Source organism: Mauremys reevesii, linkage group 4, assembly GCF_016161935.1.
Source record: "Mauremys reevesii isolate NIE-2019 linkage group 4, ASM1616193v1, whole genome shotgun sequence".
In the NCBI taxonomy this organism is placed as follows: Eukaryota; Metazoa; Chordata; order Testudines; family Geoemydidae; genus Mauremys; species Mauremys reevesii.
The window spans coordinates 90,352,356-90,640,713 of NC_052626.1; the positions used below are offsets into that span (position 1 = coordinate 90,352,356).

General features: G+C 43.2%; 1 protein-coding gene across 9 annotated transcripts; it reads right to left on the reverse strand.

Moving 5' to 3' along the window:
• Positions 1-56,467: 56,467 nt before the first annotated feature.
• Positions 56,468-226,349, reverse strand: MPPED2 (metallophosphoesterase domain containing 2). 9 transcript variants are annotated; one of them, XM_039538698.1, is made up of 10 exons: positions 225,256-225,381; positions 201,681-201,750; positions 186,249-186,347; positions 185,876-186,037; positions 180,133-180,376; positions 142,284-142,465; positions 114,546-114,771; positions 66,310-66,425; positions 62,425-62,538; positions 56,468-57,829 (listed from the first exon to the last, which is right to left on the reverse strand). In XM_039538698.1, the coding sequence occupies exons 5-10, from the start codon at positions 180,258-180,260 to the stop codon at positions 57,711-57,713; spliced, it is 885 nt and encodes a 294-aa protein (XP_039394632.1). In that variant the 5' UTR covers positions 180,261-180,376; positions 185,876-186,037; positions 186,249-186,347; positions 201,681-201,750; positions 225,256-225,381; the 3' UTR covers positions 56,468-57,710. The 9 variants fall into 9 exon arrangements, with proteins under 9 accessions (XP_039394632.1, XP_039394629.1, XP_039394631.1 ...); XM_039538695.1 differs by having other exon boundaries at positions 186,245-186,347; XM_039538697.1 differs by lacking the exons at positions 201,681-201,750; positions 225,256-225,381 and adding an exon at positions 226,331-226,349 and having other exon boundaries at positions 186,245-186,347.
• Positions 226,350-288,358: the final 62,009 nt, after the last annotated feature.

The window sequence follows — 288,358 nt, forward strand, 5'->3', positions numbered from 1 at the left end:
CCCAGGGGCAGTTCTTAGGATGCGACCTGAGAGGTCAGGGGTTGGGCCTATGTTTGATTGATGGTAGGCCCCTTATACTACTGAGGAGCACATAGTGTTCCTGCATGTTTAAAATGGAAGAACAAGACTCTCCATTTGGGAATAATGATTCCCAAGGAACCAAGACATGGAAGGAGAGCTACTGTGTTGGACAGCTTCCCTGGTCTTTCCTTTGGAAAAAGCCCTTATCCTGCTAATTGGATGAATTACATTTAAAACAGGAAAGCTAAAATGTCTCATTTAGTCTCATTGTTGTTGGAATCCTTTGACCATAGTGAGCTACAGAAAAACTTCAGGATTGATCTGGAGTACACAGAACCCATTTTCTGTTAAAGTGTATTAATGCCAGGGTCTGTGCAATTAGTGAAAAGTCAATTCCCATTACTAGTTAACACTATTGAATATCTGCTTTCTTTAATAAAAAGCCATGTCCAATATAAAGAGTGTAAATCAATAAGCAGCTACATTTAAATCTATTCTGCCTTCTCGTAAAATACACAGACACACTACACTCTTAAAGCCTAAATGTCTGCCAAAAATGCTGTGTTCTCACATGCTTCTGAATAATGTTCTGGTTGCTTCTGTGTTTCAGTTCTTAATCAGCAAATAATTTACTAATTTCTAAAAGCTTTTCGGTAAAACTGCCAATTTTTGGTAAAATGTTTGTGTTAATTTAGTACCCATCAAAAGTGCTTGAATGGCTGAACTCTTGTATAGAGCTGAATCCTCTACTTAGTTAGAAATGGGTACAAACCCAGGCACTAGAAATACAGGCTTGCCTGCATTGTACCACCAATTTGCCCCACCCTGACCCGAATTGTCCATACCAATTCAGTCGTTGGTGCCTCTGATTAGACTGCTTACATGTTTGTTAATTAGTGCTAATTGTAGTTTTTATGATGGGGACAATTTTCTAGGGACAGGATTACGGGCCTCATGCAAAAACCATTAAAATCAATGGAAGTCTTTTGGATCAGAGATGCCACCGATCATTTTGGAGAGGCTACCATACACACTGGTGCATAGTGACAAGGGTTAGAATTGAACTAGCTGATCTAGCGATGACCTTTGTATTTTATTTTGATAGATATTCCCCCGCCCCATGACTGAATTGGAAAGCTACAGTGTATTATATTGGAGGTGTAATATAAACTGGATGCAAACCATTATCTTTTGTCATCATGTTCTCAGCTTTTCCTGAGATGAAGTCCAACGGTGAGAGAAAAATACATTTGATTTTACAAGTATTTGCTCTTCAGTATTAAACAGTAGTGTGCAGATCTCTATAACTATTCAGCTGGAACCATATGTCAGTATCCATTCAACTGAAGTTGTTGCCCAATTGAAAACGCTCTGTGCTAGTAACTTCCTCACATGAGGTACTGCTCTGGAGATTTATGCAAACATTTCAAATTAGGATTATGTCATCTGATCTCACCCAGCCACATGGGCTGGAAAGGAAGCACAGTGCTCCAGGGATTGTAGTTAGTTCCCAAGAGCAAAGTCCCATCCCCGCCTGTGCTGCAGCATGAGGTACAAGGGAATGAGGCCCACCTGAGACTTCCTCTGGACTGTGACCCAGTAGAGTACCCCTCACCTTTGGGGACATCAGGCCCCAGGCCAGTTCCCCATTCCCGAGACATATCTGTAGGAGAAGAAATGCAGTGGACCATTCCCCAGAAGTAGAGACCACACCTGTTTTTGTTTTCACTTAAATGTTTTCTTTGACAGTTTTATTCCAATGAAAACTGAAAAATATCCAGCCAATGAAAAATTAGCATTTTTGGGAGGGGAAGTTATTTGTTTGATGAAAACCAAAACATTTAAGCAAAAACAGGTTTTTTTGCCCCATGAAAATCTCCGTTCACCAAAAAAAGCATTTTTTTTTAATTAAACAAACTGATGAAAAATTTTCAGTCAGGTCTAGTTCCATTTCTCCCTCTGGTCACAAGCTTTCCTGTCCTCCCCACTCTTCCCCAAACTTTCGTTCCTTTACCTACTCTCTTGCTCCCTCTTACCCACCCTCTCCTGCTATTTCCTCTTAGATATTAAAAACAATGAGGTGGAACTGACATTTGCCAACCACTATTGATCACTCTGCATACAGGATGCATCTCCCCCCCCTTTATCATTCATTCAGACAGTAAGCACATGTATTCCACCAGTCTGCATTGCAGCATTTAGCAGTGTAGATAAGTGGAGGAATGGGGGGGTGCATACAAAGTTTTGTTTTGGGGGCTCTGTGCCCCTGCAGTCTTACCATAGTTGGGTGTGGTAACTCCAGGTTGAGCTGAGCTAGATATGCCCAGTAGTAAGGTGTGTTCGGTTCCAAGCATGCTCATTAGCTGTTTGAAGCTACTTAGCTGACTTCCATTATGGGCAAGCAGCCTGGCAGGACACACCCAGAGTCACTCTCTGCGAGTGGAACTAAGGGGTGTTCAAGAGGAGGGGGAGGAGTTTATAAATAGGAGAAGTGAGCGCTAGCTCCGAGGACTCCCTGGTAGAGCTGTGTAAGGTTCTGAAGGGTCAGCTGTGAGGATTCTGCCCAGGGGGTTTGCATGTTGTTTGTTGGATTATACTACAGGTACTCTTACCCCATGGGAGAAGAAGAAGAAATTAGAATTTGCTGTGGCCTGTGCAAATTGCAGATTGTTGTTGCAGAAACTCAAGGGGAGTTTTGAGGGAAACTGTGAGACTATAATTGGTTTTCCAACTTTTAGGACCAGGTATGTGCCCTACGGGGAGTTTAGACACCATTCCACAGAGCCTGAGAAGGGTAAGTCCAGAGAGGAATGCTAGGGGAGTGTATGTTTGTGTGTGTATAATGATATATTTGCATTTGAACTTGTGAGAATAAGTGTTAAAACTTTGGGGACCTCCCACTCCTCAAGTGTTATCTATAAATGATTTGTCATTGACAGTAGTCACAATTGTTTCAAGAGTTAAGTAAATTGGGGATGGGGGTACTAGGTGTATTATTTTCCTGTAGACATTGTGTTATTGTCCTTCTATCAGAGATTTAACTCTGTATAATAGCTATCAAAGACCTGAAAAGGTCTGTGGCACAGCTGAGAAGTAAGCTGAGATTCAGGAAAGGGGAGGAAACATTATACCTAATATTAGCACAGTGCTTTCCCCAAGTCTGTTAAGTAAGGATTATATTTTGTAAATCAGCCAGCAGGATGGCAACCTGATTCTAATTGGGGCCTCTGGGTGCTTCTGTAACACAAATAATTAAAATGAATTAAAAGTGATGCGAAGAGTAATGGCAGAATTTGTATTCATGTTGCCAGAGTCCTTTAATTTCCAGTGATTTTATTGTTTGAATAAATACAGCAAATCAGTGAGAATTATATTATTTATGGTAACCACACCAGAGTTTTGTGGGTCTTTTTCCCTGTCTAATGGCTGGACTAGTTTAATCAGTCTGCCGCAGTTGGCAATCTGGAGGGTTAGTCTTTAGTTTACCTGACTAAGCCTTTGCTTTAGGCAGTGGAAGTCTCTAGCTCAAGACTCTCTCTGGCTTGCCCTAGAGAAGTCCCAACCAATACTGTATATTTGGTATAGTAACTCCACAAGTGATAAAATTTCCTATTCAATGAAACTGTATTTCCTGTTATTGCTCTCACAGTGCATCTAGTGGATTGACAGCTGCCAGTGTGATGTGCATGTATAATTCCTATGTTTAACAGAACAGTTTGCAAATTTTCTACACAGTTTGATCATGTTAAGTGATGACTGCTGTACTAGACAGCTGAAATTTATACTATCAGAATGTAGGAATGGAAAACAGAGCTCACTCTCATTTTAAGTAGCCACTTGTAATGCTGTATCCTGCTGAAGCTTCTATCCCTGTAGGTACTTTTTCTTAACTGAAGGTAGAGATTTTCAGCTGGAAAGTCCAGTAGATAGGTATGAAATTCCTAAATATACTGTGGGGCACTAGCACTGTAAGATTTATTCCAATAATTCTGATGTCCCTATAAGGGGCTATCTTGGAGCAGCAGTAGATTTAGCTGGGGCAGCAGTGCATTTAGCTCTCTGAGCAAAAGGTTGTCTAGGATCCCAGACAAAGGTTGCGAAGTACATTGCTCCAGCCCGGGCTCTTGACTGATTTTATTTTTTGAAGGAATGGGATTCACCAGATTATTCACAGTGGGAGAGTTTATTTTATGCAGCTGTATTAAGAGAATGGCTAAGTGTTTTACACATTTAACATGTGCCAAGTCTGATTCTCAGGTCCAGCTGAGCTCTGTTCAATGCAGGCCTGAGGGGAGGGGTAAAGGTAGCTTTTCACCACCAGTGCACTCCCTGAGCCTGGGGCTGATTAGAGGCTGGTTTAGTCCACTGCACAATTAGAACAGTATCAGGACTGCTCTAAATTGCACTCACCTGCCCAGAGGTTGTTTCAGCTGCTGACAATAGCTAGAGCTCCTTTTGTTTGACTCCACTCTTACACAATTCCTGCCCTGGGGGCTGTGAAAGGTGGATGGTACAAAGGTGGTGAAAGAGACTGTAGCAGGGCCAGGAGTCTGGTATTGTATCCTGAGATATAGTAGTAGGGTAACTGATTTTTCCCCCCCTATGTTCCAAATGGATTCTAATTAAACTATTGGAATGAGGAGGGAAAACAAACTCAACATGGGGGCGGGGGGGGGAGAATTCTGACTCCATTTTATTCTGCTCAGTTAAAGGGACACTGTCTGATCAAATCTGGCTCACCAATTATGTTGAGAAACAATGAGCTTCTACTAACCCTGTGACCAATATAAATATTTCCCCAGCATGTCTTTTCCAGTTACAGTGGAAACAGAATTTTCAACCTGAACATTATGATGGAGGTTTTTGGAAGTGCAAAGGACAGCTAAGCACTCAACTCCCATTCAAAAATCAATGGAAACTGGGGAACCTAACTCCCACTTGTGCTTTTAAAAATTGCCACCTACAGTGTTAAGTCAATATACAAGAACCTGAAGGTGAAATTAGTTACTTACCGATAGTGTAAAAATGAGAGAAAAAAGAAAAGTAGATCTTAAATATTTTTACAATTTTAATCTAAATTGTTTCTTTCTAGAGCAGTGGTTCCCAAACTTGTTCCGCCACTTGTGCAGGGAAAGCCCCTGGCGGGCCAGGCTGGCTTGTTTACCTGCCGCATCCGCAGGTTCAGCTAATCGCAGCTCCCACTGGCTGCTGTTCGCCATCGCAGGCCAATGGGAGCTGCCGGAAGTGGCGGCCAGTACAGTAACTCCTCACTTAAAGTCGCCCGGTTAACATTGTTTCATTGTTATGTTGCCGAGTTGCTGATCAATTAGGGAACATGCTTGTTTAATGTTGTGCAATGCTCCCTTCTAACATCGTTTGGCAGCCGCCTGCTTTGTCCACTGCTTGCAGCAAGAGCAGCCCGTTGCAGCTAGCTGGTGGGGGCTTGGAACCAGGGAGGACCGGCAGCCCCCTACCAGCTCCCCTAAGTTCCCTGTGCGGCAGCTGCCTGCAGTTCAGCTGTCCCTACCCCCACTGCCATGTGCTGCTCCTGCCCTCTGCCTTGGAGCTGCTCCCCGAGACTGCTGCTTGCTGTGTCAGAGGGAAGAAAGAGGGGGGCTAATGTCAGGGTGTCTCCCTGCTCCTGCACCCCGCTTACCCCATCTTCCATAGAGCAGGGCTCAGAACAGAGGGAGCTTGCAGCAGCTGCAGTCTGAGCAAGCTGATCTAATTAACAAGGCAGTGTACTTCAGGGAAATGCACATATCTCCCTCCATTCCTGCTGCCTTGCAGAGTGAGAGAGTTAACCCTTGAGGGCTCAGCCAGTTGCTAGTTCTTCATTTAACAGTAAAGGAAATATCCCGCCCTCTGACTCCTCTACCTCAACAAAGCTTCACAATCATCATCACTGTGTACCAGTATTAAATTTTGTTGAAAACTTATAGTGTGCGTGTGTGTATATATATCAGAGGGGTAGCCGTGTTAGTCTGGATCTGTAAAAGCAATAAAGAATCCTGTGGCACCTTATAGACTAACAGACGTTCTGCAGCATGAGCTTTCGTGGGTGAATACCCACTTCTTCAGATGCATTCACCCACGAAAGCTCATGCTGCAGAACGTCTGTTAGTCTATAAGGTGCCACAGGATTCTTTATTGCTTGTGTATATATATACACACACCTTTTGTCTGGTGAAAAAGATTTCCCTGGAACCTAACCCCCTAATTTACATTAATTCTTATGGGGAAATTGGATTTGCTTAACATCGTTTTGCTTAAAGTCGCATTTTTCAGGAACATAACTACAACGTTAAGTGAGGAGTTACTGTACATCCCTCAGCCCGCGCCACTTTCAGCAGCTCCCATTGGCCTGGGGCAGTGAATCGTGGCCACTGGGAGCCACGATCAGCAAAATCTGCAGACACGGCAGGTACACAAACCGCCCGGCCCACCAGGGGCTTTCCCTGCACAAGCGGTGGAACAAGTTTGGGAACCACTGTTCTAGAGGATAGCAATGCCACTATTATTTCTGCAAAAAATTGTTCTACATTTGCTTTGGCTATGCTTACACTCTTTTTGAGCCTACTGAGTTTTATTAGCATGAATGTTCCCAGACACAAAGTTCAAAGTCATGCACATCAGTATTTGTGGAAACTAGATATTAAATCCACATGGGCAAGTATTTCCCTTGGAAGTATTTGCATGTTGATCTAACCATGGGACAGAAACAATACCATTTGATTTAATTAATCAATCACAATTAACTAAGCACAGTTTAAATTTCAAATACTGAGCACTGAATACTTGAAGCAAAGTGCAAACCATACATTAGCCAAACTTGTAAAAATTTAATTGATTTCAAATAATGAATAAATCTGAGGAAATTCCAATGTGTTTGTGGGTATCCCAAAAGCAGAAAAAGAGAACTAAGCTCATCAGGTAAAATGTTAATGATGATTAATTGGCTCAGCGCTAGTAACTTGTAACATAAGAAATGTGTTTTTCGTAAGTGTGATATTTTTAATAATAAATCTGTAGCCAACTCAGATCTAAAACAATATGAGAGACTTAAGTGTCTGTCTCATTTTCACGGAAGCATTTTTAACATAACAGTTAAAGCCTATGGCAAAATATTTTGTGTCTGAAGAAAAGGCCTAAACCATTCCAGAGACACCAAGAAGAGTAGATTTTAGACCTCAGTTTTCTTACTCTGTGAAATGTGTGAGAGAACTAAGAGGATAAAGAAATGTGCTTTCACCTTTGAGTTCAAGTGCATGGCTGTGATCTTATCTGAAATTAGTTTGATTAGTATCAGCTTGAACTGCATAAACAAAAATAGAAATACATCAGGAGCCTTGACACAGCTGGGTACAGCTGACAGTATCTGAGCCTGAATGAAGAGTTACTGACTGAGAGTTAATATCACTGGTGAGGCACTGCAGGGAAGTCTGTGGTTCAGCATGAACATTACACAAGCTGTTTTCCATTTCCAGCAGTTGCTTTTTGTTCACAAGCACAAATCTATAAATATCCATTTTTACGCTATAAATATGTTCACATACAGCTAATTTGGGGAACAAAGGTATATTAGAAAGGCAATTGTAAATTACACCTTGTAAACGGGCTACTCACCGCCGCAGCGCCTCCCGCTGGTTTTTCCGCAGAATTAGCTCTTTTTCAGCCCGGAGCACCCTCTGCTGGCCGGTGGTCCGCCTGTTCTCTTATCGGCCCCGTGTCCCTCCCAGGACCCTGGTGCCCCTTTAACTGGGTTTCCCCCTCCCCGGGGAACCCTCACCCTGGTTTCCCCGCTTCGCCTCAGAATGGCTACTGCCCAGTCGTGCTCTAGCCCCAGCTCCTGGGACAGACTGCAGTATCCACCTTCTCCTCACAGGCAAAGGGGTTTGGATCTGGTGCTCTTCCTACCCCTGGGTCACCCCTTGCAACCCCCAGTACCTGTAACCTACCGCTAGGCTGCAGCCTGGGGTTTTTCTGGCTCGAGCTCCCCAGCTCCCTAGCCTGTTCCCAGCCCTACTTCACCCAGGTACTTTAGCTCTCCTCATAAGCAGCCAGGCCCATCCCTCTCTGAAGGCAGAGAGAGACTGTCTGGGCTCTGGCTTCCCTGCCTTCTTATAAGCCCCAGGGCTTCAGTTTGGGGCGTGGCCCCAGCTGTGGCCACTTCCTTACTCAGCCCAGCTTCCAGAGCCACCCCTCTCAAGCCCTGGCAGGCAGCTTTTTAAACCGCTCTGGGCCGGAGCAAGGTCCACCCTGCTCCAGGGAGCGCTCTGCCTGCTTGGGCTGTCCTGCTGGCTGGAGTGCTCCCCCTTCTCTGGCTGCCTTGCTGGCTGGAGCTCCTTCACCCTTCCTGGGCTGCTGCTGCTGGCTGGAGTGCTTCTTCCCAGGACTGCTGCTCCTGCTACAACTGCTGAGCAAGTGAGTGGGTGAGTGAGGGGTGGGGGGGGCCTTGCTGGCCAGCCCCCACTCCCCCACCTCTGGAGGGAGAAGCCAGGACCCCACCACCACCACTACAGCTACCACCTGGGGGGGGTCCTTCCTGCCTGGCCACCAGGGCTGCTGGAGGAGGAGAGGCTGCTGCTGCTGCTGGAGCTGTGTTTGTCCTGGGGAGCTGCTGGAGCCTGGAGGAGGACTGAGAAGACCACCGGCTGCTTGGAAGTGCACAGGAATCTGAAGACCACTGTGGAGGGGGCCTTAAAAACTGAGTAACTCTTTGACTGTGCTCTAGTGGTGGGGGTTTAGACTGTGTTTGTGGGGACATGGGGGTGTGGCGTGGAGCCTGCCCCCTGGGCCATCTGTGTCCCCCCCCCCCCAACCCCCACCACCACCGCTGCCCCCTCCACCAGCCCTGCAGTCCCTTACCATCTGCCTCAGTTCCTGCCTCTGGGACTCAGCTGCTCGCTTGGCCTGCCACGCCCTATTGCCACCGTTTGGGCCTCCAGCGGCAGCCAGCTAGCCATTGACTGTGCACAAGTGCTTGTGGGTGCACGCACCCCCTTCCCTGGACTGACCCCTTCCCCTCTGCAACAGGCCCCCTAGCTTTGCCCCTTGTTGCCTGCTCCGTTTGCCCCTTGTGGGCCCCCTCCCCCGGCACCCAGCTTCAGTTTGTTTGCCTGCCCCGCCCGTTTCCCTTTGCAGCTTTGTTTGTCCTGCCCCGGCCCTGAAGCCAGCCCCTTGGTCCCCCTGCCCCACTCCCAGCCTGGTTGCTCCCCTCCCTCTGCGGTCCCTTGCCCTGATTAGCCCCTCCAATCGTGCACCCGTAGTCCCATCAGTGCGCTTGTGCCTCTCCCCTGTTTAAGTAGCCTATCCTGCACTGCACCCCCCATTGCTCTTGTTTCCCCCGCCCCCTCCCTTAGTGCAGCTAGGGGAGCCGGATTTTGCTCCTGTGTCGGTACCTGACCCCCCCCCCCAAGTCCTCGATAGTCCCCGTAAATCCCCCCCCCCATTATTGGCACCCTCCTCCCTGCCCACAGCCTAGCAGGGAGGAGTGGGTGACCTGTTCTTCCCCCCCGCCCCCTTTCGCCGGTGTTTGCCCTCCCTCCCCCACTCAGCATGGCGGGAGGCGCGGCGGGTGGGATTCCCAGGACGACGTCTGTCCCCCCTCCCTCGCCTGCTCCCCCCAAACGCCTCCCGGTCTCGACCTCAACCGCCGCTGCCGGACCACCTGCCGCCGCTCCCGCTAAGGCGCCGGCAGCGGCGACCGACGGGGTGCCCTCTGCTGCTGCCACGTCCCTCGCCCCTTCCGCCCCTGGAGGAGCCCCCCCAGCCGGCGGAAAGGGCCAGGGCAAAAAGAAGGGAAAGGGCCCCGCTAAGAAAACTAAGCCCTCCATGGCGGAGCCTGCCCCCGCTGCCGCGGCCCCGCCACCGGCCGCGGCGTCCCTCCCCGCTGTTCTCTCCACCAGCTCTGCGGGTGTCCCTCCCTCGGCCCCCAGAGCATACGCCCAGGTGGCGGCAGCCCCCCCGCCCGCCGCTACATCATCTCCCCCGACCGCCGCCTCCGCTACCATCTACAGCGGCCGGGGCCCCTTCCCCACCTTGACCCGGAAGCACGGCGTCCGTTGCCTCCTGGTGCCCGCCTCGCCCCACGTGGAGACCTACGTGCGGGCGTTGGCGAGGGTGGTGGGGCCCACGGCCATCGTGGCGGCCTCCAAAATGTACGGCAAGGCGGTCTTCTTCCTTGCCTCGGAGGCCGCCGCCCAGGAGGCGGTGGAGAAGGGCCTGGCGGTGGGGGGCGTGTTCGTCCCCCTGGAACCGCTGGAGGACCTGGGTGTCTGAGTGGTCCTGACCTCCGTCCCTCCCTTCCTGCCCAATGTCGCCCTGTTACCCGCCCTCTCTACCTTGGGGAAGCCCATCTCCGTGGTGAGCCCTCCCTTGGGCTGCAAAGACCCCGCCTCCGTCACGCCCTCTCGCCCGCCGGCAGGTGCAGCTTCAACTGCGCCGGCGGCGCGTGGCGGAGAGGCGCTCGAGGTCTTTCCTGGTCCCCTATCAGGGGGCCCAGTACCGGGTGCATTACTCCACGGGGGAGGCCCGGTGTTACCTCTGCCAGGCGACGGGGCACGTCCGGAGGGACTGCCCCTTGGCCCGGCACGGGGGAGCACCCGGGACCCCCGAGCCCCGGCAGGGTGCCGGCCCCATCATCGCCAGCGCCCCTGGCAACCCGGTGCCCAGAGTCGCCCCTCCTCCTCCTCAGCCCATCACCGCTCCCGCTCGGGCCTCAGGGGTACGTCTTCCAGGGCGCCCAGCCGAGCGGGAGAGCCCTGCCTCTGCTGCCTGCACTCTGGCGGGGCCTGTGGAGGAGGGTGCGGCAGGGGTACTGCCGGGCGTGGGAGAGGGCTCTCCCCAGGGGGACTCTTCCCTCTCTCCTGCTGTCCCCCCAGTGCCTCTCCGAGCCCCTGAGCTGGCATCCTTGCCCCCCGACCCAACCCCTGTCGACCGGCCCAACGATGATGCCATGGAGGGCTGGACCCGGGTAGAGGGTAAGCGGGGCAAGCGGAAGGCTCGAGCTCCGCCCGTGCCACCTGAGGCGGAAACCCCCCGTAAGACCAGAAAGGGGGCCGCCGACACCGAGCCTTCCGCCGTGCCCCAGGGGTTGACCCATCTGCCGATGACGGCTAGGGCAGACGTGGCAGCACCGGAAGGTACCACCATCCCTCCTCCGCAGTCCCTTCTTGCGGAGGTCTCCGATGAAGCCCCTCCTGTTCCCTTGCCCCCCGCAATACCCGAGGTGAGCGTCGCCTCGGGTGCGAGTGGGGAGGACCCCGGGGTGGTGGGAGGTGAGCTCCCCTCCATCTTCGCGGAGATCGAGGCCCTGGGTCTGACCCCGGTCACCCCAGGGGAGGACGACCCTCTGCCCACGGGCCTCGACTTAGCCGACCTCACCCCAGCTTCCCCTTCCCCTTGCTCCACCATCCCTCCTGCTACGTCCGCTCCCGCCTCCGCGGGTCCCCTGGACTCCTCAACCTGCCCGGCTGCGGATGGCTCCCCGCTACTGGCCGCCGAGCCTGTTGAGGTGACGGCCGGTGCCTCGTGGCAGGGAGATGGGCTACCGGGGGTGTCCCTCGGTGGTGTGGGGCAATCGAGTTCCTTCCCGGGTGGGGGCCCCTCTGAGGGTTCTGCATCTCTCTGCGCCGAGGCTGCTCTACCTGCCGTTGAGCCTGAGCCCGGTGTCACTGGGGACCCCCTCCCTACCCCTCCAACTCCCGTACCTGGCCGCGAGGAGCCACTTACTGATGGTTCAGCTCCTGCGGCCCAGGGCCCCATCTCTCTCCCTCCCCCCACCCCTGCTCCTGACCCCAGCCCTGCCCCCTCCACCTCCCATGATGTTATTGCCGCCCCTGGGGCTGTCTCCTTCCCTTTCCCAGAGGATGACTCCCAGGGAGCGGCCTTTGAATTCCACAGTCCCGACCCACTAGGGGCTGCAATCTTCCCTCCGCCGCCCCCCACTGAGCCGGGGTCCGCCCCTTGCTTGCCCGTCCCAGTAGGCCACGGGGCTGCGCCAGAGGCCCCATCCCCCCATACGCTGAGAGAGGAGTTGCAGGAGTTCCTGGAGGACGTCCGGGGCTCCCGCAACAAGATCCCGCTTGCTCTCCAGCGCTGGGGGGACTTTCACAAGATCCTCCTGGCCACGAGGGCCCTCATGGGGGAGGGAAAGAGGACCGGGAAGCAGGGTGCCGCGGCTTACCATCGGGTGCGCAAATTCCGTGACTCCTTGCTCACCTTTGGGGTGGGCCACGGTTTGTTGCGCGGCCCAACGGGGGCCGTGAGCGCCCCTGCCGACGAGGATCCCCCCCAGCCCTCCTCATGGCACTCGTCACCTTTGCCACACTGAACACCCGGGGCTGTAGGGTGGGCTTCCGCAGGAGCCAGGTGCTCTCCTTCCTTCGGGAGGGGGGGTACTCTGTGGTTTTCCTGCAGGAGACCCACACGGATCCGGCCGCCGAAGCTAGCTGGCGGCTGGAGTGGGGGGACGAGGTCTACTTCAGCCATCTCACAACCCGTCGGGCTGGAGTGGCTACCCTGTTCTCCCCCGACCTACGGCCTGAGGTGCTGGGGGTCGCCGAGGCTGTGCCGGGCCGCCTGCTGCACCTCCGGGTCCGCATGGAGGGGCTCGTGGTCAACCTCGTCAATGTCTATGCCCCGACATCGCCCCCGGAGCGGCTGCAGTTCTATCAGCAGGCGTCCGCCTTCCTCGGCTCCTTGGATCCTCGTGAGTGCCTGGTCCTGGGCGGGGACTTCAACACCGTTCTGGAGGAGCGGGACCGCTCGGGGACCGAGCAGAGCCCAGCCGCCGCGGACGTCCTCCGGGAGATTGTCACCCATCACTCCCTGGTGGACGTCTGGCGCAACCACCACCCGGACGATGCCTCCACGTTCACCTATGTCCGGGTGGAAGCCCATCGGTCGTGCCGCTCCCGGTTGGACCGCATCTATTTGTCACGGTTCCATCTCTCACGGGCCCAGTCCTCCAGCATCCGGCCGGCCCCTTTTTCGGACCACCACCTCGCCACCGTGACGGCCTCTCTCTGTGCGGAGAGGCCGGGGCCGGCCTATTGGCACTTTAACAACAGCTTGCTGGAGGATGAGGGCTTCGTAGCGTCCTTCCGGGAGTTCTGGCTGGCCTGGCGAGGGCAGCGGCGTGCCTTTCCCTCGGCGCGGCGGTGGTGGGATGTGGGGAAGGTGCGCGCCCGGCTCTTCTGCCGCGACTACACCCGGGGCGCCAGCCGACGGAGGGATGCGGCGATAGGGCAGTTGGAGCGGGAGGTCTTAGAGCTGGAGAGGCGTCTGGCCGCCAGCCCCGAGGATCCATCCCTTTGCGGGGCGTGCCGGGAGAAGCGGGAGGAGCTCCGGGTCCTCGAAGACTATCGGGCCCGGGGCGCCTTTGTTCGATCCCGCATCCGCCTCCTTCGGGAGATGGATCGCGGCTCCCGCTTCTTCTACGCCCTGGAGAAAAGGAGGGGGGCCAAGAAGCACGTCACCTGCCTTCTGGCGGAGGACGGCTCCCCCCTCACGGATCCGGCGGAGATGTGCGAGAGGGCCCGGACCTTCTACGCGCGCCTTTTCTCCCCGGATCCGACCGATCCTGCCGCTTGCAGAGTGCTCTGGGACGGGCTCCCGACGGTCAGCGCGGGCGACCGAGACCGGCTAGAGCTGCCTCTCACTCTGGCCGAGTTCTCGGAAGCCCTCCGCCGCATGCCCACCAACAAGTCTCCGGGCATGGACGGGCTGACCGTGGAGTTCTACCGCGTGTTCTGGGACGTCCTCGGCCCGGACCTGGTCAGCGTCTGGGCCGAGTCCTTGCGGAGCGGGGTCCTCCCTCTCTCGTGCAGGCGAGCCATGCTCGCCTTACTGCCAAAGAAGGGGGACCTCCGCGACTTACGGAATTGGCGTCCCGTCTCGCTCCTCAGCACGGATTACAAGATCGTAGCAAAGGCCATCTCGCTGCGGCTGGGGGCCGTGCTGGAGGACGTGATCCACCCAGACCAGACCTACACCGTCCTGGGCCGTAGCATCTTCGACAACCTGTATCTGGTCCGGGATCTCCTGGAGCTTGGGTGCAGGGATGGTCTGTCGTTCGCCCTCCTGTCCCTGGATCAGGAGAAGGCATTCGACAGGGTGGACCACGGGTATCTCCTGGGCACTCTGCAGGCGTTAGGCTTCGGACCCCAGTTTGTGGGTTTTCTCCAGGTGCTGTACGCTTCCGCAGAGTGTCTGGTCAGGCTCAACTGGACCCTGACCGAGCCGGTCAGCTTCGGGCAGGGAGTGCGGCAGGGGTGCCCCCTCTCGGGCCAGCTGTACGCCCTGGCAATCGAGCCCTTCCTCTGTCTCCTCCGCAGGAGGTTGACGGGGTTGGTGCTTCGGGAGCCAGAGCTGCGGCTGGTCCTGTTGGCGTACGCCGACGATGTGCTCCTCATGGTCCAGGACCCGGGCGACTTGGCGCGGGTGGAGGCCTGCCAGGCCGTGTACTCGGCGGCCTCCTCCGCCCGGGTCAACTGGGTCAAGAGCTCTGGCCTGGTGGTCGGGGATGGGTGGCAGGCGAGCTCCCTCCCACCCGCGCTTCAGGCCATCCGGTGGAGCGCGGGCCCGCTGCTCTATCTTGGCGTTTACCTTTCTGCCACGCATCCCTCTCCGCCGGAGAACTGGCAAGGTTTGCAGGGCAGGGTGGCGGAGCGGCTCCGGAAATGGACAGGACTCCTCCGGTGCCTTTCCCTCCGAGGGAGGGCACTGGTGCTCAATCAACTGGTCCTGTCCATGCTCTGGTACCGGCTCAACACCCTGGTCCCGGCCCCGGGGTTCCTGACCGAACTCCGGACGGTGGTTCTGGAGTTCTTTTGGCCAGGACTGCACTGGGTCCCTGCAGGGGTGCTCCACCTGCCCCTGGAGGAGGGAGGGCAGGGCCTGAAGTGCCTGCGCACTCAGGTCCACGTCTTCCGCCTCCAGGCACTGCAGAGGCTCCTTTATGGTGTGGGTAGTCCGGCATGGAGAGCTCTGGCACATGCCTTCCTGCGCCGCTTCCGAGGGCTCCGATACGACCGGCAGCTCCTTTATCTCAACCCGAGGGCCTTCCGAGACCTCTCCGGGCTGCCGGTCTTCTACCAGGACCTCCTCCGGACCTGGAAGCTGTTCTCTGCGACCAGGTCCGTGGCGGCCACCGAGGGGCAGATCTCTCGCGAGCCCCTGCTACACAACCCCAGCTCCGTGTGCAGGTGGCGGAGTCCCCGCTGTGCGCCAGAGGTTGGTCCTGGCGGAAGCTACCAGGGTCGGAGACCTCCTGACTATGACCGGGAGACTGGCTGGATCCCCTGACGCCGCTCGGCGGATGGGGCTCTCCAGACCTTGTACTCCCCGGCTCGTACTACAGGAGGTGAAGGCCGCTTTGCCGCCCGCTGCTCGGGCTTACCTCGACCGGGTCCTGCGTGAGGGCACGCCCCGCCCACCCCCTACCCCGAGCCCTCCGGACCTCTTCATAGGGCCCCTGCCCCGTGGACCCGACCGCCCCCGCCTTCTCCGCCAGCCGGCTGCACGATCTGCAGCCGGTCCGCTTCAAACCGCGCCAAGGAAGCAGCTCTATGCGCCGTGCTCCACACCTTCACTTCCTCACCTCGTGTCCCGCCCCGACACCAAGTGGCGGGACCTCCTGCCACCTCTGGAGGGTGAGGAGCCCCGGTGGGCCAGCCTGTACTCCACCCTGGTCCCGAGGCCCGTCGGGGATATCAGTTGGTGGCTCCTCCACGGGGCCATGAGCACGGGCGTGTACTTGGCGTGGTTTACCCCTGTCCCGGACACCTGCCCCTTCTGCGGCGTGAGAGAGACCCTGGCGCACATTTACATAGAGTGCGCCAGGCTGCAGCCCCTCTACCAGCTCCTCACTAATATCCTCTTGCGTTTCTGGCTGCACTTTTCCCCCCACCTCCTTCTCCATGCACTCCCTATCCGTGGCCCCACGAAGTCGCGGGACCTCCTGGTCAACCTCCTCCTCGCCCTGGCAAAAATGGCCATCTACGCGACCAGGGAGAGGCGGTTGGCCAATGGAGACTCCTGCGACTGTGGGGCTTGTTTCCGGTCCCTCGTCCGCTCACGTCTCCGGGCGGAGTTCCTCTGGATGACGTCCGCTGGCTCCCTTGACGCCTTCGAGGAGCAGTGGGCGCTGTCCGGGGTTCTCTGCTCAGTGTCACCGTCAGGCTCCCTTCTTATGACCCTTTGACCACACTCCTGTCCCTGTTCTTTTATTAGTTGTCCCCCGCACTTAGTGGGTTTCTGAGGCTCTGTGGATCCTCCCCTTAGGCTGGGGGGGGTTCTGTTAGCATGGGGCGGGCTCGCCCGCCCCATTTCCTGGAAACCCAATAGATCCAGGGAGCGCTCTGCCTGCTTGGGCTGCCCTGCTGGCTGGAGTGCCCCCCCTTCTCTGGCTGCCTTGCTGGCTGGAGCCCCTTCTCCCTTCCTGGGCTGCTGCTGCTGGCTGGAGTGCTTCTTCCCAGGACTACTGCTGCTGCTGCAACTGCTGCTGAGTGGGTGAGTGAGGGGTGGGGGGGGGCTTGCTGGCCAGCCCCCACTCCCCCATCTCTGGAGGGAGAAGCCAGGACCCCCCCCACCACCACCACTACAACTACCACCTGTGGGGGGTCCTTCCTGCCTAGCCACCAGGGCTGCTGGAGAAGGAGGAGCTGCTGCTGCTGCTGGAGCTGTTTGTCCCGGGGAGCTGCTGGAGCCTGGAGGAGGACTGAGAAGACCACCGGCTGCTGGGAAGTGCACAGGAATCTGAAGACCACTGTGGAGGGGGCCTTGAAAACTGAGTAACTTTTTGACTGTGCTCTAGTGGTGGGGGTTTAGACTGTGTTTGTGGGGACACGGGGGTGTGGCGTGGAGCCTGCCCCCTGGTCCATCTGTGTCCCCCCCCAACCCCCACCACCACCGCTGCCCCCTCCACCAGCCCTGCAGTCCCTTACCATCTGCCTCAGTTCCTGCCTCTGGGACTCAGCTGCTCGCCTGGCCTGCCACGCCCTATTGCCATCGTTTGGGCCTCCAGCGGTAGCCAGCTAGCCATTGACTGTGCACAAGTGCTTGTGGGTGCACGCACCCCCCCCTTCCCCTGGACTGACCCCTTCCCCTCTGCAACAGGCCCCCTAGCTTTGCCCCTTGTTGCCTGCCCCGTTTGCCCCTAGTAGCCTTCCTCCCCCACCCCCCTGCCCAGCTTCAGTTTGTTTGCCTGCCCCGCCCGTCTCCATTTGAAGCTTTGTTTGTCCTGCCCCAGCCCTGAAGCCAGCCCCTTGGTCCCTCTGCCCCACTCCCAGCCTGGTTGCTCCCCTCCCTCCGCGGCCCCTCGCCCTGATTAGCCCCTCCCCTCGTGCGCCCATAGTCCCATCAGTGCGCTTGTGCCTCTCCCCTGTTTAAGTTGCCCCTCCTGCACTGCACCCCCCATTGCTCTTGTTTCCCCCGCCCCCTCCCTTAGTGCAGCTAGAGGAGCCAGATTTTGCTCCTGTGTCGGTACCTAACCCCCCCCCCCGAAGTCCTCGATAGTCCCCGTATCTGCCCCCCCCTCTATTGTTGGCACCCTCCTCCCTGCCCACAGCCTAGCAGGGCGGAGTGGGTGACCTGTTTTCCCCCCCGCCCCCTTTCTCCGGTGTTTGCCCTCCCTCCCCATTCAGCATGGCAGGAGGCGCGGCGGGTGGGATTCCCGGGGCGACGTCTGTCCCCCCTCCCTCGCCTGCTCCCCCCAAATGCCTCCCGGTCTCAACCTCAACCGCCGCTGCCGGACCACCTGCCACCGCTCCCGCCGAGGCGCCGGCAGCGGCGACCGACGGGGTGCCCTCTGCTGCTGCCACGTCCCTCGCCCCTTCTGCCTCTGGGGGAGCTCCCCCAGCCGGCGGGAAGGGCCGGGGCAAAAAGAAGGGGAAGGGCCCCGCTAGAAAGGCTAAGCCCTCCATGGCGGGGCCTGCCACCGCTGCTGCGGCCCCGCCACCGGCCGCGGAGTCCCTCCCCGCTGTTCCCTCCACCAGCTCTGCGGGTGCCCCTCCCTCGGCCCCCAGAGCATACGCCCAGGTGGCGGCGGCCCCCCGCCTGCCGCTACGTCATCTTCCCCGACCGCCGCCTCCGCTACCATCTACAGCTGCCGGGGCCCCTTCCCCACCTTGACCCGGAAGCACGGCGTCCGTTGCCTCCTGGTGCCCGCCTCGCCCCACGTGGAGACCTACGTGCGGGCGTTGGCGAGGGTGGTGGGGCCCACGGCCATCGTGGCGGCCTCCAAAATGTACAGCAAGGTGGTCTTCTTCCTTGCCTCGGAGGCCGCCGCCCAGGAAGCGGTGGAGAAGGGCCTGGCGGTGGGGGGCGTGTTCGTCCCCCTGGAGCCGCTGGAGGACCTGGGGGTCCGTGTCGTCTTGACCTCCGTCCCTCCCTTCCTGCCCAATGCCGCCCTGTTACCCGCCCTCTCGACCCTGGGGAAGCCCATTTCCATTGTGAGCCCTCTCCCCTTTGGCTGCAAGGACCCCGCCCTCCGTCACGTCCTCTCGTTCCGCCGGCAGGTGCAGCTTCAGCTGCCGCCGGCGGCACGTGGCGGAGAGGCGCTCGAGGGGTCCTTCCTGGTCCCCTTTCAGGGGGCCCAGTACCGGGTGCACTACTCCACGGGGGAGGCCCGGTGCTACCTCTGCCGGGCGACGGGGCACGTCCGGAGGGACTGCCCTTTGGCCCGGCTCAGAGGAGCTCTCGGGACCCCCGAGCCCCGGCACAGCACTGGCCCTGTCATCGCCGGCGCCCCCGGCTGCCCGGTACCCAGAGCCGCCCCTCTTCCTCCTCAGCCCATCACTGCTCCTGCTCGGGCCTCAGGGGGTCATCCTCCAGGGCGCCCTGATGAGCGGGAGAGCCCTGCCTCCGCTACCTGCACTCTGGCGGGGCCTGTGGAGGAGGGTGCGGCAGGGATACTGCCGGGCGTGGGAGAGGGCTCTCCCCAGGGGGACTCATCCCTCCTTCCTGTTGTTCCACCAGTGCCTCTCCCAGCCCCCAAACCATCTTCCTTGCCCCCTGACCCAATCCCTGTTGACCAGCCCGCAGGCGATGCCATGGAGGGCTGGACCCGGGTGGAGGGTAAGCGGGGTAAGCGGAAGGCTCGGGCTCAACTCGTGCCATCTGCCGTGGAAGCCCCCCGTAAGACCAGGAAGGGGGCTGCAGGCACCGAGCCTTCCGCCATGCCCACGGGGATACCCCATCTGCGATGACGGCTAGGGAAGATGTGGCAGCACCGGCGGGTACCACCATCCCTCCTCCGCAGTCCCTCCCTGCGGAGGCCCCCGATGGAGCCCCTCCTGTTCCCTTGCCTCCTGTGCCCCCCGCAATACCCGAGGTGAGCGTCGCCTCGGGCGCAAGCGGGGAGGACTCTGGGATGGTGGGTGGTGAGCTCCCCTCCATCTTTGCAGAGATCGAGGCCCTGGGTCTGACCCCGGTCACCCCGGGGGAGGACGACCCTCTGCCGACGGGCCTCGACCTGGCCGACCTCACCCCAGCTCCCCCTTCCCCATGCTCCACCATCCCTCCTGCTACGTCTGCTCCCGCCTCCGCGGGTCCACTGGACTCCTCGCTACTGGGGGTGTCCCTCGGTGGTGCGGGGCGATCGAGTTCCTTCCCGGGTGGGGGCCCCCCCGAGGGTTCGGCATCTCCCCGCGCCGAGGCTGCTCTACATGCCATTGAGCCCGAGCCCGGTGTCGCTGGGGACCCCCTCCCTACCCCTCAAACCCCCGTGCCTGGCCGCGAGGAGCCACCCACTGAGAGTCCAGCTCTTGCGGCCCAGGGTCCCATCTCTGTCCCTCCCCCCACCCCTGCTCCTGACCCCAGCCCTGCCCCCTCCACCTCCCATGCTGCTGTTGCTGCCCCTGGAGCTGTATCCTTCCCTTTCCCGGAGGATGACTCCCAGGGAGCGGCCTTTGAATTTCGTAGTCCCGACCCACTCGGGGCTGTACTCTTCCCTCCGCCGCCCCCCACTGAGCCAGGGCCCGCCCCTTGCTTGCCCGTCCCGGTGGGCCACGGGGCTGCGCCAGAGGTGCCACCGGTGGACCCCCGGAGGCCAGTGACCCCGCCCCCCCATACGCTGCGAGAGGAATTGTGGGAGTTCTTGGAGGACGTCCGGGGCTCCCGCAACAAGGTTGTGCTTGCTCTCCAGTGCTGGGGGGACTTCCACCAGATCCTCCTGGCCACGCGGGCCCTCATAGGGGAGGGCAAGGGGACCGGGAAGCAGAATGTCGTGGCTTACCACCGGGCGCGCGGCTTCCGTGACTCCCTGCTCGCCTTCGGGGTGGGCCATGGTTTGCTGCGTGGCCCAACGGGGGCCGTGAGCGCCCCTGCTGACGTGGATCCCCCCCAGCCCTCCTCATGGCAGTCATCACCTTTGCCACACTAAACACCCGGAGCTGTAGGGTGGGTTTCCGCAGGAGCCAGGTGCTCTCCTTCCTTCGGGAGGGGGGGTACTCCGTGGTTTTCCTGCAGGAGACCCACACAGATCCGGCCGCCGAAGCTAGCTGGTGGCTGGAGTGGGGGGACGGGGTCTACTTCAGCCATCTCACCACCCATCAGGCTGGAGTGGCTACCCTGTTCTCCCCCGACCTACGGCCAGAGGTGCTGGGGGTCGCCGAGGCTGTGCCGGGCCGCCTGCTGCACCTCCGGGTCCGCATGGCGGGGCTTGTGGTCAACCTCATCAACATCTATGCCCCGGCATTTGCCCCGGAGCGGCTGCAGTTCTATCGGCAGGCGTCCGCCTTCCTCGGCTCCCTGGATCCTCGCGAGTGCCTGGTCCTGGGCGGGGACTTTAACACCATCCTCGAGGAGCGGGACCGCTCGGGAACCGAGCAGAGCCCGGCTGCCGCGGACGTCCTCAGGGAGATCATCGCCCATCACTCCCTGGTGGACGTCTGGCGCGACCACCACCCGGACGACGCCTCCACGTACACCTATGTCCGGGTGGAAGCCCATCGGTCGTGCCACTCCCGGTTGGACCGCATCTATCTGTCCCGGTTCCATCTCTCACGGGCCCAGTCCTCCAGCATCCGGCCGGCCCCTTTTTCGGACCACCACCTCGTCACCGTGACGGCCTCTCTCTGCGCGGAGAGGCCGGGGCCGGCCTATTGGCACTTCAAGAACAGCTTTCTGGAGGATGGGGGCTTCGTGGCGTCCTTCCGGGAGTTCTGGCTGGCCTGGCGAGGGCAGCGGCGCGCCTTTCCCTCGGCGCGGCGGTGGTGGGATGTGGGGAAGGTGCGTGCCCGGCTCTTCTGCCGTGACTACACCCGGGGCGCCAGCCGACGGAGGGATGCGGCGATAGGGCAGTTGGAGCGGGAGGTCTTAGAGCTGGAGAGGCGTCTGGCCGCCAGCCCCGAGGATCCATCCCTTTGCGGAGCGTGCCAGGAGAAGCGGGAGGAGCTCCGCGTCCTGGAAGACCATCGGACTTTTAGGGACACAATAAAGCAGTCCCGCCTCCAGTCTGAGAACACCCAGGCTGTTAAGAGGGATGTAAGTCTTCAGCAAGGAGAGCATCAAACTGGGTAGGAGGGAAACAATCCCATGGCTGGGACCTTCCTTCCAGGTGATGTCATGGTATCCTCTCAGGGTTTGTGATGACTGGGAGAACCACATGGTAAATTGCCTGCTGTGAGCGAAGGTTGAAGATCTCACAATACATCTAGACAGACTTATGTGCAGTGCTGGGGTGGAGTGGGTGGTCATGGTCCATGTAGGTAACAGTGACATAGGGAAAAGTAGGACAGAGGTCCTCAAGGCCAAATTTAGGCTAATAGGTAAGAGATTAAAGCCCAGGACCTCCATGGTAGCTTTCTCTAAACGCCTTACAGTTCCATGTGCAGGGGCAATTAGACAGGCAGAACTACAGGGTCTCAATATGTGGATGAAACAATGGTGTAGGGAGGAAGGTTTTAGGTTTATTAGGAACTGAGGAACTTTTTGGGAAAGGAAGAGGAGGCTGTAGAGGAAGGATGGGCTCCACCTAAACCGAAACGGAACCAGATTGTTGACATATAAAATTAAAAAACGTAGAGGATTTTTTAAACTAAAGACTGGGGTAAAGCCAACAGGAACAGAGGAGAACACAGTTGGGGCAGATGCATCCCTTAGGGATGCATTTTTTTAAAGCGGAAACTCTATATCCTGCTATTGAGTGTAGGTAAGAAGTTGGTAAATTACAGGTAGGAGCTTTTCCAGAACAGTCAAATGTTACAGTCCCATTTTAAATATAACACATGAAGACAAGCAACTGAAAATTGACAAAATGTACAAGTGCTTATATACAAACACTAGAACTAGAGTGGCATGGAATTAAATGAGGATATTGATATGATGGGCATTGTAGAAACTTGGTGGAAGGAGTATAATCAATGGGACATTATATTTCCTGGGTACAAAATATATAGGAAGACAGAGTAGTTCATGTTAGAGGGAGAGTGGCACTATGTGTGAAAGAAAGCATAGGGTCAAATAAAGTAAAAACCTTAAATCAATCAAACTACCAAAGAATCTCTATGGATAGAAATTCTGTCCTTCACCAATAAGATTATAGCAGTAGGAATGCACTCCCAACCACCTGACCAGGATGATGACAGTGAGTGATGGTGAAATGCTCAGGGAGATTAGAGAAGCTACGAAGGCAGAAAATGCAATAATAATGGGTGATTTCAACTATCTCCATGTTGACTGGATATTTGTCACCTCAGGAAGGGATGCAGAGATAAAATTTCTAGATATCATAAATGATGGTTTCTTAGAGGAGTTTGTACTGAAACCCCCAAGGGAAAGGGCAATTCTTGATTTAGTCCTCAGTGGAGCACAAGATTTGGTCCAAGAGGTGAACATAGCTGAATAGCCACCATAATGTAACTAAATTTAACATCCTTGCAGGAGGCAAACACCAAAGAAACCCATCACTGTGGCATTTTACTTAAAAAAAGGGGAACCACACAAAAATGAGGAAACTAGCTAGAAATTAAAAGGAACAGTACCAAGAGTGAAATACTTGCTAACTGCTGGGAGACTATTTAAAAACACCATAATAGAGGCTCAAAGTAAATGTATAACCCAACTCTGTAGCTTAGTGCTTAGGGCACTCACACTGGAGATCCAGGTTTCAGTCCCCACTCTGATGAGTACAGTATTTCATACAAAGGGAAACAACTTAAACAAGAGAAAGTGAGACCTACCCTAGAATACCTCATAACTCAGTAGTGAGGGCACTTACTTAGGATGTAGGAGACCTGGGTTTGAGTCCCTGCTCCAAATTAACAGAGTGGGGTTTTGAAACGGGGTCCCCACCATCCTGGGTGAGTGCCCTAGCTCCTCCTCCTGACCTGGTTTAGGCCTAACTCCAAGAGAGGGTTTATGACTTAAAACTCACTCCTCTCCTCAGCACTTCCTATTGCCTAGTTTAGGTGGCTCCCTGCTCAGTGTGTTGGCTTTTGTGAATTCCATTCTTAGGCGCCTAATTCTCCCCATGCATTGTACAAGGAGCCTGGGTGCCTAACTCAGGGCTGTAGATCCACTAGGCAGCAGCGTGCGTAAAGAGTTAGGTGTTGCAATGCTGAGTCTAATTCCCTCTTTTTGGATCAAATCCTAAGGCAGAGGTTGGCAGCCTTTCAGAAGTGGTGTGCTGAATCTCCATTTATTCACTCTAATGTAAGGTTTCACATGCCAGTAATACATTTTACTGTTTTTAGAAGGCCTCTTTCTATAAGTCTATAATACATAACTAAACTATTGTTGGATGTAAAGTAAATAAGGCTTTTAAATTGTTTAAGAAGCTTCATTTAAAATTAAATTAAAATGCAGAGCCCCCCGGACTGGTGGCCAGGACCCGGGCAGTGTGAGTGCCACTGAAAATCAGCTCGCCTGCCGCCTTCTAAAAACATTAAAATGTATCAGTGGCAGGCGAAACCTTAAATTAGAGTGAATAAATGAAGACTCGGCACAGCACTTCTGAAAGGTTGCCGACCCCTGATCTAGATCTAAGAGATGCTCCTGGGAGCATCCACATAACTGAAATGAAGTTAGTATCCTGGTTCTTCTTCATGTAACACTTTCATAGAAAAAATGTCAACAATTTAGGCTCTTGAGCCGGGGCAAGCACATATATTCAAAAAGTCATTGTTACTAGTTATTCTGCTTTGTGCCTAGAATTATTTACATTGAATCACAACCCAACTAAATCATACTGTTGATCTTAGCACGATCAGGTTTATTTGCAGTCTTGTAACCACATAGACAAATTCACTAAACTTCAACAAAAATCAGTATATCTGAAGTATATTAAGTTTAACTGGTACAATACTTGAAGGGCACGTGGAAAGTCATTATGGAAAGGTACTAACTTTTCTGGTAATAAATTAGTTTTCTGACTCCTCAAACACTGTCAGCCCAGACAGTAGATTGTTTTATAGTGCAAGTCTGGCATGCTGTTGGCTTACTGATATTATGAATGTCTATGATTTTATTTAGGGTTTAGGTTATCATAAGACGTTGAGATTGTGGAGGAGGTGGGGAAATCTTGAAATGTCCTAGCCTGATCCCCTCAACCATTCATTCAGCAGCTCACATGAAGGGAAAGGTTGACAAATTTCTGATATCAAACCCAGCTGTCGGAACAACACAGGGTAATAGCTGTCCTTGTCAGATGTACCAATTAATTCACCAGACTGTCAATGTTGGTATAATTGATAGACTCCACAATCTGGCTGAGTAATGAAAGTCAAAAGTATTACTAAGACCATTTCACCTCCTAACAGATTTCCTAATATAACCTGAGCTGTCAGTGCATCAGAAAAAAAAATTTCTGCAAAGTTAAATAAAGGTTTTTAGGATTTTTTTTTGTGGGGGGGGGGTGGAGTGGATGAGAGGGAAAATAACACAGAAACTGAAGAATCCTCTAGAGCAGCATATCTCAAATGCGGCCACAGTGTCCTGGACTGTTATTGGGGAAGGGGTATGTGTGTGATGGGTTGGGTCACAGAAACTCCCTGAAGACTGTCACTAGATGTGCTGGGATCCCACTGAGAACAAACCCCCCTGCCAGAAGAGGCTTCCCTCCACTCCCATCTTGCTGAGCTAGACACACCAGTTGGCTCCAGCACAGACCAAGAGGTTGGGCCATGCCTCCCTGCAGTTCACAGAAACTAAGATTCACTTAGCCCACAGGCTTCTCAATTAACAGGGACTTTCCCAGCACCCAGTATTCAGCCCTTCTGGGAGCCTAAACCCTGAATAAATCCATTTTACTCTGTATAAAGGTTATACAGCGTAAACTCATAAATTGTCCGCCCTCTATAACGCTGAGAGATATGCACAGCTGTTTGCTCCCCCAGGTATTAATCACTTACTCTGGGTTAATTAATAAACAAAAGTGAGTTCATTAAGTATAAAAAGTAGGATTTAAGTGATAACAGACAGAACAAAGTAAGTTACCAAGCAAAATAAAACAAAACATGCAAGTCTAAGCCTAATACATTAAGAAACTGAATATAGGTAAATCTCACCCTCAGAGATGTTCCAATAAGCTTCCTTCACAGACTAGACTCCTTTCCAGTCTGGGCCCAATCCTTTCCCCTGGTACAACCTTGTTAGTTCCAGCTCAGGTGGTAGCTAGGGGATTTCTCCATGACTGGCCTCTTTTGTTCGGTTCCACCCACTTTTATAGCTTTGGCACAAGGTGGGAATCCTTTGTCTCTCTCCCACCCCTCCTTCTAAATGGAAAAGCACCAGATTAAAGATGGATTCCCGTTCAGGTGACATGATCACATGTCCTGTGAGCCCCCCTTTATTCCTCCAGAACTGGCCCACAGATATGTAGTAGAGACTTGCAGCTAAACAGAGTCATCTACAGTCAATTGTCCTAGACAAGATTCCAAACCACCATTAATGGCCCACACTTTGCATAATTACAATAGGACCTCAGAATTATGCTATATATTCCTAGTTTCAGATACAAAAATGATACATTCATATAAATAGGATGAATACATTCAGTAGATTATAAGCTTTGTAATGATACCTTACAGGAGACCTTTTGCATAAAGCATATTCCAGTTACATCATATTCACACTTATAAACATACTTTTATAAAGCATTATGGAGTGGAACGTCACAGAGGGGAAGGGACAGCAACGCAGCGGCCCCTCCCTGGTGCTCCCGGATGCACCGCCTTGATGTTGGTTACTGGGGCCAACACCCCTCCCCCCGGAGACAGCTGGGACACAACGCTGGAGAAGCAGGCGGCCAGTGACTTGCTCACCTTCCCAGGAGAAGTGGGGCTCAGGCTTTGGACTTCAGCCCTGAGGTTGCAGGAGGCAGGCTCCTGCCACGGGGCTTCGGGTTCCAGCCCTGGGCTCCCGGCTGCGCAGCTTCGGGCTACATCCTCTGGCCACGGGGCTTCAGGCTGCAGCCACCTGCTGCCTCCCTCAGCCCTCCTCCCCCCATCAAGGTCTTAATTTATTCCCAGGCTTGCCGGGGCTGAGTAAGTCTGCTGTGAAAAATGATACTTGTATGTTTGTTAATATCACTTTTCACAACAGGCTTATTAACTAGTAATAAATAAATTACAATGATTTGCATGTGCATATGTGTATATTTACTTTTTCCTAAAGGTAATTAAGTATTTTAGGGCAAAGTGTGAGAGCGGCTACCAGCAAGAGTTGGTGGCCACACTCCAAGGCCACCAAAAATTTTGTCCTGAGAACCCCTGCTCTAGAGAACTTTACACAAATATTTTTTAAAGTGGAATAGAAAATGTAATTAGAAGAAGAATTAAACATTTCACTGCAAAAGATGTTTGTTTAAGGTCTTCATTTTAATGAGGCGAGATGTTATTAGAAGGAAGCGTGGATATAGACCTTGAGCTATAACTTGTGGATGACAGTCTCAGCTAAACACCCCTATTAGCATTATCCTTGATCTGATTCAGAAATATATTTGATTGGAATGTGTCTCTTTTTTAACAAGTGCAAAAATTTCTTGAAGCATAATTTGGTGTTTTTATTTTGTTACATTTGCCTTGATTGCTGTGCCATCCGATCCATTTTCAACACAGCCCTCTTTAGGAAGAAATACAGTAATCTTTCAGAGTTTTGGTTTGTCCTGTTCCTAGCAGGTGACATAATAAAGGCCCATATAAACGGGAAACCAAGTTGTCATCTCTATTTCTGTAAAGTGTGGAGTATCTTCTGTGGTTGCAAAGGAGCACAGTCAAGATTGTTTGTTAGACATAAAATTAGACCTACATTTGTTTTGGTTCACAGATGTATGTACACACCTCCAGCCCTTCTGCCACACACCTGAAATAGCCCTGTGCATTCCTAATGTGGCCCTGCTAGGTGAGGTGGCGGAGGCAATGGGAAGATCTGACCCTATACTCTCCCCCATTATACAACCAATCTGTGCCACTTGGAGTAAGCTCTGTGTCATGCAGAGGGTTTGCATGCCTGCCTAACTGCCAGGAATTCAGGTCCCTTCATTCCTCAGCAAACTGCTGTTTCTGCAGAACTCTCAGAGCTGGGGGATGCAGACAGGGTGATCAGACAGCAAATGTGAAAAATCGGGATGGGGGTGGGGGGTAATAGGATCCTAGATAAGAAAAGACCCAAAAATCGGGACTGTCCCTATAAAATCAGGACATCTGGTCACCCGAGATGCAGATGAACTTGCCTCTCAATATGTCTTGAATCATCAGTGGCATTTAAACAAATGGACTCAAGAGATATCTGTTCATTATAAAGCAGGTACAATTCAACCCTGGTGTAGTTCCTTTCTCTTGAGTAGAGTTTCAGCAAGGCTGCGTATGGCCCAGATGATCTAATTCTAAGTCAGACAGTGCCCCAGCAAGGAATTCTACACATGCTTTATGAAAGGTTCCAAAACAGGAAAACGGAACTTAAAAAGAAATTTAAGCCAGTATTTCACAGAGAGGACCAATAATAATATTGGTGCCTCACTGAGTTCAAGAGATAATTGGAGGACCCTACAACCACTGGCAGTGCTGAGCGAGGCAAGTAAAAAGGGCTCTCTCTATGATGCGTAGCTCTGCTTTCCCACTTCCTAGGATTTATGTACTTATGGATGTATTTAATACTTGGTGATCAAAAGGGTGCAAATAGTGGTTGTATTAATGATTTCAGCATAACCTCTCAGTCCCAGGAGAGCACTAGAAATTTTCAACTTGGTCTTAATCTTCTGACACTTTTTATTAAGAGGTAAATTAAGTTCTGTTGTTTTACGATAAAGAAGTCTACAGCAGTGTGAATTATATCTCTGATCTAAATTTCTGCTGAGAATTGTTAGATCCTCCTGTGGTGGTTCTTGGGGTGCGCAGGACTGAGAGTCACCTTGTTACCCCCTGCCTGCAGCAAGAAGGAGAATTGCTTGTGCTTAATTGGGTGCCGGCTCCCTGATACCTCTAGCCTCTAGAGCAGCCTTATGTTACCCAAAGCCTTGTGCAGCATTTCCAGCCAAGGCTGGTTGGGATCCCTGTTTCATGAATGTCAATGTGCTGTCCATTTACTTGCTAAGTGCAGGATCCCGTTCCCTATTAAAACTTTAAAGTGAAACTGGGAAAAGGTCCTTTTCCCCCTGCTGTTGTACTCTTCCTGTTAAATCCCTCAAGCCTTCATCTGCATCTAGCTCAGATTAATGGCTATGAACAAAACAGTACTCAAGTTACATTTCAACAGGAAGATGGATAAATATCTCTGGTCTGGCAGGAAACCAGTTTTTAACCTCTGCTGGCAATTAACACCTTAATATAAATTATAAGAATATCGTTTCAGTATATATATACATAATTCACATAATAGCAGTACATTTTTACAACAGTATTCATAACCAGTTACATTGGCTTTCCTTTGATACCTTGCATGACATTCTTCAGTGAACCAGGATGTACATGCCAGAATCATGCCTGTATCTTCTATGCACCCACTCTGTGCCCTTTGGCCAGCTGGCATTAAGAGGTTCTTGGTGCTCCTGATGCTGAATTTCTAAAGAAAAACTGGTCTCATTTTGACACTCTTGCCTTTTTTAGTGATCCAAGTCTTAATATTATAATACCGATTACTTTACATGGCGCTTTTCACCTGTAGATTAAAGAGTTTTCGGGAGGGGGGGTTATTATTCCCATTTTGTTATAGGTGAGGAAACTGAGCCAGAGAGAGAGTCCGTGTTGATTGCCTACTGCACAGCAAGTCAATGCCAGAGCTCGGGATTGAACTCTGTTCTCCTAATCTGGTTCACAGTATGCTGAATCACACTGCCTCTCTCAAGGAGCACTATTATCTATCCTCATGCAGTGGTCTGCTGCTGGACAATAGATGTTCTGTGTCTGCTAAAGATGTTTTTGAGACTCCAGAGTGAAAAGGGTATTGTGAATTTTGCCAGCTTGAAACTGTTATCTTCTGGACCTCAGTTGTTTGTCTTGCATGGACATCCATCAACTGACATTTCTCTCGTCTGAGCAAAAGGAAATACCATGTCCAAGTTCATCTTGATGGATTTCTCCTTAGGTTACTCATGCTGAATCAAAAAGAGCATTTTCATGTTAAATGGCCAGTCAAAATAAAGTAGTTGTACACATCTTAGTTTTCTGACTGCTCTCATATATCAGCCATCATGACGGCTGGCAATTAGAAAAAATAGCTAATAATTTTACTTGTAAATTAAGTGGATTTTATCTGGGGTCATAGAGAGGCCATAAATATGGGTCCTCACAATGTCATTGTTGCATAGTCACTTTTCAAGGTGTAACATGACTTGAAGGCTTAGAACTGGAACTCATGAAGTTTGGGTCCCATTCCTAGCTCACCCATAGTTGAGCTTTTGAGATAAGGGAGGTGCAGTAGCTCTAACATGCTTGGACTTGGGTAAAGCATTTGACACGGTACCTCATGGGAAATTAGTAGTTAAGTTAGGGATCAGCACAAGAATTGTAAGGTGGAGAAGGCAACGGAAAGTTGAATTGAGACTTGAGGGAGAGTGATCCTGGAGGAACTCCACTAGTAATCGTACTCAATATTTTTATTAATAGCCTGGGCACAAAAAGTAGGAGTGTGCTAATATACTCTTCTGATGATACAGAGTTGGGAGTAATCATCAATACTGAGAAGAATCTGAATATTATGCAGGAAGATCTTGGTGACCTTGAAGATGGTAGAGACAGAAATAGGATGAAATTCAATAGTACAAACTGCAAGTTCATGCACCTAGGGTCTAATAATAAGAATTTCTGCCCCAAGATGGGGGCTCATGAGTTGGAAACAACAGAAGAGGAGAAACTTGCATGTGTGGGTAGATCACAGGATGACTGTGAGTAAGGCTACATTTTAGTCCTGGGTATTTTTAGTAAAAGTCATGGACAGATCACATGAACAAAAATTCACAGCCCATGACCTGTCCATGACGTTTACTTATACCCTTGACTAAAACTTGGGGTGGGTGGGGGGTGAGGTGGTTCGGGAGGGTGGCCCTGGGGGTGCTGCCGAGGATGGCACGGCCCGGGGGGTGCCACTGGTGCCGGGGAGGGTGGCGTGGCCTGTGGAGGGCATCGCGAGTGCTGAGGGGGTGGAGAACTGGTGGGGCTGTGGCAGGCTCCCTACCCAGCTCCTGGGAAGTGGCGGCTCCAGCACCTAGCTCCATGTGCTATGTCCACTCCACCCCAAGCCCTGGTTCTGCAGCTCCCATTGGTGGGAAATCGTGGCCAACTGGAGCTGCGGGGGGGTGGGGCCTGCAGGCAGAGGCAGCATGTGGAGCTAGGAGCTGAGGACAGGGAATTCCTGTTGCCCTTCTGGGGAGCCCGCCCCCCCCCCCCAGATAAGCACAGCACTGCACCGCACCTCAGCTCTAAGCCCCCCAACTAGGTTAACCAGACAGCAAGTGTGAAAAATTGGGACAGGGATGGGGGGGTAATAGGAGCCTATATAAGAAAAAGGCCACAAAATCGGGACTGTCCCTATAAAATCAGGACATCTGGTCACCCTCCCCCCACACCCAAATGCCTGCTACTGGGGAGTGGGGCGGGGGGCGAGACTACCCCAGCAGCGGCCAGTGCGCCTGATCCAGGAGCTGCCTGAGCTGCTCAGGTGGCCCCCGGGCCAGGCGCACCAGCCGCTGCAGGAGTCACAGAGGTCACGGAATCTGTGACAAACGCGGATCCTTAATTATGAGCCACCCATGTAATTTGCCTCTGAAAAAGGCAAATGTGATCCTAGAATGTAGCAAGCGAAGCATTTCCAGTAGAGAGAAGTATTAATGCCATTGTACAAGGCACTTGCAAGACCTCATCTGGAATAGTGAGTACAATTCTGGTCACCCATGTTCAAGAAAGATAAATGTAAAGTGTAACAGGTGCAGAGAAAGATATTAGGCCCTCCATTCCCTTGATCATCCTATCTTATGAGAGAAGACTGGAAGATCATGGCTTGTTTAGTCTAGCAAAGAGAATGCTGGAAGTGGATATGGTAAGGCTAAATACAAAGGAGGGTGAAGAACTAGTTAATCTAAAGGACAGTGTTGGCACAAGAACAAATGGATATAGACTGGCCATGAACAAATTCAGGCTGCAATCAGAAGAAGGTTTCTAACCATCGGAGGGGTGAGGTTCTGGGACAGCCTCCCAATAGGAGTTGTGGGGGGAAAAATAGTTTTAAAGGGGAAAAATTTAGTTTTAACAGCGCTGGACAAATCTGAGTTCAACTGTAAGATGGAGTTGCTTGTGATCTTAGGGGAAAGGACTCAGGGCTCATTTCAGTTTGCCCTATGTTCCTAAAAATTAATGTGTCAAGGCTTCACCTGGTCATCTGCAGGGGCCAGAAAGGGAATTTCCCCAAATGTACTCTAGGAGGTTTTTTTCTCGTTCCTCTGAAGTATTAGGGATGGCCATGGCTGGAGATGGGATGCTGGATGGAGAGGGTCATGGCTTTGAGATGGCACCAAGCATTCTCCCTCTCTCTCAAGCACAGGTGCAGACTTCCCGAGGAGGTGCTCAACCCCGGCTCTGCCCCCACTCCACACTATCCCCCAAACTCCCCCCTTCTGGTTCCCACTCTGCCCCACCTCTTCCTGCCCCCACCTGACCCGGTTCCATCCCCAACCCTGCCTTCCCTTCCCCTCCCTCCCCCAACACCTCCTGTACACTGCTGAGCAGCTGAGTGTGGCAGGTGCTGGGAGGGAGGGGGAGGTGCTGATCAGTGGAAGCTGCCGGCAGGTGGGAGGGCTGGGGGGGGAGGAGCTGATCTGCGGGACTGCTGGTGGGTGCTGAGCACCTACTATTTTTTTTTCCGGTGGGATGGAGCACCCATGGAATCAGCATCTGTTCCTCAAGTACTTGGTGGGCTGGTTCTTGTTCATATGCTCAGGGTCTAACTGAGTGCCATACATCAGATCAGGATTCCCCCAAAATTAGGATTGGCATTGATCTTGGAGGGTGGGGGTTGCCTTTCTCTGCAGCATGAGTGCAGGTCAGTTGCCAGATTATGGAGGTATATAGCACTCAATCATTTCATTGCAGGGATGTCGAGCACTGGTGTACTTCAGTCTTTCCTATTCTCCATCATTGGCACATAATAATCTAGTTTCCTGTGGGCTGTATGTTTTATGGTCTAATGTCAGTTGTTGGGTTTAGTGTGCAGGTGCTGAGTGGTGTTGGAGGCCTGTCATATACTGGAGGTGATACTAAAAGATGATCTATCTGGTAGTACTTTCAGGCCTAGACAGGGCCGGCTCCAGACCCCAGCGCGCCAAGCAGGCGCGTGGGGTGGCATTGTCCCGGCAGGGCGGCATTTCACTCCGGCGGACCTCCCGCAGTCATGCCTGCGGATGCTCCACCGGAGCCGGGACCAGCGCACCCGCCGCAGACACTTCTTGCCCCGGCCGCGGGACCGGCGAAGGGCGGCTCAGCGCGCCGGCCTGCTTGGGGCGGTATAATTTCTAGAGCCGCCCCTGGGCCTAGAAATCTGACTCAATTGGTTTTCTATGTGACCTTGAACAAGCCACTTGGGCTTAAGCTATGAAAAGTGTGCATTCAAATCCCACACAGAAAGGGAATCATGGTTCCTTCTTTTTTTTTTCAGTAGGGTGCACAGTGTCGTGTATGGTTAGAAAAGGATGTGGGCAAGGTTGTCAGGCCTAAAATTAGACCTACTTTTGTTTTGGTTCATGCACGCTTGGGCACATTGCTATACCTCTGCTCTGCCTTGTGAATAGGCACAGTGCTGGATTCCAGGATTCTTGTCAATGTCTATAGGTAACAGAGGCGGCACACATTTTTAAGGGGCAAATTCTTAAATGCAGTGTGGGAGGCAATGCAAGGATCCCCTAGTCCACCCAATCCTTGCATTCCCAACCCTCCCCTAGTCTGCAAGAGCACTTGCATATGGAGGCTCTGAGCTTTCTGCCATGCAAGAGAAGACCCTTCCTGTTCAAGGCCACTAGAATTCAGTTGCCTCCCTTCCTCAGCAAATTGAACTGGTTCATCTGCTTGGGGGATCTTCAAGTGGTAAGGATGGAGGTTGATTTTTTCCCCAAGTTGCACATAGGATCTGACTTCCAGAGTTGTTGAACACCATTTTAAATGGGAGTTGAGCTCAGCACCTCTGGAAAACAGGCCCTAGGTGTCTGAACTATGCCCCATCCCCCAGATTTGAGACCCCTTTAGGAAAATTTGGGCCTTAATGCTGTGCTTCAGTTTTTTTCCCCTGTAAAATGGTGATGGTGATTCTTCAGAGGTGTTATGAGGCCATATTAATCTATATTTGTTGAGCTCTTTCAGACCATTGGATTGAAGATGTTATGGAAATCCAAAGTAGTATTATATGCCCAAAGTACTCTTATATTGCTACCTAGAACACAGAATGTAAACCGATCTTATTTTTTACAACAAATCTAGGATATTTCACAGATAGAAACATAGATGGGAAATAGATGATATCCTTACACTTCACTGGTGTTAGCCAGTTCCATGTTATGCTAAGATGTGTGGCAATAATATCTTAATGTGGTGGCCATCAGAGAATACAAGGTTTAAGAGCATCCTGAGGCAAACAGATCCATAAATTCTCCTAGTGATGAATGGTAGGCAGTTTCATTTGAGTACTTCCTGCTACAGAAATTAAATACCTTTTCAAGGACATACGTCAGAGAAGAGACTGTGAAAGGACTTTATCACATTAGCAGTTACATCTCTAATATAAAACAGACGTTCATTGCAGGCAGTTGCAATCCGAGTATCAGTGATGCTCCCAGGCCACAGAAAGGAGGTGTGGAGAGAGACTGGGCTATGTTCTTGGCAGAAGCCTGAGAATAATGTGAGGTGCTTTGTTGAGCAAGGTAGAAGAGGTGATGTTCCCCGATGGAGACTGACTGTAAGGATGATATGATCCCCCCCCCCCCAGCTGGCAGCCAAGGTCTGCCATTTCTACATGTGGCTCCCATATACAAAGGGAAGGAGCGGGAATAAAGCAGCTGGTCAATTAGAAGATGAGCTTTGTGGCAAATAAAACAATCACCCAGAATCCCCTTAATCTTAATCTTTATTGATTTAGATAACAAGCCTTGGTAGCATCCACAGTCAGTTGAAGTACAGAATTGTTTCAGCTCAAGTGGCACCTGCCACATCAGTCACTCAAAGTCATGTCTTCTACCATATAAAATAGTAGCTATTTTAAACATTCACACTAACACTGATATTAAGGCAAAAGCAAGTCAGGGTGTCCTCTCTGCGGATTTGAGAGTGCTCTCTGAGCTTACTTTTGGAAAGAGGCTGAAATGGCATAAAAACTTTCTGTAGCTCATATAATAAGGATTCTGTAGTGTGACGCCAGCTTGAAAGAGCTGAGGCCTGTTACTCCAGTTCTGAAACCACACTCTTGATCTCCTAATATTAACGCTGTGAAGGAAAAGGGAAATAATTGGTTGTTCTTTTAATATATCCTCCATCTACCTGACTTACTGCTTATCCACCTTAAAATTAGCTTGTGGTTATCTGGGCACAGTTCAGGTAAAGGTGGCCTCTGCTGCGGGGAAATAGTGGCCTGATGTTGTAAGCCTTACTTGTGTGAGCGATTCTAACACTTGTGAGTAGTTAGAGCTGCTGGAGGTTTTCCCAAACAAAAAGGAGTTTAGCTGAAAAAATGGCCTTTTTTCAAAAGGAACTTTTTGGTGTGAAAAATTATCAATATTAATTTTAAAAAATGTGAAAAATTTCACAATGTTTATATCACAAGTGTTATCAAAATGATTCTTAACAATGTATTTACTTCGTTTTGGGGTAAATATTTCAATAATCCAGTCGGGAAAAAATATTATAATAAACAAAGGGTCCATTTTGAACAGAGTAAAACAAAAACATCAACGTTTTTAAATTTTGAGGTGAATTTTTCCATTTTTTGATCAACTCTATTGGTATTCTCAATGCCTACAATAGTATGGAGAAAGCTCCATCAGTCAGTCAATGGGACTGTTTGTGCGACTAAAGATTACTCATACAGGGCCAGGGTCTGTGTCAACAATCAAATAGGTCATTTCCATCTCAAACTGTTATGATCCCAAAGCTAAACACATGCACCCACTGAGTGAAATCCTGGCTCCACTGAAATCAACAGGAGTTTGCCATTGACTTCGTTTAGACCAGGATTTCATCCTTTGAAATTAGATCTTCAATATTATTGGAGTTTCTCCTTGAAAGAAAAAGCATATTTTGACTTGCAAAGTTAAAGAGTTTTGCTGAGAAAAATAAGCAGGAGGTGTGGTTAAGCTTCCTTTGTTGTGTCTCATTCTAAAGATGGAAGAAGTTAAACCTGAAGCTGGAAAGTAGCACTCGTCAAGCTTTTTATGCAGCTGCATAGCTGCTGCATGCAGCACGAAGTGAAAAAGTATCAGGATGGCAGACTAGACGACGTCATGCAAAACTAGCCAGATAAGAACAATTAAGAAACAAGATGAAACCTAAAACAGGAGCTTAATGCAATCACACTAGGACTTAAAAAGAACCTCTGTTTCATGTATGATTAATCTTGTCTGACTTGCCTCTAGAAATTTGTCATCTGTTCCTAGTAGTTCCAGAGCTTTTGATTAGAAGGTTTTGTTTTCAACTAGGTTTATCAGCATTTTGTTTCACTGGGACTGATAGAGTCCCCTTCTCCAGACGGTTTCACTTCCTCTAGTAGACATGACCAAAATACCTCAGCTTCCTTTGCTATGGCATATTGATTTTTTTCGTGTCTGTTTCCCTAAGGAATCGATTGCACTAGAAATTAAGAACAATCCAAGCTTTTAATAGAGCTTCTCCAATGCAATGAAGTTTGGTTGTTTTATGTTGAAGTTCATGATCATTATTTACTCTGACAGCACCCTCGACGGCAATAAAGATTGACCCTTTTCTGAAAGCACCAATCATCGTTACAGAACAGACTTGTCTCTGATGCCCTTATATCACTGTATATATTTCTTATAATTAAATGTGCTGATTTGTGTGATCATGTGACCAAATACATTTTGTGGTGTTTTCCAAAATTTGATTTCAGAGCTTTTTGAGAGTTTAACATTCTATTCCTCAGCAAATAAAACAATGCTGTCTGAATAGGATGGGTAGTATGCAATGGTGTTGTAGCCATGTTGGTTCCAGGGATATTAGAGAGACAAGGTGGGTGAGGTAATATCTTGTATTGGACCAACTTCTGTTTGGTGGGATACACCTCAGAGCTCTGGTGAGACAAGGTTTTGAGCTTACACAAACAGAAGTTGGTCCAATAAAGAGAGATTACCCACTCACCTTGTCTCGCTCTAGAATTGATAGTATTTCTTTCTCAGTTAAAAATCTGCTCCTGCTCCTTCAGAAATGAATGGCAAAACTCCCATTGACTTAGATGGATGTAGGATCATGACCTTAATTGTTATATTCTAGGTCTAAGAGTACCCAAACATCTGTAATCTACTCCGTGTTCTTTCAGTGTGTTCTAAGAGCATGCACGGAGAATTACATAGTAATTTAATTTCCTTGGTGCAATGTCTTAGTTATGTCATTGTTTTATAATTAAACACAATCCTGCTATTGGAAAACATATAAATACAAATAAAACTTTGTACTTTCAGGAGGTTTGGTGTGCAACATCCTCCTTTGTAGTAGGTCGTGAAACAAGGCTTCACTTTTGGCTGAAGAGACTTTCTTAAAACCAGGGGGGACTTAAATTCTGTGGGTGCCATGGTGTCAATGTGAAAAATATTAGTGTTTTCCAATGTTCTAAAATTTGTGGACTCAGCTGGTGTAAATCAATGTAGCTCCTTTGACTTAAATGCTTTGAGATTCTTGGATGAAAGGTATCAGAGGGGTAGCCGTGTTAGTCTGGATCTGTAAAAGCAGCAAAGAATCCTGTGGCACCTTATAGACTAACAGACGTTTTGGAGCATGAGCTTTCGTGGGTGAATACCCACTTCGTCGGATGCAAGTAGTGGAAATACTTGGATGAAAGGTGCTCTTTCTATATATAAATATATCAGAGGGATAAATACCTGGGAGGGAGAGGAATTATTTAAGCTCAGTACCAATGTGGACACAAGAACAAATGATATAAACTGGCCATCAGGAAGTTTAGACTTAGACGAAGTTTTCTAACCATCAGAGGGGTGAAGTTCTGGAACAGCCTTCCAAGGGGAGTAGTGGGGGCAAAAGACACATCTGGTTTCAAGACTAAGCTTGATAAGTTTATGGAGGGGATGGTATGATGGGATAGCCTAATTTTGGCAATTAACTGATATTTGATTATTAGTGGTAAATATGCCCAATGGCCTGTGATGGAACACTGGATGGGGTGGGATCTGCGTGACTACAGAGAATTCTTTCCTGGGTGCTGGCTGGTGAGTCTTGCCCACATGCTCAGGGTTTAGCTGATCACCATATTTGGGGTCGGGAAGGAATTTCATTGGGGCAGATTGGCAGAGGCCCTGGGGGCTTTTCGCCTTCCTCTGCAGCATGGGAATTCTTGCTGGAAGATTCTCTGCACCTTGAAGTCTTTAAACCACAAGCTGAGGACTTCAATACATCACAGCTGTTTTCCTTAAGAGGAACGTAAGGCTATATTGCTCCACCACACATACAATAATTTAATTCTCAGTCCTTCCTTCATATAAAGTGCCCAGTGAGAGATTCTGCAAGGGCTGACAGGCTTCCTGTTGCCTGCTGCAGGCTACTCTCTATGTAGTAGTTTTCAGACTTTGTGTATTATTACCTTAAAATGGAGGAACAGCTGCCTTGCATTACACTCAGGGCCGGATCCAGGCACCAGCCGAGGAAGCTGGTGCTTGGGGCGGCAGATTCCAAGGGGCGGCATTCCGTCCAAACCTTTTTTTTTTTTTTGCGCTTTGCCGCTTCTGCTGCCCCTGCAGGTTTTTTTTTGTTTTTTCTTCCCTTCGCCACTCTGGCTGGGCGGTTTGTTTCAGGGCCCCCCCCCCTTTGCTGCTCCGGCTGGCAGGTTTTGCGCCCCCCCCCCCGCCCTCGTTGCTCCGGCCGGCAGGTTTGTTTCCCGCCCTTGCCCCTCTGTCGCTCCGACCAGCAGGTTTCCCACCCCCCCCGCTTTGCTGTTTCGGCTGGCTGGCAAGTTTGTTCCCCCCCTTCATCACTCCGGCCAGCCGGCAGGTTTTGCGCCCCCCCTTTGCTGCTCCGGCCAGCTGGCAGGTTGGTTTCCCATCCCCCACCCCCCTTGGTGTTTCCGCTGGCTGGCAGGTTTGTTCCCGCCCCCCCCCTCGCCGCTCCGGCTCCCACGCAGGTTGGGTTTTTTTTGCTTGGGGGTGGCAAAAAAGCCAGAGCCAGCCCTGATTACACTCCCTCAGTAATGCCCAATCCGAGGTCTGGGCAGAGAAACTAATTTCCTAACTTGCCTAAAAGAAAAAATGAAAATGAAGTTTCTTAAAATTAAGACTTTGTAAATCAGTTGGGGGAAATCTGATATTAGAAATTAAACTGTCTGCAAACAGTAAACACTTTCATAATGATGCAACTGCACTTCAGAGAGTGGCATGTGCAATAAAGTAATCTAATTTCATACCTTGATTTCCTAATTTGGTCAGAGAGGAATGGAATTCCTTGACATTGGCAGCTGGTCAAGTGGTGGAAGAGGTGTCTAATGGTTTCAGCACGAGATTGGGGCTCAGTTATGTCTAGGTTTTGCCAAGGCTTGCTATGACTTTGGATGAGTCATTTAACTTTTCCCTGCCTCAGTTTACCCATCTTTAGGCTTGATATAATAAAACTTACCTGCCTCAGAGGGGTTCTGTGAGATCCATGGGGTGGGGGGAAGCAGAATAGAAATGTAAAGTAGTGCTATTATCTTAGTAATATTTCCTTGCAGTGTGCCTAGGCATAATTAACAACAATGAATTAAATCTACTTTAAAAAAAATAGAAATTATAATATTTGCATGTGAAATGCTGTTCTGTCTCTTTAAGACTCTGTCCAGACTGCAAAGCAGTTCATGCCATTAATACCAAATACTGTACGTTTCTCAGTAATACTGAACTCTTGGTGACCCTCGCAGACAATAATTGCTTCAGAATAGGTTTGACAATAACCGCACAAAACCCACTAAAAATAAGCACAAGCTTTAAATACATTTTAACATTGGAGACCTACATTATATTCTTTATATGTATATCTCCAGCATTGTTCCTTGATTATTAACACAGTCCCGGTCAGTTGGGAAAAAAAGAGTTTTCCAAAAGTTTTTAAATGTCTCGTGCGCCAGTTTCTAAATTGGTAGGGAGACAGACAGCCACCAAAAGTGGGTTGCCCTTAAAGGGACCTAACTTGAAAGTATCTTGGCCAGAACCCACTCTCACTTACACCAGTGTAAATCTAGAATAGCTCCATTAAAGTCGGTGGAAGAAATCCAGTTTTTGTCTACTGAGAGGGCCAAATTCAACCTACTTTATGAGTCGAGAGCAATTAATTTAATATGCATGAATAGTAATTCACATTTACAGAGCACAAAAGGATAAGTGTTTCAAAACGTGTATTCACATACGCTACAGAAGACAGTCACACCTGGGGTGGAAGAATGCCCCACTCATTGCACTGCAATTGGAGGGGGAAACTTTGGCCAAGGGTACTGCGGAAACCTTTGCCCTTACAAAACGTGCTGTGTAGGTAGGACCCTACCAAATGCACAGTACATTTTGGTCAATTTCATGGCCACAGAGTTTTAAAATTGGTCGATTTCACAATTTCAGATGTTTACATCTGAAACTTCAGGGTGTTGTAGCTGTGGGGGGTCCCAATCCAAAAGGGGATTGTGGAGAAATCGTGAAGCTGTTGTAGGGGGTCTCGCTGGATCGCCACCTTCACTTCTGGGCTGCGGAGTTTCCTGCAGCTGGAGGAGGCTCCCTGAAGTGCTGCTGGCAGCACCCCAGCCAGGGGCTCCTAGCTGCTAGCCCTGGCTGCCTGGAGAGGTACAGGACTTTTTCTTCCCCTGCATGGCCCCTCTAGTGGGGAGATCGAACCCAATTCTGGGTACCTCCTGTAGGAGCAGGATTTTATAATTGTACTATGAGAATTAATGTATGATTTGATTTCATCCTGTCAGCCACCCTTTTTGAATAACAGACGCCCTGGCAGGAGCCATTGGGTGGAAACCTCAAGCCCCAGCAGGAACCCTGGGGGCAGAAGTCCTGAGCCCAGGCACCCCGAGCCCTGGCAGGAGCACACCCTCACTTATGCACTGCCTCTGGAGGTGGGTCTGATCTCCCCACTGAGAGTTGCTGTGCAGGGGAAGGGAAGGACAACTCCTGTCCCTCCCCAGCCTGGCCCACACTAGCAGCTAGGAGATCGGATTTCATGGGGAAGGGCTTATTTCACAGTCCTTGACGTGATTTTCATGGCTGTGAAAATTGGTAAGGCCCTAGCTAGAGGATACGTGCAGAGCAGCAGGACCTCAATTTTTCAAGATCTCATCTGGAAGATTATAGTGAATGGTATGGAGTGGATGAGGGTCTGTTAGGAGTTGAAACTGTGGTGCCAGGGCCTCCAGATCTTCACTAATCTTGGTTAAAAGAAACCTCACTATGAATAGAGCAGAGTTAAGTGTTTTACTTCACTCACAGAAGACAGAGCTCAATTATAGGTTTTCCCACCTCATTCAATGCTGGCATACGAGGCAGTCCTTTACAAACTCCATGTAAGCTAATCCTTCAAGCCAAAAACTGTCATTAGACAGTTACACTGTCACTGTACGTTAAATGGAGCATAGGATGAATTTTGAGACACTGAATAATAGCAATATAGAGAAACCCAAATCATTTTATTTTGCCTATATTCTTATCACTCTATATGGGTGGTTGTCAGTGTCCTACTTTGACACCATTCAGCATCAAAGCCTTCAAGAAAACTACCTCTGTGTATGAATTGTATGATCTTGTACTTGGGCCTATTGCCTACTCTCCTCTTGTCAATGAGCTAACTCTGTTTTAGAGAAACTGATGCTTCCAGCCCATCAATCAAGGGAGACCAAGCTATTGACTGAAGGATTTGACCTAGGTTTCTGCAATCAGTGAGCAGTCCAGGTCCCAAGTTAACCAACCTGGCATATTTTATTTTAGCAGGGCCATTTGTACAGCTCTTTGGAAATATTACTTTGGTGCCAAAGCATTTGTATTTAAACTCACTTTGCGTTTAAATTTCTGCAGAAAATAAAAATTCTTCTGGTTTTCAACCCTGGCTTCCAGAATGTAGTGGTGTGGAACTCGTTTCCCAGAGAGGAGGAGTCACCCCTTACATTCTTTACAGGAAACTCTTTTCCTATTAGTTAAAAACTATTTTGCAAACTGGGGTCAGTGCTGTAGTGTTCACTTGGCAGCTTATTTAGCTGTTATATGAAACTATCATACAGCACTTCCTCTGGCTCCAGATCGGGAAGCGCTAAGGGCCAAGAGATGTAAATACACTGAACTTTACGCTCTCCTATTGCTTTTTAATCAAAAACATCTCTGTTCTCTAATCCCTGGAGAATTCAGCCTTGTCTATTGACCACCTAATGAGTTGGACCCATTTAAAAAAAAAACTAGCACACAACTGTGTTCAGGCCAGGTTTCTAAATATTAAAGACTGTGCAGGGTACGATTGTCCCAGGAATGCCTAGTAGTAAAATGGGATTTTAATGGTGATTAATGAAATTACTAACCTATCAGCACTGCTAGGCCTACGTATAGTACGCTTGAGAATTTCTCCTAAAAATAGTTGTCTTCATATGAAGAGGAGCTAGTTAAATACAGATTTTCTGTAGGACCAGATGTGAGGGATAGGGTGACCTATTATTGCAAGTATGAGCCACACGACTTGGCTGAATTGTGTTGAACAAACTGCCCAGTAGAAGGGATAACATCTAGTGATTATTATAAAATTGAAGGAACTTTCTAGATTTTTAAGGGACAAAGGTGAGCTTGACGCTGCCTAGATCAATTAATCACTCCAGCTTGATTGAGTAATGTTAGCAATATTCCACTATTTTTATTTTAGACATGCCATTTGGGGAATACACTTCTGCAATGCTCCTGCACATGAATTTGTTACAAAATGTGTTACTATTGCAGACCATTGGCCCACACCATCTCTTATGCAGGGGAAAATCTACACAGAGGACAGGAAAATCTCTGCAAGATGACTCATTTCCTCTGAAGTTATACCTGTGATGCAGCTGGTGAAACTCTCTGTCATGTCTTAGGTAGGGGGTCAGACTCGTTTATCGTAATGATCCATTCTGGACTTTAAAAGGTCTGATTCTATGAATATTCTGTCTGTGGGAGACCGGCCCCCTGTGGAGATGACTTGAGTTTCTGCCCACAAAACCTACATATCCACATTGGTGAGATCTATGCAGAACCCAGTATTTAACTGGGATTGAGGTTGTCCATAGAGAGGCCCTATGCCTCCAAACTGTGTCTGTGGGTCCAGGGCAGTGCTGCTTGAAGGAAGTCCTATTGCCACACATTTTTCTGCTGGCTCCTTCACTCAGAACCCTCCCTTAGGGGGCTAGAGTCGTCCCTCCCCCCATCGGTACTAACACTGTTGGAGAATCACTGTTGTGCAGAGAGCACTTGTTCCTCAGCCTCCATGCATGGGTTCCCATCCCGCTCCGAGCATCTTTAGGTGAGAGTAGAACAAGGCTTCAGAAATGCTTTCCTCAATTCACTGACCCAAGATAGGCATCCATAGGTTTTCCAGCTACACCATCAAATGATGGAACGGTCTGGGCCATTATTTTGCTAAAGACCGTACATTAAAGGCTGATTTTAACTAAATGGACATCAAATTATCTGGACTTTGACTTTGCAATAGATCTGTACATATTAAAAGCTAATACAATTAAACTCATTGTTCTCACGTATAAATGAGAAGACCTGATTTCAAAGCACACTGGGGCCTGGTCTACACTATGCGTTTAAACTGGTTTAAGGAGCGTAAAACCGATTTAACGCCACACCTCTCCACACTAAGAGGCCCTTTATATCGATATAAAGGGCTCTTTAAACCGGTTTCTGTACTCCTCCCTAACGAGAGGAGTAGCGCTAGTATCGGAATTACCATATCGGATTAGGGTTAGTGTGGCCGCAGATCGACGGTATTGGCCTCCGGGTGGTATCCCACAGTGCACCACTGACCACTCTGGACAGTAATCTGAACTCGGATGCAGTGGCCAGGTAGACAGGAAAAGCCCCGCGAACTTTTGAATATTTCCTGTTTACCCAGCGTGGAGCTCCGATCAGCAGTCTGAAATCAAAATAAAAAAGAGCTCCAGTATGGACCATGTGGATGTGATCGCAGTAAGGGCAGGCAAATCTGTTCTATCAGCGCTCCGTTACAGAAGACGAAATTCAAAATCAGTTTTTAAAAAATCTCCACACAGACGCCATAGCAGGGACTCAGCGCACTGCTGCGTGACAAGCGTAACGGAAAGCCAAAGAATCAAATGGACGCTCATGGACTGGAGGACTCAAGCTATCCCACAGTTTCTGCAGTCTCCGAAAAGCATTTGCATTCTTGGCTGAGCTCCAAATGCTTCATGGGTCAAACGCAGTGTCCGCGGTGGGTCAGGGCATAGCTCGGCAATTTACGCACCCCCCCACCCACCCCCAGAAGTGAAAGGGAAAACAAACCTCTCTTGACTTTTTTACATGTCACCCTATCTTTACTGAATGCTGCAGATAGACGGGATGCTGCAGCACTCAGCACCAACATCCTTGCTCCCCGCCCCCCGCCATGGGTGGCTGATGGTGCAATATGACTGATATCCATTGTCATCATCAGCCTATTGGCACATGGGGCAGTGCAAAAGGACTGGTAACCGTGCCGACTAGCATCAGTGAGGTCGATCAAGGGCGCCTGCTCCTAATTTTTCCTGGTAGATGGTGCAGTATGGCTGGTAACCGTCTTCATCATAGCAACAGGGGGCTGAACTCCATCAGCCCCCACCTTTCATGTGTAAAGAAAAGATTCAATTGCCCCTGGACTAGCAGTGGGATGCTGGGCTCCTCTTCTCCACACTGCTTAATGTCCTGTCTGGACTATCATAGCAGCTGGAGGCTGCCTTCCACTCACTTTGTCAAGCTGGGCCTTAAAAACCTCTAGGGATGGAGATTCCACCACCTTTCCATCCATGATCTAATTTTAAGAGTCTCACAACACCCTGTGAGATAGGGAAGGGATATGGAGAGTGCATTTCAGCACACCCTGAGATGCAGCAGTTGTTGAATTGATCTTTACACTATGCAACAGTTTTGAGACAGGAAGTGAAGGAAAAAAACCCATTGTATCCAGTTGAAACTTCTGGGTGAATTTTAGCTAAGCAGAAGGACATTATCCCAAGAAGAAATTTGGCCTTCCACTCATTTCTCACTAACAAGTCACTGTGTCTTATTCCTGCATTCTTTATTACTTCATCACACAAGTGGGGGGGACAATGCTACGGTAGCCCAGGAGGGCTGGGGGAAGAACGGAATGAACAGGTGGGATTGTTGCAGGAGCACCCCCTGTGAATAGCATACAGCTCATAATTTCTGCAGGATCTGACACAGAGCAGCTGTGCTCTCTGGTTCTATGATACAGTGGTTCTCTAGTACACTTGCCCATATTCTAGGCAGGACTGATTCTATTTTTAGATACCAAAAAGGAGGGATTGACTCAGGGAGTCATTCCCAATTTTGGCTTTTGCGCCCCTGGCTGATCTCAGCCAGGGGCACTTATGATAGCAGCAAATGGTGCAGTGCAAAAGGACTGGTAACCATGATCATCTTATTACCAATTTATGGTATGGTAGATGGTACAGTATGGCTGGTAACCATCTCTGCTGTCATGCAAAAGCAAAAGCATGCTGCTGTGTAGCGCTGCTGAATCGCCTCTGTCAGCGGCATCTAGTACACATACGGTGACAGTCACAAAAGGCAAAACAGGCTCCATGATTGCCATGCTATGGCATCAGCCAGGGCAATCCAGGGAAAAAAGGCGCGAAATGCTTGTCTGCCGTTGCTTTCCCAGAGGAAGGAGTGACTGACGACATTTACCCAGAACCACCCGCGACAATGATTTTTGCCCCATCAGGCACTGGGATCTCAACCCGGAAATTCCAAGGGGGCGGGGGAGGCTGCGGGAACTATGGGATAGCTACGGGATAGCTACCCACAGTGCAACGCTCCAGAAATCGACGCTAGCCTCGGACCGTGGATGCACACCACCGATTTAATGTGTTTAGTGTGGCCGCGCGCACTCGATTTTATACAATCTGTTTTGCTAAACCGGTTTATGTAAAATCGGAATAATCCCGTAGTGTAGACGTACCCTGAGTTAAAGAGCAATGGTCATGAGCATTTTTGTTTAGTTCTTCATGGTGCACCCATTTTCCTGGTCTTGCACTAACCATTTCTTGTATCAGCATCAGAACTTACGAATGAACAAGGTCAGAGCTGTGGAACATCTTCACCAGAGAATTCCTGTTCCCTCACTGGGGGTTGGGACTCTGCTGAAACCCTGTTGTTTGGTTTTTTTCCATATCCCTTAATTTGTTCTTTTATCAAATACCGTAGTTGGTCTTTGCTACATTGGCAGATATTATCCAGAGCAGAATATAATGTACTGGTCTCAGTGTTGCTAAAGTCACTTTGTATTAGTTTTCAGTATTATTCTATCATTATAGGACCAGGTTAACGTATTTCATCATGTGTAAATGGACAATGGTTGAAGATTAGAGAGGCTTCATTTGCTATGAAGAACTACTATTCTGTCTCGGGGAAAAAAGAACCAGTTGACCTAGATGAAGGATTATATACTTACTGTGGATGTACGAAATTATCACCACCGTGTCAGCGTACAGATATTAGATCTAGTAAAAGTAATGCAACCACTGACTGATTTCTTGGGGTCAGAAAATGCTAGAGGCTGTTTAAATAATCTGGTCTGCGGACTTGGCACGTAACATTTCATAATCTTGCGTATGATGTTTCACTGCCGTTTCTAAACCATACTAGTGCTCTATCTGCATCTGGCCAATTTCCTCCTCCAGATGAGACATTCAACCAAATTATCATTTACTTGTTGTATAGTGGAGAATGTAAATTTTTCAAAATATTTTTCAGCAACATTCAGGTAATTTTGGACACTTTCAGTATTTCTAATCTCAGTGTAGCTGCTAGGTGTCAAGATAGAACTATCTCCTTTTATAATCCATCAGGCTTTGTGAGTTATTCACCAATGCCATATTTCATTGTATCACACAAATCTGTTCTACAAGCCTAACTCACAGGAGCAGTCTGATTGACTTTGTAATTTGCTAGTTTGTCAGAAATCCCTTGTTTATGCAATCCTAGAAGCCCCGTGGATGGGATTTTCCGTAAATATTACTTTAAAATTTGCCTTAGTATTATGAAAGCATGCCGAATAGCCATTCAGAAACAGAGATTCCAGTACAACCAAGCTCTCCCTTGCAAATAACACTACCACAACTTAACCAGCACTGACATAAATATTCATATTTGTAAACACAATATTGCTGAATCGACACCTACAGCTGCGGTTGCCTGCGTATTGCTACTACGCATTAGGTACATAATTCATTGCTCTAGAAAAGTCTGCTTTGTAACTATGTTACTATTAAAACAGTCTGTCAAGTGCCACTGTGTTGGGAAAGCACATCACGACAGATTGTAATGACTGCTTACACCAGTCCAGCTTTCCCCTTGTTCCATATAAAAGCCAGCAAACCCTAAATCATCAGTGCTTTCCTGTCCTTTGTGTTCGAGCATGTCTTTGTCAAGGAACTAAATCCATCAAAACATAGTTTGAGAGAAATCTATTACGTGGTGTATCAAAGCTCTATTGACTGATTGAAAAATTAAAAGTTAGGATTGGGCTTTCAACACAAAAGCATTTCCATCCCAAAGAAATATGACTACGAAGTACTCAGCAAAAATGTTTAGAGATGTGAAGCTCTTTATACTCGATCTACACCTGGTATTTCAGTGCACACACATTCAAAGGCCTTAGTACTCCATCAACAAACCAACACACAGCACGTCCCCTACCTCACGCAGGTGGATGTTTCTCAGATAAAAATGACAAGAAACAACTGCATCTACCAGCATCATTAGGGCCTGAACATAGTTAGTTGTTTTTTTGTTTTTTTTTTTAATTTCAACTGGCAACTTAAGGTGAGGTGCTTGAAATATTATGGCAGCAGAGTTACAGTGTATGTACTTGGGCACAGAAATCAAGAGTGCCATTACAATGCCCTTTTAAGATTTTTGTGTGTATGAGTGAGCGAGAGAGAAACAATTAAAAAGTGCAGGTCTGAGACAAGCATTAGAAAAACAGCTAATATGAGTTTCAGATTCTGAGAAATAAATAGTTGGGGGAGTTCAAGACAATACTAATAATCAGGAACTGTAGTATTTGGAGAGGAAGAACAGTCTTATGGTTATAGCAGCAGATAGAGACTGGGAGGAGGGTTCAGGTCCCAGGTCTGCAACAGACTTCTTCTGTGACCGTGGGCACATCACTTGACTTCTCTGTGCCTCAGTTCCTCCATGCATAAAATTGGGAGCTATAATTTTCGTGGGACAGAATAGTTGTATTACACAGGTACAAATAATCATTTGGGATATCCTAATGTTACACTAGGAAAGTTAGAGGTAAATTTTATTGTGCAAGTATCCCCAGTATTTTGTAAGTAAAACCAGGAATCCAAAAAGAACTTAAGTGCAGCAGAGTGTGCTAGATGACTTTCTACATAGGACAAATCCACGAAAGGCCAAGGACTCAGGGTCAGATTTTTAAAGGTATTTAAGTGCCTAAAGATGCATACACAAGCCTGGTGAGATTTTCAAAAGTGCCTAGATGCCTAGCCCATGGGAGTTAGGAGTCTAGGCACTTTTGAAAATCCTCTTAGGTGCCTAAATACCTTTAAAAATCTGGCCCTCAGTTCCTAACTAGAAACCTGGCATATGACAAAATGGTAGCAGTCTTACTACGTGAGAGATGCAATGTTTAAACAAGACTGTCCTTGGGCCCTCTCTAAGGCTCTTTCTATGCTGGAGAAAGTTAAATCAAGTATTCCCCTTCAGTTGACTGATACTTCAAACAATCAAGACTTTTGAGTGCGAATGTGAAATGCTGTTCAATCAGTGCAACCTACCTGGAAATTTGTCTGGGTAAACCCTAGGTCCAATGTATTGATTGGTGCAGTGGAACTCATCAAAGCATAGCCTACTGAGTGATCTAGGATAGGAAAGCCCCAGAAGAGGTATCGATCAGGAGGAGTTCTACTATCAACATACGTGATGTGTGCTGAGTAATGTGAAGCCACTAATGACACTAAATTGCTGCAAAAGGGTGATGAAGCTACTACTCTCTATCTGGCTCCTATTCAGTAATCTTATGAAAATGCTTGGTAACCACTTCTGACCGTTTAAAGAATCCACCCAAGTGAGTGTGTGCAATGATGCTGAAGCTAAATCATCTCACATTTGCCTGCTGGAGAAAAATGTGTGATGCATTTGAACACTGAGGTGACTGGTGATGTTCCTGTGCATTTAGTAGGCAACATGTCCTGCTAAACAAAAGCTCCCTGGATCTTTAAGTCCTTATTCAAGCAACACTCCCAAGGGCTTTATTTTATCCGGAGTAAGAACTTCAGGATTTGGCCCTACATTTTTCAATCCTAGTGCTCAAAATATGGTCTTATAGTTAAGGCACTGGACTGGGGCTCAGGAGATGTGGGTTCAATTCCTAGCTCTGTCACAGGCTTCCTAGGTGACCTTGGGCAAATCACTTAACCTCTCTGTGCCTCAGTTTTCCATCTGTAAAATGGGGAGAACAATATTTTTTTCCCCTTTCTTCTTCTGGCTTGTGTATTTAGATTGTCAGTTCTACAGTGTATGGTCTCCCTCTTACTATGTGCATATACAGCTCCCCAACTTCTGGGGACCAAAATAACTGTAGGCACTACTTTAATATCAATAGTGAACTAAAAAGGGGGTAAAGAAATGTGTCTGTTCACCAGAACTGCAGAGCAGTTGGTGCATTGAGGGTATCAGGTATGTTCCTGATATATTAATTATGAGATTATTTACCTGTACAAGGAACAATGATAAGTCTCTGGATTATTTTTTAAATTGAACCTCTTTTTCTAACGGTAAAGAACGATACAAAATTGAATATTTATTTTTACAGTCCGTCATTGTAAACATCCATATTTCATCAATGGGAGCGCTTGTCTATTGACTGACATAAGTTTGACATTGAATTAGCAGCATTTTCTTTTGGCAATTGCTGTATGAGAACTTTGAAATTATGTATATTATAACTGCTTGTAAAGAACACCATTATTCTTGTAGTTTACTGAAGGGTCTTCCCTAAGATCCTTCAGTACCCCTTGAAGAGTTCTCTGCCCACAATCGTGCCAGTTAGGTAATGGAATTTATTAGTATCACTATGCCACGTACCTAGATGATACTCACAAGGTCTGAGAAGGGAGAGAGACATACAGAACACACTCAGTGAGGCTTATCTTCATTGCAAATGTTAGCTTGAATCAGAGCCACAATTCAGAACAGTGCTGGAGTGAGACAGAGTGACTTGATTAGCAGCACAGTGATTGGATTAGCTCATAATGAGTTGTAATGTATTGTAGCTGTTGCATCCTCACTGCATTAGTAGCTTGAACTTCTGCCCATACCCACCCCATTTCCCCCAAGCCTTACGAACTGGTAAGCTTAGAGTTTAAAGCACCACTTAACTCCGGTTAGAGATTTTTGTGTGTGTGTGGACAGGAGTTGAGATGGGTAACAAGTTCTAACTCAAGCTAACTGTGCTGTGAAGATGCACCCACAAGATGCCAAGATGAGATACAGACATAGATTTTGATCTAACTGAAATATAATCTTCAGGTATGAAAATATGTGAGTAAATCATTCTGTACTGAGAGGATATGAACAGGGCAACTTCCCCCTATGAAAGAGTCAGGACCTTGACTCTCATTCTACCTCTAATCCACAAATAGCAAAGACACTGAGCTTGAAAACCCACACAATCAGAAAGATTTGGGGGAAAAGGCATCCAAAACTCCCCAAACAACCCCCTTCCATACAGAATAAATCCAGATACCTGTACTGTATATGAGTTGGCAGCACACTTCAGAGGTCCATTGGGACAAAACTGGTTGGCTCAATAGAGGGATGCAAGCTCAGAAAGTGAGACCTAGCTTGGGAAAAGTAAATCTGCATGGTGATCCAAAACAAGGCACAGATGCAGTGCAACAGAACACTTTCTGACTTCTCCTGCAGAGAAAACAGCCACCAAAAGGACCAATAGGATCAACAGAAACACAATTAAAAGGACTCTGCAGGAATGTGCAAGAAAGCAAGTAGATCATGTGCAACGAGGACTCCAGGTGTGTTCTAATATTTTCAGCTGTTGAGTCTCATCAACCTAAGGAAAAAAAGTAAACCTACACATACACCCAGGGTGTAAGGGGCTAATGGCTGCAGTGGTTGTCTGAGATTGAATCATAATGGGATGCTTAGTAGGATTTTAACTGACGTAAATAAGCAGCAGAAATTGTGCACAAAAGAGGGGTTCTTGAAGCTGTGTGAATGCTGAGATCTGTATCTCCAAGCAAAGACACCATCAAATTGCTGCACGCTTTGTTACACAGAGAATTGGGAATGTATTCCTCTTTTCAGTGCAAGAAGCCAATAATGCCCAGCAGAGGAGAGAATGGGCCCTAGTATATTGGGATGGGGAGGGAGGGACCCTTCATAAAATGGTACAAACCTTGGTAAAAAGTAAGCCAGACATCCTAGGTGGCAGCCTGTGCCATTGGTGGAAGATGCACGGTTGTTTAACTAGAATGACAGAGAAGGCAGAAATGTTAAGACCCTAATCAGCCAAGTATGATCAGAAGCTGGCCCCAGGAAAAGTTCTCAGGTCTATTTACCATCAATCTGGAAGGGCTGCAGGGCTTGGTGGCGGTCTCCCTGAGACGTTAAGTTACATTCTCTTTGAATCCTGGAGCTCTGCTTATTAAAATGCCTCCTATGGGGAAAATATCTCTCAATGGGGGGGGGGGGAAGTCTGAGTCACAGAAAATGAAAAACAAGCAGCTAGAACAGGAGTTAGTCCATCAATCTCCTCCTTAGACACAGTCTTGGCAAAATCCATTCTCCTAGTAGAATTTGCCTGGAGTAGACCGGATTGATTTGACAGTCTCTTAACCTAATAAATGCTTGACCTCAAGGTCTGCTGAATTCACTAAATTCACTATTCACTATGCACAGAGAATTGGGAACCAGTCACCTCTGGGGAACATCCTGTTCTGCAGCCCTCCCTTGATAAAGGCCTTGACTGCTTTCAGCCTTATCAAGATGACTAGATGAAAGCTGCTCTCAAAAGAGGAAAGGTTAATCGACTTCAGTGCTGTTAATCAATCACTTGGAAAGATTCAGCACTTACAATAGGCAGGTCCCTCTTCCTGCCAAAAGGTTCTTGCATGTTAACCAGGGTCTTCTCTTCCAGCTTGAAAGGTGAGTAATAGACAGAAACTTGTTCCAGTTAGACACCTGGTGCCTGATCCGGAGCCCTTTGAAGACAATGGAAAGACTCCAGGTGAGGTCCGTGGACTTCGGAGCAGGCTCCAGAGGAAGAATTGTTACCGGAGGCTTATTCTATATGCTAATATGGAACCCTGTAAGAGAGAGGCACCCTTGAAAAGGAGCACAGTTATCACAGATGAAAGCATAGTTCTTCAACAGCGATGTTATCAGTGGTGAGCTGCAGCCGGTTTGCACCGGATCACGCGAACCGGTTGTTAAATTTAGAAGCCCCCTTTAGAACCGGTTGTTCCTGGAGGGACTAGTTCCAAAAGGGCTTTTAAATTTAACTAAATCTCTAGCAGCTGTGTATCCTTCCCCCAGCCCCAACTCACCTCACTCCGCCTCCTCTACTGAAGCTCCTCTGGCGTCTCCTCCCCCTCCCCAGCTTCCCGCGAATCAGCTGTTAGTGCGGGAAGCCTGGGAGGGCTGAGAAGAAGCAGTGCTTCCACCAGGTGAGCTGGGGCCTGGGGGCGGGAGTGCCAGCGGGAGGAGGGCTCCAGGTGGCGCGCCGCTCTGGAGGTTGTAGCAAGACTCTGGGGTCCGGTGGCTGGGCTCCTGCCCCCAGGGTCCAGCTGCGACCTCGGCCGGGCAGCACGGCTCCTCCCCGGGTCTGGGCCGGTCGGCGCGGTTCTTGGGCGCCCGGTTCCTGGCCAGGTCCGGCCGGGCGGCGCGGTTCTTGGCCGCCCGGTTCCTGGCCGGGCGGCGCGGTTCCTGGCCATCCGGTTCCTGGCTGCCCGGGTCCCGGCCGGGCGGCGTGGTTCCTGGCCGCCCGGTTCCTGGACGGGTCTGGGCGGTGCGGTTCCTGGCCGCCTGGGTCTGGGCCAGGTCTGGGCGGCGCGGCTCCTGCAGGTGAGCTGGGGCAGGGTGGGGCGCGATGAGGACTCCAGGCGCTGCCCGGCCCTGCTCCAGCCACTGCCTGGCCCCAACTCCGGCCGCATGGCGCGGCTCCGACCCTGGCCCCGACTCCGGCAGGGGTAAGAGGCCAGGGCCGGGAGGCGGGGGAGGAGGGGTTGGATCGGGCAGAGGTTCTGGGGGGGCAGACAGGGGACGGGGAAGGGGGGGTTGGGTAGGCGCCCCGTGGGAGTTCCTGGGGTCTGTTGGGATGGTGGTGGATGGAGTCAGGGCAGTCAGGGGACAGGGAGCGGGGCAAGTTTGGCAGGGGGTGGGGTCCGGGGGGGGAGTTAGGGTTGGGGGTCTTGGGAAGGAGTGGTCAGGGGACAAGGAGCAGGGCAGGGGGGGTTATGGGTTGTGGTTCCTGAGGGGTGGCAGGACGTGGGTGGGGGGTGTACTCACTGGGCGGTTCCCTACCGGGTCTTCGGTGGTGGGTCCTTCAGCCGCCGGAGCCGTGCCGCCGAAGACCCAGTAGGGAACCGGTTCCGAAGATTTTGGCAGCTCATCACTGGATGTTATCCTAGATACACACTGATTGTCAAATATGCCTAACATCTAGCAAAGGAAAATTACCTGTGTGTGACAGAAAAGACAGTCTCTGAACAGCACAGAAATAAAAGGTGCTAAACTCTATATCTGCTAATGCTCCCTGTCCTCATGCAGCTTCCATTAGCCAGTTGGTTGGCTTTCACAAGGAGGAGAAAAAAACTAGACTGACTTGTGGAATCTCGTGGAAAAGGAGGAAAAGAACTAGGAAAGTTTCTAGAGGAGAGGAGACAAGTTCAATAAAGCAGATGGTTCCTGAACCCGAAGGCGGTGCCAGTCAAGGAAAGAACCATACAAACTATCTGATCATTTTGGGGAAAATAAAATTCACTAGGGTAATATACAGCCAGTTCCATTTACATCAATAAGTGGTGATGGGTTGTAAAGATCCAAGCTTACACAGGAGTTGAGAGAATTCTCAGAGCCCTACACGATCAAGTCCTCATGCTTTTTAATGCAAAAAGAATGGTATGATTGAAGGAATTGTACTCATCTCCTGAACAGTTCTGACGTGCCTTAATCTCCTGGTGCTGGCTCTAGTACTTGGGGGTTTTGACACTGGTACTTGGTCTCACCTACCCTAGTCAAGGCTCAGCTTCTGTGCTTTGTCTTGGAGCATCAGTGATGGCTCCTGCTCAACTGAATCTGTGCTTTAGCCCACAGTAGGGCTCAAGCTCCCCTAAACCTCAACCTGGTCTGCTTTGGGATTTGGAGCAGTGAACTCTTTACCGGAGAGAGACAACTGAATTGGAGTTGCAGACTATGCCCGAGCCCTCGGCAATGGGCGAGAGGGCACAAGGAACCGTCTCCATTTTGCAGAGCTCACTTAAGGTCCAGCCACTCTTGCAGTCTCTCTTTTTTGCCTGCTCCCTCAAAGGCACAGCACCCCAAAGGATTCAAGGCAGCGGACCCATGCACAAATCAACAACAGACCACAAAGGGGTGTAGCTGAAGGTGCACTGCCTGTTTGTGCCTGGCAGTGCCAAGAAAGATTCTGCTTATGCAAGGAAGAGTGCTTCCAGGTGCTTCCCCTGGGGAGGTGGTGTTCAGAACTATCTCCAATACACAGCTCTCTTACAGGCACGCTTGAACTCTTGGGGCCCATTTCTGCCACTTGTTGAATACCACCTTACTCTTTGGTTTCACTGGAGAATTGGATCCTAAAGTATGAAGGGTGGGTAGGGCTGGTTGCAGAAGGAGGGGAAGGACAAGGGTCACTGACTTGTTTTGCTGAGCTGTTGGTCTAATAAACTGGTGCAGTTACCTAAAACGATTCTGAATCTCTGCAGTAGACTTTCTGAAAAGGAAAACCCATATAAGAAGGATTATGAATATAAGTCAGAAAAGGGGGTTTGATATGAGTGGACACATGTCAACTTAAGGGACCAAACTCAGCCCTGGTGTAAGCAAAGCTGGCAGGCAGCTTTTTCTCTAAAGTCAACCAAGCTGTGCTCACTTTGTTCACTGTTCCATAAAGAAACCAAACAAACAGTCAGATACAAAACAAGAGACAGGCTTATTCTTTGGGAAGGAAGTTCCTACTTCAGACTATCAAAGCCACACAAGCCTATGGCTGGAAAAATATTGAGCTGAGATTTTCAAACGTGTCTAGGGGATTTGGATGCCTAATTCCCCTTAACTTTAACATACAATATACACCTATGTAAAGTCAAGGCCTTGTAGTGCCTGTAAAACTCTGCTGTAGCAGACTGGAGACGTGATGTCAGCTTTAGCTAAATTCAGAAATAGACAGAATTAACGCTGCAAGCGGAATACTATCACCACAGCATCCCGGTTTATATTGAAATAAATCATTTTAAAGACGTCCTCTGCTTTTTTCAGCATTCAGCATGTCAGATTTATACAATGGAAAGGGACAGCCAGGAGGAAGAGGTTGGAATCTGGGTGTGGAACAGTTTGGGATTTTGCGAATGGGTCTGGGACAATTTGGGCTCAGGGAAGTTCTGTGGCACTGTTTGAGACTTGAGTAAGCACGCTGAAAATCAATGGGACTTGGAGATTTTAAAAAGGAACAAAAGCAGTTTGCCTCCAGTTATCTACATGTTTCTACTAAAAATGCTCAGTAGTGAAACAGCTGATGATGACGTTTCCAAAATCACTGGTAGGTTTAAAGGTTAATCTGCTGCGGTGACGGTGCAGTTCATGGCTCTCTTGAGCTATTGTTTTAGGTCACAGCAGGTTCATGAAGACAGCTCTATATCCATTGCCATTTGGACATTTACCTTCATAAGAGCTAAAAGTAATTTACAAAATACTTTTGTTTTACATTTATGTTGCGGTAGCTCTAGAGACCAAGCAGGGTTGGGCCCCATGGTGCTAGGCCTTGTACAAACATACAGTAAATTACAGTCACTGCCTTAAGGCGCTCATGCTCTTGCACAAGTCTCCTGCAAGGGGAGGGTTCTGCTGCAAATTCTGTGACCTAGAGTTGCAGAATAGGTCAAAACAAAATAAATATGCACTATATTTCATCTAGGACTATTAATTTTTTAACCTATGGGGGATGAACAACATAAAACACCCAGAGCAGTTAAAGTACTTATGAATAACTGAGGAGGTACAAAGGTTATTACATAATCAATTTTTCCATACACTGTCTGAAATACTGTCCTATGAGCCTTAAACTGCACATAAACTCAGTTCACACTGAATTACACCTGAATACAAAATCTCCATGTAAAAGCTGTGGAAAGATGGATGGCAGAGGAACGGAAGGAAAAGTCCACTGAGTGCTTTATCGACCCAGCTGCCCGCCCATGAACGGTGAGCAATAAAAATTTATGGAAAATGAGAATTTTTTACTTATTCTAATCAAGGCCTATGGGATTAATTCAAAGACTCTTTAACACCAAGTATTTAAAAATCTTGCAATTTTATTTGCATATAAAGGCCGCTAGATATATAATATCACAATAAATTTAAAGAAACAACTGCTTTTCTAAATTCCATTAACAAGGTAACATAAAACAGAACAAAGCTCAATAGCATTTACAGTGGTAGAACAGAAATAACTATCTGCAACAATATTTTGTGCTAGCAAGATTGCATTTACACACAGTGCAAAATAAGGAAAAAAGGAAATAAAAAGACAATTCAAGAATATTTAAATATAAAGGACAACTAAGCCTTATTTTAGTTAGGCTTGATTGTATCCATTTGATTCTATACATGCCTGAAACTGCACAAAGATTTAACTCAAGCTCTTGAAGGCCTTGAGCACTTGGAAAATGTCACATCCTTCATAATTTAGATGTGCTGTACAGCATAATTTTTCAGATGCTATACTTGCAATATTAAATTCCTAGTTATAATGCACAAAAAATACATATATATATAAATTCATATTTAAAAGGAGTCCGCATTTACATGTTTTTACTGCATGAAACACCTGCTCTTTGCAGCTTTCATCCCCGTATTTTTAAAGCTAAAATAATTTAAAAAAAACAAAACAAAAAACCCAAATAATAAAAAGGTAGAAAATCACATAAAGGATGCAGCTATCTATATTTAAAGTAGGCAGAGACAAACAACTGTGAAGTCTGTTCTCCCCTTGCTGCACATTACTGGTAATAGGAGGGAAGTACAGTACATGCACACTTATCAAGGGGCAAACAGACTCCTAAATCATGTTTACATTACTAAAAAAAAGTTTAATATGACTGCGGGGGGGGGGGGAGAGATAGGGGAAGGTGACATCTTAACTAGGAAAAAATTACATTTAAAAACTTTCAAACAATAACAGTTGTGCAAATTTGGTGTTTTTTTTAAATGCTGCCTTTTTAGCTTATAATATAATATTAAAATAAGGTCTCTCACTTGTTAAAAGAAAGCTTGGCTGTCCTTTTGAGAATACTATAACAATTTTACAATGGCAAGTTTGAGAAAACAAAAAAAGTTCATTTTACAAATTCACAATGCTGTATCAATTTAAAATGGATGCTGCATTTCCAAAAAGCACAACCTCTTTTTCTTTTTTGTACCAGCAATTTACAAAAAACCCACATAATTTTGGAAATAAACATGTAAGAGAATGTAAGTTTTATAATTAGAAAATGGCAGTTTATAGACCTTCCCCACTTAACTGTGCAGTAGTGCTTCATGATCCTTGAGGGGTTGGAAGGTCAAATATAATTGGAGGATTGGTTGGTTGAAAGCTGACTGTACATGTTGAGGCGTTGATGTACGTTGTGTAACCGTCTGTCATAATGCCATAACCTGTAGGGAGAATGTGTCACACACACGATAATATAAATAAACAAACGATGCTGACCTTATGCAGTGCCTATAGGCAGGTACATAAAAACCTGTTATGAAAACAGGGCTTTGGAATAAAATTCAGTGAATCCTGTCAAAATGTTATAAGCTTTTGAAACTTACCACAAAGTTACAAATTAAAAAAAATGCAATGCACTGTATCTGGAATAAGAACAGGGTGTTTTAAAAGTGCAGTTTTCTGACCAGAAAGGCCTTTGACTATGCTGCAACTGAACAAGGCAAAAATCCCTCCTTTTCTTTGAGCTAATTGGTTTTCTGTGGTTTGGCATGATTCTAGTGTCTGGTTGTGAAGGACCAATCAGGAGCAAGAGCTGAAAACCCCTCTCCTTTTAGGCACTTGGTCTGCAGACATCCTCTCAATGAGTTCAAACAAACTTGGCTGGCCTATCCTGCATTGGCCATATTGTCTAGTTTGTCAGCTCAAGGGTTGTGGGGGTGGGTGTTCACAATGGTTTGCTAAACCTCAGAAATCAATTAGCAGGAAAGAATAGGCATTTTCTGTAGTTTGGCTTCCCAGTATGGACAATGGATCTGACCAGAAATTCCAGCCCAGGGCACAGAAAATGAAAGGCCAGCTAGATGAGCTGAAGAGGCTTGAGGACTGGCCGAAGAGGGAGGGGAAGAATGGGATACTAGCTCCCACAAACCTTAAAGCTGTAGTTGAACAATTGTTTGGAGAATTCTACTGTCTGAACATCACAACCGCTAACAGAGAGATTGAATGGTAGTACGAAGTGTAAGTGTGGGTGCAGCTCTAGTGGCTGCTATGCAGAGCTCCTCCACAGAGGCTGGCCTCTTCCCTCTCTTGACCCAAGAGCGGCCTATCGTAATGAAAGAATGGGCTTTAAGCTGGTCCAAGCGGGGGAGGTTCACTGAGGTATAGGTGAACCCGATGGAGGAATGCATATAAGGGGGGAGGGCAGTGCAAGAGCCTTTGAGCTCCTTGCAGGGGATCCTCAATGAAGAGGGAAAGGGGCTTTCTGATCTGCTACATATAGAACCAATAAGACATCACAGGCTTATAGATGTCCAAGGAAAGCTCACAAGATTCTCCACCATCCTTAAAGTTAAGGCAGAATTGGGATAAAAAGGTGAAGAGAGGAGACTGATAAGAGATCTGGAAAAAATGTGAAGCATGCTGTTGTCTTAATTAAAGGGATGATCACCTGGTCTGGAGACCACACACTCTCTCAACCTGTCCAGGAGTGATCACTGACTTCTACCTTACTTCTTTAGCGGACATTGCCTTTAGGAATGTAAGGCTAGATTCTCTGCCTTGCTCCATCCTCAACTCCATACAAAGATCTGGACATCTGGCTTGGAGTTCTACTTGCACAGGCAGTGAGGTAAAGCCTATGTAGCCAGCTCTATGCTACTTGTTCCTGGCCCCCCTGTAGGGGCATGAAGGGAAATGGCTAGAGTGCCTTACACTCCTGTAATGGTGGGCAGGCAGAATAAACCCTTGGGGCCCATTATCTGCCCACGGCCTTCAAGCTCTGAGTCACATTCCTCCTTCTCTCTCAAAGGTGTTTATAGGGTGATGGGGAGGGGGAATGAAAACTAGTAACAGTCCCCTGAGATTACTGAGGGCAGAACAGGAGACGGGAGAACCTGTGAGGAACAGCCTGCTCAGGGAGCTTCTTTTGGGGTGAGCAGAGAGGCATGATAAGTTCTGTTGAAACAGATGTTGGCCCCCAAAAGAGTCTTTGCTTCTCCCTCAAAAAAAAAAAAGTGTTTTGGGAGTGGGGAGAATCTGAAGGGACTCCTTTCCTTTACCTCTTCCTCTCTGCTCTCCTGGGATACCTGTTCAGATCTAACTCCCACTGGCAGGATTAGGGGGCAGCTGATTTTTCAGGAACCCTAGCCCATTGAAGGACTGGATGGGACGGACAGACAGCACTGTCAGCACTTTTTTCTGTGCCGAGGGCAGAAGCAAGCTTCACCTTTGCTGTCTGTCACGATACTGTGGCTGGCCCTGAAAGGTGGTGCCCCAGGATGACACTTGCTGCTTTCCTCATGGAGAGGCAGGAAAAGAGACAGGAGACTAGACAGAGTAGGAAGGGCTTGGCACCAAATTTCTTGCTCGTGATTGGTACTTCAGAGGAGAGGAAATTCCCACTGTCAGTATTAGCAGGCCAAACCTCAGGGAAAATATTTTTCCTTTTGCAATGTGATATAGTACAGATCGCTGCCGCATGAAAGTTAACACAAAGCTTGTGCTACCAAAATGTCCGCCAGAGACTAATCATTTCACAATTGCTGTGTGGTCTGCCTGTATTGTTTTTTGTTTGTTTAAACTGGCAATTTTGAGTTAGGTCACTTTGCAGTGGTTTAAAAAAAATAAACTGAGACTGCAAAATTCTACCTGAAATACTTGTGTGCAACTCCTACGGCCTTCAATGAAAAATGGCTTCATGTTGTCTGAGAGCAGAATTTGGTCCTGAATTAATCGTGCCTTAACTCTTAAACTCTCAGAAACATTCAGGCCAAATCTTACTATAGTAAAGTGAGTAGGCAGTTCCTTTGCCTTCAGCATTAGTCAACTGAGCAGGATCTGCATCTTTGTTTAGAGCCCTTGTATGCTCAAATAAGACTCCTTTCATGCTTGTGGTGTGTGTTGCCATCTTACTTACAAGGTTTAAATGTAAGGTGCACATGACTCCACAGTGTTTTTTCATAATGATCTTACGCGCTACGAGGCCTTTGCTTTCCCTCAGCTTAACATTATTACTGCAGGAAGTTTGATTACTTTCAGCTTACCATGCACCTACAAAAGGCTATAGGCAATTTGCATGTTCTAGTTGGAAGCCTTCTTGTATTCACTTATCAATAATATCTGATCATTAATATTTATAGAGAACGTCCAATCCTTTCCTGGTTTGCATTAGAGTGCTGCTATTCATGCCACTATAGTTAAGGTCATGTCAATGTTTCTGTTATAAACTCCTTATTTACAGGACTTTATAACCCAGCTTAACATTATTACTGCAGGAAGTTTGATTACTTTCAGCTTACCATGCACCTACAAAAGGCTATAGGCAATTTGCATGTTCTAGTTGGAAGCCTTCTTGTATTCACTTATCAATAATATCTGATCATTAATATTTATAGAGAACGTCCAATCCTTTCCTGGTTTGCATTAGAGTGCTGCTATTCATGCCACTATAGTTAAGGTCATGTCAATGTTTCTGTTATAAACTCCTTATTTACAGGACTTTATAACCCACGCATAAAAATTCATTGTATAAAGTCATGAGGGCTTCGGAAAATCAACAACGGCAGGCGAGTAGCCTGTCTGTTCTTTTATAAAGTTCTCCAACTCTGTGAGCCTATGGAGAGCTTAATTAGAGTCAATGGCGAAATCTCCAGGGGGGGAAATATAAAGCACTTAGTGTGTAATTTTTAGTCCTAGGGTCACAAAGTCTCACTATCTCTCCCAGGCTGGACTCCTAGTATTTGTCTCATTGGAACATGAAAGCCACAAAGTGTATTAAATATTTAAAAACCTCCAAATGTATTTATTTAATCTCTCATTCCCTCCCATCCCCACAAAATGATCTTATTGTTCTGAAGTTTCACACTCCGCCTGCCAGGTGTGAGATTAAAAATGGGGAAATATATCTTCTGAAAAAGCTTTTCTGAGGTTCACAGACCTTGAAAGATTACACCTCATGAAATATATTGCAGAATGACTTCAGAAGTAGATTTCAAAGGAACTGTGGTGCTTACCCTCTCTTCCCTCCTGACTTATGGCACAAGCTGCCCTCCCTTCTACTGTACTCTCCCCCATATACTGACTGAGGTAACTTGATGGAGCAAGCTTTCTCCGAATACCACCCTGTCTCTTCTACCTCCTTTGCTGGCTCCTGTACTTGGAGTAACTGGGACTTCCTTGTGGTTTGGTAAGACAAATTTCAATTTGCTTTTATTCTTCTGAATATGAGGGAACTCCCACCCCCCGGAAGCTTTGAAAGCAAATAAAGTGGCACAGCACAATTACTGCAAGTTGCAGGTGTGGATATCCTGTATGTGGTCAATATTTTAAAATATGCGTTCCTCAAGATGGACTACTAAGTCTTTGGACACTAAGAAGTGAGTTTCCAAAGTGCTGAGCACCCAGCAGATCTGACTGTTTTCTCATTTTATTCTACTATGGGCTTGTCTACACTACTGTGCGGGGTCGATCTAAGATAGGCAACTTCAGCTATGTGAATAGCGTAGATGAAGTTGATGTACTTATATCTACTTACCGCAGTGTTTTCACTGTGGTAAGTTGACAGCTGACGCTCTCCCGTCAACTCCACTTCCGTTTCTCGTTCTGGTGGAGTACCAGAGTTGACGGGAGAGCGCTCAACTAGACATGATAAATCGACCCCCACTGGATCGATCGCTGCCCGCTGGTCCAGCGGGTGGTGTAGACAAGCCCTTACTCATAATAAATGGAAAGCCCACATCTGGTATAAAGTATCACAGAGATCTATTTGTTTCCCCCATAAGGATTCCCATACAGACCTAGGAGCCCTACTATTTCTTACCTTCATGAATGCCACCAAAGACGTGGAGTTTGGGCCTTACTCGCCTTTGCACAGTGTTCAACAGCTCCACACAGCCAACTCTTTGCAGCTCCTTTGGGACCCAGTCTCGAAAACCTGAGGGCAGAATGCAATCAATACTCTTAATTTTCTCTATTCAGTTAGGTTTTCATTTAGACTTTCAGGAAGCCATAATTCACTAAAGGTTTATTACGTTAATGGAGAGGTTAGGATTACAGATAAAGCATACAAGGTCTTTTAAGAAACTTCTCACTCTGTCTTCCTTAGGTTCCTAAGGTTTTTTCCTTTTTCCTTCCCCACACTCCTGCCTAATTAACATTTTCTGTATGTGATTTGATTTATTAGAGTTTTAGACTCTTCTTCATGAGTGGAAGTTTTGTGACTCTTATTCCTGGCAGCGCTGCAATTTTTTCCCCTTCTTGATTCCCCCGCCTCCACCCCCTGCCTTATTTCTCCCTTCTGCTGCTGTCTGCTGTTGTAGCAGCCTATTTCCCAAGCTAGTCAGGTAAAAAGTGCTGGTCACAGTTATTCCAGAGACAGGCCACTGGAAGGATCTTCTGTTCTCACACCTGGCATCTCTGCCACCCCAGAAATTTAAAACGTATCATCTTCAACAACTTCCAGAGGCCCAGGGTCTGAGAGTGTTGGGTTACTGTGGAGCCCGGATCACTGAAAATAGGCAGCACAGAGCGACAGGGAAACAGCTACAGGCAACCTAGTGCTAATTGACTACTTTTAAAGTAAAAACCACTTAGTTCTATAGCTAATACGGAAAATCCATAAAATTTGACATCAATTAGTATAAATGTGGGCTGTCTGGACTATTACAGCCTAGACTAACATTCAAAAGGGTGTGAAGGATTGTGAGAAGCAAAAGATAAATCATAGCTGAAAGGAGGAGCAAACTCACTCTTGATGTTACTCTGTTGACTTCAAAGTAGTTATACAAGGGATAAATTTGGCCCAAGCTGATTAAAAATGGTGGGACATAAACTGGACTATATGTCCTCTTCAAAACTGGTCGAACAGCCAAGGTAGGTAATGACATAATTCTACCTAAATTAATATGTAGCCACTTTAAAAGGCAATATTTGAGGTGTATTTTCAGGCATGTTGAGGCCCAGTATCTCTATTTGCATCTCTGATGCCCTGATCTGTGCCCACAATTAAAATGGATGTAAACTGTATCCACAAAATGGGAGGCTATACTTCTGATTTTTTTTAAAGGAGTGGAGTAAAATTTCAGAAGGGATGTCACAAAAAATTCAACTAAGAAATATTGTGATGCTGCTGAGACTAAAGTACACTATGGGAAACCAATTTACAATATGTGGATTGGTAGCCCATTGAAATCTCGCAACCGGGAAAAATTATAAACGTACTTGGGGCTTTTTTTTGTTTCTTGGGAAGAAGTAAATAGATAAAATGTAAATAAATAAATCACTACAATCAAAGGGTGGCTTTCAAAGTACAGGACATTCCACTGAGAAGGAGTGCTAGATCACAGCTCTGTTGAAGACACACATTGGCTCTAGAGGATTTAAAGGTGACATGTACATTTTTACAATATTCCCTTGGTAGCATTATATACCGAATGCCCCTAATACCCAGGCTAAAGATAAGCACTGAGTATATCAGGGATCGGCAACCTTTGGCACATGGCCTGCCAGGGAAGCCGCTGGCGGGCCGGGCCGGTTTGTTTACCTGCTGCATCCGCAGGTTCGGCTGTTCGCGCACGGATCCCACTGGCGGCAGTTCGCCGCTCCAGGCCAATGCGGGCTGCGGGAAGCGGCGTGGGTTGAGGGATGTGCCAAAGGTTTGCCGATCCCTGGAGTATATTATTAGTGTAAAATTTTCTTCTGTTCTTCTTAAGTCCCACAACGTTCAGCTCTGCTAGGATTGCTGACTCCTAACTCAGGCTTGGTCTACATCTAAAATGTAGGTCAGCCTAGCTGTGTCACTCACGTGTGTAAAATATTCATCCCCTGTAGTTAAGACAACCTAAAGTCCCACTCTAGATGGAAGAATTCTTTTGGGGGGGAGGAGGAAGAGGGGTGTGGATTAACTACAGTGTTGAAAACCCCCTTACGTCACTGTAGCAAGCAAGGGGTTAAAAGCAACTGCTATAGCTGTGCTGCCACAGTGTAGCCAAGCCCTTAGCTGTGATGTCCTACCATGCATTAAGTTCCTCACACTCCATTCACCAAGAAACCTGCTGGACCATTCAGCTGGCCTCTGGCATTTAAATGCCATTTTTAAAGCATATCATACACAGTTTAAAATAGTATTTTGTAACGATTGCAAACCTGAATAGCTCTGCTGCAGTCAGTGGAAATTCTCTAATTTACATAAGCTGAGGATCTGGCTAAGAGCTTGGCAAAACCACACAATCTACCAATTAATGCGTGTTTGCACCTGATCTTCCTCACCCTGACAGAACATTTTTATACAGGTAGATTCTCAGCTGGTGTAAGTTATCATAGCTCTACTGACTTAAATGGAGCTATGGCAATTGACATTGGCTGAGGATGTGACCGTAGATTTGTATCAGTCTCACAGAGCAGGAACCAGAAATGTGTGACTTGGTGGAATACAGCATGAAGAAGCATTATGGAAGCATTTTCCGAAAGGCTCAGTGTTGGCATAACTCTTCTCCTGTTGAAATCAATGGGAATTTTGCCCTTCAGTGCGATCAGAGTTAGGCCCAAACTCTATTTAAAATCACATGCGTGCTGAATACTCTTTTTACCTGCTTTCTGAGGCAACCGGGACAACCCTATAGATGCCTCTTATCATAACATAACTCTGTGGATCAACAGGGGTACTCATGTGTGTATGGGAAGCGGGGCTTGGCCCAAGATGCCATTCATGAAAACTCAGATACATGTACTCATCTCTCATTGAAATAAATGGGTGTAGTTTGAATGAACAGGTCGCAACAGAATTTTGGTCCTTCATTAATGTAATCCAATGTTTAATATTTCAGCGTAATTGTGAACTTTTGGTAAATCTGTTTAACAAAGTGTAACAGGGTGCTGGCTAGGAGATCCAAGCCAGGCCCCTGTTAGCCCAGCTCTGCTTAAAAGGGGGATTAGTTAGGAGTGGCTGGGGAGGCCACACCCTAATCACCTGAGGGGATGCACCTGCGGGCCTGAGTGGCCAGCCCGCTATATAAAGCTGGCTGGGAGGAGTCAGGAAAGGTAGGAACAAGAAGCTGTAGATCCCTGCTGGCAGGAGAAGCTAGCGGTCTCCCAGGGTGTTGGTCTGTAAGATATGTAAATAGTAGGTGGTGGGGATAAGCACGAACAGTAAAAGAGCACTGGTGCATGTACTTTGGAGTGGTTTCCGACTGAGTTTGTGGTGGGGCCAGGAGAAGGCACTGTTACACGAAGCAAGTAATTTTCTAAGGGTAAAGAAGAGAAATTAGATAACCACTATATAATCTTGACCCAATAAAAAGCTTAAATAAACATTATGATCTAATGCTGGTGGTGGTTGCGAGGGAGGACCAATCTTTCAAAACGTTTTTAGTCAGTCCTGGAGAATCGTAGGCCCATGTGATTGGAAGCTTTGTCAGACAAATAGAATACTGTTTTTAAAATAAAGGATCTAACTCAAATGGCTGTGCAGCTAGATACACCTTTGATTTTCCTTGGCTTCACTAAATCAAAAAATTTAATTTAAAAAATACCTAGAAGCCCAACATAATTGCTAAGTTTAATTATCGTACTAGACGTCTTTATTGATTTTTTTTAATTCATAGTTTTGTGTTAGGGTAAAATTGTGTCACTCAAAGTATTAATAGCTTTGCTTGCACTAAAAGTGCATTCTACTTACAAAACCACACACAGCTTTTCCTTCACTTACCAAGAGGAGGTCCATGTGTCATTAGGATATCAATGCCCTCAGGGATAAGGTTCCACTTGTCCAGCAAAGACTGACCTCTGGGTAGGTTAAAGCCCCATCCATTAAACCATGGTGTCCTTTGGGGAAAAAATAAGACAAACTGTCTCAGTCTGATACAGCAATCTTTTCTCGCATTGGAATTTCTAAATTGTAAATTTTTCTGTACTGTTTTGGCCATCTCTTCTGTCTTTTTACGATCACTCACTGACCAAAGAGCATTCATCTTTGGAAGGGACCGTTCCCAAAACAAAGGGCTTTAAGGTTTTTTGGGGGTTTTTTTTGTTTGTTTGTTTTTTTTTAAAAAGTGCCCTAGCTGTAAATTTGAATCCATATCAGGAGCCCATCTTTCCTACAGTTTCGAGGGTATTTGACTCCGGGGCTTGGGTTTACCCATCATAAAGAAAGGAGAGAGTCAGTGTGTTCAGGCCTAGATCTTTGAGGGATTTCAATTCCAGGATTTGGGCTTCGGCTCTTCCCTTATTTTAAGGTAAGCACCTAGACCAGGGGTGAGCAAACTACAGTCCGGGGGCTGCATCCAGCCCTCCAGATGTTTTAATCTGGCCATTGAGCTACAGCCGGGGAGCGGGGTCTGGGGCTTGCTCTGCTCCGCGTGGCAGGAACTGTGGCCAATGGGAGTTGCAGGGGCGACACCTGTGGACAGGGCAGCGCACAGAGCCGCCTAGCTGCGCCTCCGCTGCTTGAGGTAAGTGCTGCCCGGAGCCTGCACCCCTGACACCCTCCCACACCATGATCCCCCTCCTGCCCTCCGAACCCCTCGGTCCGAACCCAGAGCACCCTGAACTCCACATTTCTGGCCCCACCCAAGAGCCCACACTCCCAGCTAGAGCCCTCACCCCCTCCCGCACCCCAACTCCCAATTTTGTGAGCATTCATGGCCTGCCATACAATTTCCATACCCAGATGTGGCCCTCGGGCCAAAAAGTTTGCCCACCCCTGACCTAGACCAAAAAAAAATCAAACCCCAAAACATGGTTTGGGAGCAGGAAAAAGAGAACCACCTGCAGTGCAGGGTGCCCTAACGGAAGATGGGAACACAGAACAGTTGTACCTTTTTCTGTGGCAATGGTCACAGGCCTGTATAGTATACCATGGCTGTATGATCTCTAACATTAGAGCACTGTGAAATGATACAACATAACTATACATGGTAACCCTAAAAAGATATTACACTCTTTACAATACCTTAATACATATTTAATTCTGGGGGGAAATGGGGCCCTTGAATTTTCTCCGTCATAGCAGTTAGGAAAGTCTATTATAGAAACCATCTGATTGAGACACACACTCTTTATGGGGATGAAAGGAACTATAATATTTGACAAAAATGTTTTTTCCTGATAAGTTTTGCTATAAAATGTGAAAGCAAAATTGAGTAGTTCTGATGTAGAAATATAAAAGCTGTTATCAGATGTGAAATGCATATCGTCAAGATAAAAATTATATCCTTACAGGCTATAGGCTATTACAACCAAAGGAATTTCAAAATCCTCACTTGCTTTTCAACATTTGTGCTGTTTTGCGTTTCATGTGGTTTGGGCACTTAAACTAGTCAGTTTTACATTCTATTAGAAATGCTCTCGGACTAAAATCTGGGATCCAAGCAGCAAGCAAAGCAAGTCTAGACAATGGGCCCTCTCTAGATTTTTAGCTCCTTCTCTCTCAAGTTATGTACTACCGCAGAGGTGTTGTCTTTCTGAATCACTACTCTGGAAAGGAACATTTAAATAGGTGAAATCTGTTTTCATTAAAAACGTAAAACATCCTCAAGGAAATATTTAAATTTTCAGTTTACAATGAAGTCAGCAAGAGTTACATATCTCTGTAAATCGCATCCTCACCCATCCCCTTCGGCATTTCATATTATACACATAACTATATTTGGGACCTACATTAAATTGACAATTTCCCTTTGAGATTATAAATCTACTTCTCATTTTCATAATTCAAATGTTTTGTTTTTATCAGAAGTTGATCTGAGGAAGATCAGTATTTAACCAGGGATTGATATTCTGAACACCTGTTCAATCTACTGTGTGTGAAATGGAAGGCTCATTTGTCCTATAAAGATGACTCCAGTATAAGAGTTATGGGAACCTTTGCAGATACCAGATTCACTGAAAGGAACCATTTAAAGTGTACAATAGACAGACCATCCTTCATCATATAAGTAGTCCCATACATAATAATGCATGTACGTCAGGATTACTGGCTTGAGTAAAAGTTTGCAAGATTGCAGCCTGTGCGTTTACATATGGAAAGAAAATGTGTAGTTCCATTTAGGACTTAATCCTGCACCCGTTGAGGTCAACGACAAAACTCCCATTGATTTCAGCAGGGTTCCGTAGGTGAATGCTGAATTTGCACTGGAGTTTGTGTCCTTGAAGTCTGCCGTGTCAGAACTTTGTTTTTGCTATTCTTTTCCACTGCAATTAAAGTTTAGTTTCTTACTCACAGGTGTCTGAAACAAACAGCTAAATTAGCTAACAATCTTTCCTTTATTGTAATAGTCTAGTTTCTAGCCATATGCAGATGATTAAATTTTTCAGAGTTCCATCTGAAAATTAAAACATAATTTGGCTAATTTTTCATCTATATAACAAACCATAGTCAAACTCTACTATGACAAAACACACACACAATGGGGGGTTGAATTTGTCACTATCAATTAATGATTCTTTACCCGTTTCTCATGCAAAGATTACTGTAATAATACTACAGTTAAACCTGAAATGTGAAACCATAGCTGTTATCTTACTGGAGATCTTTGGAGAATTATACATGCAATAAACCTAGATTGTGTGCAGTAATTTTTGTTCTTTAGCAGTCGGGGGAGAGGAGAAAGGGAATCAGAGTTCCAGTGTAATCTGCATTCAGCAAAGACTAAATAATTAGCTGTGACTGACACACACCACATGGGAACTAACTTGTAAGACAACTTCTCGCAAACCTCCCCAGTAGTGCCATGTGTGCATAGTATAAAGTGTAAAACATTCTCTTTAACACACTAAACATTTTCATAAGCAATTAATAAATATTGTATATGGGGGTGACAGAACCCCTGGGATGACAGAGATTTAAACTGCAATTCCTGGTGGAGCTATTTCAGCTTGAGTTTACTACTGCTTGTGCATATTCAATGAGAATACTGTGCCCTCACTCAGCAGAGTTACTCACTTGCCCTTTATGCTGCCTCAAGTTTCTAGAGAGAACAAAGCTTGTTAGAAGCGCACACAGGAGAACTCGTTCCGAACAATGTCAATAAAAAATGGGTTTCCGACACAGATTCAGGTTTAGATGAGATCACAGGAAAGGTCATCCCGTTTTTGTACTATGCTGTGTTGTGGTGCAGCCAAAATGAAGTTGATGTACTGTGAATCCCTTGAGCGGACCAATGAATAGCTGTTTACCTCCAACAAACTTGAAACATGTATAGTGAGTAAGAGAGAAAGACTGGACTAGTGGTAATACAACATTAAGTGCCTCTATTAGATTCCCTATTGCAAATAGTTACAATTTATTTCTATTGCATGATATATTTTTGCATGCCTAAACAGCAAGATCTAGTCATAACTGTTATACTTTTAAATTATTTCACAAAGAAGAAAATTAACTGGTACCAATATTCCACACAATTTTCCTGGGCTGATTACTTGTTAAAAGAAACTTCCTTAGCTGGGGGTGGAAGATACTTCTTTTGGTTTTGTTTTTTAAAGATTTCAATCAGTTTTCCTTATACAAGCCTTTGGTATGCTGAAGCACGGGGAAAAGTTGGTACTCAAGGTTGCTTAGTCAGTAGTACACATGATTAGACTCTTGACAAATTTGCAAGATTAGGAACCAAGTGAAAGTGACTAGCTGGCTCCTGGAAATATTACTGGTATACCTGATTTTTACAACATTTTCAAGAAAAGAAAGTAATTAGACTGCTAAGTAGTACCATCCCTGAAGCCCAGAGCCAGAGTAAAACACGGGATTGGTAATCAGACATTACAGGTGATTTTTGTCTCTGTGTTTGGTGGGCCTGAACAAACCCTAACTTCCTCCTATACAATGCATGGAATGATATTGGTCCCTCTTATCCTGCACATCAGACTAAGTCCAAGAGAACCTAATTTAACCACCGTTGGCTAGAATCATACTGCACTTCACAGCATCTTTCATATGCCATGAAACTATCATGATAATTCTTGATCTCTGGCTCACCTGACAGCTCAACCCTCCCATGACTGCAAAACTTCCTTATCATTTAGAAATAGCAGTTATACTGGCACCAGATGTGTCACATTGAATATCCAGATGAAAGGCAAACACCTGGCCAATTTTTCTCTCCACAGCTCTTGACTTCTGTGCAGAAGGCCAGCACTCTCCCCACAGATTCCTCTCCACTTGGCAATCTGAAAGCTACTTTTTCTGCAATTAAAAGGATACTTTGCGCTAGGCCACAAAACCTCTTCACACCTTGTACTGCAAGAGACACACACATAACTTGACATAAACACAAGAGGGAGGGGAATTTTAAGCTTCATGATGAGACTTACAGGTGTTGTGAAATCTGCCTAACAAGGAAAACAATTCCTTCTGCTGCCGAAAGCCAGCACAGGATTAGTTTCTCACCAGATTTCCTTTCCCCAAAATGATTCCACCTGGGGGCTATGGGGTAGGAAGCCAGGAGACCTCTGGGAAGTACCAGCACTCCCCAGAGGGAGCCTCCAGGCAACAGGTGAGCGGGAAGTCAGGGGAGAGCCGGGCTGTGGCTGGGAGCCCAGGGGGCAGCTGGGCTGTTGCTGGAGCCCCCTATCTACCCTATCTGGTGATAGCCTGGCTTTCTTGTCAAGGTCACGGCTCCATGAGAGCCAACAGCCAATGTAAGTAATGCAGTTTCTGTGTAGACACTGCATCACCCTAACTACACTGCCATACGCCCTCTCGGGATGGTGGAGTTATGATGTCGGTAGGGCACTTATGTCAGCGGAAGCAAGGTTGTAGTATGTACACTGACAAAATCAGGTTGATGTAAGCGGCCTTACATCAACCTAACCGTGTAATGTAGGCCAAGCCTACGTCTGTTTTCTTTCCACAGGCCAATAGTGGGGGAAATGCCTAAAATCCATCTCCAAAGGAAACAGTTAGACACAAGTAATAATGATGATGATGGGCTCTTTATTTTGGTCAGCACTTAGAGCAAACGCACAAACTTGTGAGATTGCTAGGGAAGAAGATAGTAGTTCCATTTGTAGAAGAAAAATGACAGAACAGAGCACTAAATAGGCATTCCCAGAATTGTTCAATTACAGAGCTGCCCTATAAACTCATCCTGAAAGTACCTATTTCAGTTTTACATTTAGGGCTTAATAGCGGAGAGTGTCCTGAACTGAACAAACTGTAAAGGGAAGATATGACCTTTATGCACAATAAAGAAGAGCCTTTCAATAAAAAACATACAGCTCATAAATGTTTGCTAAGGAGGAAAAGCACATGCAACTTTCTCCATTTAATGAAACAACAGAGTGCGCCTCGTGGGAAGGTAGAAAATTGTTGTAGAGGAAGGTGGGGGGGTGTATGTAGTTTAAGTAGAAACAAAATAAGTGGAAAAAATAGTGTAAAATGGATTAAGTGCATTTTTAAAAGCCATCTATGAATTACAAGATAAGAGCTGCTGTAATTTAAAAACTTTTAACCCTGGAACTGAGCTTTATGGAATCTAATTTTGATTAAGCCCTTTCTTACAGCAAACATCAGGCTATTATTTCATAACAGATACCGAAGCAGGCAATAAATAAGGGTCACAGTATGAAAATCTTAAAGAATAAATATAGTGTATTTCTTGCAGCTCTTTTGTCGTAAGGATAGTCTTGTGACATAAGCACAAGTCTGAGAGTCAGGTGACTTGTTCTGGTCCCAGATCTGCTACAGACCTCCTGTGTGATCCTGGAGCGTCACTTAACCTCTCAGTGCCTCATGTTTCTACAATGAGGCTAACACTGTCTAACTCAACAAAGTTTAATTCTTTAGGACTGCAGTATTCTTTGTAAAGCATTTTGAGTACTTCATGTGGACACCACTATGCTGGTGCACAATATTATGATTATTAGTCATGTTGCTTTTGTAGACCTCTAGAATGAGTAGATACATATAACCCAGAATCTCTAATGCAGTCTAAGGCAAAGAGTGGTGGTATGTAAAATACAGAGGTACTTTGGCATGAAGTCCTGTTCAGCCAGTGTTATATCGTCTTTCAATCAATTCGACCAAATTCGCTCCTCCCTGGCTCTCTCACCCTATGATGCAGAGTGAAAATGCCCTGGGATCTACTCGAGCTATCAGCCTCCAGTTGAACTGTTCTTATTGAAGTAATATCAGAAAGCAGTTCAGCTGAGTTACTTTAGTTTTGTTTTTGTGGGGGACAAGGTGAAATGGGGATGGGAGTCGACCATCTTTTTCTGAAGAAATGCTGATAACTCCAGAAAAGCTTTGGCACACATCCTCTGGCCCAGCTGAGCTGTGCAATTCTAGACAAGGGGTGGGAAGCAAAGATGTCAGTAAGCGTTTGGCTACACTTGCAGCTGTACAGCGCTGGGAGTTAAAGCTGTCTTCGTACAGCCGTGTAGGGAAAGTGCTGCAGTGTGGCCACACTGACAGCTACCAGCGCTGCAGTGTGGCCACATTTGCAGCATTTGCAGTGGTGCTGGGAGTGGTGCATTATGGGCAGCTATCCCAGCGTTCAAGTGGCTGCAACGTGCTTTTCAAAAGAGGGGGGTGGGGTGGAGTGTGACAGGGAGACAGAGAGAGTGGATTTTTGGAGCTGACACTGTGTCAGCTCCCTGCCTTGCAAGTTCTAAGGACTTGAAGATACACAGCACCAACCTTCAATCATTTTAAAAGTTTCGAGCCCTTCCCCCACCCCTTTCTCATTCACTAAATGCAAATAGCCTTCAGACCAGATAAGCAGCTGCTCCAAAACGGACCCCCCTCCCCCTCTCCGGGCTGCTTCTCTCCTCAAGCAAACATTCCAAAGGGATCCCTCTGCCTGCCTCTGCTCGAGCAAACAGTAGCTGTGTTTGTTTTTTAGATAAGCAGCTCCTGGGAGCCCCGAGTTCACAACAAAACAAAGAGTGTTATTTTTACTTAAAAAGCATTATGGGAAGGTTCCGGAGGTCAGTTACAGCGTAGTAAGATTAATCACTGTTTACATTGGCACCCCAGCGCTGCAAGAGGTGGAGTACAGCCAGCGCTGTAGCCAGGGAGATACAGCACTGTATGTGCCTTGCCAGTGTGGACGGGGGGTAAGTTACAGCGCTGTAAAGCCACCACCAGCGCTGTAACTCTCAAGTGTAGCAAAACCCTAAGTCACCTTTGCAGTTCCTGATCCTGTGGCAGACAGGCACTGGTCCTAGTCCCTGGAGACAGATAATGCAGCCTATTTCAAGCCATGCCCCTTCATCGGGGACAGGGAGAGGAGAAGATTTGTGTAGGAGTCACTTTACTGTCCTAATGCCACCTGTGGATTCCCTTATGACAGGGAAATCCTCAACTGGCCAACTAAACCAGATTTAACTCTGCTTTGCACTGCCAGAGGGAGACATGGCAGACTTAATGCATCTGAGCATCTGGGCCAAGGTTTGGCAGTGGCTTCTCACAGTTTTTCAATTTTTAGATTGCCGTAACGAGAAATGGGCTTATTTAAATTTTGAAAGCATATAGTGTACATGTGGTAGCTATTTTCAGCAATACCTGAAATCAGTATTTTACACTTTGCTTTATGCCCCATTTTTCAAAACTGGATGCATGCAACTGCACACACAAAAATGTGTGTATATAATTTGTGTGTATCTACATGTGGAATCACAATGTGTTAGATGACCCCCCAATGGAGTGATTTGCTACACATCAGTAGTTCTCAGACTTTGTATGGTCAGTGGAGTCCTTGGTTGTGGTCCTAAGAATGAAACATTTAGAGATGCAATCAGTGAGTGACTGTGGTGTTTGAAAGGAAAATGTCCCACAACAGCATCTTTCTCTTACAAAGGAGCTTGCATTTTAAAAAAGCTACCAAATAAGTGCACTACACAATTATATTTGCCACCATTATCCAAGTATGAAATATGCTTCTTGCTTCAAATTGTTCTTGCTTCCATCCTCAGAACAGTATGAATTATTAGATGGGTGTTTCAGGTTAGGATCATTTCAGGTGGAGCGCTATACTTGAATTTGCAGCCCCTCAGTCAAAAAAGAGAGGGCCAGATTCTCGTCTGCTGTAAACTGGCATAGTTCCATTGAAGCCATTTGCCGATTTACAGCAGCTGAGCATCTGACCTAGACTGTCTACGGAGACAGAGCTCGTATTTAAGGATAGACATAGAAATGGATACACCTTTCAGTCCTTTGTATGAAAGGAAAACAGTATATTTCACGGGGAACTTCTCACATATCCTCAAACACGTTCCTTCTCCTTCCCTGATATCTCCCAACAGACTTCTGACTTGCTTCCTTCTTGGAGTCCCATCTTTCACTAATATGCTTCAAAGGGCATTTGCTTCCACTTCTGAAAATGTGTTTCAGAGCCATGCTTCCTCTGCGATGGGGCCCCAAACTATTGGCATTTGCTCCACAATTCTCTGTCCTGCTATACTATATATGGTATGCATATCACTGGAGAACCACCACAGTGTAACAGAACTTGCATTTTTTTCACATTATCAGTGCCAGAGGCCAGCAGACAAACATCTAGACACCACAACTGGTCTTCAGTGGTATGGAATAAAAGTGTGCAAGAAGAGAATGGAAGGAGGTTGTGTGGAGGAACATATAGTGAGTATCTACATTAGGGAGACCTTGAGGAACAGGGCCAGAAAGGCAGGAGACCAAGATGCCAATAATATCCTGGGGGATTACAGGAGGGAAAGAAAAATGTAAAGTGGGAAGTAAAGAACATATGGCCTGTTGAGGGTAGGAATTGTATAGGAGGGGAATACTGAATGAGATGGGGATATAAGGAGGCACCACTGAGAAAGAGATTGGGGAGGAGAGAGGAGTAGCTTTAATAAGTATTGTACACTTCATTGCTCATCTGAAAAGAAAACACTCTTTAAACCTTTTGAGGTTTCCTAAACTCTAATTATATTGCAATTTTATTTAGGGCTTTAGATAATGAGCTCTGGGAAATATTTTAATATCCCAAAATTATGAACATAATTTCAAATTTGACTCTAGGGCTAATTTTACTCTACTTTAAAAAGGACTGTAGACTTAGTAAGAGTAAAATGTCCAAATTTCGAATTCTACAGCTCTACATTTTCTATGTTGCATACAATTGCAATGTTCAGCAGTGCTACAATATTTGAGGGCCTACGTGTTACCATTTTAAATACAGATTTTTTGTGTGTGGCCATTTCTAAAAGATTGGTGCTGGAACCCTACCCCAGAGGTTGAATGCAAAATAAAATGAACATCCATGTTGGGAAGACACACCTGTCCAAACGTACAAGTATGCACACATGACTGCACAAGAATGATCTTTACATGTTGCTACATACCTTCTAGCATCCATGGAACAGCAACCATTTTTGTGTGTGACTTATAAAAAGTGTCTGAGCTCCCTCAACTGGATCTGAAGCAGTAGTTTCATCTCTGTAACCTTTTCCTAGCTCTGTACTAACATCACTGAAGTAAACAAAAAACTTTGTATTTATTTTGGCTCCGCTGAAAATAGAATGGTTTGCATGGATAACTTCGTGAGAAGTGCAGTATAAAAATCTAGATTAAATTAAGATAGAGCTCATTATGTAGATAGAAAGACTCTAGGAAAAGGGGTGGGCAAAGAGAAGTATCAATCTTTGACATCTGAAAAGGTCAAAATCTGCAAGAAGCTATATCTAATAGTTTCTAAGAGCAAACAGAAAACAATAATGTTTATATAATACATTTAAAAGGCAGCTGACCTTTTAACTTTATTTCAATTTGTTACAAAACAAATTTGGCCAAAATCTGAACTGGTGTAACAGATACAACTCCACTGAAAGTAAAGGAGTTGTGCCTGTTTGCACCAGTAGTGAATTTGAACCAGTGTTTCCAAGGAGCAGTCTCCAAAAACTTGTGTTTTTCAACCTCAAGTGTCTACTATCCCTGCATTATTGAGCCTGAACTGGCCAGAAAACAATGGGACTGTTTATTCAATATTAAATGCTGAAGGTCACAAACAAGATGAATGCCAGGTGCATATCTTTTATACACTGCTCCAGTTCCTTCACACGTAACTATACACATATGCACACACATTCCTACTAACCTATGTAATTTAATACATCAATGTGATGGAATAACATTTTCCCAAAGGAGTAATTTAGGGCCTGATCCCTTAGTCCTGCCATACATGTAACACCAGCTGACTTTAATGGAAGTGCTGAATGAGGGTGGGCTTTCATGATCCAGACAGACCTTATTTACTCTTTGAGTGAAATTCACTCCTGAGCATAGGGATGAATTTCACCCACTTGGTGTGGCCCACTGGAAGACTAGACATTGGAAGGAAGAGGGGGGCTCTGGAGGCACCTGCATAATTGTGTGAGAAAGGAGATGACAACGGTGGGGACATTAGACAGGTACGCTGGTTTCTTCACTCTGAGGATCACTGATGTTCCTTTTATTATGGTGCCTAGATAATTTGGTCATTGTGCCTTACATGCAAATACTTAAAAAAATGATGATGTTCATGGTGAAGAAATAGGACTATTGATGGACCAAAGGCAATGGAGAGAGGGAATTGGGGGCATACTGAAGATATGGAAAAACAATGGGGGGAGCCTCAGACAGCTCTGATAGTTCATAAGGATTAGAAATTGCTATACTGGATCAGCTCAATGGTCCATGTAGTCCAGTATCCCGTCTCTGATAGTGGGTGGTACCAGCTGCTTCAAAGGAAGATACAAGAAACTCTGCATGAGGTAGGTGAAGTTTCTGAAAGATGGAGGTTAGTTTATGCCCTGAAGCATGCATCCAAAGCTCTTCTTCATGTTTTACATATGTATTACAACAATGCTGAATACTCTTATCATATATACATCCAGTCTTTCTGTGAATCCTTCTATGTGCTTGACTTTAATCATATCTTGTGGCAATGAGTTCCACGGGCTAGAAACAGTTTTCCTTTCATCCATTTTGAATCTGCCACCTTTTGGTTTCATTGAATGTTTCTGTATTATGAGATGGAATGAACAGAGGTCACCAATCAGATCAGCATCGGAGCCCTGACAATGGGAGGTGTTTTGTAACAGGAGTTGAGGGCACTGTGCACCATACAGGATTCCTGGATTTGTCACCTCTCTCTCAACCTTTTGAGGAATGCCCAATTCTGTTGCAGAGCTGTCTAGGGCCAATATTCTCAAATTCTTTTTCCTATATGTGACTGCAATGTCAGCAGTATCTCTGCAGATGCAAAAGATAATACATTGCTTTCTCTCTCTCTCTCTCTCTCACACACACACACACACACACGTACGTGCGCACAGACACACACACCCCTGAGCACAGTCAACTCTACAAAGGCAGACATAAATCTGATTAGATCCTCACTAACAAATAAGGAATAGCATTACTGACCGGAAATTCAGTGACATCACAGTATAAGCCAGGGTGCAAAGTCAAGTCCAGCATGCTGGCCAGGGAAGAGAGACGATAGCTGGGTTATGAAGAGGGAACAGCACTTTTTTCAATTTGCTGTTACTCTAAAGAAAATCTTCTGAAAAGGGAACAGACTTTCCACAGTGTACTTACAGTCATGACTATTATCTACCTCACACGCAACGTAACTCAAGGCATGCTGGCCATAAAACTTAACAGGAATTTTAGTCTCCTAGAGCAGTGTTTCTCAAATGTTTTGTGCTGGCGATCCCATCTGGGCTTCCCCCCAGTAGAAAAACTTGTGACGCCCTACCTTCAGCCCCATAGGGCTCAGGGCAGGGGCTCCAGCTCTGGGCTTCAGCCCTGCTGACCCCATCGAAATGGAGTCACAACCCACAGTTTGAGAACTGCTGTCCTGGAGTAAAACTGGGGTGAGTGGAGAAAGCAGAAAAGTTAAAGTGAAAAAACAAAGCTTCTACAATGTAACTTCAGAACCGGGGTTAAAATGATAGGGAAAATCTTTTAATATTTAAAATAAATTGACAATTAATTAAAATATTTGTATTTTGTTTTAATGAAGACTGTTAGTAATACTCCTCCTTCTCAACTGCCAGCTCTAAATATAACAACTTTCAAGATTGGGCCCTAGTTTTTCCTATCACAGTACTGATCCTGCTCCCAGTGACTTCAGTGGAGAAAGATGAAGCGCCATAGCAGTACAAAATGAAGATGAAATGAGAATATCTATCCTTCTGCATTTTGTACTGCTGTATTTAACAAAGTTATATTTAATAAAAGAGAAAGTTTGTGACCTCCCATGCCAAGTTTCAGCTTAGAGTAAGTTTTTACAGACAAGCTATAAACTAGAGCCCTGCATGGGACTTTTAAAATCCTGCTCCCGCTATTATGGCAGAGGGTTCTGTGGGATCCCAGGCCTGCTGCAGAGCTCTATTTTAAATCCCCTAATTAGGAGTTTATAATGGAAAGGCAGACTGACATTTAACTAGAGTGGTGCTTTTAACAACAACTTTTACATTTGTGTTTTCTTGGAGGCTGAATGACCACAAAGTTAACATGCTGTATATTCTGGTAATAAAAATCTGTTGAAAACAAAAGGTCATTTTATTTCCTCAGATAAGAAGTAGTTAGGTTTGTATTGTATGGCCACGACAGTATAAGGACAGGATAATTCTTAAAGGAGAAGTTGATATGTCAGATGGCTGGTGTTTTTTGTTTTCAACTCTTTAACCATGTTGTAAAGCTTTGCAGTTCATAACCTGTAGTCACCTATCGCTATACACTACAGATTTTAATACAGGTTCCCAATTTCAGACAATCTGATGTGATAAAAATCTGAAACTTACAGTAGCCCATTATATGGGCAAACTATTCATTTTATATTCACCTCCTTGTTGTATCAGTGCAGAGGTCATCTAAAGAGGGGGTCTAATTAATCATGCTGTCAGAGCCAATGAGGAGGAGCATGCTAATAGGACTTTTATTTCACCCAGGAAAGCAGCGGTCTGACAGGAACTAGAAAATATGGCCTTGGTGTTGCTGTTTATTAGCATTGCTGAGATCAGTGGTAATGGGAGCCAAGCAGCTTATGTTTGATAAAGTGCTGGATGTCAAGAACCAGCAGCAATCAGAAATTAGACTGACAAGAGGCAAGACTCTCACATTATTAATAGTTGATAAATACAAAACGAGGTTTGGTGAGGGAGACAAACGAAAACATATTGTGAACTAGCCAGGGCACATGGATGTTCAGAGAGAAGGAAAGTGAGTCAAAAAACTCCCCAAGACCGGTCTCACTGACTTCTCTACTGCCCTCATGTAAAAAAGCTGATTTTTTTTTAAACTAAATGATATGCCCACATCAAAAAGTAATACTAGCATATCTAAAAGTGCCTGGGTGTGAGGCACAAGAGATGCTCACAGATATTAGGAGGGCACTGGACTCTTGTTAGCAGCAGTAGAATTTGCTGTGTGTGTGATATGTAAAATTTGACATTAATTATTTTAGTAATGCACCCCTATGCGACTCCTCAATGTGCAGTTTATTTTATACTTCAGGCCAGGCTAGTTTTTTTTTTTTTATAATTAACTACTTTCTCAAGACTTTTTAATTAAATTTTTTTTACAAGACTATTATTTCCAAATGGAGAGAGAGAGAGGGCATTAAATAGCCTTCTCAACAGAGAGGTACATGGATTCACAATTGTGTAGGATAATATAATCAAAATCCTGCCCATAGTAACATCCTTTGGCAAGGTTTAAGCCAAATGCCTAGCACCAGAAAAAGGATATGTGCTGCAGAGGGCGAACGTGAGACATTGTTGGGATATAAAACTAGATTCAGAAAGGGAGGTAAGACTGAAACTTCTGTGTTGAGGGGGGAAAGCTCTAATGTTTATGGCTGCTAGTGTGGATCCAATTATCTTCATCCTGAATTGTTTCTTTTTCCCCCCTGAGAATACTCTATTGTCTAGATCAGGGATGGGCAAACTATGGCCCGCGGGCCGGATCCGGCCCTTCAGGGCTTTGGATCCAGCCCGCGGGATTACCCCTGGTGGTGCTGCAGGCCCGGCGCTGCTCTCAGAAGCAGCCCCCGGGCCGGGAGGCAAAAGGCTCTATGTGCGCACGCAGAGCCCTCTGCCCCCACCCCCAGGGGCCGCAGCACTTCCTGGAGTGGCGTGGGGCCAGGGCAGGCATGCAGGGAGCCTGCCTTGGCCCTGGTGTGCGCCACTGCTACCCCGGAGCCACTTTAGGTAAGCGGCACCGGGCTGGAGCTCAAACCCCTCCTGCCCCCCGCCCCCCAACTTCCTGCCCTAAGCCCTCTGCCTGTACCTCGCACCCCTCCTGCACCCAACTCCCTGCCCTGAGCCCCTTTCTGCACTTCTGTGCATTCCAACCACCTGCACTGAGCTCCCTGCTGCACCCTGCACCCCGTGCAGCCCAACTCCCTGCCCTGAGCCCCGTCCTGCACTCCGCACCCCTCCTGTATCCCAACCCCCTTCCCTGAGCCCCCTCTTACACTCTGCACCCCTTCTCTGCCCCAATCCCTTGTCCTGAGCCCCTTCCTCCACATCCCGCACTCCACCCCCCTGCCCTGGCCCTGCATACAATTTCCTCACCCAGATGTGGCCCTTGCCCCAAAAAGTTTGCCCACCCCTGGTCTAGATCTTCCTTTTGGAGCCCGCCATAAACATTTGTAATCCGAGGTTGCAGAATCAAGTTCTGTAGCCTCTAACTGATGTGACCAAGTTGAAGGCAGCTGAGCACAACTTCTGTTCTGACAATGAACAAGGGTACAAGTTAATTCCCACTCTAATAGTGGCTGTTGTGATGTGGACACCTGTCCAGTATTAAGTGGATTGAAACAATGAACTTTTTCTACATAAGCCAAAGCCGTAATCAGATGGTAACAGCTTTTGTGCAGGGCTCATCTGGGCTGGATTTGAATTGGTGATCTAGAAATAAAGTATTAAGCCATACTTAAATGTACCATTTTTAGTAATAAAAGTATAAAAGATATGCACCTGGCATTCATCACTCTGTCATTTCATTAAATGAATATGAACTAACCAGTCTATTATTAAATTATAACTCTAATGGGCCAAATTTTGCCCTCACAAAATCCGGAGGAATATACTGAGCCAGAGCTTCAACTGGTGTAAATCGGTGTAGTTCCGTATAGACTTCACGTATATAGCCTACACTTTGTGACTGAAGAGTTAAATTATGCCCTTAGTTTTGATTAGCCAGACTAAAGAACCCATGGCACTATAGGAAAAGAATAGAGGATGTCTTTGCCAACATCCCTATCCGCAAACGATAGGCTCGAGTGTCCAAGACTATATGTAAATTATTATGGAGTACATAATGGCTGCCCATTTTGCTGCCCTCTTGCCTGACTAAAGATGCCATGAACCAAAGTAACTCAGAGTTCCATCCCTTGAACAATATTCATTTCCTGCCTTGGTTTTTTATAATGCCCCACTTTGTTTACTGTATTTGTTTGGCCTGAGTGTGACCAAACCAACCGTTTCTTCAAAGGCTTCATAAAAATGCCTTCTTCAGATTGCCTGCTTACCTTTGCAGGGCTACTATTGTTATTTTAAAAGAAAAAGGAATCTTCACCTTAATCGCAATGACATTGCTATAGGAACCTTATTTACAGTATGAGAAAAAAAATTCCTTTCTTACAGCCTCGTTCAATCTAAGCCTCATTTAACTAGTGGGACATTTTTACAATGGGTTTACTGACATACTGTGATAAATGGGTATATAACATCCTTCAACAATAGCCATGGCCTTAGCCATAACCACAATGTGTATAAACACTGCATTGGTTTTAACAATGCACAGTCCTGAATAGTAGGAAGTAAAGTAAAACAGAACACAAACATTGTTTCTAATCCTCCCCCTTTTTTTGGTGGGAAATGGAACATCCACCAAAAAATTATGAGAATTAAAAAGTTGAAGTTTCTAAATAGTACAGGAGGCCTTTGAAATCCTGACCCAGGCAGGAAGCTTTCCTGAAATTTGATTCTTTTAAGATAAGAGTTGGCAGCAGGATGAAAGCAGCCCTACCCTTGTTCTCTCCACCCCATGTCAGAGAAGTGAATGGAATAGCTTATGAATACATGCAACTCACCCACCATGCAGGAGCCACACCGGTGCCTATTTGTCCTGAAATATCAGTATTAGGTTACTGTCCAAATCAAAGTAACTGTTAGCCAGCATGAACTTAATCCCAGAAAACAATGAAGACCAGAGTAAGGTTTTTAGAGAGTTTTAACAAACTTTACAAACTTCAGTGTAATGCGTGGAATTAAAGGACTTCTCTGTGGGGACTGCGCTTTCAAAACACTGGACACCTTTGCAATGCCTTATAACTTGCTGCAGAAAGGGAAGAAGGGCAGGGGTGCCATAATTATACTATGAACTAAAGTTTATTTATCCATCTCAATTGCTTTCCTGCTCATAGCTGGCCTACTATTTAATTTAATATAAAATATCACAGTGCTGGACATGGCGAAGCTACAGTATTTACACTGGAGACTACGCTCTGACATTCTGTCTAAATGAAATTTCCCAGTTGTCCCAAACACTTTTTATCTTGCTTTTATGCTAGCAGTTTGAAATGTCACTACACACTCCTCTCAGTGACAAATGAGCAAAGGACTAGAAAACCATCTCGCTGGTTCCCCCAGTGAAGCAAGCCTGGCACATGTGAAAACGTATTTTGCATGCTGGCTTTTGGTCCACCCTCAAACCTTAAATGTAACTGAGACAAGTATTAGGACTTGGCTTCATTCAAAAATCTGGTTAGGAAAACACCAGAAAATATGAATACACTAAGGGCCCAATCCTGTAAATTACTGCCATGAGTAGTCTCATTACTGCAGTAAAAACAATGCATCAGTAGTAAGAGTTCAAATGATTGAGCCATAAGTGACCTTATTAGGTACTGTAAATTACTTAGACTGAGTCTTGGGTAATCAGATATGAATGAAAAATTGAAGAAAACCCCTTCTACAAAACTTCTGTTCCAGAAACAAATACACTGAGGCTAGATTCTGCTTCCATTGAAGTTCATGGGCGATATGCTGGCAGAGAGGACAGCTGGGGATTTCATGTGACCCACACACAACCTTTATGTTACCCTGGCTATAGCATGGGCTATAGTGAAGACTCAAAGCTTTTAAAGTTAAACTTTGTGGACTTGAAAGCAACAATATTGAATATTTTATGAGAAGCCTCTGAAGGGCCCTAACAGCAATATAATGGCTGCTTTCTTATAAGCACTGCACATGTTCAGTAGAAAATAATCTGAAAGGTCTGCAGAATTTCCAGATATTGATACATAATTTTGTTTTAGGTGTCAGATTTTATATATATCTACCATATTAGTTACCATTCTGAACTGGGATGAGGTCAGACTGCATCATGAAGATCTGGATCCAAGTTTTCTGACATTTAGAACTAGAATTCTTCAGTAGAAGTTGTGCTACTTTTTAAGAAAACTGTTTCTGAAGGGTTTCTCATTGAGTTAACTATTTCAAGCAGCTGTCTCTATTGCTCTTACATTGACAGTATACAAGTGAAAAAGGTAAATAACTGATTTAGTTTGTCTTTTTGAGATCAGACTCTGTTGGTCTTCATTCCTATTTGGAAGGATTTAGTCTTCAGGGTAAAAAAAACCCAAACCCTTTTAACGTGAAATCCTGGCCCCATGCAGTTAATGAGAGCTCTGTCATTGATTTCAGTGGGGTCTGGATTTCACCTCAGGAATTTTTCCCACAATCAGCATGTGATGTTGAACTCCTATTTTCCCCATGCAAAGGCAACCAGCATTTTGAAAAACAAATCACTGATGCACTGCCATTGGCTTCAGTACTGCAAATGCTTAAGCTTATGCATAACTTTACTCGCATGTGCAGTTGCTTTGAAGCCAATGGGACTATCTGCACGTGCAAAGTTAATCATGGGTGTAAGTACTAGCAGGACTGGAGCCTTAAATAGTGAAACTGGTCTAAACCTTTTATATAACACATTCCAGCTGCAGTCAAAAAAATAAATGGCTGAGCTTGACTGAAATATCTCAGGACCGAAACCTGCAGTCCTTAATCAGGCAGAGCTCTAGTTAACTTAATAACCTATTCCTGTTCTCTTTGAGAGTTCTGCCTGACTAAAATCTTCACGACTGAGGTACTAATTCTAAAGCCCATTGACATCAATGGGCTTTGGATTGGGCCCGGGGTGGCCAGATATACAAAAGTACTTGGGCAGCTAGCTGCCAAATGGGATTTTCAGAGGTTCTCAAACTTCAATTCACCGCGACCCTCTTCTGGCAACAAAAATTACTACATGACCCCAGGAGGGGGGACCAAAGCCTGAGCCCACCAGAGCCCCACTGCCCTGGGTCAGGGGGCCAAAGCCGAAGCCCAAGGGCTTCAGCCATGGGTGGGGAGCCTATAAGCTGAGCCACACGCCCCAGGGCTTCAGCCCTGGGGCCCCAGCTTGTTTAACGCTGCCCTGGTGACCCCATTAAAATGGGATCCTGACCCACAGTTGAGAACTGCATTCTAACCTGCTTAGGCACTTTTGAAAATCCCAGGAGGCACCTGTCTGCATCTTTAGGTGCCTGTACACCTTAGTAAATCTGGCCCTGGGTCATCAACAAAGACTTTGGGCCAGATTCCCAGCTGAGTTATGCCAATTTACACAAGCTAAGAATTACAACCATCTTGGTTATTTTCCCACCAGCTTAGCCCTATTTCTGACCCCAAAGCATATCGGTCTGACATTTTGTTAGACACCCATCATTTTGTCAGACACTCCGTACTCTGGCTTTGGCCCTCCCCCCCCCCCCAAACATTTGGGAGTTCTCTACTTATTAGCAGTAGACATCCATGATAAAATACAGAACACCCCCTGCCCCACTGATATTACAAGGATGTTTTAATTTTGATGGAACTGAACTCAAGCTGTAGGAAATGGTGATACCAAACCAGAGTTGCTACATGGTATTACCACAGTAGCATTTCTTTTAAAAACTATAGACAGAAATTCTGTTCTTCCTAAAGGGGAATGGACCAAATTATAGGAGGCTTTCACTTACCTCGCTCACCCAATGATACTTTTGTATTCATTTATGAAGGAATTGTTACTATAGGGTAACTATGACAGATAATGATAACAGATAATATGGTATTATGCTAACACAATATCTTTATAGCAGACTGATGACAGAATTCTTTTTTTAAAAAGTAGAGTGTTTTTAAGATCTGGTAAAAAAATGTACACAGATTCTTCTTGACTGACGGAACATAAGAATGGCTATATTGAGTCAGGCCAGTGGTCCATCTACTACAGTCTTACAACAGTGGCCAGTGCCAGATGCTTCAGAGGAAACAAATGGAACAGGGCAATTTATTGAGTGATCCATCCCCTGTCATGCAGGAAGGTCTCCTTTGATGCTGGCAGGTTAAAAATAATTCTCACAACTTCTGGAAGTTTGGTCCTAGAGATGTGTTGTCTTCCATAAAATGATACATCTTACTACTCTTACTGAGCCTCATCTGAAGCCAATGGGAATCTCTCCATTGACTTCAATGGGTTTTGGATTAGACCCATCATGTATATTTGTATGTAATGTAAATGTAATCTGCTTTTTGTATTCTTTATGGCCCAGCTTTCATTTATTCTTCAAAAACTAAAAATCTTAAATAATATTAATTCCAGTTCAATATCCTATGTTAATTAGGAACTATTAAGCATATAGTTTAAAGTGGGAACCTGTAATAACTCTTACTGGGCCACTATATCAGAATAGTGGAGAGTGATGTCATATGTTGGGCACAAAGTACTGAGAGTCAAGACTTCCAGGTTCTAGTCCCAGTTCTGACTAATTACTGGGATGAAACCCTGGCCCCACTGAGGTCAATAGGAGTTTTGCTGTTGATTTAAATGGGATTGAATTTCACTCTAGCTGACTACTGGCAAGGCACTTCATATTTTTGTGATTTTGTTTATACATCTGTAAACTAGGCATAACCTGCCTCTTTGTTGTGAGGTTTAATTCATTAACCTTGGTAAAATGCTTTGAGTTCCTAAAAGAGGCAATACAAGGGCCACATCCAATGCCCATTGAAATTAATGAAAAGATTCCCATGAACTTCAGTGAACCCTGTACCAGGTCTTGAGTGTAAAGCAGAAGCTTCTATAAACCAGAAAAATTGTACATAAAAAAACCAAACCCATAATTATGTTAACTGATTATCACTGTAGCACATAATAAAATGAGAGATGAAAAGATATCTATACAGAATGCATAACAGAGAAGCAGAAACAGAAAGAAGGGCTGGATCCTGCAAACACGTGGTTCATATGAGTAGCTCCACTCAGTCCATGTTATGAACACAGTTACGTACATACACAGGAATTTGTAGGATTTGCAGGACACACACCACACACACACACACACACTTTTTTCTCTTACCAGACATAGATGTCTTGGTATCACTTTCGAACATAATTTCTATCTCATCTATTCAAGTCTCTTCTGAACACCACCTGCATTACAGTAACATGTTTTGAAAGGGCCAGGGACTGGTATATAGCATCAAATCCTCATCTTCTGTTTTAGCAATAAAATGAACACAACTGGAAAGCACAAAATAACTGTTTCCTGGTATTCTGATGTCCTCCTGTGGAGAGTCTTGACTTCCAATACCACAGGAAACGGGGACATCACCTCCTATACAGCTGGGCTCTGCAAACTCACTGCATGTTGGGATCCCAAGCTGGGAAGTCATGGTCCTTGAAATACCAGGTATGAACTTGTGCAAGTTTAAACAGCAACTCTTCAATTCTGAACAGTGAAGAGCTGAGTGTATCCAGTGGAAGCCGTGGAATAATAAGTTTAGATTTACTGCTCACATTTAAAGGAGAATTCTAAGTTTCTCAGCAATCCTAAGGGCTGGTGTTTTGAAGAATTATCATGTTAACTCAAAAACTCAGACGCTAGAATGCAACATCAAGAATCAACAGTCTCTATAAATTACAGAGATTACCTTTCTAGCCAGTATTTGCAGTAATGTATTAAAATCTTTTCACCTGAAATGTTACTATCTAGAAAAGGACACCCTCAATATATTTACATAAAAAAGCTAGGTTGTATTACTTGAAAGCTGTGATGTGAAACTGACAAAAGCAAAGAACAATTAAACTTCATCACAACCAGGGGTGGCTCTAGAAATTAGGCTGCCCCAAGCAGCGCGGAGCGCTGCGCCGCTCCCTCTCGGTCTCCCCCCGGCCCCTCCCCCCTTCGGCTCGGGTTGGAGCTCCGGCCGGGCCAGGGGGGGGGGAGGGGCGGACCGAGCCGCAGCCGCGCATGACGGGAGCCGGACGGCCGGCGAGCGGGCGGGCCGGGCGGCAGGCTCGGCTGCGCCATGCCGCGCCCGAGCCAGCCGGCCGCCCCCCGCCCCCCCCCCCTCCGCTGCAGTCAGTCGCGTCCGCGGGTCCGTCGGGCGCCGCCGCCCCCGGTGGACCTCGGGCCGCACGCCCAGCGCGCCCCCCCCCCCCCCCCCCCCCCCCCAAGGCTTTGCCCCCTTTGCTTTGCTTGGTTGGCCTGCCGCCCCTGATCACAACCAGAAGAATGTTAAATGTCCAGACATTTATTTACCTGTTGCCACTTAAAGACATAGGCTTTGCTATCAAGGATCAGACCAATGGTCTAATGAGTTGGGTATTATGCCTCCAGTGGTGATCAATAGTTGATACTTCAAAAGATGGTGGGGGAAAAAAACAGCATTCATTGCAATTGAACTCATTGCCTCTGACCAATGGGGCAATCCAAGTGACCCCTGAAGCACTACATTTGGTTACTCTTAATATGAATGATTACAATTATTACAGGTCATAAAATCGTCCAGCCTTTTTTAAAAAATCAGCATAATGTCCGTGGGTGAAATCCCACCCTGTTTTGTGATGGTGCATTGAAGGAGAATGTAAAGCCTCTTCCAGAGAGTACCAAGGTAAAATAGCTATCAAGACCTAGCTACTGTGCTTGCCAGCATTTCACAGCCATGTAGGATTGTAGTCTGCCAGCTGAGCGCATGACCACCCTCCCCACTCCAGATCAGCTATGCAGTAAATGGCATGAGCTTATTAAAGTGTATGCCCCCACAAACCTCAACCCTTCTTGTCTAAGGTTGGTTTGAAAAGCATCATACCAGCCAGAACTTCTCTTGCCACACCATCATCAACTTAACTCCAGCAAGGAAAGGCAGGCTGTAGCTCACTATGGAATTATCCTTTTTAATCTGTCATGTGTTTTCTGTAAATTCTTATCATTTCACTATTCATGACTGAAAAATGCCGATGTTTTCACTGCTTTATCAGCCTCACAAGAATTCCTGGCTTTACCAGCTGGTCACTTGAGTGTGAGTTTCCATTTATTTTTAAATATTTTTTTATGTGGTAGAATATTTTTTATGTGTAGCTTTAAATAATTAAGAACTAAAATTAAAAAGAAACATAGTGCAATATGGGCCATATGATCTGCAGGCAACCATTAGCATAACAAAGCTTTTTCATGTTTCTCTGATGTAACTAAACTGAACTCTAAGCAGTTCTAAGCAGCTCAGAGCACAGGATTCAGAGAAGGGAGCATATACAAGAGAGACAGATGGACAGGCAGGCTGTGTGCATGTGTATTTGTTAGTTGTTCAAACTCATCAGCAAGTTTATCATGAACAGAGCTTCACCAGAAACTGCTAAAGTTACCGTAATCAAACAATTTTACTTTCACAGTGTTAATCTGCAAATATTAGTGTATTTCCCCTCTGTTCTCAGTGCTTTTCCATACCAGATACAGTCCACTTAATCTCTGGTTTCTACAATGCATTTATAGTACCACCCACTGCTCCGGACTGCACGGCATGCTCTCTTTCTACACCTTGCTGCTGCTTATCTACCTTATCCGCTCAGGAAGAAATTTCAGCAATACTCTTCCTCTGGTCACTGATATCTCTGGGAACCAAATCCATTAAGATATTTCTGACCCCTACTCATGCTATTTTAACTGTCTGCTGTACAGGAAGCAACTGATAAAAATAGGATTACAATGCCCTTACAGATGAACTAGCAAGAGGCTTGATTGTGATTGATGCCTGAATAAATATACACTAGCAGACCCTACATTTCAACACAGCTTTTGATAGAAGGTGCAAAGGAGTGTAAGGTTTTCACTGCCTAGACGGCAGTATTCTTTTCTCAAAGAAACCTTTGGAAAGAACCTAACCACTATGGAAGCTCCTGGGGTATTTAGTTTGTTTTAACCTCTTGTTCTTTCATTTTAAAGTGCTGGGTTGTTGGTTTTTAAATTATCATTATTCTGTAGAGGGTCAGGCAGGGTGTGTTTGTCTTTTCTCTAGATGCACCTGAGCATTTGAATGCAGCTCTAAATTCCGTCAGTGTTTTAGAATTGTTCAATTCTGAGATTTATCAGAGAGAGAAGGAACAGCCAAAGAGTTTAGAACTAGATCTAAACTTCCATGGAGTTTGCAATCTGGAGTTACGGTTCGGGATTTTTGTTTTTCGGCTAGAGTATATGCGGTTCGTAACTAAATTGCATGGATGAACTCTCTGGGAATGATGGAAGTCACTGAGAGACAATGTATAGACTTCTTTCTGAGCAATCATTTTACAGTAATGTAATTTTTCCCTTTTTTCAGTAGCCTGCAACTTTGTACCTTACTATGAGTGGGAATGTAATCTATCCTTCCTTCCTCCCAGCACAGAGAGTCAGTGAGTGTGTGCTGTTTTAAGTTCCGTTCTTTTTTAAAGCAAATACTCTAGAAGTATTTAAGGTGTAGTAGAAATAAAAATACATAGTTTGCTGCTTCCTTGTGATAGCAGCAAGAGGGCACAATATTTCCATCAAAATATTTGGGATGTTTTTACTAGCAATGCTCCCTTAATATTTCAATATAGATTCAAGTTGACCTGCAAGCATTGTTTTAATGAACTAATTATCAAGTAATGTGCTTCTTGCCTCAAACAGCAATTGCAAGAGGTCAACTCAACCTAGGGCTCATATTTATATGTCAGTTTTGGAGAGAGTTGTGTGATTTCAGGACACTTACATTATCAATTCCAAATAGCACAAGTACTCCAACAGTCTCTATAAAATGCCATTTTTTTCATTCTGTAAAAATAGACACCTGTTTAGCTCACCAGTGCCAGGATGGAGGCAAAGCACTTCAGCAGGTGTGTAACTTCAATAACAAGAATAGTTCCATTAATTTCAATGGAACCATTCACTTGCTCAGAGTTAAGCACACATTAAATGCTTTGTTGAAATGGGATCCAAATCACCCTATTGAAAATAAAGTAATAGTAATACTTAGTACTTTACCTGTCCCAAGCACTCCTCAAGCATTGACTAGTTAATCCACCCCTCACAAAACCCCTGTGAAGTAAGCATTGTTAGCCTGTTTCGCAGATATGGAAATTGAGGCAGTTATTACCCAAAGCCTGCAAGCATCAGAACCTGGGATTTGAACTCATGACTTCATAACCTCTCAACCATGTGCTGAGTCCTCCAGACACCCAAACAGCATTAGACTGGAGCACAGGCGACATATGGCAGATGACTAGTAAGTGGGATTTTTTTTTTTTTTACTATTTGCAGTAGTTTTGCAAACAACAGCAAAAAAAATTACATTTCACTGACTACTGCCATCTGGTACTGTTAATTTAGGCCCAATCAAAATAGATAGGCAGACAGATAGGCTACTTCAGTTTTATCTCATTGTAAGGTCTAGATTACAGTAGGCCCACAAGCAGTATGTCCGTACACCTTCTTTTAATGACTCAGCTGTGAACTGCATTGTACTGCGTTCCAACCTAGCTCTTCCAAATAAACGCTCCAGTTTTATAATACAAAATTAAATCTTGGCATTGCGCACGTAAAAATCAAACTGCAAATATATAAAATTTCCCAGGACATCTTATCCATCTGCTGACAATATAGATGGTTATCCAAGTCTGTCCTCTGTAGATGTTTGCAATATAATGAACAAAGCAAAAGATTTGTGTTGTTGCAATTTAAAATGTGTGAATTTGAATGAAATATAAACTCAAAGCACTAAAGGCCAAATTATTTCCTCAGGCCCCAGTTTAGAAAAGCACTTAAGCCATGCTAATTTTAAGCATGTGCTTAAATCCTGGAGATTTCTATGAGATTTAAAGGTGTACTTAAAATTAAGGCACGTGCTTAAGTGTTTTGCTAATAAGAATGGATTTAAGCATGTGGTTAAGTGCTTTGCCTAATCGGGGACACACAATTGTATGCAGTGCTCAGTGATTTCAATGGGAGCTGTGTGCAAATGTCTGAGACCAAAATTTGGCTTTTAATCACCTAATTACTACAAGAATTTTAACCAGGAACTGGTCATATAGATTGCTTGATGATAAGTTGCACAGTAAAGGTGAGACTGTCAAAAGTGCCTTTGGCATTTGCCTAACTCTACTCACAATCCACAGAAAACTTCGCATTGACTTCAATAGGAGCAGAAAGAGTATTTTTGAAAATCCCACCCTATCAGGACCTGCACTGAAGTAAAATAAAAAACTCCCACTGACCCAGTGCTGCTGGCTCAGTCTAAATGAGAAGTAAAAGATCAACATAGATGGCTGAATTATGGAGCTGCTCCTCCAAATCGGTGAACGAAAAATAAAGACAGTGGATATGTACAATTAGTAACAAAGCTTGCCATGTTAGCAAACAGCGATGGGGATGCTTGGGGATAGTGAATATCTCTGGCTTGGATGATATGCATCTCAAAATTCCATAAATTAGTTACAAATACACTGTATCAATCAGAGCAGTTATTTTGAAATCAGAGAAATGGAGAACTAGAGGACTGAAAAAACCCAAACAAATGCAGTATTGACCTGCAAATACAAATTAAGGAATGAATCTGAAAATTATCAAATAGTTGGTCTAAATCCAGTGCTGAAAAAAAGGTGCAATCATATTCTAAAAGATAACAGAACCATATGTGTTAAACAGCTTAGGTTTACAAAAGACACATGGATTACAGCTAAACTTATTTTTAAATAAATTATGAAGAGTGGACTTCAGTGAAACACTGGATACAGTAATCAAAAAATGAACTCAAACTGGCTTAGATATGAGGACTGTCACATGGATTGAACTGTGGCTTTAGGGCCATAAACAAAGGGATTGAAGTGATGTGGGGGAGGTGCTCAGTGGATTGCTGTGGGGACTGGTATTAGGATCAGTTTTACTTAACATCTTTATTAATGATTTGGAAGAAGGGATAAACAGCACATTAATTAAATTCACAGATTGTAATACATTAGGAGGCGTTACAAGCACAACAAAGCAGAGAGAGAAATCATGCAAAAAGGACCAAGAATTAAAAATATGGGGAGGAAACAACAAAATGGGATTATTCATGGAGAAAGACAACTTGATACATCTGAGGGGAAAACAATCCAAAATATCGATATTTATTGGGAGAAACCTGGAAAGCAGTTAAGTCAGAAAAGACTGAGGTGAAATAGTTGATAGCAAAATATGTATGAGCTTGCAGTATGACAAGTGAAAGTGATTTGGAGCTGCAGAGGCATCACAGCAGAGTGCAGCAAGATCCTAAGTTGCTCCTCTCTATTGGAGTACTGAAACATATGCATTGCTACACCAGAACAAACCAGCAGTCCATCTAGCTAAGTATCTCTCTCAACATATATTACACTGGCAAAATTGCAGCTGGAGTACTGCGTTTTGGTTCTGAGCCTCTCAATACAAGATTATTAAGAATGAGGGAATATACAGAAGAGCAACAGAAACAAAGGGAGGAGGATTTACCCTCTTCAAGTACTTATAAATAACCTGTCTATACATATTTAATTCTTGAGAATTACACATGTATAAACAAGGTCTGATAAGTACTTGAAGAGTAAACACACCACAAGGAAAAGGAATTGTTTAGGGGGACCAATCTGGGTATAAAACTTGGAGTAAAAGAATGAAAAGTGTAGGTTGAATATCAAATATAATTGCCCATCAGGAACATCTAATAAACTGAGGAACAGTCTCCACGAGGAAATGGTTAAAGACCCAGTGCTTGAGTTATTTAAAATGGACACAGCACTCAAGAATAGTCCAGGGAACAATCCTACACTAGCAGGATGACTTATTAGGGCTCTTCCAGCTATAATTTCTATGATTCCATGATATGAGTTCCAAAGACAATAAGCAGAGAGACAAACCTCTGCAAAATTAAATCACTGAGAATCAACTAGAGAATGGAAATTAAATCATGGAAAAGTATTTTCTTCTTTGTAAGCATTAGCATTAATCACATGCAAAAGTAAAATATTAGTTAATTTGATTCTCTCTGCCTTCCAGACGTGGGTTGAACTGAATCAATGCAGGAAGAGCAATTTCTCTGATAGCTGGGGAAATGATCAAATAAAATCTGTAGATAAAGCTAGTGAAAATGAAATGACCAAAAAGAAAGATACAAAACCATGTTTTGGGGTTTATTTCTTCTGAGTTCCTAATAAGTACAATAAATGAAAATCTGCACACCAGCAGCTTCCTAGCAGTTTGAGTGGAAGGTGGCTACACTTAGTATTTAATGGTTTGGGGATTTTTCTTTCTAGTAATTAATTATTCTATTTATTAATTTTCTTTTTTTGTTGTTAAATTATTATTATTGTTTTGCAAGCCCGTAACACGTTATCCAGGCTTCTAGATTTTGAGTACTGCTAATATATGCCTAATTCACACCAGGAAAAAACAACAACAGTGTAACTAGTGGAGAAATCCTTAACCAACAGGAAAAAAAATAATAATGTGAAAGATGTGTTTAAAGAACAATACGCTTTGGAACCTATTCCCCTTAATTGCTACGAAGCAGGCTACTGGGTGCACATAGGCCACTCAACTATTCATCTCAGTAGCAGATCCTGGTAAGATATGCACTGAAGGAATTATGTCTGGACTGTGTCAAATAGGGGTGTTGGTATTTAACTGTGTTCTGTAGGCCATGAAAGGTCAAACTGGACAAAACAGAGCCTAATGAAGCAGCTAGTATCTGGGGGCGAGGAGACACAAAGCCTTTCAAATTAGTTGAGTCATGATGCAAAGTGATGATGGGCCCAATCATGCCCCCTGTTACAGCCAATGGGAGTTCAGCCACTGACTTGACTGGGAGCAGGTTCGGGTCCATTTTGTGTGAGGAGTGAAAAATTCAAGCTTGTGTACCAATGAAAATGGATCAAGAGTTCTGCCTGCATTCCATAAAAATAAAGGAAAAACTAGCCATATACAGAGCGAGAGATCAGCAACTCAGCTGATGCAAACCCTGTTGTATCACTGCTGATTTTCTTTACAGACAGCAATCCAGCCATATCAGCCTCAGTAATTTTGTTCAAGGGCAGAATTTAAATTAAACAAACAAATACATCATAAAACCAGAAAGGTAAAACTTTAAAAATCAACAACAAATGGCTAATTAACAGGAGTTCTGGCATGCTCTTTCTGATACGTATTTTAAAACATATTTTCATTTTGCATGGATTAAATCCCATCTTTAATTGTACAGATAATTCCTTAGTTTAAATTGAGAAAAACCTTTCCTGAAATAAAAATTGTTCTTTTAAAAATATCCTTAAATGACATTGTCATGATAAACATCAGATCATACTTATTACATTTTTCTGTATCGTTAATAATACTTTATATACTGAAATTAATCTAAATAGCTAATTTATTTTTCACCATTTATGTTGCTGGTTTATTATTTATACCCCTTGGGGTTGAACTTACTAAAGGGGGAACTCTGTAGCCTAATTAAGAGGATAGGAAAGAAGATGGCCAAGTACAGGTAGGCGCTAATGAGGCACAGTCAATTGCGAATGAGTCCCATTTAAATATAACACATTAAGGCAAACACCTGAATACTGACAAAATATCCAAGTGCTTATAAATAAATGGTAGAAGTTTAAACACTAAGATGGGTGGATTAGAGGGGCTTGGCATTAAATGAGGATATTGATGTAACAGGCATTGTCGAAACTTGGTGGTACTAGGGTGACTAGACAGCAAGTATAAAAAAAAATCGGGATGGGGTAGGGGCGGAAATAGGAGCCTATAAAAGACAAAGCCCCAAATATCGGGACGGTCCCTATAAAATCAGGACATCTGGATACCCTAGATGGTACGATGATAATAAATGGGACACAGTAATACCAGGGGTATAAAATATATAGGAATGAATAGGTCATGCTGGTGGGAGAGTGGCACTGTATGTGAAAGAAAGCAGAGCCAAATATAGTAAAAAATCTTAAATGAATCAAACTATAATAAAGAATCTCTATGGAAAGAAATTCCATGCTTGACTAATAATATTATAGCAGTAGGAATATACTACCAACCACCTCACCAGGATGGTGTCGGTGACTGTGAAATATTCAGAGAGACTAGAGCAGCTACAAAGGCACAAAACGCAATAATGGGGGATTTCAACTATCCTCATATTGACTGGGTATTTGTAACCTCAGGGAGGGATGCAGAGATAAAATTTCTAGATACCATAACTGGCTGCTTCTGAGAGCAGCTACTTCTGGAACCCTTTAGGAGGGGAGGTAATTCTTGATTTAGTCCTAAATAGGACCCAGGATCTAGTTCCAGAGATGCCTATAACTGAACTGCTTGGTAATAGTGATCATAATGTAATTAAATTTAAACATCCTTGTAGGGGAAAAATGCCAAAGAAACCCACCACAACCTCTACAAAAAATGAGGAAGGTAGTTGAATGTAAATTAAAAGGAACAATTACAAGGGCAAAATGGCTGCAAACTGTACGAAGACTACTGAAAAACACCATAATGAGACTCAAACTAAATATATACCCCAAATCAAAAGAAACAGTAAGAGAACTAAAACAATGCCGCCACAGCAAAACAGCAGAGTAAAAGAGGCAGTTAAGAATGCCTTTTTGACTCTTAGAAATTGGAAGTCAAACCTTGATGAGGAAGAGGGAAAGGGGCATAAATCTGGCAAGTTAAATGCAAAAGTGTAGTAAGGTAAGCCAAGAAGGAATTTGAAGAGCAACTAGCTAAGGACATGCACATAAAAAACTAACAGCAACAATTTTGGGTAAGTACATCAGAAGCAGGAAGCCAAATAGTCAATAGAGCAACTGTATGACTGAGGGAGCTAAAGGAGCACAAGGCCATTTTGGAGAAGCTAAATGAATTCTTCCCTGCAGAGGATGTTGGGGAGATCCTCACACCAGAACCATTCTTTTTAGGTGACAAAGCTGAGGAGCTGTTCTAGATTGAGGAGTTAATGGAGGTGTTTTGGAACAAACTGATAAATTAAACAGTAATAAGTCACCAGGACCAGATGGTATTTACCCAAGAGTTCTGAAGGAACTCAAATGTTGCAGAACTACTAACTGTGATATGTAATCTGTCACTTAACTCAGTTTCTGTACCAGATGACTGGAGGGTAGGTAACGTAATGCCGCTTTTAAAAACAGGCTTCAGAAGTGATCCAGGCAATTACAGGTCAGTAAGCCTAACTTCAGTACCAAGCATATTGGTTGTAACTATAGTAAAGAACAGAATTATCAGGTGCACAGATGCACACAATACAGTGGAGAAGAAATCACGTGAAGGGAAATCATACCTCACCAATCTATTAGAATTCTTTCAGAATGTCAACATGCCTGTAGACAAGGGTGATGTAGTCAATACAGCACAATTGGACTTTAAGAAAGCCTTTGATAAGGTCCCTCACCAAAGGCTCTTAAGCAAATTAAGCAGTCATGGAAGGAAAGGTCCTCTAATGGATCTGTAGCTGGTTAAAAAATAGGAAACAAAGGGTAGGAATAAATAGACAGTTTTCACAATGGAAAGAGATGATCAGTGGTGCCTCCCAAGGATAGGTACTGGGACCTGTAGTGTTCAACATATTCATGAATGATTGGGAAAAGGGATGAACAGTTAGGTAACAGGTGAAATTCAATGTTGATAAGTGCAAAGTAATGCACCTTGGAAAAAAATAATCTCAACCACACATACAAAATGAGGGAGATTCCATTAGCTATTGCCACTCAAGAAACAGATCTTCATTGTGGATAGTTCTCTAAAAACGTTCACTGAATGTTGCAGTGGCAGTCCAAAAAAGCTAACAATGTTAAGAACCACAAGGAAAGGGATAGATAATCAAACAGAAAATATCATAATGCTACTATATAAATTCATGGTACACCGAGACCTTGAATACTGCATGCAGTTCTAGTCACCCCATCTCAAAAAAGAAATATTAGAATTGGAAAAGGGCAACAAAAATGATTAGGAGTATGGAACAGTTTCCTTATGAGGAGAGATTAAAAAGACTGGGACTGTTCTGCTTAGAAAAGAGACGACTAAGGAAGAACATGATAGGGGTCTATAAAATTGTGTATGGTGTGGAGTGTGAATAGGGAAGTGTTATTTACCCCTTCACATAACACAAGATCTAAGGGTCACCCAATGAAATTAATAGGCAGCAGGTTTAAAACAAACAAAAGGAAGAACTTCTGCACAAAACACAGTCAATCTCATTGTCAGGGGATACTGTGAAGGCCAAAAGTATAATAGCTATTAGCCAAAATGGCCAGGGATGCAACCCTATTCTCGGGGTGTCCCTAAACCTCCATTTGTCAGAATCTGGATGACAGAGGACAATGAATCACTTGAAACTGCCCCTGTTCATTCTCCCTGAAGCATCTGGCACTGGCCACTATCAGAGACAGTATAGTGGGCTAGATGGACAATTGATCTGAATTGGTCATTCAGTATGGCCATTCTTATGGCCATTCTTATGTTTGCATTTCACTCACTTTTAACAATGAAATTACTACTGATCAGTTTTACTTTTTGTTTATAATCCATTTGACTTCCTTGTTTTCAGATATTCGTTTATTTGGCTTTCCACCAATGCAGGAGAATGTCTCTATTTTTAAACAACCACTAGGCTTTTTTGAAAAACAAAAACAAAACAAAACAAAAACAAAAAATTGTAGGTTTTAAAATCTACCCGTTTTATTTTATAAAACCCTGAATTCTGAGCCTTGCGTTTTGGAATGTGAGAAGTTCCTTTTTACTCAAGATATGACTGACAAATCAATTTGTGGTGATAGGACACTGTTCCAGTTGTTGATAATCTTCCATAAGTTTTCTACTAGCATGTAGCCACTTAAACATTCCTTGAACAACTTAAACAAAATTCAGCTGACTTTTCAAATGGTTTTTCCCTTGCTAATATCCCACAGCAATAAAATCAAAATGTAAAAACAAAGAAATTGCAGCAGATATCACAGATTTTAGTCCCATTTAACACAACCCATCCCTAGCAGCTCTGTGTATAGACTGATGAAGAGAGCACTTACACCAAATCATTCAAGTAGACTTGTTTTGCAGACTGATTAATAGAAACAAGCTCTAAGGACTAATCACAAGTCGAGCCCTGTTTGGTAGATTAATAGAACAAAGGCACAAGAGAATAAGGAAGGTTACAGTACTGGAATATGAATAAGGAAAGGTGAACACTGTGTAGTTTGATTGTTAGTACTTATCAACCAAAGACAAATCTTCAGGGCCAAGTCTCAGTATTTCACTTGTATACATGAATCACTATTCCGTGCTGAAGAGGCTCGGTTCTATTAGGCTGATCAGTCTACATATCTCAGGATGATCAATCTATGCTTTAACTCCAAGATTAAAAACACAGAAACAAAATCTTTCAAGGGAATGATGAATTACTCTAGTTTTACTGTAGAAATAGCTCCATTTCATTTGGCATTTGCTGATTTCAACAGACACTTCCAAGCTCCAAACTTTTTTTCAGTTACAACCATGGACAGAAGAGCACATGTGACAGCTCAGACTCTGTGTGTGTGTGTGTGTGTGTGTGTGTCACTGAGCTGTGGTTTGGAATCAATGAATATTACTCAAAATGTTACCATATCATGGTGACACATGCTAAGATCCTCTGTCGAGTCATTCTGATGTCAGGTTTGTGAACCCTGCATAAAGATGCAAGGTATTTACCACTGTGTCATTTTGGGAGGTACATTTTGCTGACTCTAGTCAGGATACAAGAGGAGCTAAGAGAGGGAGGGAAGGAACTAGCAGCTGGGACAGATACGCTTCTTACGATACAGCCAGGGGCGGCTCTAAAAAGGCTGCCCCCCCAGCGCGCGCGCGAGCCGCCGCCGCTCCCCCCGGGTCGGCGGGTCCTCCTCTCTGCGCTCCTGTCGAGCTCCTGCCTGGCAGGGCCCCTGGCAGGTCGGGGGGAGAGCGGGGGACCGCTGCGCGCCTGCGGGAGCCGAGGGGGCGCGAGAGCGCGCGCGGGACGCGCGCGGTCATGCCGGCGGCAGCGCGCAGCTCTCCGCCTCCCGTCCGCGCCGGACGCATGAGCAGCAGGCGCCGGGCGGGCGGCCGGAGCTCCAGCGAGCCCCAGCGCCGGAACGCCGGCCGCTAGAGGCCTGCCTGCTTGAGCGGATACAGCTAAGCTTGGGGAAAAAGCTTAGGCTTTCAGTGTCAGTTTCATTGTTACATTATTTACAAATCAAACCAAACTTCAGTTAGGAGGTAAATTTGGCCTATATACAAATGTAATGGCTATATAACAAATTTATTTCTCTGTTCTGTGTTATTTAAATTCATTTGTTGCATTTTTGTTTGTTTTAACATGAAATTTAGTGGTCCAGGTTAAAAAGGAAAATGAAAGTTTGTGGCTGGTTTAGGATGCTGGGCAGTTGGAGCACACAGGAAAATGTTACATTGCACACATCATTACAGGTGTAAAATCTGTGTGTGAAAACCTCATTTCACGCAAGTCAATAGCAAAACTCCTTTTGACTTGAACAGGGCCAGGACTTCACCCTCTTTTCTTCATTTAACCACAGAAAGATTAAACATTTTGTGGTGAATAATATTGTGGGGGGTTATATATGTGTTTTTTACATTATTTCTACATTTTTCCAACTCTTTGCACAAGCTCAAACCTTTTCAAAGTTAGGCATATGAAAGGACCAGAAAATGTCTTTCATAAACTTGACATAGCTAGTTGAAAAGTGTATTGAACAGGGTGTTTAGCTTGGGAAAGGGAAAATTTGTTCTCCAGAATAGATTGCATTAAAATGAATTACAGAGTTATATCAGCAACCAGCAGAGGGAGACAAAAACTGCTACAAAGCTAAAATATAACTGCAGGGGCACATAATTCTGGTTTACCTTATACTGGGGCAAACCACAGAACTAGGCTTTGGCTACACTTGCACTTCAAAGCGCTGTCCATACTCCACCTCCCTGTGGGGAATAACGTACAGCGCTGGGAGCCACGCTCCCAGCGCTGGGGCTTTGACCACACTGGCGCTTTGCAGCGCCGCAATTTGCAGCGCTGGAGAGGGTGTGTTTTCACACCCTGCTGCAGCGCTGCAAATTTGCAAGTGTAGCCAAGGCCCTAGAGTTTTCCGGTTAACATGCATTTTGCCCATCTATTGCATTCTTCTACAGTTCAGAATATTGGATCCATCCCAAGCAGCCCCAGATGGAATACCAAGAAAGAAGGAAAAGACAATTCCTTTCTTGTGACTTTTTTTCTTATGTGCCCAATTGTCTCTTGTTGGGTATGGAAACAAGATGTATTAAAAACTGTGCCAGGAAAAGGAGAATGAAAGGCTCACACCGCCCCTTCCTCACCATATAAATACTGCATTTGATGAGGTGCACAGCCCAGTGCCACAAACACTTGCCTCAAAATGGTAGCAAGGATAAACATCTGCTTAAGTGTGTTGCTGGATTCGGGCTTTTGCTCGCAAGTTTTTCTTCTCTGACATTCCTACTATACAGGCCCTGGCCACCTCCTGATTAGGTATAGAATGAATACTTTCTCCAGACAGTTTGCAGCTAGAGTTGATTTTTAAAAAAATTAAATGGAAAATTTTTAACAGAAAATGCCTTTTTGATTAAATAGATATTTTCATAAAAGATTCAGTTTTGGTCAAAAATTTTCAGGTCTTAACCAAGAAAGTTTTGTTTGTGAGTTTTGGATTTAAACCCAAAAACTTCCAGAGGAAAATTCAACAAAAATGAATATGTTTTCATTGTGACTGAAATTTTTTGTGGGAGGGGAAAAAAATTCATTGACCGGTTCTATTTCTAGCTACCTAAGAGGCTTGGCAAACTACATGCATATCAAATTCCTTCACTAAATCTGTCTGAAGAACCCTTTTAATGGCCATCTTTTCATTGAAAGTAGATCTGAAGCAGATGATTCCATCTCAGAGAAGACTCCTGAAAGGGTCCATCTACAGGGATTCAACTTAGGACCTCTGAATCTAAAAGCACAAGCCTTTACTACTTGTAAACCTTTGTACATGATCTAGCAGCTACCCTTCGTTATCATGGATACAACTAGCTTAATTTTGAGAGAGACTCACAAATTCCCAGAAACAATCCCGAGTATCACTTTAATTTCAGATCACACTTCTAAAATCATTTCCTGTTCTACAGGGTCTGAAATGATTGGTAGCCTAACACCTATTCTGTAACTAAAAGAGCATTTTTTTAAAATGACCAATTTTTTACCTAATTGGCTTATAGTAACGTTCTCTTCTCGTGGCTGAGCTGAAGCACAACAGAAGATTAATTGAAACTTTTGCCTCCATTCGCACTGTACCACAATTTGTCAGCTTCTGCAACAGCCATAGCTCTAACAGAGCTTTCATCATTGTCTGGTTCTCCTCCCCTTCAACGGTCAGGGCCTACTCGCTGCTTGGGCCTAAAGGCTTCAGTTCCCACTGGTCAGGCCCAGACTCTGATTCCAGACTGACTGACTGACTCTCTCTATTGTTTGGGTCTGAAGACTCTGCTCTCTGTCCCTCTGGCTTCCCAGGTGCCCTCAGTGGCTGGGTCTCCCCAGGCATCTTGGGCTTGATGATCCCAGTGTCTTGCTGGCTGGTTTCTCCAGTGCTCAGCCCCCCTGGTAGTGGTCTCCCCATTCAGCACACTCTTGATCACCCCCCACTTATAGATTCTTCTAGCCCTTGGGTCCCAATTCCCCTGCTAGTCTGCTCCTCACTCAGCCCGCATTGCTCTCCTCCCTCTCATCCTGCTTCTGTTGCTCTTCTCCACACTGACTGTGACCCCAAGCACTCAGCTGCTCCCTAGCTCTCTCATGGTATGGCTACACTGTGATCAAAAACCTGCGGCACCCACGAGCCTGGGTCAGCTGACTTGGGCTCATGTGGCTTGGGCTATAGGGTTAAAAATGGCAGTGTAGATGTTTGGATTCGGGCTGGAGCCTGGGCTCTACGCTGCTATTTTTAACCCCACAGCCTGACCCCTCTGAGCCTGAGTCACCTGACCTGACTTACTGCAGTGTAAATATACCCTCAGTAACCTCTTTCCTGGGACTTGAGGAACACCACCTTCTGTCGCAACTCCCGCACTCCTCAAGTAAGCCACTCAGACCCACATGCCCCACCTAATTTCCCCTTTCCCTGGATGAGCTGGCGAGTGGATTTTTAGGGCTCCTGCCCTAGGTATTATAATTTCTCAATACATCAACAGCACAATCTCTTTTTTTCCCCTCTACCCTAGACCACTATGAATGAATGGCTTAATCAACAGGAACTGCCCTGGTAGTGACAGAAAGTAAGAAAGGGGAAAAATAAGGCCCATAAGCGCTGAAGCTACATGGAAAGAATGATTAAACAAAGCGCTGCCCTCCATCATAGAGTTTAATCCTTTGAGGAACTGAGCACCTCTGGATTGGTGCTAAGGGCCCTCAGCTCCCACTGAAGTTGATTTCCTCCAGTGGTGCGCTCAGCTCCTCTCAGGATTAGATCCTTATAGAGGTAGTGTGGAAATATCAGAATCTGTAGTAATCTAAGCAGTGCCTGCTCCTCTTGAACGTCTTGCTGGGTGCAAATGCTCTGAGCTGCTCAATGAGATACAGTTTTGTACCACTGCATACAAATGCCACATGGACCCATGTGCTGCTGCAGCACTCAGCAAGAGGAAAAAGAACTTTTTCTGGACAGCTGCCAACTGGAAGAAAAGCATACACACACACACACACACACACACACACCCTTGTGTTTTTTGTAAGTGCAACTTTCATTTTATAATGACTTTGTTCTTGATCAGATCATACACACACTTATGAACAGCAGTCTCCCATAATCTATTAACCCCTGGAGCACTACAGCTGATGCACATTCTGTCTCCACTAATAGTTGTATAGCATCTACTGTGCTTCATGAAAATGTTTAAGGAATCTTAGACATATGGCATGTTACCTTTGTTGTTTGGTTGACCACACACTGAACACTCAGAGCAGTGAAGAGATTAATAATTAGTCCAAATCCTGTCCACACACCAACACAAACACAGAGGTGTGAGGAATGTTGTTGATGGTTTTTCATTTCAGCAACATGTCATCTGCAAGCAGGCATGGTTTGTAAATTACACTAGAACTGAATTCTCTGCAAGTACTTACTCACTCCCTTAGTCAGGCAATATTCCCACTGAAGTAAAGTCCTACTGTAAACAGAATAAGCACTACATGATTTGGCCAAATGTTTAGAGGTAGAGCATTTTGAAAATGGTTAGTTTGCTGCTGACTGGAGTCTTATTAAAAGCGGTTAGGAGACAATGCATTTTAAAATGATCTGCATTACAGTCTTTTTTAATTTGTTGTTGTTAAAAATAAAATGGAGGCTAAGTTAGAAGTGAATTTGATCTCAGGGAGACTGAACAGAAATCTGTGACACTCCCAAAGAGACAAAAATGTAAACAAACCCCCTGTAATTCTAGATCTGGGGGAATACATTCTTCGATCTTATAATGAGAGAGCTGAAGGACAAATGCCAAGAAAAATGAAATAGGAGCCTGTGCCTTTAAACACAAGCACATTACAGCAGTGTGTCTATTTGTTTAACACACACACAGAAGACCTTATTCTTTGCCAATACTATTCCCAACTGCTGACTTCTACTGAATAAATGCCGGAATTCCTGAAAGACTGTGCAGCACCAATATAATTTTCCAATCTCCCTTTCTATTCCCCAGTGCTAATAGCAAGGAGGAACTTTATTGCTGAGCATGGCAATTTCTGTTCTTTTTTCACTTTTTTTTTAGGCCCAAGTTAATTACCAAGTAAGACTATGAAAATAAAAGAAATGAGACTCATTCTACCCATCAGTATATCTGAATCCTATCATGTGAGTTGCCAATTGGTTTTCTAATCCTCACACTCAATATCGGCTGTTAATTTGCTTGCTATTTCAAGAACTTGAAGACTGTCAGCAAAATCCACGATGCATTACAAAACTTATAATTGGAAAAAAATCTGATGCTTTTCTGACAGGGTAAACACAAAGTATTAAAGCACCGATCAGAACAAGGAAGCTGTAACAAACCAGTAGCTATTTGTACTAAAATATAATTGTAAATGCAGTGGAGAAATAAACATGCTCGGTTTTAACTCATTACTAAAATATGTGCAAAATTAGGCCAAATGATGGTGCGAATCCAGCAATTTTACACCAGATTTAAACACACATACACACACAGAGAAGAGAGGAGAAAAATATTGTATTTTAAAGGAGATGACTGAACTGTGTGGTGTTGTTTTTCAACCTTTCTTGGCCTTTTCAAGGTCACATTATCTATGCCAATTAAAATTTTGCTTCCAAAAAAAAAAAAAAAAAATTAAGGCACTTCCTCCAGAGTTACTAAAAAAAGCAAATGAAAGCCTTTGTGTCTCAGAGGTGAGCTATAGTGAGCTGTTTGTTCCTGACCTCTGGATCACCCTATGGATCAAATTCCTGGACATAGGAAAAACCCACTAACATTCATTAAAAGCAACTGGGAGGCCAGCTTTGTGTTTCTGTTCTTGAGACCTGACCAAGCTACAACTTGACAAAAGGTGCAGGATATTGCTGAACAATGCAGCTGTTCCTGTTGGGAGGGGAAAGGATTTTCCCAGCTCAGATGCTGGAGAGCCGCAAAAAAAACCAGATTTACATGCTGCCCTCTTTACTGGACACCTCAATGTCTGAGGCATATGACTGTGAAAATTAAAGAGTTTTAAGAGTGAAATCATTAAATATCAATTATAAAGTTCAAAGAGATTTATTTATTTATTTTGTACTGGCTAGCTATTAAGACCTAAACTCATACTCCTGGTAATATTCCTGTTGAAATCATTAGGAGTTTTGCGTGCATAAGGAGCTATACTATCAGATATTTCTGCACTAACTAAACCAGGTCCAGAGGGCAAAGACAGTAGGAAGTGAAAGGAGGCAGATTGTAGAAGTAGATTGTTGTCTACAGACTAAATGGAAAATCTTTACCCAGGTTATTTCTTCAAGGTGCATCAGCCAGTCTCCTAGTTAGGGTGTGAAAATGGCAGTTACATCCCCAGCCTCTGAAAGTAGGAGTTCAACAAGCAACTTTAGCATGTCCGAACCTTGCTCAGGAGGAGTCTTTCACTTTTCAGGGGCTGACGCTCCAAAAAAGACGGTTACTCACCTGTAGTAACTGTTGTTCTTCGAGATGTGTTGCTCCTATCCATTCCAGTTAGGTGTGCGCGCCGCGCGTGCACGGCATCTCGGAACTTTTTACCCTAGCAACACCGGCGGGCCGGCTGGCGCCCCCTGGAGTGGCGCCGCCATGGCGCGAGTTATATACCCCAGCCGGCCCGTCCGCTCCTCAGTTCCTTCTTGCCGGCTACTCCGACAGTGGGGAAGGAGGGCGGGTCTGGAATGGATAGGAGCAACACATCTCGAAGAACAACAGTTACTACAGGTGAGTAACCGTCTTTTCTTCTTCGAGTGATTGCTCCTATGCATTCCAGTTAGGTGATTCCCAAGCCTTACCTAGGCGGTGGGGTCGGAGTGAGACGTGGCGGAGTATAATACCGCGGAGCCGAAGGCTGCGTCGTCTCGAGACTGCTGCACCAACGCGTAGTGGGAGGCGAAGGTGTGGACCGAAGACCAGGTGGCCGCTCGACAGATGTCCTGGATCGGAACGTTGGCCAGGAAGGCAACAGATGAGGCGTGCGCCCTCGTCGAGTGTGCAGTGACGCGGCCTGGTGGTACGCGAGCCAGGTCGTAGCAGGTCCGGATACACGCAGTGACCCAGGAGGAAATCCGCTGGGAGGATATCGGCTCTCCCTTCATGCGGTCAGCAACCGCTACGAACAGCTGGGGCGAATGCCGGAAGGGCTTAGTCCGCTCGATGTAGAAAGCGAGCGCTCTGCGGACGTCGAGGGTATGCAGCTGCTGTTCCCGAGGCGAGGCATGCGGCTTCGGGAAGAACACCGGGAGGAAGATCTCCTGGTTGAGATGGAAAGCTGACACTACCTTCGGGAGGAAGGCCGGATGAGGGCGAAGCTGCACCTGGTCCCCATGGAAGACCGTGTATGGCGGATTAACCGTTAGAGCGCGAAGCTCAGAAACTCGCCTTGCTGATGTAATGGCAACGAGGAAGGCCGTCTTCCACGAGAGGTAGAGCAGGGAGCACGTGGCTAAGGGCTCGAACGGAGGACCCATCAGTTTGGCCAACACGAGGTTCAAATCCCAGGTCGGGGCAGGGCGCCGCACCGGCGGGTACAAGCGGTCCATGCCCTTGAGGAAGCGGGAAACCATCTGGTTCGAGAAGATGGACCGACCTTCCACGGAGGGACGAAAGGCGGATACCGCTGCCAGATGAACTCTCAAGGAGGAGACCGCCAGACTTTGCTCCTTAAGGTGCCAGAGGTAGTCCAGGACGGTAGGGACTGGTACCAGGAACGGATTAAGACCTCGATGATCACACCAGAGTGCAAACCTCTTCCACTTCGCCTGGTAAGTGGAGCGAGAGGAAGGCTTTCTGCTCTCGAGCAGGACCTGTTGAACCGCTGCAGAACAGCCCCTCTCCGCGTGTGTCAGCCACTCAGGTACCAAGCTGTAAGATGGAGGGACTGCAGGTTCGGATGGTGGAGTCTGCCGAAGTCCTGGGTGATGAGGTCCGGCCACAACGGAAGGGGGATGGGCTCCCGAACGGAGAGCTCGAGCAGCAGGGTGTACCAGTGCTGTCTCGGCCAGGCCGGCACTACTAGAATGACGTGGGCTCTGTCCCTCCGAAGCTTCAGGAGCACTCAGTGCACGAGCGGGAACGGAGGGAAGGTGTAGAGGAGGCGATCCGTCCAGTGATAAAGGAAGGCGTCCGACAGGGAGCCTGGCGAGCGACCCTGTAACGAGCAAAACAGGTGGCACTTCCTGTTCTCTCTGGAGGCGAATAGGTCTACTTGGGGAAACCCCCACCTCCGGAAGATTGTGTGGACGACATCTGGACGGAGGGACCACTCGTGGGAGAGGAACGACCTGCTGATACGGTCGGCCAGCGCGTTCTGCACTCCCGGAAGAAAGGATGCTTCCAGGTGAATTGAGTGGGTCACGCAGAAGTCCCACAGGAGCATCGCTTCCTTGCAGAGGGGAGAGGAGCGGGCTCCGCCCTGCTTGTTCACGTAGAACATCGCGGTGGTGTTGTCCGTGTATACTGTCACACAACGGCCTTGCAGGTGGGTGCAGAAGGTGCGACAGGCCAGGCGGATGGCGCGTAGCTCGCGAACGTTGATGTGCAGGGCGAGCTCCTGGACCGACCACAGGCCCTGCGTGTGGAGATCGCCCAGGTGGGCCCCCCAACCGAGTGCTGAGGCATCCGTGGTCAGAGTGACGGACGGGCGAGGAGGGTGGAACGGAACTCCGGCACACACGACCTCCGGGTCAAGCCACCAGTTGAGGGACTCGAGGGTCGTCCTGGTGACCGTGACCACCATGTCGATGGGGTCTCGATGTGGCCGGTACACCGACGCGAGCCACGACTGGAAGGGACGAAGGTGGAGCCGCGCGTACGCGGTGACATACGTGCACGAGGCCATGTGGCCCAGGAGGCGGAGGCAGAAGCGCACTGTCGTGGTAGGGAAGGCGACGAGGTCCCGGATGATGGAGACCATCGTCTGGTGCCGAGCGCGAGGGAGACAGGCTCTGGCCACTGTGGAGTCGAGGACCGCTCCGATGAACTCCACCCGCTGCGTCGGAATCAAAGTGGACTTCTCGGTGTTGATAAGAAGACCGAGCCGCTGAAAGAGAGACAGGATTTCTGTTATCTGATCCATCACAAGTTGCCGGGACTGACCTCGAACCAGCCAGTCGTCGAGATACGGGTAAACGTGCATCTGACGACGTCGGAGGGCTGCGGCGACTACCGCCATGCATTTGGTAAACACCCTCGGGGCGGTGGAAAGTCCGAACGGCAACACTGCGAACTGGTAGTGGGTGTCGTTGACCACAAACCGAAGGTAACGACGATGGGGAGGATAGATCGCGACATGGAAGTAGGCGTCCTTCATGTCGAGGGCGGCAAACCAGTCTCCCGGATCCAGAGAGGGAATGATGGTCCCCAGAGTGACCATGCGAAACTTGGGCTTGAGCAGGTACTTGTTCAGCTCGCGAAGGTCCAGGATAGGACGTAGCCCGCCTTTCGCCTTGGGGATGAGAAAATAACGGGAGTAGAATCCCCTGCCCCGCCTGTCTTGAGGCACCGCTTCTATGGCACCCACGCTCAACAGAGTCTGGACCTCTTGTAAGAGGACTTGCTCGTGAGAGGGGTCCCTGAAGAGGGACAGGGAAGGTGGGTGGGAAGGAGGGGGCGAAACAAATTGCAGGCGGTATCCCGACTGGACTGTTTGAAGCACCCAGTTGTCTGTTGTTAATTGGGACCACGCCGAAAAGAAATGGGAAAGGCGGTTGTAAAATAACGGGGAAGGATCCGGTAGGGAGAGTGATGGGCCGTCCTCGAGCGTCCCATCAAAAGGCCTGCTTGGCCCCCTGAGGGGCCTTGGAAGCGGCCTGGCCCTGGTTGCGGCGGTCGGGTTATTGTCGCCTCTGGAACCCTGCGCTCGGACGCGGGAGGCCTTGGTGGGAAGGGCGCCCCCTGAGCCTCATACTGGGCCCATGGAACCCAGAAGCCCCAGGGTTGTGCCCCTTGAGGATGGCCTTGTGGGGTAGCTGGCAGGAGTCCGTATCCTTCCGTGCCGGAAGCGACCGACGCGGGCCGAGATGGCCACGGAGGTGCCGAGGCGCTCACAGAGTGCGCTGCAGAATGGGGCAGTCCGTCCCCGGATGGCAAGGAAGAGCGATGTTGCTCCATTCGGTACCGCGAAGGCGACCGGGAGTGACGTCCGTCACGGTGCCGGGAGCTCGATCGACGCCGGGAGCTCGACCGGTGCCAGGAGCTCGACCGGGACTGAGACCTCCGGTGCCGTGAACGCCCGCGCGATGCCGGGAGCGGTGCCGGGACGGCGATCTCTGACGGTGCCGATGCGATGGTGACCTGGACCTCGTGTGGCGTCGGGAGTACGACCGGTACCGCGATGACGAGCGGTACCGGGACTGCGACCGACGTTTCGACGGCGATCGGTACCGCGAAGGCGAGCGGTGCCGAGATCGCGAGCGACGGGACGGAGACCTGCCGCAGGACCGGGAACGGGACCGGGAACGGGTGCGTCGTCCATGTCGCCTGTCCAGGGACGGTGGCCAGGTCATTCTGGCCGGCTTCCCCGCCGACACGACAGCCTGCACCGGCGGTGCCGGGGGCCGGAGGCCTGGTGCCTCTATGAGCTTGATCAGCTCTCGCGCGGAGGCGAATGTCTCCGGCGTTGACGGCAGCCGGGGCTCAACCGCGGACGGCACCGGGGAGCGTGGCGGCGCCGGACTCGACGGGCCTTGCGCCGCCGGAGTCAAGGGTTCGGTGCACAGCTTGTGCACGGGCACCGCGGGGGCCGCAGGCTGCACAACCGCTTTTGCAGAGTCCTCAGAGCGAACCTGAGCCAGTGCCTTTGCAAGCCTCTGCTTCTTCGCGGGTGAAAGCGAGCGGTGCCGAGACTTCGTAACCGCTCTCTGTATCGGCGGTGCCGCGGAGGTGGAGCGGCTCGGTGCCGTCGGTGCGCTCTGCACCGAGGCAGTTCGCGGTGCCGGCGCGGACGGTGCCGGTGGCTGAAGTGACGCCTCCATCAAAATTTGCTTCAAGCGGATATCCCGCTCTTTCCGGGTCCACGGTTTAAAAGTAGAACAGATCGAACACTTGTCTGTTCTGTGCCCTTCGCCCATGCAACGGAGACAGGCGTCGTGCGGGTCTCCGATGGGCATAGGCCTCTGGCACGCCGCGCAGGGCTTAAAGCCCGGTGCCTTGGGCATGAGCCCGCACCGGGTGAGGTAAAAGGGGAACCCCCCCCCCCCTTTTACCTTATCTATTTACACTAACTATCTAACTAAGAAACTGTCAAACTAACTACCAAACTAACTATATACAAATCAGAAGCGAAAGCTAGGGTCGTGGAGAACGAAGAGCACTCCACAGTTCCAACTGGCCGTCACGGGCGGTAAGAAGGAACTGAGGAGCGGACGGGCCGGCTGGGGTATATAACTCGCGCCATGGCGGCGCCACTCCAGGGGGCGCCAGCCGGCCCGCCGGTGTTGCTAGGGTAAAAAGTTCCGAGATGCCGTGCACGCGCAGCACACACACCTAACTGGAATGCATAGGAGCAATCACTCGAAGAAGAACTTTCAACATCTCTGCAGCTAATGCCATTTAATACTCCCAGACCCATCAGGCTACATTCAAATTTTCTACACCTCAAAGACTGTTGATATGCTCCACTGCACTCTCCAATTGCAAATACACATGAATGCTCCTGTGTGTTGTAAGTTATTTTCTACATACAAATTCTACTAAATTGCAAGTTAGGAGGCACTACTTGAATTCTCTTAGGTCTTTAGAAAGTTTTCAGATGTACCATGAGTAATAACATGTAATGAATATGGACTGATATTCCTTTCCCATAGCTACATTGAGTTGGCAATTTACATTTTCTAAATAGATAGATGAGTTATAACCAGTTTTCCCAGTCTGATGGCAATTACTTCTTAGAAACCTCTGACAGGCTGAAACCCTCAGAACTGCAGATGTTATTCTTAGTTTGGTTCCTCTTCTTAAATTAAAACCACTAGCTGTATCAGCAAACATGGATTTTTCCCTCTGGAAATATCATCTAAAATGCACATAAATCGAACTTGCCAACGTAGCTCAATTTAGGTTGGAGTGTCTTTTGGTTTAATGCACTTGTGTTTCACCTCTGAGACAGAATTGTGTGTGTATTTTTATATATGTAGATAAAAACCCTAACTGAGGTAAGCAGACATATAAAACCCCCCAGAGGTTTCGTCCTTTTGGGGTAATCTGTATTTAAAGATTTAGGATAGTAGTTCAGGGTAAGTATGGAGGGTGGGGAGAATGCAGTATACCAGAAGAGCACAAAAGCTAAAGAAGTCTTTTTCCATCATTAAGGAGCAGTCTCCTCTCTGTAAAATTTTGAACAACTGACTTTGTGCATCTGATGCACCTTTTCCCTTCTCTGAAAGAGCCACACAAAATGCAGAAATCTAATTGGATTTCATACTTTCCCAGTAGCTGACACAAGAGGAAAGGGTGAAAGCTGCCATTTCAGCATCAGCAGTCAGCATCCTCCAAACCAAGATAAGTAGACTCCCTAACCTAAAGAGCTACATCAATTTAAAATAGTTATCTCATCTCAATTTCCTCATTCCCACTTGCCCTACACACATATTTACCACAATTCATCACAATTTGACACAAATTACAGACTTTGTTCAAGAGAGATTAGAGGAGTGTCCTAGGATGGATGGAGCTCAGCTTTCCTTTCTGGCAAAGTATCCATTGCCATCCATGCGTTTTGCACAAGGAAATCCCAGGATCAATGGGCTAAGGAGTCAGGTCATTATGAAATAAAGTTAAGTGGTTCAATGGCTTGTGCTGCTGGTTAGGAGAACCTTTGTTCCTTGATCAGTTGCCCCTTAATATTTCTTAATAAACTTCCTATCTTCACACATACAATATGCAAAATTTAAAGACTTCTGGATGCAGTTGGAAAAAGTAGGCCATGGGTCACCATTATGGGTTCAGTAAACAAAGGCAAAAATCAGTACATATATACACATGCTGGAAGTGTATCATAGAGTCCACTATTGTAAAACACCAAGTCACATGTCCCACAAGAAGACATTCCTCAAGGCCTGTAGACCACATTTTCCTCTCTGGTCTCTCCAGTGGCAATAATCTTAATCTAGGTTAAGTAAAACCCATCTATACGAATATGAAAGGATGTCTGCAAACATCAGAGGTTGTCTGCAAATTGCAAGTTTTCTGTCTAGAGCTCACACATGAGGGAGGAAGCTGTTCACCATGGTAATCTGCAGTTAACATTCCAGAGAGCTCACAGAGCTTTTAGCCCTCCAGCAACAGCCTCAAATCCATGTTACATTACCAAGGCCTTTATGTGCCCTTGTCTTCTTCAGAGAACTACCTATGGTTACTTTAGAAAAAAAGACTTTCAAATGTCTGTAAGAGATGTTCTTTATCTGAATTATGATCATCTCTATCAATTAGCAGACACTGTGAATCTAAGAGTATTTTTTAAAAACTAGGTAGTATCAAGTTGATTTAAACTAGAAGTGAAAGCCTATGACTTTTGAATTAAAAAAAATCAGTAGCTTAAGTCAGGGGCATTGGACACAGAGTATTTCTATAAATTTCTCCCCTCCCACCTGGGTTGCCTGTAGCCAGCAGTGTTGCATGTGGACTGTACAAGGGACACTGGTAGGAACTTCACCACCAGAGAGTAACTGAGCAAAGGTGCTGTCTATAAATTGCTAAGCAGCACTGTCCAGGTGAGCGAGGGAAGGATCTTCTCAAATGTGCATAAGAAGCAACTGCAGAAATGCACATAATGCAGCCCCATTCTTTGGTGCAAAAGAACCCCCAGTCTCTCATTTAAAGTGAATCTGGTATCACTGAGTTACATGATATACCTGTATTAAGTCCATGCTAAAGGATGCACACTAATATCTAATCAGCTAAATCAACATAGAGGTTACTAGTATAATTCCCACCTGTTTAACAATTATTAACATCACTGAGGCTCAATTTTGTGGCATAGGCATAACAGTTTTCCTTACTGTGCTAACTGAATTCAAGAAGTACCAAGATCCTACATCTAAATAGCCGGGCAATGTGATGTGACAACAGATTGAAAGAGTAGTGGTCAGATAAAGGAGGTGGCATTTTAAAAACTCAGTTCAAGGTATCTTCAGTACAGAACTGTAGACAGCTATAGTCAGCACCTTCCTGAGTTTGTTCAGAACAGGGCCTCAACTCTGATCTCTCTCACACTAATGTCATTCAAGAGCGACACTGATAGCAATGGACTTACAGTGGTGTCAGTGATGTCAGAATTAGGCTCAAAGTCTAATTATCAAAATTTTGAGAACAAAGAAGAACAGACAAATTTTCAGTATTCCTCAGTAGCAAGATAAAAAAATAGATATTAAGGCACCAACTTTAAAATGGTCCCATACTGATCTAAGTTTTTACAAGTGTAAATGACTACACAACACACAAGGCAGTGGAGACAGGTTTTAGGGACTGAATTCTGCCCTCGCTGACACCTATGCTAGCCCACTGAATTCATGGGAACTACATGGATACAGAGAAGAGCAGAATTTGTCCAAGAGTTTCCAGTAATCAAACAGCAGGCAGAATGGATATAGATCACAGCTCTTCTTTTCTTGCTCTGCTCCCTCTCTCACTCACACAAACAAATAATTATGTTTATCTTGCTGCATAAAATCTTTACCACTACAATTAAAACATCATTGTCTGTGTTTTCATAGCTGTTCACAATGCAAGGTTTACTGAAAGAAACAGTACGGTTCTGCACACCAGCGCAACAAAGCAGGACTCATTGCATTTTCAATGGCAGTAACTCTTGCTGTGGTTGAAAAAACAAATATAAGCACAGAAAGTTTAAATGGGGACTTACCATGGGGCACCGTATATTCGGAATCCTTTAACTGTTACCTCTGAATCTTGCAAGTAAATACTGTTTGTCAGGAGTGACTGAACATTGTCAAAGTCCTCTGGTTTCAATTTGGACACAGAGGGAAAGCGGTAGTAATCCTGTTTAACAAGGTCTGCCATGAATTCCTTATCAAATGTCAGTTCATGATTCCCAGCAATCACTATTTTATATTCATATGGCAGGCTTCCTGAAATAACAAAAAGAGCACTTAATTAGCACATTTGCTTCCCACACCAGCATAGCCGGCAAAATAAGTAGACAGCGAACAGTGACAGAATGAAATACACAGGATCCGTGTGTATCTCCATGGGCAGCGCACGCTATTAATGCTGCTGCTTTTTCTCTGAATGAAATTTTGTTAAAATGTAAAGTAATGTCACACAAAGAAATGTCATAACCAAAGGCACGTACTGCAAAATGAAACAAAACAAGCTAGCAGGCATGCAGACAGATCCTCAGCTGGTGTAAATCAGCTCCGCTCCACAGGCTTGAATGGAGATACAACAGTGCTGAACATCTGGCATACTATCTGTTAGTACATGGGACTAGCTAGAAGTCAGCAGTCCTGGGTTCCAGTCTAGTGTGCAGTGAGACATAATGAATGAATGTTTGTAAAGTGCTCAAAGGAAAGGCCCTACACTCTGTATATATTAGGTAGGATTACTTATTAAAGGTATATTTTACCAGAGTTTAAGGATGACGAAATACCCATTAAGCAATTTATTCCCACGTTCTACCCTGTTCTACACAGTACCAGTCCACTTATGATGGACTCTCATTGTATTATTATTCTTATTATTTGTGTTATGGTAGCGCCTATTTGAGATCAGGGCTCCACCCTGAGATAGATGCTGTATAAGCATATGGTAAGAGACAGTCATTACCCAGAAGGGCTTACCAGCCAAATGGACCACACAGATAAAGGGAGGGAGAAAGGAACTGAGGCACAGACAGCCTATCTTTAAAATCGGGATAATAGTATTTTCTAAGGGCCTAATCCAAAGCTCACTGAAGTCAATGGGACTGGCCCATAAGGACAGATTTTCAAGGGTTCAGTACCCCCAGTTGGTGCCAGATTTAAAAAAAAACAAAGCAAAAAAAACCCGTTGAAAATAAGGTCATTTATTTCAGTGCCTTAAGAAAAGCTGAGTTCTTTTAAAAAAATCTGATTCAAAGCAACTCGCCAAAAATCACACAGAAAACTCTTAGAGCTGGGAATTGGCCTCTGATCTCCAGTCCAAATGCAGCGCCTTAACCACAAGCCATCTTTCTTCTCTTATAGAAACTCATTTAGCTTAGTGAAATGATCACTAAGGGAATGATTTCACAAAGGTGATTGGTTCCTTACAAATACCATGGATTAGATAGCCCAATAGATAGCCACCTCTTCTTACTGTTCTTGGCCCTATTTGGTTGTACAAACTGTGAAGGAAAGACTAATATTCTATACTTATGAATACTGTTCTAATAAGGACACTACAGCCCCAGTTCTTTAGTCTTTGTACTCCTGAAACTCGCACTGAAGGAATACAGGATTGGGCTCTATGTTTTCTTGCCAGCACTATCCCCCATAAACACACACAACTTTCCTATTTCAAAATTTGGTTTGCAAATAAAATAAAAAAGCCTACTTGAAAAAATAATTAGAGAAATGTTTGTGATAGTCAGACTAACTTTACCCCACTTGGGCTTATGGGGAAAGAAAAGTCTCTCCCTTTCAATATTTATGGCAAGGAAATGGGAGTTCAGCAGGATTTTTATGCAAACATTTCCTGATCAAAATCCGTTAACTCTGGGTAGAAAAATAAAAAGCTATGACGTCCACCCCTCCCCCAAAAACCACTAGACATCTTCATAGATTCCTAATGTCTGAACAAAATGCAGATCATACATATTAATAACTCTCTGTGGTGCTGCATTAGACTAAAAGCTGGGGGGAGATGCTACTGGGCATTTGTCACTCCTCTGCAGTTTACACCCCATTCCCTCCTCCCTCTTTCCCATCTCTGTCACATGCTGCTCTGCAATTCATTTTATTTAAAAACTAGGAATAATAGGTACCTACAATTCCTGCTCTCTCTGACTCCTGGGCAAAAGGCAAAATTGCTATTTTCTTCTCTCTCAGGGAACAGAAAAGATACCACTGGCATGAAATCTGATACACTTGTCATAATTATCAATCCCCACAAACCAAGCTAGATTTGGTGAAATTCTTAAGAGAAGCTGGATGGCGACGTTAAAACCAGGTTTCTGCCAAGTATCAGTATTTGCTAACTTCAGTGGAGAAAACTTCCAGCCACATTCTGGATAAATGACCAGGTTTTACTTTTTCCCATTTAGTTTAATAAGATACTTTAAAATTAGCATACCACTGAGCTCATGCCAAATGAAAAGCTGTACATTTTACTTCAAGACAAATTTTTCTTGAGCCAAACAAACATCCCAAGCTGGAGAGTTCCCTATGTAGTCATGCCGAACACAGCAGACAAACTGCAACTGAATCACTGTTATATGAGTTTATAAATGGAATGATATACACGTACATAATCCCAAAAGAATGAGGGGAAACTAACAAGGGGCTTGATCCTGTAAGTTAATGACAAAGTCACAAACAAACAACTGGACATATTCGGTCATGGAGTCCTGTCCCCTGCTGTCACAAGTATAAGAACATAAGAACGGCCATACTGGGTCAGACCAAAGGTCCATCAAGCCCAGTATCCTGTCTTCCGACAGTGGCCAATGGCAGGTGCCCCAAAGGGAATGAACAGACAGGTTATCATCAAGTGATCTACGCCCTGTCACCCAATCCCATCTTCTGGCAAACAGAGGCTAGGGACACCATTCCTGCCCATCCTGGCTAATAGCCATCGATAGACCTATCTTCCATGAATCTATCTAGCTCCCTTTTGAACCCCGTTATAGGATTGGCCTTCACAACACCCTCTGGCAAGGAGTTCCAGAGGTTGACAGTGCGTTGCGTGAAAACATACTTTCTTGTGTTTGTTTTAAACCTCCTACCTATTAATTTCATGTGGTGGCCCCTTGTTCTTGTATTATGAAAAGGAGTAAATAACACTTCCTTATTTATTTTCTCTATACCACTCATGATTTTATAGACCTCTATCATATCCCCCCACCCAGTCGCCTCTTTTCCAAGATGAAAAGTCTCAGTCTTATTAATCTCTCCTCATACAGAAGCCGTTCCATACCCCTAATCATTTTTGTTGCCCTTTTCTGAACCTTTTCCAATTCCAATATATCTTTTTTGAGAAGGGGCAACCACATCTGCACGCAGTATTCAAGGTGTGGGTGTACCATGGATTTTTATAGAGGCAACATGATATTTTCTGTCTTATTATCTATCCTTTTCTTGATGATTCCCAACATTCTGTTTGCTTTTTTGACTGCCGCTGCACACTGAGTGAATGTTTTCAGAGAACTATCCACAATGACTCCAAGATCTCTTTCTTGACTGGTAACAGCTAATTTAGACCTCATCATTGTATATGTATAGTTAGGATTAGGTTTTCCAATGTGCATTATTTTGCATTTATTAACATTAAATTTCATCTGCCATTTTGTTGCCCAGTCACCCAGTTTTGTGAGATCCTTTTGTAGCTCTTCGCAGTCTGCCTGGGATTAATCCCATTCTTAAATTTATCAAGATCCAACTGTCATCTAGTGAGGTTGTTTGCCCCTGCTACTACTGGGAGATTGTTCCAGAACCTCACGCCTGTGATGGTTAGAACCTTCTTCTAATTTCTAGCATGAATTTGTTCATGCCCGTTGTGCCAACATTGTTCTTTAGTTTAAATAGCACTTCTCCCTCCCTGGTGTTTACCACCTCCCATCCCCAATGTATCTACAGATAGCAATCATATCCCTGCTCAGTCTTCATTTTGCATACCTATTTTATATAGTGCTTTTCATTAGTAGATCACAAACTGCTTCACAATCTTTAATGTATTTATCCTCATAACACACCTGTGAGGTAGAGAAGTAGTATTATCCCCATTTCACAGATGGGGAACTGAACCACAGAGAGGCTAAGGTTTGAATCTACAAAGGTACGTAGGTGCCTATCCCCCCAGATTCAGGTGCCTAAGTCCCATTTTTAGGCTCCACTGCAATCCACAAAATTCCTGCTCAGGTGCTGCCTAACTCTGCACCTAAACTCACTCATTTTTGCAGTAGAAGTTCCCTAGGCACCTATGTTTCTGCCTCTGGGCATTTGTGATACTGGCAGAGGGCATGGGTGTGCACAGAGTTTTACAGGGATCCCCTGGGTCAGTTATATGCATAATAATTCAACAAAGGCATATGAAGTCTCTACTGAGATCCAGTAATACACTGGTTGGCGTAACCACTGCAACCTGTATATAAGGATAATATTAAAGGAGGTACTTGCCTATACTGGAAAATAAGTTCTTAAGGTGTGAAAGGGCACCAGAAGGTGAAAAACATGTTCCTTTCCGATAAGACGCTTATCTGTCTGGTTATATGCAAACTGGGTATCATATACCTTACAAGAGATACCTATTTACATACTAAGCCCCTCAGCTAATCAACATTGAGAAACTGACAAGAGATTGCTAAAGCTATAGGAAGGAACACACAGCAGGAGAGTGTCTGGTTTATGAATAAAGATCAAAGGATTGTTTTGCCATATCTAGGGTTGCAAAGAGACACCCTGATATCTTTCACTTAGGAGGTAAGCTGACAGTGGGCTTGCTTGCTGGCTGTAATAGGCTGGAAGGATTTGGGGTGAGCTTTTGCTCTTATGACAGAACAATGTCCTATTAGTTAAGTTTAGGCTCTAGTACACATGCTATGATTTCATTTCATATGTAACCCTTTGTTGCCAGTATTTCTGCTTGCTATCATTTGAATCCCTGTTCTTTGTTAAATAAACTTCAACTTGCTTTCCCTATAAACAAATCTCAGTGCTGTGTGTTCTGTACTGTAACTGGTAAGCTGTGATGTACTGTTCCTTTGTGAACAGAGGAATTCTGTGACCATCCAGTGGATCAGGAACTGGGAGACGCTTGGAGCACTCAGGGATTGGAGCATGCCCTATCGCTAACCCGTAAAGAGAGAGTGGGGCCTGTGGTGGCCTAGAGGGGAGTGCTTGTGTTGCCAGAGGCTGGTGGAGTTGGGGAGCTTACCCACAGTAAGCACAGAAAGGCTTCCTCACACTAAGAGCAAGTACAAGTGAGGTGCGTCACAACTCTGAGTATCCCCAGAAAGCATCACAGCATGCACACTGCTACTTCACTCTAGGTGTCTGGACACCTATCTCCTGCCTAAATCCCAGTGCAGTCCATGAACTGGGGGAAGGCAGGCATTCCTCTGCTTAACTTGCCTGTGAAGCCTGATCCAGGAAGCACTTTCAGAGGTTGCCTACCTCCATGCAAAACAGAAGGAGGAGAAGCTCCCTTTAGCCCAGTTGTTAGGATACTCAACCAGAATGTGGGAGACTAGTAGTTCAAGTCCCTGCTCTGCCTGATGAGAAGGGATTTGAACAGGGATCTGTCAGGTCAGTGCCCTTCCCCCTTGGCTACAGAGCCTCACTCTTCGTTGGCCAATGATTGAATTAAAGTGGAACAATTTCAAGAGGAGAGATTGAGGGGACTGACCTCAGTATACGCCTTACACCCAGTCTGTTTTGTGCGAAGGTAAGCTGCCTCTGAGAAAGCCTACAGGCTCAGGCCCTTCACACAAGTTAAACAGCAGAGTGCCCGTCTTCCCCTGGGTTTATGGATCTCTAGCAGAGACAGGCACCTATCTCCATGAAAGAGGCAGGGCTTAGCATACATCCTTCTCACTGGCATCTCCACCAGCTCCTCCTCCCCACTGTGCTGGCTTTGTGGATTACATTCTAAGGTGCCTATTTCTCCCAATATATTGTGTAGGGTACTTAGGCGTTGTGGATTGCAGTGTTGTTCCTGTGATTTTCTAGTGCTCAGAGGTCAGGGATTATGACACAGAGCATCCCAATGCCTAAGTGTAGTGTACTAAGACTGTATTGTGATAGCATGGACACTGAAATGTACATCCACATCTGACAGTGAAGCAAGCATGCCATGGTACATGGTATAGCACACCCTCAAGATGCTAGCTTGATTAGTAATTAGTTATGGGCCCGGTTGTATTTGCTTGCAGTCTTTAAATGACGTACACTTCTTTCTTTTTTTTTTTTAAATGGATCAGGATGAATGTGCTTCATTCTATCTTTAAACATTCATGGGACAGTACTTGCTGTGTGTTAAGTGCATTTAAATGCTTAAATACTTTCATTATGTACCACAAACCTGACTTTGCGCCATAATTTCTTGACTTTAGATTCTGCCAGATTTCTTTTTCCTTTTCTGATGGGTAGGGGCATAGGAGGCGGCTCAGGAGATGGGGGGAATTTTGCTCTTTAAAAAAAAAAAAAAAAAAACCTCCCGCCCCCAACGTATCTATAACTAAATCTGTTGAAAGCCAGCACAGGCCCATGAAAAGCAGAGGCAGTCCATCCATTGCTTTCCCCTTCCCCTAGGAAACTGTATATAGTATTAATCAAAGTAATAAATTACCTCCAATCAGATTATGTATTTGTACATCTCATTCAGGTTATCCCCTCCTGAAAGGGCCCCAACAATGTAAAACATTAATTCATTCTCTGTGATACAACTTATGAAATATTCTGGCATGTTTTCATTTGGCAACGGTGCCCTTTGTCTATGTTCTGCTGATAGGGTGACCAGACAGCAAGTGTGCCTATAAAATCGGGACATCTGGTCACCCTATCTGCTGACCTTTTATGTTTTCTATGGAAGCATAAGCACAGTCACACACAAATCTCCTACTCAATGGTATTTTAGTTTTCCTCTTGCCTACATTAATCTTTATGTAGCCACATTCAAGTTGTTTGGTTGCACAGTGCAAGCTTTGATGGGCATTTCCCCATTTTTTCTTTATATCACACATACTAATGTAATACAGTAGTTCAGGAAAACAGTAATACTACTTATTCTCAATTATTCCATGAAACTGCTGTGTGGGGAGGGATCCATTCCCAAGCTGTGGAAGATGCCTGATGCGTTTGTTGGAGTGAGCACTTCAAAACCCCCAGTCGCAGACTCACAAAGTGACAGTAAAGTCTAATTTTAAACCATTCAACCAGTTTCCAGATTAGGCCAAAGGACACAACTGCAGCTGCTGAGTGTATGCATGTGAAATCTTAACAGGAGGAGGATTAAAAGGAAGCCACTGTCCCACTGGAGCAACTGGTAAGGAGTTTATGATGGAGATTTTCGAACATCAGTCACTCTACAACTTCCAAAATCAAACAGCCATGTCAATGTGCCAAAATATATTACTTGGGCCAATTACGTCCTTGAATATCTGCATGCAATGGAAGCTGTACACATCCCAGGGCAGAATTTAATCCATGACTAGCAAATTACTGTAATAGCTATGAATGCTTCTCTCTTCCTAAATATGACAGTTCAGTGGCACTCTTGCTCAGAGAAGAACATCACTATTAAGAGTAAGTCAGTCAGTTTCAGGCTCACAAATAATTTTTTATACTTCCTCCACCCAGCAGTTGCCACTAAAACATGACTTTGGAATTAAGGATTACATTGAAGATATATGACTCTCCTAAAGAAACTGGTTTTGCCAGATTAACTTTAAATACTTAAACGGCCAGATTTTTACTATGTGATTTAGCCAGGGGTTCCAAAACCTCAACCTAATGTCGCACCAAATAATTCTCTTTACATTTCTGCTTCATAAGAGCTTGATCCTGGAAGCCCATACTCACCCAAGCTGTCTTTTCTGATTTCAGTGGGGCTACTCAGAAAAGTAAAGATTTACCCTATATATGGCATTATAAAAGATAGAATGTGATTGGCTATGAGATTTAACTATGCATGTCCTTGTTAGAAGCAAAAATGCCAGATCTTCTTAGTCAACTGTTCAAAAATATAACAATAATTATAACATGGTTGAGAAGTGCAGTGACTCCAGATCTCCACACTATTGTAAAAGCCACATTGCCTTCAACTTCATGCTTCAGGCATTTGGGGGAGTGGCACACTTTGCTATTTGTTGTTCTTACTTTTGAGTGATTACATGGAAATGGGGCTTTACTGCTGTCTATAGCTGTAGTACATAACATTGAAAATGTATTTCAGTCACAGATATTTGACTCCTGTCTTCTCATTGTTACAACTCCTTCAGTGCCTTTCATCTAAATCTCAACATGTATTACAAGCACTAATTAACTAAGCCACCAACACTTCCATCAAGTAGGTAAGTATTCTCATGCCCACTTTACAGATGGGCAGCACAGACTGGTTAAGGGAGTTGCCTGTGGTCATACAACGAATCAGAGTCTGAGACTCTCAATTCCCTGTTCTAACTACTACCAAATGAAACAGGGCTTACAGATATGTAGAAGCAGAAAGGAACATTCTCCTGTAACTACAAAGAGGCTCAGAGATCAGCAGGGAAATCAGCAGACCACAGACATCCTTATAGACAGCCAGTTGTTCCTCTGTGCCGTTCCTTGCTATTGGCAGCAGAGCTCACCCAGCAGAAGGGCTGCCATTGGTGCCACCCCCCTCAGTGAGGTGAGGGCAACAAATGCTGTAAAGTGGAACTTAATGTTGTTCTGAGCAGCCGTAATTCCTGGTAGATTGTCTGGTGGAAACTCCACTGGTTTTGGAGATCAGTGTGAACAGCAGCTTCATCTCTAGCTCTTCCCTGCATGTGGCCATCCCTACCTCTCAAACTCACGATGCCCCAACCACATAATGGGGCCTTCTCTATTTTGAGAGACGGTGGGACAATGCCTCAAAAGCTCTGCTTCCTCCTTCCATATGGAATGGATGGATCAGACTCGTATCTGTGCCAGTTTTTATAATACATGCTAGATTCCCCACGCTGAATGGAACAACAATAGTCCTCTGTAAAACTTAGGATTCAAAGCAGGATAGAAGGAGCAAACATCTTTCCTTGGATTATACCAGCAATGAAAAAGCTCTGGCTGCTGTCAGAATAAATATCCCTCCCTCTATCCCCTGCCCTGCAAAATAAAAAATCCTTTACTCAAATAATTAAAAAAAGAAAATGACAACTATATTGGCCAAACAAGCTAACAGCTTAACACACATTTCTAACCATTCACACACACATCTTGATGACATAAAAAGAATGAAACAATTCACAACAATAAAATAGTTCAAACAAAACATACATGAAAAACAGAAACACAAGGTCCAGGCATAGCTCCAGGCCACTGAAGACAGCCCAAATCCCAAAACTCTGCAAATCTTCCTGCTGCAAAATATTCCACCAGGTTTTTTAACCATCAGTTCACAAATGCCTTTTTAAAGCAACATTTGGTTTTGGAAGAGCGTGAAGGGAAAGATAAAAACACATGGAAACTATATCAAGGTGGGCGAAAGAGTAAAAGTTTAACTGTTTTGCTTTATGCAAAGAAAACATCAGACCACAGTATAGAGAAAAGTGAAGGCTGAGATCCTTGGATTCCTGTGATAAATCTAAAGCTTGTACATAAAAGCTCCCCTTTGTTGAAAAGGTTGTTAGACACCACAGAAAAGAAATGTTATGTAAGTGCAAGCTCTGCCTCTGACCTTTCACTCTGTAACCGTCAGGCTTCATTCATTTTCACAAGGCCTGACAGCTCTAGCGTTAATACTCACACTTGCTGATCGAGCCACACAGCAGGTTCAGACTGCTACCTTCTCCTCTGAAATTCATGCATTAGGGTTTCTTCCATGCTGGTAATGGAAAACCAAGTCTAAGAAACATTAAACACAAAAAACTACGTCACAATAATGCCAAGGTTGAGCCATAAACCCACGAAAGCAAGGAAATGCTGAGTGAATCTTTGTCTCATCACCCGTAACTCAGTCCTCAACAGCTGAAGCACTGTAGCACTTAAGGCCTTCCACTAGAGTCCACAGCACTAGGAGATGTTACTTGACCTGTGTGGTCCCTGACCAGCAGTCTTATGCTGCAGAACCAGAGGTGCTCAACAGCAAATATTCCTATCCAGATATCTGGCCCATACAGAAGTAAAATATATTGTACGACAGTGACATGTAACATCACCAAGTGGAGCAGGACCCCTGAAACAGGGCCATATACACTGCGGTATCTAGTTACAAAGGGGCTGATTTAAGGATGCAGTGACAACAGTAACTTGGAAATTCCTTGCTTTTATGCATTTATGTCTCAACCGTAACATTATTCTAATGTAACTGTTTGTGATTTATAGCCGGAGTTATTTTTGTTCAAAACAAAACAAAAAAAACACGTTAGTATGACAGTAAGATACAATCTTTTGTTTCACCACTGATGCCACAGTCTATTTACAGCTGAATTGACATCAGTTATTTTTTACCTCTTGAATTTGTTTGGAAGTTTGTTAGGATAATGTAACTGAAACTGTCTCTCTAATGGAGCCTAGTAAGAGAAGGTTTTCACTAGATCTTACCAACTGGTGCACAGTATTTATTTGTCCTGAAGTTGGAATACAAATTAGGCATTCTTTGAAAGCCGCAGCATGATTTTGTAGCTCAAAGTATTGCCAATCTGAGTATTCAAAGCCATGAGCCAGCCCCGCAAAATCATGAGATTGGCTTAAAAATTATGGGATTTTAAAAAGAATACATTTGGAACTCTTTTTATTTGCCTGCTGGTGAGTGAGCCTTTAGGGTTAATGTTTTCAAGCTTTCCTTCAAAATGAGAAGAGCTAGAAAATTACTTTAAAACAGCTGAGATTCTCATATAATAACTCCAGGAGATGGGGCTTTAAGGAAAATAACAAATACCATAAAAGTCACATGAAGTTGCAAGAGCTGGCAACACTGTCCTTAAAGTCTACCTTTAAATCTAGCGAAGTCTGAAGGGCAATATGGTCATTGTATCTTGCAATAGCTTTTATTGTTTTTTTCATTCATTTTTAAAGTCAATCCTTGAAAAAAAAATGTAAATGTGCCAATCATTCTAGGACGTCATATAAACAATACAGGGCACAAAGAGCAGGCCTAACTTGATTGCTGAGTGCTGTATGCTTGCTTTTAAAAGGATCCACTGAAATGAAATAGCACTAACTTGGGATAATATAAGGGTTATAGGCCAGATTTAGCCTTCATTTCATCTGGTGAATTGGAGTGGGGCTCCACTGATTTAGGCAGAATCATTCCAGATTTACACCAGTGTAAATAAGATCAGTGTCTAGTCTCATATAACATTATCCCTTTGAGCCATGGACATAAAACACTAAATATATTAAGATATAACACATTAGGGCTGACAAATTCCAGACAAATTTTGACTCAATGAATGTTGTTTCAAATGGCGGAGATATTGAACTTTGGATACAAAGCAGACAATGGAAACAAAAACTCAGCCTTCATTGTGCCAGTGAAGTGAAATGGAAATACTCTTCTAGAACTTGATTAAAACTAAATTGAAAAAGAACATTTTTGGTTAATATTACATTAGGCTAAAATACAGAAATGAATCATAATACTATTTAAATCTAATAAGAAAAAGCCATCTCCATTTCAAAACTTTCAAAGCATTCTCTATAAATGCATCACAGATCAATTTACATGGTACTTTTGCCAATAAGCAAAACCAAATCACAGGTTCCAATTGGCTTAACTCATATTGGAAAGTGCGAAAGCAAATGCTAGAAAATGCAATTACTGCAAACAAACTCCATTTTCTCCACTCAGGAGGGAATTTCAGGGAACATTTTATTGCCATCAAATAATATTTCTAAAGGCATAAATACACAATTCTATTTTCTTTTTGGAGTCTCAATTACTGTATAACCTAATCCTCTATAACAAAAACCTCCAGATTTTGAACTAATTCATCAGAAGTGGATATTACCTTGTGCACATCGACACCGTGTCAATTTTAATAATTTGCTCTTTGCATCTTAAGAACACCAAAACCAATCATCAGTGCCTGACACAAATAGCTAATACTTCTAATATCATCCTCTTTCATTTCTGTAATTTACAATTCCAATTAAGCTTATTTTTTTAATGAAAAAAAAAAGGCTATCAGAAAAGGAGGTCATCTTGAGAAACAATTATACTGAATGTAATTAAACTAATCATCATTATCATGGAGGAGAGCCTTGGTATTTTCCTGTATATATATTTCCACACTTCAAAAGGCCAACAAATGCTGCTACTTAGAATTTCACGTCAAAAGACAATCTTTGTTTTAAAGAAATAGCTAAGACAACTAGAACCTGATACTTCATCTCTTACTCAGACAAAACAATGCTCTGAAATCAATGGAAGATTTTTCTTGAATAAAGACTGCAGGACCCACACCCAGATGTGGGCCAAAAATCTTTACTGGTTTTGTATAATAATTTGATCCAATTCCCACTGGTATCAATGGAGAGACTCTCATTGCTGCCAATGGAGGTGAGATCTGGCTCTATACGTGAACACCTCTTGAGAATCGCATCCAAATACCAAAACTCTCCCTTTTGTCCCCCCCCCTTATGAATTTGTTCTATTTATTTTGTTGCTAATTTCTAAACCCAAAGACCCACATTCTTCAAGGTCTACAGTTCATATGCAACAGTGTTCACACACATTTATATGTATCACACCTTACTATTATGTCCATTTAGTATTTTTTGGAAAAAAAAATCCTTCTGTACAAATACAAAAAATTGCCTTGATTGTTCTGTATTGTACAAAGAAAGTTACAATCACACATACAGAGAAGTCTTGTAAGGAATTTTTATTATTAAGAATAGTTGCTAGCCATCATTTTTGCAAATTTTCAGATTTATATTTAGAAATAATGAATTTTGTTTTTCAAGAAACAATAAGTTCTTTGGCGCAGCAACTGTCATTGTTTACGTACTGCCTGGAATAATGGGGCCTGGACCTGGCTGGCTACTAGGCAGTGCTGCAATACAAATGTTAAACATAACTGAATAAAGTACTAATGAGAATCAATAATGAGCCATAACAATGCTAAGGAACAATAAATACAAGTAAAAACACAAACATAAGAAGAAAAAGATACAGGGTAAAATTTGTGAAAGCATCTAAGTGACTTAGATGCATACGTCTCTGACTTTCATTGGGACTCTGGCTCCTAAATCACTTCTGAAAATGGGACTTTGGGCTTGTCTACACAGGAACAGTCAGGAAAGTTCATCTGAATTAATAAGAGGTGTGAATTTAAAGTGGCTTAGTTGGACAGCACTGAACTCCTGTGTGAACACTCTTAGGTTATGTCTATACTAGTACTTTTGTCAGTAAAACTTTTGTCAATCGGGCGTGTGAAAAAAACACACTCCTGACTGACATAAGTTTCATCAACAAAAGCGCCAGTGTGGACAGCGCTACATTGGCAGGAGACACTCTCTCACTGAGATAAACTAAACTGACTTAAGGCCACTTTAGTTCTGAGTAAGAGCATCCACACAGGGGTTTAATGCAGTTTAACTAATCAACTTTAAAAGTTAATTCAGATTAACTCCCTTAAACTAGGTCTATACTGCGCCACAGTGTGGACTACAAGGGTGTGACCTGCAGACCACAGCAAAGTGTTGCGCGCTAACTGCTCTGTGTGGAGTAAAAGGTAACTAGTGTACATAGTCCTCTTTCAAACACAACTAAGATTAACATGAAGTAGGTAGGTACCTTTTAGTTTGTCAGCAGCATCCACGCAGAGCAGTTAGCATGCAACACTTTGCTGTACTCTGCAATTCACAATCCCACAACCCACACTGCAGAACAGTGCAGATAAGCCCTTAACATCCCCATGTAGACAAGCCCTTAAGCTCCTAAACTATTGAGATGCTTTACAAATTTTTACCCCATATCTTGTCTGTGCATGCATGTGTTTACTTGTTAATATTTGTGTAATAAGCACATTTGTTAAAGAAAATAATATATTTTTTAAAGCTTTTTTTAATTTAGTTCAGTTTGTTGTTTTTGTTTCTTTGTTCTCCGAAAAGGAGAAGACGAAAAGCTGAACCAACTCCACTTCCAGCAGCTGATCAATACCAACCTGACGGCATTCCCTGATAGCCCTGCTTAATGTATCTGATCTCACAATAAACCTGATGGTTCTTTTCCAGATTTTTCTACAGGGGATGAAAACAAATGACTAGTTGCAGGGAAGATGCTATCCGCAGTTACAGTCAATTTAAAAAATATATTCAGGTGCAAGGTGCTTGTGAGCTACTGTTATCCATCATTTATTGCCTCTTTTTACTGCCCAGGTTTAAATTTATTATTTTAAATAAATCTAAACATTCCAGTACAGTCTCTCGAGATGAACCTGGATACCATGAATCTCCTGAGCTTTGTACGGAAATTCCTTTTAATAATCCAACCCACTGAGAGGTTTTTTAGCTACTAACATGAGACAACCAAATCATTCCAGCTGTTCCTTATTATTTCAGGCAAGCAAATTTGTTTGTTTTTTCAATTCTTGTTTTTATTTATTTTTCTAGCCATCTACAGATGCCTGTGGAGAGTAACACCTCCCCCACAGACATTTTCCATGAAAATGTAGGGACATATAGTAACCGTAACCCTCTCATTTGACATCCACAAAGAGAACTGTATAAAGAGACGACTGTAGCAGGGATCTGTGTTTACCCTGGCGGGCCGGGGTGGCTTGTTTACCTGCCGTGTCCGCAGGTTCAGCCAATCGTGGCTCCCACTGGCTGCAGTTTGCTGCTCCAGGCCAATGGGGGCTGTGGGAAGCGTCGTGGGCCAAGGGATGTGCTGGCCTGGGACGGCGAACCGCGGCCAGTGGGAGCCGCGATCGGCCGAACCTGCAGACATGGCAGGTAAACAAAGCAGCCCGGCCTGCCAGGGTGCTTATTCTGGCAAGCCGCATGCCAATCCCTGGTCTAAAGGAATAATCATGGCACTGGGGGCCAGGGACTCCTGAGCTCCAATCTTAGCACTGTCACTTCATTCTTGTTGCTGCCTCTCTGTGTATGGCCTTGAGCAAGCCACTGCAATTATTTATATTATGGCAGTGCCTAGAGGCACCAACTGAGCTCAGGGCTTCACTGTGCTAGACACTGTACATACATATGATTATAGACTGCCCCTGTCCTGAAGATCTTAAAACCTAAGGCCTTGATCCTGTTGCAAGTGACTCTCTCAGGGCAGGGTCCTATGCCTGCATGGCACATCAATAAAGTCACTTCCCATACAGCGTTAACTGCAGGATAGGGGCGCAGACAGACAAAGGGTGGGAGATAGTAAGTATTATAATCTCCATTTTACAATGGTTAATTAAGGCACAGAGAGATTATGAGGTTTGCCCAAGCCCTAGATTACCCAGGAAATCTTTGGCAGAGTCAAGATAAAATCTAGATCTCTTCTGTTCCAGTCTATTGCTTTAACTACAAGGCCATCTTACCCATCCATTTCTGTCTCACCTTCCTCATTATTAAAATGGGGATAATATTAGTTACCTCACTCACAGGGCTGTTGTATTAATTAATGTTCACACAGAACACTGAAGTGGTAAAATGCTAAGTACTGTAACTATTTCTGTGCATCTGAATTCACAGCACCATTTATTTTAATGAGGTTCTGAAGTAGTTGAGTTCTGCTGCAAATGCCCTTTTCCGTCCTGTATGAAGATTTCTTACATATTCGAAGCCTTGCTGGAAAATATACTTCTGCACCTAAATGCCATTTGTAATAGAGTGTTGGGCAGGCAGCATTTTGAATTTCTAACCTACTGTGTCTTCTTCAATTACTCTTAACTGACCCTATTCACTTATCCTTTTCAGCTTCCGATTCTAGTGTTTTGTTAAATAAAAAAATCAACCTCCTATTGAAAAGTGTGATTTGCACACCTTAAACACTACAGAATAGACCAGTACACTTAATCAGAACTGGCAATTAATAATGCAAGCTAATATAATCACTACTCCACCCATTTAAGAAATTTATTTCTTATTTATAATTCCTTTTTGCCAAGGTTTTCGCCCCTTCACCTAATAGGTAGCCATCACTGTTTTTACAGCTGGCCTCACGGAAGCACTTGTTTATGAATGGCTCTATTGCTTCCACTATAACTTTATACATGTCCTCTGAAGTCATTTGGTCAAATGCCAGACTAATTTTAACATCCGTAGGCAGAGTTGTCCAGTCATGAAAGCAAGGCCTCTTCCTTCCACTCAGACCCAATGCTACCCCAATGGAGCAGTCCTGGTGACTAGACAGTATTGTATCTTCCACACCATCACTGTTCAGTGCCTTTTCTTTCTCTTCAGATTCTGGCTATCACCATGGTACTGTATACTTCCAGGTGAACAGCCTTTTCTACAGTAGACAGCACTGCTATTCTAGGAGTTACAGAGTTGTGGTTATTAAGGGATGTGTGGCTGGTAAAAATTCTTTAGTTTTAGGGCTAAGAGCATCGCCAGAGCAAATATACTTTATTCCCACCAGCATCGAAAGCTTCACTGGGGACAGAGGAGAGGAGGAATAAAAATGAATCTCCTTCACTACAATTCCAAGAGAAAACTCAATGGAACTTTCATGAACAAAACTTCATCATTTCCCTGTAGCTCTTCTGCTGTCCCTCAGCTGTAAGCCTTTGAGCTCCAACACCAGGTGGTATTCAAGGATAGTGAGGCTTACTAAGAGGCAGCAAACTCCAGGAACATGATGTAATACATAGGGAGGGAGCAGACATCTCAGATAAATACCCAAGCTGACCCTGTATAGAGGTATGACAAAATGTGGACAACTTTGGTGGCTGTTATTTCTATTAGAATTTCCATTTTTGCATGCTTGGAACAGCATCAGAAGAGAAAATGCAAGGTGCCAGGAGAAAGGCTGCTCTAGTCCTATTTCCATCCCAGTTAGAAAGAGGTAACTAAACATTTCTGGAGGCTTATCCAAAACAAGTGAGGGTTCACTTGTCATTAGTAATATGCAAGTCATGGGGTACAGAGGGTTTCCAAGTCCAAATGTTTGTATTAAGAAGGATCAAAGTGAGCCCTGGGAAAAGTAGGAACATCTCCCATTTGACTATTTTTGAGTCCCCCTGTTGTCTTGTGTGTCTCTCTGTTCTTTGTAATCTCTCTCTCCATGCCCTTTCCCAGTCTGATGTTCTCTTGTCATTATTTTGTGTAGTCTTTGCATCACCTCACCTCTTTCCTTACATTACTATCCCCTGCTGTGCTGCTTTGTTCCTGCTCTACTTCATGTGCCATCAGTAGTGAGGTTTTAATAACCTTTGTCTCACAGCTAGCATGCAGAGTGGGAACAGAAAGCCCAGCACAGCTGAGGACAACATGATAAGAAGGTGGAGTAAAGCGTTTGAGTGAACTGAGTTTCTAAAAATGGAGCCCCCTGACTTCAAGTTCTTAATTGTTTTGGACACAGGGAACATGAGTCCCAAGGTTCCTCACAAACTTAAGAAGCCCACGGGGCAGTTCAATAGTCACTGTGGATCAAATTCTGCTCAAGCACACTAGTTTAATTTCTTCACCTTCAATAGTATTATTTCAGATTTATACAACTGAGAGCAGAAGCTCTCTGTGGGCTTCCAGCCCAGCCCATCTAGAAGTCTTTCAGAACAGCTATCATTATTTACACCATCGTTCTCAGAGAGACACTGCAGGATATTAAAAAGCAAATTTCCTCTTTCAAAAAAAGTAAACGGTGGCATCTTGTTTCTCACTACAATGAGCACCATGGATAAATGACCAAAGTGCTGGTATTACTATACCTTCCCCAGAAACACTGCTGGAAATCAGGTTTTACTTTTCTAGATCTCCCAGTAAAGAATTTCAAATAAATATTCTACATCAGCGGTCAGCAGAAGTGGTGTGCCGAGTCTTCATTTATTCACTCTAATTTAAGATTTCATGTGCCAGTAACATTTTAACGTTTTTAACGTTTTTAGAAGGTCTCTTTCTATAACTCTATAATATAACTAAACTACTGTTGTATGTAAAGTAAATAAGGTTTTTAAAATGTTTAAGAAGCTTCATTTAAAATTAAATTAAAATGCAGAGGCCCCGGACCAGTGGCCAGGACCCGGGCAGTGTGAGTGCCACTGAAAATCAGCTCGCGTGCTGCCTTCGGCACACGTGCCATAGGTTGCCTACCCCTGTTCTACATCGATCATCTATACACTCTCAACACAACCCCAGAATTAATTACACGGGTTTTCTTTTCTGAATCTGATATAAAAACAATGCAATGCAACATTTGTCAGCGTTCAGATCCTGGCTTGTGGCCCACTGGAAGAAGAGGGTTAATTAACAAGTCACATAGGCTGGTAATATCCAGTAGGAAGCATGGCTCAAAAAGCTGCCTATTTTTCTGGCAATAAAGAAAATAAAGACAGTAAGTCTTGGAACATTAATTAACCCCCCAGTATTGGTAATTACCATAAGATGAGAGTCTGCCAGCCTTGTATTAACATAAGTTGCTGCAAGTTGCTTTTGAATGGTACAGTAATGCCCATGATCCTGTGAATAAACGCTAACATTAGAGTTTTAGGACTCGAGCCCTATATCCAACAAATGCTTTTAACAGATCTTCACTCTCACTGGTTGCTTGACCAGAAGAAATTCATTTCATACAAACAAAAAAGCCAAGGAGGCGTTCCATTGAGCAAGCACTTTCTTTACTCGTCTTACAAATAATCTCCTGTATTCACCAACAATTTCCTAAATGAGTAGAACTGTGAGGAGAATTAAAAAAACCCTAAGAGCCCTTGTACTCTTTGCCACCTACACTGGAAATAACAGAGTGGTGGTTTAAAAAATAAAGGCCAAAAAAAAAAAAGTTCTGTAATAGACAGGACACTGATGACCAATTTTAAATTGAATTACACAGCCTGCTAATTTTTATGATGAGATAAAATTTCTTTGGACACTACACACTAAAATCTACACAGAACTTTCTCCCCCACAGCCCCAACCCCTCCCTCTGTTACAAGCAACTCCTCCTCCCCTGAAACAATTGTTTTTACTAAGCAGAAAGGTAATGCTCTACTAACTGAAAGACTTTAAAAAAAAAATTAAGTCCTGTTAATATGGTGCAGTGAAAGATTCAGTAGAGAGGTTTACATCTATGTAGTTTGTAGTTTGTTTATTTTTGAGGCAATGCTTAATTTGGAAGCTATAGATAAATCAATAGTATACAAAGAGTACATGCGTTAGGACTGCTTTTCAGTGAAATCATTTCCAGACTGAGTTTTGTAGCAGTAGCAGCAACGCTTGAAAAACCTGACAGCAGTGTTTGTGGAACTTATCTTTCTGTTTGAGTGGCTTGGGTTTTTCTCATGGATGTTTCCTGCAATGCTCCTACTTTGTTATACTTTAAAGGGGATTTTTTTTTGAGGGGTGGAGAGGTGACTTGTGATTATTTAGTGCATTTGTTTTGGTTGTGGTTTGATTAACTATCCCAGCTTTAAGTAAGGGCAGCCCTAGCAAGCAGATCCAAGAAATGACAGAGGAATTACTGAGATGAAAAGTCACAACCAAAAATTGTGGAATATTTTCTAGTGCTCCCCTTCTCCTTTCTTTCAATTAAAATTACCAGATTAATTTATTGAAGTGATTTCTTTATATTAAGTCTCTCTGGAGATGTTGTCCTCTCTGAAAATAAGATTAACCTCAGCCAAGTATTCTGTTTTCAGATGTCAACCTAAAATTTACACTGATTTGTTTTAAGATGAATTTCCATACTAATGCTTGGTAGTATATGAGTTGTATAGGTGTCATATACAGTATATTTCCAATAAGTTACAGATTGCAGAGGTGACAGACAAAAAGGACCAAGGTTCCTTTAGCAGACAATAAAAAATACATGCAGTTCCTTGAGACTTTTTTGTTAAGTTGCTGGGGGGGGGGGGGAAGGGGAGGAGATAAGACACCTATAAAAGTTTAACACACTTACATTTATCTACATGGAGAATTTCCACTGAAGTCAATGGAATTTTTGCATGCAAATCAATGGCAGGAAAATGGTCCCTTCTACTCTATTTACAAAGTTATACTTTGAGGGTACTGTATTCTACATAGCATATAGCAAGAATTTCAGCTGACATGCAAAGTAGTAAAATAAAATATCAGGAAAGAACTGGAATGAATATGGCATGGAGAAAGAATTTTACATTTGTTCTTTGAATTTCTTTATAAATTGCTAGATGACAGGGCAAATATAGTTCCTTATTGTATGATGCCAAGTGCTTATTGGTATATTTACCCATACTTTATAAACATATCAAGATGCAACATTCACACTTGTTTTGTATTCTCCTAAACACATTACAAGTTAGGACACAATTCAATATGAGATTGGACTCTCAAACAAAGATACAAATATTTTTACAAGAAGCAAAACAGGATAATCCTTTCCAAAGAAGTTTAATAAATACTCAAGAGAATTTTAAAAAGTATGAATTTGGATTACATTTTGTTAATTGCACTGATGAATTTCATGCTTCTGAAACTGAGCAGCTAACAGCAGGTGCTGGTAGCCATGCAGGCAGACACTGTGCAAGTTTGCCTATACAGCTCTGTCAATGCACTTCAAGACCTCTACTTACCATCTCACTTCTGAACTATGCTGCAGCAATCAGCTAATTTGGCCGGATCCTGAAATCCTCGCTTAAGCAAAGGGATCACAGAAAGCCTTCTCCTGCTCCCACTGACCCCAAGAGAGCAGAACTTGTCCCAATGCATAAAGGAAGAGTCCTACAGTATTAGAAGTCAGTCACTGAAGACGTAGCTTTTTCTAAAATGAGACTAACAAACTTTTCTGGAGCTTTCTTCCCTCCTCCCAGAGCAGCAGTGCAGAACTCAAACACTCTTAAGAGGATTTAAATCAGAACAACATTTTCTTTCAATTGCAACTATTGAATGCATTCAAAATTTGTTAGAAGAGCTAAGTGCAGCAATCTGGTATTGTATAGTTAGTCACTTAATTATTCATTCTGGGTGTAATGACTGGAGCATGTTTAAAACAAGTTCCAGATGGTAAGAGCAGAAAGTAAAAATAAATCAAAATTTATAAAAATAAAAAGAGATTTCTTTTTGTTGCCATAATTTTACTCTATAATATTTTGAAACTGCCTTTAGATTTTAAATTATCTCAGAGCATTTTGCATTAATAGCCTTCTGAATTTTTGGCAATTTGGGGTTTATTGGGTTGTTTTTCATAAATAATCAAACATGTTTATATTAGTTACATACCAAACACTGACCAAATTCTTAGTACAAAAGATAATATTTTAAAAGGAATACAATGAAATGAAGTCCTGAAAAGTCAAATGTTTGATCACAGTGAATTTATTATCTTAAATGTGCCTAAATATGTGAGATTAATGCTCAGCGCTGCATGCCTTGCTCAGAAAAAATTCCCATTTACTATTCCTAAGTAAGTAGAGGATTGGGTTCAGAGACAATCCAAGTGTGCAACTATAATGAGAAAAGAGTGAAGGAGGAACCTAACCAAAAAGGAATAAAGAGATGGTTGGGAAGAAGAGCAAAGGAACCAGCCTTCCCTGCCCTTCTCTCTCCCCGCTCTCCCAAAAGTAAAGTGACCAGAAGAGCTATTCAGGAATGTAACCCTGAATGTTGGGTTTTTTTAAGTGATAAGAAAATGTTCCAAATCTCATTATGTTGTTTTGTTCCATTTGTCTGCTTCAGAATAAGTTTGGTTTTTAAGAAGCAAACAGTATAATGGCAGACATCCAACCTACAACCCATGGGCTACACTTTTAGATATTGACAAGGGATCATGTGGACAAGCTAAGAGTGGATTAGAACAGGTCATCTGTTCATACTTCCTACAGCAACACCACATTATCACAGGTCTTCCAGCTTTATCATCTACTCTACATTACAGTCAACAGTTTCATTTGAAGCTGCTACTTTCATTAACTTAATCAAATGTCACATACCAACATGACCCACAGTAACTTTTCTGCTTAGTGTAAAACAAGCCTTAACAGAACTACCACCAATACACAAATAAGCAAATATAACTTGCCAATCACCAAATTTAAATATATACGTCCTCTGCTTTTATTTCTTTCACTAACACATTGGACAAACTAAATATACTGCATATAAAGACAAAATTCTTCTTTCATTTACACCAGTGCATTTCTACTGAAGTCAACAAAGATCACACTGGTATAACTAGAAGAATTTGACCCTAATCCAAAAATCAGACTTGTCTCACTATGTCACATTATTCACGTTTCCTCAGCTTAACCATATCATGCAGCAGCAATAGAAAGAGAAAACCCTAAAGGTACATCTACACTGTACACCCCTTACATCAATGTGTAGAGTATACTCGCTGCATGCCCCACAGCATGGGTATAAACAGAAGCATAGATGGTGAGACACTTCTTAGGCCTGATCTCTGTGGGTATGTACTGTGCACATCCCTCTACACACCCAAGCAGTGCCTCCCCCTCTACACTGCTAAAAACAATTATGTAAAGTCCTGCTGTCTCCCCGCTACCAGAGTCCTTTCCTGCTGCCTCCCTCCTGCCAAATCCTTTCACTGATGCATGTAGCTACATGTCTCAGTGTGGATGCAGTTGCTTTTCATTGCAGCATGTAGCTACACATACCCTACATGCTGCCACCAGCAGTGTGCAGTGTAGATGTACCCTAAGAGGAACACTATTGGCAATGAACATATAAGATGAACGGAGAGCATAAAAGAACCACTTTGCCCCTTCCAAACATTTCAGAAACAATAAGTCAAATTTTCTCTTTACAGTTATAGTGATGTATACTTGTGGTAACTCCATCAACTTCACAGGAGTTATTCCAGATTGAAATCACTATTGCCACAGACCAACTCATTGAACCTGCACACCCCACGGAGGAGTTGTGCCTAAGTAAGAACAGAACAAGCATTTTGGGAAATAAATAGTAGTAGCAATTATTTGTAAATAAATAAATAAATAAATAAATAGGTGAAGAACTTCAGCTGGTATAGAAACAGATCCTGCAAACAGTACTTCAGTCATGATACTATTGAAATTGATGTAGACTACTCATGTGAGCAAGGGTTTGCAAGATCAGGCCCCATCTGACAGGATAAATATACGGTCAGTCATTACAGATATATATTATGTAAATTCAGCTTTGTGTTCTCTTTACTTTTGCATTCATGACTTATTCAGTCACTTCCCAGCACATGGGAAAGGACATACTGTATATCATCAACCGTGCTATAATTACATATTCTTCTATTTAATTTTCCATATATGACTCAGTGTGATGGGAAGGGGATAATGCACACTGTAATATAATAATACACTAAGTATATTTGGAAAGCAGTATATTAGCCATAGCATAATATCTTAATTCTTCCCCAGCCCAGCATATAATGCTGTGTTTACTGCAAGGTCAGTTAAGTTACTATAAGGGATTTTTAATGAAAACAATTATAAATTTAAAATAACTGTGTTTAAAGCATTTAACAGCCACTAAGGTCAAGTGATTACAGCAGTTACAAGACCCATGGGACATGTTCACACCAAAACAAAGTGAATAAATTACCTCAGCTGGCATGTGTAATCACTAAGTGACCACAGAGGCTATTCAGTGCACAAGCCCAGAAGAGTTTCATGCAAAACCAATAATGAAAATTTATCAGTCAAGGGAAAAAAGCATAAGAATTAGCAAAAGTTATGCTATAGACTACATAACTATAGCGAGCAGAAGACATGATATGGAAGGCAGAGTTTGATGAATGGTGGACCAAGGCTGAAAAACACAACAGGCACAGGAAGATGAGCTGATATTAATGAAGCAATATCAGTGTTTCTCAACCTTTTTGATACCATGGGCTGGCTTGCTGCCTTCCTAAACTGTGTCAGGGAGACCTCAGGGACCGGCATTGGTCCATGGACCAGTTGTTGAGAAACACTGTTATATTGGACCAATTTCTGCTGGTGAAAACCTGAAGAAGAGTTCTGTGTAGGCTTGAAAGCTTCTCTCTTTCTCTCACCATCAGAAACTGGTCAAATAAAAGATATTACCTCACCCAACTTATCTCTCTAATATCCTGGGACCAACACAGCTACAACACCACTGCATATATTAATGACGCAGGTAGATAGGACCCAAACCTAAATACCTTACACAGCCAAAACACCCACTGAGTCCAGCAGGCATTTCAGGTGCACAAAAATTAAGAGTCATAAGGCAAAACGAAGGACTCAGTCCTGCATACAAAACTGTTAATCAAGTAAAAATGGGGTAGGATATTAATCTCTTGACTTTGGCTTTGTTTTTTCTGCCAAAAGGGTGTGTTTTTACAATGGGTTAACGAATGTACATTAGCAATCCCTTTAAAATCCTAGTGGAGCAGGGCCCTGTAGTTTTACCAGAAGGTAAATTAGACCAGGTCAACCACAGGTGGGAGTCTACTGTAGACCTGACCTAGCTACCTTGCAGTGAAAACTACAGGTGGCTGGTTTCACACCAGGATTTTACAGCAGAATCACTAACCTGCATTAGCAATCCTGCTATACAAAACCCCACCTTTTCTGAGATATGCCCATAGGCTTTGATGGGAATTCTGTGTGCAGTAAGGTTTGGGGAACAGACCCTAACTGACAGGATGGGATGAACAGCTAAGACAGAAGGAGAGACAAAAGGAATACCACTGTGCAGAAGTGAGAACAAATCTTAAGAATAGGAAACAGAAGAGGATTTGCTCACCTCTAACATACGTAGATATTTCTATGCTCCCATTACTACACTATCTGAGCATCTCACTATTTTTAATATATTTCTCCTTACAACACTTTTATGAGATAGGGCAGTGATATTATCTCCATTTTACAGATGGCGAACTGAGGCTCAGACCGACTAAAGAGTTAGATGCCTAACTCCCATTGAAGCCATTTGGAGTTAAGTGCTTAAATGCCTTTAAAATTCTGGCCCCAAGTGACTTGCCTAAAGTCACACTGCTTTAATTCCAGGAGAGGAGAAGAGAAAATTGCAACAGATCCACACCAGAAGGGCATGTAATGGAGGAGTGCCACCTATATGGCACCCCCCCACACCTCACCCTATACAAGTACCTTCGTGGATGCTCGCTATAGAGATGGAGAGGGGCAGGCGGGGCAGTGCTCAGGGCATGACCTTTCTCCATGGTTTCATGGTGATGACATTTTTCACAGTAGCCACAGAGGGGAGAGGTGGCTACACACTAGGCAGGAGAGATGTGTTGCCCAGCCACTCTTCCCCCACCTTCTTCCACAGGGCCATTCAGTTCCTCTATGCATTGTGTAAATAAAGGCGAGTGTACAGGCACGTCCCAAGGAGAGTAGGGGAATTTCATCACTGTGAGGTATGAACAGAACTCAAGACAACAGATCACCTAAAAGAAAGCTAAGACTAACTGCAACCATTATATGGTGGGGAAAAAAAATCATTTGCAGCCTCATTCTAATATGCAAGCAGAGTGGCAGGTATTGTTTTGTGTATGAAGTTACAGGTGGACTCTATGGACTACCAAAACCAGAATGAAATACAAGAGAGATCTCCTTAAGACTACAGAATCTGGCCTATTAGACATATACGCCACACCAACCTCTGCCAGCCGTGTGTGTGTGTGTGTGTGTGTGTGTGTGTGTGTGTATACACATATACACACACATATATACACTAAGAAATCCCTTAAATAAATATTGGAGCTGGATTACCACAGAGCAATATGATAACCACAGAGCAATATGAAAAAAGGTACTAAACTATACACATGTAACTCCTGCACACATATACTAAGCACATACACCACGGGCGTATGTGATGAAATCGAATCATAATTGGTTGTTAAATAAAGGGGTATCTCTGATACATAAAATTCAATATGGAACAATGGAAAAATTTACTTGTGCTGGCTTCCTGCAGCGCAGATTGGCATCTTCAAATAAAGTGCTGTATCTCAGCACTATCCTTATCAAGATATTACTATGGTATTTTGAAGTAATGACTCAATATTTAGACACGCCACTGAGTTCCATCCATAGTGGGTACTTGTGTCTATGGGCTCAGGACAGCAAATCCTTCCAGGAGCAGCCTGCCACACAAGGGGTCTGAAGACTGAACCATCTTTAACAATAGTGCTCCCTACTTCCCTTGTGCGACTGCCTCATTTTAGGGGGGGAGCATATTCAATCTCTTTTGAAACTATGTATCCCCAAGAGTCCCTGCATATGTCTGAGCATATGGACTCCAGTTTTGACAGGCCTTTGTGGAGGCTGCACAAAAAGTGTGGAAGATGGCTCTTCGTATGCTCTTCCTCCTATATTCCCACATAAGCTCTTGTCACATTCTGACCCGTACTAAAACTGTTGCAGAAAGGGATGTGTTTTGAATCATTTGAATACACTAGGACTTTCTAATCATAAGGGTGGTGAGGCATAATTACAGCAGGATGGCAGTGAGGGATACTAGAAGCCATTGTAACCAGTATACAACATCCAGAGGAGGGGCAAATATTCTTAAAGTAAGACAAGGAACTATGAGACATTGAAAGCAAGTGGGGGAAAGAGAGTAAGAAAGTATAAAAGCACAAGACAGGGAGAGGAAAAGCAAGGAGGAGGAGGAGAAAGGCCAAGGATGTGGAAGGAAAGCTCTTTTGTTTCTTTTTATGAACCAAAAAAAGATCCCCTCTCATTTCCCTAAGGGCCAGCCAAGAGAATCCAATGGGATTTAATGATGCTATTAAAGGCCTTTAGAGACGTGGTCATCACACAGCAGCAGCTGAGAGAGAGCAATGACTGGGGCACAGTGCAATGACTCAGCCATGCTTTTAAAAGCTTTTATATAATGTTGCAGATTTATTTTGAGAAGGAAGAGACTTTGGATGACCTGCTTGGTCTGTTGGGCCATCCTAGCATCTTTAATACCCATAGTGCTAACAGTGACATGGCAACACATAACTGGCCTCATGATATCATGTGTAACAATGATGCCTGGCACATGGGAAAATCCATTCTCCTGAGTATAACCTACTCGCTGTAACCTGCCCCATTCTTGCAGAGCTGCTGTCATTCTCTTAACGACTCACAGTATCAAGTGATCACTAGGACACACGTGGCAAATTCACCAGTGCAATAGGTGCTTCCATCTGGGAAATTCCAGAGCATAGCAGGAGTCAGCAGTCAAAGGGTTAAAATGCCAGCCCTCCTTTATCTGAAAGGTGCACTCAATTCAGTAACCACAACCACATACTGCCTAGTACAAGCCCTTTGAAGCTGCCCCTCCCAGTGGTGGGAAAAGGGGTTTTTTGGCTGCAGACCCAGAGCTACAGAAATGCCAGCTGCCAGGAGGACATACTGTGTGCACACATCTGGTCCCACCATAACAGTGTACACTCAGAGCTGCCGCATAGCTCCTGTACCCTTGCCTTGGAATGACAGAGGTCCCTACCCCAAGATAATGCAGTGATAAAGCAAAATATCTCAATTCATCTTTAATTAACACAATCATATTAGACAGAGCACATCACACAGGAACAACTGAAGCAGAGGTTGTGGAGATGGGGTCTCCAAGGACTTTAATTCAATTAGAAAGCACTGAGTGACACTTGGACAGAAAAGGTTAATTGGGGTCACCAAAATGCAATAATTCCTTACCTAACCAGTCATTAAACTTCTTAACCTCGGAGGGCAGTCCCAGCTCGGTGAAATCGCCTGTGTGGAGAAGGATGTCCCCATAAGGCATCTGGATGCCATCTGTTCTGGAGTGTGTGTCTGAGACGCAGACAAATCGCGTGTGGCCCGTTGGTTTTGGAGTGTCATATGGGATAGGGTCGACCCTAAAGCAGACACATAACAGAGCCCATAACAGTTACATGGGTTACAACCCTTGCATGCTTTACTTTAAATATGAACATAAATCTATACACAAAGTGCTTAGGGAGAAAACCGTGGAAGATCAGAACTGTCCTGTTATCTAGGACTCCATAATGCAGCAGAATGAACAACCCAAAAGGCCTTTCCTGAGAGGAAAAAAAGACGGTCAAAAATTATACATGATATGGCCTGTCCAGCACCAAGTCCTGATATTAACCTCAATGAAGAAATCAGAGAACATGGATTCTAAAGATGTATAATCCAGTCAGACCTTTTTCACCCAACCAATAGATGCTACCACATATCTTATTAAATGACCGAGTGCATGGGCCATTAAATAACATCACTGCCAGCTGGGCCAGAACAGTCTCCTACTAGGCTCGATCCTGCAAGAGAATGAGGGCTGGTCTACACTACGGGGGGAAATCAATCTAAGATACGCAACTTCAGCTATGTGAATAACGTAGCTGAAGTCGCAGTATCTTAGATCGAATTACCTACCGTCCTCACGGCGCAGGATCGTCGTCCGCGGCTCCCCATGTCGACTCCGCTACTGCCGTTCGGGTTGGTGGAGTCCCGGAGTCGACAGGAGCTCATTCGGGGATCGATATATCGCGTCTAGATTAGATGCGATATATCGATCCCCGAGCAATCGATTGCTACCTGCCAATACGGCGGGTAGTGAAGACGTAGCCTGAGCAACAGGATTTCAGTCAAGCTAAGCACTAAGCTACATGCTTAATGTTAAACACATGAATAGCTCCATTGACCTCAGCAGGACCAGCCACATGCATACAGATAAGCACACGCTTAAGTGCTTTGCTGGTGCTCAGCATCTTGCAGGACGGAACTGAATGAAAGGAAAAAAGGTTAACAGCCAGCATAAGAATAAAATTGATTTGTTTTTTAAAAATGCCTTCAATTTTAGTAATGTGATGTGTTATCTGTAAGAGAAATAAGACAATTCATAAGAAAACATAAAGCCTAGCAGTGTTCCTCTTTATTTTTTTTTTAAATAGGCATATATATCTATTTATATCCTGAGCTGTGTGGCGACCGCCACGCTTAAGTCCAAATTCTTTGCTGGTATAAATTGGCAGAGCATTGTTGAAGTCTATGGGGTGGTGTCAGTTTATGCAGGCTGAGAATTTGGACCACACAGTGAAAATGTCACAAGAAGAGCTGACAAATAACAGAACTGTGTAATATAAAACAAGATACATGGAGCAATATCCCACAAGATCATATCCAGAAAGTGTAACAGAACATTCTGCTGAGTCACATAGTATATGGAGCCAAAGGATCTTGTACAGAACACTGAAGATTTTTAGATCTTTATTCTCACTACTGCTTCCTAATCCAGACTCAGGTGACATGTGTGTGTAAAGTGTGGCTTTGTGTGTTCACTAGCTGTCCCTCCCCATCCTCAGTGAAGTATAAGATCAGTGTAAACTAAGGAAAGTTGCAGCAGTTTAACTATGCTGATGTAAACCCCTATCTTTGATACTTAAATAATCCTCATCACCGAGTGCATTTAGACTCACAACAACCCAGTGAGTTAGGGAAGTGCTATTACCCTACTTTACAGGCACAGCAATTAAGTGACTTGCCCGCAGTCACACAGGAAGTCTGTGACAGATTAAAGGATTGAACGTGTGTCCTTCAAGTCCTGGAGTACTAACCAACCACTAGACAGAGCATATCCTTCCTTTCTTAAGGGCAACAAACCATCCCAGTGCAAAACAGGGCACATACTAGTGCAACTTACCCTGACAACCTATTGGGATAAACTTTAGTACTGCAAACCTCATTTTACACTGGTGCAGCCTATTTACACTTGGGGTTTGCACTAGTGTAAATACATTAGCGCAAAGGACAAACTGCTGTATAGACAGGGCCTTAATGGAAGAATACTCTAGCTAGTATTTTTTTTTACTACCAAGAATTTATTTACTTTATCGCATATACTACAAAACATTTCCTGAATAGTGCCCAAGTGCTACAAAGTGGGTGTGGTAGGAATGGATAGATCACATTGCTACATATTAGTATCCTACAAAGCACAATCATAATTAACTAGGCCTAAACCACAGTTCGCTTGTCATATAAATGAATCGAGTTTTTGTTGCATTTGTTCACTTACTTGCTAATCTGTAAAATTCAGTCATTCATAAAGTACCTTCCCAGGTACTGGTGCAAATCAGTGAGGGTCAATTGTATTTAGTTGAATTTATTTGCCTGGCCTTTATTTTTCAAGTTGGGTGAGGTAGGAAGGAGCAGTTTGGTATGTAACTTGCACATGTTCCTGTATATTTTTTTAATACTGCAAATATTTGTTTTCCCAAAAAATAAAATAATGAGCAGATTGTATGATTATATGGGCCACATAACTGGTTATCACTGTGGGTTTAATTGGAAACTCAAAAAGACATCCTAACTCCAACACACAATTAATGGGTTTTTTGCCACAAGGGTTAGAAATTAATAAGGTTGTTACCACAGAGAAAATCCACTGATTCACTGAGATCACACTGGCAACGTGGGCAGAACTGTGATTATAAGCAATAGTGCTTTCTTATTTGGCATCTTCCTTCCCATTACTGAGGCTAAATTGAAAACTTTGAGATATATATTACCAAGTAAATACATGGGTCTCTGCAGCTATGGTCTTATCAACATCTCTTCTAGGAATGTTTCCTCAAGACAATACAAGAAATGAACGTCTGCTTTCATTGCTGTAGCATACTTTGTTCGGGTATGTCTGCATTAGGGATGAATAGCATCATCGGCTCTTGTGGCACCCACTTTTGCTTGTAAACATTTTTCCCTGCTCCCTCTAGCTCATTCCCAAATACGCTGGTTGTTTCAAGATCTGCTCTGCTACAGGCAATCCCATCAAAGCATATTACTGGAGACTGGCTTACGGTTACACCTCTACCTCAATATAACGCTGTCCTCAGCAGCCAAAAAATCTTACCGCATTATAGGTAAAACCGTGTTATATCAAACTTGCTTTGATCCACCAGAGTGCGCAGCCCCGCCCCCTGGAACACTGCTTTACTGCGTTATATCTGAATTCATGTTATATTCGGTCACGTTATATCGGGGTAGAGGTGTAGTTTCTATGCATGCAATAACTAACCTAAAGAGCATAACAAAATCCAAATTCATTAAGAGCTTTTCTTCTCGTTGTGAGTGCTACGATGTTGCTGCATAGCTTTTCCTCTGGATTCGCACTTAATTTCCTCTGTTATTAAGCAATACTAGTGTACTAAATATCTGAAACTAAACCATTGCAGTTTCTTATACCCAGCCCATCAGATCACCTGACAAGCTGAATATTTCAACATCCTCTTCCGCCAACAGAGGCTTAGGAAAGATGGTATATTGCTAGTCCTGGCAGCTGAAGTTCTCTATTTATCCACAGCTACAGCATAAGCCGCAGCAATGCAAACGCCCCCTACATCACAATGCCCATGAAACTCTCAACTACCTCCTGAGTAAGAAACTCATCACACTCCATATCCATTCAGTCCTTGGTCTGTCCACTGATGTGCATACTTGTTCATTAGGATCTGCACTGAAACCACTTATTCACTTCACACTAGCCACTCAGGGCATGTCTACACTGGGACAAAAAAGCCTGTAGCTGGCCCAGGTCAGCTGAGTCAGGCTTACATGGCTTGGACTCCAGGGCTGTAAAACTGCTGTGTAGATATTTACGCTCAGGCTGGATCCTGAGCTCTGAGAACTTGTGAGGGTGAAGGGTCTTTTATTCCTGTGTAGACATACCCTCAATGGCCATAGGATAATAGATTTCAGGCTGGGATTTTTAAAGGAACCAAGGGAGTCATGTATCCAATTCACACTGAAATCCAGTGGGAGAGGGGCATTTAATTCCTTTAATCATAATCACTACCAACCTGAGCCAGATTAGAACCAGGGACTGAAAGGAGAAAGGGTCTGTTTTCCTTTAACAATTCCCTGAACCACTCAGCACCCTGTCCCTGCCCATCCCCAGGTTTTGAATAAAAAGATCCCAGCTGGCAGAATAAAACACCTCTAAGATTATTCCACTGTCACATCTGGAAGGGGGGAAGGAATGGTAAACACGTTTCCAACTTTGTGAACTACAGCCTGACACTGCATGATTTTCCTAGGCAGCCGTAGCTTTCTTTTAACAAAAATAAAGCATATTATTTTTTTCACATGTGCATCTGTTTTGATTAATATGGTAACCAGGTAATGCAAAGCACTGGGTGTGACCAAAAGCAGCACTGTATTCAGACCCTACACACTACTGTAATAATATTTATACAAAATATGCCTTGTGAGGTATCATTTGAAAACTAACATATCGATCATCAATATTCCTGTGTAATGTATGTATGAAATGCATATTAAGTGTTCTGAGCATAAGATGAAATTATGAGTACAGCCTATGGAGTGGGTCAGCCAGTTTCTCAAAGACAAAGGACCAGCTGACACCACTATCCAGCTGTTATCAAAGCTGCAATCACCTCTCAAGTGGCCATTCTTTGGCAATGGAGGGGGCAGGAACAAATTGATATGCATTTCAGAATAATATGGGACCCTCTTTCACCACAAGACTCCATGTCTTCTTCCTCCCAGCTGGAATGAAATTAACTAGGGGTAACCCTCGGGAAAATGACTTTCAAAAGGGTGAGTGGACTATAAAAGTGAGGGGCAAAAATACGCCAGCATCTCCCTCTTTCTCTCTCTCCTCAATTCTACCTAAAACAACAAAGGAAATGGCCCTTTGACTTTGCGGGCAGCTCCCAACCTGAGAATTTGGTCAGCTATGTTGCTGGGAACATGTGGTAAAGCTTTTACCTTGAACCAAGTCTAGCTTAAGTGTTAGCTACTAGGAAGCATTTTATCTTTATTTTTCTTGTAACTGTTTCTGACTTTAATACCTTATACTTGTGCTCACTTAAAATCTCTCTCTCTCTGTAATTAAATAAACTTGTTTTATTTTTAATCTAAACTAATCCAGTGTTGTTTGGTAACTCCAGTTAAAAGTATCAAATTGTTGAATATTGACCCTTTACTGGGGTAATGGACCTTTAATATCTGAACTGTCCAGGAAAAGGCAAGGAACAGGTTTTGGGAAAATTCAGGACAAGGAGTGTGTTGGAGTCGCTTTGCAAGTAGTAACCAAAGCTGATAGAAGCTGGAGTTATGACTGGAGTATTGCTGACAGGCTGCTGAGGTCAGTTGCTGGGCTCGGGTTGCAGCTATACACGGACTCAGGGTATGACCTGCATGCTGGTAGGCTGCTTGTGAGCAGACCTGGTTGGACAGTACAACAGCAAAGCACTGAGAGGCACCCAAAGGGGCAGGGCAGGTGGTGACACAACCCCTCACTAGTCTGGACTGCATCCCAGAATATGATACTAGGGTAAAAATTTTAAAGAACCTTGGATGACATAGGAGCCTACGCCCCATTTTCAAAAGTGGTCTCATGAATCTAAGTGACATAGATGCTTTTCGCATTTTTTTCCTGAGAATTCTAGAGTGCTCTATGCCCAATTAATGATATCCCATTAGCTACCTGACCATCAAATGCTTTCTAAGATTAAGAAGAGTACTGGTAAATTCTGCACTCTCTGGGGTAACACATATGCGAAATAAATTATATGACAGAGTTTACGAATCAGAAGCAATAGGGGGTATGTATATTATGCACAGACCCTGCCCCCCAAAACAACCGCTCAATTTAAAATAAGGTGCTTTTACCATCAGCTTTCCAGCTCTAACCTCCTGCCCTATAGAAGACCCCTTGTCTAAAGGCTCCGCGTTACACTAATATATTAGCTTGAGAAGTGTGGAAATGAGCAGAGGTGTGGGTGGCCGGGTCCATCACCATCTATAAAAATCTACCTCCACTAAACCAATGTGGCAGCCCTGGGCAAAGCACAGTAGCTTATGGAACTATATTGACAAAAGGCCACCTGGGAGCTAGGAGAGCTAGGTGTCAGTGTAGAGGCAGAGTCTTCAGCATACCCCAACATACACTGCAGCAAGGTGAGACTAGCTTCCACAGCACTAACGCAGCTGACTAGAAATTCTATGGTGGCTTCATTTACATTTTAAAAATTAATGTGTTACTGAAAATGAAAATAAATATTGCAATCATTGCAACATCCCCTGTGTAATGATTTTCATATTAAATTTCATTTATTTTGCATTGTTTCCACATTTTCAGTTTGGGATAGGCCACAAATATTTTAGTGACAATGCACAACTGCACTGCAGAAGCTATCAAGGGGGAAAGCTAGAGGTTTTGGCAGCTAGGTCGGAGATGATTGGAGCTTTTGGCACATGGGGAGGCATGAGACATTGAACAGTGGAATAAGTACATTAGCTGGATGTTTCTACTCAGTAGTGAAATAGTTAATGTTGACATGTAGTCATCTCTCAATTTCAGACCAATGTCTCACTGAGATGAATGGGGCAGTCCAGATTTCTCAGAGCTACTGTTGCAGGCTCTCTGCAGAATGAGGCAGAGAGCACTGCATTAGTTAACTTTGAAAACAGAACCAAATGTATCTTCGCTACCAGTAAGGCTGCCTTCCCCCCTCCCGCGCCCCTTTTGGTGTGTGGAGAAGCCAATCCCCAAATCCCCTCCCCACCAATTATGGAAGATTTCCAGGGACACTGCAACTTCTGCCTGGCAGAACTTCCAGTCCTCTCACTGGGAACACCCCACATAGGGAATCATGCAGGCAGGTAAAACATTTACACCTATCACACACACAAATTTTATTTGCCCTCTCAGGCATTTTTTAATATAAATTTTAGCAGCAATATTATTGTGTACAGTCTACTGTTCTTAAACTGTCTTTGTTGGTATTGCTACAGGGGATCAACTTTGGGGCCACCATAAAGGATCTTGAAATTTTACCCTTTTCCAGATCTGCTAGCTGTAGTAATGGATATTGGCCATGCCTTTATTATCTGTTCTTTGTCACCTAACAATGTTTTCTCCATTGGAGTATGTCTACATCTGAATTTTTAGTCATGCTTTAAATACATTAATTAATATATGTTAATTAATGCAATTGTAAATTCTGGTGTAGACAGTACAAAACCATCCGTTACTAGCCAATCTAAACTATAGGTTACAGCAACAAAAATTAGTGCCTAGCAATCAGCAACACACATGTATCTCCTGGTACAAACATCTGTGTAATATCTATACTAGAATTTACAATGGTGTTAGTCAATATGTGCTAATCATTTGTTAAAAGACAACTACAAAATTCAAGTGTCACCTTCGTAAGGCAAAAGTAACGTTCACACATGTTGTTTCTGTGGGTCATTTAGAGGGGCAATAAGTTAAATATCATATATTAAAACATAGCTGTGTTATTAATATTAAACAAACGTTTTAATCATTTACTTTTCACCATTCATACTTTTCACCACAGTGGTGATGAATTGGGTTTGGTTTTATACTTTACTGTCCTCTTACAGAGTGCCCCGTTACCCCTATTTCAAATTTTGTAAATTAAACACTCTGCAGTGAAATCAGTATGCTCAGAAATCCCCCTCACTCTCCCCGCAGGAGCAAAGTACAAATATTTCCAGCAAATGCACTTAAAACAAGTTTGGTTCTAAGTGCTGATACCTCCCCAACTCGTCTATGGCTTTAAGAAAACATATTTGTACTGGATATACAAAAAGAATAGATTTCCCAGAGCATCGCCCCTTTCTCTCTGTGGGTATGGGACTGCACACACACGTGCACATAGATGGGGTTTATGAAAAATAAAGGGAGGACATTTCTGTGAAAGCGCCTTCTTAAAATATTGACTACACATCATCGGGGTTTCCAACTCTTGTGATTTTATCAGGAGTATCATTGTATTTGTTAATTTTCTTAAAGCCCCAGTGCTGGAGTCACATAATTATGTGAGAATCACAGCTTTCATGTTAAAAAAAAAAGAGAGTATCTTTCTTGCTCTCCTGGTGCAGAGAAATGCATGAAAATATGACCTGAGTGCACCCTGAAGACTTGGAAATCAAAAGGCAAATAAAAAATACCAACATTTTTTATTTATTTTAAATCTCATAATTAAGCCAATTTTGCGATGTGGGGAGGCCCTATTTATAATTTTGGAATGCTTTCTGTTGGCTATACTGCATTATGGTCAAATTCTGAATAAATACCTCCAATGGGTGCACATGCACATTATTTTGGGAGCAGCACTTCAGCATCTGCCTTTAAAAATTGGATCCAAAATATTACAATCATTTTTCAAATGAATCTAATTGTAAATTGACATGTTACTAAGAACTGTATCACAGGGGTGTACTGGAGTAAACACACCAGTAAATGGCACATCCCTCCAAAACTAAAAATTGGGTAAGGGTATGAACATTTTTTGGCAGTTGTGAATACTGAGGGAAAAATAGCTTAAATGACAGATTCCAATCCCCCACTTACCAGATCTGTGAACAGGGAGAAAAAGTTAGCAACACGTATAGCTTGTTCTTATTAAAAAGAAGTTGTGATCCACTAGTATGCTCCAGAAACCTTACATTTATCATACAGGACATCTGCTTCCAAAATGATCTGAATAATATTGCTGAGTAAGAATTTGGGGTTCCAAATTCATTCTACTGACCTCAGTGATTACATCATTTCACCAAGTTAAATAAAAAATTCCTAAGAAACCTTCTGCAGAATTTTTTAAAAAATTGTCTTAATATAATAAAAAGATTGGACAATTGATTAACTTTTCAATATTTATAATTGTTGCTCCCAACCTTGAAATGGGAACTACAAGCACTTTGGCAAATGGACAGGCAGGTTGTCTGGTAACTTCTCTAAACATATCCATTACTGAAAGGAAGACTAGTTAGTAAGCAACTTCATACAGAATTAACTCTCAGTGTATCACAACCGATATCTTGACATCTCCAGCAAGAGAATATACTGACAGTGAGAATATACACTGGAAAATGACATCATGTTATAATGTGTTAACTGACACATGAAATACTTAGTAGCACTCATTATACACAAGACTGTTGTGTATGAAATCATGTTAGCTGTTTGTAGTCAGGCTGCTATATCCACACTAACAAATACTCAACATCGTGTTCATTAACAGATGTTATAACATGATGCCAGTTCCCACTGTAGACAGGCCCCCAAAGACACTTGTTTTCCACCCTGTCTAGCAATAGAAGCAGACCAGGGTAATAACACCTTTCTTATTCTTACTATCAGATACTAAATTTACACATATGTCTAAGAACAGATTATCACCAAATATTTAAAACATCAATTTTCATCCCAAAATCTTTATGCACTTGAAACTTCCATTGAAATCTCTTTACAAACATTAACAATTTAAGACACAAGCGTTGGTTAACCCTCAAGCTATGACTGGAATAGAGGCACAGAGAGGCTAAGAGTCAGATTTTCAAAGGTATTTAGGTGCCTAAAGATGCAGATAGATGCATAATTGGATTTTTAAAGGTGCCTAAGTAGTTAGGATCTAACCAGTTTATCTGCTTTTGAAAATCCCATTAGACTCCTGACCAGATGTATAGATGACTAAATACCTTTAAAAATCAGGGTCTAACTGACTTGTCTAAGATTTCACAGGAAGCCAGTGGCAGAGCTGAGAACTGAATCCAACAGCCTTGACTCTGAGACCCCAAGTGGGGTCATGACATTAGCAGATGAGGTCGCAGCGATCTCTAGAGCGCACAGGATGCCATTTTGCTTCACACAACATGACCTTGCATGTATACTGCATATGAGGTCACAATGCAGGGAGGATGCCATTTTGCTCTACACGTTGGCATCCTCCACAGAGCATGACCTCACATGCACCATACATACAAGATCATGCTGTTTGGAGGATGCCATTTTGTGGAGCAATGGTATCCCTCATACAGCATGACCTCAAACATATTGTGTATGTGAGGTCACACTGTGTAGAGGACACCACTTTGCTCAGCATCCACCATGCTGTCTGGAGTCCTGGAGGAAATATTTCATTAAAATGGGGTCATGCTAGCAAAAGGAGTGGGAACCACTGCTCTAAAGCCTGTTCTACACTAGAAACATTTGCCAGTATAGTTATGTGATTTTTAACATTTTTATACCTGCAAAAGCCCTAATGTAGATGCTGGTATATTGGCAAAATTCATGTTTTTACCAATATAGCTTATTTCATTTGGGGCTATACCAGCATGTCACATCACAGTCCCTACCTGGAGCGCACACACCTCTCCCCCACGGAAGGTGACAGCATGACAGGTATGCCAGTCTCAGTTTCACTTTTCAGATTCCCCAATAACTCCATGCAAGCTCTCTTGACACAATAATATCTTTGGGTCTGGTTTATTATAAGACATTGTGCAAATGGTTCAAAAACAAGCCCCAAACACGTTTTCTATTTTTTTTACCTCATGTAAACAGTAATTTATATCACCTGACATCATCATCCCACAACACCCCAAATATCACGCACTGGCATCTCTGACCATGACCAGACTCTCTGGCAGTCCTCCTCTGTCCTTATACCCAGACAGCCACGCTAACCCTTCTTACTGTAAACCCTGCTCTTCCCAGCAACTACCCCACAGCCTGTCTGCTGGGAGATAATCTTTACCAGGAGAGTATCCTTTACTCTTCCTGGCCCTCTCATGTTTCTTCTGGGTCCAGCTCTTTGGTCCTGGAGATCTTTCCAGGTAAGCTCCTCTGCTGCTCCCCTACCTCCAGCCCTCCCTTGGCCTCAGCTCTCTCTCTGCTGCACCTGACTTCCGCTCTCTCCAGCCCTGGCTCTTTGGTTTGGGGATGCCAGCCGGCAAACCCCTCTTGCTGTTCCCCTGCCTTCAGCTTTCTCCCAGGTACCAAATATACAGTCTTTGGTAGCTCTCATCTGCCCCTAACTCCCACTCAGGCAGCTCTGATTCATAAGGTCTCCCCCAACTCACTTGGTCTCCTCCAACTGACTGGGTCCTCTCCCTGTCTCTGATTCTTCCTGGTCCCTTATAGCTCACAGGTGCTGTCACACCCTCTTAATCAGCCAAACAGGAACACCTGTTCTGGCACAGGGGCACTGGACCTACTTCCTTCACAAGGGCCAACCCCCCCATGACACAGCAAAAGCACATTTGCTGGTACAAATGGTGTCTCCACTAGAAGGGTTTGTCAATATAGCTATACCAGCAAACCCTTTCTAGGTTAGGCAAGTCCTTAGACTCCTGCTATAACCATTAGGCACACTGCCTCCCTAAATCTATTTCGGTCAGATGTCCTGGAATCCTAAATTCACATCTTTGCAGATCATTCAGAGGCCCATTTAAGGGCACTGAAAGTTGAGACAGCCATGTTTTCAACCCTTTCGAAGGAGGATGCCAAATTCATCCCTGGTGTAGCATCCCTGGTGTAGCTCCAATTATTTCAGCTGACTGCCTGAGAAGGATTTAAAAGAATGTGCCATAGATGGTGAAGGAGGCATTACTGGAGAGGAAGAGATGTTACTATGTGGTGTAACCTCCTCCTCTAGTCTGACTTCCTGCTCCTCCAGGATCTCCTCAGGAGCATCTGAGTCTCTACACAGAAACAGTGGCTGAGGGTGAATGCCTCACAGTCTCTCAGTATGTAACACTAGATGCCCGGGAGTCCTGGTGCCTATAGGCGCTGCCCAGGGATCCCAATAGGGCCACTGGGGTGGTGAAATGGCATGGGAGGCTGAGCCCAGGGTTGGTCATATCACGGGGGGGTGAGGTCCAGACCTAGGGCATGACTGGGAAGGTCCAGGTTGGTAGCGGGAGGAAGTATAGTGAGAGTGACAAGAGAGGACCTCTTCCTGGTCACGATCCGATTCTCCACTGGAAAACAGTGGAGCCAATGCAGAGATGTGAAGTGCATGGCTCAATGCCAATAGCGAGTCTTGGGCTCGAGATGTGCCTAGTACTGGGGCCCCAGAACCGAACAGAGGAGGCTCTGGTACCTCAGATACTGTGCGGTCTTTAGAGAATCTATATTCCTGCAGTGCCACAGTATCAGGTACCATCAGTGGTTGGTGGTATTGAGTTGGCAGTACCAAGGGAGCTGGTGAGCTTGCCTGCACTGAGCAGTTCAATGAGGGCTGCTTTGAAGTTGTCTGTTCCGAGGGCATCGGTACGGTCTCCACTCCTGTCCCTGACCAGCAGTACCACTGCTTCGGTGCCTGTGTTCATGGGATCCTTATAGGAGCCAGCTGTATCTGTTGCTCCGGACCCACACAATCTATGGGTACTGTGCTTAGATGCCTTCGGTGCCATTGGTATCAAGACAACCAAACATGCTGGGGATCTCCTCTGGCTGGTTCAGGGCTCACTATGAGGGCTCAAAGCTTTCTTTTTGGAGGTCTTATGTGGGGTGTCCAAAGATTTCTTCCTGGATTCACTGGCTTTGGAGGAAGAAGGCTGCAGAGAAGACTCACGTCGCCTCAGAGACCTCTGGGTGCAGGTCAGACGCAGTCTGAAGAGCTCCCTCTATGATGAGCTGCCATAGTTTCAGTTCCTGGTTTGTTTGTTTGGGGGGGGATGAGAGGGGGTCTGGTGTTTAGCTTCTGACAGATAGTACACTTCTGTGGAATGTAGCCCTCCTCGAAGCAACGGACACAGCGGGAATGTCCATCCGTTACCAGAATGCACTCCGTGCAAGAAAGGCATCACTTAAAACCGGGCGAACTGGGCATACCCCTTACTGAGGGTCAATCCCCAGTAGTTGGGGCAGGGGAAGAGATAAATTATTTAGTTAGTTAGTTAGTTAATTTTTGAAAAACGGGAAGAGACAAAAACTAAAGAAAATTATATGAGACTAAGAACAAAAACACTAAAACTAGCTAAGAATGACTTTCTAAAGAGTAGAAGTATCCATGAACGGACAGCTAATCACTGTGTTGTCTCTAGCCGGGGTGAGGGGAGGCGGCTAAGAAGGAGTTGCGGGTGGTTTGTCCGTGCAGCACTAATTAGCCTGGAGGCAGAGCACAATCAGGGGAAAGCACATGTGCAGGCCAAACAGACACTTCTACCAAAGATCCCTGATCAGAAGTGCAGGGACGCATATACACTAACAGTGGGCACCCATAAGGGGGGCACTACTCAAACTAGAAACAAACACTATTTCAGTTTAACAAGTAGACAAAGCTACCTAAGAAAACAAAATTTTGACATCCTCTCTAATAAAGCACTGCATAGTGCAACTCTAGAAAGAGTAACAGGACCTCCCCACTTTGAAACTGCACACCTCATACATTTTAACCTTTGTTGCTATTATTTAAACTTTCCTTCTTCCTTTGATGCAGTCATGCATTTCCTCCAATAGCTATTTTTATGCAACAGGTCACTGAACCCCTTTTGTACAAATAGCACCATAAAAACTATTTTCTGTATTCATTTAAAACAGACACCAATTAATATTTTTGTTACATCACTATCATAACTTGTCTATAGAGTTTATTTGAAACATATATTGCATTTAGGCAAACAGCACTATGAGAAGCACTGCTGTATGTAGCATTAGGAGGTTTTATCAATAATGTAGTTAATAAGCAGAGGTTTTGTGGGCAACCACACTATGTTATAGGTTATCTGAGAACATTTACTTTTGCTTATCTTATTTTCCATTTTAAAAATTAATGAATTAAGAAATCCTCAGAGGGAATATCTGGGACATTCACATTTATCACAAATGTTTCTGACTTCCGCTGTCGACAATTATTCTTACAGTACTAAATAATTTATTTTCAAAGAGAGGTACCAAAAAAAATCAAATAAATTCTAAAATGAATTATGGTCAAGATAAAGATCTGCCTTAGGAACACTTATAGAAAACTCAATATGAAAATACATTTACCTTCACTTTTATGCCTGTAACAAAAATTAGAAAAACCACAGACTGGATGATAATGTTTGCAGTTGTATTACACAAGTTAATTCTGTAGACAAACATGCTGAAAAACCACAATATGTTACTTTTATATGCCCATGAATGTGAATAGTTTTAGGCATTACTACATAGTAAGCAGAAGTCATCACTATTGATGCAAGCCTGATTAGCAATCGCTTGTTATGCAGCAGAACATGAGACCTTGAAAACTTGGAAATCCAAATGCTCTCCAAATCAACACTTTGCAGAACTGAAATCTTGGTTTGCATAGCAGATGTTGCCACACATTGGAGAACAGCTATTTCCATGCTTAACAAAGAAAGCCGATGCATTCTAGCTTTGAAATGCGGGAAAAGAATGCCACCATAAGAAGCTCTAGGGGGGTAGGGAAACAAGCTGCATCCCATAACATTTTATGATACAAAATGAGATGCAGGCAATGTAATTTCGCTTATGTGATTCAGTTACAAGCAGTGCAAATGTTATCTCGCTGGTTATGCTTTAAAACAAAAGACTGAATCTGCTTGTTTAGCAACCAGTGCAACAGACATATAAAAATCATGACACAACACACCTGCAGTAGAACAAATAGGCACCACTGCTCTGACCTTTTAGACACATTTTGTAATAATCTCAATGGGTGAAATTCACCCCATTACAGTTGATGCAGGCAATGAACAGATTAAATCCTATTTAAACCTTTAACCCAGGTTGTAAATGGTGCATTGGAGTGAATTTTACCCAACGTAAATATTACCAACCCCGAGTGTTTAAAAATCATGTGTCAGGCCTCAAAAATCACAAGATTAGCTTAAAAACATGAGATCTTTAAGAATAATGTTTTGGTTCTTTTTATTTGCTTTCTGGTTTTCTACAGTTGTCAACACAGGGAAGTTATTCTGGAATAAAGTGGGGTGTGAATTTAAAGCAACATAGCAATTCCAGAATAGTTTATTCCACAATAGTCATTCCAGTCCATTTCCCCAGGCAGATAGGCCTGGACACTTGGGTCACATTTTCAAGCTTTTCTTTGCAACAAAGGTGGTTAGAAACTTCTTTTTTTCTCAAATGAAAGCTGAAATTCTCATGTAACCAGTTACCTTTCGTAGTGTGGACTTTAAGGACACCACCAGTTACTGTGAGACACTTAATAAAATCACAAGAGTTGGCAACACTTACATGCAAACATATGTTAGTGACATTTGGCTGCAACGCTATTGGACTGTATCAACACAAGTAAATTTTGGGGGGAGAGGAGTTGCTTTTAATAATAAAATTTGCAAAATTCTATCCACTCAGTCATACAGAGTAATTAGTTTTTTCTGACATGCAAATAAGGTATCAGTATTTTTCATTATCATCATCATCATCATCGTGGCAAGAGTAGTGAAGCATTTTGTGCATGGGCTGGTAAAGTTTCATCCTAACAGATTATAGTATCTTTTTTTTTTCATTCTCTATGACCTTCCAGCAAAATGACCATAAAGCATTTTGAAAACACTGAATAACTAAGCTTCCTAATGCCCCTGAGAGGCAGGCAATATTATTTTGCCGATGAGGAGACACAAATTAAGTGACCTGCCCGAGGAGACACAAAGTCCAGTCCGTTAAAGATCTGAGAACAGCTGTCCTTTAGCCACTCTTTCCTCTAAACATGGAACTATTTCTCTCGGGGATTCTATTATTTTGTAAAAAGAACAGGAGTACTTGTGGCACCTTAGAGACTAACAAATTTATTTGAGCATAAGCTTTTGTGGGCTACAGCCCACTTCATCAGATGCATAGACTGGAACATACAGCAAGAAGATATTTATACATACAGAGAACATAAAAAGATGGAAGTAGCCATACCAACTGTAAGAGGCCAATCAATTGAGATGAGCTATCAACAACAGGAGGAAAAAAAAACTTTTGAAGCGATAATCGAGATGACCATAGAAGGTGTGAGGCTACTTAACATGGGGAAATAGATTCAATTAGTGTAATGGCCCAACCATTCCCAGTCTCTGTTCAAACCTACGTTAATTGTATCTAATTTGCATATTATTCAAGTTCAGCAGTCTCTCTTTGGAGTCTGTTTTTGAAGTTTTTTTGTTGTAAAATTGCCACCTTTAAGTCTGTCACTGAGTGGTTAGAGAGGTTGAAGTGCTCTCCCACTGATTTTTGAATGTTATGATTCCTGATGTCAGATTTGTGTCTTTTGTAGTGTTCTTTACATTTCCACAAGCAATTGTAATCTGGCAATGTGACCAATGTTGCTACTAGCACATCATTAAGGCCAGGATCCTATGCCAATTGAAGTCAATGGCAACAATCCCACTGACTTTAATGGTGAAGGATCAGGGCCTAAGTGACATTTTGTTCACCTCAATGCACCAGCAGTTGTTTAGCTGGAACTGTTGTAATCTCTGTGAAGTAAGGACAATTTTTTTGTTCTGTGTTTCTAGTTTGGTCCTGGTCCTTGATTAGAATAATACAAATAATAAATAGAATAAGAATAATTGCAAAATGAGTTGAAGTTGAATTTTCAGTTCTGTTCATTATGGTTAAAAGTGACCACAATTTTACAAATTTTTACATTACACACATCTTCAGCACCAAAAGCAACACATCTAAACAAAAGCTAGGTGAAGTCTCTAGACCTGGTCAAAAAAAAAAAAAAAAACAAGCAGTGATTCACAAATATTTTCATGTCTAGAAAAAGCAAAGCTGGCTTGCTGCTATTGGTGGTGTTATCCATTATCCATGAGAACATACAGTAAGTACCAGCAAAGATGTTCAACCATTTTAGGTCAAATGATTAGTACTGAAAGTTATTTGTTATTCATTATTCTCCTCTTTGAAAAATTTCAGTCATCTAATCACGGAACAAAACCAAAACCATGTGACCAATCACACACCTTGAAAAACAAGCCCACAAAACAACCAATAGGCTAACATTTTTCACAAAAACTATTAAGCAAATACGAATAACAAATAGACCCATAGATAGGGGTGTTTCCAAGCCAACCTTCAGAAGAAAGGGCTAAATTGGCAAGAAATGTTATTTGCAAAGAATAATCCACCCAGCTCTAGAAATTGCTTCAGTACTTGATCATTCATTAATATAAACTAAGGTTCTACTGTCACTGTTTGCAGCAGATCCTATTCTACAAGCTGGGAAGTACTCTCAACATCTGCTGACTTCCCAGCAAGTTTAAGGGGCCTACCTCCTCAAAGGACATGTTGAGCAACTTGCAGGATTAGGCCCGTTCTCCTTAAACTTCCAGGAACAGTTAGAAGCTTCAAGCAAATCTGCCTCATAATATGGCTATTGTACTAAATTTCTGGTGAAAAGTGGAATTTGTCTAAAGATGCCCATTGCAAGGGGAGGGGACATTGCAACTGGCTCTCTAGAAGCTGCTTCAATCACATAAGGACTTTTCAGATGCATTCTCCACAAAGGAGCGGGGAAGGGTATTACAAATTCTCCTGGATCATGAAACCCTTTTTCCATTGTGTACACCCTCTACAGCTGTCATCAAGGACAGCTCCAAACACAAATTAGCTAAATAAGCATCTGTGTAGCCAGTTTGTACACCAGCTAACTAAAGTGTGATATAATAGTCGACAGCAGATCTGATAATTGCTCCTCTAGAGGGCAGTGGTATATAAACAAATCTATATAAAACCATATGAGCCAGTTCATTGCTTTGCCCTTGACCTTTGATAAATAATCATGACCATAGCATAGCATGCACGAGTCACAGACTTGCCATCTAGTTATTCCTCAGTCTGAGGAGACCTGCCATTTGTATCATCAGACCTTAGTGAATCTAGGTTTGTTTAGCTACACTCAGCTCATTTAAGCTTTAGGTGGCATGCAACCTCATTGGAATTTAACATGTAATCCTACTTAGGGCATGTGCCACTCAATTTTCAGCTCCCAACCTGATGGTAAAAATGCAATTCCAATCCAAGTGTGATGGATACATGCACAATCTTTGGGAGGACAACTACAGTATGATACAAACAAAATTCTTCCTTAGCACGATCTCTCACCAGCTAACCAGATGTCAAAGTTATGCAGTAAGGTGAGTACAAAGTTGTACCATTTCTGCATTTGAAATTAACCATGGTAAATCACTATTTACTGCTCTAACAGTCCAAATGGGCAGGGCAAAGGGAAGACTTATGATGACCTGATTGCTACTTCCTGGATTTACCCCAGCGGTTCCCAAACTGTGATTCCATGTACCAACAATGGTTACAGAGTGCTTGCTGATGGTCCATGTAGTGTCAGCTGGTCACATGGTCCTGGCTCCTCCTTGTTTCCAGCTGCTAAATCACATTAAGAGAAGCTAAATATACACCAAATATTACCCTATTACTCTTCCATGTGAGCAACTGGCCCATTGTTGCCACAGAGATGCTACTCAGCCACCAAAGGTAGGTGAAGTAGTCAGTGTAATCAAGAATGGGAGCGGAGGTGCTTACAAGATCAACTCTATTAAGATGTGGTCCACACCATGAAAAAGTTTGAGACACTCCCTGCTCCCCAGTGCAACCTTGGTATTTTTATTTTGCTATTATGTACAAGGACAGAGCACAAAATTTACATTGGTTTGTCAAGCTCATTAGGCTAAATTCTCTTTTAATCCCAAAGGTAGTTTTAACTTGCATCATAGCTTTTAACCCTCCAAAGATCCATTTTGTTAGGGATGGAGTTAGATTTGGGTCTCACAGACTTCCTAACCAAACAGACTCAAAAATATTTTCCCCATAATTTACTTTCATTCTTCCCCTCCCCAGGCTGCTGTCCCACCCTGCAAAAATGAGAAAATTTAGCACTGGTGAGATTGAGGTAAATAGCAGCATTGATTTGTGCCAGCATTATTTATTGTGCTTGGGTACCAGGTTTTGCAACTTTCCTCACCATCTCTCCCAATGCCTCTCAGTCCTTACCTACTCGGCTATTCCAATCCTGTGCCTTTTTTGAGGCTAGACCGCGACTACTACACCACCCACCCCTCCCCCCTTTTTCTTTTTTACTTTAAAAGAAGTATACAACTATATTGTAAACGAAAATTCAAGTTCACTTTGCAGCCTTCGTTCACAGGATTTTTCTCAGAACCCTTGATTTTTTCCCCAAGGGACACAGAGACATGAATGCCACTTGAACTGCCAAACCTGGGAAAGGAACATTTCAATCAACTTCTATAACTAAGCCCTTGTCTACACTGCCATTTTACAGTGCTGCAACTTTTTCGCTCAGGGGTGTGAAAAAACACCTCCCTGAGTGCTTCACGTTTCAGTGCTGCAAAGTGGCAGTGTAGACAGTGCACCAGTGTTGGGAGCTGTGCTCCCGGCACTGTTAGCTATTCCTCTTTTACAGAGCTGGGAGAGCTCTGTAAAAAACCCAGCGCTGGTGCCGCGACTACACAGCATCGCGTGGACATACCCTATGAATCAGACCGCCAATGTCCAAATTGCATCTGAAGAAGTGAGGCTTTTTACCCATGAAAACTTAATAAACCTGTTAGTCTTAAAGGTGCATGATTATCACTGTTGCTTCTTATCTTATGGCCAGTTCAAAGGTCATCTGCCATGGTCAGATAAAACTCAGGCTTGAACTATTATGTTAAGTGAACACTTCTTCCCACCTCGTTCTCACTAAACTCGGAATGAAACTGATCACTCTAGGTTCAGATAATGTAGAGATTGTTGGTATTCTGCTGAATTAAAAAGAAAGTTACAGCTTAAAAAATGTCATAAAGATGCAGGTTTTCAACAATCACAAAGGCATTTCTGGGTGTAACCATCTTCCCCAGGCAACTGGTATTACCTATAACACACCCAATGACCTTTCGAAACCTTCTTTTTAGTCACAGAAATGAAGACAACCGACCAAATTATGTGCTCAGCTACACCTGGATAAGTAGGAGGGCGTGATCAGGCTAACTATATTTTAACAGCATTGAAGTCATTGGGAGTTTGCCTGAATAAAGAACTCTGGATTTGTCTGTTAGGGAGATAATTATGAAACTTCAGACAGCATAGCAGTGTTGGTGAAGAGTGTGATTTTTTTTGGGGGGGGGCTTATTTTTATACCAGCAAAGGCTTTAGCATAGATGCAGTGATACAGGCATAAAAGCACTTTGTTGGTATAGCTTATTTCACTCACCAAACCAGTATAAATATTTTTGGTATAAGCTGCATCTATCCTAGGAAGGTTTACTGCTATGGTTACACCAGTATAGCTATACTAGCCAACTCGTGTAAACTAGATCTACTTCAATTTTCCTGTGGGAGGGGATGATCAGACTGGAGGACAGAGCTAAACAGGAGGATATCACCGTATGGTTCTCAAGGGAAACAGAGAGAGAGATCGGGGCAGGTGTTTCAAGGCTCCTTTCCCCTACCATGTTCCACCAGCACAGCTCCAATGGAACCATGTTGACAGGGATCTGGCAGCTTGCAGCTCAGCTCTGCCACGGACCCTGGGGATCCCCACCTCAGAGGAAGCCCAGTGGAAAGGTATTACAGTCTGGGGCTGTCTTATCTCTCCATCTTGAGCTCTGCAGAGTGCTTAATGTTTGAAACCTGACATGTATCCTTTCTCCATGGCCAGTCCACTGGAATCAACGGGAGTTTGCCTGAGCAGAGGCAGATGATTAGGCCTCATGGTTCTGTGAAAAGCTGTAGGTGCCCTGGTTTCTCTGACAATGAGCAACACCACAACTGCCACATGTAAAAGGAATGAGAACAGGCATTTAGAATGGGATGTTTCTTTTCCACATTTGTCTCGGGTGCTTGTGATTTCACTGACTCTGGCAAAGAAACCAGAGGGTCTGAAGCTCAGATCTCTCTCTGCCTTTGGGGCCTGTCCTGTTCCCATGGAAGTCAGTGTTAAAATGCCCACTCTGATCTCAACAGGTGCAGAATCAGGCCTTCAAGAATGTGGTAACTGTCTTGCATGACAGAGTCCTGATTCCTGCAGCTTTGGACAATGGTGGGAAATCCTTTCCCCTTGTTCTGTAATTTTACAAAACAATTCAGTAGCACACTGAACGTTGACTCCTTTGAACCACCAATCACCATCGCAAACCATGTAAACCCATAACCTAGACATAATTTGCAAGAGCATCTTGTTTGATACCTGTAAAGCTAGCTGTAAACTATACACTAGTGACCAACTGGAAGTTATGAAATTACCAGTTAAGGGCGCAACTCAGCTCTCAAAGGAAGTGAATGGAAAGGATCCCTCTGACTTCACTTGGAGTTGGATTGGGCCCCAAGTAACCAAACAGTATAAAATATTAAGACACCACATCAACAAAATGCACTTCGTTCTTTTTAGAAATGTAGTACAATATTCCATAGCATCTTAAAGAACGAGGAGTACTTGTGGCACCTTAGAGACTAACAAATTTATTTGGGCATAAGCTTTCGATAAATTTGTTAGTCTCTAAGGTGCCACAAGTACTCCTCGTTCTCTTTGCTGATACAGACTAACACAGCTACCACTCTGAAACCTGTCACCACGGCATCTTAGTAACTATTATGCAGTGTATTTGAAAGGATAGTGAAGTCTTGGGGCCAAATCCCGATTCCACCAAAGCGAATGGCAAAACTCCATAGTATACAGAGGCTGTTTTACATTTAAGTCTCTCCTGATTAGTGGTAAGAAACTGCCCTTTTGGTATTATGTGTATTATGGGGTGTGTGGGTTACCTACAGTACAAGTTAATGAAGGTTGAATGTATTTTTTATTTTCACAGATATTTAGGTTAAGTGCCTCAGTGCAGTATCCCAAGAAGCATTTATAGATTCACTTGAAACACACGGTCACTCAAGAGCAGCTACTACCTTCAAAATCTGTACCCATGACTGGGGAAGCAGTGAAATGAGAGAGCAGGTGAAGCTGTCAATAAAACAGAGTAAGCGGTATGACTTATTCCTTTTAACCTCTGTAGAACCTTATTAGTCCTTTCTAGATATGGTGTCACTATTAACAGCAAATGTACTAGAAATTATAAGTCAAATAATATATTAGCCAAAATAACACCAATAAATTGCTACGTTGCAAGGCTTAGCATAAAAATGAAAAACACTAATGGAACATAGTGCAGTTTGTACAAACCATGTGCAGTCTAGAATCATGCATAATGTAACAGTGCAACTGCTAACAGCAGGCTCACACAAGATAATTTACACTTGTTTTTATGGGCATGAGGAACTGATCTTTGAAGTTGTCCCTAATGAGATTCTGCTTGGCCCTAACAGCATCCTGAGAGAGTGTGCCGGTTTTCTCCGCTGCATCCGGTGTAGATTTATAATGTAGACTACAGACTCATTTAAATTGTTGGCAGAATTGCTGTAGCTGTGTTGGTCCCATGATATTACAGAGACAAGGTGAGTGAGGTAATATCTTTTATTGGATCAACTTCTGTGTAAACTCAAAAGCTTGTCTCTTTCACCAACATAAGGTCTTCTTCACCAACAGGAGTTGGTCCAATCAAAGCTACTACCTCACCCACCTTGTCCCTCGTTTAAATGGGACCTGAATATTGGTGTCTCTCTCTTCATCCCCTTTTAAAAGGGGGTTCTCACACTGGGGGAATACTCACTAATATATCATACTTTACACCTTTCAAGTTTTTTTTTAATATTGCCTCTGCCTCATCTTCTTCATCAAAAGATATATAGGGGGTAGTTAATAAAGTTTCTCTCTCTTACAGCCCATATGAACTTTCAATTTGATTCTGCTGTGATGTCTAAATACTAACTCTGCGACATCCCAGTTATATTTTTAACAAGCAATTCATCTCTAAAACACAACATTATGGCTTCCTCACAGGATCCAGGAGATGTGATGCTGGATAAAGAAGCAGAAAACGTTCATTCAAACAAAAATAATAGCAGAAGGAACACAAAACTAGTGGAAAAGTCAGTCAGTTTTTGTAAACTGTAAATAATATTTTTTTAAATTTCCCACCACTGTGATGGTTCTTAAAATTATGACCTTGCCAGGAGGACCGTTTAGTGAATGCTATTTACAAAATCTCACCTTTGACAACCCCTGCAGTAACTACAACACCTTTCACTTCTTAGGGGATACTGTGGTTGGTACCCACAACCACTACAGAGGAGCAAATGTTGAGCTTTTAATGGCACTTGTAAGCTTTAAAATGTGCAAAGAGTTAAGCTCATTGTACGTGTCTTGGGCATCAATCTCGGGCAAAACTAGCAAACTTTTAAAGGTGACCACTTTATGTGCCGAGTGCTACAAGGAGACCTTGTTTGTTTGGGGAACGGGGGCAATTAATCACCATATGAGTCATAGTAACTCTTAAACTGGCTCTGTTTCATGTTGGAAAATAAAAAGATGAAATCCGTAAATTAATTGGAAACATCCTGTTAGTCCAGTTGAGACAGCCTTATGTCCTAGGGATATAGAGTATATTGCACAGAAGTAGACAGCTTGGGGAATCGGTAATGGGTTATGCGGTTGTTCACTTAGATCACTGTTTCTGACTTTAAACAAACAAACAGAAACAACAACAAAAACCCTTACAATCAGATGGGTTGTTGGTAGCCTGCCTGAAACAAGTTAGTGGCCTCTGTCTGCTTCCTCATGGATGAGTGTCTGCTTTGCAAATGCAACCACTCCATTTGGCTTTCTCTGAATCTATTCTTTCAATCCTGAAAGAAGTAAGAGATGAGGGTCATTTGTTGGACACTATGAAGGAAGCTTTAATGGCAACTGCCATAGCTCTGTAGAGAGTGGGTTTTTCTCCCAGTGCAGTCAGCCTGGCACCTTTCACAAGCACACTAAGCTTAATAGAAGAAAAATTGTAAAGAATAAAATAATAATAATAATAATAGTGTGTCTTTAAAGTGGTTAGGCTCTGGCCATGGCACTGAAAGGTTTAAATGACCTTGCATGAGTATGTGAACATACAAGCCCTTGTTCAGCACTGAGAAATTCCCCTGTGAGCAACTACGAAACATAAGACTAGAGGCTTAAGAGCTGAAAAAAGCTTTTGTTAAGGAAATAATAAAACACAAACAACTTCAGATTGACTCTGGTATTAAAGCTTCAGTAATAATGTGTGCCATATGCAATCACTATATTTCATGCTAGAGCAGGAATGCCTTCAAACTCATATGCAGACAGTAAAATCCTGACACACAAAGCACAGCTGCAGGACATGGAGAGAGAGCTATACTTAATTCTAATATTTTTTTCCTCTGGTTGCTTGCTGGTTATTTCAAATCATTTGCTCATCTTTCATTTTCCATTTATTCTGTTCCCTGCCTAACATCATTGTGTTTTTCACTTGCTATTTTCCTGCAGTCCTTCTGTATTTTATTAGACAGGAGGTGTGGTGGCCCTTCATACTGTGCCTAAGGAAACTGCATTATATCTTTATAGTGTGACTCAAGGTAAAATCTTCCCTGAAAATTATCATTTCTTGCATGAAGTCTGCTAATGGCTCCTAGCTCACGTAGGGCCTGATCGCAAGTTCATTTATGTCACCTGAAAAATTTCCATTGACTTTCATTGGATCAAACCCTTTAATTCTATATTGGACAAAATAAACACATCATAAAAGATGGGCAGCTAAAGCCTCTTGCCATTCTATAGCATGTTGTCTTAAGCTTCGAAAGGAAGAGGTGGCTGGAAACAATGGTTCTTGCACGTACAATACATAATTACAGCATGAACAGACCATCAGGAAAGCAACACAATGCAAAGTTAATTTTTCACTTATATTGGGATTTCTTTTTAATCTAGACCATAGCTGAATTGCAAAGGTTCTTTACAGTAAAAGCCTCTCAGTATTAATGGGATCTATCTGAATCAGATTGAAAAAAAAAAAACCCAGAGCATTTAATTTCCTTGAAAGCAATACCATTAGGACTCCCTTTTCCTTTTTGCCCCGAGAAACTGAATGCTCTACTTACATACACATTTCAAAACACACCCTTTTCTCTAAGGCGTTGAATTTACGATACCAGATAATTAACAACAAATGGTAAAAACTCCAAGAGTTAAAGGTCTTAGTTTTGTTGCCAAAATGGTGTCTCAGATTCCGAAATAAACAACGCCTGTGCCTCCTTCCATTAATTCTGTGGCACTGTCAAGATGTGGCAATACAAAATAGTCTGGCAAAAATACCATCAAAGGTCACAGTGAAAAAAAACACCATTATAAATAATACCCCTAGTGGATTATTATTTTCTCTCTCTCTCTCTCTTTTTTTTAATTCTCACAGGGTATCTACAAACTTGTATTGCTGTATTTGATCTGTGCTGCCTCATTATAATGATAACATTCCTAGTAGACAAAATAGTCTAGAAACTTAGCACAAGCAAGTAAAACAATCTCCAAAAGATCCAAGAGGTTGCAATATGGATCAGACCTCAACAAGTGAAAATGTTCTTCTCAAGCTATCTCTATATAGCGATCTTATCACTATATAGGTTCTGCATATAAAATGGCATTCTTTTCAAAACCACAAACATCTCTTCTTCATATGAAAAGAGGAAAAGCGAGGTAGTATCTAAGGCAGGGGTGGGCAAACTACGGCCCGGGGGCCGCATCCGGCCCTCCAGACATTTTAATCTAGCCCTTGAGCTCCCGCCAGGAAGCAGGGTCCAGGGCTTGCCCTGTTCCAGCGCTTCAGCCGGGGATCGGGGTCAGAGGCTTGCCCCACTCTGCACGGCTCCTGGAAGCAGTGGCATGTCCCCTCTCCAGCTCCTATGCTGCCCCCGCCCAAGCGCTACCCACAGGTCCCATTGGAACCGTAGCCAATGGGAGCTGCATGGGCAGTGCCTGCGGACAGGGCAGCGCGCAGAGCCACCTGGCTACACCTCCATGTAGGAGCTGGAGTGGGGACATGCTGCTGTTTCTGGGAGCTGCTTGAAGTAAGCCTGCATCCCTGACCCCCTCCCGTGTCCCAACCCCTGCCCCAGTCCTGATCCCCCTCCCACGCTCCAAATCCCTCGGTCCCAGCTTGGAGCACCCTCCAGCACCCCAAACTCCTCATTTCTGGCCCCACCCCAGAGCCTGCACCCCCAGCTGGAGCCCTCACCCCCTCCTACATCCCAACCCCAATTTTTGTGAGCATTCATGGCCCACCAAACAATTTCCATACCCAGATGTGGCCCTTGGGCCAAAAAGTTTGCTCACCCCTGATCTAAGGGGATACTATTTATTTGAAATCTAGGCTTTTTTTAAAATGAGTTTAAAAGTAGTTTCAGAGCTTACACATCTCTGGATTTCCCACTCAATTTTTGTGGTTTTACAGTCACATTATTTTTTTTTAATGGATTCTCTCCCCTCTTTGTGCAAGTTTGTCACACAGCAACAAAACAGGAAACCAAAAACTGGCTGAATACATTGAGGAAACAACATGGCCTTGTTCACACCCAAAGTTGTACAACTGTATATATATAGTTAAAGCAGAACACCCCCCCTTGTATGGATGCAGTTATATTAGTATAAAGATGCTTATATCTGTTTAGTATAATCACCATGGGAAAGGGAATAAACTATACTAGTACATAACATCTTTATGTTCTTATAGTTTAGTCCATACTAGCTAGGTGTTGTTCAGTAAGAAAAAACACACCCTAAACCAACACAGTTATACTGATACAAAAACTGTGTGCAGTCCATGTTTGAAACTTCCCACACATTAAAGCAGATCAAAAAAACTCCCAAAATGTTGATATTTTCCGCAAAATTTTGATCTCAAAAGAAATTGCAAAAATTGTTTCATTTTTTGACCAGCTGTGCTATACAATTGTCATCAAATGCACAAACTGAAAATGGGGACTCCCCTGCATTCAACCCCAAATATTTGCTAGTTATGGCAATCATAGGTGTTATTTTTAACAATCACAGGTAAAAGAATTCCACTAAACACTGTGACTGATAAGTTGATGAGTCCCTTTAAACTACTAATATTGCTATATAGCCTATTAGAGGCTGGTTCTGCTCCAATGAAAACAATGAGAGTGTTACCACTGACTTTAATGGGATGGGAGGACAGAGCCCTGAGTTACAACAAACTCTGAATTACACGAAATTTGAATTTCAAGTACACCACTGTTTCTCCCAAAATTCACAGCCTCACCATTTATTGCCTTGCTGCATTTGAGGATTCACAGAAGGGTTCTTTGTTTTCCAACTGTTGGTCAAAAACAAACATGACATTCAAAAGATGGATATTCTAATATAATTGAAACCTGGTGAGTTTTTGCTTTGTGTCCTCTAACATGGGTATCAGGGAAAATGTACAGTAGTAGCACCATTGCCTCCCTGCAAACTGATACAGTAGCTAAACATTTAGGAATAATGTACTGACTCTGATGCTCTCAGTCACTGCACTCAATTCCTTACACCACAGAAACTGTAAATGTGGTCACTAGCAAGTTCCTGGCTTATAAATGCATCAGATAAGGTCCCTCTCTCATACATATTCTCTCAACCCTTCCCTAGCATGGACAGAACTAGTCTACTAAACTGAATGACTGTGTGCTTTCCAATCCAATGTACTAGATATAAGGTAATGCCCAGTACAATAAGTCAGGACTCTGCTGTGAAGGAGCCTCCAGTACCATCTCTTCTTGTCAACATCTATTTGGGTCTTTGTAGCCCTAATGTCGAGCAGCATACAGAGAAGAAAGAGCTTGGAATAAGAAATACAAAAATGGAGATAAAAATAAATCTTACAAGATACCATGGTATAATAGTTCAAACAAGGTAGGGTTTTGGTTTTCTTGTTGTTACTTATTTTATCCAAATACATAATGATACATGTTTAAAATATGCACATTATACAAAAAGAAGAGTAGAAATTTCTTCTGTCAGTGAACAGTACAAAACATGTCAGCGCTGACTTTTCCATGAAATCTAAAATTACACACAAGAAGTGTGTCTATGGAGAAAACGTCTTGCTCCTCCCATTTCAGAATATTTCCTCAAATTTTCCTTTGAGAAATTTTTTTTTATCTAAGGAGCTCCAAATCCTTTACAAAAGGACACCTCTGTGAGATAGGGTGGTATCGTCCTAACTTTAGACATGGGAACAGGAAGAACAGACAGGATGTTTGATACAAGACTATCCATGTGTTAACAGGTCAATGGAAGAACCAGGAAAAGATGGTAAGATCCTGATTCTCGGGTCTAGCTGAGCTTCTCAAAGCATAAAGAAGGCTACCTATATTCTGGGGCCAGCTACACGCTGGTCCCGTCCCTGAGTGACTCAACATTCCAGCGACCAAGAATAGTCAGAGCACATCCACACGCATCTTGCTCAACCCATGCTCCCCTGCCCTAGCAGCTGCAAGAGAGATAGATCTACTATGCAAGGATAGTCCCCATTGGACAGATCTGTTGGTTTATGACCCCCTACTCTGCTGGACTGCATAAAGGAACTCCTAACACAATGAAAACTCAGGTCCCCAGGTACCTTGACTTTCAGTGTCCTGCTTTAAACTTTGGGGAAGTATATCTTTGCATGCTGGAGCTCTATTGTATTAGATTCTATAATCTTGTTTTGCAATGTCCACTGAAATAAAACCCTTAAAGATCTAGTTGTGTTTATTACACAGCACTTCCTCTTACAATGTTTTTAACTTATACATATTTTCCCTTTTGCGCACTACCTCTCCCGAGGACTAGTACAAAATTCCAAAATGCTGCACAATAAATAAGGTGACTGTACTGGGCGTGTCTTTGCCCTATAAATAGAAGTAACAAAAACACAGCAGACTACCTTTGGACTGTTTATTTGCATCAGACAAACCTTAAGAACTCAGGCCTTGTCAGTTCTGCATCAAAAATTAAAAAAATTATGGCAAGAATAGGGTACCCAGTGTCCTTAGCCAAAATGTACCCTCTTTATCTGTTGAGCGGTGAGTTATGTTCAAGTTGGTTGTTGTGCTCCACCTCACAGGTGGCTGCATTTCCATGGTGTAATATGTATATAGTTAGTGAAGCACTTTAGGATCTTTTGGCATTAATGCTGCTAAGTACATTTAAAATATCCTTAGTCTATGCATTTTGTACAGCTCTGCACAAAACAAATGAGAAACAAAAGAAAATCGGGGGGGGGTGTGTCAAAATCAGGCATGATAAAGCAGGAACAACATCTCTGATATAAATGGGATTTCCCCTTCTTATATCTCATTTGAATTTGGTCCACTGATTATATATGCCAATATTTCAAGCATTAGTACATACTGGAATCCTTTCTAGGGACTTGGAAAAATCTGGTCTGAGATTTACAGGTGAATTAATTCACCTTATGACACTCAGGAGATTCTCTGCCTGACGCTGGTGCTGACTTTTTCAGCTAGCACTTGTCATTTGTGACAACACAGGTAGCCCCTAGGCCAAATTTTATTATGTCTCTGAATAGGTAACTTTGCAGCATTCTGATAAGATACATGCTTTAAAGAAATTCCCCTGCCCTATGATTTTTCTATCATGTCTGAGAAGCTTTATTACCTAGGGTCAACATATCCTGAGAAAGACATTTTACAGAATTCAGAAATAAGCAAAAACGTTCAGGTACAATTTGAGGAGAGGAAAGACATGCTGCCCTGAATTTCTAGGACCCTACAACAGAGCTCCTGCTCCACAACTGGCTCAGCAGTGAGTTGTTTGTTTTAACCTCTGTAAATGTTGGTAGCTCAAGATTTGAAATCCAAACGTGAGGGTCATTGTGTAAAATATTATTTGAAACTGATGCTTGCACTAATGTTTTGATGTTTCTGAAACAGTCATACAAGAAACAAGCATGAAGGCTATGTGCAGTTACATTACAAACATACACTCATTTGCAGGGCTCTCCTTTAGTCTCATATTAGTTTGCTTTTCTAATGGAGAAATTCAAACAAGGACACATAAAATAAGAGGCCGGGAATAACTGCTGAAGTACAGAGCCTCTGCCAAATTTGGAAGATCCAAAGCGTGCAGGAGTCAAACTCCCTTGTCAGTTCCACAAGGAGTGCCATCTCCTCCCTACCACTCTGAGGAAACAATCAGGCAGTAGCTCTAAACATGCAGATAACAAAAGGTCAGATTGTACCTGCCTGATCCCACTCTTCATGCATGAACGGAGGGGAGGGTCTGCTGCCTCCACAGCAACATCCCTGCCTTCTTGGTATTTCTGGGTTCTATGCTGGGGAGGGGCTTGGAAGTGCCACATTCAGTGGGGATGAGATTACTGGTCCCATGAGGCAGTCAACTTTTCTATTGAGCCCTTTCACAATAGCAAACCCCTTTTAATGAGCTGTTCCAGGCCCGTACTATGTTGGGACTACCAACAATCTGGATGGTGAAATCAGCTGGTGCGAAGCACATATTTGGCTTGCTCTTGTCTTTTATAAATCTTAGTGGATCAGCAAAATCTGTGGGTCAGACTAATGGTTCCTTTCATACACTAGATTAAACCTGCAAGTGACCCAGGCCCCAGGCTGCAGAAAAAGGCGAAAACCCCCCAGGGTCTCTGCCAATCTGACCTGGGGAAAAATTCCTTTCTGATCCCAAATATGGTGAACAGACGCTGAGCATGTGGGGAAGACCCCCTGGGCAGATACCTGGGAAAGAATTCTCTGTAGTAACTCAGAGCCCTCCCCCATCTAGTGTCCCATCTCCAGACGTTGGGGATTTTTGCTACTGACAGTCGCCGATGCGCCACATGCCATCACAGGCAGTCTCTTTATAAAGCTGTAATGTTAAAATTGATGTGAAGTGCCTTACAAACAGAAAGCAGAGGGAATACTTTTTTAAAGGGAGTTTAGCACAATATACTCAATGTAACAAAGGGTGTAATCCTGGCCCCACTGAAGTCAATGGCAAAATTCCCACTGATTTCAAGGGCGCCAGGATTTCACCCTTAGGTGCCAGTCCTGCAAACACATATCTCCATGCTTAACTTTAAGCATCTGAATAGTGTGAATGACTACAGATGTTTTTAACCTTCTCCACATGTATAAGTGCTTACAGGACTGGGATCCCAATTTGAACTTTAATAATGAAATTCAAATCTCTGAGCTATAAATAATAATAATATGAATACTTTTCACTTCTATGGCACATCCCATTTAAGGATCTTGAGGTCCTTTACATACAATGAATTAAACCTAACAGTGTCCTTGTGAGGCAGACAGCACTGTTATTCTCACTTTCCAGATGAAGAATTTTAGGCACAATGAAATTAAAGGAATAATGGCAGGTCCCAAACTTTGTTTTATAAAATAAGTGATTAAAAATTTAAGAGTAGTAGTAATGCTTCCATGACTTTTTTAAAAATAAAGAAAGAAACAGCGAAACAGATCATTTACAAACAAGTAAAAATGACCATATTTGCAGTTCAAATCCCATTATTCTACTATATGAGCAGAAACTGACACTGACTAAATAAAACTGACTAGCCTGTTTTCACTGCCTTGATTTTGCAAACACGTTCAGGTGTGCAAGCCCTGGTCTACAATACAAACTTATGTCGGTATATTTATGTTGCTCAGGGATGTGGAAAATCTGAACTATACCAAACTAATTCCCAGTGTAGACAGCATTATGTCTACTGCCTCCCGGGGAGGTGGAGTAACCTATGCTAACAGAAGCCACAGAGCTGTAAGTGTAGACAAGCCCTAAGTGTTTGCAGGATTGAGCCCTAAATATAGTGTGTTCGCTCTTTTATTGTATTGTTTGTTTTTTAAAAACTGCATAAATACTGAAAAGTAAATACTAAAAGGTAAATCCAAGCAACAATCAGGTTGACTTCAATAGGAGCTCCAAGCACTGAGTGACTGTTGGATCAGCTCCCTATAAGAAGAAAAATGTAAAAGATCCTACTTTCCAAGGTTAACTCTCTCATAATGACTGTGGATTTAACAATTTAGCATCCCAGTGTAAACAAAAGTTTTCCAGCATAATTACATTGCCACTATTATACTGACATAACTTCCCACGTGGACACCCTTATTCCAGAATAAAAGTGCCTTTTTTTTTCAGTTTACCTTGTGTCGCTTTGGAGGGAGTATATGCTAAACATAAGAACGGCCCTATTGGGTCAGACCAAAGGTCCATCCAGCCTAGTATCCTGTCTACCGACAGTGGCCAATGCCAGGTGCCCCAGAGGGAATGAACCTAACAGGTAATGATCAAGTGATCTCTCTCCTGCCATCCATCTCCACCCTCTGACAAACAGAGGCTAGGGACACCATTCCTTACCCATCCTGGCTAATAGCCATGAATGGACTTAACCTCCATGAATCTATCTAGTTCTCTTTTAAACCCTATTATAGTCTTACCCTTCACAACCTCCTCAGACAAGGAGTTCCACAGGTTGCCTGTGTGCTGTGTGAAGAAGAACTTCCTTTTATTTGTTTTAAACCTTCTGCCCATTAATTTCATTTGGTGGCCCCTAGTTCTTATATTATGGGAACAAGTAAATAACTTTTCCCTATTCACGTTCTCCACACCACTCATGATATTATATACCTCTATCATATCCCCCCTTAGTCTCCTCTTTTCCAAGATGAACTGGATAAGAGTGTCCACAAGAGGTGTTATACCAGTATAATGATAGCAATATAATTATACTAGTAAATTTTCCCACGTAGACAAGCCCTTAGGCAAGTTTCCATCAATTGCTGTCGTACTGAGATCGCCACCTTCCTTATTCCCAAGTGGTGAACTGTCCTTAAACTATACCATACATTTAACATACTAGTCCTTAATGCTTATATAACACTATTCATCTTCAAAGCACCTTAAAAACCATGACCCCATTCCTGCAAGCTATTTTGCATGGGTGGACTTTTATATCTGGGTAGAGCCCCCAAAAAGTAAATGAGGATCTGTCTACATGGACTAATTTGCAGTAGCAGAACCTTCAGTTAACAAATCCTCTCAACACTACTGTGGAGTAAATAATGGGGCTGGTCAAAAAATGGTAAGTATTTTCCATGAAAAAAATTAAAATAAAACAATTGACTTTTCCCCCCAAAAAAAGTTTTCCTGGAAATTTATGATTTTTTGTCAAAACTAAACAAAAAAAATGCATTTTTATTAGGCACTAATTGCACATTTTTCAGTTTGCGTTCCCCCCCCCCCCCTTCCCAATTTCACATCCATTTACTCTCTTTTCAAGATGAAAATAAAGACGGACAGGAGTGAGAGGTCTGAACCCAGAAAATTAAAAAAAGTTCCAGTTCACTTAAAATAACAATTTTTTTCTTTCAAATCAAAACATTTTTTATTCATTTCAATTAAAAATTTAAAAAATGAATTTTTCTGTGAAAGTTTTCATATAATTGGACAATTATTATTTTTTAATCAAAAAGACCACCCCTAGTGAATAAAACTGAGGAAAGGAGATTAAAGGTGGCCTAGAAAAAGTGGGGTGTGGGTGGGGGAGAGGAGGCCTTTTTTGCTTTTCTTTATTATTACTGCTTGTGTTACAACAACACACAGAGGCCACAAGCCAAAACCAGAGCTCAGAAGTGCTAGGTGTTGTATAATCCTTCAGTTAAAAAAAAAGAGCTTACACTCTACATAAATGGTAAAAGTCTTTAAGGTCATTTTATTTTTTAAAGATTTTTTTCTTCCACGTTTCTTTATCACATTAGAAATATTCAGTACCTTGTTTTTCCTAAATTATTCTATGGATGACTGAAGAACTGGTAATGAAATCACAATTATCAAAGAAGTGAAACTTGTTTGAGAAGGAAAGTGATTTTTATTCAGTCTGATTACAGCTATCTGTGTTGTGTTTGTTTTTTGGTTGGTGTTCTGTTTTGTTTTCTTGGCTGGCCAGCTGGGTTTTTGATACCTATTTAATTCAAATGCTTAGTAAGCAAATGAAAGGAAAGTTATCTTTGTCAAAGTTTCAATTAAGAACTATGAAAGATTCCAACCTATTTCTCAGAGTCAACCAATGAGACCTCCAGCAGAATCAGGAGGGGGAAAAAATATATTCTTGATACTTTTAACATAAAATGAGGAAATAGAAAAATCTGGGGGGAAGCAATCTTTCACTCCTTCTTTATACATTCTTAAGAAGCAAAAAGGGACACAAATGCAATTTGTGGTGTTTTTTCCTTAGAAGTTTCCCTTTAAGCATGGTACAATCAGGTCGTTTAGTCCAAAAATATAGAATGAATGGATTTTACAAAATGCAATAGAAATATTTTAATAAATTCTTTAACATATTAATGAAAAGAAGTATTTTTGGTCTCATGGTGTCTGCAAACCAATCACTGCATCACTGTGCACACATACAGAACAATCAGACTGTGAAAAAGTGAAATTGGCCTTGTGTCACCTGCTCAAAGTAAAGGCAGTGCAAACATTAAAAAAAGCATAAATGGGGAAAATTATATTAGAGTTGTACAATTCTTGCAGTTTAGTAATTAAAGCTGCTATGAGTAACAGGAGTAGACAAATGTGGATTTTGGTTGGTTGGGGTATTTAATAAATGACTTTTCACCTGACAGTACCCCTTTAGAGTGCCACAGCCACAGGAAGTGTCAGAACCAGGATTAGAACACAAGAGAAACTGTTTTCAGAGTAGCAGCCGTGTTAGTCTGTATCCGCAAAAAGAACAGGAGTAATTCTCTGTTCTGTGCTGATTACACCATGTGTCTCTGTCCCGAGACATGAAATGGAGGGGGAGGAAGCAGAGGTGGACAAAGTCTAAGTAAGCATGTAAGCATGTTTCTGATCTCATGCTGCAGTTTTACACTGATAAGGTTCCACTGATTTTTAATTTACACCAGTGTGAGATCAGAATCAAGCCCTATGAATGCAAGAGACATGTACGCAGCTCAGTCAATCCAGATTAAATTGTATTCAATAGTCCTTTAAGCCTTGTCCCCAACCCTTGTCTTCACACACAGAGGAACACACATGCAAAGGAGAAACTGAGATGCGTTGCACACAAATAATTTTGAAAATTCCTTGAGAAGAAAGCTTGGGTGCTAACATGATAGCTTGGCCTTCAAACTGACTTCTACCTTAGACTATGGTGTTTAGAACAAGCAAAGCAATATAGCAGTCAATGGGCATGGGCTTGTATACTCTAGTATGCTCAATGCTTGTATACTCTTTTGTTCATTTATCAACTTCCCAACACTCTTTTATCAGGCTGCATTGTAACTTTCCATTAACCGGAAGAAAAAAGTTCTTTGAATTCTTTATAAAGAGGCATTAACAAGATAGTGCAATAACAAAGCTGCATAAAAGATTGGCAGCTTCAGCAGTGTGGCATTAATGCAGAGACAGAAGGGTAAAAAGAGCAGGTGTGCTTTTACAGTAAGGTTTTTTTGGTTATTTTTCTTTCCCAATTTTGTTGCCCAGATTTTTTTGCCTGCTGATCCCCCAGCTCCTGTGTATGTGCACAGCTTCCATTATAACACCCTGGAAAGGCAAATGAGCATCCTTTTCTGAAGCTCTCACTTTTCTTTCACTTCTCCATGACCAGAGACAACTCCTCTGTCCTGATTATTCACACTCACAACTCTGATGATATATTTACCTCATCACTCGCCTCTGCACCCACATCCTGTCATTTCTTCCTCTATAGCTTCTCTAAAATCCAGCATTTGCTCCCCATTCTTAATGCCAAAATTTGCCTCAACTTCTGCAATCTTTGGCTTTCTGCACTTCGGAACTCACCTCACTCACTCTCTCCCAGTTTAGTCAAGATTATGGTGCAAAAATCATTTCGTTCTCCCATCACTCCATCCCTTTATCATGTCATACTCTTCTTTTATGCATAAGTGGTGAAATCAAAGCAGCAACATTGTAGTTAAGGGTCTGTTTGTATTTTCATTATGTTGTAAATTATAACCTCATTTTTTAATTCAGACTAGGTAGTTTTTCAAATCCAATGAAACTAAGATATCTGCCCAACTACTTCTGCCTTAGAGATGCCCCAAAATATTAAAATTAGAGATTATCATCATTATTATTATTGCCTATTTCTAGAACAAATCAGAGATGCATTTTGAAAAGTAAATTTTTTTTAGTCTTTCAGCCATTTTCAGGACCTTCTGAAATCCACAATAATTTCCTGTTGCATTCAATAACAGTTAGAAGAGGCCCTTCAAGAACAAAAATTCTCTCCAATCTGCAGTCTGGATCTTGATGGGTTATTCTGAACTCGTTCTGTACATAGAAATTCTATTGATATTGATGAGAGTCAGCAGGGCAGCCTGGAGTGCAGAATGTGCAATGGAGATCTGCACTGCTGATAAGAGATCCACACTGTGGAGCAGAGGGGAGAGTTTTGCCCTGAAAGGAGAGTAATATGATCTTTTCAGCTACAACAAAATTTAATTAAGGTAAACATTTCCAAGTTTGGGAAGTGGCTCCTCTTCTGAACTTAATCCTTTTAGAAGCTCCATGGATGGTTTATGATTTTATGAATATTGTTACTACATGAAGTCCCAGGAGAAGGTGCTCAACTGTTGGATTGTCAACCTTTTGACAGGATTGTGCATAGCAAAAATGCTATGAAGTGGCATGCTACTTTAGCACTTTTACTATGCAAAGGCCCTATCAAATGCAATAGCGTGACAATGTGCAAAATCCTGGTTAACACAGGGGGCCCCTCTGAGGTCAAGAGCCGTCCCTTTTGTTTTATAGTTTAACATACATTTGAGACTATTAAGAAAAAAAGAACTTAAATAGAAATAGCTGATAAGGATCTGACTTAGCCAAACAATGGGAAGGAAATTCAGAGTTAAAGCTAGCACTTAGTTCTTAGCACTCCCCATTGTGCCTAGATACTATATTGTAGAATGATTTTACAAGTCATACAATACTAAGGCATAACACCCTGAGGTAAGGAGCCTTAGATCTGTATTTTGTTGGTTTAAGTTCAGGCCATGAACAGTATTTTAACTCGGTATTTGTATTTCTTGAGTCTAATTGTTCCACAATCTCTGAATCCTTGTTGTGAGTGGAATACAGCATGTGGCACAGGTTCTACTCACAACAAGGAGGACAAAGGATTCAGTGATCAGAGGACAATTAGTCCCAATTAGGCCTATTTTGCAGCTCAGTGTAAAGGGTGGGGGAAGGGTGCTAAAATTTTAAAGAAATAGGTCCCTCCAGCAAGTTACAGTGAGATCACTAAAGTTACAAGTGAACTTCAGAACCTGGCACCTCATACACAATACCACATTCTGATGAGTTTCACCAAGATGATGTCTACAGTAAAACTGCTACAGTGGCACAGCTTCACTCACTGCTGCAGTGCAGATGCTACCTACCCCAACAGCAGGGATTCTCCTGTTGGTGTAGGTAATTCACCTCCCCAAGAGGCAGTAGCTAAACTGACAAAAGAATTCTTCTGTTGACCTAGCGCTGTCTATACTGGGCGTTAAGTCACCTTAACTATGCCACTCAGGGGTGCAGATTTTTCACATGCTTGAGCAAGGTTGTTAACCCAACTTAATTTTCTAGTGAAGAGCAGGCCTAAGTCTGTGCCATGCTCTTGGGAGGGCAAAGTCAGTAGCATCTAGAGGTTATGGAGCACTATTTGTAAAATATAGTATGTAACAAATATTGGCAGCTTTCATCAAGTAGTTTAATCAACAAATCACTTGATCTAGCTTTCAACCAACTGTCCTATTGACAGACCTCATTTTAAATTAGTTTCAAAAATCAAGGTTAATAATACTTACATATGTACATGTGGAGGCTGGAACCTGCTCTGGTTGATGTTGTAGTGTGTAAATGCCTGGGTTGGATTTGAGCTGTATTCATCCACTGTTACAGTAACTTTGCCTTGTGAAGGAATTCCATGAGCCATCCTTCCTCCTTATAGACATGAGCAATTTACAACTTTCCAGAGTCAAGAATGGCGGTGGGCATTGTGTTCCAGCCAACTTCTGAATCCAAGGATCTCCTCATCAACACTACAGACTTCTACAAAAGGAAGAAAAATAACACAGAGACAGTGTTTAAAGTCCTGAGATGCCAAAAAGATCAAATTATGGCTGTATTTCAATCTAGTCCTATGCTGATATCCTTTGGAAATTTCTATCTATATATTTCTAATGTACCCATTTATTTGAGTATGTAGCCACTAAATGTTAATTATTTCTGCATCTTTTTTTAAAGCTTCCTCACTTTGCACTGTTTTAAGTACCGTTGTAGTAGGGATTGCTTAAAATAAGACTTTGTTTACACTACAAAATAATCTGTGTAGAAAGCCCCAGCTAAGTGCCCTATATTTACTATTCCTCTTAATTTTAAATAAACATCTAGTGCTAATTACAGCTGTGAAAGTTAATAACTGGGCCTAACCTCATGAAGGTCAAATGGCTCTTGTCAAATGCCTGCACCCTCTTCGAAGCACAGCTAGCTTTACAAAGTTGGTTACATTTCGTCAGATCTTTTGCCAGCTGAAAATAAGACAGTCCATCTTACAAAGCCGTAACAAAAGGTAAACCACTTTGGTTCAAAGTATTTATATCTGTCAGAAGGAAAACTGGCATTTGAGCAGCATTACCGATATACTCATTGTACCTGCAACAAAACTAAGCTTTCTACACACTTTACGTAATCAAATATTTGTGATTTATTTGCTACTATTATCAGCCTTCTCTCAGTGCACATATATAATTCTATTAACGAGAATTCTACATACATATACAAATAAAAGAAAAACATGCTCCTCTGCCTATACACACACATGCCTGAGTCACTCAAGTTACCAACACCTTTTCTGGTGCACCAGACATCATCAAATTCTAGTGCACGTACATACTCACACACAGAGCCATCGTAAAGAATATTAGCATTCAGAGTGGAGAAGCCCAGCCATCGCGGTGGTCTAGCAGTGTGATCACAGGCCTAAGAGCCAGGAACTCCCAACTTCTAATCTTAGTTCTGACTCCTTCATAAAATCATTTCTCCCCCATCCTCATTTTACAGATGGGAGGGCATCAAGACGACTCTATTTTACAAGGGTATTGTGAAAATTGATCAGTAAAGCGCTTTCAATCTCTGTATAAGTACTATTTATGGGCCAGATCCTCAGCTGGAGGATCTGGCCTTAGATTACTAGATGCAAGGAGCAGGTTCTTGTATTTATATGTAAGTTACAAGCGTAAATCTCCATGTGCTGAGATGAGAACATACAAAACAGAAGAGAGGAGAATGATCTGAATCTCAGGCATCAAACTATGCAATATTTTTCCTACAGTGATGCTCTTAGACTGCTCTTAGCTCCCAAACAGAAGTATGTTTACCACATGCAACATTAAAATTTTGAAATCTTTGCTTTGTAATAAAACTTATTTAGATTACAAGACTAGTTTCCAGTTTGGCATAAAATATTGAAAAAATGCCCAGCAAATGGCAGATGGCCTGCTATAGGCCATTTATTTTATTATTTTACAACCTCAGGCCTACCTCCGCTTCCATATGTTAGTTGGGCAAAGAAATGCCACAATCTTCATTCCAGGAATCGGATTCTCTCATCCATTTCCAATATCAGTAAAAAGCACACAAAATTAAACTAAACCTTAAAATTCTCACCACGAGAGAGAGCTACTTGTGATTTCGTATGTTTCAGTGAAATCACTGTCTGGTCTTTATACTAATTTGCCCTCATAAGAATAGTAAAGGGTCTGAGGGATAAAATCAACAAGGTAAGATTTACTAAATCAAATCTTTGCTCTGTTAAGTGTGATGTAAGATACATGTAATAACTGCTCACGAATCATAATGTGGTAGTTTCCATACCAAATTTGCAGCTGTTTCCTTAATTTCCCTCACAATTATATTTTACTGTTATTTTGCATAACAGTAAAACACAACACCTGCTTCAAATTGCAGTCCTGTTCTAAGTACTGTAATTCTTTTGAGATACAAACTATTAAGAGTGTGCAGCGTAAAAACTGCATAATTGCACTGCACTCAAAAGTAAATACAAATGAAAACATCTTCCTGTTAGAGAAATGACTGTCATTAAAAAGAACGTTAGCCATCAAGGCTTGAAGGGGAAAAAAATACACATTTTTATACAAGAACTTTAGGGTTTACATAAATTAGGGAATAGTGTGGAAATTACATGCCCAATCTTATTTTTTTGCAATCAAAATCTACTGTGCAAAACAGAGAACATTAAAAGCAACCACAACCAAATTTTTGCTCAGACTTTTAGGAAGGCTATGTACTTCCATTAATAGTATAAGCAGAAGTCAGAACATTAATTTTTTTCAGAGTTACTTGTAATAGGAAATGTAATTTGCTCATTAGAGTGAATTATATACAAAGATAATATTAAACATCATTTTACAGTGTTCATAAAACTATTAAAAATATAAATTTGAGCTAACATCAAACAGAAGTACTAAGAGGATATTGGATAGTCATAGAAAATACTTTTAAGTTGCTTCATTGTAATATTTAAAATAAAAACTTCCCATAATGTTTAATCCTAAATATATACCTTTATGCTTAACTAAGACTAAGTTAAACAAAGCAACGAATTAAACTGAAAGGTAACAACAAATATCCGACATGGAAAAAAGTCAAATATATGACGGGGAGGCTGATTTTAATTTCATTTTCCTAATTTCTCTTGAATGTTTTATATAGAAATACAGCTCACCTATCAGAGGTGTTGGATTATTATCTTCTTTAATGTGGAGTTCTTTGAAGACAATGACAAACAGAAGCAAGTATTTCAGAACTTTCATAAACAAATTTGTATTAGGCCCAAGGAAAAAAAGGCTTATTTTTCAGCACTATTGTTCTTCTCACCCCCCTGACAGTAAGCACTCACTGAGATGATGAGCACAAAAGAATAGTTGCATGTTTTTTCATAGCTGTCAAGTGCAACCTAGTATGCAATATTTGCCATTTCTTACCTGATAATTTTTAAGCAAGAAATCTAACTATGAAAAGGATATCCACTTCATTATATCATGTTTTACTAATGATATGCCAGAGGTTATTCTGAGAATGCCAATAGTCATCTTTCAGTGTGTATTTATGATTTAGAATGTTACAAAGAGATACCTTAGTGCATGGGTCTGTTTGTTCAGTTTTACATTTATAAAATGTACAAGGCTGGCACTTCTAAAAACAAAAGGCAGACAATTTTATACTACAGCCTACTTTTCTAAGGAGTATTCATACTGAGCAGCTTTTACAATTTTATTTTAATTTTAACTGTAATTAAAACATTATATATAATAGCTCTTTGGACTTGTATAGCACTATATTAAAAAAATCTCCCTCAAATTTAAGCACTTGTGTGTCCTCAGTTTGAACAATCAATGCTTTTTCTCTTCTGACTGGTATTTAATGGGAGAAAATGTCAAAGTCTGTCAAAACTGAAGAGGGAAAAAGGGGGTTAAATTAGATGTTAATTTTCTTTTCAAGTAAGCTTCCAATAACTGTTATATCAACGTTGATAGAGCAACAACATATTAGAAAAATATTAACACAAGCCCACCACAATAAATAAGATAGTTATTTGGTCTCTCATAGGATATTGCAGGATGTGCTAGTGATTATTTAACAATTTGCCCGAAATCCCTACAATGTTGTACAGTACTATACTTTTTCATGCAACTCAAACTTCATACTATTCATCAAGAGTGGTGTATATCATATCAGAGTGACCACCGCATATACTAAGTGTAGACGTGTGTTTTAAAATTTCATTTTAGACAACACATTACCCACTCTGCACACACGTCTAGATAAGCGCTCGCAGACTTCAAGAGAGAGCGGGAGGCATGAAAAGTTAAATCAAACTAGTGATGCCCACAGAAGGCTTATCCAAAAAACTATGCACACACACCATGAGTCGCACAGAGAAACAAATGCAACGCTGTACATTCATAAATACCACCTCCCCCCCCAACACACACACCGACTTTCTCTCCTTTCATGTGTCTATGGAATAAAACCTCGTGGCAAGCCGATCCCTCAGTATAAATGATCCAGTTGCCAAAATGGTTAGCTCTGTAGCACTCAGTACTAGGCGGAAAAGGCAGAAGTGGTACCAGTCTGCACACGCTACCTCCTCTATCAATCAGTCCATGCCCGGCTGCCGCCTCGTACTCTCTGGGAACCCTCTGTGCTGGCTGTTGGGAGTGTGCTGGGTGCTTGGCTCACTCCCTCTCACCCCCTTTTTTTCCCAGGCTCGGATCGATTGATCACAATCAGTGGCCAATGGCTCTGACACCGCACCATCCTGCCTTTTGTACAACATCCCCCTTTTCCCAACGTCATTCATCCCATCCGATCTTCCCCTTCCACTAGGCGAGCTAGCATTATAGCCCAGATCAAACACACACACACAGCCAGAGCCCCCGGGAAGCACAAACCCGCCCTGCAAGCTCCTGATTTTGCAATTGCTCTTGTATTTATTATTCCCCCCCGGGGGGGCGTTTCTGCATTTTTTTTAAATACATAAAGTTTCCATCCTCCCCGCTCTTTGAAATTAATGCATGTTATTTTTCCACGCCCACATCTGCACTAAAACTGATCTGTGGGGGGGGGGGAGCGATATATTCAACCAACAAGAGAATAAATGCTTTTTATTGCAGCTGTGTCATTTCCACAATTCTCCTTCCACCCCCCTACCCCCCACCCCGAAAAAAAATCCCTCCTCTCTTTCCAAGTGCCCTAGGCCTCTGGGATCAGGATTTCAAAGCATGTTTTAAAATGTAGTTGTCTCGCATATAAATAAGAGACAGAAACTCCAGCTCCGAATATAAAAGAAACCAGTTTGCAATCGGTACTTTTCTTGGAGTCTCGCTTCCCTGCTTTGGTGGGGGGGGGGGCGTGAAATCCCCCTTCAAACGCACAAAAAATCGGAGCAAACGCTACATTTCAGTTTGAATGTAACTGTACTTTGCATTTCGCCCGCTTGATCTGCCGTTTCCTTGGTCTCTCCAGCAAGCAAAATGCTCCCTGGCCTACCCTCCCCCGGTCGTGCTCTAACATTATAACCCCGATCACCCGAGACTTTCTAGTAAACAGCCAGGAAAATTCATCCCATTTCTCTCTCTCTGCTGCCAAATCACTTCCACCACTACCTCCCCCCAGACAAGAAATAACGCAGTGGGGGACGGAGGGGGGGGAGCTTGCATGGGGTGGAGGGAGGGAGACAAGACACACAGCTCAACAAAATAATTAGCTTTTCACTGTGCAAAAAATAACCCCCAAACAAATGAAAACCAAACCATCCAGCTAAATGATCATTCTGGTGAACGGAAAATAAGCAGCCAGTTCTATTCTTATTCTTCTTTAAAGCAGCCTGGCTCAGGCGCTGCTGCGCTAGCCCCTGTCTGATCCCCTTCTACTTGTACATGACAAGGCACCTCTAACCCGAGGCTTTGTGTTTTGTTATTTTTCCATTTGATTTCTCTCCCCTTCTCTCTAATCGGGGTTGATTACCTTTCTTTTTCTGGCTGCTGCTGTGTGTCCTAGGGATGCCTTCAGTGCTGGGAGAGGAACCGATCCATGGGGGATTTGAGAGAGCTGGTTAAGAGAAAGGCTGGAAGGTGGAGGTTGGTGTAGGCAGGGCAAAACCTTCGACCCTGAGGGTCCCCCGGCCGGCTGGAGAGTGGAAATGAGAGAGACAGAGAGAAAGAATGAGAGCAGAGCCTCGATCTGGGAGAGCAGCGAGCGAGCCAGAGAGACAGAGGGGAGAGCGAGCGAGAGCAAAGGAGGGAGAGAGCAGAGCCGTGCAGTGAGAAGGGACTGCCACTGGGGTCAGGGAGCAGAGCACCAGGAAACAGGGCGGCCAAGGAGCTCTGCACATACACACACAGCCAGCCAGCTCCTCCTGCTGCCTCTGACTTCACTCCCCAAGCAAGGGGGGCAGAGCTCTTCTGCCAAACTGCTGCAATGCCCCCTCCCATGGAGCCTGGAAGAGAAAGAAAGGAGAAGCGCTGTGTTAGTTGGGTCAAAGGAGAAAGACAGACCGAGCACCGCGTTTGAAATAAATAATAATAAAAGGCAGGAAATTCAGGAGACTTTTCGGATAAGGGAGCACACAAACAAACCTGCATTGTAACACCTCCCGAGTCCTGAAGGGGGAAAAGCCCTCAGCTGGGGCTAGGTGAGAACAAAGTCGGCATACTTTATGACCCAAAAAACCCAACTCTGTCTCCCCCAGATTTCTGCACTTCTGCTTTCCCTGTGAAAAGCACATTTTCTGTAATGCAGGAGGTACAAATACAATGGCTGGTTGAAATGTGTTAAATGTTCTATAGCAAGAATTAACCTCAGTGCCCAGAAGAAAGCATAATAAAGTGGGGTTTTTTTTAGTAGAGTTTTCTGGGATTTCCCCCCCACCCCCCACCCCTTTCCTCCTAAGAAGCCTATAGTAATTGTGTCAACAGTCACATCAGAAACAAAGTAAACACTGGAACTGTTTGTTCTTTTTCTCTGAAGAAAACAAATGGCAGAAAAGACTTCTAAAATCATACAAGTAGGGATAAAACGGGGAGAGAAATGTCAAAGAAAACCCAGAAAATCAGGCTGATAAAACTATTTCTATCTGACCTTGAAGAATGATGCCCAGTAGGGTCCTATGCATTTAAAAGTACTGGCTTTGGCCAGCCTTAGGATATGCATGGTAACCAGACCTAAATTTCTTGTTGAAGACAGCCTCACAGATCTAGACTATCATCAGGCAGAAATCCAGTATGAGAGCAAAGGCAGCTGCATACATATGCAACAAATTAACAGTTATCTCACTAAGCAGCCTAAAATATATTAAGTGGCAGGAGTTTTTTCAAGGCTGGTCAGAAGGCTCTTCTGGGCTTATTTTAGGGTGATCATTTTAAGGTCCCAAAGAGATTTCATTTGTTTTGGCTAAAATGGTCTTCAAACAAGTGAGTCTTCCTTCTCACCAAATAAAGGCGTTTAAAGTACTGAACTTCAGAGAAACATATTCCACCACTGGAAAAAAAAATTGCCCTGAGGTATTTGGATAGAGCACAGGACTGAGAATCAGAAGAGGCAGGTGCTGTCTATTCCTGGCTCTCTCACTCATTTGCCTTACCTTGGGCACTTCTTTGTTCCTCAGTTTCCTCATCTGTAAATTGAGGGCATATATTTACTCCAACTTGCAGATCACTTTGCTGCCACCTACACATTTCAGTCTGTAAGTGCTAAGTCATTACCCAGTCATCCAGATCACCATTCTGAAAATGTTTCTGAGAAATGCAACATTTCCAGTCAAATGGGGATCCATTAGACCCCAAATTCTTTTAATAAACTAATTAATTTCTGACAATTCTGGGCCTCCTAGGCAATTCTCTTATATGCACAGAGGAGTGGCAAGAATTTTTAATTAATCATTAGTCAAGTTGACAGTACAAGGAAGGAAGAAGGAATTGGGGCCAAAACGTTCTTAAGTGATCACTGGTTAAAAATGAGGCCACCAGAGATCAGTGGCTACTCTGGAAGGATGTGAAACAGGAATAGATGTGGTCCTGAGATTGTTCCAGCACAGCAAATCTTCTTAGATTGATTAAAATGCTTTTTGGAATACAACTTCCTATTTTATTTTCTCTCTTTTCTTCCTTCATTGATAAAGAAGTGTTAAGTTCCTGAAAAAATTAAACACAAGAATGCAAGATAAGCAAGATTAGAAAAATTGTGGTAAGTCTGTATTTATTTCAACTGGGGATTTTGATTTATTAATACAAACGGTGATGAGATTATCTAAGGGCATACATTTGGGAATAGAAAAAGTAAACAAGCGGTTTGTTGTGAATGCCACAAGTTTGATTTTCTGGTTGGATGAAATTAAAAATGTTCTTCAGGTTCTAACAAACATAAATGCTTACATAAATGCTTCCTAGTTTTAATGGGAAAAAAGATCTACGTAACCATGTTTTTAGACCCTAGACACTTTTTTGACGCTTACATTCATTTAAAATGAAGTACAAGAAATACACAGACTAGGCTGATGCCTATTAAAAGTTTCATTACGGATTTCATTATTTTGTAAAATAAATAGGTACAATAGACGCTCCCTTTGTGATCCCATCGCAGTCCCACTGCTTAATACCACTGTATTTTATCTCTGGCAAACAGAAGAAAGGAGGGTAGGATTTTCAGAAGTGCACAAGGAAGTTAGGGATACAACCCCCAGTGAAAGTCAACGGACTTGTGCACCTAACTCCATCAATCACTTTGGAAAGTCTCTAAATCATCTGTAAAACTGTACAAGAAAAGCATTTTTAAAGTCTTTCTTTAAGGATCGTTTCCCTAAACAAAGAAAAGTTTTGCACATCTTCCATAGGGAAATAAAGAAATGAGCTGTTAGACTCTGACTAAAATCATAGTACTGGTATGTGTTTGCAGTACTGGATAGACATACACAACTACACAATTCCTACCCAACAGAGCATACAATCTACGGGTCAGATTATGCTATCCTTACTCAGTGCCTTACTCCATGAACAGTGCCATTTATTTCAATGGGACTATTTCTGCAGTAAAGTGCTACCCAGTGTGACTGAAAGTTTCTTCTGGTTTGGATGCAACAACTCTGTACATTCTGTATTGCTTTAGTGTTTACAACGTTCTGACATCTTAAGGTTAGAGAGTTAAGGATTCTTGTTTGAAGAAAAGTATGACCTGGGAATCTGGTTGTCCCCAAGTGATCATTAATTAGTAGCAACATATTCAAGTAAGAACTCTACAAGTAGAACTCTACAACAAAGACCAATGGTCTGATCACATTCACACAGAGGTCAGTGGGATTTGGCCATGGATTACAGTGGATGCAGGCCCACACATGTGGTAAAAAAAAAAAGGATATATTTGTAAGTAATTGGGGAAGAGAAGACAATTAAAGCAATCACTAACACATTGGATCAGTCATCACACCCGAGAGAGAAGATCTAGTGTTAGATCTAGGAAGATCTCTACTGGGTTTTGTTTTTTCCACATTTTATAGCCTGAAAATGTGCATATTGGATAGGCAGTTTGCTTGACTACATGAATACAATTAGTACATACAGAATAAGGTCAGAAGTCAGAGGGTTCAGACTACAAGCTATCCAAACTAGCTAGAAAGCTCTTATTATACTCTTAGTGAATTCAACTAAGAAAATAAATAGAACAAAAAGAAACAGCAACTAACTGAACCCTGAAAAAATTAATGCTACCTCGTGTCCAAGGTTTAGGGTTCTGTAATCTCATTCCTCTATCGTTTCTTCTGGTTTATAGCTTTATTTGATTTTCCCCCTCTCACAAAAACAAGCTCCAGAAACTAAGCTGTTGAACATTCCAGCAAACACTGCATCTTGGGAAAGGACCCAAAGTCCATCTTCCTCTCTGCCCTTTTAAGCACTGAGACTCTGAGAAGGGGACAATTCTCAGAGGGATGTGACTCTCATCTGTGCTGTCAGCATCCTCAATCAGGGAGGGATATATCATTGTAATGCTGATAGAGCATGGAGTAATGCTACTAAAGGAAATATCACCAGTTTCCTCTGGGCATTCTTTTTACATTCAGTGGACCAGAACTTTGTCACAGGATAACGGTCATCTGCTGCCTTGCTCCTATTAAATTAAATTAGTTAATTGGAATATCCCCACTTGTTCTCTGTAAAAATAATAAAGCAATGTAAAAATATGTGGATTTATCACTTACATTTGGAATTTTCAGAAGTGTATCTACCCATAAATGCACCCAGATAAGAATTGCAGCGAATTTTTGTTCTTCTGAATATTCTACCGAGTACTATTTTTAAAAATACAAAGGAAATCAGAGTGATTTATAACTCCTTGGTAAACTGGGTATATAGTTACTTCAGTTTTATATATACACATGTACTGTAAAAATGTTAATGTTGATTCACACATGGTAGTTATTGCACAGACATTACATCAGGAGCACTTAGGGTCCACAGACAGTGAAACCTAGTGAAATGTTGGAAAGACGGACCATGACTGGAGGAAAGATGTTTGGAGGTTGCCTTCTGGTCAACAATCTGTGGCAGTTCACTTTCAGGTCTTGAACACAAAAGGCAGAAAAATCCTGCTTAAAAGTAATGTTGGGTGTCCAAACTTCCTGCTTGTTCTGTATCAGTTAAGTAGATGACAGATGCATACACTGTTCACTAAATCAGTTCTCTCAAATGACCACTTATTTGCCGATGTAAAGTGGGAGGATTAAGGATGCTCAAAAGGGTTGACTTTGCTGCAATACAGGCAACAGAGCCAATATATCATAACAGTAATTTCACCTTTTTGTGGCTGCAGCCCAGCCACTCTCACAACTACCATACATACCTACTGTAGAGAAAAGTTCCAGTACTCTAGGTTTTGACAGAAATCAAGTGCACACTCATACAACAAAGATCATTATCATGAACAGCAATAGTGCTTGACCTTTGACCTATGCAACAGTCCCCTCCCTCTTCATCATGTAGATTATTCAACCCAGAAGCAGCATTGAACAGGGGTTCTGAGCCAGTGTAGAGAGGCATACTGTACTGACTAACACCCTCTAATCACATTATATTTCCACTCAAAAATGATCAGAGTCTTGGAAAGCCACAACCAACTCAGAGAGCTTCTGTCTCATGCTCCTACTCTGGCTATGTCTTTCTGATTTTAGTAAGAGAAGTCAAGCATAGACGAAGACAGTTCATATTACGCTATGTGCACTAAGTAAAAGAAAGACTTACTGAACCAACATTCCTACCGTTAGAGTAAAATTCTCCTCTCGGTGTGGCGCTCCACTGCACATATTGCACTCATTTCATATGTGAAACTTCCCTTGACATCAGTGGGAGTTCCACATATGGAACAATTGCAAAATCTGCCATAGAGATTCACTCACAGCGCTCTTGTTTTGTTAAAGTCCCGAAGATTATTTTAAGGGATATTCCCTTTCAGATTTAAGTCCAGTCTACACTAGAAAAAGAACCTATTGATGACAATCATTGTCAACAGATAGTCAGGATTAACCTCTGTTACATTCAGATATGTGGGCATCGTTGCTTCATTTTATGCTTTGCATAATTGCCTTTATGTTTTTGATGGATGCATGACTGACAGTCTCCCGCATTTTTACATTCAGTTCTAGTTTATGGGACAAATTCTGCTCACGTGCAGGGCTCCCTTTACAGAAAATGAAATTGTAGAGTGAATATCATGAAAAGTTTTCTAAGGGTATGTCTACACTACAAGAGTAGTTCGATTTAACTTAGGTCGAATTTGTGGATTCGACCTTATGAAGTCGAATTTGTGTATCCACACTAAGGACACTAATTCGACTTTGTGAGTCCACACTAACGGGGCAAGCGTCGACATTGGAAGTGGTGCATTCTGGGCAGCTATCCCACAGTTCCCGCAGTCCCCGCTTCCCATTGGAATGCTGGGTAGAGCCCCCAATGCCTGATGGGGGAAAAATGTGTCGAGGGTGGTTTTGGGTAACTGTCGTCATTCAACCGTCACTCCCACCCTCCCTCCCTGAAAGCGCCGGCGGGAAATCTGTTTGCGCACTTTTCTGGTCAGTGACAGCGCGGACGCCACAGCACTGCGAGCATGGAGCCCGCTGCGATCATCGCTGCACTTATGGCCGTTGTCAACTCCTCGCACCTTATCGTCCACCTCTTCCACAGTCAGCTGCTGAGAAATCGGGCGAGGAGGCTCCGGCAGCGCGGTGAGGACATGGAAGTGTCAGAGTGGCACAGACCTCTCACAAAGCACGGGATCCCGCGCCGCGGAGATCATGGTGGGAATGGGTCACGTTCATGCTATGGGACGGCGATTCTGGGCCCGGGAAACAAGCACGGACTGGTGGGACCGCATAGTGCTGCAGGTCTGGGATGAATCACAGTGGCTGCAAAACTTCAGGATGCATAAGGGCACTTTCCTTGAACTGTGTGACTTGCTGGCCCCTGCCCTGAAGCGCCAGGACACCCGGATGCAAGCAGCCCTGACTGTGCAGAAGCGAGTGGCCATAGCCCTCTGGAAACTTGCAAGGCCAGACAGCTACCAGTCAGTAGTGAACCACTTTGGCGTGGGCAAATCTACCGTGGGGGTTGCTGTGATGCAAGTAGCCCACGCAATCGTTGACCTACTGCTCTCAAAGGTAGTGACCCTGGGAAACGTCCAGGTTGTCATAGATGGCTTCGCCGCGATGGGATTCCCAAACTGCAGTGGGGCTATAGATGGCACTCACATCCCTATCCTGGGACCGGCCCACCAGGCCAGCCAGTATATTAACCGAAAGGTTAATATACTGTATATACTTTTAAAGTATATATACTTTTCAAGTACAGTATATACTGTATATATATACTATATATACAGTATATACTTTTCAATGGTGCTGCAAGCACTGGTGGACCATAGGGGACGTTTTACCAACATCTACGTCGGGTGGCCGGGCAAGGTTCATGACGCGTGTGTTTTCAGGAACTCTTGTCTGTTTAGACGCCTGCAGGAAGGTAGTTTCTTCCCGGACCACAAAATAAGTGTTGGGGATGTGGAGATGCCTACAGTGATCCTCGGGGACCCAGCCTACCCGCTAATGCCCTGGCTCATGAAGCCCTATACAGGCGCCCTGGACAGTGACAAGGAGCTCTTCAACTACCGGCTGAGCAAGTGCAGAATGGTGGTGGAGTGTGCTTTCGGATGTCTCAAGGGGAGATGGAGGAGCTTACTCACTCGCTCGGATCTCAGCGAAACCAATATCCCCATTTTTATTGCAGCTTGCTGTGTGCTCCACAATCTCTGTGAGAGCAAGGGGGAGACCTTTATGGCAGGATGGGAGGTTGAGGCAAATCGCCTGGCTGCTGATTACGCTCAGCCAGACACCCGTGCGATTAGAAGAGCCCAGCGGGAAGCGCTGTGCATCCGGGAGGCTTTGAAAGCTAGGTTCCTCAGAGAGCAGGGTAACCTATGACTGTCCAGTCTCTTTACAGAGAAGCTGAACCTGCCCCTGTTTCAGTTACTATTGATTTTTTTCAGCGATTACATACCCCGTTCACCAGGTTTCCCCCCTTCCAACAGACGTTTAAAAATAAAGTTATTGGAACATTTTTAATTAACAAAGTTTTCTTTACTAACGAATTCGTGTTAAAGGGTTCAAACAGGGACGCAGACTGTGGTGGGTATGGTGTGCAGTGATGTACAGACGGCTTCTACACTCGAGGACTGACAGGCTCCTGCTCCTACAGCAGTCTCTGGTGGGAGGACGGTTACAGGAGGGTGTGCAGGAAGGGGTGGGTTTGCAGGAAGGGGTGAGGGGTGTGTGGGAAGGGTGAGTAGGTGTAGGGGGATGATGGCTCTGGCTGGGGCTCAGGGCATCGGAGAGGTTCATGGCTAGGGTGGAAAGGCATGGTAAGGGTAGCCTGCCTTGCCATTTGTGGATGCCAGGTGCTCGGACCCTGGGGCAGCATACACCTCCCAGACTGACCTGGGGCAGCAGACACCTCCCAGAGTGACCCGGGTGCCTAGTGACTGCACTCTGTGTGTGACCTGCTGTTGATCCTGTCTGTACCCTGGTAATGGTGGCCGTCCTATGCAATTAACAAACCCCTATCTCCCCTTCACAAAAATATTCTGCAAAGAAACATGACAGAAACAGTAATGAACAGCAAACTATTTTTAATACTCAACTACACAGTTGGGGGATGAAACTGGGATTTTTGGATTGGGTGAGCCAGGAAGGGAAGCAATTCTCATACTTTAGGGAATGAGAGCTGTTTGGTACATGAGCGCTCTGCTGGGGTGGAGTGACAGTTTTCACGGCCCCTAGCGCCCCTCCTTCTTGTGATTTTGGGTGAGGGGGGGACAGGACTTTGTGGCGGGGGAGGGCGGTTGCAGATACAGTTCAGGGGGGCTCTCTGCTCCTGCCTGCGGTCCTGCAGAACATCCACAAGGCGCCGGAGTGTGTCCATTTGCTCCCTCATTAGTCCAAGCAGCGTTTGAGTCGCCTGCTGGTCTTCCTGCCGCCACCTGTCCTCCCGTTCGCTGTGTGAGCGCTGCTGCTGAGAGAGGGTCTCCCTCCACTGGCTCTGCTGGGCCGCCTCGGCTCTGGAGCAGGCCATCAGTTCAGCGAACATCTCGTCCCGAGTCTTTTTCTTTCGCCGCCTAATCTGCACCAGCCTCTGTGAGGGGGATGCCAGGGCAGTTCGGGAAAGAGCCGCAGTTGTGTGATGGGAAAAAGGAAGTGATTTCCTTGCAAAGATACATGTTTGCGAACACTGAACACAGTCTAGTCTGTTTCTGTGAACAAGACCATACAGGGCACCTATCTCATGTGCTCTCAGGACAAGTTCGAATTTTCGGCATTCGCTTTCATTGCCTGGGGTCTTGCACTGGAGATCAGACAAGCGGGGCAGGACAGCAGAATCCATGTAGCAGCCAGGCCTGGTAAGCCGTAAACTTTAGGCTGCTTAACAGTTAATGGATAGCAGTGCCCTCCTGCTGCAGGCAATCTGGAAAGCATAAAGTCTGACCCTGTTCCAGCCCCTCGCGGCTGTCCCCGGGAAAGATCCCTGTATGCTTTCCCTCTGCAGCCTCCAACACGTGGCTGTTAAATGACGGTCATTGTTATGCAAAGGAAAAGTCAAGCATTCACAATAGTAACATTACAGTAATTCCCCTAATTAGATGCAGCAGTCGCCGAGCGAGATCACCCTGAGGCGGGTCACTAGGAGAGACAGAGAGCGCATGCTGCGTGAATCCCTGCACAGACCAGGGCCCTATGCTGCCATGCTGGTCGAGGCAATGCTCCCTCTGTACCTGAGGATGGCCTGGGGCGGAAGAGTGTGCTTCCACGGAGCACCCAATAAGGCACCTCTCCCCAGGAACCTCCTGCGGAGGCTTTTCGAGTACCTCTACGAGAGCTTCGTGGAACTGTCCCAAGAGGATTTCTGTTCTATCCCTATATGTATTGACCTTCTTTTCATATAGTTTTTATTCCTGTTTTTTAAAAAATAAATGTTTACATGTTTATAGCACTTACCGACTGATCCTTCCCCTGATTCAGAGTCCGGGTTAACGGCCGGGGAGGGTTGGTAGGGGATCTCTGTGAGGCTGATGAAGAGATCCTGGCTGTCGGGGAAAGCAGTATTGTAAGCGCTGTCGCCTGCCTCGTCCTCCAGAAACCCTTCCTCATCTTCCCCATCCGCGAACATCGCCGAGAAACTGCCCGTCGACACTATCCCATCCTCAGAGTCCACGGTCACTGGTGGGGCAGTGGTGGCAGACCCACCGAGAATGGCATGCAGTGCCTCGTAGAAGCGGCATGTCTGGGGCTGGGCTCCGGAGCGTCCGTTTGCCGCTTTGATTTTTTGGTAGCCTTGTCTCAGGTCCTTGATTTTCACGCGGCACTGCGTTGCATCCCGGCTGTATCCTCTGAGTGCCATGGCTTTGGAGACCTTCTCGTAGGTCTTTGCATTCCGTTTTTTGGAGCGCAGCTCCGAAAGCACAGACTCATCGCCCCACACACCGATCAGATCCAAGACTTCCCGGTCAGTCCATGCTGGGGCCCTCTTTCTACTCTGAGATTGCATGGACTCCTCTGCTGGAGAGCTCTGCATCGCTGCCAGTGCTGCTGAGCTCGCCCCGATGTCCAACCAGAAATTGAGATTCAAAATGGCCAGACAGGAAAAGGAATTCAAATTTTCCCGGGGCTTTTCCTGTATGGCTGATCAGAACATCTGAGCTCGGACTGCTGTCCAGAGAGTCAACACAGTGGTGCACTGTGGGATAGCTCCCGGAGCTACTAAGGTCGATTTCCGTCCACACATAGGCTAACTCAACATAGCCATGTCGAATTTAGCGCTACTCCCCTCGTCGGGGTGGAGTACCGAATTCGAACTAAACAGCCCTCTAGGTCGAACTAATTAGCTTCCTGGTGTGGACGGTTGCACGGTTAAATCGAATTAACGCTGCTAAATTCGACATAAACTCCTAGTGTAGACCAGGCCTAAGGGAGTAAGTATCAGAATGTGGAAATATCTCCCAATTGATCTCCATACAGTTACTGGTCTTAATTTTAGCCATAAACAAAATGAACAAGCTCTAATGAAGAGAAAAAGAAAGAGAAGTTTTTCCATGGTCATTTTCTACAGTCCGACAATTCTTGGCTCTTAGTGTTCCTGAATTTTGCCAGTAGCACCAATGATCTGAAGCTTCAAATAGCTTAGATCCTGAAGGCAGAAATCATAATCATTATAAATATGAAACATCATACTTATTGAAATGCAATAAACATTTCAATTGTTATATAGAAAATATGGTGTAGGCTGCTCATGATGCTTCTATCCTGTGGAGTGAGAACTAAGGTTTAATTCACATGAAGTGAACCTTCATGGAAGGTAGGTTCCTATGCAGAATTCGGAAAGGTTCCTACACCATAGTAAGATTAATCTCTGGCTAGTGTTCATTTTTATACTTTGATTTGACACTAAAATGAATATTCTCTAGCAGTTATCTGTGTCTAGATTTTGGGCACATAGAAGGAGGAACCGCCTGCTACAAGGAAGAATTGTGGAGTTCTAAGCGCTTTGTCTCAGGCATTCTATGAGGAAACTATTCTACTCTAGTTATTGTCTAGCATTTAAGTTCAGTGTTGGCAAACTCATCCCTACATGTCTTTGAGGCATATGGAAATTGATGATGAAAGTGTCTAGTGTAACTAGAAGTATAATTTGATGAAAACTGAAGCAGTGAACTGTGAGAAACTGCTAAATCAGTGTCATCAAACAGTGCTTGAAAAATAATGAAACAGAAATACTACCAGTACATGAGAAATGCAGGGCAAGAGCTGTACAACCACATAGTAAACTAAAAAATTAGGGAAATGTAAGTGATCATTTTTTTATTGTTATTTTTTAAACAAACACCTAAAATACAACAAAAATACTGTCCAATTTAACATTAGGTAGACAGTGACATCATGTCTCTTCTAAACTGTTCTGACCTACAGCTTGGCACAGGTTTTTCACAAGGAATGTCATGTTTGGTCCTGGCGCTGTAGCCTGTCTACGCTAGCCATGTGCCTGCTCAGAACACTGCAGTGACCAGTGTAAATCCTGGCTATAGCTCAAGCCCTCACAGGAACAGAAAGAGACCAAAATAGAACATATATTACAGGATTTAAAGTAATAATTTACTAAAAAAGAAAGAATGTAACCTCAGAAGTAATATGGCACTAATTGCCTAAAAGTCAGCAATTCATGAAGGAGTTAAGGGACTTCATAAAGACAACTTGAAGACTACACTGAGGAGATCCTGATATTCCTACATCTGAATGAAATCAAAACAGACCTAAACTATATATAAACTTGAAAAAACAGACATTCTGATTTTTTGTTTGTTTTTCTGTTTTGTTTTTTTAGTGCTCAACTATGCCACTAACCTCACTACAATTACTGATGTTCACAATAGGCAATGATTCTGTTCAGATTTATCCATGTTTTGAGCTGGCGACATGCCTAGGTACAATCAAGGGGTGGAAACCTGTACATTCAAAGACATGCCAGAAAATTTATATCAAAAGATCACAGGGAGACAGAGACAGCTGGAAAAATTGGAGCTGGAGCTCTGATTTTCATGCCAGCGTTACACCTAATGCAAAGGGAATGCAGATGATAGACTGCAAGCTACGTATGTTATTCCTGCTGCCATTTAGCAGCATACTCTCAGAGCTGAACAATAGTCAGGAAGTAATGGGGCGGGGGGAGAAAATGCTAGAGTAGGTTAAAAATTAATATCAAGAGTTAGATTAAAACTGCATCAAGATTTTATGTAGGTATGAAAGAAAAATATTAATATCAAATTAATCATTTACAATACTTAGCACTTTTTTCTTTTCATTACAATTTCAAAGCACTGTATAAACATTAATTACTCCCCACAACACCAATGCGAGGTGTAGATAGTATGAATTAAAGAAGATTTGTAAGTGGTTAAACAACAAATGCCACAAGCAAGTTTTGTACTGTGTTTTAAAGTTCAATTTGAGAAATTTCATCTCACAGTTTTATATAAAATAATTATCAAAGGGCCTAAGTACAACTTGTGTTAATAAACAGCTTGAAGATTTCTTCCTATAAAAGGGTGGAAAGATAGGAGGCTTATTAGAAAAAAGAATGAGTGGAATCTCGAGAGGATTTCCAGGCAATACATACAGGCTTCTAAAAGCAATCCAGGCATGAGTTCCTGAGCTTTTGATGTCATCTTTACATGGGAGGAAATCTCAAAACCAAGGTGTTAAAAATATTTTTTTTCTCTGCCAATTCACCGTTCAGACTGAACTCTGAATTTCAGGAACTTTTCTGTATAATTTTGTTTTTCAGACAAATTGACCCCATAGGTCATATGTAATAGTGTTATTACTGAGAATTCAAAACAATGCTTTCATTGTAAAAACTGCCATCCAAAGCAGAAGCAGTCTATAAAAATCAAGATCATTTAGAATTTTACCGAGGTATCTTTTAGTTTGTCTAGGAATCATATTGATTCCAGTTTTGCTTTCAGACTTGCACATGCCATAGTCTGAAAGCAAGTGGTTGAGAGAAGCAGAACCACACTGTCTCTTTGTAACACCCCAGTAGTCACAAGGAACTGTCCATTGAGATGTCTGTCACTGATCACAGTGGTCTGGAACGCCTCTCACCTATGGAAAAAAGAGAGGAGAGTGAGAATAAAATAAAGAGAGTAAGAAAAAGAGAATGAAAAAGGTAAGGAAAGGAAGCAAAGAAAAAAAAATAGAGTCAGGCTGAACAGCAATGATAGGATCCAGATTCAGATCATAACTTTCCGCATGTGTAGAGGTGTTTGCATTTTGCATTCTAGTTTGGGCTCACTTTACACATAGGCCAAATCTGCAATGTTTGGAGCCAAATCCAAACCCAAATTGTCCCAGGGTTTGAGGTGGAGATTGGTATCCAGGCTCCAACTGGAGCTTATCTCTAGAGGTCAGAGTGGAAAATAGATGCCGGATATATCAGTGGCCTGAAAATCATTCTCTTCACCACTATGAACTAACTGCTGATCTTCGAAAGCTTGTCTCTCTCACCAACAGAAGCTGGCCCAATAAAAGATATTACCTCACCCACCTGGTCTCTTTAGAAAAAAGTAACAACGTCAAATTAGGAAAAATCTTGGAGTATATGTGTACCTTTGTCTGTTTGACCACGGCCATATTTTACACTGTAGGGAGAGAGGAGTCCCCTTAAGGAGTCCACTTAAGTCTGCAAGCAATATCTGTGCATTCCTCATGGAGCTTAGGTCCTAAGAAATGCCAGTTGTCACTGATAACATTGGAAGTTGCAGATACTCTGGGTTTTCCATGATCAGACCTTTTATTTGTGACTTTCTCATGTAGAAATGTCTGTACTGCACTATATGTTGGGAACTTTTTCTTAAGCACACATTATTCTTAGCCTGGTGCTGTATAAGCAACAAATACATTTAAACCTACTACTCTATTTTCCATCCTGTTTGAATTAAATATTTGTTCTTATTCCCAGTTTATTAACATACAAAGTAAATTGTAAGCTGAAACTTTTCAGTACTATCAGAAAATGCAGCATTTAGTACTGAAGGCAGGTGATCTCTTCATATTTGGGGTTTCTCTATCCCAGGTCAACAATCAGAAAAAAAGAGAAATGAAGGACAAGATCACCACTATCAATTCAATATACTCTGCTAATTTTGATTTAGAATTTGGGAAGCTCCCTAGTAGGCCAAATACATGTTAGACATACTGTAAGACATTCTAAAACACACATCTATCCTCTGCACTTTTGTATCACTTTCTTTTGCACTAGGCTTGACAGTTCATAACACTAATGTTGCATCAGCTCAGTATTGCCAAACCCACGCACTAAAAAATCATGAAACGGGCCTCCCAAAATCATGAGCTTGGCTTAAAAAATAATGAAATTTTAAAAATAAAAATGTTTACATTAATTTTATTTGCCTTCTGGTCTCAGAGACAAGGACTTAACACACTAGGCCCGAGCCCATCAATCAGATCTACACAGAAGGACCTCTGCACCCATGAGGGGTTCCACTGACTTAGATTCAACTGCAGCATTAGAACTATTGATAGAGAGGAACCCCGCCCTGTTTTGGACTGTAATTCTTCTGCACTTGTTAATAATATGAGTTCACAACTTTACTTTTGCATGTGGCTCACAGGAAAAAATGTCGCAAATGAATGCGTAAGTACAGTCTGGATTCAAACATAGAACTCGTGGGGAAAATATGCTCCTGTCCTGTACAAGGAATGATCACATAGTTGTATCAACATTACATCACATCATTTTTTAAAAAATTGTTTATTCCTTTATTGTTGGCAGTCTCTGAGAGCATCTAAATGGCAGCACAGCAACAGTTTGCCAGATGTGGTATTTTATCTGGTTTGTCAGAATTGTCATGTTTTATAAAAGAGGTGAAGAGTATAAGAAGCTAAACATAATGCTGTTTAGATTAATAGGCCTTTTGCTTTAAGCTTTCTATGTTCACATGGTGTTGATATCTCAAGTTCTCTATGCACACAGGGCTCTACTCAGCCCTGGCAGAAGAGTCACTTCTTCCAGTTAACTTCAATAGGACTGAAACCCTGTTATGCCAAGGATGAATTTGATCCATGCTTTGTACTTTAGGAGCATCATTTGTATTAAGTGACACTGGTTTTGCCAAGATAAGCAGTTAGAGATCAATCCTGGATTTTTTCCCTCATTCCAAACGCCATTGACTTCAAATGTAATTTTGAGTGTCCAAGGAATGCAGGATCTGCTTCCCATATTTCAATGAATAAGATAGTAATCAAGGGCCAGACCTTGCTCTCACTGAAATCAGCAGGAATTTTAACACAGACTTAAACGGATGTAGGATTGAGCCTTAGGTTTACAAACCCACACCTATTCTATTCTTTGGGCTGGACCTGGATGGATTTTCATTTACACTAAGGTCCCTTTCCACTAACTTAAAGGGGGCATAAATGTAATTTCCTCCCAGTTTAGGGCTCCTTTACCAAATTGTTGTACAAGGGCAATCAGGCCCTTTCTGGGTTAATTATTGTGTCATGTGGGCTGCAATATTCTGTACAAATTCTCTTTTTAAACATTTGTTGATGCTAAATTAAATGTTCACATGTGTGTGTTGAGGACACACTGCACAAGCACCCTCGTGACTTATCCTGCCACATTTGGAAGTAGTGCTGCTCCAGGTATTTTTGAGAGTCACTTTCACTTACCAATTTGGATGCCCCAGGACTGGCTTCTCAGGAGAGGGCCTCCTTATAAGAAAAGCTCATTGTTTTCTTTCTGGAGAAAAAGACGACAACATAGAAATAGTCCCAAACATGTTATATTAATAAGGCCTTCATTTTTAATAGCCATTTCTCGGTGTTCTTAATATTGTCTCTCATAGTATTTATTTGGCAAATATCCCCACTAAAATGAATATTAGAACATTCTATATTGCATTTTACCTGTCAGAGGTCATCAGAAACTATATTTCAAGAAAACTGAAAGCAATAGATGTAGTTTGCCCAGTAGATTAATACTGAGCCATGAACTTTCATCCTCTGCAGCAAGATTTCCATCCAACTGACATAGAACTGACAGGCAGTAACACTCACAACCAGGGGAATCCAATTTAGAGGGAGTTCAAATGGTTTCAAGCTACTCATAGGTCACAGAGGTAAAGTATGCATAAGAGAGCTGGCTTTAATCAGAAGGTTTTCAGTAATGTCATACCAGAATGATGGACCACATTGAAAATGAGCTGGGTGTTAGACTTGAGAATTAAACCAAATATATTTTAATGTTCTCTGAATATACTCTAAGCATATGCAGAGATTTCCACAGGATCATAGATTGCACTTTTCAGGACAATGAAGCAAGACACAGAAGATCAAGATCATTTAGAATTTTACCGAGGTATCTTTTAGTTTGTCTAGGAATCATATTGATTCCAGTTTTGCTTTCAGACTTGCACATGCCATAGTCTGAAAGCAAAGTGCAAGAGAAGAGAAGAACCACACTGTCCTCTTTAACACACCCAGTAGTCACAAGAACTGTCTGTTGAGATGTCTGTCACTGATCACAGTGGTCTGTCTGGCCTCTCACCTATGGAAGAAAAAGAGAGGAGAAATAAAATAAAATAAAAAGAAAGAAAAGAGAAAAAAAAAAAAAAAAAGAGCAAAAAAAAAAAAAAAAAGGAGATTCAGCCCTGAAATAAGTGAGTGCACTTCCACTGAAATCAGTGGGGATGGTCACTGTTTATGCTAGTTTGGCCCCATATCTGTAACTGGTTGAAGCTGTTTGAGCAGATGGAAACAAAACAAAAACCAAACACACACAACAAAGCTCCAACTCCATCATGGGGGACAGTTTAAAAAAAACAAAACAGAGGTGACTCAAAATTCTTCTCTGAAATAGAATGTGCATGGTTAGGAAAATTGGGAGGGATGGTAAGCACATTCGTAAAGGAGAGCAAGAGAGGATTCTAGCAAAAACTAATTCTAATACATACAGTTATCAAATACTGACCTACTTCTGAAACTGGCAGATGGAATCTCAGTTTAACATTTTAAACTAAAGAATAACACGTCCTTCAGTAAAAATGAGAGGACTCAGTTCAATGAAAGACAAAGTGTTAGTCTCTAGAGAGTCTTTTAAAGGTTAGATTCCAACAGGAAACCCCCAAATCTGTCAACTCCTTTTATTTCAAACCTCTCAGATCACTGTGTTTCCATCCAAATCAGGCACGTGCCCTCATATTCATTTGGATGGTCTAAGAGCTCTCTGAACAAAGTTAAGGGAGGCAGTCCAGACAAAGGAGTGCTTTAGATCTGAAACTCAAGCACCACTAGTGTAAGTCTGTTTTCCTATAGCACAGCCTCAGCTTTGTGCTACCAGCAGCATGAAAAAGGAAACTGAAAAACAGTTCAATAATATGTTAGATGCCATTATAGACTTTGTATTAAAGTACAGTCCTTCCACTTGTAAGTTTCAAGATTTGCATTGTGCTCAAGGGGATGTGCTTCTTAGAATTCTCAGTAAGACAGAGTCATTTTCTGTGCCTTTATTCAGATCCTTGTCTGCTGTGTAAGTAGGGCATTCTCAGTAGAAACAGAACAACAAATACTGAATAAAGCCCAGTATATGAGGTATGTTGAGTTTTTACAGGAGTTCAGTGAGTTTTGTTTTGTAGAAGACATGAATTAAACTAAGTAACTAGTTTTCTGCAAAACTACACCATCTTCTCCACAAAAAAAGAGAATTAAATTCACCATCCTTGAGAGACAGTAGAAACACTGATAGAACTCTAATTGCTTTGGGAGTTCTCTCTGCAGGCAAGGGAGAGACCTGGGGCTAGAAGTAGGTTGTTGGACTTCATGCCACATCCATTGCAAGCTTCTCTCCAGTAGGCTTAGCAGACAAGAAACAAGGAATGGGATTGGGATGGACCCAGTATTTGGTTAGAAGTAGGGCTGTCGATTCGTTGCCATTAACTCACACGATTAACTAAAAAAAATCGTGATTTTAAAAAAAATTAATTGTGATTACTCGCAGTTTTAATCACACTATTACACAATAGAATACCAGTTGAAATTTATTTAATATTTTGGATTTTTTCTACATTTTCATATATATCATATTCTGCGTTGTAATTGAAATCAAAGTGTACCGGTATATTATTTTTATTACAAATATTTGCACTGTAAAAATGATAAACAGAAGAAATAGTATTTTTCAATTCACCTCATACAAGTACTGTAGTGCAATCTCTTTGTTGTGAAAGTGAAACTTACAAATGTAGACTTTTTTGTTACATAACTGCACTCAAAAACAAAACAATGTAAAACTTCAGAGCCTACAAATCCACTCAGCCCTACTTCTTGTTCAGCCAATTGCTAAGACAAACAAGTTTGTTTACATTTACAGGAGTTAAAGATACCCACTTCTTGTTTACAATGTCACCTGAAAGTGAGAAAAGGTATTTGCATGGCACTTTTGTAGCCAGCATTACAAGGTATTTACGTGCCAGATATGCTAAGCATTCATATGCTCCTTCATGCTTCGGCCACCATTCCAGAGAACATCCTGGCATACTGATGATTCTCGTTAAAAAAATAATGCATTAATTACATTTGTGATTGAACTCCTTGGGGGACAAATGTATGTCCCCTGCTCTATTTTATAAGCATTCTGCCATATATTTCATGTTATAGTAGTCTCAAATGATGAACCAGCACATGTTCATTTTAAGAACACTTTCACTGCAGATTTGACAAAATGCACAGAAGGTGTCAATGTGAGATTTCTAAAGATAGCTACAGCACTGGACCCAAGGTTTAAGAATCTGAAGTGCTTTCCAAAATCTGAGAGGGATGAGCTGTGGAGCATGCTTTCAGAAGTCTTAAAAGAGCAACATTCCAATGTGGAAACTACAGAACTCGAACGACAAAAAAAGAAAATCAACCTTCTGCTGGTGGCATCTGACTCAGATAATGAAAATAAACGTGCATCGGTCAACTCTGCTTTGGACTGTTATCGAGCAGAACCCGTCATCAGCATGGATGGATGGATGTCCCCTGGAATGGTGGTTGAAGTGTGAAGGGACATATAAATCTTTAGTGCATCTGGCATGTAAACATCTTGCGATGCTGGCTACAATAGTGCCATGAGAACACCTGTTCTCACTTTTAGGTGACATTGTAAACAAGCGGGCAGCAATATCTCCTCAAAATGTAAACAAACTTGTTTGTCTGAGTGATTGGCTGAACAAGAAGTAGGACTGAGTGGATTTGCAGGCTCCTATATTTTACATTGTTTTATTTTTAATGCAGTTTTTTTGTACATAAGCCTACATTTGTAAGTTCAACTTTCATGATAAATAGATTGCACTACAGTACTTGTATTAGATGGATTGAAAAATACTATTTCTTTTGTTTTTTATAGTGCAAATACTTGTAATAAAAAATAAGTATAAAGTGAGCATGTACACTTTGTATTCTGTGTTATAGGTGAAATCAATATATCTGAAAATGTAGAAAACATCCAAAAATATTTAAATAAATGGTAGTCTATTATTGTTTAATAGGGTGATTAATCGCTTGACAGCTCTAGTTATAAGACATTCATATATAAGCAGTACCAGCGCTGGAACCATACTATTCTATATTCCATTACTTTAATCAGCATCATGTATTATTATTATGCAATATTTGATGACTTTAAACATTTTAATATGTTTTTTCTTTCAGGCATCTTAAATCGGTTGTTTCAATCAAAACTACGGTAAATGAAAAAACTGTACGTGCATATTGGGAATTCAGTTGAGATGTACAATGGAGTGATCCATTTTGGCAACTTCCACCCTGGGGATGTTCACCATCCAGTCGACCATTTGCCACCTACTCCTTGACAGTGGGTATCATGGGATGGGATAATTTATTAGTATATTCTCAAACAGCTACTAAGCAGAATGGTGGAAGAAGAGATGTAGAGTGATTGTTGAGCAAGTGAGAGAAGAGAATTACTTAACTATAAAAAGGTTCTCAAACACAGATTTACTTTTTTCACTGATCACCACTTTTGAACACATCTCACCATCCTTGCTGGTGGTCATGGTAGTTAAAATTCACTCCACTCACATAAACCTGAAGCCAAACTTTTTAAAACTAGACAATGGTTTTGCTCCTGAATCCATATCCATATTTTATATCCATATATAAAATATGGATATGGATTCAGGAGCAAAACCATCATCCAGTTTTTATATATATATATATATATAATTTCTTCATTTAGGAAGCATTAACAGGTTTACAAATTCTTATGTAAATATCAGAAAGAAGAAAACAATCATTACAACAGTGACTATAAATAACTACCTTATTTAACAATTATTCAATAATGGGACAAGGCTTCGAAGGTTTTGACAAAGTGGAAGGAGCTGGAATTTCCATTGGTGGACACCTCTTACCCAACCTCAGATTGGCTGATAACACAACACTCTTTGCTGTAACCACTGATGCAATACAACAAATGTTGGAGTCTGTAAAAACAGTTAGTGAGGAATATGGACTATTTCTGAATTTGGTGAAAATGAAATGCATGCACATTGACACAATTAACAAAAACAGGATACAAACACACATCACAATTAAGGGTCAAGCTGTAGAGGCAGAAGATGAATGCTGTTATCTGGGATCATACAGAGGCTGTTCCAAAGAAACTGGAAGAAGACTAGCAATGGCTCACTCAGCCATGTCCTCGCTTATGGAAGTTTAGAAAGAAACACAACATCTGGAAACATATGAAAGTTTGACTGATGAAAAGCTTAATTTTTTTCATAGCAACTTATGCATCTGAATCATGGGGAAAAGAACTGTTTTTCTTTGAGATATGTTGTAACTTTTGTAACTGTTGTTCTTTGAGGTATGTTGCTCATGTCCATTCCATGACAGGTGCATGCTCACCGAGTGCACAGTTGCTGGAGGTTTTTCCCTCAGCGGTATCTGTAGGACCAGCTCTAATACCCTCTGGAGCCATGTGCATATGCGCCAGTGCGCTGCCGACCCCACACCCTATCAGTTCCTTCTTGCTGGTAACTCCGACAGAGGGGTAGGAGGATGGGTCATGGAATGGATATGAGCAACACATCTCAAAGAATAACAGTTACAAAAGGTTAGTAACCATTTTTTCTTCTTTGAGTGCTGGGTCATGTCCATTCCATGCTAGGTGACTCACAAGAGGTGGGCTTGGAGTTCATGGATGTGCTCACTGCAACACTGCTCTCCCGAAACTGGCATAATCACGGGGGGAAGGGGGGAAGGAGAGGGCAGAATGATAGAAGCCAGAGAGACCATGCAGAACCTCAGTTTCTTGAGCTATTTCTTGAGGTGACACAGGTCCAGGATAGGCCGTAGACCACCTTGGCCTTCAGGATTAGGAAATGTCAGGAGTAAAACCCCTTCCCCCTCTCAAGTCTTGAGGAACTGCCTCCATGGCCCCCACATGTAGGAGGACTTGCACCTCCTGGACGAGAAGCTGCTTGTGAGAAGGGTCCCTAAAGAACGGGGGAGGGGGTTGGGAGGGAGGGAGGGATGAAAATTGAAGGGTTAACTGACTGTTACTGTAGCCAGTACCCAGTGGTCCAATGTTATCTATGACCACACTAGGCTGAATGGTGACAGGCAGTCCAAAAACAAGAATGGGGTCGGATCCAGAGTTGAGACTGGTATAACGCCCTTGGGCGTATCTTCAAAAGGCCCGCTTGTCCCCAATGAAATATCTATGAGAGCCCAACTGGGAGGCTGAGGTAGAAGGGTGGAGTTGTCATTGTTTCTAACCTTTACTCCTTCTTCTGTTGGGCTCCTGCCTGGCAGGTGCCATGAACCTGGGAGGCTGCTGGGGCCTGAAATGCTTCCTGGACGCTAGCAACATGTAAAGGCCTAAGGAATAAGTGTAGGTCTTGAGTCTTTGAGGCTGTGGAGCTTCGAGTACATCTGATTGGAAAACAGGGAGGAGCCTTCAAAAGAGAGGCCCTGGACAGACTGCTGAACCTTGAGAGGAAGGCCAGACGATTGAAGCCATGAAAACACCTCATGGTGACTGCCGATGCCATAGTCCAGGCTGCCAAGTCATCTGCATGCAGAGCTGCCTGAAGGGAGGTCCTGGCCACTGTCTTGCACTCCTCTAAGACAGCCACAAGATGGGCGCTGGTACTGGGGGGAACCCTCAGGGATTCCAGTACTGCCACTGCATTGGCCAGTGGCCCAGAAGCCAAGTGCCATGGAAGGACCAGTACCAAAATCTGGAGGCCTGGAGGATGGGTAGGTCTTTGAGGGAGTGAAGGATTCCTCTTTGCCCTCTGAAGAAGATTCTTCCCTAGGAGACCATGGTGGTGCAGTACCTGCTTCTGCCACCAGGCGGTGTTGAGAAATTGGAGACCAATCTCCATGGAGGACTTGCCTCCAGACAGTGCCACAGTGGTCAGTACCAGGATGGATGGTACTGGAAGTTCTTCTTCACGCAGCGCACAGTCAACTTGTGGAACTCCTTACCTGAGGAGGTTGTGAAGGCTAGGACTATAACAATGTTTAAAAGGGGACTGGATAAATTCATGGTGGCTAAGTCCATAAATGGCTATTAGCCAGAATGGGTAAGAATGGTGTCCCTAGCCTCTGTTCGTCAGAGGATGGAGATGGATGGCAGGAGAGAGATCACTTGATCATTGCCTGTTAGATTCACTCCCTCTGGGGCACCTGGCATTGGCCACTGTCGGTAGACAGATACTGAGCTAGATGGACCTTTGGTCTGACCCGGTACGGCCTTTCTTATGTTCTTATGTTCTTAAGAATCTTGCCAGACCTTGTTCCCTTCTGACCCATGTCGCCCTACCTGGTGGGGTTCCTTGAGGGGATGGTGGGATCGGGAAGGACAGCAGATCCTTCACCGTCTGAAAGGCCTCTGGTGTCGAGGGAGTCAACAACCATATGGCCCCCTGGCTGTTCCTGAGTGTCAGTGGTGGGTCCCATACCAGACTCAGCACTCTAGGCGGAGTCTGTGAAGTCATCAGTGGCTCAGGGGAGGATGAGTGGCCTGATGCAGGTCTCATTGCACCAGTCCCTCCCCGCTTGTCTCTCTTCAGCACTGGAGAATTCTGGGACGAACATGGTGCCAGAAGAGCACTCCGCATGGATACTGAAGTACTCTGATCCAATTTGGAGTGGCTTGCCTCCAAGGCTAGTCTGAGGGCTGCCTCCATAACCATGGATTTCAGCCAAATGTCCCTGTCCTTTCTGTTATCAGGTTTGAAGTCCCTGCAGATCTAGCGCTTCTCTTTGACATAAGACTCCCCCAGACACTTTAGACAGCTAGTGTGCAGATCATTAAATTGGCATCAGCTCGCTGCAAGAGGCACACAGCTTGAAGCCCAGGGCATGCCCAGCCCCAGGGGCAAAAGGTCTCTCAACGACAGGAACAACTATTAACGCTACTATATATACTAACTCTAACTAAGAACTATATACACTAACTATGATAACTATACAGAATCTGACAGAGAAAATCCAAACATTGGGGAAAAAATCTTGCCACAGCAAGGAGGATTGTTCCAGCAATTGTTATGGGTGGTAAGAAGGAACTGAGAGCATGCGGGGCCAGTGGCGCTGGCACATACCTGTGTTGCTCCAGAGGGTGTTAGAGCTGGCCCTACGGATATCACTCAGGGAAAAATCTCCAGTAACTATGCACATGACGCATACATAGCTAGCATGGAATGGACACAAGCAAGCACTCGAAGAAGAATTAATGCTGCTGACAAAAAGAAAACTGAAGCCTTTAAGATGTGCTGCTAAGGAAGATTCTTGTGTACCTCTTGGATAGAAAACAAGACAAATACTTATATTAGAAATATCACTGGAGAGAAGCAGACCCTGCTGTCAGAAATCAAAATGCATAAACTTATGTGCTTTGGTCACATGGATATATGATGTGTGGTTGATCCCTGGGAGGTCTGCTGCTGAATACTCAAGGTTAGCGATGGATCAAGAAGTCTTCTGAAAATTCTGGTATATTACCAATATTCAGGTATGAATAAATAGATTTTACTTAGCAGAAATGGAACACTTTAAAAACAGGAGGAATTCCAGTGCTACATGCAAGTTCATAGCCTGTAAGTTACTCTTAGTTTCTTTCACAGCCAGAGAGAGATCATAGAATTTATAGCAAAACATCCTAGTTAAACATTGGACTAGCCAAGATGCCCATACTAGGGTCAGTAAAATAAATATTTCTATGCTTGAAAATCCTGAGAACATTAAGGCTTTTAGTGTCCTATGAAGAATCACTTTATTGCTTGGCATAAATGTTTTCTTCTCATGTTGGACCTATATTCAAGATTTGCATTGTCTCATTCAAGATTTTTTTCAGTTTTTAAAGAGTTCTCTTCCAATTCTTGCTCTAACTCACTATCCACGTAAAATAGCTAAATTGCTAAATAGCTAAATCATACCTTATTCATAATTAGGTTGCATAGCTCCTCCCCCCGACCCCTTACACAGGGCTCTCAGCTTCGCAGGATAAATAATCAAGTTAATGTTGTACTATTACCTACTCCTCGAAAGTCAGATTTAAAGAAATTTTCTTCTTTCATCCCAGTTTACTAGATCAGCAAAGTGTATATTCTTATGTTCTGAGGAAACAAAAAATCCCTTTTACTGTTCACAGGCATCAAAGCCAGTTTTTAATAAAATAAGTCTATAAAGACTAATGATAGTGGGCACATTTCCCAGTTGCTCCAAATCTTTCATATCATCCTATCAACTCCACATTATTATTATTTTTTATCATAATGTAATTCTGAAGACTTTTTCGGTCCATGTTTCATTTCTATAAGTATGTTCAGGGCTTCAAGCCAAAAGGATAAGGATAAGGATAAGGACCTGTGGATAAGGCAAAGGGACCGTGTAAGGCTCCATAGGGCTAGAACCTGTGGCTGCTGGACCCTGAAATACTGCTGCATCCACACCACTACCTGACAACTCTGGCAAAGTAGCAATCTGTGTGGTCATCCACAGAGGGCCTGACTAGCAGTGCTCCTGGGATCCCTGATTAGTCCAGGTGCACTCCTTAAGACAGGAGGGGCATCAGGAAGTTGTCTGTGTAACTACGTGGATCCCCTGCCAGCTACTGTGACAGACCCTGTTCCATTGCCTTATTTGAGTTTCTGGCTCTGACCCTTGGCTCTGGTTCCTCGCTTCCGATCCCGGCTTGGTCCTGGTTCCCGGCTTCTGATTCTGGCTCTGACCCTTTGCTCTGGCCTTACCAAATAGGCCTGACTCTGGTTACACCTACTAGCCCTTACAGCCCATGCCCTGGCTCTGGAACTGTACATTAGTTGATCAGGAGTCTGATAAACTAAAATAATTTTAAGAAAATTTGCAATTAATTGCTTTGTGGCCTTCCTCCTCCTCCATACCTGCTGGACACTCTAAATAATGCAGCTTTTTGCTTTTTAACACATTCTAATGGCAATGATATTTAAAGTGGAGTATTTCCATTAATTACAGCTGCTATATACTTTCCTTCATGTCCTAGCTAATCTTCCTCAAAAGCTTCCAACAATTGCAGCCTTTCTTCCATGACTTTTAGTTTTATTTTCCAGAGCTCCATGAAACGTAGGTTGACAGAATCAATCTTTAAGCTCATTACTGGAAGTTTACCTCTACCCCACCCAAGTGAGTTTTTGAAAGTATCCATCCATTGGATCCCTATTGATAAGCTGGCCATGGACAAACATCAAATTCTAGCCTCTTGCGTGACTGGATAACCCCAAAAGCAACTCCATTATTAAAGTACTGTCCAAAGTTCTATCCTCTTGCTGGGGTGGTGAGTTTTATTAGTTCTCTTTTTGGGAAGAGGATGTCATCATAATACAAAAATGTAAGGGCAAAAATCTCAGAGAAACCAGGGAGCTCAGAAAACACCAAAGCAAGAGATCAGTATGTCTTAGGGAATGTCCACATTGTAATTACAGGGAATGACTGCAGCTTGCACAGACACACCTGTGCTAGCTTTAATCTAGCTAGGTCAGCTACTGGAGCAATGAAACCAAGGCAGCATGGGCTTCCACACAGGCTAGCTGCAGGAGTAATTCCAGACAAATTTGTACAACTTGCACTGAAACAACAAGGAGTCCGGTGGCACCTTAAAGACTAATAGATTTATTTGGGCATAAGCTTTTGTGGGTGCATCTGAAAAAGTGAGATTTTTTTACCCACGAAAGCTTATCCCCAAATAAATCTGTTAGTCTTTAAGGTGCCACCGGACTCCTTGTTGTTTTTGTGGATACAGACTAACACGGCTATCCCCTGATATTTGCACTGAAGTGTGCTGCTGCGGTTTCACTACTCTGGTACCTGAGCTAGCTATATTAAAACTCACACAGGTATGTATACACATGCTGCAATCACATCCTGTGACTGCAGTGTAGACCAACCCTTACTGTCAGACTAGAAGTGATACCTCTGATCGGCTCACTCCCGCTCACCAGCATTACACTGATTTAAAAAAAGGCAAAGCTGGAGAAAGATTAACATATAGGTTACAATACATGATAAGTCAGTTTAAGTGCAAAAAGGGAAGGAGGTCAGTGAAAGATGGCTGGGGTAAATAATTAACAGAAAAAGATATTACTAGAGAGAGAGAAAAATATTATGAATTCCACTAAGAGTGAGGGATAAATGTACAAAGTGTTTACACTTCCCAGGGGAGGGAGTAAAATACTAAAGAAACGTATATCAGAACAGGCAATCAGGGGATTAAAATCTGAGACTCCTACAACAGTGGCAACAGACAGATGTGCCTCCCTGGAAATAAAGGTTGCAAAATTCAGTGCGTTAAGTAGGTATTATTTATTATCCTCATTTTACAGATTGGAAAACTGACAGAAGCTTCATTTGACTTGCCCAGTTACACAGTGAATCAGTGGCAGATCTGGAACTAGAATTGAGGCGTTCCAGACTCCCAGCCTTCAGTTTAATCCTTTAGATCACTCTTACGACTTGGCTACACTGGCGCTTTACAGCGCTGCAACTTTCTCACTCAGGGGTGTGAAAAAACACCCCCCCAAGCACAGCAAGTTACAGCGCTGTAAAGCGCCAGTGTAAACAGTGCCCCAGCACGGTAAGCTAATCCCCACGGGGAGGTGGAGTACCTGCAGCGCTGGGAGAGCTCTCTCCCAGCGCTGGCGCCGCGACCACACTCGCACTTCAAAGCGCTGCCGTGGGAGCGCTCCCGCAGCAGCGCTGTACAGCTGCAAGTGTAGCCATACTCTGTATGTCTCTAAGGGAGGAGCACAATGGGGAAGCCCCAGGACATACATGATGTAAATTGGTCATGTGATGTGCTGCTCAGCAGAGGGACTAGAAACCAGCTGGGCCCTGTGTGACATTATCGACAGGAACGACATATCAACATTATAGATCATTGTTGCAATCAAGGTCCTGTAGTGGCACCAAATCTCGTATGAAGAGGATCAAATAAGGTGCCTAAGACAAAGCTATGGTTTGCTGGTTATGATTATGCTATCTGTATGCATGTATCATTTTTGTATTTAAAGTTATAAATATTGGCTCTATACTGTCTGTATTTCAAACTTGTGCTGTGCTTCTGGGTGACACCCCCGACAATTTGGCATCAGCACTGCCTAACCTGCTTGATGGCCCATTAAGGACCATCAGCTATACCACTGACCCATTGAAAGAAGGCAGATACATCTTGTGACTCAGCAAGGAATGCAGGGACATGCCTATGGACAGAACTCTAAGTTTTTTCCATGCCACGTGCTGGATAGCTTGTCTTTGGAACAGAGAAAGCAAAAGACTATAAAAGGCTGCTGCATCTCCTCCATCTTATCTTCAATCCTGCTTCTTGCCTCTGGAGGAACTTTGCTACAAACTGAAGCTCTGAACAAAGGACTGAATGACCCATCCCAGCTGTGGATGTACTCCAGAAACTTGATTTGAACTTGCAGTTATTCCATCACTGCTACAAGCCCGAACCAAGAACTGCCATTACTGTATGTCAGTGTTTCCCAAACTTGGGACGCTGCTTGTTTAGGGAAAGCCCCTGGCAGGCCGGGCCCAGTTTGTTTACCTGCTGCGTCCGCAGATCTGGCCGATCGTGGCTCCCACTGGCCACAGTTCACTGCTCTAGGCCAATGGGAGCTGCTGGAAGTGGCGCGGGCCGTACTTGGAAACCCAAGCTGAATCTGGTGCTCTGTTTGTTTAAATTTAAGTTAAATGCAGGGTCCTGACCTGGTTTGTTGTTGATTTGTCCTGGTTTGTTGATTTTTATTGTCTAATAATGTGTCACCTGGGACACTTTTCATGACCTTGTTCTCTATTCACACAAAACACACAATATAATTGTTAAAAAAAGAAAAAAAGAAAAAAAAAAGCATTTCTCATAGCGTTGTGAATCATTTAGTTCCATGAACTGGAACCCAGAGCTTCCCTCAATCTGTCATGTGTGAAAATGCTCAATACTGAAAGAATCCAGAGAAGCAAATCACAAGTGACCCGTCTGTTTAGAAAGCAATGCAGAGGATGCCAATTTCACTCTTTTCCCAGAAGAACAAAAGAAAATCTTAACCCTGTGTAGTACAAGGTGCCCCAGAGTCACTGTCACATGTAGGGATCAGATAAGCACCTGGTTTGTTCTGTCTGTGAAGACAGCTTTATCCAAATAAAGCATGGCACATTTTATCATTCTATAATGGAAGAGACCTGTCATTCTTTGAATATCATCATATGGTTGGTGGCCAGCAGATAATGGATTGCTAAGTGTCAAGGTGACTGGCTTTGAATGTGCACAAAACTAAAAATTATAGACCTGTCATTCCATAGGCAGGCCACAATTAGCAGTCTATGCAACTTGAAATTTCCATTTTGCCAGCTGAATAATCAATTGACTGCAGTTTCTCAATTTAGATGCATTTTTAGGCCTTTTTGCATTCAGGATTTTATCTTTTTTATGAGGGTTTTAAAATAAATATGCAGTGCACTTAAACAGATGGGGTCACCTTAAAAACAACCCTCTCTCCCCAGACACATACACCAACTGGTATTTTATAAGCAACTCCTTTTAAATTATTTTCCCTTGGTCCTGCTCTCACTTACAATGTTTCTGACAGGACTGTTGTGCTAAGGATCACAAGCAGCACCAGATTAACAGTCTCAAAGACAGTTTGCTTCTATTAACTATTTAATCTCAAATATACTTTTGTGAATGTTGATCCCAGTCCACTTGATATGTGGCTTATAGCATAGTGTAACTAAGAATTAGTCATTTCCTTATAGGGGAAATGTATCTTCACTTTGGAAGATCAGCACAAATCTCAAACTCTGTGGACACTACACAGATTGTAAATTGCCTGGGGTGGGTACCTTATCTTATTTTATGCCAGTAAAACACCATATAGAAATACAGTGATTTATGAATAATACAACTATACAAAACAGCTCTGTGTTGTGTTGGATGGTTGATATCAACACAAGTGGTAAAAATAGTTGTAGTACATATTGTTACCCCTTTTTATCCAAGTGGTTCATCAATATTTGGGGCAAAATGAGTTGTTTCTATTGGGAGGGGGGAATTGATGTTGGGGTCAGGTATTTCTTTGATGCAATCTTATTTACAAAGAATGTACACAAAGTAGTGTTTTGCAGGACACCGTAGGAATCAAACAACAGAAGACAGATTGCTTCCTCAATATTCCAAGCCTCTTTTTCCAACCAGGACTTTCCCCCCAAAGCCCTCTATCTTGGCTTTCTTTCAGGACCATGCGAGAAGTATTTCTCTAGTTGTTATTGCCTTCTCTATTTTCTTTTATGGCATTTCTGGCTGCTTCTCTCACTCACAACTCCACCAAACAATGTCCAGTGAAACCTCTCTGTCCACATAACTCAAATCCTGACTGGCCTTGCATGTGACCTGTTTTAGGCAGTGGCTACTATTGTTTCCGAAATCTTACTTTAAAAGGACTACTTACATTTATCCAGCTGTTATGTCCACCAATTTCAATAAGGTTTCACCCAACTCTCTATATAGCGATATACACATATTTACAAGTCACGGGCCTAACTAAATATATATTTAGATGTAAAGAGTTTTGGTTCAGAAGCACTCGTGTACTTCTTTTTCCAGCTTTGTTTCATGTGGGTAACCTCCAGAGCTTCACTTTGTCCAGAAGATCAAAGCAGAACACAGCTGAAAACGCCATGTTCCATCTGGTTTCTACCTGTAATCATAAATCAGCCTAGGTTTGCTTGAAGCTCAGCTCAGGCATGCCAATAGGTTTGTAATACTTGATGAGCATGGGCCAACTTTCAGGTTCATAACAACATGAACCCTAGTAAATTTTGCCTAGTTTTGGGTTTCCAAAATAAAAAAGGTTTCCCATAGCGATGTCACTGCTGCTCAGCACTTATGCTTTATAAGCCTGATCCTGCAGCTACTTAATGAGAAGAATTCAGTAGAGCCTCATCCAAAGTCTATTAGAGTCAATGGAAGATACCTATGGACTTCACTGGGCTTTGGATCAGGCCTCTGTTGCTGTTTCAGGATCAGGATCTATGTTTTTGTAGCATTTTTCAAATATTAAACAACAAATCCTTACAACCGCCCTGTGAATTAGATTGGTAACTACTCAAAGTGGGCTGAAGATCAGGAAAATGGGGTGAGGAAGGGAGTAAAATCAAGAATTATCTTAGCAAGTTGTAACACTCTGAGTCTCTGAATTTCTCCTGTTTCTTTTCTCCTCTCAATAATCACTATAGAGATATCAGGACAGATCTAGCCATTGAAGGACTTGGTGCCAGATGCGATCCTAACTTGTTCTGCTAGTAAAAGCATTTTCTTGTTAAGCAGCCTGTGCTGGACAGACTGGTCTACATTCATCCTGGGTGTAACTCCACTGAAGCCCATGAAGATTCACCAGAGATGGAGTTGACCCTATATAGAATCACAGAAATGTAGGGATGAAAGGAACCTTGAGAGATCATCTAGTCCAGTCCTCTGCACTAAACCATCCATGACAGATGTTTGTCTAACCTGTTCTTGAAAACCTCCAGTGATGGGGATTCCACAGCTTCCTTTGGAACCATATTCCAGAGTTTAACTATCCTTATAGTTACAAAGTTCCTTCTAACATCTAACCTAAATCTCCCTTGCTGCAGATTAAGCCAAACATTTCTTGTCCTACCTTCAGTGGACATGGAAAACAACTGATCACCATCCTCTTTATAACAGCCCTTAACATATTTGAAGATGACTGTTATCAAACACAAATTGGTGATCTGCACTGTGGCTAAACTGTGAAACTTGAAAACTGAAGTGGACATCACAAGCTGGGAGGAGCAAGCCACCAACCAACCCAAACGGAGACATTCTCCATCAGGCAGCGGCCCGCTTCAAGGAGCACCTTGCCCTTGAAGCTGAAAAGAGAGAGAGAGGAGGAAGGAAAAAGAAAGAACTTTTTCCCAGCAGGCAGCTGGCCTGGATCGGACTCCTGAGTCATCTTAGGACCCATATTAAATCTATGGTAGAGATCATGCTCGAATTGAGGGATTGCCAATGATGAACAGTGTAACTCTTACATGCTGTTTCACATGGCTGTTACTTAGGATAATGTCGATGTATTTAGCATGTTCTGGCAAAGCAAAAAATAAAATATACAGAAATTATGGGCCCAGTCTTGCTCCCATTGAAATCAATGGCAAAACTCTCCCAGTTTTCTATAGGAGCAGGATCAATCCTTCTGACATGTTACAACAGAACATTTACAATTCTGGAAAACCAATTTCTTTTCTAAGCACAGATTATGAAAGCAATCACAGCCCAACTGTTCATTCAAAAGTGAATAATTTTTTTAGAGTGAGTGTGTTTGTTTAATTTTGTAGGCACTTGCAGATCTTATGGTTACTGTAGGGACCATATGATGCCAGAAAATGAGAAAATGCACTATTTTAAATACTACTGTAACTGGGGTCATGTAATTATCTGATCACTTGACAGGCTTGAATGTACTTATCCTCACACCATGCCCATGATTATTAATATTTACTATTTGTATTTCTTTAGCATCTAGGACTCCTAGTCACGGACCAGGACCACATAATGCTAAGTGCTGTACAAAACACAAAACTAAATGACAGTCCTTGCCCCAAACATTTTACGATCTATGTACAAAGCAAAAGAAAAGATGGATGCAGACAGACTGGGGAATACAAGGAAACTTTAGACAGTTTTGGTCAGCATGATAGCCAGTGATTTCTGCACACCAGTGGACTAACCATGATCAAGTGTTTTGAAGGCTTCATGACAAAGCAGAATACTGAGGAGAGATTAGAAGGAGTTAATGAGGTAGCTTTATGGATGTTTAGGGAGAGCGTCTCCCTAGCATGACGGACAGCAAGGGAGAAAGCACAAAGGTGTTTGTTTGAAAATTTAAAAAGTGGGCAATGGAGGCTGGCATCATGGACCAATCAGAGGCGAGCAATGACAGTTTGATAGTGAATGAAAGATGATAGATAGGATGGGGATTGGCCATGAAGAGAAGCAGCTTATGTTTGATGTGATAGACAAGGGGAGCCAGGCCAGGTTCTGTGGCCAGGAATGTGCAGGAGGTCAGACTAGATGACCATGATCGTCCTTTAGTCCTTTCTGACCTTACAGTCTATGAGCCAATGAAGGGGTGCAAAGACAGAGATGACATGGTCAAAGTGATGGGCTAGTAAAATGATCTTTGCAGCTGCATTCTGAATGGAGGTGAGTGGGGCAAGATTGCATTTGTCAAGGCCAGAGAGAAGGATGCTGCAGTAACCGAGATGGGAGACGAATAGAGTCTGGCCAACAATTTTAGCTGCATGGGTGGACTGAAAAGAATCAGCAAGTTTTAGATATAGCGTGACACGAGGATCTAGAGAGAGGTCCGAGTTGAAGATGATGCCTAGGTTATGGACCTGAGTGACAGGCAGGAGATGATGTTGTCCACGGTGAGCAAGAAAGAAGTTAAGGATATGCTATTATCCCCATTTTACAAATGGGAAACTGAGGCATAGAGAGACTGGGATAAAATTTTCAAAAGTGAATTAGACTCTTTGGAGTCTACGTTCCAGTGACTTTCACGTTTACTGGGACTCAGTCTCCCAAGTCACTTAAGTGTTTTTGATCATTTTTAAGTGATTTTGCCAAAGTAACACAGGAAGTCTGTGGCACCCGGGAATTAAGCCTGGGTCTCCAAAATAGCAGCCTAACCACTGGACAATCCTTCATCCCTCTTTCACTTGTATGTTTCACTGTTTTGCCATTATGGATGCAGCTGATGTAATCTGCACTGAGTACTGTATAGCCATCTAAAGGAGAAAGAAATCAGATTCATTTTTCCTATTCCCCCCCAAGTGTGAAACATGAAACTGATTCTCCATTCTGAAGTCAGTGGAGTTACTTCAGCATAAAACCGGCGCATCAGGGCCTAGGCATTTGCTATGAAATTTCCGGCTATACAGTTTTGTATAGGTTGTAAGGTTGTGGCAGATGGCTGGCAAGTGCAAAAGAAAAATGATGCAAATCTCCTTCCACATTTAGGGTAAGCAATTTCCATTCTGTTCTGCTCTCTCGCTGCTGAAAGTTCACAAAACAGTGTAAAGAAAATTTTTATTTGTTCTGTAAGCCCTAGAAGTTTGCATACAATACAACCCTCTCTCTCTAGATGCTCTATATCTAAGGAGACTGCTGTGTGTGCTAGAGTCCACTTAACAGGTAAAATAATTATAATCTGAACTGAGACAAGGTGGGTGAGGTAATATCTCTGATTGGTGATGGTGAACGACAAACTTTCGTACACCACAGAGCTTTTCTTCAGGTCTGCAGAGCTAGAAAGTTATTTTCTTTCACTAACAGAAGTCCAATAAAAAATATTTCCACACCATCTTGTCGCACTCATATCCTGGGACCAACATGGCTACAAACTACACTGCAAATTATAATCAGAACTGTCCTTCAGTCAAACCAGCATAAGGACAGAAAAATCTGATTCACTGGTTCATGGTAGTAAAACCACTTATTGTCACCCAAGCCATACTCCATGTAGTGGGATTCTTTGGCCCTAATGTGGAAGTGTCAGCTCCTGTGTAAATTGTTGTTCAGAGAGTAGGAAAATAACCTTTGTTATATTTTTCGACCACAATATAAGCCGCTTACCTGATATCTCTGGCCTCAGTGTGATGGTGAGGTATGGTGCTAAGGGTACTGCTATATTAGCAAAGTTTGTATGTGGAATTCATGCACAGATCTTGATTAGCTAATACAGAAGCCCTTTCTACACCACAGCTTCAACCATTACTGACACTGCCAGAGCAACACGGGTGCTCAATTATGACTTCATTTTTGTAAACACACCCTAAGAGTGGCATCTACAGATATCAGGACAGAAGGGGAAATGCCCCAGTTTAGCACATTCATTAGCACAGTAGGTCTTCCCATTGGTGGAGACAAGAAATACAGCAACAGAACACTAGGAGGTGCTACAATTCACTAGGAAGCATTGCTGTAAGTCAAAGGATAGCTTTTCACCTAAGCACGTCGGGGCGCTTGGAGAAGTCACCATGAAACTATACCACCTCTCTGTTCATTTACCAACATGTTTTCACATCTCATTTTGAGGTGGAACAGATAAAGTAACCAATACAGAGCAAAGAGAGCATGGGCCCAACCCTACTTTACTTGGAGTTTTGCTATTGACAAACAGAAATAGGCCCTTTACCTGTACCAAGAGCAATATAAACTTAAGCAAAAATGAAAAGACCCCAGTTGGTTCTCCTTGCCTGTTGTCAACATATTAAGACTCTAATTTCCCGCCAAGCCCAGTCAGTTCAATTCTCAAGATTTTGGTACTATCAGCCAATAGCATAAGCATATTTGGTTTATAAATAGGGGGCACATGGAGGAGGTGTGAAGAGGAATGTTTGTCAAGTTTTCCATGCCATCCTGAGAAAATGTTTGGCAAAAAATACCACACTCTAACTTCTTCAGCTGCTTCTCTTTAAAAGAAATAAGAATTTGAAAGCTAGCTGCTAAAAGAATACCATATTCTTAAAACCACAAGAACATTTAGATTCCACATTAAAATGACCATAAATAATATAGTGACTGCATGTGTCAGGTTAATATTAAAAACACAGGCTGCCTGGCACATACCAACTACTAATATTCCACTACAATCTGATATAACAGTGGTGGGCTTAAAATTGAGAAATTTTAGGGATGGGGTGCAGGGAGAATCTTTCCTGAAAGCGATTCTGTCACATTATGTGTCTGTATCTTTCACTGTGTCTGTATCTTTCACCATGTCTGAGCTGTCAGTGAATTATAGCTTTGATGTGTTCCCATAACTAGCCTCCTGAAAAAGGTACAATTTCTGAATATTTCAGACTTGCACTGGCTTTATAATATTTTTGTTTTTGTGCATTGCCATGCTTGAAATGCAACCTCGAGCTCTGCATGCTGACAGACTCCATTAGCATTAATGCTGTTCTCTTATCTTCCACTCTCTCTCTTTCTCTCTCTCGCTCTCTTTCTTGTCTGATGGTTCACTGACACAGTTGACAAGGCTGACACCACCAATCAGCTTCTACTCAGCAAGGTCACTGTTCAGACTTGACTCGTGATTGGCTGCTGTGCTTCAGTGTGTTATTACTGTCTGATTTGATCGGAGGCAGGGGGTGGTCTCCAATCAAACAGAGAAAAGGTCCTGGAGAAGGTAATTAAATCCTGTCAGAGGCAATTATCGGTTCCAGGGCCATGACTCTGGCACTGAATGCAGATGATCTGAAGCTCTATTCTTGTAGAAATTCAAGAGGGCTTCTGGCATGGATCAGTTAGACATAAAGGAAACAGCAGGCTTTTTGCAAACAATGCAGTTCTGTATTTTGAACCTTTCTGCACATTGCACCCCCCCCTTATTGTTAGAGTTTGGTTACTACCGATCAAAGAAATATTTCTTTCTCCTCACATTCTAATTAAATTAATAGATAAGATTTTCTTATCCATTATACATATGACAAGTTACAAATCAGAACTTTTGTTCCAAAATATTGGCTACTTAAAACATCCTCCATCAAGGCAAAATGGCTTCTAATAATAGAAATACGCCAAATTGTTGTTTTTTCAGTGGAAAACCAGCATTGAAATTTAATTATGTACTTAAAATGGATAATACCTCATCTTTAAAATCTTTTGTATGTAAATTGGGAGTTTGTTGTTGTTGCGTGACTTCCTATTAATAAAATATAATGACACTAGCATAAATATAAGCTTTTGAAATACAGTACTTGGTAGTCTTTTAAACGTCAGAGTGTATTTCAGTGATTTAGACATTAAATTGTTCAGAGTAAGCTTAAATGTCTAATTGCAATTTACTTTCAATTTTACTAAAGCATGATAAAAATTGTATGTATGTGTAAATTCACATGGAAACTGAAGCTAAAAAAGATCTAACATTTAACACAGAATAAAAACCCTTCCCTAATAACAGACATTTCCCTGTTTTTACCCTGGGTACCCATTCTCAAGCATGCTTCAAAATATTATCTAAGGGCCAGATTCTGAGCTGAGACACACCACAATAAATCTGGAGTAATACCATTACAGCAAATGGGGTTACTCCAGATTTATATTGGTGTAATGGAGATCAGAGTCTGGCCCTCTGCCTTCATACTTAGGTCTAGTAGAGGAACACCTCCTTACATTTAGAGCTTAGGTAGTGACCGACCTTGCACAGGCACAATGGGGGAGGCAGGGGGGAGGAAAGAGAAGGATGTGTAAAAATCCTCCTCCATTTGTGGAACCCACACAAGGGCTGATTGCCACTGTAGCCTCGGTGAACAAACTCCGTTCCTTAGTAATACACACCGTTCCACATCCATTTCAACATTCTTCACAAACATTTCATCGAGAGTCAGATTGCAAATGATGGAACCTCTGTTTACTGAATTCTTAATTTGTGAGTTTTGCAAGTCTGGGATGGCCCAACCACCATTTAAACACAGGTCAGTTCAGCTGCTGATGAAATATTTTAAGAACTAAGATTCAGCACAAATGCACTGCCATTTTTATCTGAGTTTTGTTGCTTTTTGTTGGTTCACTAAATTATTTAACTCGAGACTATATTGTGGACTGGTTTTACATTGCCACACTGGGGCATAAAGGGATGTAGCCTCTTTTAATTTCAGCCATATGTACAGCAGGAGAGCAGGTGCTGCACACCCAATTTCCCTCTCCCACACAGTAAATACACATGGAATGAGTGGAGCCTTGTCTTTGCCCTCAATGCCCCAGTCAGAACAACTAAGCTGGTGCAGGAGGGGAGGGGGGATTAAGCTGATACTTCTAAAGGTTAGTAGTAGGAGATTATTTTTCCCCATGAACAAGTAAGGTTCAGGAAAGCAGTAGCAATTCCCTGAGCTACATTGGGGTGATGCAACTGCACACCACGCCTGACAGCAGGCTGCACCTAAAGGCACATCTGGCCCATCATTTATTCATTTGAAACTGTGGGCGTTGTTCCCGCAGTATGAACCGCTAGGGCCGAGCCCTGAACTCATGTGGCGTCTCAGTGACTTCAACAAGATAGTGCACAGGTACACACTAGTGGACTGCATTTCAAGACAAACAGTCATGGACAGAAAAGTGAAACGCCCAGATCCATATACGTGACTTGGTGAACAAATATATTTAATTCCACTTGTTATGCACTAGTTTCAATAACACAGACCACATTATCCTTGCCAACAAAACACACGCTAGATAGGCAGATGGATATAAAATACTAGAGTAATTGTCAGAATCATCTTGGGTCTTTGAAAAGGAGCCCTTCGGGGTTATTATTTTAGGGTTTGATCCTGCAAGAAGCTAAAGGTAGAGGGTTGAATGCTCTTGATGCATACACAAAGCTCTCTTATGGAAACGCCTCTATAATCAGATGAGCTTCTGCATGAGCTTCAGATGAGCTATGTGCAAACTTCAATAGACTCAAGCTCTGTCAGGTCACTGGGAGAAATAAGTCCAGAGTTGTACCCCAACCCATCCCCATGAGAAAGTCCTGTTACCAGCCCCACAACATTTACATTAACAGACTATTACCTCATGTTACCTCAACTGACGTGGCAAAGCATGAGAGAAGAGAGGGAGATTCTCCTGTTATGTAGCTTCGGCACAAAACCATAGGGCTTTATAAATCAATATCAATACTGTGGGTTGTAGAGGGAAGGTTCATCCCACCTGTAGTTGTAAGGGGTTTAAGTCATGTCTCCATAACCCATTCAGTCCCTGAATCTCCCTGCAGAGACTGCCAAAAAAAGCATGGCAGTTGGTGACAATCACACTAGTGGTTTCTTAAATGTGGGACACTTGTCAGCCTGGAGGTGACTGAACATCCACTCAGTTTATTTACACTGACTAACAAACAGCTGTCAGATAGTAATGACTTTTAGTCACTATCAACCTATGGCAGACTCTAACCAGTGGCCTATTACCAATCACTTGAGCTATCCAGCCCCATATGATAGAAATGTTGATTGCCTGCCATTGTTAAACCTTTCCTGTACAGTTAGTAAAAGCAAGTCTCTTCTTAAGAAATGGAATAAATATTGTATTCTTTGGAGGAAGGTACTTTCCTTAATAACTCATACTTTTAAATGTAATGTGCCTGATTCTCAGCTCCAACTGAGCTGCATTCAGTGAGGGATCTCAAGAATCAAGTGGCTCTAAATCAGCATTCTGCTCCCCAAATCCTGGGCTGGCAGGGGAACAGCCTGTCTCCCAGAATAGCCTGAGAGCTGATCCAGCAGCAGTGGGTTCCTAGGGACTGCCCTACACCCTGTGATAGCCTCCCATCCTTAACCTGCCCTCAACATGCTCACTATAAAAGAGAGCAGGGGCAGGGGGAGACTTGTTTACATGGTTTTACACCAATGCGGTGTAATTCTTCTACCAGGTGGTGTCAACCGCAACAAGGGCTGGGTTCCTCTTAACATCACACAGCAGAAACAGCTCAAGTCCCTACCGAGAAATCTGGGAAAACTAAACACCACTATTCAGTGCCTCTAAGAGACAATACTTCTCCTCTTGCAAGCACTGAGTCTGTGTATAACAAAATTAATTTTTTATTAAAAGGAGAGGGAACACAGTATTAATTTGGGAAAACACCACAATGACTCAAAAGTATGCAAACAATAAGTGAACACCCACCTCTCACAATCTTGGGCAGTAGTCCTTTGCCTCCTCTTCTCACCTTGTGATGCAAATGTCCAAAGGGACATTCATCCATTAATTTTCCACTTCTGCTTCCCCTCTGCTGCACCCCACTCATGGTTTATTGCCAGAGGTCAGAGAAGTCCCTGGTGGATTTAACTTCCACCTACAGAGGTGACAGTAGTTACTTCTCCCACTGCCTCCATTGCTGCTTACTACTGTTGTGGCTCACTGCTGCCGTTAGCTGCTATGCAGTATTCTGAGTTTGCACCACCTAGCCCACTTCTCTGTGATTTCAACTGTTAGTGATTTGACTCGGTAGTGAGAAACCTCGCTGCTGCTGCCTCCACTGCATCTTTCACCGCAACACCATCCCCAAACCAGATCTAAGGCCCAGCCCCCCCAAACCAGCCAATCTGTGATTTTGGCTTTGGTGATCGCTATGAAGAAACAAGGACTCTAAAGACAGAGCTGATTAGATCCCTTGATTAAACACTGGAAGAGGAGAAAGGTCAAATGTATCCAGGACCCTTTAAACAGCAACACCTGGTAGGAACACCTTACCATACTCCCTGTGTCTTTCATTTGGATTTTGGCCTCACTACCCCTAACTTAATGAGTGAGATAACATTAAGGGTGACCCCTCTCAATTAGGGTATATTAAGAACAGTTCTGTGGCTGTTTAGTCATACAACAAGGACACCATCCAAGACTTTTTTAACCCAAAACAGTCAAAAGTGATCACTTTGGGAAAGCAGGTATGTCTGCTGATCACCTAGGCAAAGTAGGTGTGTCCATGCAAATACAGTCTGCTCTTGATGAATCTTCCCCACAGTTCATCAATAGATGGCAGGAGAGCGCTCATTCAGGCCACTAGCTTACAGCAGGATTCCCCTCAGATAGGGGAATCCCCAGCTATCCCCTTAGGGCAGCTTTCCAGTGACTTTGTGCTGCCTGAGTAGTGCAAAGCACCTAGATGGGATTGGCCAAGGATGTTTATTTAAAACAATATATTAAAACCATGTCCATTTATTTCTCAGCTTTAACTTTATTGAAGGAAAGAAGGGCTTACCTTATAATTGGGCTTTTCTTGATTTCTAACCAGAATTCTAGTAACGTATGATCTGGGGAAAATGCATGACAATATTTTCAGCATAATGCAGAAGGAACAATAACTTGTTAAAAAAAATAGAGTTGGGTGTGCAATTCCCCAAGCAGAAATGGTAAAAAAAAATAAAGAACTCAGAGTAAAGTACAGCACACAGGATTGAGTAAATAAGAGAGGAGACATCTGTAGTTGCTCTTCAGCCCTGAGTTCAGATTTCCCAAGTTAACTCTTTTACCTTTCAGTTTACTTCCCAGAAAGGTGGGCTGCAATGCTCGTATTTAAAAAAAAAGAAATACCTCTATACAACATTGAACACCATAACTTAAAACGAGAATAGACTTTTACAAATATCAAATACTTTTGCATGACCCTTATGGAAAAATCCAATGATAACCCGTTTTTTGAACAATGATATAAAATTCTATGAAAACCTAGTATCAGAGGGGTAGCCGTGTTAGTCTGGTTCTGTAGAAGCAGCAAAGAATCCTGTGGCACCTTATAGACTAACAGATGTTTTGCAGCATGAGCTTTCGTGGGTGAATACCCACTTCTTCGGATGCAAGCAAACCTATAGAAAAAACCTATAGCACCCTACTGGCTTCCTCATTATTAAGAATGCTCCAGAATTTTTCTACAAAGGGACACTCTAAAACAAGATAGAGCTCCTTTCTGTAACTATCGAGATCTGAGTTTGAGATTCTGTGTGTCCCTTGCGAAGTTGACAATCATAGCTACCTAAAACTGCTTAGCTGTTGCAAGACAAACACAATATCTTAAATTCACGTCTCTGGTTTAAAATGTGTCAATTCATATTTTTTTCAACTTACTCATAATTATATACACAAAAATCACAGGTATGGAGAAACATGCTCCCTTATACACAAACACTGAGTAAAAACCTTTGTACAGGACACTGAGCAGTAGTCAGAGTATGTGACACTTATCCCTTACCCCTGAAACATATGATATTAGAAACTGTAACTGTATTGATTGGCCTCAAAGATCACATGATATGTTACTGATTCCTGACTGGATGAGAGTGACTCTTCGTATCTGCTCTGCAAACCTGATTTGACATTTTACAAATTCAACCATGTACTTTCTGTGTACATTCTGCAACATTCACTAAAATTTACTGTTTCCACAAACGTCCGTCCAGTAAAATCCACAAAAATCAAATGCAATGGAGGCACAAACAGTCCAGGCAAATTTGTTTAATAATTCAAATAGATATTCTCTGAACATCTTGCAGTATTTTCCCAGCTCCTGTTAACCATCTTACTTTTTTTGCTTTGTTTGTGAAATCATGAAAACTAACAAAACAGTTGATTCTATCAAGCAAGAAAGGCTAGCTTTCATTTGAGACAGAGCATAGTCAGCAAATCACATAGGTAAATTTCAGGGACCCAATATTCAATCTTGTATGGTTTCTTCCTTCCCACACATGTCAAACTTCAAATTCATTTTGACAACTAAACAATGTTTCCTTTATTTCATTATAGCTCCCTTATTTGGAGTCAAAGCTCCATGACAATTTAGTAGAAAGGACAAGAAAAAAAACTGGGTAGATAGGTACCTTATTTTAAAGATCTCTTGCAAAGATATGTTGGTAAACACTCAATCTGTGTTTGATTTACTTTGAAGGCAATATCCAATATGCAGATCCAGTTCTCGTGATTAATATTCTACCTCTTTAAAAATAAGTCATCAGGCATACTGGCCAGAGGTTAAAAGAAAGCAGGCTATTCTGTGCTTTGTCATTTCCATGTGGTTTTTGAAGCTACACAGCATGTTTCTTAATATTGTTCAACCATCATCACAAACCTGGCTTCAGATTTTTTTAATCAATTAAATGCAATAATAAATATCTTACATTTGTGTGGCATCTGTTCACTCCAAGGTTCTTTACTCAGTTTATATGTAGCAATTGTTTCATGCACCATTAAAATGCAGCCACTTCGGTAGCGGAATGCAGCAAATATTTACTAATGCACAACAGTTTGTGACAGGAAGTATGAAAAAATATAAGATTCTCAGCTGCTTGTATTATCCAGTGAGGGCAGCTGAGAGGGTTGGTGCAGGGCTGCAAAGGAATTGGTTACAGCTTTCTGATTCTGATACCAGTTTTTATGCCAGTCCCAGAGTAGATCGGGGCAGCCACAAAGTTGCTCCAATCTACATTGGCTAGTTATTGTCCTCCCAAAGAGTTATTCACCAGCCAGAGATTTACAAAGCATAACTGCACTTCCAGACATGCTCTTTTCTAACCTTAACTCCCCATGTTGGCACCTACAGCAGACAGGTTGACGCAGAAGCCAACTCCATATGCAATACAAGAGTTGGGGAACTGTCCACAGCAGGCAAGTCTCCAAATGGAGAGATCTGCTGTTTTCTGGCCCTGTGGTACTGAAAGAGAGGGGCAGAAGGGTTGGACGTGGCCAGAGAATCTGACCCATGTTATCTATTTGAAACTCTATGGGGGGAATTTCGGTAGGCAGAATCTAGTTATAAAAATGGCAGTTGGCCAGGACACAAGGCTAATGACCAACTCATAAGAAGTATCGTGGAATCTTTAATGACCACAAGAGGTCAATCCCTTGGTGTTATCGCACATCAGCAGTGCTGCATCCCCTAGCATGGTGAGGCACAGGTTCAGCACACACTCAAAGGGAAGGGTCTGCAGGCCATCTACTAACTTGCTAAAACCACCACCAGCAGCATCCTGGGTTTTCCTTAAGTATTTCCCACCGAACACTGCTTAGCTTGTGAGATCTTATGGGATCACACCCAGCCAACCCTGGAAAGCCGGCAGAGAACAATGTGAGTACTCATTTATTTTCAGAATCTTTTGTTTTCATGCTCTTCTAATGACAACTTAATATACCCATCATCTTACTTTAGTTTTTTAAAGAGAGTATTCATGACAGCACAGAAGAGAAGCTATTGCTAATTGACCAAGCTAAGTTTACACATTTGTAGCTGAGAGACCTTCCTATATATCCAGGATGTTTCTCTCTTTTATCTATAAACTTCTTTGACTTCTATAGATGTCACTATTACATTGTGTTCTTTTTTTTATGCAGCATGGCTGAAGTTGATTAGCTGAGGCATGCTCCTACAGTGAAATCCTGACCCTACTGAAGTCAATGGGAGTTCTATCATTGACTTCAGTGGGGCCAAGCTTTCAACTCTAATGTTAATGCCTTATGGCATCACACCTGCTGCGAAAACTAAGAGGTCAAATGTTAAAGCCTGTTCTCAGGCAAAATTTTATCCACTTTAATGGGAGTTTTGCCTGAGTAAGCACTGACTAAGAACTTAGTGAGGACTTCAGGATTCAGTCTATGGTGCTCTTCAAGAAATGTGGCCCTGATTAAGTAAAGCCCTTAAGCACGTGCTTCAGTTCATTTTTAATCAGAAAAACACATAAGGACTTGCTTACTTGTAAGCACATGCTTTAGTTCCAATTGACTTTAAGCATATGTTTGAGTGCTGTCCTGAATACGGATGCTTTCCTGAAAGGGGGCCTTATGCTGTGGATCTAACAACAATGGAGGAAGAGTCTGCAAATTATCCCTCTGTCAATTAACAGTAATAACAGTATTTTTCATTTACAGCCTGTAGTGGTTTACATAGTCAAAGCACTATAAAAATATAAACTAACTGTGCTTTAGCTGGTGTCTTCTGGACCCTGCGAGAATAGTACTGTGGCCATTAAGTTCTCCCTGTCATCATAGTTGTACTTTGATGAAGCGGAAGTCCCCGGCAGTAGCCCATGGGAATAGACTAAGAAGAAGAGACTGCAACAAATGACAGAATACAGAAAAATAAATTGTGTCAACCATTCCAGTGATGGACTCCATGTGACGAAGAAATAGACTTCAGAGACAGAGAGGGAGAGAGAGAGTAGAGAGGATGGTGAACTTTATATCAGCCTTAAATCCCACATTGATTTACCGCATTCACTTTTTCAGAGTGGTGGGAAATTCAGGTTTGTGTGTAATATTTCTTCAGTGAGAAGTCAAAGCAATTTAGTCATAGCAAAAGGTAAGGGCTGGAACACTGAAGTAGTCTCCCTCTTTTGTGATGTCCCATCACCTCCTAACTTGTCACTCACATTGGCAAAAATACTTTAGAAAAGTTAAATTGTTCCAGTGAAAAGCACCTGTTACTGGAGATTAGATGCCATTCAGAAAGTTGTTATTTAATTTTTCTGGAGTCAAAGAACAGTGGTAATAATGAAGACCTCAGTAGAAGGATATGATCTTCTTATTATTGAACTTATTAAAGAAAATAATATATTTGAAACTAGCATGGAGACAGCTGAAAATAAACTAGATTGATAACTAAGCTTTGAATATACAGAGCTGCAAAAAAAGGGAGAGTTTTCAAATACTGTGGAATTTCCCAGAGAATGAGAAAGGAAGATGATGGAGGTATTTCTGTATTGTCTGAGCTGGCTCATTCTCCTGGATCTTGATCTCTCATTACTAAGACATCGTGACAGGAAATTTTACAATATTTACTGATCTGTGTCATGTGACAAATATTAACCACGGTGTATGAAACTCATATGCTAGAAGGTGATGAAGCGAAACGAGAAAGCCAGCTTTCTTGCTATTTGGTTTGTTCTCTGTGACACAGCCACCTGTATATTCCTACCTAAGATGATTCCCTAATACAAAGGAAATGCACGACAGAAATTAAGGTACCATTTAAGTTTTTAGATTAATTAGTACTTAGTTTTAGTATTTAGTTTAGTTTAGATTTAATTAGTAATTAGCACACTTACATACAGCCTTTCATCTGCAGCACTCAAGTGCTTTGCAGAACTTTACAATATACAGGTACCACTTCACCTACAGCTCAAATGTTGCACAATTTGAGACAGGAAGTGAAGAATACTGCATCCTCTTGAAACTGCAGAGGGAAACAAGACAAATGTAATTACCCAAAATGCAATCTGGTCAGAATACATGTGGTTAACATTTCAGCTTTATGTCTCATCTGTAAGACAGCACCTCCAGTAGGAAAGTGCTCCCTAATACCATGATGAGGAATAGGTTCAATACTGACTTGCTTGTTAGGTCAGACAAGAACATAGTCAATGTAAAGGCAGCCTGGGACTGGAAACCACCCAGCATACTAAGAATCAAATACCATAGAGACTGAAATGCTAGCCTTGTGAGCTAGCTTTACTGTCCTAACTGTGATTATAGTGACAGTCGTATTCTATTTGCAAGCAGATGGTAACCTTCCTATCCTTTTTGTACTTAATTTCATTTTGTTTATTATTTGTATAGTGTCATGGCTGTCCATCACAAAACTGCTACTAAGAACCTGCTACATATTCTACAACTAAGAAAATATGCTGAACAAACAAGATTGGTGCCTACCCAAAATATATTCTCGATTATAATGGTTTGCTACCTTCCCTCCCCAGCCAGCATTATTATTTTTCCATCATATAGAGCCAGGATCTAAGATGAATTCCTAGAATTCACTGTGTTACACTGGACTGTCTTGCTTACACTGCCATGTGTAAGACATGCTGCAGGCTCTCGTTATCTTTCAAAAAAGCTTTGCTGTGGTCTGGCTGTCAGTGCTACTTTGGCATTTTTCAGTGTAGTGACAAGTTTTCTGAGCTTAGCAGCCCACACCATGCTATTCTTCAGTAGCACCAGCATACAGTAGGCAGTGGTCCTCTAACTTGAGTTTGACTGATAAAGCAGAAAAGCCTGCGGAGCCTGTAAGAGAGGGACACAGACATAAAGGAGCTGTGCCCATCAACTTTCTTCAATGTGATTTGTCTTTTTGGATAAAAATTTACATCTTTGAGAATGAGCTCAATTCCAGACTAGCAGCCTGTATCTGTATCAGGACTCTGTATGTTCTGAACCCCACTTAGTTAAGAAATAAGAACATTGTGATGCCGCCCCCCCCAGGAAACGCAAAACATTTTATCTTCAAGCTTTCAAAATTTCTTTTTTCACCATACTCTAAATACCACTGTTGGGAATAAAATCCTGCTTTAATTATTTCAACACTTATTGACAGATTATATTTTAATAATAATGCTTGAAGGTATATTAAAGTTTGATATTTGCTCCTGTTCAAACAAAGCACTCTCGCTCTCTGTATGTCTCTCTCTCCATCTCTCTCTCTCACACTCACACACACACACAACCAATTTTGCAGGTGCAAAAAGTTGCAAGCATTAAAACAAAGGCGAGCTAAGTTTCTGTGTGTGTTTTGGATTATTCTTCATGATTAATTTTCAACCAAATGATGTAAGCTTGATGTCAATAAAACTATGACAATTTACACCAGTGGAGAATCTGTTCCAAAGTGTTGAGGAGTGGGTCTCCATGAGGAATATAGAGACACATTTCTTTGTCTGCTAATCTAGTAGTCATTTCCTCACACTTTCTTGCCAGAAACAGGGAAGAGATTCTCTCTACAGCAACAAATATCTATCCAATTGTACCCCCTGGGTCTGGGGAAATACCCATTGCATGTGAATAGATTCAATGCAAAAACTTCAGCATTCTTAAAGAATGAGATTCATTCTGGAACACAAGTAGAAAACCCCAGAGTTTGTTCAAGTGTCCCAAGTGGAGTATTGCCTTCTCTATATAGTATTATGTTAAGCTGCATTAGTTATGCTGCTTCCTGCTATAAGACAGGATTTGAGTTGAATGTTTGATAACCAGATCATTTGGAAAGTTTAGTGAGTGATATAGTTGGACAAATTTAGAGATGACCCACCATAGGAATACCAACTAGCTGTACCTACACCATATACAAATGTGTAGTTTGATAACACAGCTCGGACTGAGACTGCAGATGAACATGAAATTAATATTTAATTAAATAAAAAGTCCCATTTAGTTACTGCAGATTAGAGTTGGCTCTTGCACAGTATAGTTCTTTCCTAATACTACCATGAAAAAAACCAAAGGAATTACAGTAGAAAACCTAAAAGACTATTTCTAACAAAAAGCAGGGCCTATTTTCTCTAGATTTACTCACAATAGCATCCAAATACTTTCTACTGTTCCATTGCATTTGAATAGCTAGCACAGGGCTGCACATTCCTGGTAGGATGCAGTATATGTTCACCATGAGCAAAAGCTTTCTATAAAAAGCACTTATCAGACAAGTGCAGTAGGAGCCCAATACAATAGTATTGTTTCAGGTACGTTAGGCTGTTGAAACGACACAAAATAGTCTAGAGCTTCTTTTTACATGGCATTTTTCATACTTATGGCATTGCAAAGTCATTTGTTCAATACTTGTAGTAGCAGTTAGTAACCATGTAGACAATACCTCACACACAGTTTAGGCAATTAGAAGCTTTTTTTTTTTATAGAAAGAGAGAATAAATTAATATTGGCCAGGACACTGTAAGGATAAGTCATCACGTTATTTGAGTGAGAGTGACCATTATAAGAAGATTAGATGGGAGTGGCACTGTGTTAAGCCTCTGAGCATGCCCAATGTGCACTAGGTATTTACAGAAACCTGAGCAAAGTCAGTCTGAATTCTGTGTTCTTTCCTGACAAACCTGACTCTTCAGTGCTTACTAAACATAACAGACACTCAGGTATTTCTTCTTGAAAAGTACAATCTGATCTTCAAGATGCACTCAGACAACCCTAATGGGCAAATATGCATCTCAGTTTAATATCTCATTTGATCTCACCTCTTACATATGAAAACCTTCTCCCTGACATTTATACCACAGTGGATTCTCCATAATGGATACAAGCACATGTCATGGGGTGACATTTCAATGGCTTACTGTCTGGCCTACAGAGGAGAGTGCTACTAGTACTGAGGTGGCTAATGTAGCCCAAGGTTAAGCATAACAGAGATTCAGTGTGAAATCAACCTCTCACTATGTTTAATGAGATTCCTCAGATTCCAGGTCCCTGAAGCAAAGAATCAGCTCATGTGTTCTATGGATAAAACTTCTTTGGGATACAAAGATTACTTTGTAAGTCTCTTCAAAAGTACCGGTAACTGGAAACTCCACATTGGGAGGAACCAAGATTTTTGGCAAACTAGTCCATCTCTGTATAAAAATGGGTATAAGTGATACATACCTAAAAGGAGAGCCCACTCCTGTTTCAGTGTGTAGGGATTAGGCCCAGAATTTGTAAAATGCTTACGTGAGTAGTATCATCAATATTATTGGGCCAAATTCTGCTGCCTTTATTCACTCAAAACTCCTACTGAACTCAAAGGGAGTCTAGCTTGAGTAACGGCTGCAGCATTTGGTTCAGTATTAATATCATCATACTGTAAAAATTATGGATATAAACCAAGTTAAAACATTCTGTTGCAATTCATTTTAATCAATCAAAAGGAGAAAACATAACTAAAGATGAATGATATACAATGAACAATGCTACCTAGGAGCTAGAGGCGTAATAAGAACGCACTGCAAAAACTGATAATTCAACAGTAATTTGTCTGAAAATTCCTCCTGCTTGTTTAGAACTTTACCTTTGTTGATTTTAGGATCTGAATAAAAGCATTGGTAAGGCAGACACATCAGGATAGTCTTTAAAAAAAAGCCATGCTCAAATGGGAGAATTAGCATCAGTGATTAGTGACTACTACTGAAGAAATTAGAAATAATTCTAACCTTTCATTACACAGCTTGTCATTTGGTGTCTGAAAGCAATTTGGTGTAAAACTAATCTTGATGACTGAGTCATTGCCAAACCTAATAATTTGCTGCATAAACTTTAAACCATATAATTGCTCAAGGTGAACACAGGATGCTATAATAGTAACTTTCCTATCTCCAGGCCCAATCATGCAATCCTTGACTCAGAACTTGTGACTGCAGGATCAGACCCTTCATTAGCTTCTTCCTTTGTTTTCAAAGTGAGTTAATATGAATTTAAATTGTATGAAAAATGATTGGTGAAGAATATATTAAGATTTCTTATTAACAGGCTTATTTTAGATTTCTAATGTGAACTGCAGATTGTATGAACACCACTTTGACTAAGATTCTGGATGTTGCGCATTTATATATTGACTACACACAGTAAAACATCCTAATTGCACCTTCAGAATGAAAACCCATCCGTTTTTATGTCAGAAATCAGACTAAGACTGATAGATTTTTCAATATGTAGAACTATAATTAATCTTATTTTGAATGAACCATCTCCATCCTAACACAGCAAAATATCCTCCAAGGGACTTATACCTAGTATTTTCATTACTAAAGAATAGATAATCACATATTTTTTCTTATACCTATTGTTCAAGTCCCTTTTGAAATATTTATGTTAGTTTCTGTAACAAAAATTCCTGTGCAGTTTGTGATTTTCTAAAAGCAAACTGATAATTTTGCATATTTTGACATTTTGAGACTATTCCCTTTCTTTTGATTAAAGAATAAGACCTACTTCTCCTTTGCATCTTCTCCAGTCATCCTTTCGAGGCAGGAGTTTCCAGCTCTCCTCCTTGAAGCTGGGTTGTAATTTAGACTAGCTTTAGGGCCTTAGCCAGCTGGCCCCATCCCCTCCCCCCGACCCTAATTAGTTATTTGGCCCAGATGGTTCCGCAAGTACCCTGCTCTTGCTGGTGTGTCTCTTGCTAGAAGAGAGAAGGCAGCATATATGCTGGTTCCTTCCACAAGCTGATCCCCAACTGGCAGGGTGAGAGGGCAGCTTTGCCCTGAAAAGCTCCTGGTAACCAGCCCTAATGAAACAGCAATAGATTTCACCCCAGACACAAATTATTCCCAGAACTGCTTCTTCTCTACCAACATCTCCTAGGTCCTTATATACCAGACCTCCAAAATGTTAAAGCCCCAACAACACATGATGACCCCTTAGGCACCACTATTCTTGTGGGGCAGACCACCCTGTCATAGAACAGAAAAAGTAAGGGCCCAATCCTGGAAGGTGCTGAGGGCTTCTTGTATAGTGTTGAGCCCCTCACACAATCAGTCTTAGAGAAAATAGATACAATGGGCCCAGTTTCGTTCCCAGTGAAGTCAGTGGGAGTTGAGCTTTACGAGTTACAAAGAGCCACTTTCAGAAATGAGAAAGTGGAATTATTTTACCTTTACACGTGTATCTGATTTAGGCCCAAAGCATTACTGTGCTTCTCTCAGAAAAAAAAATCAGAATCTCTGTTATGATGGATAAAAGTGTATCTGTAGGTTATGTTTTCTAAGGATACTTTACACATTAGTGAAATAAAGAAGTCACAAGATTCATAAGTGAAGCAGGAGTACTTGTGGCACCGTAGAGACTAACAAATTTATTTGAGCATAAGCTTTTGTGGGCTACAGCCCACTTCTTCAGATGCATAGAATGGAACATATATTGAGGAGATATATATACACATACAGAGAGCATGAAAAGGTGGGGGTTGTCTTACCAACTCTGAGAGGCCAATTAAGTAAGAAAAAAAACAACTTTTGAAGTGATAATCAAGATAGCCCAGTACAGACAGTTTGATAAGAAGTGTGAGAACATTGAATCTATCTCCCCTTGTAAGTATTCTCACACTTCTTATCAAATTGTCTATACTGGGCTATCTTGATTATCACTTCAAAAGTTTTTTTTTCTTACTTAATTGGCCTCTCAGAGTTGGTAAGACAACCCCCACCTTTTCATGCTCTCTGTATGTGTATATATATCTCCTCAATATATGTTCCATTCTATGCATCCGAAGAAGTGGGCTGTAGCCCACAAAAGCTTATGCTCAAATAAATTTGTTAGTCTCTAAGGTGCCACAAGTACTCCTGTTCTTTTTGCGGATACAGACCAACACAGCTGCTACTCTGAAACCTGATAAGTGAAGCAACAACTTTTCCCACCTGTGGAACTTTAATGTTTCCATTCATTCCATCCTGATCCTGGGATTTTCCTTGTTTCACCTTGCCCTAAATCAAAAGGCTATACACTAAGAATTCTGCAGCCATATGAACAAGCTGTGACTCTGTCAGCTCTCAAATGGGGGCTGGGCTCAGTCAGTCAGTACTTGGAGGAGTACTCAGTAAGTACTTGGAGGAGGAACATATCAGGAAACCCAGAATGCTACAGGAAAGTGGTGCTACTGATTTAGTAAATAGCACTCATCCATCAAGTTGGTATTGAACCATTGCTCCACCATGGTACTGTGTCTACTGAGCTGCTAGAGGTGCCATCTTTTGGACTTTCCAGAGAACCAAGGGTCTGGCCAACTGTGATAATTAAGAGTCTGGTGGTACTTTTCACAAGAGGACTGTTATTAAATTAGCCCTGGGGCCTTGGCCAAACTCCAACTTGTGTTTTTATTGCTTCCTGTCTCACTAAAAGTTCCAAATACAGTTTCAAATGGATACAGTTCTCCTTTCTTCATGACATAATCTGTATAATACTGCTGAGATCTGTAAAACAGTTCATGGATTTCATCCCAAAAGTGGTTGTACACAATTTATACATACAAAATGGTATAGTCAGTTAGTACTATTACATGATATTATGTACAGTGCTTTGGTATCCACATGGGTGAAAAGCACTGTTCCTTAATAGAAGGAAATGAAAGATGTTATGTCATTATGGAAATCATTTGGATGAAAGATGCTAAGTTCATTTTCTTAGCACTCTTGATTCCCACAACCAGCTATTACCTCCTCTCTATACATCTGAATCCACTTCTACTTGATAAATGGTCACAGTTCCTGCTTACATCCTCCACTGAGGGAGTAACCCTCTCCTCAGCATATGTCAGTACAATTTAGAAACTCACCCGCAGGAAGAGTCAGGTAACAGGGAGAGTCGACTCCTCTGGGCATAAGTGTGATATCTTTTACAATGAGCCTGCACTCCTTTGGCATGCAGTGAGTGCATGTGCTACGATTAAGCACACATCAGCCAAAATGACAGATTTATGAAAATCTTTTCGTATGAATATTTTGAAAGTTAATTTGACTGCAAGGTTTGGAGGACATACATAAAAAGGGTTTGCAAGACAGACAGGTGGTTTGAGTTTTTGCTGAGGGAGATTAAAAATAAAATTAAACCTAAGATTCTTACTGCTCCTACTAGCCTCATAGAAACTATAAATAACGAACTATGGTAGCTACAATTAAGAAGAAACTAATTCTCTGTGGAGAAAGGAGGAATTCTTTATGTTTTGAACTTGGCCCTAGATTCAACCAGAACAGGTAAAAGAGATTTGATTTCTCTCAAGCATTTCCAGCTGAACTGACCTCTGTATACATCCAGCCCCCTAAGCCAATTGTAAAGTTAGCCCTGCAAATGCAAACAAGTTCTGTATTGATCTGCTGTAGAAAAGATTTGAGCCTGAATTCTAAAACACCATCATGGGGGGCGGGGGAACAAGTACGATTAGAAAGGATTTTTTAAATTTTGTTCTTGGTAGTAATGAGTTCTAACACACAGTCACTTTAAGAAATGTTGCTTGTAGGCTAAGGCTACATCCCAGTTCAAATCCCTTCTCCCTCTCAGGCAGAAGAGGAACTTGAACTGGGGGTCTCCCACATCCCTGTTGAGTACACTAAACCGTGGACTGAAGGAAATCCTTCTCCACTCCCCGCACCCAGGCTATTTTGTGTGGAGTTAGGTGGCTTCTGAGCACACCTACCAGATCAGGCACTGCATGTGACTTAGGCACCTGAATGGCTGTCTTTCCCCCGCTATGTGGATTGTTCTGGGGCTTAGTGGGGAGACAGGCATCCAGCAGTGCACACACAGATGCAGAAACATAGACACTCAGGCAACTTTTACTGCAGAAACATAGGTGCCAAGCAACATTAGACACCTGCAGGGTTAGGCGGCAACTGAGCGAGAGCTTTGTGGATTGTGGTGGTGCCTAAAAATAAGACTTAGGGTATGTCTACACTGCCCGCCGGATCGGAGGTCAGCAATCGATCCAGCGGGGGTCGATTTATCATGTCTAGTCTAGACACGATAAATCAACCCCCGAGCGCTCTCCCATTGACTCCTGTACTACAGCTCAGTGAGAGGCGCAGGCAGAGTCGACGGGGGAGTTGCAGCAGTTGACCTAGTAAGTAGATCTAAGTACATCAATTTCAGCTACGTTATTCATGTAGCTGAAGTCGCGTAATTTAGTTCGACCCCCCCTCCCCCTCCTCCCCCCGTGTAGACCAAGCCTTAGGCACACTAATACCTTTGTGGATCCCATGAAGCAGTTTTGCCATTGACTTCAATAGAGCCCTAAACACCACAGGAACTCTCTTAGACGAGGTCACATTTGTTTCCTTGGATCAAATGCTGAAATGCCTTTTGTGAGCAATTGAGGCCTACATGAAGCAGTCAATATGAGCTTGATTCTGCTCTTACGCCCATTTCAACCCAGGGTAATGCCATTTATTTCAGTGAAGTTACTCCTGATTTGCACAGCAGTGTGAAAGGAAAATCAGGCCCAATGTGCTTCCAACAGACTTAAGGGGCAAGCACATGGAGGAGATTTCTGCAACCTGTTTTGAGCTGTCAGAATAAATCATTTGTGGGTCTTCCCAGGAGAATAAGAAATCAGAGAAGAGGGCACACCAATCACAAATGGGGAAGGGGCCAGTAAGTTCCACACACTGCACTGATCCACACAACCCAAAGGCCCATGTGGAAGTGAAGACTGCATCCAATATGTCCTCTCATGGCCAACTACGTGTGCGCTCTGGGCATGAAATGTACACTGGTGGTAAAGATTTCTTTCCTCAGCCCCAATGTATTATTAATTAGAATTGGAAGGATTAGATTATCAGAAAATGTCCATTTCACCATAGACAGACAAGGTAGGTGAGGTAATATCTTTTATTGGAACAACTTCTGTTGGTGAGAGACACAAGCTTTTAAGCTTACACAGAGCTCTTCTTCAGGTGGCTGTACCCACACAAACCAATGAAAAAATATTTCCATTGATGATAACTGAAATTTACGGATAGGCAAAGAAAGAAAAATTCTGCTCGAGAACTTATTAGGATTTGATATAAAGATATTTACTTTGTATATTTTGACATGTGATGTTGACAATTTGTATTTTAACAGTTATAAAGCTTTCACCTTTTGGATGTCAATTTCTACTGTCACTAAATATTTATTGTCTGAGCTATCCCACCCGCTGAATGCCCCCACCCCATAATTTCCTGCAACTGTGAATTTTAAATAGCTAAAAATCAAAGGTTTACAACCCAAAATTTTGTGCAACTGTTAAAATTTAAATCAATAAATTTAAAAAATGCTTTAAAATAAACATTGATGTTATCCACTGAAATTATTAAAACACACACACACACACAAATGGATTCTGCCAACCCTAATTATAGTGGAGTTTAAAGTGAACAAAGCCCATTTACTCAGACTTTTTTCACCAAGGACTCAACTGTGTAAGGTGCTGAATCAGCTACAACTGATGAGACTGTGCAACACTTCCCATTTAGTAAGAGCCTCTAAACGGAGAAGTGGATTTCACTTTGGGTGAAATTCACCTCTGTGGAGCATGCTGGCACAAGTGGTAGAGATGCTTTAAGTCCCAGGTGCTAGCCCTCTGCCTGAGGGTGAATTTTGCCGTATTATAAGAATTATAGTGTCCACACTGCAATTCACTGGAAGAATTCAGAGATTTCCTCCTATTTCACTTTAAACAGTTCACTACACCCTCGTTCACTATTGATGGATTAACTTAACCATTATAAAAACCCAATAGTGACTGATCACACCAAATACATTCTTCTCTGACGTAAGGAGGACCACACCGATTTATGAAAAAAGGAGCAACACTTGCACACAGAAGCATGGTCTTGTTTATTTCCAATATGTGCTTATTTGCCTTTGAGAGCATGTTTCTTGTTCACAAATTAACACAACACTTCAGTTATCAACAATAGCATACACAAAATACGGTCTCCAAATTTTACATGGACCTCTGGTATCTCAAAAGAATGAAAGCAATATGTTACCCTTGAATCTAGGCAAGTGTAATTTTGCATGGCATAAGATCTACAGTAGGCAAAGCACATGGGAAGTAAATGGTCTTCAGTATAAGAGGCTCAATGCCCCAAATATCTATGATATAGGATTAAAAATAAAACACTCTAAATCTAAACTCCTAGAAGTCCACTATAATTGCACCTTTTACATCCTGTGTTGCACTCCAACTGCTGAATTCCTTAGCTCCCAAGAGCAGACTCATAAAGATGCTGTGCTGTTTGATTTGGCACTATTCACAAGCCTTGGCAGATGATCAAATAGGGGGCACAGAAGAGCAGGAAAAGCCTTAAGAAACTGTCTGAGCTGCTGCTGTTACTGCCTTCATGGAGCAAAAACCCAATGGTAAGCACAAAGTAGCTGTACCTATTAACAGAGCATGAATTACTCCAATTTAATTTAATGCTTCTTTTTTTGTGTGTCTTGGAAAAATAAACATGAGGGCTTTAGCCAACGGATACTAATTTGCATCTTTCTTAACTTTTATAAACTTTGGAACCCCTTGAATATACAGACAATTGATTTTTCTTTCCCTATTGCAGTATCCTGGAATATATTAGTCAGTAATATCTGAACCTAAGGCTTTGAGTGAAAATACAAAACCATTAAAGAAGTGACTGGAAGAATATGGCATGATTGAAAGGCAGCATTTTAAAGAGCCTTTGTCAATTACTATGATATTTAATTCCTAAAATACAAACTATATTCATAAATATGTAAGAGGCAGAAAGCTGTTTATGTACCAGAGAGTTTAAATGAAGAACAAGAACTTCAACAGGGCCTGACAGCAGGCTAACTGATCCTGAAAAGGAGCTCAGCAAACTCCGTTTATATGGTGGAACTTCTAAAGAATGCTCCCCTCAGCAGGGAGCGGTTTGAGTCACATCTTGACTGTAGTGATCGCTCAAGTTATAACTTGAGTTTTGCCAGGTGACCATAACAGCATCCCAGGGCAAGAGGCTCAATGGTATCTGATAGTGAGTTCCACCTGGCCTGACCAGGTGAGTGTACCCCCAACTGACTAAGGTCATAACCTGTATCTAAAATGAATCATGTAAGATCCCTAGAAAGCTAATAACATACTGATTATTGTTACTGTGCAGTGCATGTACAGAGGTCAAATTCAAAATTACAAGCATATTGGGAATTATGTTCTGAAAGTGTGTCTGCCAGGGAAGGCTGAAGCTGCCCTACCCTAGACAAAAGGAATATGCTTCTTCCACCTTGAAGTTGAAAGTCCTTACAAAGTAGATTAAAAGATAATGGCAGTGGAATTTACATAGAAGGTAAACAGACCCACCAAGGGAAGAAGATTGCAGGAAACAGATCAGTTTTCATTTTAGCAAACACCAGTGGGAGAAGAAGCCAGCATGGAATTTCCTTCACCAGCAGACTGTCACCTTCCTCACAACTTGAATGAACTTTACTTTGCAGGGGGTAACCTTCAGAAGAATCCATTTCAAAGGTTCACTGGACTATACAAGAGAGGGGCAAAGAACCCCAAGTTATCTTTCACCTAAGAACTGAGCACCTTGGATTCTGTGGGAAATCCTGACCAGGGGAGTGGTCAGCCATCTTGCTGGAAAGTAGATTGGTAAGGAAACTACCTTGAACAAGGGCTGTAGCTTGTTGTGTCTTAGCCACTAGAAATCATTTTTCACTTTTATTTGCTTGTAACATTTTCTAACTCTATCTTTGATACCTGAACTCACTTAAAATCCTTTCTTTCACTTTTAACCTAAACTAACCCAGTGCTGTGCTTGAAATAAAGTGATAATACCAATTAAAGTGATCAACTGTGCAGTTTGTCTCTTTAGAGCAGCAAAGAACTCTTATTAGGCCACTGAATGGTCCAAAAGAGGACTGGACATTGCAGAATACACAGTCATGGGAAAATCAGGGCCTGGGGGGTGCTGGGGTCATCTTGCCAGGTGTAACCAGAGCTGGTGTAACAAAGCAGGCTGCTAGAATCAGAATTGCTAGTTAGGAGCTGCTTATCACACAGACACTCAGTGCATGCTTGTCTGCTGGCTGTCAGTGCCCATGCAGTGGGCCACAGCAGCAGAGCATTTAAAGGACCCGGGGATTTCAGGGCAGATATTCACATTACTCAACATTGGTCTGGATTGCAGCCCAGAATATGACAGACTCCTAACCCGATTCCCATCCACACACAGAAATCTGTAGCTCTGAGTTAAGTGGTGCTCTAAATTGGAGTTAGCTGGCCTGTTTGGGGAGATGTGGGTGGGGGTGAGATGGTTGAAGCTCAAGTGCTGTTGATGCTCAAGTTAGTAATGCACTGATGATGCAGCTGTTTGTTACAACAACTCATCAACTGCTAATCCAATCACTGTGCTAATACATTCCCTGGATGCTGCTAACCAGATCACTCCATGTGGTTCCAGTGTCATTTCACAGGGTGTGATTGTACCACAGGTAGCTAGATTACAACTAGTACATGTATGCCTACTTGCCCTATATTACACCTTCCCTTGCAGTGGAGAGATGCCCACGGTGTGGTTGTAATCAAGCTAGGTTAGCTCAAGTGGAGGAACTTGTGTACTAACTCAAGCTTACTGTTGCAGTGATGACAAACCCATCAAGCAGGCAGGAGGCAACCTCAAGATCCTCAGGCCACATGGAAAACACTGGCTATAAAGGGAGTCACTGGATGCTCACCCCATCATGTGACAAGGTTGTTAACCTTTTGTAACCCTGACTGATGTCAAGCAACTGGGGCCACGAAATAAAAATCAGCCTCTTGCCAGCACCATGATTCTGGCAGACCCAGGTGCCAGCTTGCACCATGATCCCCATGTCTCAACTGAACACTGAAGCAGTCTGGCCCACTTGTGTGCTACTATTGTTAAAACAGGCCGTGGTTTGCCGTTTCAGACCAGGGGGCTGCAGGAAGCAGCGCAGGCTGAGAGATGTGCTGGCCACTGCTTCCTGCAGCCCCCATCGGCCTGGAACAGCAAACCACAGCCAGTGGGAGCTGCAATCAGCTGAACCTGCAGACGCGGCAAGTAAACAAACGGTCCCAGCCCACCAGCAGATTTCCCTGATGGACTGCGTGCCAAAGGCTGCTGATCCCTGCTGTAGAGTCATTGCAACCCAGCTTGACAAGCACCCCTGTGTATAACACCTTTGTCACACTGGGCAGCTGTGATTAGAGCTAGTCCCCTCTCTGCTCTGCTCCATAGGTCACTCTCCCCACTGACAGCATGGACCCTCAAAAGCTGTACGGCCATCACCACCCTCCATTTCAGCTGAGCACTACCCCATTCCATTGCGGAGGGCGAGGAGAGGCAGAAGTGTTGAAGCTATGAGAGGAGTTAATGCTGGTTCAAGCCAGTATTAACTCTCCTATTGAGATTTCCACTTGGAGATCTGCCAGGTTGCCAAGGGAGCAGGCCATGCAAAGCAGCTGTTTCCCACCTCTGATTCCTTTCTACCCAGACGCCCTCCTCACAAACACAGAGCAGATCGTTGTGCAAAGAGGAGTACCTTCGGGCTCATACCGAAGAGAGGAGCAGGCCACAGAATCACCACCCCCAGTGCTGTAACTTTAGATGGATTTCCTGCTCTTTTGCATTGCGAATGGAGGGAAGCACAGGGTTCATTAAGCTTTTGATAGCATGGTTATATTGCACGTATAAAGCAATGCTCCCGGTTGACTCCATAATGGGGAACTGAACCTAGGAAGTTTGGATCTAAAACCATGAGCCTCACCTGCCTAGAGCTAAAAGACACAGCTTGGTTAGCTCTAACGCTGTAGATGACTCATAGACCTGTAAGCGGTTCAGCCACTAAAGGACGACTGTGTAAACTGGGTGACATACTGTATTACAGGGACCTTTCTGGACTACATGTTTTTGAATTAAAACTTACTATGCATGGTCAAATAAAAAACATCACTTTTTTTGTCCTAGGTTTTGAGAACAAGACTTACTTTGGGGGATCCTAATCCTTTCTTGGGAGTAGAAGATTGCACGTTAAGCAGCTGAAGTACAGGAAAAGAATGTTTTATCAAGTGTCATTTTCTCTTTTATCTTTATATTCAGAAGCTTTTAAGTCATTAAAAGCTTACCCTGCTCAGGTTTGTCATACAACAGAAACTGAAACTAAACCTTTAAAAGATAGGAGTTTCACCTCACACCTGATTTGATTGAGTTAAGACAGCCTGAGGGATCAGGCTCTACATAATATATTTGTGTGTTTTAAACTGCAAAATGTTTCCTGTAACAGATAAAATTATAAGTTTCCATTTTATTATGCTGCTTTGACAGTGGTGTTTGTGTCAGTCATGGAGCACAATGTATTCAGTACAGACATACAATTTCCCCTCATTTCGTTTGATCTTTGTTTCAGCAAAGTGCACTGTAATATGCTGGCTTTATTCTGTTGAAACACGACTGAGTGGAATTCAAGAAATGTGTACATCCCCAGCATTTGTTTCAGATACAAATTCCATCCAGTAGCCAAGTTTCAGTATCAGTTATGATCCCTTAAAGAAATTACTTCTTAATGAAATTGACTTGCTTATGCATTACAACTACTGTATCTAAAACATAACACAGATGAAAACATATCCTTTGTCATTTTAGCTGCAATTTGCAATATTGATTCTAACCTAATACTAGATCTTGATCTAACTAAGTGCACTATGGATTCAAGGATCTTGACCTCCAGACCAAACATTTATTCTTTATTATAAGCACAGCATAGGCTGCCTCACTTGTATACTTCTGGGTGATGGATATGTCCCTTTACCTATTTCACGTTTATGTGTCCATCTTCACTGTTCAGAGCTAGGCAAGAGTATGTATTCTCAGTGCTCAGTGATACCAAGTAGTCATTCATTGTTTCACAAACAGAGGTGGAAGAACTGTCTAATAGTTTGGGTGCTATCTTCAGACCCAGTAGACCCTACATTCAATTCCCTTACAGCTTTAGGCAAATCCCTACCTCAAAAGAGTGTTAGGAGAATAAATCCACTGAAGATATGGAGGCACTCAGATAGTATGGTAAGAGACACCATATAACTACCAGGGATAGATGAAGGGCTGCTATTTGCAGTCAATGAGACTTCTAAGAAATGCATTTAAACCAGATCAGGGGAGGTTTATAATGGGGAGTTAGGTTCCTACATCCTCCGGAAAGTCACTGGGAAGGGGGTGCATAACTCCACTCTGTGCATTTGACAATCTCCTCAGGCAATCCCTAAAGCAGGGTTTCTCAAACAGGGGTCACCGCTTGTGTAGGGAAAGCTCCTGGCGGCTTGGGACGGTGTGTTTACCTGCCCCGTCCAGAGGTCCGTCCGATCGCGGCTCCCACTGGCCGTGGATTGCTGCTCTGGGCCAACGGGAGCTGCTGGATGTGGCAGCCAGTAAGTCCCTCGGCCTGCGCTACTTCCAGCAGCTCCCATTGGCCTGGAGCAGCGAACCGCGGCCAGTGGGAGCCGCGATCGGCCGGACCTGTGGATGGGGCAGGTAAACACACCAGCCCGGCCCGCCAGGGGCTTTCCCTACACAAGCGGCGACCCCTGTTTGAGAATCCCTGGCCTAAAGCTTTTATGACAGTAAACTACCTGCCCCTGTTAATACTAGACTGTTTAGTAAATTGACTGTATTTGACCCTGTTTAGTCAGAGTTTTATATTCAACACCACTGCTTTGCTTCATATGCACGTGCACACGCATACACACACACACATACAGCTATCCCTCTGGAAGTGAAATGCCTTAGGACTGATATACTGGGTACTATCACAATGGAAAGGAACAAGCAGGCAGAGCAGAATGAAGAGGGGTGGGGAGAGGGAGAGGAAGTATTCTTGGACACTCATGCCATGTGCATACTCCACAGGAAACAACCCCATTCCCTGGGTGTGTGCAAGCTAACCCGATAAACCTGGGAGTTTTGCAACATTAGTGGTTTAGTATTTTACAAAGTCATAATCGGGAGCATATTTAATGAAAAAAAGTTTGGATAGATTCAAATTCATATTTGTCAATGGTTTTACTAGAACAGAAAGCAGTGCTAGCTAGCAGGGATGAGGAATCAGGAATCCTGACTTTTGTTCTCTTCATTGCCACTGACTTACTGTATAAACTATGATCAATCTCTTCACCTCTTTTTTTCCTTTGGTTTCACCATCTGGGTTTACTACTACTTGCCTAACTCAAAGGCATAAATGTTTGTAAAGTACTTTGAGATCTTCGGGGGAAAAGTGCAAAGTTTTGTTCATTTGACTGAACAACTTCAAAATGGGGCTGCATTTCAGATTCTAGGATTTAGCTGTTGAGATGAGCAACACACAGCATTGGGGCCGAAGGATCCTCTTCTCTTTGGTAATATTCAAGGGGAAAACACAAAGGGGAGTGTGATCAGGGCTCCCGCCTAGTGGCAACACTTGATGATAGTGGCAGTCCCCCCAATGCAGATGGGGCAGGGAAACCCGGGACCACCCTGGTTTTGAGGTCATCAGGAGTCCTTGTTCGTGCCAGACTTTGAGCAAGTTAATGTGGTATACTTGAGTTTCCTTCCGCTTCCTGGGCTGGCATATCTCAAATGGACAGCCCCGACCTTTCTCACTATTTTGAACAGGCCCTGCCATGGTGCCATCAGCTTTGATTTGGTCACCGGGAATAGTAGCAGCACCCGGTCTCCAGTGCAAACTCCCTCGCCTGGGCTCCTTTATTATAGGCCCGTTCTTGCTCCTGCTGAGCCTTCTGCCATTTTTCCTGTGAAAGCCCCAAACCTCTCCAATTCTTCCTGCAGATGGATCACATATTGGACCACGTTGGGCTTCAGCAGAGGTTGTTCTTTCCACGTCTTGTGAAGAAAGTCCAGCACACCCCACCCCGGGCTGTTGCCTATACAGGAGCTCAAATGGGGAGAATCACGTCAGAGCCTGCAGCATCTCGTGGATAAAACTTCTTTGGGATGCAACATAAATGGCCTGCTTTGATTGTGTAGAGATGAGTTGCAATGAAACTTTGAAACAAATGATAATGCCAAAGAAAACACTCCACAACGGTTGCCAAACTGTTCAGAAAGTGTTAACGTGGCTCATTCATTTTCAGCAGCAATACCAAGTTGAAAACATACTTTTGCTGGTCTGCAGTTGATTGATGTACATTACTCATATCAGGCTAATGGCACTTTATTTTCCAACAGTAGCGAGTAATGAGTGACCTTGAGTGCATATTGTTTTGCTGAAAGGTTTTGTTGCTCCGCTTACTCTATGAGCACCCCCAAGGAAATGAGGGCCCTGTATTGGTGTTTTTCAGCAAACCTCATTTCTTTCATGGCTTTCTGTAAAAGAATTTGATACAGGGATAGAAGCTAACCTCAGTGAGTAAATGAAATATTGATCCATACTACTCTGGCCTTGCCTTCACCTTGTCCCAGGGCTGTGAGTTACTGACTTTTCCGTTTTGGCTGTAATAGGAATTATTACAACAGGCCTGTGCGAGTAATTACTTGGCATGGCAAAAAGGAGGGTCCATCATATATTTCTGTAGAGACGTTAGTTTCCATCAGCCCAGCAGTCTGCTTTTTTGGCCCTGTCTTTCCTACACTTGATTCAATTCTTTTAACCATCATTAATCAAGCTCCTTGTCAGTAGAAGTTTATCAAAAGTATTAAGTGAGCAAGGTTGCATGGCCTCCTTAAAAAAAAAAAAGGGCAAAAAAAGAAAAAAAGCATACATGCAGAGCAGTAAATTTCAAAATATGGATGGCTGGTTCTGTGATATATATGAGTGTCTCTTCAGCTAGAAAGAGCAGTTTGTTTTAGTGATAGATATTGTAGTTTGAGCCGTGATAGAATCCTTCTCAAGCTTATGTGTCGTGGGCTATCGTTTATGAGAGACCATGTGTTTCTAAATGGTGAAGGTCATGGCTGATGGCAAAAGTAAAAGCAGTGGTGATTCATTAAAAATAGTTAATAGGGCCTGCAGCTGACGGGGATAAATAGCAACACGCTGCTTTTCAACCCACAAGCAACTAGTTTAGGCTATGTTTCTTCTGTGTTTTCCACTACCTCCGCTTGCCAGACAGCTGTGAACATACACACAGACATAAGCAAGATTGTTTCCATTCTGTTAATAATAGACGCAGGATGGGTTTCCAGAGTGAATGACACCGCTAGATACAGATTTTTCACCAGCAGCTAGGGCAGCTTGGCTAAAATTTGCCACTCAATGATGTTTCCTAATAATCAAGCCTATGTATTACACGGTGTTCTTTAGGGGCTAAATATGCAGCTCATACGCACTTGGGCTAACTATCCAGCTGGGGCCCCATCCCAAGCTCTTTAACTCAAACTAGTCTCCCACTGAATTTAACACAAAGTCAATGGGAGTTTTGCCTCAATAAAAGGACACCAGGATGGGGCCTCTGGGCATCAGAATGGCTAAAATACTAATGAGCCTTGCCTTATTGTGTGTACTGTATGTAAAAAAGTCTAGCTGCGTAAGCTGTTTTTATTTTGTTTGGATGAAATTTATAAAAATCCAATAAAAAAAAGATTAAGGGTTTTTTTAATTGCTTGGTTGAGATGAAGGGTATTTTATTTCACTTGGAGAAAGTAAGCAAAATGATTCAGCTGAAGCTGGTTTAGATGTACATTTGGGAAATAGGGTGGTGAATGCTTATATCTCGTGGATGCAGCCCTTGGGCTATCTGCAAATGACAAACTATAGATTTCCTCTGTTACTTTACACACAGAAGGCATCTAATGACACTGTTATATATTCATTACTCATAAAATACTCAGAGCAGTGATGCACAGCATCAGGAGATAACACCAGCTCCTTACAGCTTATCACGGAGTGTCATGGTTTCCTATGACTTTTTCTAAAATACTGGGCAAAACTGCATGCAATTTTGGAATGCACAAAGACAGAACATCTAGGGCCAGATTCTCCTTTGGTGTCACTCCACTGAAGTCAAGGAGCCTGTTCCTCAGCTGGTGTCAATTGGCATAGCTCCATTGGACTCAATGAAGCAACACAAATTTACTGGTCCTGCGGCTTTAAAAACCAAACCATCTTGTTGCAGTCCCCAGAAGCATTCATCCTTCATTCCCCTCTGGGTGCACAATGCAGCTGCAGGTATATCCTGTAATAAGGTTCAATGTGCTGACCCTCAGCTAGCACGAAAAGGAAGGGGATCCATGTCAGGAATGCAAGGGATTGGGTAAGGGCTCCCTGCACTCTCTACATTTCTACTATAACTTATCTCCTATGAACCTTAATTAAGCATGTGCAAAGAATTATGATTTGTGAGGCAAACTAGGAAGCCTAAATCCAGAATACCAGGTAAGTGTTTTTATAGCAACAAGGATTTTTAAATAAAACAAACAAAAAGAAAAAATATACAAATGATTTTCAAAAGCGATGAGCACATTCTTCTCCTATCCTCTTGTGCTGATCGACTGTTTGCTCCTACCCTTCCCTTCTGGGGTATGTCTACACTATAATCATGGGGTCTGATTGCAGCTTGTGTAGACATACCCACGCTAGCTTTAATCTACCTAGCTCAGGTACTATAGCAGTGAAGCTGCAACAGCATGGTCTTCAGTGGAGGCTATACAGGTTCACCTGGAACCCTGGGTACTTACTGGGGTGACTAGTCTGTGCTGAAGCCCACGCTGCCACAGCTTCACTGTTCCAGTACCTGAGTTAGCTAGATTAAAACTAGGTACATCCACCCATAATTGCAATGTAAACATACCTACAGTGTCCAGCACCCTCAAACTCCTCCCCTTACTTTGTCTTTCCATCTAGCTAATCACCTCCTAGTGTAACCCCAATGAATGGATATAAAGAACAAAGCAACCCCCTCCCCCAACCATCTAATGCAGAGGTTCTAACTGGGGGGAGGGAGGGGTGCACTGGACTTTCTCTGGGGGGCACAGCAAGCTCTCTGATTGTTCAGTGGTTATGGCAGAAGTGGGTGGGCCAAGCACCACTCACTCAGGTTTGGCGCAGATGCCTCTCCATCATGATGTGAGTGTGGCCGGTCCAAATTTGAATGAGTGGTGTTGTGACCAGGCACCGGGGTCACAGAGCCACTCAGGTTTGGCCCAGACACTCCAGGCTGAATCTGCTGCCCTAGGCAGCTTCCTAGTGTGCCAATAGCTAGAGCCACCCCGATCACATGGTTCACTCTGCTTGTTTGTTTTATCCCTTCCCCCCACCTTTTTGCCTGTCTTGTCGATTTAGACTGTGAGCTCTTCAGAGCAGGGACTGTGTCTGTACAGCACCTAGCACAATGGGGCCCCATTCTGGGTTGGTCCCGGGCGCTACCATAATAAATGCGATAAATAATACTGATGAGTTCCGTAGGAGCTGAGGGTGTTCTGCACCTTGGGAAACTGGACTAATGAAGACTGAAAAGATGAATTCTAGTAGTAGGTTAAGGAAAATATTGAAAGAGAGAGAAGAAAAGTGAGATTAGCTAATCCAAGAGTCCAATAAGGGTCGACTTGATTTGCTTGGTCCTTTCTTCCTCAAATGTGCCCCGCAACTGCCCAGGTCACAACTGTATTGCCTCATTACAGATACGCGCTCATTTTCCTCCCTCTTGTTTCTCTTTGGAAAAAATGTTGATTTTTTTCCATATGATATAAAATAGTTCTCTTTACTCTCTCAGCTTGTGCAACTAGCAACCTTAGCAAATCAGACAGGTCTGAGTTGTGGAACAGAAAGCCCTGCCTTTAGATTTAGTTTCCTTTCAGTGACATTAGGCATTTAGGCTCTGATCATATGCCGCCTCACTTGACCAATGCCATTCAGAAATGACACCAGCTTCTAAACTAAATATGTTCATAGCAGAAAGTATTTGCCTACTAAGTTGAAAGGCATTAGAGTTGAGAGATCAGGTGTGATTACTTTAATGCTTATATTTCGACATTGATATAAAAGGATCAGTTACCCAGACATAGTCATCTTGAGAAAGACATTTTGCAGTGGTTACAAATTGACTTTTTATGGAGAAAATAAGACTATTCCTAACCTATTGCACTGATATTCTATTTTGTTAATATTTTATGAAATAAAAGTCCTCCCATTAGGGGTGGCAAATTGCTTTATAATTATAGCACTTCACACAGTGGAATGACTACTTCATTTTATGGAAAATGCACAAAATACAATTTCATTACCATCCAATATCTTTTCACCATTCTGAAGGCACAGGGAGACGCTCCTACCCAGATTTTTCCAAGTGTTAGTTTAATTTTAAAAAGAAAATTATGACACATATTCAGTGCTGCACACAGTTAATGAAATGTCCACTCTAACCAGTTCTAGCCCTGGTCTACACTACGAGTTTAGGTTGAATTTAGCAGCGTTCAATCTATTTAACCCTGCACCCATCCACACGACGAAGCTGTTATTTTCGACTTAAAGGGCTGTTAAATTAGATTTCGGTACTCCTCCCCTGACGAGGGGATTAGCACTGAAATCGACCTTGCGGGGTCGAATTTGGGGTAGTGTGGTCACAATTAGACGGTATTGGCCACCGGGAGCTATCCCACAGTGCTCCATTGTGACCGTTCTGGACAGCGCTCTCAACTCTGATGCACTGGCCAGGTAGACAGGAAAAGGCCCGTGAACTTTTGAATCTCATTTCCTGTTTGGCCAGCATGGCGATCTGCAGGTGAGTGCAGATCTCATCAGCAGAGGTGACCATGATGGAGTCCCAGGATCGCAAAAGAGCTCCAGCATGAACGGAATGGGAGGTACTGGATCTGATCACTGTACGGGGAGACAAATCTGTGCTAGCTGAACTCCGTTCCAAAACACGAAATGCCCAAACATTTGCAAAAATCTCTAAGGGCATGAAGGACAGAGGCTATAACAGGGACCCGCAGCAGTGCCACATGAAACTTAAGGAGCTGAGGCAATCCTACCAAAAAACCAGAGAGGCAAACAGCCGCTCCGGGTCAGAGCCCCAGACATGCCGCTTCTATGATGAGCTGCATGCCATTCTAGGAGGTGCCCCTACAACTACCCCACCCCTGTGCTTTGACTCTGTCAATGGAGTAGCACACAACAGGGATGCGGGTTTTGGGAATGAGGAAGATGATGGGGAGGAAGAGGTTGAAGATCGCTCACAGCAAGGAAGTGGAGAAACCATTTTCCCCAATAGCCAGGAACTGTTTTTCACCCTGGACCTGGAGTCAGTACTCCCTAAACCCACCCAAGGCTGCCACCTTGACCCACCAGGCGGAGAAGGGACCTCTGGTGAGTGTACATTTGTAAATATTATACATAGTTTAAAAGCAAGCATGTTTAATGATTTGCCCTGGCATTCGCAGCCAGTACAGCTACTGGAAAAGTCTGTTAACGTGTCTGGGGATGGAGCGGAAATCCGCCAGGGACATCTCCATAAAGCTCTCCTGAATGTACTCCCAAAGCCTTTGCAAAAGGTTTCTGGGGAGGGCAGCCTTATTCCGTCCTCCACTTTACCACGCCAGGCCAGTAGCACATAGTCTGGAATCATTGCATAACAAAGCATGGCAGCCTATGGTCTCGGTGTTTGCTGGCATTCAAACACCATCCATTCTTTATCTCTCTGTGTTATCCTCAGGAGAGCGATATTAATCCTGGTCACCTGGTCACCCTGAAATAGGGTGATTTAATTAAGGGACATTCAGAGGTGCCCGTTCCTGCTGGGCTGTTTGCCTGTGGCTGAACAGTAATGTTCCCCGCTGTTAGCCACGTGGTGGTGGTGGTGGGAGGGGTGAAGCGCTCATCCCAGAGAATTGGGTGTGTGTGTGTGTGGGGGGGCTTAGTTGGGTTTGTGCTGCACATTAACCCGAAAACCGCAGCCCCTCCTCCTTTTAAATGGCCAACCCATTTTAAATGGCCAACCCAACGGCTGCTTGGTATGGGAAATGAAGGTGCTGCTGTTTGAAACCATTCCCACATATTATGATGGTTAAAGAAGCCAAAAGACTGTGTCTTACCATGGCTGCCTGCAAGCCAAATTCTGTTGCCCAGCCCTGCGTGAAAGATCTCTCACACCAAACCAGCATACTCTCAATAAGAGGCAAAATTCGACCTTGTACCGAAATCACATGTGCTATGTAATGTTAACAGCAAGGTTTACGGTGAAAGAGTCTACCCATTGTTCTCTAAAATGTTTCTTTTCATTATCACTCTCCCTTTTTTTCCTCCACCAGCTGCAAATGTTTCAACGCTCACACTATCTTCTCCTTCCAAGAGGCTAGCGAAGATTAGAAGGAGAAAAAAATGCACTTGCGATGAAATGTTCTCTGAGCTCATGCAGTCCTCCCACACTGAAAGAGCCCAGCAGAATGCGTAGAGGCAGACAATGTCACAGTCCAGGAAAGCATAATATGAACACAAGGACAGGTGGCAGGCTGAAGATAATAAGTGGCGGGCTGAAGATGATAGGTGGCGTCAGCTTGGTGACAGAAGGCAAGAGGCAATGCTGAGGCTACTGGAGGAACAAACTGATATGCTCTGGCGTATGGCTGAAGTTCAGGAAAGGCAGCTTGAGCACAGACCGCCACTACAGCCCCTGTGTAACCAACCGCCCTCCTCCCCAAGTTCCATAGCCTCCTCACCCAGATGCCCAAGAAAGTGGTGGTGGGGGGGGCCTCCGGGCACCCAACCACTCCACCCCAGAGGACTGCCCAAGCGACAGAAACCTGGCATTCAATAAGTTTTAAAGTGCAGTGTGGCCTTGTCCTTCCCTCCTCCCCCACCTCACCCGGTGTTTCCCTCCTTTCCCACCCTTCCCAGGCTACCTTGGCAGTTATCCCCCTATTTGTGTGATGAATTAATAAAGAATGCATGAATGTGAAGCAACAATGACTTTATTGCCTCTGCAAGCGGTGATCAAAGGGGGGAGGGGAGGGTGGTTAGCTTACAGGGAAGTAAAGTGAACCAAGGGGGGAGGGGGGGGGGTTCATCAAGGAGAAACAAACAGAACTTTCACACCGTAGCCTGGCCAGCCATGAGACTGGTTTTCAAAGCTTCTCTGATGTGCAACACGCCCTCCTGTATTCTGCTAACTGCCCTGGTGTGTGGCTGCGCGTAATCAGTGGCCAGGCGATTTGCCTCAACCTCCCACCCCGCCATAAATGTCTCCCCCTTACTCACACAGATATTGTGGAGCGCACAGCAAGCGGTAATAACAATGGGAATATTGGTTTCGCTGAGATCTATCCGAGTCAGTAAACTGCACCAGCGAGCTTTTAAACATCCAAATGCACATTCTACCACCATTCTGCACTTGCTCAGCCTATAGTTGAACAGCTCCTGACTACTGTCCAGGCTGCCTGTGTACAGCTTCATGAGCCATGACATTAAGGGGTAGGCTGGGTCCCCAAGGATAACTATAGGCATTTCAACATCCCCAACAGTTACTTTCTGGTCTGGGAAGAAAGTCCCTTCCTGCAGCTTTTGAAACAGACCAGAGTTCCTGAAGATATGAGCATCATGTACCTTCCCAGCAATCCCACGTTGATGTTGGTGAAATGTCCCTTGTGATCCACCAGTGCTTGCAGCACCATTGAAAAGTACCCCTTTTGGTTTATGTACTCGCTGGCTTGGTGCTCCGGTGCCAAGAGAGGGATATGGGTTCCGTCTATTGCCCCAACACAGTTGGGGAATCCCATTGCAGCAAAGCCATCCACTATGACATGCACATTTCCCAGAGGCACTACCCTTGATATCAGCAGCTTTTTGATTGCATTGGCTACTTGGATCACAGTAGATTTGCCCACTCCAACTTGACACTTGGCTGACCGGTAGCTGTCTGACGTTGCAAACTTCCACAGGGCTATCGCCACTCGCTTGTGAACTGTGAGGGCTTCTCTCATCTTGGTATTCTTGCGCTTCAGGGCAAGGGAAAGCAAGTCACAGAGTTCCATGAAATTGCCCTTACGCATGTGAAAATTTCACAACCACTGGGAATCGTCCCAGACATGCAACACTATGCTGTCCCACCAGTCTGTGCTTGTTTCCCGGGCCCAGAATCAGCATTCCACGGCATGAACCTGCCCCATTAACACCAGGATGTCCACATTGCCAGGGACCGTACTTTGAGAGAAGTCTGTGTCCATGTCCTCATTACTCTCATCACCGCACTGCCGTCGCCTACTCTTGCAGGTTCTGGTTCTGCATATACTGCAGGATAATGTGTGTGGTGTTTACAGTGCTCATAATTGCTTAGAAATTAGGTTTCTAAGCCAAATTGGTGCTCAAATTTTGTGTAGATCAGTCCCAAGTCAGTTACTTGGAATCTAGTCCAGGTCAGTAATATTCTGCAGTTCCCAGTTCAGAGCTGAGTGACAACACTGGAGACATTTCTCCATCTTTTGTCCCCCTGTCTTTGAGCACCGACACTATCATGAAAGCCCTCTACTATTGGAAATTGTTGATGCTCTTGCTTTTTTACATGTGACAGCTACATAGCTACTGCTTGATGATAATCAGTGAAAATTCTGTTTTGGGGCCAAAGGTTGTAAGCACAAAATTTAGACAAATAAAATACTGTTGGGAAGGAAATAATCACAGATCATTATTGCAACGCAGCAAATGGAAACTCAGCTGAGTCATGTTGCTGGGAAATATTCTCTCTAAAATTTCCTGATTATGAAGGCCTTAATTTAGATGTATCATAATTTAATTGGACAAGATGCAGAAACACCTATCAATCATCGCTGAAACTGAACCAGAGTCTGCCTGAGAGCTGTGAAATGATGCCCAGAGACACAATACTGCCCAGGGTATGAGTTTTTAAAAAGAATGGTGGTTCTCTCAGCTGGCCTCCTGGCCAGTAAACAGTCTGAGGTATAGCTTCTGAATCCTGAAGCTTGGAGCTAATTTAAATGTCAAAGTGATGATGAACTGACTGCCCTTAGAGAAGCTTAATATTTAGAGATTTAAAGAAAAAAGGATCAGATAATGCTGTGTATTCAGTGCTAGAACCTGCTTCCATACTCTTATTTTCATATTCTATCTTTTCTCCATTTCAAGCTCAAGGAAGCTACCAAAAGAATTCTACATAAACCCCATTTCGAAGTTAAATTGTCCAAATACTTAGAGAGAAGAAAAAATTCACACTCTTCTGTTTACAATAAAAATAACCATTAATTTTGTCCTTGCTTTTTTGATCACTGCCCATGACACCTTGCCCTCCAGTTTCTTATTGCAGAGGTTCCGTTTGTAGCCAATGAAGTTCAGTCACTATGAGGGATGCGTATCAATCTCTGGAATAATGTTTTTTTCGTCTGTACATTGCACACTGACCTTGCATCACATATACTTACATACAAGCAGGTATTTATTTGTCAAGAAGATGCAGACATAAATTACCTTTAACTGTTCTACTGCAATTATGTGTTAGGAATTTTAGCCCTTCATACCTAGCTCTTTGCACAGCAATACTTGGTTTATTTAAAAAGGCAAAACCTTCCAGTGGCACAACTTGCAAGGTCATGGACTCTGAAGAAAACATGTTATTATTTCTGCTATGAAAATTGGTCTATCTAATGGATTTTCATTTAAATACATTTTTGAGTAAAAACAGAAACAAAACTGTAATCTAAACACTACTATTAGCGAGGACACTGGAAAATAGAGATCCTTCTTTCCACTACCCCATCCATCTCTATAGCTAAATTTATCTAGGGCTTTATGTTACACTAGGCCAATGGTTCTCAACCAGGGGTACGCATATCCCTGGGGGTACGCAGAGGTCTTCCAGGGGGTACATCAACTCATCTAGATATTTGCCTAGTTCTACAAAAAGCTACATAAAAAGCACTAGCGAAGTCAGTACAAAATAAAATTTCATACAATGACTTGTTTATACTGCTCTATATACTATACACTGAAATGTAAGTACAATTTTTATATTCAAGTTGATTTATTTTATAACTGAGAAAGTAAGCCATTTTTCAGTACTAGTGTGCTGTGACACTTTTGTATTTTTATGTCTGATTTTGTAAGCAAGTAGTTTTTAAGTGAGGAAAATTGGGGGTATGCAAGACAAATCAGATTCAGAAAAGGGGTACAGTAGCCTGGAAAGGTTGAAAGCCACTGCATTAGGCAACCTGGAAAATGTATTTCCTCATCAGAAATTTGTAAGATGATTTTTCCCTTCTAGTATTGTTTCATCTGAAAATACTCACCCAGAAGCACAAGTGAAAATGAGTTTGGGGTGGAGGAAATCACTCTAGTTCTAATTTGTACAAAACATGTAATTTGGTATCACTGGACTAGTCTATGATCAAGAGGCCCTCCTGTCTGAAATAGCTGGTGTGTTGCCAACCAAGATTGAGTTGAACTGGCAGCGCTGTTAGGGGAAAAGGTATGGAAGCTTGTATAATACCTGCCACTCTGTTTGCCTGAGACCAGTAGTGCTAGTCTCATTTTCTTGCCTGTGGCTGGTAGTCTCATATTCTTGAACAACATGCTCAGGGACAGATTCTGATACCTTTATTCATGTTGAGTGTGAACCTTAATCCACAACAGCCCTTTGAAGTCAATAGGGCAATCTGTGGTGAAAAGTATTCTTACTCTTACTCAGAATCTGACCCTAAGATATATTAGTATATTCACCTAAATCAGGAGTTCTCAAACTGGGGGTCGTGACCCCTCAGGGGTTCACGAGGTTATGTGGGGGTCGCAAGCAGTCAGCCTCCAGCCTCAAAACCTGCTTCGCCTCCAGCATTTATAATAGTGGTAAATATGAAAAAAGTGTTTTCAATTTATAAGGGGAGCGGAGTCGCACTCAGGCTTGCTGTGTGAAAGGGGTCACTAATACAAACGCTTGAGAAACACTGACCAAAAACATTCTCCCCAAGAATACTGACCCTCATGTATCTTTCTAAAATTTCTTCTAAGGAATGGCTCAAGCTACAAAGTTCAGCTCTGGACTGGAACACTGCCAACGTTCAGGAAGAGAGAGGGGTTTGGAGCTTGGGTTCTGGTTTGACTGCATGAAGAGATGGGGACAGTATAGTACAAATGAAGAAAGGACTTCCCCTAAATCCAGGACTCTTTTCAGCCGAGTAGTAATTTACATAATTCCATTTCTGGTACATATGGTATCTGGGCTTTGAAGTTCTCTCTCTATAAAGTCACATCACTATAGCACGAAGTAGGAAGCCCACAACACAGGCATCAAGTTATATGCTATGATTTTACATGATTTTTCAGTTATCTTTGCATTGGCCTGGGTGAGAGTATCAAGAGATCAGTATTACTGTACCCAAGTAACAGTTGCCAAAAGTTCAGACTCCTTTTCAAGGGAATTACTAAACGTACGTACACACACACACACACACACACACACACACACACACACACACACACACACACACACACAATGTCCACACTGCTTTGACTCTCCTCTCACACTGACCAAGATAACACTGCAAAACTATTTAATATTCATAGTAATTTTTAAAATAAATTTAAGTCACAGCTAATAGTAGGAAACTGGTTCAGGAGCCACACTAAGCTGTTTTCTCTTTACTTTTCCCTTTTATATCTCTGATTCCAAATGCTGATGCCTTTTTATTTTAAGACAAACGCCATCACCTCAGTCTTATAGAAAAACAGTTGTTCTAAGCACATAGTAATGTAATGAAGAGGCTAGCACGTGTCCCACTCCTGCTACTGGATGGAATATGAACTATTCAACTGTGCATCATGGACTCTATACTGACTACAACTGATGGAGTTTTTTGGCCAAACAGTGGGAGGGAGGCATCCTTTTGGAGAGAAGAACACAAGCTCTTTCTCTGCTACCACAGTGATTTTTGAGCCCTCATATTCTTTGCTCCTTTTAGTTTGCTATGTCTATTCCTCATGCAGATACAGACTGTGTGTGACAGGAAGAACACAGGGATTCATCCGTCATTGTATAATAATCAGGCAAGGCAAGAAGAAGGCTCATCATGTCTTGGATGTGTAACCCACACACTTCCTTGTTGTGGTGCTCCGTCCGCTCTAGTGGCACAGAGACCACTTACAGATTATTGCCATATGACTTTTAGCTCATGCAGTAGAGGCTCATGCATTTAGCTCCAGAGATCCCAGGTTCGATCCTGCCAGCCAATGACCAGGGTCTATCGGTGTTACAGATGCTTAGACCACAACTTTGCCATCTTGAACCTATACACTTTTACACTGCTTGTGCCCAAGGGAATAAAAGTTCAGACAAGGAAGGGGCTAATTCCTTGCAGAGAGAGCCAGTCAGAGGTAGCACCCGGAGAACCTGTTCAACCTGCCATATAGCAGAGCACATGCTTGAAGAGGAAGCAGCTTGGTGCTGGTTTTATGGAAGTGACCTACCTCTTCTTCTAGTCTGAGGAGACCACAGAGTGAAAAGGCTCCAAGGCAAACTGCCCTGTAGACCCACAGAACAGTAACTACTGTTAGCTTATCAACCACAGTACTCAGTGGATATTCTGAGAGAGAGCCAGAAGTCTGATAAGGAGCCCTGGGGGAGAAGAGGTGTTTCAGGACTTCAGCCGGCCCGCTGTGGAGAGCTGGTGGGCAGAAAGTGTGTTTACTTTTGTTTGCTGTTACAAGACTATGGGAAGAAAGAGTCAGGAGTGAACAGACCAGCCCTCTAGTGGATAACTGTACTGTTAGTTGGCATCCTAAGGAGTGGGCTTTTTTATCTGTAAAGCCAGTCACCAAGAAGCAAAAAGGGTGTGTAAATCTCTCTGGGACAAGGGGGAAGCAAGGCAAGTGTTGAAGGAAATGGATCCAAACAAAGACGCAGAGGGTCAGGGTGTTCAAGGCTTGTGCTTAGCTTGCTTGCACCATTACAATGATATATGTGCAAATTGTGTTTGTGTTTGCAAATGCCTAGTTAGCTGAGTCCCTTCAATCTGACTGTATCAAGCTGGGGAACATATACATCTTTCCCCTGCCATCCCCATGTAATAGTCTGCTATTTCAAGTACCTGAAACCCTTCAATTGGTTCAGTTCTGAACAGTTAACCAATTTTTGCTTTAAATTGTTACTACTACTTGACTCCATATTGGCTGGAGGCTCATTCCATCCAGCCCTATGGGAAAGCAATTCTTTTGTCTTTCTTGCTTAGTCCTTGCTCAGTTCTCCACTCTGAAACTTTCTTTTGAGCACACCAGCTCTCGTCTCTTGGCAGAACTCTCCTTTTCCTGACAGTTTTTCCATGAAGTTCTAAGACTACATGGCAGTACAATTTGTGTGCTACAGTGTACACAAGGTTGTATAAGAAATATCAGATTATAATGATATAACAAGAGAGCACGTATATTGAATATGTAGGAAGGCACAAATTTATGATAACATTTTCTGCCTTTAACTCTGTATTTTCCTGGCTTTTGAGTGCTTGATTTCTCAGAGTATGTCTTGAATATGAGATCTGTTTTTTGATTACTCCCTCTAACTTTCAACAATGACAAATGAAATGTCCTAGGAAAATCCCCTCCAAATTTCTAAGATTTCTAACTCAAGAAAAGACTGTCCCAAATGATCCATTCCAGATTTTACAGTGCAGCCAGTGCATATGGGACACAGACAGATCTTTGGAGAGTTTACTGTTACAGATTCACAGGCAAATCAATTTATGGTGGAGCTGTCAATATTACCTATTTCTTACAGATATTTAATCTGTTTTTAAATTCAGATTATTGTGATCTGATAATGGATTAAAATATATTGTGATGCAACATGCTATAACCCAGTTTCTCTCAGTGGTGTAGTATTTCAATGCACTATCAGAACAATTGATATGGGTACCACTGGCATCATTCTCCACTCCCTATTAACATGAATATAAAAAAGTTCTTGTATCTAAAGTCAGAGTCCTTACTTTGCATTATATTTGGCTGGTCTGAGCTCCCCTTTACAAGCAGGTGAAATGTGATTAGGGAGTTTCTTTAAAAATTGTTTTGCAGAAGGAAGATATGGATGCTACTGTCAACCTCCAAAGTAAATATTTGTATTTTGGGAAGCTAATTGTGCATTAATTTCTATATTCCCCTCTCTGCGCCACATTTTCTGTTCCCATTAAAATATTTTTGTTGTGAAAATGTCAATGACATGTCACATAGTTGAAACTCTCATATGCTCATTAGATTCTTATGCTGAATCTTGGGATAAAGGTTGGACTAGGAATAGAATATTACACCAAAGGAGAATTTTCAGGAGAATCGGAATATCATCAAGTAAAATAAACAACATCACCAAAACATATTAATCTCAGGACATTTTTCAAGAGCCCTGGCCTCAATGATATATCCTGAAATTGCCACAGTCATTTCATTTCAGATAGTATTCTCTATTCTCTTAATTCTTCATCTGTATTGCCTTTCCTTGATTCTGAAGGAAGATCTCTCTTTCATAATGAGAACAAGTCCACAGAATCCCAAAAGATGTGGATTTGAACTACAAGAAAATCTGATTAGAGATAAAATAGAATTAGAAGCAGAAGAAGCTGAATACATGAAACAAAAACATAGGAGCATTTCTGGAAATCAAAGGCTTGTCTGTCTATTCTCCTCCTAGCCTGGTGCTCTCAACCTGACTAGTTAATTAATATTATTCAAATCATCATTACTCCTAAATGACTCTCAACAGCAATTATTAGTCTCCAGATAAAATTATGAGTACTCATACAAACCTTTTCTTTTTTTATTTAAAAAGGCAGTTATGCAGCCAGAGTATGAAAAGCAGAAAAAGGCAAATATCAGAGATGAACTGAGTAAGCCAGACATACGGAAAGTTTGGCTTTGCATCAAATATGTATAATCAAATCAAATCTCTACTAAATCCTGAGGGAAAATTTAAGGACTATATTAACCAAAAAAGGAAAGAACCCCATCTTCCCTCCTTTATTCCTACAAGTATTCCAATGCTTTACTCAAATCCCATTCACTTTCTTAGAATTACTCACATCAGTAAGTATTGCAGGATTGGGCCCTAAATTTGCACCTGAACATTTGTGTACAATTTTTTGTAGATGCAAAATCTATATCAGTGTGCTTAAGTCCTTTCCAAAACCCACTGAAGTCAATTGAAAGGCACCCATTGCATTAAATGGGCATTCGATCAGGGCTTTAAATGGAGTAGTTAATTATCTAATGTGTAAATGCAATTTGTACATTCAAATGTGAGGTTTTAGCTTATGCTAAACTGCTAGCACAAATTTAGAGACCGGATTGAGGCCACTTGGGGAATTTGGTCCCAAAATGTCCAGAATCCTTTTCATTCCACGAATCTGGAATACACACCTATGATCCTACAAGGCACAGGACACACAGCTTTCCCTAACCTAACTTTCTGAAGTTGGACATCAATATCATGAACTTGACTTTCACTAACATGCACACTTTTGAGGAAACATTCTTGACCTTCTAAGGTCACTTCTGACTTGCTTTTGCCAAATCACAAGACAGAGATTTAAAAAAAAAATGCTGCCTGCAGTCTTACCCTGTTAGTAATTAATCTCTGACATATGCATGTTGGAAGGAAGGGGACAGGGAAAGAATCTCTCTCCCCCAGCTTCTCAGTTTTAATCTGTAGTGAGAAAGAAGTCAAATACTTTAATAGTAGGTTAACTAATGGTGAATTAAACTATTGATTAATTTAAAAGAAATAACTAAAATTAAATAAAAGTCAGACCCATCTTTTGAAGCCTCCAAAGTTCAGAGATTTGCAGATCCAAGGTTTGGTCTGGCCCAATATAAAGTTATGGGCAGGCTACGAACCTGGCAACTGCGTTTGGATTCCAATCCCTCCTGATCCCCTACATCCAGATCTGGAGTTTTGCTTTGGATCACATACTCAGTATTTGACAAGAGATCCTTTGATAAAGGTAAAGCTCCATCTATGACTGAGGAAATGTATTTTCATAATAGTGCAAACAACAAGAGCATGTTTTATATACTGCATGGCCCCATATTATTTTCCTGACATAGTACTATGACAGAAGTCAAATTATTTTATTTACACACTGGTTAAAAATAGACATGGAAAATACCCCTCAGACATTTTTAATGCTTCCAGAAATTGTTCCAAATCGCAGTCTAAATTAGCATAGCTAAAATTTTCCTTCCAAGGAGGTTTTTTGCTGATTTGTATTTTAATAACAGTTTCTCAGGTCCTTTCCCACCATCTCGTAAGGAGAGGGAGGGCTATTTTTTAAATATAAAGGGGGTAAAGGAATTTATAGTGTAGCCAAGAATCCTTTCCATGTTTAAACCAGGTTAGGGACAACCTCTGTGCTGACACCAGGAGCACTGTCTGTGTTAGCCAGTCTGGGAGATGAAGAGTCAGAATGAACCACATGATCTGTCTGTGACCAGCAGTCTCAATAAGGAATCCCCTTTATATTTCATTGCAGTCAAGTCCTGACTCTCCCCTACAGGGCTTATTTTTGGCAGTGCTATAAATTATTATTCTTTATTCCTTTAAGTTATCTTGTGTTTTAAGACTAGGTCACTTCCTATGATCTTTATAAAACATCCCTAATGCACAACCCTTTCCCTCAGCATTTACTAAATATAGAAAATGACCCTACATTTTGTGTAAGTCATGGAAAGTGATGTAATTTCTACTGTGGTCTCTTCTATGGGTGCTCTCTTTCTCTCTGAGGGGAAAGAGAGCAATAGCTCCACCTGCCTGACTGTCCTCCACTAGCTAGCACAGGGCCCATGCTATGCTCTTAGCCACAGCTGTGCCTTCTTTGGTTGCACTCTAGCCTATCAGTTTCCACCCATTTCCATCTAAGTAATGATATTTCATAATTCTATTAATTACTCTAATAGTCCTGGTTTTGTATAATAAATAATTTCATTTCCATATTATTCTTGTGCAGAGTATGACAACTGGAAAATAAAATTAAGAATAATGAGAATGTTTAATATTAATATTTAAATAATAATATTGTATTTGGTGTAAATGAACACAGCTCCGTTGACTTTAATGGTGTTTCACCTATTTACACCAGCAGAGAATTTGGTCTACAGTTCTTCCCTATTTAAAGTCACAAACATTTTCGTTAATTGGAGGTGCGGGCACAGCAGGTCTCAATGATGGAGCAGGGCATGAGTGAATTTCAACAGCTTTCTCCACAGAAGCTGATAAGTTGAACCACTTCTCTTTTAAATGAATTCCACAAGTATTCTGATTTGGAAACAGAAACTCACTGGCCTTTGCCCCCAGAGTACTAAAAGAGCATGTGCAGCATTCCAGTGACTGACTTTGCTGAAAATAATAGACAATTGCCCATAGCTGTTTGGTTTTTTTTAATCAGAGCACCATACTCTGCAGAGACCAGATCTGATTATCCCCTCCACAACAGGGGAGCCACATCAGTTCCATCTAGAGTGAGGGGTACCAAGGAGGTCACAGAAGCTCTCAGACATGTTCCTTTACCTTGCCCTGCTCCTGTAGAAGCACTGTGGGATCCAGAAGTTTATCGTTTCCTCACATTACCACTCTCTTCAGCTTCATAGAGCTTAACATCACTTCCTCCTTTTTACAAAGTAGTGGATGCATGACACAAAGGGACTGTAGCCAGGAGCAGCAGCATGGGCACCATGCTATCATGGAAAAACTGTGACCTAAGGAGCTGTGCAGAGCTTCTGGGCTCCCAGTGCAGATGACCTTCAGCTTCATTTATTCTGAGAGTCTTGGAACACACAACAGCATGGAGGGATCAGGGCCGGTGCAACCCATTAGGCGACCTAGGTGGTCGCCTAGGACGCTAGCATTTGGGGGGCGGCATTTCGAGTCCTTCGGCGGCAACTGCGGCAGCCAGATCTTCAGCCAACCCGGGTGTCGTTGGCATTTAGGCTGAGGGAGCTGGGGCAGGGGGGGCACGGGGAGGGGGGGGGCAGCACACAGGGGGACTCCCGGCCCCAGCTCACCTCTGCTCCGGCGACAGCGTGCTCGGGGAGCAGGCGGAGCAGAGGTGAGCTGGGGCGGGGAGCTGCCGCGGGGGGGGGGGAGGGGTGGGCGGGGGCAAAGAGCTGCCACAGGGCTCAATGTGGGGGGGGGGTGCAAGATGGAAGTTTCGCCTAGGGCGCGAAACATCCTTGCACCCACCCTGAGAGGGATGATTCCCCTGTCTGTTCCACTACTGCACAGAAGGAACAGATCAGAAGTTCCTGCACCCTGTGTGGGTACTTCCCATGCCGGGGATGATCTACAGTCCACACATTTTAACAGTGGGCCTGATCCTGAAAGCCTTACAGAAAGAAATCTCCCAGGTGAAGTCTGCAATATCAGATCCATACTAAGAAACCACACTGTAAGGTACACTACACTGCAGAGTATCTCAGTCCTTTTGGTAGCTCTAACCTTAAATACTGAATGGATCACATAAACAGTTGGGGATTTTTGTTTTGTTTTTGAACACCTTTGTATTCTGGATTCCTAGATATTGAAAGGCTGCTTACATATCGTTCAGTATAAAGCTAATATAATCTCAGGAAGCGTCATACGTGGCCAAGGACAGGAGCACACTTTCAGCTGGCACTTTCTAAGCACTTAACAAAAGCTTTTCTTAAACAATAGGTTTGTTCTGATAAAAAATAAAGTCCCCACTCCTTATAAGCAATGCCATATTAATTTAATTCCTTTAACTGTTGCAGGCAAGGATTTTTAAAATCAGAGAATCCCAAGGCCACATATAATTGCTAATCTAATTTGCATGTGCATTTAGTATATCACTTGCACAAATCAAATATCTATGCATCCAAATGACCAGGTAATTAGGCATATGCCCACTGTTTCCTCAGGTTTTGAAAATCAGACTCCAATTATTTAAATAATTCAGAATTAAAATATAAAAATAAAATTTGGGTTTCATTTTATTGTGAATAAAGGAACTCAGAACAAATCTCTTTTATTCAAAAATGAAGCAATGTAAGGAAGGAGCAGGTAACTGGAAATCTTGTACCCCAAATGATGTTTTTATTCTAAGTAAATATTAGCAAAGCAAGGAAAAGCTTACTTGCATATCAGTAATAACTGTTAGTGAAACATATTTTCATATGCTGCTTGAAAAAGAGAGCGCAGAGTATAATTAAATGCAATATTGCCAAATAAAAACCAACAAAGCATTTTAGAGGCATCTGAAGCTTAGCTTTCTCAAAGTAGTAAATTTTAAAAAAATAAATAAAACATACAGTACTTTGCCCACACTGCAATTTGTCAACTGTTGAGGAAATTGGCATGTCTTTTCTGCTGATTTATTAGTTAATCCCAACAATTCACTGTGGAAAAGGCCAACAATGAATTACAACGTGTGGAAAAATTAAGTAATGCATTTACAAAGTGTTTAACTATACAGCTCTGAGAAACAACTTATATAAAGCTACTGCAGAGCTAGTTGCAGAATCTTGGGTACATGTAAAATGTTACCAACAGTATCCCAGTTACAAATGATTTATTGTTTAACAATTTCAATTTGTATCTCTCTTTTTACTTGTTGATACCACATAATGGGATGTATTGTGCTTTGTTTTAAAATCAAACTGTGTTTGATAATCTTGCATAGAGCATTCAGATAAAACAAACAAACATGTAATGTATAAGGACACAGCAGTCTTGTTCCTATAAAGGGTTGAACCAATTCAACAAATCACGTAAGTACATCCTTAACTTTAAGCAGATGAGTAGTCTTGTTAACTTCAATGAAAGCACACGCTTAAGTGCTTCGCTGAACTGGGCAAGGATGTTCAGCATCTTACACAGTAAACTGGCTAGGGAGTATCTGTATCACTACTCTCTTTTATGCATAATAAGACTTGTTTATTTATTTAGTCATAGGCTCGATACAAGTAAAAGCTAAAGGAGATTTTCCTTTAGCTGAAGGGGTAGGAGCTGTGCTTTTGGAACCAGAAAGGTTCCAAAAACTGGGCCTAATCCAAAGGCTATTAAAGTCTATCCATTGAGTACAATGGACTTTGGATCAGCTGAGTTGCCAGGTGATATACAATAGTGACAACTGTGAAGTCATAGCTGGCCATAGATTTCTTATACCAATAAACACACTTAAATATTCTCTGAAGCAAGATATTGCTGGATCACAGATACATAAGAGCATAAGAATGGCCATACGAGGTCAGACCAAAGGTCCATCTAGCCCAGTAACCTGTCTTCCAATAGTAGCCAATGCCAGGTGCCCCAGAGGGAATGAACGGGTAATCATCAAGTGATCCATTCCCTGTCGCCCATTCCAAGCTTCTGGCAAACCGAGGCTAAGGACACCATCCCTGCCCATCCTGGCTAATAGCCATTGATGGACCTATCCCCTATGAACTTATCTAGTTCTTTTTTGAACCCTGTTATAGTCTTGGCCTTCAGAACATCCTCTGTCAAGGAGTTCCACAGGTTGACTGTATGTTGTGTGAAAAAATACTTCCTTTTGTTTGTTTTAAACGTGCTGCCTATTCATTTCATTTGGTGACCCCTAGTTCTTGTATTTAAGGAAGTGTTATTTATTCCTTCTCATTTTACTTTCGCCACACCAGTCATGATTTTATAGACCTCTATTATATCCCCCCACCCAAACAGTCATCTCTTTTCCAAGCTGAAACGTCACAGTCTTATTAATCTCTCCTCATATGGCAGCCATTCCATACCCCTAAAATTTTTGTTGCCCTGTTCTGAACCTTTTCCAAATCTTTTCCAATTCCAATATATATTTTTTGAGATGGGGTAACCACATCCGCATGCATTCAAGATGTGGGCGTACAATGGATTTATACAGAGGCAATATGATATTTTTGGTCTTGTTATCTATCCCTTTCTTAATGATTCCCAACATTCTGTTTGCTTTTTTGACTGCTGCTGCACATTGAGTGGATGTTTTCAGAGAACTATCCACAATGATTCCAAGATCTCTTTCTTGAATGGTAACAGCTAATTTAGACCCCATCATTTTATATGTATAGTTGGGATTATGTTTTCCAGTGTGTATTACTTTGCAATTATCAACACTGAATTTCATCTGCCATTTTGTTGCCCAGTCACCCAGCTTTGCGAGATCCTTTTGTAGCTCTTCACAGTCTGCCTGGGACTTAACTGAAACACTAAACATAAACATACAGTATAGTATAAAAACAAACACTGTGATATCTAGCACGGGAAATGGGACCTAAGAGTATCCTATAGATGGCCTGGCTACACCTTGCGAAGCAAACAGTAACTTTAGGTGGGAGGAACATCCCTAGTGTGACCATGCATGTTATATGCTAGTTTACAAAAGAACTTTCACCCAACAGATGCTTGGTTACTTGAACCCAGCTTTCTTGCAAAATGTATGAAATCCTCATTCATCTGGCAAAGAAGTTTCTTTATCTCAATTATAGATGCAAGCATCAGGTTGTAAAGAGCAGGTCCTTGTTCCAGCATCTTTAGGATATGGCTACACCGCACACTAAGCCCAGGCTCTGACTCAGGTTTGAGCCCAAGCCCCGCTTCTGCTAACACACAAATCTGTCTGACTCAGGACAGCAAGCACTCAGGATCCAAGTCCTAAGACCCTGCCAGGGAGCCTGGGTCAGAGACTGAGTCCTGCTGTGACTGTCATTTAGCAGGGTGGATGCAGCTCAACCCACAGACCTGACTCAGAAGGTCTGCATTGTGCAGTATAGACATTTGCATAACTTGAGACTCAGGTCGAGTAACTGTAAACCCAGGTTTACAATACAGTGTGGATGCTCAAGGGTAGGTTTGGAAACACTGAGTCCCCAAGCCCAGGTCCCACAATGCAGTGTAGAGATAGTAGCTACCTTCCTTACTAGACTGATAAAATAGTTGTGTACTGGTGTCCAAGAAGGAACCCTGCAACAGCCAAGAGAGGCAAGTTATTGGAAACCACACACGTACGTGTCATCCTGGGGTGGGTGAAAAACATTATCAGTATTGATTAATCACAGACTACAAACTACAATGATCTCTAGATGACGGGTGGCCAAACCACGGCTCGTGAGCCACATGTGGCTCTTTTACAGTTAAAGGGTGGCTCGTAGAGCCCCCCCATGACCCACATTCTCCACCTACCAGAGTCGGGGGTGGGGGAACTCTGGGCTTCTGCCATGCGTCAGGGTGATGGGCTCGGGGCTTGTGCCCTACTCCTGCTGAAGCCCTGATCCCCAAGACCCACCACCACCCTGCTGCAGGGAAGAAGCTCCGAACCCCGGCAGGCACTCCCAGCTCTCGAATATCTGAAGATTATCTATCGTATGCGGCTCAGAGGGTTGGTAAGTTTGACCACACCTGCTATGTTAGGTTGAGACAGTATCACTTAGAACTGCATGAATAAGTCTGTGAAGGCATTGTTCCCAATTTAATCGCCTACTACAATCTTTAGAAGTTATTTTTATCCAACATGTGAGAATTTGCTCATGACTTCTCCTAGAATTAATGTGAGTTATTCCGGCATTTCCTCTCCTCTTCCTCTCATGCAGCCACATGATGTTCAAGGTGGAAGAAAAGGGAATGATCCAAAGGAGACCAAGCTAGGAGAAAAGAAGAAATATGGGCACCCTTTACAATACACAGAGCTTCCAAAAAACCTGTTCTGGGCCTACCTTCCTGACTAAAACCTGATCTGTAATCCACTTCCCTGCTCCAGCACAGATACTGAGGCACCGGGGAAATAATTTTTGTGATACCAAGCCTTGTGCTACATTTGAGATGAAAGCAGAGCTCAGTTGTTGCTACTGGGTATATTTATTATATCCAGAACTTCTACGTTCAAAGAATTTTAAGGTTACAAAGTCAAGCACTCAAAAGTTAGGAAATGCCAGAATTAAGGTTGACTGTGCAACCTAAATTTTACCACCCCCTCCACCCCCGACCTCTATGATCCTGTTCTATTTCCCCACAGAACCTGCCTCATTCAGTCCACAGGATGGACAATACTCACTGAATAGTAGCTATTCAATATTTATATTTACCCTCATTATTCAATGTATGGCTGCCTGGCCTTATTTACTGCACACAATCCAAACCCCTGAATACAGAATTAATTTCCTCATGAGCTTTTTTATGATGCTGTCATTGTAGTATCTAAGGCCTTGTCTACGTTGGCAAGTTTCTGCGCAGTAAAGCAGCTTTCTGCGCTGTAACTCCTGAGGTGTACACACTGCCAAGCCACTTAGTGCGCAGAAACTGCACACTTGCAGCACTGTAAAAAAAAAAAAAAAACCCCGATGAAAGGCATACAGCTTTCTGCACCGGGGCTACAGTGCCGCAGTGCCAGTGTAGACACCCTGGTTGATTACAGTGCTGCAATTGGGATCCGGGAGGTGTCCCACAACACCGGTTCTCATCTCTCTGGTCATTGGTTTAAACTCTACTGCCCTCAGGTGATGAACCATGAGCCCCACCCCTTAAATTCCTTGGGAATTTTGAAAGTCCCATTCCTGTTTGCTCGGTGAGGCATGCAGTGGTCTCAGCACATCTTTCCACGTGACCATGCCTGCTCCACACACCAGGCAATCACCCATGTGGAGCAATGCTGAGTTGCTGTACCTCATCAGCATTTGGAGAGAGGTGGTGGTCCAGGAATTACGATACCTATGGACAGATTTCACAATGCATGACAGAAAAGAGCCATGTCCAGGACACACTGCAGTGCAGGGTCAAAGTGAAGGAGCTGTGGAATGCCAACCACAAGGCGCAGGAGGCAAACTGCCACTCCAGTGCTTGTGCCCAAGAGCTGCCAGTTCTACAAAGAGCTGGGAGCGATACTCTGTGGCAACCCTGTCTCCACTGCAAAGGCCACTGTGGATACTTCAGTGGCTCATGTGCCAGTCGAGAGTGGACTGAGCCAGGAGGAGGAAATCTTGGACAAGGATGTGGAGGGGGACCCAGACCCAGAGGCAGAGGATGACTCGGCAGAGGAGGCCCCTGGTAAGTGGGTTTGATTTTGGGCATCGCTGAAGTGAGTTGTCGGGGACAGGAGGTTGCAGAAAGCAGGCTTGTGTCTGTATAATGCACATACCACCACATGCCTAGTCTGAGCAGCGGAACAGGGTGTTGATTGACTCCTTCACTTTACAGGAATGTGTCTCAGAGATCTCCACGAAACTCTCATGGAGATATTGGACAATCCACTGCCGCAGGTTCTTTGGCAGAGCTGCTTTGTTTCTTGCACCATTAAGGAGAACTTTCCCGCGCCACTCTGCCATCATGGCAGCGGGGGGACCATTGCTGCACACAGGCGAGCCACATAAGGGCCAGGGCAGAAACCGCAGTCTTGGATAAGACCCTCCCTTGATTCCCTGCTCACCTTCATTAGCGAGATATCTTCCATAATGAACACAGCCTGTGGAAAATGTGGGGACAGGAATGATTATAAGTAATCATTACAGTGCTGGCTCTCCCCAAGAGCCACATGCCCAGTGTTCAGTACAGTTCTGGAACACTGATTTCCCCCGCAGTTACTCCCCGTTTTGGGGGTCTTGTGGCTCATCTGTGTTTGTCTGGGGTCAGCCAGTTAGTGACAGGTATGGGAATAGTGGCTGTGTTTTAAATCACTGAATCAGTGGTCTGTGTGTTGCAAACAATACTGCTTCTGTAAAATGCTGCACTTTGGCTTCACAGATATGACCTTGGGAGCCTAGCCTCCCTCTTTGTTATCACCAGCTGAACAGCTGCACAGAATTAGAAAGCAGCCACGAAGAACTAAAGAGGACTTTCTATGTGATGTCATGATGCACTCTGCAGCCAAAAAACAAGAATTGAAGGAGTGGAAGGACAGAGAGAGGAGAACACAGTGTGCCAGAACAAAGCCACGGAGCAGCTCTTAAACATTATGGCACGCCAAGCGGACATGCTCGAGGCCAGGGGTGGGCAATAATTTTCACAAGGGGGGCCACTCCACGAATTTTGGTAAGTCGTCACTGGCCACACATTTCTTATTAATGAGAAGCCATAATCTGACAGGGGGGGATAGCTCAGTGGTTTGAGCATTGGCCTGCTAAACCCAGGGTTGTGAGTTCAATCCTTGAAGGGGCCACCTAGGGATCTGGGGCAAAAATCAGTACTTGGTCCTGCTAGTGAAGGCAGGGGGCTGGATCTTTCAGGGTCCCTTCCAGTTCTATGAGATAAGTATATCTCCATATATTATAAAAATGTTGGATTGTTGAAAAGGATACTTGACCAAGTGACAGAAACAAACCCAGAGCAGAAAATAATTTTTCTACATTGCATTAGTGTTGTTATTAAAAATTTTACAAGTGTTGACAAAACATCACCAAATTTGAGATGCTGTTATTTACTGGTTCCAGTAGATCTTTTCCAGTAGTTGTATATTTCATTGACTGCATTGATGCCAGTTCTTCTGTGAGCTCAAAATTTGTGGTAGTGCCTCGAATGAAAATCAAGAACTGGGCTGTGTCTTTAACGTCACAACTTTCATTGAGTGCCAGTGCGAAGTATGAAAAATCATTTACCTTGCTTTTCAACTGTTGGTCCAGGTTCTCCGAGATTTCTCACCACAGTTCGCCTTGACAATGAAACGTTTTTGAACTGCTTTTTATTGTCTTGGCATAATATCCCAGCAGAGTCAACCAAACATTCCTTGATAAATTCTCTCTCGGAAAATGGTTTGCCATTTTTGGCCATTTTGTGTGCAGTCATGTAGCTCGTTCTTGTAATTCCATCTTGTGCTGCGGATCGTTTCGTGAAAAAAACTGCTCTTTTTGCATTTGAGTAACCACCTCATTTGCTTTTCTAACTTTCTCTTCAGCAGACATGTTCTTATATGGATGCATGTTTGGTCTTGAAATGCAGGCTTAAGTTGTATTCTTTGAATACTGCCACACTTTTCTTTGCAATGTAAGCACACAGCTTTCCCTGCCCCATCAGTAAAAAAGTATTTTGAAGTCCACTCTTAGTTAAATCTTCAGCATTTGGCATCTACTTTCCTCTTCTTTGGTCAACTCATTTTTTAATTCTACCCCTCCACTGCAGTGCCATGTAATAAAAGAATTCGTGCAAAAACTGAGGGCTATTAAGTATTGTCGATTTTGTGGAATAGGGTGGAGGGTGGAAAAATGTGACAAAATGCATTTACCTTCTTCTCTTTTTTGGCTTTGATCCTGCAATGAGCTCTGTGAGAATGGAGGTCTGCACCTAAACAAAGCCCTATTGACTTTTATTTGGGGCATTACCCCTAAGGAGTCTGTTGCAGGCTCAGGGCCTTAATTATTATTAAATTCTGGTTTCATAAAACATCAGAGTTTTTTGTTCATATACCAGACAAGGAAGATAATTACCGACAACTTAAGAATCTTGTAATGAATAGTTCTAAATTCCAAGTATAATGCTGGTTAGGAACCAGCGCAAACCAGAACCCTTTATTCTGTAGAAGTTTGTGACCAAGTAAGAACTGTAGCAGTTATTTAATCACTTGATTGTAAATTGTTATGTTGACAGTTTTACAAATGCTGATGTATGACATAAATCTGTATGCCACTACTGGAAGCCACAGTTGTGGTGTTGATTTTACTGTGCCCATAATGTGCGAGGGGCAGTGCTGAAAGCCGACAAGTGATGCGTGGAAGCTATGTATCCATATGGGTGAGCAATGTTCTGTGGTAGAATAAACAGGGCACAGTAAAGAGATCCATAGGGAGAGTAGCCAACAGAATTGCCGGGCCCCTGTGCAAGATGGGGGGCGGCTCCGGGCCCCAGAAGGGGTGGGACCTCAGGACTGACTGGCAAATGGGCAGGCACTAGCTGCCTCCCTACATGAGAGAAGCATGATACTCAGGACATCCTCAGGGGAAGCAGCACTGTGTCCCGGACACAGGCCTGGCCTACACTGGGAGGGGAGGGGGAGAGAATAACGTAGCTGAAGTTGACATACTTAGATCTACTTACGGCAGTGTCATCACTGCGGTAAGTCGACAGCTGATGCTCTCCCGTTGACTCCGCCTGCGCCTCTCGCCCTGGAGGAGTACTGGAGTCGACGGGAGAGTGCTCGGTGGTCGATTTATCGCGTCTAGACTAGGAAGTCTGAGGGAGACTCCTGAGCAAACTGAGGAGAGCTCTATATCTGCCTGAACTGTGTGACTGAACTAGAGCAGTGGTTCTCAACCTATTTACCACTGTGGGACGCATATTCCTTTTTATGTGCCCCCCCTTGGGATCCAGCCAAGAAAAAGACCATTCTCTCTCTTCTTTTTTTCTTCCTCCTCCTCCTATATTATAAGTAATAGGAAGTAAATGAAAATAAAGTGAGTTACCTTGATTGGGGCAGGGGCTTGGAGTGCAGGAGGGAGTGTGGGGGCAGGTTCTGGGAGGAAGTTTGGGTGCTGGGTGCGGGCTCTGGGCTGGGGCAGGCATGTGGGAGGAGGGGTGAGGGCTCCGGGAGGAAGTTTGGGTGCAGGCTCTGGGCTGGGGCAGGGGGTTAGGGGGGATGCAGGAAGAGGGCAGGGGGGCAGTGAGGCTCCCAAAGCAACCAGCACACACACTCTTCCAGCAACCGCTCCTAGGCGGGGCTGGGGCCAGGGGGTCTCTGTGCGCTGCTGTCTGCAGGGGCCTCCCCTGCAGCTCCCATTGGCCACAGTTCCCAGCCAATGGGAGCTGCAGAGTCAGCGCTCAGGGCAGGGGCAGAGCACAAAGACCCCCCCGACCCTCAGGGACCGCATGCTGGCCGCTTCCGGGAGCGAAGCGGCATGAAGAGAGGGAGGCAGAGCAGGCCGGGAGCTGCCTTAGCCCTGCTGCTGGCACGTCTCTGCGTACTCCTTGGAGAGAGGGGGGCAGCAGGTCTCCATGCACTGCCTGGGACAGGGGCAGCACATGGAGCTGCCTCCCGCTCCCACCAGGGGTGCACAGAGATGTGCCAGAAGCCGGTTGCTTCCAGGCGTGGTGTTAGGGTCACCAGCCACAGCATGCAGGCAGCCTGCCTGCCTGCCTGCGCCCTGCTGCACCACTGGCCGGGACTCAGGGGCAGGTTGTCAGATATTTGTCCTGCATTTTGAGGGCCTCCCTAATGTTGGGGGCCCCATGCTACCGCATGGTTTGTTTCATGGTAAATCGGCTCCTGTGTGGGCCACATCCACAGAATATATACACTACCTGTATGGCTCAATTTTCATTTACACCAAAACCCCTTCACACAAGTCTAATAATATAAAGAGACAGTAGATGAAATCTGCTCCCTCTCTAAGGCCCCTTTGCACTGCTAGGACCATTCTAGCGAAAATGAGAATCAAAACCCTTTTTCCAACTTCAATGCAATGAGGGTTTTTCAAAAACAAAAAACCCACACATTCCAAAAATAGACATTTCATTAGCGTTGATTTGTCGGATTACCAAAAAACTCCATTTAAAGTAATAGAATATCTGCAGAACAAAATGCAAGAATTCAAACTGAAGGTCTCAGTGAAAGACAATTTCCTTGTAGGTTATGAGCCTACTGCCACTCATGCAAAACTACCATGGACTTCCAATAGGAGATTTTCTGTATGAAAAGACCAAGATTGTGCTTGATATTAGTAATTCTTGACTTATGGCCAGTGCTTGGTGAAAACTATCTACAAACAAAATTCATCTGCCTCAATCCTCATAGATGATAGAAATACAAAACAAACAGAACCACAGAAAACATTCTTTGTGAAAAGTGATAGTGTCTTTAAAAAAAAAGAAAAGTTTATTAAATCAGCTGGCATGCAAAGGGCTGTCGTGTTGCAAATTGTCATTACTTTAAGTAGACCTCAAGTTTCATTTGCTATTAGATACAGTAGCAAGGTTGGAAAAATAAAAAGCTACACAGTTCAGTAAGTCTATAAAAAGAATGTAAGAGTCATACACTGTGGTGGATTTTCTGTGATGTCCTAAAGGCTTTTTAGATGCTTAGGCAGTTCAGTCATGAGACTAGAATGCTTTGATCATGCCAGCAAAACATACCATGGAAAAATTAGCAAAGGAGGCCTATTATGTAGTGAGTGCACATGCAAACATCAATGATACTCCCAATCCACAAAGTAATAAATAAGCTTCTGTTCAATTAAAAACATACGTTTTTTGTTTGCGTGTGTATGTTTGTTTTTTTTAAAGCATCTGCTATGTCTTTCAGACAAACTCATGAACACTGGTCATGACCTGTGTTGAATTTAGACAGAGGATAGCTTCCAAAACCACACCTTAGGCAGGCATCTGAACAGAAGTGTTGTCGCTTGTTTTAACTGGACCCAACAGGATTAGTAGGTGTAAGAGGGCATTAATATGGGTACAAACTGTTGATTAGCATTCTGTGGAAACTGAGAACAATAATATACAAACAAACCAGACTGAATACCCTGTATCAGACTAGTTACTGTTGAGTAAGCCATTGTCAGTTTACCAGCACGCAAATCAATATTGCCAGAGAGGAAATCGAGCTGGACAGTAAACCCTCTGCAATTGCTCAGGAGAAGACAGATAATACAGCACACCAAGAGAAGAAAAAATGAAAACACCAGGAATTTGCGGCACCATAGCCTCTCTCATTGGTGTACCAGTTCAAAAGATGCACACATATTTAAGGACTAGATGGGAGCAACTCTTCAGCCTGTTCAAAGGGCCATCTGCCTGCATCAGCACCACCTAGTGGCAAAAGTGGCATTCAATAATTTCAAGAAAAGATTCTATGATGGAATATGACAATATAATCTACACCAGAAAAAGCACAATTCCTTGTGAAATGTAATCTAATTTTAGCTACCAAAACTGCATTAATATATACAGACACATAAATTACATACACCAAGCAAAGAGGTGACATTTATGGAATGCTTATATACTATATAAGGTTTGCATTGCAAAGTATTTATTGTATAGGAATGCAGTCTGTGTATCTTTACATATTCAGACTGTAGCCCAGTAGGGTAGCTTACTTCTATTATAGTCTCTGATTTGCATTATATTCTGCTTTCTTATATTCAGTAGTAATGCAAGGAACCTACAGGCTTGTATCCTGTAAAACATTGGCTTCAGCAGTTAGCATGAGGTTTGAGGCCTACGAACTTTGGCATAGATAAACATAGGTAATCCATAAATTTTGGGGAACTGGAAGTAGAATGCAAGGGGGAATTTTGTCCATAATGACATCAGCCAACCATAGAAACATGAACTAATACCAGCTTCTGGAATGTTTTGGACGGAACATCCGACCGGAAGAATACCATGACAATGAATTGACATATACGATAATGGGGTGAACTCATAAATATATTAACCTATAAAAAAAGGACACCTTAACATTGATAAGGGAAGGAAACACAAATAAGGAAAAGGGGAGAAACCCCTACCGAATATGCATTAGACATGGTAATGTCAGCGTAACATATTATAAAAGTGGCATCCCAGGGCAGTAGGAGAGGGAGAGTGATTTAGCTCTGGGAGGGGCCAGAATGATGGCCACTAGTGAAGATGAGGAAGGTGATGGTGATGAGGAAGATAATGGCTAACATTTCAGGTTGTTCTGCAAGAGATGGGGTGAGTATGGCTGTTCAGATGTACTTTCTGTATTATCTCTATCTACTTTACTGAGTTAGAGTGTGTGTGACTTTTTTAAATGTATTCATAAATTATTTGTAAATATAAAAGAGTTCCTATAGTGTGAGCGTTGCACCTGTGCACATCGAGGTTCCCAACTATATAATTTTAATAATACTGGGCCTGATCTTGGGATAAGAACCTGTCTACCCTTAAAGTGATAACTGGGAATTTTTATTCATAATCTACAGATCAGGCTACAAGACAACTACAAAAATAGCTCCTTAGATGGGACAAAATACATCTCTCATTCAGAATTTTCTGAATCCTTGTAGGTTTTAGAACTTAGATTTATAATAGGGTGACTTTTACAACCTTTCAAATAATAATTTTAAGGTTAGTTATGCATAGATCTGTGGCCCAGATTAAATCCCCTTTGTGCTGCTCCAGTGGTGCAAAGGGGATTTTAAAGCTCTATTAAAAGGGGCAGCTGGAATTTCCCTTGTAGGAAAATCTCCATGTGGCGTAAAGACAGCCTAGCCAGCATTGTGCTACCCTCTCACAGTAACCTTTGGCACAGGGGGTGAGTCAATGATGGTGAGGAGCCAGCAGAGGGTGGGGTGACAAAATCCTGTGACCTCCAGCTGGAGAATGGTCCCCACAGGCAGGGCCGTTCTTAGGATTTATGGGGCCCTATGCAGTATGGGTCCACCTCACGGCAGTGGAGAGTCACAGCTCACTGCAGAGATTCCCGTACCCTCTCCCTCACGCAGAATGTGCTGCGCCGGCGCATTCAGCTCTGTGAATACAGTCCCTGACTAAGGAGACTGCAGTGTGCACTGGGTGTGCACCTGCTGTCCCGGTGGTGCCCCAAATTTTCGGGTGCCCTATATAGCTGTGTATGCTGCATATGCTTAAGGACGGCCCTGCCCTGAGGGAACTGTTACAGCTGGCGTAAGCTATAGCCGCTCTGTTGCTCCTCTAACTTAGACCTTCCTTGGGAGGCCATGGCATCAAAGAAGGCAGGAAAAGTGTCTTAGCCACACGCTTTGCATAGCTGAAGGGGGAACCCACAAGATGTATGATGTGCCTGACATTCACTTTGATTTTAATGCTTATGTTGATTATATTATAAAGCTCTTACATGTTGTTCATTATCAGAGGGGTAGCCGTGTTAGTCTGGATCTGTAAAAGCAACAAAGAATCCTGTGGCACCTTATAGACTAACAGATGTTTTGCAGCATGAGCTTTCGTGGGTGAATACTTGCATCCGAAGAAGTGGGTATTCACCCACGAAAGCTCATGCTGCAAAACGTCTGTTAGTCTATAAGGTGCCACAGGATTCTTTGTTGCTTATGTTGTTCAGTAGGCACTTTATAAACATTTTATGTAAAATAACTAATTCAAGAAATACACAGCTTTCTTCTGTAAAGCTTATGACATCATGGGACTTATATTTGTGCGATCACATTGACTGCAGTCACGAAAGAATTGGGATCTATCCATTTAAAATGTGACCATTTTCCAAATCACAGCACCATTGTGCTCAGTACTGTATCAAACACAGAGGAAGACTTGTCTGTCTCTCTCATTACTGCTTTCTCCTTTCTCCTTCCCAATTACTCTCCCTTGCACATGTGTTTCCCTAGATATAATATTTTTCAGATTTGAACGTTATTTTTGTGATTTTCTCCCTGTTTCTTCTAATCTCTCTCGGTTGTAGTTGTGGCATTTTATTATCATTTTAGTGTCCTCATTAGCATTTGCAACTCCTTCCAATTTAGTATCCTCCAAAACAAAAACACCTTAACTCAACTTTACCTTTACCTTTTCTATGGATTTTCAGCCAACTCATATAATAGTATTTCTAACCAATTTTACAAGTAAGACTTCATGATACTGTACCTAATACTATCCAAATATCCCTTTAACACACACACACACACACACACTTTATATGCATAGATTTTCCTCTCAATGCACATGCAAAGTGGTTGTCATTACAATGTCAAAATTTACTTATGGTGAATCTGAGGACAGGGGACATGCAGTGGTATCTCAAACTTGTAACTGCTCCTCATATTATTCAGAGGGAATTAATATAAAGATATAGCCATTTTTAGAATCTATTTCATGCTATTATAAACTTAGCTCTTTGCCTGTCCTTGTATAAAGGATGTGTTTTGACTTTATAGAATCACTAGAGCAAGTTGTTAATTACATTAAATGAACAAATCCCACCTAGAACACATATGGAGATGGAAATGACTTGCAAATCCTATTTTAAGTCATTTTAAATAAAGTGAGAAAAGCATCCATCCCCAAACTTTTCCCCTGTGAGCAAGTGTAGCAAAGAAAAGAACCCAATTTTGTTTTCTTTTTATTCTTCATGCTCTCAAAAGGATTATCTCATGCACTCAATACTCTCTTCCTCCAAACCCCACAAACTCTGCAAGATTGATTACAAATCCAAAGGTAACTTTTTTTTTTTAAGTTTAATAAGCTTACATGACAGACAACAACTGGGTCAGCACCAAACATGACAAAGATCATGCTATCTTTTCATTCCAATAAACAGAGGTTACGCTGACTAGAAGCAACAAAGAATCCTGTGGCACCTTATAGACTAACAGACGTTCTGCAGCATGAGCTTTCGTGGGTGAATACCCACTTCTTCAGATGCAAGTGCGACTTGCATCTGAAGAAGTGGGTATTCACCCACGAAAGCTCATGCTGCAGAACGTCTGTTAGTCTATAAGGTGCCACAGGATTCTTTGTTGCTTTTACAGATCCAGACTAACACGGCTACCCCTCTGATAGCTGACTAGAAGGTAGCGTGCCATAATACAGATATCTAGCTAGGAGATAGTTTTTCCCCAGGCTGTCAACAGCAGCAGCGACACTGTGAAAGGGATTATGAATAATCTAGCATTTTGAGTTTTAAAATCTCATTGTTTATTTTTTCTGGAGCCCAGTTTAGCCTTTCACTTAGCCTTGAAAAATGTATCTTCACCAGGAATGAGCTACTAACTAAATGAAAAATGAAACCTGAGATTACTTGTTCCCCAAAATTAGGATGCCTGAAGTTTTGCAGGACCAACAAGACTAGCTCTGACAGAAGCAAGAATTAAAAAAAAAAAAGCCGTATTTTTGCTCAGAGTTTTTAGCTTTTAGTATTTCATGCAGGTATCAAAGCAGTTTGCAATATAATCTGTTAAATACGGTCTCTCAACCCCTGTATACACTGTTTAATTTTTATATAGTCTTCAAGTGACTTTATTATTATTATTTTTACTATAACCTGAAAGGTATGTTTGCCCTGCATGAAGGGTTCATTTATTAGTACTAGTATTACAGTAACACCTTAAGGCCTCAGCAGAGATCGGGGTCCTTCTGTGCTAAGTACTATACAAACATGTAGTGAGCGACAGTCACTGCACTGAACAGTTTACAATATATCCTAGACAATGCTCAAGATACAGAAAAAAATGGAAGGAAAGATTCCATCTGTTTGTTATTATTTATACTGTGTCTTGATTTACAGACAAATCAACAGACCTGATTCTCCACTGCCCTGCATCTTACATAGATAGGGCAGAGGAGAATCAGGCTCAGTCCCTGGGCCCAAAAAAGCTTACAGTCTACATTGAAGCTTAGGTTTCAATACAACATTACATGTAACAAAATAAATAGATACATAAATAAATAAAATATCAGATGATCAATACTGTTAATTAAAATTCTGTGCGTCATGAATAGACTATGGCTATGTCTACACTGGCACTTTCGTCTCTAAAACGTTTGTTGCTCCGGGTGTGAAAAAACACCCCCTGAACGACAAACGCTCCAGTGTGGATAGTGCTTCGTCTCTGGGAAATGCTCTCCTGCCAAAGAAGCTACTACCCCTCAATGGAGGTGGTTTTATTTTGTCTCCAAGAGAGCTCTCTCCTGGTGATAAAGAGCAGCCACACAGCGTACCTTACAACGGTGCATCCACAGTGGCACAGCTGCACCGTTGTAAGGTGTGCAGTGTAGACAGCCTAAGATTTCTACAATTTTACCTTTAATTTTGCTTGTTTGCTCATTAGTATTACACACTGTGATTCTTTCATTTCCTAAACAGCAACACTTTCTGCTCCGCCCAGTGTGGCAATTTAGTGTTTGCAACAAACTTACATGTCCAACCTTCTACCTTTGTATGCTGCTGCAGACTCTGGGTGTTGCTGCAGTGGGCTTGTGCTAGCAAAGGGTTAAAAACTTTTCTTATGTTCCTACTGGGTTGTAAAAGAAACTGCTGAAGCTGATCAATGACCACTGTTAAGACCTGGAAACCAATTATAAACCTGAAATTTGTGATGAACAAAGCTCTGAAACACTAGGATGAAAACTACTGAATTAGTCCAGTTCATTAAAATCATTAATAGTCATGAAATGAAAACCACCAGAGTCCAAAAAGGCTTAATGCCCTATCCATATTAATTAGATGGGAGCAAATCTGAAGTGAAAAGCAGCACATGCTTTGTAGAATTAGCAATTGCTCTCTACAGACTACACAGATCTCTATTAAAATTCAGTTTAATTAAAATTGATCACGTTAAGAAACTGATGTGGTTAATTAACTGAATTCCTGGACTTCTTTTCATACATTTCACAGATGCATTGTACACTGCTTTCCTGGGTGACAGCTTATATTGCACAGTGAAAATCATGATTTTACAGGTTAACACTGCTTATTCCATGAGACCTAAAGTTACACTGTACCCACTAGAAGAGGTTAGCAGGCTGAAGAGGAAGACACCTTAGATATCACTAAACTATACCCACAAGAAAACCTGGTTGGAAATCACGTTTGACAGTTCACCCTTAGGCAAATGGAGATCTCTGTACACATATGAGTAAGATCATAAGTTCTGTTACTGTGTATAAATAAAATATGCTGAAGAAAGTATTTAAAGAGATATGCTGACATAAAAAAGCTAAGGATCTAGCCCATGACATGACTGGGGAGTGTACAGAGATACAGAATGCAGCTATTTTGTTTTTAAAAATACACAGTCCCTACACCTTTAGCCAGAATGTGTGTGGTCCCTAGACTTGGCTAAAGCCTGGATCCTGCAACTTCTTGGGTACACATGGACTGCTGAGCTTGCATATATCTCCACTGACTTGAATAGTGCTCTGCACCGGCAAAGCAGTCCATCCACCTGCAACAAGTTACAGGACAAGGCCCTAAGCTTCTAGATTTTAGGGTCAGATCCTCAGCTGATGGAAATCAGCATAACTCTACTAGCTTCAGTACAATGATTTAGGCTGGCTGAGGATTTGACCTTTAGACAGTAATATGACAAAGCTAATGTAACATTAAGAGAAAAGCATTTCGAACTATGACTCCCCATATGCTCCTGGCAGATCACAAAGTTTTCCTCTCCATTTCCTCCTTTGGTGTATTTTTAATCTATGGGAACATCTAGCATATTAAGTATTCCTGCAAAGATTTTCACGCTCTGAAGCACCACAACTTAAAAATGGTCAGCAACTGGTTCAGGATCTCTGCATAGCATGTGTCACTCATAGTCAATGGGAATAGTCAATATGTCTAGTATGTGAAAGGAAGTGAATGAACTATGGAGCGTTAGTGTCAATATTATTACAGCATGCAGAGTTTTAGCCTGAACCACACACCAAATGGCATCCCTGCCTTCCAGGTTATAGAGTAATGTACAAATCTTAAAAGGCTCAGAGATACAATAGCTGCTTTTGACACAACTTATCAGATGAGGGTAAGGATATGATAAGCAAATTTTCAAGGAACAATGAAATACTTTAGCCATTTAATTTAGGAAGGAAGGAAGGATAGATGTTATGAATATACAGTTGCAAGATGTCAGGATGAAAGCTAAAAGAATTAGATACATAAATATAAAAGGCATTCAATACTGTAAATGCTGTATGACCAGTGACACAGACCTGTGGATTTGAAAGTCTTTTTATCATTTCTGGCCACCATGCCAAATATTAACCTTATGTTTTTCTTCAGAGTTCATTCATAGTTTAGGATCACTTTTAACATTCAGCATACATTCTATTTTATTTACATATGTCATACCCCTATATCTATAGAACTGTAACCCTCAATGCATCTCTCCTCAACATCTTTTTTTTTTTTAAGCAACATATGTCTAGGATATATGATATATGGCTGACTCTTAATTCCCCAGTGGCCAAACCCTGTTAATGCCTTGGCCTGTTTCAGTAACGTGATCGTGGTTCAAGTGATGTAAAACACACACATTCAATCATTTTCCTTCTCCCTGAAGGCAAACGTCTTCTTATCATGGAGAAACAGGAGTTCCATGCTGATGCGCAAGAGAGCCTAAGTTCTTTTAAGCCTCATCAGAAAATTGAATACTTATTGCAACCTATTGTTTGGAAGTACACAGTAAAACAGACAAAAGCAGACTGCAAGTGTGGGCTGAATCTCCCATGTTTGTTTGCGTTATTTAGTACTTTATGAGCCCCAAAAGCTGCCTTACACTATAAGGACATGCCAGTAAAAATAAAACCAAGCAGAAGAATCTAGTTCCAGAAAATATTAAACCCATTCATATTTAAATTTGCAGTCAGCAGTTAAAATACAATGAACCTGGAGAGTATGGATTCAGTGCACCAGTCAGAGTAGGGGGAGCTGTGGGAGAGCACTCATTCCCCAAGCTAGGAAGAAGAGAGGAGGCTCCTGTGTGATTTTTAGAAGGGAGTGCAGCTCCTTTTTGGTTACTTTAGCCACTACTTTCAGTCAAAACGGGCTGTGTAGGTTTTACAAATCAAGTAACAGTGAATTGATTATGGCTTTTCTGGATGTGTCTGACTGACAGAATAAAACAAACCATGTGGTAAATAGAGCAGAATTCAACTCTGGAAAGTGATTCCCTAAAAATGGCATCACAAGTTTCCATTTCTGTCTCTCTCAATGACTTCTACATCAAATCTACTGTCTGCCACAGATGGCCTTCCAAACTGATAGTGCAAAAGGTCAAGCTATAACTGCCCATCCACCCTACAACAAAAAAATCAGCTGGATTTTTACCATGAGAGGTAACAAAGATGGAAGCTGATAAGGGAATGGGAAATTTGTGAGGCTCACTTTGCAAAGCTGTTCTGTCAAGATGTGTCTTCTGCAGAACAAACCATAGGGTCAGCCTCCAAATCCCACTCATCTCCTGAAGTTCCAAGGGATCTGCATGGAGGTTTGGACTCAGGCCTCCACCAGCCTGAGTCCAAATGTTTCACATACCTTGGTCCCTGGCAGTTACAGTTCCAATGGATTTGGGCTACCTGTGGCTACTCCCTGTGGCTTTTGCTCTCCCCAAGGGCTTTCCTAAAGAGGAGTTTCCCCACAATGAAGGAAGCTCTCTCAAGGAAAATGTAATACAGGTAATCGCCAGAGGGAGAACAGTGTGCCTTCATATGTCCCCTAGCCCCAAACACAGGAAAACCTTCTCCCTGCCTGTACAGATTCTCTTCCTCCCATTGTGAATTACAACCCATCAGACAGTCATCGACTGGGTATGGGGAAAGGGAAGAATGGTGCTATGGAGATCCCTTCCACAAAGAAGGTGTAAGATCTATAGTTAGAAGGCCCCTGCAGATGCAGTTCAAGGGAGTACAATCTGGCATGAAGATCAGAACAAAGTGAGTGGGAACGGATACCTCATGACGTTTCCCTTTCCCTACACAGCTTACTCCCAGAGAGGTGAAACCTGGCCCTTAGTTTTATTTAGTACTTAAATTAAATATAAAAATAAATCACTTATTTTTAATTATAGTGAATTACTTGACAGCATCAACAAATTCTGTTTCTATTCATACATGCTGCTTATCCTCTAAGCCAATCCCCATCCAGCACACCTTGAGAGGAGACTAGAACAAACAAACTAAATTATGATGAAACTGTTCTGTCACTGAGATAACACGTACATCAGTTCTATACTGGTGTAACTCCACTGGGTTTGTGGAGTTACTCTTGATTTATACATGAGTAAGTAATAGAAGATTAAGCACCTGATTCAACAGCTAGTTCTCTTTCAGGATAGGGCAATTGTTAGGGTCTATCCTTGCTCAGACAGAAAGGAAAAAATTATTTCAGAGAGGAATTTAGTTATAAAATCCTTGGGACTGTTAGCTTCTTCAAGAAAATTAGAAACTGCTTATTTAACAACTAAGATTTTGAAACATCCAAGTTTTTACCCAAGTGTTAGCCAAATGGAAAACTGAAATTCGATAACTGAAGACTTCTGCATTTCCTTATGTTTTTGTCAGCAAGAGTCACAAGACACTTTTCATGGCTTATATGTTCCTCATACACACACATACATACATATAAGCTATGTAAACTCTGTATTCCCCTATCTGGATTTCCATATACATCTTGGACCTGAACACAAGGGAAGGTGCAGAATGCAGACTAGCAGTGGGATCTGGGTCAGAAAGAATATAAATCTCTTAAATGAAGATATACAAAACTGAGGCAATGCTAAAAAGAAAAAAAAATGTACTGCAGGACTTCATATTCAATGTCTACCAGAGTGCAGTGAGGAACAAAGTGAAATCTCATTATTATAGATACAATCTCAGTTGACTTTGAACTGAACAGGCCAAATTCATCATCAGCAAAACTGCCATGAAGTTACATCAGGGAAGAATTTGGTTTAGTATCTTATCATACTGTTTCCATCAAAGCAATAGACATACTAAAATCTGTTTCACATACCAGCTATCTACCTAACCACAGACATAAGGATTTCACAGAGAAGTATGGATTGTTTTGTGTATTATTCAATGCTGAATTCATAGACAGCTATGTGAAGAAACAGCTCCAGTAAAGATGAAACCATTTATAGGAAAATTCTTTCCAGTTATTTCACGTCCTTGTATTTATAGCGAGTCTAAGGTTGTAAGTTTATTAAGCAATATGCCAAGATTCCCAAAAGTGACTAATGATTTTTGAGTGCCAAAGTATACACCCCTGGGGGATATTCAGCACTTTCTAAAAATATCAGGCCCCTTTAAGGAGTCTCAAGGTGCATCCTCAAAAACTGATGCACCTAAAATCTGCAGCAGTTTTAATCTTGGCTATAATCTTTTTATTTGAGAAAATTTTTATGTCAGCTTTGTCTGACAGAGGTTCACTACTATACTTACATTTTGCATTTCTGGTAAAACTATCTGCATATCTGTGAAAATTGAGAAATATCTGAACTCCTAAAATGGGGCCAAGCCAAAATGAAACTTCAGGAAGAGACAGTAATAAACATTCTTCTGTGACTCTAAAAAACTATTTTTATATCTAGCTAAATATATCAATGATGTAAAAATGTCAGTTCATATGACATATACTGAGGAAACAGATGAAGTATTATTAAAAGTAATAATTTAAAATCAAGGCCCCATCTATTATGCAACAATTTGATAAGAAATTCCAGGTCATAAAGGATAAATTGT

Excerpts from the sequence above, each read along its gene's own strand:
- MPPED2 (XM_039538697.1), bottom strand. The coding sequence starts at position 180,260 with ATGGCTCATGGAATTCCTTCACAAGGCAAAGTTACTGTAACAGTGGAT. Across the intron at positions 66,426-114,545 it reads CGAATATACGGTGCCCCATG|GACACCATGGTTTAATGGAT; the intron begins GTAAGTCCCCAT and ends TTTTCCCCAAAG. Across the intron at positions 62,539-66,309 it reads GACACATGGACCTCCTCTTG|GTTTTCGAGACTGGGTCCCA; the intron begins GTAAGTGAAGGA and ends TTCTGCCCTCAG.